Source organism: Arachis ipaensis, chromosome B2, assembly GCF_059453495.1.
Source record: "Arachis ipaensis isolate K30076 ecotype BB chromosome B2, ASM5945349v1, whole genome shotgun sequence".
In the NCBI taxonomy this organism is placed as follows: Eukaryota; Viridiplantae; Streptophyta; class Magnoliopsida; order Fabales; family Fabaceae; genus Arachis; species Arachis ipaensis.
The window spans coordinates 109,073,002-109,337,804 of NC_142437.1; the positions used below are offsets into that span (position 1 = coordinate 109,073,002).

The window sequence follows — 264,803 nt, forward strand, 5'->3', positions numbered from 1 at the left end:
CAAACCGACCCATGCTCACCCCTACTCTAATCCAAGGGATGGCAACTGAACCGGCAATTATCTTATGCGCAAACCAGACTCCAAGCCCCCCTTATGGATAGAACCTATCTCCCGGTACCTGGAAAACGGGAAAACACCCCTAGACGAGAAGGAAGCACAAGCCGTCAGAAGGGAGGCTCCCAAATATGTGACCAAACAGGGGCAACTGTACAAACGAGGGTTCCACCAACCCCTACTCAAATGCCTACGCCCCGACCAGACGGATTACGTCCTAGGCGAAGTCCATGAGGGGTGTTGTGGTCACCATATCGGAGGCAGGTCACTGGCAAGGAAAATCATTCGAGTAGGATATTACTGGTCCACAATGATGACGGGCGCTCAGAAATTCATCAGGAAATGCAAAAAATGCCAAGAAAATGCCAACTTCCACAAAGCCCCACCTGAGGAACTCAGTCTGATGATGGCACCCCGACCTTTCGCCCAATGGGGAGTCGACCTCTTGGGGCCATTCTCACTCGGGCCAGGACAAGTAAAATACTTGATAGTAGCCATAGATTACTACCCCAAGTGGGTAGAGGCAAAATCACTAGCCAGCATATCCTCAGTAAACTATCAAAAATTTACGTGGAGGCAAGTGATCACCAGGTTCAAAATCTCAGAATTCGTCATATCAGATAATGGGACACAATTCACTGCCAAGAAGTTCAAAGAATTCCTCTCAGGACTAGGAATCAAGCATAAGTTCTCCTCAGTCGAGCACCCCCAAAGCAACGGACAGGTAGAAGCAGCAAACAAAATCATCTTGAAAGGACTAAAGAAATGACTCGAAGGGAAGAAGGGCATATTGGCAGACGAGCTAGCCTCAGTCTTATGGTCGTACAGGACTTCTCCCCAGTCATCTACCGGCGAAATGCCCTTTTGACTCACATACGGGGTCGACGCTGTCATCCCAGTCGAAATAGGGGAGCCAAGTCCAAGAGTACTTCTGGGGGGAGGAAACGAGGCGATCGAGAAAGACTTGGTTGACAAAACGAGACAGATGGTGCACTTGGCAGAGACAGATATCAAACAAAAGATAGCCCTAAGATACAACGATAAAGTGCTAAAGAGAAGTCTCGGGGAAGGCGACCTGGTCTTACGACGTAACGACATAGGACCACCAACTCCAGGAGAAGGTAAGTTGGCCACAAACTGGGAAGGACCTTACAGGGTAAGGGAAGTCCTCGGCAAAGGTGCATACAAGCTAGAAAGATTAGATGGGAGCGAGGTGCCGAGAACATGGAACATGGCAAACCTAAAAAGGTTCTACTCATAGGAGGAAGCGACCTGACGGCCTGGCGACCCGGCCACATCCACTTTAATTCCTTTAATTTTTCCACAGTCGTTTTCTTTAATTATGTACTACATTACCCCTTGTTTTAAGTTCTACATATGCATACATAATAAACTTTGTCTTTTGCAAGATTTATGACAAAACGACAGAACGACGTAAATGATGAGCGGTCGACCTAACGAAAACTCGGGACTGATCACCCCGAGAACCAAAGGAACCCAAAGCTTAAAACAAGCAACAAGTAACAAAAACGGTAAATACCATTAAAGCGGTAAACCAAAAAGGCCACGACAGCCCGGATAAACGAAAGCAATAAAATAAACAAAGCCACGATGGCCCGAGCAAGCGAACAATTACTAATGAAAACGACTTGATTGAAATGAAATACTAAAACGTTCATTATAGACAAAGGCACCTCAGAAGGCCCAAAAGCAAAGCAAAATTAAAAAAAGCAAAGGCAAGAAATATAAAAGCTGAAAAGAAGAGCCCATCTCAAGGCTTGAGGATGTCGACAATCTTCCTGTCCTCGACTGTCTTGAAAGCACCCACTTGAGAAAGGTCGAGATCGGGAGCCAGCACATCAACTTGGAGCTTAATCCCCTCCTCAGTCAACTTAACGGCCTCACGGGCCCCCTTAGCAATCTCCTTGTTTTTTTTCTTCAAGGCAGTTGCTTCCTGACAGGCAGCCGTTGCCGAGCTCTCTGCTAGCTTCAACTTATCCTCCAACTCCTTGATCCTCTTCTCAGCAGCAACAGTCACACCACGAGAAGTGTTCAAGTCTTTCATCAGGGCAATGTCCCGCTCCAACAACCTATTGATCTCTTTGGCGACTTCCTTAGCCTTCTCCTCTTGCTCAGATAACTTTTTCTTCAAAGACTCCTCCCGGGACCTCGAATCAGTCAGGTCCTTCTGGGAGTTCCGAAGCTTCCCTTCCATGGCATGAATATTCCCCAAGACAGGTTCCACCTTCTTGGCAATGGCAACAGCTCGGAGAAGACTTCGGTAGATCTACTTCGCCTGGCCCGCAAGGTCGGCATCCTGAAAGAACTCCTTAGTACCAGGGAGCAATTGGGACTCGATAAAACCCCCAGCGTCAAAATTCTTTTCCATAACGCAGAAGGCCTTTCCCGAGTCCTGCTTCCTTTTCTTCGGGTTGCCAACGACCTGCAGGTCATCATCACCAGACCCCAAGTCCTCATCCCCAAAAGGAACCTCCTCATCGACGCTCGGGTTCTTAGGGGTGTTCTCAAGAGGGACCTCGGGAGCCGCCACCCGATCAGCACCCGCGGCAGGACCGCTAGCTTCCCCAGTAACCTTTGGATACTGATCCTGACTAGCCGCAGGGGTCGCCGAGGAATCCTCATCACCATCTCGAATGAGGTTCATCACCTCAGCCATGGTAGTCTTCCCACCAGCCATAGAAACTACAAGAAAAAGACAAGAGACGTGAGCAGCAGTTAAAGTAAAAGCACTAAGTAATAAGCACAAAGAAAACAAACTCACCAACATACGACCAACCGGTCTCCCGATCCCCCATAACCATATGAGGGTTAAGATTTTTCTCACCAAAAATGGCCAACAAGATTTCGGCAATGTTACGATCTTCTGGGCTCAACCAATCATAAGATATTTTTATTAAGTAATCAGATCCCGCCCCAAAGCTCCAGTAGGTCGGGATCAGCCTTTCTCCCTCGGTGGTAAGCCAGAAAGGTTGATGGCCCTCAATTGGCCTAACTTTGAAAAAGGTATGCTTGAAGCCATGAAAGGAGTCCTCGAAGAGGCCAAAGATCCTCCGACCTTGTTGGGCCCTAAAGGACATGTACCCTTTCTTGGTCTTCCCCTCACGAGAAGGGTTTGTAAGAATGAAGAGGTAAAGGAAGACGTTCACAGAGATCGGGAGCTCTAGATACTCGTAAACCATCTCAAAACATCGGATGGCAGCTCAACTATTCGGGTGCAGTTGCGATGGAGCGACATCACAACGGTTGAGCAAACCCATAACAAAAGGAGAAAAAGGCAAACGAACTCCTAAAGAAGTGAACATGGGTTTGTAAACCCACAACCAATCGACGACTCGAGGAGCCGCCAGGTTCTTTTGGCAGACACGCTCCCGAGCAGCAGGAACATAAACTTGGTACAAAGCTTCCTCGGGGCCACCCCCACATAAGAGTCCGGCCTGACGCAGATCCTGAAGGTCCTCCTTGGTGACCTTGGAAGGGGTGTCCTTCACGTCGGAAGTAACCCAGGCGTAATGGTCAACGAAATCGGCCAAAGGCCGCTGAGCCAAATTCGGGAGTACATGGCGATCAGCCATACCTACAGCGGGGGCACCACTTAGTTAGCACGGGAGGTCGGGAGCCCTAAAAACAGCAAAAACAAAACTACAACCCAACACTAACCCAGAACCCAAGCGAAACCTAAGAAAAGCTAGTGGCGCCCCCTTTAAAAGAAGAAAAATAGCAAGAACAAGCAGAAACCCAGGCATGCACAAAGAAAAATGCACAAAGAGGAATATGCAAAAACCAAAGGAAAGAAGCAACCAAAAGGGGAAACCATAAAAACAACGTACCAGAAATATAGAATCCGCCAAAATGACGAACAGGAACGAAGGATCCAAGAAGAAGAGAGTCGAGACACCAAAAACAGCAAGAGAATCGAGACAGCAGGAGCAGGAAGCAAAAGCAGTAGCAGCGCGAGAGAGCAAGAAGAAGAAGAAGAAGGAAAGTGGAGTTATGAGGGGGTTACAAAGCAAAAATAGGGAAAAAGCATAACCGCCGCGCCAAAAGGCAGGGACATATTTGCCATTTTACTCAAAATTTCAAATCAATGAAATGATGGGCATTTAATGCCCAGCGCAGAAGCCAAGAAGGCAGCGTCAAGGACGAGATGACCACGCGTGAGAAACACGAAACGCCATCAACGAGCTCCCGAGAAGAAGAACACATCCCGTCTCGGCGAGTAAGACAAACACGCCTAGCCACGAGCTCCAAAACTCAAGGTTGGCGCGTTGGGGCACTGTTACGGACCGTCAAGAGTCCAGCCCCACTAGCCGTCGGGTCGGGGCACCACCCCTGACCCAGGCCCAAACCATCCTTCCCAACAGGAGGGGCACGACGGGTCGGCTCCTAACACCCGACCCGGGACACGCCCGACTTACCTTCCATACGGTCCATGTCACCATTCGGGTCAGTATCCTCGGGGCGGCACCCGAAGCCCCGACCCGAAGTCCGGAACGACCTGCCCCTCTCACGTGGGTTAGGACAACTCACAAGCTCCTTGGCCAGTGGGCTAGGTCATCCATGGGCCCGCCCAGCACAGTATATAAGGGGAGAGGTCAGCTCTCCCCCCGAGGTATGTCACACTTTTTATCTAATTTGGCCATCACTTCGTACGGACACTGACTTGATCATCGGAGTGTCCTTGTAGGTGACCACCCCCCATCACATCACCTCCGGTGTCCCTAGATTGCAGTCCACATCTCGTTCAGCTCCAAGTCGACTCAGGGTTCGTCCACTCTCCCTCTCATCACCACCCGACCCGCCGAGCATCCGAGGTCCCGTGAAACAAACACTACTTATTCTTTAAAATTTAATTTTTTTTATTTTTTAAAAATTTATTATTATTTGATTAAATTTTTATAAAACTATTTTTCTATTTTTTTCATAATATAATTTGTAGCCCTAAAATTTATGTAACTTCTTTCAAAATAAAATTGTTACTTTTTTTTGTCTCTCCATTCTCCTTGTTATCTAATCATTCTTCTCTCTACTCTCTTACATTGTTTTTACCTTTTACGTTATTGCATTGTTATTTTGTCCTTCTACTTATTAGAAGTTCAATTAGTTTTCACCTATTTTTTCTAGTGTTCATCTATTTCAGGTAAATTATAATTTATTTTTTTGCCTTCTTTATTTGACAAAAAAATAATTTTTGTATGCAATGTTGATGAAAAAAAAAATGCAATTATTGAGATATAGAAGAACAAGAATTAGCATTACAACTAAATTTAGAGCATGAAATTAGTTGCATAAATAAAAAAATTTATGTTGAACCAATTACATAAAAAAAACTATATTAAATTTTTACCGACACATCTAAAATAAAATAATAGTATATAAAATATTTTTTGAACATATCCAATATTAAAAATTAAACATATTATCAAATACCTCATGAAAATATGATTGAAAGTGAAATATATTAAGAAAAAAATTAAGAATTCACTTTCTACCAGTTAGATTAAATGAATTAGACAAACACATGCTATAACGAATGTTATCCACAATAAAAAAATTATTATTTTTCTTTCTCAAGTCACATCCAAAATACCTAATTGCACATTAAATGACTTCTAACACATCTAAAATTCATTCAAAAATTTTATATAAATATTTTTTGAATACATCCAAAATTAAAAATTAAACATAACTTTTAGTGTCAATAATTGTTTTACGTATCACAAGATTCTAAAGGCAAAAATGAGAGAATGGGTGGGAAACACAGGGAGAGTTAGGTCTAAGGAACATGGCAAGGATCCTAGGGTTTGGAATAGAGAAGAGTATCTATGATTAGAAAATGAGTCTTTCTCCATTTTTGTGAATAATCTTCCTGAAGACATATCAAAGAGAGAGTTATTCTACTTGTTCAACTAGACTGGATGCATCAATGATATTTATCTATCCTGGAAATAAAAAAGTGGTGATATATACATTTTTGCCTTCATACGGTACACAACGAAAGGAGGGGCCTTGAAGGCTATAGCGAAAATGAATCGAATGAGGCTGAGAAGTAATGTTGTCTTTGTAGGAAAGGCTAAGTACAGAAGAATGTCGGGAACCGTAGACATAAATAAGGGACAAAGAGGAGATGGCAGGCAAAACCCAACTACTCGACAGCCACATCGAGAAGTGGGCCAGGATGATTCTTTGTCAACTGGACAAGAATTACGAACGAAAAAAATCGTAAAAGACCCGCATGAGAATGGAGGAACAAAGAAGGTAGAAGTAGCAGTGGCAAAAAAAATCTGGAATGGTTGCAGAGAAGTCTTGTAGGGGCTACGACGAAGCCTATTGATCTCATCTCTTTGAGGGAAATGATTGTGAAGAACTTGCTTTCTGTCGTCCAAATTCGGGAAATGGGAGTGTACAAAGCTCTTTTGACCTTTGATAGTATTCTGCATGCTGACAAAACATACACCTTTATATTGAATTGTCTTACAATCTTTTCATAGGGTATAGAGGTAGGAGGAGTCGGAGCATAGTGAAACTAGAAGAGTGTGGCTTGAATATTTTGGTCAGTCAACAATTTCAATACAATAGGAGGCCAATGGGAGAAGTAGTTGGGTGTGCAAAAGAGACGGAATTGTGCAGCTCGTTCACTGTAGGTCGTGTGCAAATTGATACGTGTGTAATGGACGTGATTCAGAAGTGGATCCATATCACAATTGGCTCCGATGGCTTTGATGTTTTGGTAAAGGAGGTTGGACATGAGGCGTGTGACTTGCAATGCATGGGGAAAATTTATGATAACGGAATCACCAACTGCAAGCTCTTGAATCACGGTATAACAAGCAAGAGTCAAGGAATGGATAAATGGCAGAGAAGGCAAACAGAACCATTGAAGGAGGAAGATCATGATGAATGATTGTTAATGGTGGTGACACAGGGAGAGGAAGATGATAAGGATAAATTAGTAATTCCTTATATAATTTTGAATGAATGGATTAGCGGCAGTACAAATTACAACCGTGGAGAAATCGTAACATATCAAGCAGTTAATGGCGATAATCAAGGAATTGTTGATTTTGGGGATAGGAACGGTATGAGCTATGATGGAGACTCCGATAGAATAGTCACATGTGCGTATAGTACTTTGTGTAATGGGATGAAAAGGGTGTCAAATAAGGAAAAACAAACAAAAAATTGTTCTCTCATTAAGGATTGGGCCAGGCACAAAAGGAAGGATATGGAAGGGAACACTAACTGTTTGGGCACAACCTCATCAGCTACTAGGGATGTTGATCTTAGACCCGAGCTGGGTATTCCGGATCGGTTGGTGAGCATGAGGAGAGAGAGTAGGTCCCTCATTACTGCGCGTGCTATGGAAGCTCGCCATGTTGATGGCGTGGGCTTCCTCGAGGGGGACGGAGACACCCGCGTCGGAGATGGCCACGGAGGGAGCCGGCTGTCAACGGATCGGGGGAGCCGGTGGATCCGCGGTGGGAATGACCTTACCCGAAATGTTGGGGATGCTGTCAATGATGGTGGGTTTGGTGTCGCCGGCAGCACAGAGATTCCATCAGCCAGGGTCACGTTAGGGACTCATGTTGTGGCAAAACAGATGGTGGTGGGAGCTGGAGAGAGTGGAAACGCTCATGATGTTGTGAAGGAGGGTGATGTGAACACAGTTGGTGGTCAGTCTTGGGAGGTTGATGTGACTATAGGGGTTAGTGAGGCAAATGGCAACCAACTCGAACTGGGGTTTGTTTGAGGTAACATTCTTGATCAAAATGCAAGGAAGGTGGCTCTCAGACATGCTAGGGAAGGTATTAGAGGGGCTAGTTCTAGGCAAGAAGTTGAAAAAGATGAGGGGGATAATGACACTCGGTACTCAAAATTAGAGGAGCAAATATTGGAAACAAAAGGACCTGAGAGCTGGCAATGGAGTCAGGTCTTATATTGTACAATGAGAAAGATGACATTATGGCAATTCTCCAAGCATAAAACGAAGAAATAGCTCAGAAAAGAAAGGTGGCAAAACAGAAGACGAAAATGGGGTGGTACAGACCCAAAAATAAAAAACAGGTGTGTCAAAATAGTTTTAAATGATCTTTAGTTCTTGGAATGTTAGGGGGTTACGGGGTGATGAAAAGATGAGAATGGTGAAGGACCTAAAGAATAAACATAGCTTAAATCTGTTATGATTGATTGAGACTAAAAAGCGGGTAGTGATGAGATTTGATGTTGCAAGAATATGGGGGAATGATGGTATGGGTTGGAAAAATGTAGGCTCTGATGGTGCATATGGTGGACTGTTATTGGGATAAAATGATGTTTAAAATGAATAATTGCTATAAAGGGGAAAGGTGGTTATGTGTTGAAGGAGTCTTGTCAAAGAATAATTTTAACTGTGCGGTTTTTTTGTTGTCTATGGTGCACATAGTAGAGACGAGAAGAGTCATGTTTGGGAGGAGTTGAGTTGCATAGCTGGGTTATGTCAGGTTCCTTGTTGTTTTATGGGAGACTTTAATGAGATAGTACATGTGGAGGAACGAAAAGGTACTGCTATTTTACCTCTATCTGCTGAAGAATTCAAGAATTGGAAACAAGATATGCACTTAGTGGATTTGCCACTCACCGATCATAAGTTTACGTGGTTTCGAGGCCATTCATGCAGTCATATAGATAGAGCTCTGGTTAGTTTGGAATGGTTAGAAGAGTTTTCAAAGCGTCGGTTAAGAGGTGGACCAAGGGATTTGTCAGATCACTACCCTATAATAGTGGAATATAAAAAGCTGAGGAGAGGTCCAAGGCTGTTTCGAAGCCTAGATTCATGGTTTACACATGAAGGTTTTCTTAGAATGGTTAAGGAGGAATGGAGAGGATTATGGGAGATATAGTTCACTAATAAATTGAAGACTTTGACGATTCCATTGGAGAGATGGCATAAGGCCAACTTTAGTGAGATAGACAAGAAGATTTTGAAGTTTGAGAAAGAGATCAAGAGCTTGATGATATGATAAGTAATGGAGTGTATGATGGAATGATGGAGGCTAGAAGAAAGGTGTTAGTTACTTGCTGTGAGAGATGGTATGTAAGGAAAGAAGTACACTGGAAATAGATGTCTCGGTCTCGATAAACGAAGGATATAGACAAAATACAAGATACTTTCACAATATAGCTTCAGCAAGAAGGAGGAATAATATGATTGATATACTGGTAATTAATGGTAGACTGGTAAGGAATCAAGCTAGAATAAAAATTGCTATTATAGAATTTTACAAGGATTTGTATCATCAGGAAGATTTTTCTATGGTGGGATTCAGAGATGGTCTGGTTGGTAGGATAGATGAGGAAGATTTTGTGACTCTAGAGGCGTTGCCATTGACTGAGGAGATTAGAGAGGCAGTGTAGGATTGTGAGTCATCAAAGGTGCCAGGTTGTGATGGATACAACATAAATTCATTAAGAGGTACTGGGATGAGATTGGGTCTGAATTAACGGTAGCTATGATGGGGTTCTTTTAGACGTCCAGGTTACCGGCAGATTCCAATATCACTTGGGTGGCATTGGCACCTAAGTTCATTGGTGCGAAGGAGATTAAAGACTTGAGACCAATTAGTATGGTTGGGTGTGTGTATAAGATTATTTCAAAGGTGTTAGTTAGGAGGATGAGATTAGTGATGCTAGGAATCCAGGATTAGTAGGGGAGACTCAGAGTGCATTTGTAAAGGGAAGAAAAATACATGATGGGACTCTCATTGCATGTAAAACTGTATACTGGCTTAAATTGAGGAAAAAAGGAGGCAGCAATAATCAAGCTAGATTTACAAAAAGCATATGATAGAGTCAAATAGAGTTTTGTGGACATTGTGTTACAAAAGATGGGGTTTGGACGTAGGTGGAGGGCGTAGGTTATGGAATGTGTGACCACAACATCTTTGTCGGTCTTGATAAATGGTTCACCATCTAAGCCATTCAAAATGGAAAGGGGTATGAGACAAGGTGACCCGATTTCTCTTTTCTTGTTTGTACTGATTGTGGATGTTCTGCATAAAATGGTTGGAGAGGCAGTCAGGAACGGACGTATATCACCATTGGTGGTTGGGAGAGATAGTATAGAGTTGTCACATCTTCAGTTTGCTGATGACACTATTCTGTTTTGCCCACCAAAAGAGGAGACTATGAAGAATTGCAAGCGTCTTCTGCGATGCTTTGAGTTGATATCAGGGCTAAGTATTAATTTTGACAAGTCTATTTTAATTCCATTCAATTGTGAAGATCAGTTGGTACAACATATGTGTAGCTTATTGGGTTGTAAGGAAGGTACCCTTCCAGTTAAATACCTTAGAATCCCCTTAAGAGCAAATCCGAGGTTGATAAAGACCTGGAAGCCTATAATAGACAAGGTGGAGGAGAAACTTAGTCTTTGGAAAGCTAAGGTGCTAAACAAAGCTGGGAAGTTAGTGCTTATCAAATCAATAAATAACTTGTCAGTGTATTATTTGAGTTTATATAAGATACCGAAGGCTGTTGCTGAGAAATTGATTTCATTGCAGAGAAGATTCCTATGGAGCAAGGAGGATAGGAGAAATGGTATGGCATTAGTAAGATGAGAAGTGGTGCAGGCTCCTAAGAAGCTAGGTGAGTTGAGAATTGGAGATGCTATGGTTCGTAACACTGCACTGTTGTTTAAGTTGTGGTGGCATTTTGCAAAGGAAGAGTGCCCATTGTGCAAGAAGGTGTTATGTTCCTGTAATAATCTGAATTCGAATGAGCTACTGTCGACTCAAATGCTACCAACTAGAGGAGGTCTATGGAAGGATATATGCCAGGTACAAATCAAAGAGCAACATATAAGGGATAAGATGATTACTGGCTTGTCCATGGAGATTGGTGACGGGTGACGGACTCGGTTTTAGGAGGATGTCTGGTTACTTTGTGGATCTTTGAAAGATTGGTTCCCTAGGGTTTTCTCTGTTTCAAACCAATGTGAATCTGTTATAGGGGATTGCGGATTTTGGGATGGATTAGAATGGGTTTGAAACTTCTTATGGAGGCGAAAGCTTTTTCAGTGGGAGTTGGATCTTCCGTGTCAGTTACATGAGGCTTTGAGACCTATAAAGCTAGTAAATAACAGAGAAGATAGAGTTGTGTGAAAATATGATAGACAATGTATTTTTTTTACTAACTCATTTATGCAAGTGTTGCAGGAGGAAATACTTCCAGAGGATGTAACCAGTTACAGCTTCACTAAGACCATCTAAAAAAGTTTAGTTCTGCCAAGAATGGAGCTGTTTGTTTGATTTGTCTTGATAGGCAGGGTGAATACAAAGGAAAGGTTAAGTTGATTTGGGATTATTAGTCAGAAAGATAATGTTTGTGTTTTATTTAACAAGGATGTTGAACAGGTCCATCACTTGTTTCTTGACTGTGAATTTGCTTGGCAGGTGTGAAATGGGTGGATATCTATGTTTGGCCGACAGTGGTCCTTTCCGGGTTCGATGAAAGAACATTTTATAAGTTGGATAGAAGAGTCGAGTAAAAAAGAGGATCGAAAATAATGGCTGATGTACTTCTGTGCGATCATTTGGAACATTTGGATGGAAAGCAATAGAAGGATATTTTAGAATAAAAGTAAAGGTGTAGAAGAAATTATCAACATGACCTTGCTTAGCTACAACGAGTGGAGAGGTGTAGATCCCTTTTGTTGTTGATGGCTATGCCGGAGATGACATGATATATTTCTCCTTGTGTTGTTGTGTTACTTTCTTTTAGTTGTCTATATGTTTTATTTGTCTGGTTCTGTTTGCTCCATTTTACTGTGTTGAGCTCTTTTGTTTTTTAAAAAAGAGGAATGTTAGGGGGGCAACAACTTTTGTGATTTGTAGTCATCAAATAGCCATCAATGATGGTTTTAATGGTGTGAGATTAATGTGAGATTTCATCCAATGGCTCGCTTTTCTTTGCTGGTTACATGCTGGCCAGAATTTAACAAAGTTGCTGATCCCCTAGACTTTTCCATAAAAAAAAATCAAATACCTACTCATAAAAATATGATTGAAAATGAAATATATTAAAAAGAAAAATTAAGAATTTACTTTCTACTTGTTAGATTAAATGAATTAAACAAACACATCCTATAATGAATATTACCCACAATCAAGAAAAATTATTATTTTCTCTTTCTCAAGTCACGTCCAAAATACCATAATTACACACTAAATGATTTTTAACACATTCAAAATTCATTAGAAAATTTTATATAAATATTTTTTTTATCACATCCAAAATTAAAAATTAAACATATTTGATAAACATAAATTCCTCATATGAGTGACATTTAAAAGTGTTTTGGGATGTTTTGAAAAATTTAAAATGTGTTAGTATGTTGTACGTGATTTATAAATTAATTTTAGATTTTTAAATTTTAGCCTTTTTAAATTTTTGAAAAAGAAACATCATATCTGTTAAATGTGTTTGTTTTATTTTTTTTTTTAAATTGATATAATAAAAAACTGATTGAAAGAATAATTTAAAGGATATCTAGTCATCCTAGTTCAACATTACTAATAATATTATTTGAGATAAATAATTGAGACACCAAAATACAGATAAATAATTGAGATACCAAAATACACCATTATCATCTTATACATACGTCATTACATGTCGCCAAAACTTCACGAATTTATAGAAGGCTCGAGTGGAATGCCATTAAATTCAGCTCTTTGTTTGGGTAACATGTTGAATCACATTCTAATATTCTATTTCTATACACTCCAAATTGAATAAAATGAAATATAAAAATTTTATAAGAGGAAATGCACCCACTTTAACATGATCAATAATCAAATTATTGAACCAAATTCTACTAATACATCTAAATTAACATTGATTTTCCGGATGAAATTACATTGACAAGATTTTTTTTTTTTTTTTTTTGTCTCCGATCTCCGATATATGAAATTCACACAATTTTTCATTCTCACTAGTACATCCTACCCTGCCTGGACTCCATAGTAGCACCCCACACTACTTAAGATGAACAGCCAAAACCAACAAAACAAAAGATAAAAAAATCTTGAAAAAATATAAACATTTTTTATGCCTTTCCAGGCACATACAGTGTGTACTGTAATTGTCACAATAGAAACAAAGGGGTAAGAACTCTATTTAAGCTATATTCTAAGATGTAAAATTACTAGATATCACTTTTATAAAGAAAGTAAATGAAGATAAACATCCATAATTGTCAATACAGTATTGGTGATTCTTTGGTGCTATTGAAAGATAGGAAGGTCACTGCGCGGTTGTTGGTTAGAAGTTATGTCGACCTCTGCTGGAACAAGGCTACTACTTGAGGCTTCTTCCCCAACATTTGCATTTGACATTTTTATGAAATAACTATGCCTGCAAAATTTGATCATTAGAACTTCATATTAGTGATGTTAAAATTGAACTAGAGCGGCCAATGGAACTAGTCAAACTAGGAACTGGACCCTCTTATGGTCCTGCGGTCTCATAAAGTTGTTAAATTCCATAGCTGAAACAAGGTTCATGCATACCATCGAGTATCGGCAGTCAATTCCGGATGGAAAGCAGTCCCTAGAATGTTTCCTTGTCTGACTGCAACTATGACTTTGCCGCCTTCCTCGGCATTCTCCTGTCATATCAACAAAACAAATAAGAAAACATGGAATTGAGCAATGACTTGGTCTAGTTTAACAATGACCTAGGGCCAATCAACATTAATTTAAACTAAGCTGATTGTACAAAGATAACATACTAAATTGGAAATTAAATTCTTGTGAGAAGTGAGCATTTATGGGCCACACTTTCTCCAAGGAGAAATATGTTCCAAAAAATTCAAATTCTTTTAATAGGGTCAATCTATTAAGTATCTAAACTTCATATCATTATAATCACACAACTTAGAATTTTCCCCTTCGATTCCTTCCTCCATTAAGACTTTCTTGAAGATAGAATTGAGCATTGCAAGTGAAGTTCTCCATTCCTATTTTGGATCTTCAATATTTGCATTCCATATTTGAAAGTGAATAACATTCTCAAGAGAAAGTTCCAACATGTACTATCAAGCAGCTAAGTTTTAAATTTCCCCAGTTCACTTTTATGATCCTGCACATTCCAAAATTCTCTCATTATTCTATTCACCTGAGAATCAGAGATGAACCTTCTAAATTCTTAGAGCTCAGAATAGTCACTACTCAGTCTACAACTGCAATTACAAATAATCAATGTTTTATCTGAATTTGAGTCCATGAATTATTTTCTTTACAATGGTAACAGGAAACCTAAATCTTGAGGTAAGTTAGAAAGCTAGAAATGCACACTTTTCATCGAGCATCCATTTTATATTAAGGCAAGATGAAAGATTTCTCTAGACAGATCTGCTAATAACAAACCTTTTTGTCTTCAGTGGAGGAATCAGAATCCAAGAATTTGTTAGAAGGGACAGGATAATCAGCCAGAACTTGAACTTCTGGCCCTGCTTCAAGAATTGCCGGAGCACGGATAAAAATTCCACGGAATGTTTCAGGACCACCTTCCTTGGATGCAAGCTCTGGCACCGGAAGGTCAGCTTCAAAGCTTTGAATCTAAATAAACACATCTTCAGTTAAATATGACAAAGCTTATCTAACTGCATCAGAAATTTTGTTCCTAAAAGCCAGATTATTCTCTTCCCAAATTCTATAATCTCTGTCATATATTTGTAGGAACTCCTGGATCTCATTGCATCCCAGATGTCCCCAAAACTGGGATGTTGGGATCCCGGGACTTGGGATGGCTGGGATTTGAACAAAGATAAAGGGAAATTCAGGGATATATATATAACATGCAAATTGTATATAAATTCTTTTAAAATAAAAATAAAAAAATAAAACAGCAGAAAATCAAAATAAACCATGAATTAAGCATCATAACTAATCACTCAAAATCTTAAGTTCTATATTTCATAATACTATAATAGTTCCATAATCCATACGAAATAAACTCATAAAGTCATAAATCCTAATTTTAGTTGTCAATGATCAATCATTGTCAAAGAAGGGCAGTGCATAAAGCATTAATACCTGGCTGCCAAAGAAATTTCTATGCACAGTACAATCAAGTCCACCCACCAGTTTTTGTCCACCAGTCTTCTGTCCTGAAATGATGTTGTTATAAATTTTTTAATCCATTATCAGATGCATGAAATGAGATGCAAATTCAGAGTAAGAATATGCTTAGTTGGGGTATTAAAATGGAGAGAAAATTTTCATGGATGGGTTTGATATGTAAAATTACACATGAAGATCATTCATGAAACAGTCCAAAAAATTAAAAAAAAAAACTCCTCCATGAAAACTTCCACCACATTTTTACTCCCCAACCAAAGTACTTAATAGTTAAAACTGTCCTGGAATAAAGAGGAGAAAGAAACAAACTACCTGTTGCTTTATTTGCCAAGAATATAAGCCCTGCACAGGTTCCCCAAACAGGCTTTCCCATTTCGACAAACTCCCTCAATGCAGGAAACTGAAAAATTAAAACACAATATAAATTACCATAGGCAGTTCACATTAATGGGGAAACCTAACTTGATTTCTTGTGTAATGATTGGATTAGGTTACAAAGTTCCAAATGTAGGGTCAAAGAATTATGAATTATCCAAATATATATCAGTAAGTGTAACTACTAAACCGGAACCAGACACGAAAACCGGAAAACTCATTCCCTTTACATTTCTGTCCTCTTTCCATCCCCTTTTGTTCACAAAACAAAATAAAATAAAAACCTAAATGGTTCTGCCAAGGAAAGTCTATCTCCTTTTTACGGTGTCTTAGACCAAGATATCTCCACAAACATTGATGCAAGATGTTAGAGATATAACCATTCATGGGCCTCCTCGCTTCTATTAGCTTAAGCTTTTGGAAGAAGTGGTATCATGACACGGTATAGAGTTTCTATGACTGAAAGATCTAGAGTTCGATCCTTGTGAAATCCCAAAATAAAAAAAAAATTATGGAGAATAATTAATGATGTATCGCTACATCAACAAAAATATTTCACTCAGCCATCCACCATATGCCTCAAATTTATTAAATACAAATGCTTTTATATTATTGAATAATGTAAAACTCTTTTAACTCTTTCACATTGACAACAACACTGAGAGGGCATCCGAATTATTAATCTCTAACTTTTTTTTCTTATTTCTCAAAAACTAATATTGGTAGCTAGGCACAAATTTCAGAGTTTTCTGGTGTGAACCAAAGTATCCTCCACAGGAAGGAATCCAATTTGAGTCGAGAACACCTACATCATCATGGTGAAACACTAGCTCTATGAACAAGAATATTTTCCATCTATAAGACTTAAACTTAGAAAACGATGAATTCTCCTACATCATCCTCCTAACCATCCTCCCCCTAATTCTAAACACACACACACACAAAAAAAAAAAAACATTTGAATTTGACTCACTTTGGAAATTAGGAGATTATTATGAATACCATTAGGAGGCTCTATCATCACTCATAAACTTAATACCTTGCTTACATGGAAATGAACATGTATATCCAAATAACATCAAAATAATAATAAATTAAAGGAAAAAAATAGAGATTAAGAGAGAGGTAAGGGAAGAAACCAGGTTGTGAAACTCAGCGAGCTTGGCCATGGTGGTGCTCTCTCCGCCAGGGATGATAAGTGAAGACACACTTTGAAGCTGCTCTGGCTTCCGAATCTCAACACCTTTCACACCTAACCTCCTAAGAGCTGCCACCACCATCACCACCACCACATACAAAAAGATAAAGATTGTAAGTTCATATGTGTGTGAAAGTGAACGAGTGAGAGAGAGTGAACAAGAAGAAGGAATGAAGTGGAATTGGAAGAAGATAATACCAGCAATGTGTTCATTGAAGGATCCCTGTAGCGCAAGCACACCAACCACCGCCATGTTTGTGCTGTGTGCTGTGTGCACAACGAAGAAAAAGAGAAAACGGCTCCCTCTTATTCAATTTTATTTTATATAACGGAACGAGGTTTTTGGTCCTTTCCTGTGGGGCTTAAATAGAATTTGCATCTGTATTTTCTTTTCTGTTTTTAATTTTAATGTTTTCTAATTTTAATAAAATCATATTTTTTATTTTTATCTTTTTTTTAAAAAATTTTGATACTGAAAATAATAATAATAATAATAATAATAATAATAAATACAAGTACAAATTAAACGTACTCAGTTTCTAATAAAATAATACATAAATTAATATTTAACTAAAAATGAATGAGGAGAAAATATTCCGTTTAGTCCTGAAGTTACATTCACTTGAGTCTTAATTTAGTCCTTAAAATTTCAATTGCCTCAATTTAGTCTCTAAACTTTTCAAATTTTAATCATGTTAGTCCTGCGGTAGTTTCTGTGACAGCGTCAATTGAAAAATTTAGAGACTAAACTAAGGCAATTGAAATTTTAATGACTAAATTGAGACTCGAGTATAACTTTAGGAACCAAATTAAGTATTTTCTCAATGAATAAGCAATAGTAATGTTACATGTCCGGTAAATATTATTATTTTTTACTAATACTTGGTCATTGATAATTTGTAATTTTGTAATCATATTTACAGAAATTTTATATACAAAAAATATTTAATTTGTATTTATATTTATCAAAGTTTACACACATTAATCAATATAGTTTGTATCCATATTTTTTAAAATTTGTACACATAAATTAGTAAAATTTATTTATTAAGAACAATTTAGTATTTATATTGGTTAAATGATGACAAAAAATACTAAAAATTGTTGATTTTAAAATTTTTTTAAAATGAATAAAAGACTTTAACATGAAATTCTGTGTCTATAGTTTTCGAATAAAGTTAAAACAATTAGAAAAAAGAATAATATGGAGAAAATAAATAAATTATATTTTTTAAATAAACACATAAACACATTTTACCTCTTTTTATAAATTCTTGTTTTCTTTTCTGTTGGTCTAGGAGTGAGTTTTTGTGTGTCAAAAATTGGTCACTCTTTGAAATTGTAAAGTGATCGCAATCCATAACCTATGGCTTATGAGAAGAGAGTCCGTTGTTTCTCCTTAGTCCACACCCGTCACCATATTTTATCTTTATGTTCAAAATTTTTAGGATAATTGAAAAAAAATGTAAAAATAAATAAAGAAGAAATAATCAATATTTTCTAAATTTTTTCAATGGATTCTCTCTATATTAAACTTCACTGTTTTGCATAATATGCTGCCTTAGCACGTCCGATACATTCTTACGATGGTATCGAGGGTTTAAGGGAAAAAGAAAGAATAATTAGGAGGTAGAAAGAATAAGAGGAGATTGGAAAATGTTGTTTTTTTCCGATTGATTTTGATTTACAACCTATGATGCACGGATACTGACACTGACACGGACACGGGACACGACACGATATGGGACACGCCGACACGCGAATTTTAAAATCTTACATGACACGGGGACACGCATATATATAAAATATAAAGTATTTTTTAGATAAATTGTAATGATATTTTGATATTTATTGATATTAAAATATAAATTAAAATTTTTAATTATTTTTAATGTCTTATTTTAATTATATCAAGTATTTAAAATATTTTTTGTTTTAATAAATAATAATATATACTATATCTAAATTTATTTTATGAATATATGTTAAGAATAAGACTGGACACGTGGACACATGATGGTATTTAGGTGTGTCCAGGCATGTCCGGAGAAGAATTTTTTATTTTTTATTAAGACACGGTTGGACACAGCAGACACGCGTGTCGGACGAGTGTCGGTGAGTATCGTGTCTGAAATGTGTCCGACACGCGGACACGATAACGCAGCGAAGTGTCCGTACTTCATAGTTTACAACAATTCTTCTAATTTATAGATAGCTAGGGATCTATTTATGGAAATATTCTAAATTGATAACATTAATTTTTTCTAATATTTCTTGTGATCCTAAAATATCTCTCTGATTTGATTCAATCTTCTAACACTCCCCCTCAAGATGAGTAGTGGGGTCACCAATGCTCAACTTGCTGAGAACTTCAGCCAAAATTCTGCCTGAGACTGCTTTCGTAAGGACATCTGTCAATTGGTCTTCTGATCTAACAAAAGAGAGTTCCACAGTACCTTCAATTTTTTCTTTGATAAAGTGCCGGTCTACCTCAACATATTTAGTTATGTCATGTTGTACAGGATTCTCTGAGATGCTTATTGTTGCTTTATTGTCACATTTTAATTTGCTTGGCAATTGAGGTGGAAACCCAATTTCATATATGAGTTTCTTAATCCAAAGGATTTCAGTTATGCCCTTAGCAATTCCTCGGAATTCTGCTTCAGCACTTGAGAGGGAAACAACCTTCTGCTTCTTACTTCTCCAGGTGACTAAGTTACCTCCCACCAATGTAAAGTAGCTTGATGTAGATCTTCTATCATTTGGGTTACCGGCCCAATCAGCATCTGTGTATACCTCAATGTTAAGGTGCCCATTTCTTTTGAACCAGATCCCACTTCCTGGAGTTCCTTTCAAGTATCTAACTATTCTCATGACAGCTTCCATATGATTCTCCTGTGGTTGGTGCATAAATTGGCTAACTACCCCTACTGCATAGGCTATATCTAGTCGGGTGTGTGACAAGTAGATTAGTTTGCCAACCAAGCGTTGGTATCGCTCCTTATCTGCCAATTTAGAGTCTTCCTCCAGTCTCAAGCCATGATTAACTTGCATAGGAGTGTCTACATGTTTACAGTCAACCATTCTTGTCTCTGTAAGAAGGTCTAGGATGTATTTCCTCTAAGAGATAAAGATTCCCTTATTGGAGCGTAGAACCTCTATTCCCAAGAAGTACTTTAATCCACCCAAATCCTTCATTTCAAATTATGTGAAGAGATTCCTTCTTAGCCTTGCAATTTCTTCATTGTCACTCCCTGTTATGATCATATCATCCACATAAATTATTAGGCATGTTATTAAATCCCCTCTCCTTTTCAGGAATAAGGTGTGATTTGAGTTACTCTGCTTGTACCCGTATTTCTTTATGGCAACCGTGAACCTTCCAAACCAAGCCCGCTGTGATTGTTTCAAGCCATAGAGAGCCTTATTCAATCTACACACTTCATTCTTCTCAAATCCTTCAGAGAATCCTGGTGGAGCTTCCATATATACCTCTTCTTTCAACTCTCCATGAAGGAAAGCATTTTTTACATCAAATTGGTGGAGAGGCCAATCTTCATTTGCGGCTACTGAGAAGAGGACTCTGATGGTATCAATTTTTGCTAATGGTGAGAAGGTTTCTGAATAATCAATACCATAAGTTTGTGTGTACCCTTTGGCGACCAGCCTTGCCTTGTAACGTTCTACAGTGCCATCTGTCTTGTATTTAATGGTGAATACCCATCGACACCCAACTGGTTTCTTCTTGGCCGGTAGAATACATTTTTCCCAGGTTTTGTTCTTCTCTAGGGCTTCCATTTCTGTCTTCATAGCTTCTTGCCATTCAATCCTTTTACTTGCTTCTTGGATTGTTCTGGGGATGTCTTCAGTTAGGAGGATGCTAGAAAAGGCCTTTGCAACCTCTGTCACTCCTTCTTTGGTTGTCTTTATCGGGTACTTTGAGTTGCGGGAGACATGTTTTGGAGAGTATCGGTTGGGTGGAACACCTCTGTTTCTTCTTGGAGGAAGTGTAAAGGGTTCTCGTTCTGATTCTTCAAGTTTCAGAGCTATACTGTCATTGTTAGCCGCTTCATTAAAAGTATGGAGTAAATTATCAGAGTGGGATTCACTTACCTCTTGTATAACATTCTTAGAAGGAGTTTCACTGGTTGCGTGTATTGAGTGGTTTTCTTCGTTGAGTAAGGTATGCTCGGTTGCTCCATCTACTCGTTCTGTTTGAACAGTTTCAAGGCAACAAAGGTTATCTAGCCAACTTGGCGATCCACTAAATTCTTCCCCCTGAACGCCATGTTGGCGACGGTAGTAAAATGCAGAACTAAGAAATCACAATCCATTGTTACATGAATGCGACGAATGACAGGATTGTAGCATCGATACCCTTTTTGGTGTGTAGCATACCCAACAAAGACACACTTTTCGGCACAAGGTTCGAGTTTATTCCTATTTGTTTTCGGGATATGGACGAATACAGAGCACCCAAAAACTCGAGGTGGCAAGGTAAGAATGGGGGGAATCTCAGTCTGAGTGGCCAAGATTTGGAGGGGTGTTTTGTTGCCGAGGGCCTGAGTGGGTAGGCGATTAAGAAGGTAGGCTGAGGTTGCAACAGCTTCAGGCCAAAAAGAACTTGACATTTGTGCATCAAAAAGCATGGCTCGAGTCATCTCAAGAATTTTACGATTTTTTCTCTCGGCGACACCATTTTGTTGGGGGTGTTTGGACAGGATGTTTGGTGGATAAGCCCATTTTTTTGGAAGAAGTCTTTCATTGATTGATTTATGAATTTTCCACCATTATCTGACCGGAGTATGTGAATTTTTTTTTTATTGAATTGGGTATGAATCATTTGGTAAAAATCAAAGAACCGATCAGGAACTTCAGATTTATGTTTCAGAAAATATATCCAAGTCATGCAAGAAAAATTATCCACAAATAACACAAAATATTGAAAGGGATTATTTTGGGACTTCGGTGTGGGACCCCACACATCAGAATGGATAAGAGAAGAAATAGAATTGGCTCTTGTATTGCTCGGAGAAAAAGTAACTCTATGATTTTTTGCACGAATACAAGTCTCACATCTAATAGTTTCAGTGTTTTTCAAAAAAAAACTAGGAAATAAAATCTTAAGGTACCCAAATGAGGGGTGTCCCAAACGTCTGTGCCATAACCAAAGTTTCCTGGTAACTGTTCCGTGAGCAAGCATGGCATGTCCCTGGTGTGCTACCTCATCAACGTAGTAAAGCCCATCTCGCTCAGTACCATGCCTAATGATCTCCTTCGTAAGAATGTCCTGCAAAAGGCAGAAATTGGAATACATGAGTACCACACAATTTAACTCCTTGGTTACTTGGCTAACAGATAACAGTTTAGAAGACAAATCAGGAACATAGAGGCATTTTTTCAATTTTAAATTTTTTGGAAAAACAATAGAGCCTCCCTCTTTAACTTCAATTAAATCGCCACTAGCATTCTCAATGTGGGCCTTTGAGGGCTTGGTCAAGCTGTCAAAATCCTCGAGTTCATAGGTCATAGTGTCAGTGGCCCCACAATCGAAGATCCACTCTTTTGATTTTTTTTAGAGGACCTTGGTTATGGGCCCATTCCCAGCAATTAAACCAAGGCCATTATATGACCCATCTTGGTAAAGCCCGTTACCGCCCTCTTTTTCTCTCTTATCTTGATGCGTTGCGTCCACTGAAGCCTTACCGTGTTGTGTCCTGCAGTTTTCTCCTTCTTCTCCGGTGCCACTGCTGCTGGTAACCTCCGGGATGCCCACGGCGGTGGCGCCTCTCCCTTGACCGGATTTGTTCATTGATTTCTTGTGATTATCCTCCCACCATTCTGGATATCCTACGATTCTGAAGCATGTTTTATTGGTGTGTTTGTTTATTCCGCAGTGAGTACAGTAAAGATGGCTTTTGTCTTCTCTCTCTTTCCCCCGCGATGATGACCACCGTCCAATAGTGTCTGAGCGACCATGCCCTTGACCGCCTTGATCGGTTCTGTTTTTCGCAGCGAGGCCTGCCCCGATCTCTCCTTGTGATGCCTTTCCTACAGGCCGCCTCCCTCCGGATAGTGGCATAGGCAGATTCTACTGAAGGAGCAGGTTCTTGTTTTAATAGATCTCTTCTAACAGTGTCAAATTTGTCATCTACACTAGTTAGAAATTGGTATAGTCTCTGTTCCTGTTTTAACCGATTGAAAGTCATAATATCTTCTGGGCATTTCATGGGATTTAGTTGTTTTCTATCTATTGCCATCCAAATGGCTTGTAGTTTGTTCCAGAAATCCTCTAGGGTACCTTGTCCTTGTTTTCGCGTGTTTGCTTGTCGATGCAGGTCGTAGATTTGTATCGGATCCGTCCCGCTTCCGTATGTGATTGCCAAGCCATCCCACAAAGCTTTTGCCGTTGAAAATTGAGAGATATTATTCATGAGGCTTGCTTCGATGTTCTGGATGATCCAAGTAAAAACGGTCTGGTCTTTTTGCTCTCATTATTCATATGTCGGTTCTGTTTCTGCTGGTGCTGGGGATATCCCTGTCAGGTGAGCCTTCTTTCCTCTCCCACCGATTGCTTTTCTCATTAGGGTTGCCCACAGAGGATAATTATCCCCATTCAATTGGAAACCAATTGATAGACTGTCAGAGTTGGTTTGTGAAGATTGCATTCCAAAGCTGCTCCGCAGCAGCTTTGCACAGCATCAACTCATCGGGTTTGTTTAAATTATTGTCAGTATTAACACTGGTATCTTCGTCAGATGTTGTCATTTTGTTTTGGCTAATTTGGTTGAGAGAGTATAGAAACGATGATCTAATAATAAGAGGAGATTAGAAAATGTTATTTTTTTTTGATTGATTTTAATTTACAACAATTCTAATTTATAGATAGCTAAGGATCTATTTATAAAAATATTCTAAATTGATAACATTTGATTTTTCTTAATATTTTTTGTGATCCTAAAATATTTCTCTGATTTAATTCAATCTTCTAACATACATAACTATACAGTATCTCAAATACTCATTTTAAATATAAATTGTTACACTCCCCAACAAAATTCCATCAAATCATCCATATCCAAGTTTTATTGCATACATCATTTTTTGGCAAGTTTGATTTCGATATACTAAAATATTTTATAAAGTCATTTAACGATATCCATATTTTTTTTTTTTTAGTTTTCATTCATGAAATAGATTAAAAAATAATGATAATTAAGTTAAATTAATCTAGTAATTAGTTTATTAGTCTGTTTAAATAAATATTAGAAATTTAAATTCAACTTTATCAACAACCTATAAACTAATAATAAACCCTTAAATAAAACTCCGATTAAAATATCGTAAAAAAAAATAAAAAATAATAGTTTTTGTTAAGGCAATAATAAGAAAAAAAATCAAGAGCTAGTAAAATTTATTATTGTTTATTAACACTTTTAATCATTAATTTAATTTTTTTAATTTTAACAATCTAATAACATATATTTAAGCTATATTTTTAAACATTATTAACAACCTACTAACTAAAAATAATAAATTTTGCTAATGTTTTAGCATTTTTCATATGCAATTGAATACACTTGTTAAACTTTTTTATACCGAAATATTTAAAAACCAAATTCTATCAGCATATTTTCAGCAGAAAATTAAAATAGAGAGAGAAATATCAATATCAAAATATGATCAATATCTACAATAACTTTGAATTGTGTGTAAGAAGTGAACTTCATCTGAAGTTCCTAGGGATATACAAATACACATATCTCAACATAAATGAATCTAAGAGGACTTTTCGACCTACACTGCTCATAATTTGAATGGAGTGAAAATGTTATTTAACTATACGAAGGTAAGCATGTATTTACAGTTTGGAAAATTCCATCACAACCAAAAATATTACTAATCAAAATCTGAAACTATGAAATGGATTTCAATCAGAAACGATGTGGAGGATAAGTCATGAACATAGGAGCTGGCACAACTAGAGGTAACTTATCAATGTACATAAACAGCCTCTTTAAGTTCTCCTTGTTGATTGAAGCCAAGTCATCTATTTCCTTGTTGCTCATATATATCCACAGGTCGCCGGAGTTCACTCTTTTAAGGCTATCCCGGCAGAAAGGGCAAGACTGCGATCGCGCGTGCCTAGAACAAGAAGATCAATTGGCAATGACAACATTAATGGCTCTATCAAAGAATGAATGACAATTAAATATCTTTGGAAAATCTTAGAGGCCTAATGTTCCTACCCATATTTAAAATCTTGATCAGGATGAACCTAACCATATCACAGTGTATCCTAAAACATGTTCTTAGTCATATGGGAATGATTTTACAATGTAAGATTTTCAGGAAAGTGAAAACATTTCACCAACCACACGCCTCCTAGATGTGTTTTATTCATGACCATTTTATTATTAGAAGTTATTTTCACCATCATTGGCTCCATTTTCATCCAAGGTTTGGGGTTGACAATGTACTATATCATGATATTAACTTATAACAGCAAAAACATAGTCTCTAGTTGCTCACCAGTCTCGGTAGCATTTCATACACATCGAATGGTAGCAATTCGGCAACACAACCATGCTGTTTACTTCCAAGCAAATACCACATTCTTCCTCTCTCTCTATATCAATCTCAGATAATTTTCCTTTTCCTGCTGAATCTCTCAGTCTGTACTTCGTAGCGCATATATCTTTTTGTTTCCTGTCTTCTACATCAGTGATTCCTCTCTGAAGTTGTAATAAAGAAGGAAATATCACCCCTGTTGTTAAAGAGTGTAGGAAACAATCACAGTTGGATTGTGAAACAACTCTGTAGAAGAAAAGCAAAAAATCTAACTAAATTGACCATATTTCAATGTGACTATGCACTTACCATAGAACTCCTTCAAACTGGCTTTTCTTTCATAAATGGACATGGTTGTCTTCCCATCTTCATATGTCTGCGACATTTCAAATACCTTATCATAAGCTCGACAATATGATAAAAACATTGCTATGCACTCATATTAGATTATGGAATACACGGTTTATAGGGTTCTACTCAAATTTCGAAGGTAAAGAAGATAGGAGTTGAGTATAAATGTACCTTGTATATGAGAATTCTTAGCAATCCTAAAGCCCCGGCGAGCTGACAATCGGTCCACTGGACTAAGAAAAGGAAAAACTGGGCAGCTGGGCTAAAAGACAATCTCATTTGTAAGGTGGCGCCATCATATTCTCTCGGATAATCAGAAGCTCTGTACCAAAAACATGTTTTGCAGGACAGATTAAAAGATATATAATGAAACAAGCATTGCAACACAGGAAGAACATTAACCTTCAATAAGATCACTCCATACAAGAATTACATAGGCTATATTAGGATGTTTGTTTAACATTTTTGTGGGCAGAAACAAACACATATAATCATTCAAATTCATACATATAGCTTCCTTATATTCTTAATAAGGACAGCACGAATCCTCGTGTAGCTTATGAATTTCAGCATTCATGTCCAAAAACGAATCATAATAACAAAAATACAACTAAAACCTGAACTTTAGGAAATGGGATTATTTTTCTTAAATACAAAGTGAAAGTGATGTTCCCTTTCATTTTGCACAAAAGCACCTGCTAGTAACAGAAAAATCAACAACAAAAATTGCAATTTAATAATCAAAACTTCACACGGAAGAATCTTGAAGAATACCAAAATTCGTAGTGTTAGATAGATGTACTCACTTTTCTTTGTACACGGAGCTAACTCACTCATCTCTACCTATGTTGGACTCAAAATAATTGGGTCCCACGAAAGTAGGAGGGAATGAATCAGATCAATGTACAAAGATTAGTACAAAAAAAACCGTTTCTCGTGAATTTAGGACCTAAATCTAGCCAAAGATACTGATTCCAAAGTCATAGCAAAAAGAATAATATTCTTCTGCACTTGTTCTGTTGTTCCTCTCCCTCTTGCAGTTGCTTATCTTCTTATCACAATATTCTTTGTATTCTTTATAATTAACCATCGACTCTCATGTCTTATTCATAGAAAGTGTAACTTCAGAGTTTGTTGAAAAGTTTTAAACCAAAAACAATACAACAATTTCTGTGATGATAAGGACACAAGCAAAATTGGACAAACAAACCAAAAAGAAAAAACAGAATTTAGAGTTAAATTAACACCACAAAAATTTCAACCACAACAACCTAGTTAAAACAACTGGTGTCCAGAATCTCTGACATTAATGGTATGTTTGGTAAAATAGTATCCAAAATCAGAATTCAATAGCATTACATAAAACAAAAAGTTTACAAATGTAAAACCGGTCAAATTCGAAACATAATAAGAAAAAACAAAATAGAAAATAAAACAAACTCCGGAAAGCGGAACAAAACTTGGAAAAACAGAGTTCAGAGCTAACAGTAAAAAATTTAATTCCAAACCATAATAACCCACTTGAAAAAAACGGCAATTTATCTTCATACTGAGACACCAAGAATTTCTGAAACTAAAATATTATCCAAATTCCCAACTTTCATTAAAAAAATTAAAAAAAAAATGGTTTCATGTTTGGAGAGAGAGAGAGAGAGAGAGAGAGAGAGAGAGATTACAGAGTATTTGCAAAGTGTATGTCAGCTTCAAGTGCTTTGAGTGAATCCTTGAAAGACTTTCCCATTCTTCTTCTTCTTCTTCTTCTTCCTTATCCTATTTACAATAGAATCATTCAGAAATTTTGTCACTTTTTTCCTCAGAAGAGAATAAAACCCATGATGAAATTTCGATTCAAAGAGCGGTGGTTGTTGTTCCTCGCTCCTAGAAGCAATAATCAATTTGTTTGAGGAGAGAACAAAGGATTAGAATGAACGAGAGTGAATGAAAGAGAAGAAGAAAAAAAAAAGGTAGTGGGAGATTTTTGCGAGGTTTTGACTTAGAGCACACGTAAACACCCCCTCCTTTATACACATCCCCAACTTCACTCGCCACTTCAATTCTTATTTATTTATTTATTTATTATTTTATTATACCTCACATTAACTTCTTTTCACTTTAAAAAGATATCATGTCATAACAAAGTGCAAAATTTGATTTGTGTTGGTGGAAATCTTTCCAAAATGATATAATTTTAATAAAAAAAAGTAATTTGAAAAAAAAAAGTAAAAAGGAAAAAGATTTGGTAATAAATTCTAAGATCAGTAGCTAATTATTTATGCGAATATTATTATAGAGAATTACTAAAATAATAATCAAAAGATTTCATTGTTGGTTATAAAAAAAGTAATAGAGAACTCTCACATTTGTGTTTTCTTTCGGCATGGTCATTAGAAAAACGAAAAAATATACTTAGTCCTAGAAGCCCTTCTACATTGCCACTAAGCTTCTAGAACTAGGTAAGAAATTTTGTTATCTAAGGCTGCGTTTGTTTTCAAAGACAGGACAGAACACGACACTGAGACAGAGACAATAGGACGGAGACACTACAAATTATTGTTTGTGTATTGTGTTTGGATACGATGTACAAGACACTAATGTAATGTCCAGTATTATGTTTGGATACATATGGACAAGACTAAAATATTATATGAAATGACTAAAATAACCATATGATTCCAAATTTTCTACATCAAGTACAAAGTAATTTAATAGAGAATAAGAGTACGTAGGAGTACAGACGAAACTTGAAAAAATATTTGAAGAGACAAAAAATTTTAATAAAAAAATATATAATAGTATTTATATTAAAATAAAAATTATAAATATATTTATTTTATTTTTAAATTTATTATTAATATGTAGGAATACATATGGTTAAGATTAATAAAAAAATAGATCTGAGTTTGATTAATAAAAAATTTTGTTTAGGTTAATAAGCCAAATTAATTTTAAATAAAAAATCAGTTTTAAAAAAAAATCTATTTTTACATGAAAAAAAAAGTTTTTACACATAAAAATTTATTTTTATTTAGAAAACCAATTTTTTTTTATCTAAAAACTGATTTTTTTTAAATTATATAAAATCAATTACAACTTATAAATTATTTTTTAGCATTTTAAAAAGATCAATTTTACCTTTAATAATATTTATCTTTCAAAAGTTTCAAGACTAATTATAGGAAAAATAAGAAGGGATAATAGTGGAATAATAAAAAATATCTATAGACAAAAAGGAAAACAAAATTTATAAAAGAGTCCGTGTCCACTCTTCCAAATCCCGTGTCCATCATTGTCCTTCGTAGAAGAGTGGACACAAAAATATAAAAAACTGTCCCGGAGACAATGTGTTCCGTGTCCATGTCTCTGCTTCCAAACACATTCTAAATATGTACTGTCCATGTCTCTGTGTCCTGTCTCCGAAAACAAACGCTACCTAATAGAGTCACTTAGGATAATATCCCATCTTACAACGTTAATTAAGGAGCCTGTCATTAGATTTCATATTTTGTATCTTCTCATTGTCGTTTAGAATCGGTTTAAATCTCTAACACGGATATGGGATACGACACGACATGGAATATGTCAATACGTAAATTTTAAAATTTTACATGACACGAAAACACGTATACATATAAAATATAAAGTATTTTTTAGATAAATCGTAATGAAATAAAATATAAATTAATTTTTTAAATTATTTTTAATATTTTATTTTAATTATATCAAGTATTTAAAATATTTTTTGTTTTAATAAATAATAATATATACTATATCTAAATTTATTTTAAGAATATATATTAAAAATAAGACCGGACACATTGACACGTGATAGTATTTAGGTGTGTCCAAATGTGTCCGGAAAAGAATTTTTTATTTTTTATTGAGACACGGTTTGGACACAACAGACACGCATGTCGGACGAGTGTCGGTGAGTGTCGTGTCCGAAATGTGTCCGACACGCAGACATGGCAACTCAGCAAAATATCCGTACTTCATAGATTTAAATTGACTTTCTAAAAACAAAATTCAAGTATCACAATTTTTTTTTGGTTTTTAATTTATTTTAAAAACAAGATATTAAACTTGTTTGGATAATTTAAAAAAAAAGAAAAAAAAATTTCGATTTTTCTATTATTTTTTTAAAAAAATTTAAAAATAAAAGTACTTTTATATTTGAATATGCTGTATTTTATATAAAATATGTTTATTTATTAATTATATTTAAATATAATAATATAAAAAATTGTTATTTATTTATTATGTTAAACTATTTTTTAATTAAAAAAAATTTTTAAAAACATATATTATAATTTCTATAAAATAATTTTTTAAAAAAAAATACACATTAAAAATTTTAAAAAAAATTTATTGACCAAGCTAGTTACAACTTACATCAGGTTGCCACTTGCTTGTCTCGCTTCACGCTCCTTCTGGTATTTTTTATTTTTCATTATTATTTATTGAATAATTAAAACTTAAAATGTAATATATTCTTTTCTTCTCATGATGTAAGTCACATTAGGGTATAGTAATTTATGCAGATAGATAAGATCATCATGCCTATAAATCAATGTTTCTTTACAGCTAAATCATAAGTTATTCGGTTGAAAACAGATATAAGTATATAACCATTAATTTAATCAGGGAGTGTGTTTCAATTTTTTTCTTCTTTTAAAAGAGTAGATTATAACCGCAAAATTTTTAAACGATTCAAGTTATTAATAATCGGGCAGTAGCAATGATTAATTATTAATAATGATCCTAATAAACTTTCACTAATTATCAACAATTAATTCACTTCTCTAACAAGTAAATAAAAAAAAATTAAACACAAAATTAAAAAAAATTAAATTTCAAACGGGCTTATATTTTAAAATAAAAAATTAAATATAAAATTAATAAAATAATATAAAATAAATATAAAAATACATATAAAAAAAAAAACTAAACCTGGTTGTTAAGTTGCAGTGAAGGTGTGGTGTCGACATCGACATTCATAGTGCAGTGACAAAGTCAAGCTTCTTCCACCTCTGTTATTAATGAGTAGTGTTAGGATTTCTTAATAAAAAAATCTATGATACACTGACATGAGACCCGATACGAGACACGCAAATACACAAATTTTAAAATCTTATAAGACACAGAAATACGACATATAATGAGTGTCGTGTCCGAAATGTGTCTGACACGCAGACACAACTCAGAAAAAGTGTCCGTACTTCATAGCAAAAATTAACAAATTGAAGAATAGAGAGGATGCACACTAACTTGGAGGATGAACAACGATGAAGGCAACCACGAAGCAACGGCGACGGCGACGGACTCTGGCGGCAATGTCTAGACCTCTGGTGGTTCGAGTAGGACAATGCATGAGATGGACTCGTTTGCTACATAGAGGAGGCACTACTACGAGGACAATTACAGTGAAAACGGCGAGAGAGAATGAGACAGGAAAGGGAGAGAAGTTGCAGAAGTAAGAGGGGAAGGTTTCTGATTTTGAATTTAGGACAATTTTACCGTTAGATTTATTGGTGGATAAATTCGACGATGAGGTATTGGTCATTGCCTAAACACTGCGTTTCACTAATTCGTGTTACTGTAAAAATTTCTAATGAAAAATTCGATGCTAAATTTGGCACTAATATAATTAATTTTCATGCCCCTATATTTACCGTCGGATTTAGTTACGAAAATTTGAATCCAAAAGTAAATTATTCTAAGGATGGCTTGTCACTCATGATCGTCGAAAAATTTCTTACTAAACCCGCAAGTAACATCTGTTGCTAAATCTGACAATGTTAAACGTATTTTCTTGTAGTGAATATGTGTCACCATTAAATATTGTTAATATTAATTCTAAACTCTTAACAATTTCCATGTATACATTCTCCTATATTTACTCTTAATTTAATTTATATATTATTTTGAGTTGTTTATCTGAAACAAATGGTGATTTTGAGTTTGAATATAAAATCTAAACACCTTGAATGATCTACCAATATTTTTATATTGGACGGTAGTGAAAATATTTATAAAAAAATTTGATACTTAAGTTAACAAGAATTTTAGTGGACTAAATATGAGTTGGATTGAAAAAATTACTTAAATGTTGAGTATTTATAGAGTTGTAAGTGAGACTCAGTCATCTTTTAAACATAATTTCAGAACATAATAATTATTCTCTTACATAATAAAAATTACATCCCATGTCAGAATTGATTATCACCTGGGTGGTGATAATCAAAATAGTGAAAGAGTATCTAATTTACTCCCTGAATCGAATTGAGTACGAAAAAGAAAACCATATCTTAGTTGCGCCAACCTATACGGACTTGGCCTGAAGAGTCTGGACTTGTTGCTATTACGCCGAGTTATGGAAAAATAGCCCAAACTAAGTACGAGGTATTATTTTGTTGAATTTGGACTAGGTCATAACCAAGCCAGGTATGAATATATATTAATAAACTTAAATTTTCATAAATAAAATCATATATATTAATAATGTGTGTCCAGGTGTGTTCGGTAAAATTTTTTTATTTATTATTAAGACACGGTTGGACACAACAGACACGCGTGTCGGATAAATATTGATAAATGTCATGTCTGAAATGTGTCTAACACACGGATACGATAACTCAGAAAAGTGTCCGTATTTCATAGCAAAAATTAAAAAATTGAAGAATGGAGAAGATTCACACTAACTTGGAGGATGGACAATGACAATGGCAACCACGAAACAGCGGCGACGGACTCTGACAGCGATGTCTAGACCTCTAGTGGACTGAGTAGGACAATGCATGAGATGGACTCGTTTGTTACAGAAAGGAGGCACTACTATGAGGATAGGAGTGGTGGGCGGCAGTGAAAACAGCGAGAGAGAATGAGATAGAAAAGGGAGAGAAGTTGCAAAAGTAAGGGGGAAAGGTTTCTTAATTTAGGGTAATTGTACCGTTAGATTTATCAACGGATAAATTCGAAGGTAAGATGTTGGTCATTGCCTAAACGGTGCGTTTCACTAATTCATGTTACTGTCGAAAATTTTTAATGAAGAATCCAATGCTAAATTTGGCACTAATATAATTAATTTTTGTGCCCCTATCTACCGTTGGATTTAGTTACAAAAATTTGAATCCAAAGATAAGTTATTTTAAGGATGAATTTTCACTCGTAACAATTGAAAAATTTCCTATTAAACCCGCAAGTAATGTCTGCTGCTAAATCCGACAATGTTAAACGTATTTTTTTGTAATGAATATGTATCACTATTAAATATTGTTAATCTTAATTCTAAACTCTTAACAATTTTCATATATACAATCTCCTATATTTACTCTTAATTTAATTTATATATTATTCTGAGTTGTTTACCTGAAACAAAGGGTGATTTTGGGTCTGAACGTAAAATCTAAACATCTTAGATGATCTACTAACATCCTTGTGTTGGATGGGAATGAGAATACTTGTAAAAAATTTTGACACTTAAGTTAACAAGAATTTTAGTAGATTAAGTAGGAGTTAGATTAAAAAAATTACTTGAGTATTGGGTATTTATAAAGTTGTAAATGAGGCTTAATTATGATAGTAATTCTCTTACATAGTAAGAAATTGTATCTCCTGTTAGAATTGATTATCACTTAGATAGTAATAATCAAAGTAGTGAAAGAGCATTTAACTTATTCTCTAAGTCAAATTGAATACGAGGTATGAAATCTATATCTTAGTCGCACCAACCTATACAGACTTGGCCTGAAGGGTCTGGACTTGTTGCTATTGGACCAAGTTATGGAATAATAGCCCAAACTAAGTGCGAGGTACTATTTTTTTGAATCTTGATCAGGCTATAACCAAGTCAGGTATGAACATATATTAATAAATCTAAATTTTCATAAATAAAATCATATATATACATATATTGTTGAGTTTGGAAAACTTGAATTATTATGATGATCAAATATTATTAAAATATTAATTAAAAAATTATTAAATCATTATTTATTTCAAATTGTTTGGTTGATGTGTGTATTAATATGCAGGAAATAAAATGAGTTTCTTATTGGGCCAAAGTCACATAAGCCCAAATTGATAAATGAATTAATTTGCTTTGTGCCAAATTAGATCACTCAACTTGCTGAAACTTGAATTGGAGATAAACCAAAATCTCAAGCCCAGTTTGATAAAACAAAATGATGAAGAAAGTGACCCAAAAAAGTCATACGGTGATCACAAAACAAAAGAGGTCTAATTTGATGATGCACTCTTCGGTTACCTACTCCATTGGTTAATGGAATTCAAATTACACTTTAATTGATTTATTTCCCTGGTAACCGAAATTCACAATTCAATTTTATTTAATTGTGCATTGAATATTTTGTATCTTCTCTCCCCTCTCTCTTCTTTGCTATTCGGTCACTTCAATCAGAAGAAAAAAAGAAAAGCAAGTTATCAGAGAAAGTAACAGTGAAGCTATGGAGGAAGAAACGGCTAAGTTGATGATGGCTTTTGAAAAAGGAAGATCCGAAGCAAGGCATGGCTAGATCTTTACCATTGAAGGCAAGATTTTGAAGAAGAGCTACAAGATCCTCCATACCAAGAAAAGAAAGGATCTGCCTCTGTCAAAGAGGAAGATCTCAGTTGCAAAAATTCATTTCCATTTTGTTCATCAAAGAAGGAAGATAGCTACTGAAGCTACGAATAGGAAGAAGCAAAAATGAAAAGGAAGAAGCTGTCAAGGATCAGAGGTTCATCAAGGGTCAGATTTTTTTCTTGGAGCCAAAGTCAAGATCAAGGGCTCAGATTGAAGAAGGTTGATGAAAAGTGTTGAGAGAGGTACATGCATGTTGATTTTCGATTTTTCCTCTCTCTTCTCTCTGTCCGAACCGAAGCTATTTTTTGTTGGAGAAGATGTTGTTGGCTTGGTTGAACCGGTTTCAACCTTGGAAGCTTCCCCTTCTATAAAAAGGGTGAACGGCCAAGGGTTGAGATTAAGGAGAGAAAGTGAAAGCACAGAGTTCTCATAGCTTCCCAAGCTATCTGAAGTGTTTTTTTTCTTAGTATTGTCTGTCTGGGTCTCATGGTAAAAGGCAAACATGGTGAGGTTTGTAAGAAAAAGCCAGTGAGAGAAAAAAGGTAATGATCAATATTAGAGAAAAAGTCATAGATGTCTCAAAGTTTCTTTGTACATCTTTCTGTTGTATTTCATGATCCCGTAGAAATTCCCTTACAAGTTGGGTTAGCACTTTGCAGTTGAAAGCTTGGTAGGAGTCCAAGTCAAGTTCAGATTTGGGGATAGAATCTGGATTTGTCCCAGATAGAATTGGGTAGATCCTAGGGAAGAATTGGTGTTTGTAATCTGATGATTATAGTGAAATTACATCACTGTTGTGATGGAGACTGGATGTAGGCTGCATTGCACTTAGCAGCTGAGCCAGGATACATCAGGGTGTGATTCTCTCTTTCTCTTCTACTCCTATTCTGTTTCTATTGCGTTGGAGACAAAAAGAAAATGACTCTTGACTTGTTATGAGACAAAAGCAGAAATATCTCCCGAAGTTTCTTTGAAAAAGCAGAAATTAATATTCAGCAAAAATGGGCTAAGATTCAACCCCCTCTTCTCTTAGCCACTGATTACCATCAATTGGTATCAAAGCTTGGTCTCAAAGAGATCAAGCTTTGCAGCTTGGAGAAAAGATCCTGATGATAGTCAACAATTGTTCAAATCTGGTGGCCTATACTCTGACAGAAGGGTAGTCAAGCAACAGACCCCCATTCTTCAATGGGAAGAACTACAGCTACTGGAAAGAAAGAATGAAGATATTTGTTCAATTTGTAGATTACAGACTTTGGAAGATAATCCTGGAAGGTCCACAATTTCCGACCACTACAGGAGCTGATGGTGTGGTTGCTCTCAAAGTTGAGGTTGATTGGAATGATGATGACAGAAAGAAAGTAGAGCTCAATGCCAAAGCGGTCAACTTGCTCAACTGTGCAGTCAGCTTCAAAGAATATTGACGGGTATCAAGATGCACAACAACAAAGGAAATCTGGGACAAGCTTTAAGTCACTCATGAAGGCACAACCCTAGTCAAAAGATCCAGAATAGACATGCTGAACAGAGACTACGAAATGTTCTTAATGAAGGAAGGAGAAACTATTGATGAAATGTTTGAAAGATTCAACATTATCATCACTGGCTTGGATGCTATGGGAATCAGACATCCAAAATTTGTGCTTGTGAGGAGAATATTAAGATGTCTCACTAAAGAGTAGAAAACCAAAGCTATAATAATAGCTGAGAGTAGTGGTATTGATGAAATGACATATGATGATCTGAAAGGAAACTTACTTGCCTTTGAAAACACTTATTTAAAGAGAGATACAAAAAAGAAAGAAGTTGCTCTCAAATCAGTCACTGAATCTCTAAATGATGAATCCAGTGATAATTTATCTGACGATGACTTTGTTTTGTTTGCCAAAAAATTCAGGAAAATGATGAAGTTAAAGGAACGGAACAAAGGAGGCAATTCAAGGAAACCAAAGAGGGACCTAAGCAAGGTGATCTGCTACAACTGTAAGAAAACTGGACACTTCAAGTCTGATTGTCCAAAACTGAAGAAGGAGGACAAACCAAAAAGAGAGAAGAGGAAAGGACTAATGGCTTCATAGGAAGACTTGGAAAATGACACTAATGAAGACAAAGAATCAGAAACCAAATCTCAAACTTGTCTCATGGCCGATTGATGCGTGAGCATCTTTCCTATCTTTTCCTAGTGAATTTGCATTCAAATTGTTGAGTTTAATCAAGAGTTAATCATCTTGTAGCCACTATGAATGCTACTTTGAGTTGTATGCAATTCTGTTTACTTCACGTAACATTCGGATAGATTTGATGAAGTTTGTGTAGAAGAAAAGGAAGAAAGTGGATGATGCTGTCAACCCTGATCTCCTTGCACTTCAACGGGCATAACTTGAGTTATAGAGATCAAATTGATGCGGTTTCAGTGGCATTGAAAAGCTAACTTCTAGAGCTTTCCAACAATATATAATAGTATACACTTTTCTTCTAAACCACATGGCGTTGGTGGCGCCAAACTTGGAATTTTTCAAGTTTGGCGCCATGATCATTGCAAACTCGCCAAACACACTGCCTTGGTAGCGCCAAACTTGGGATTCTCCAAGTTTGGCGCCAAGATGAAGAAAAGTGGCATTGCATACGATACGGTTGAAGTGGTGCCAAACTTGGGATTTCCCAAGTTTGGCGCCAACCTTAACGAACTTGGTGGTCCCCATTCGTCCTAGAGGAGTAGCTCGAGATGATTTATTTATTTCTGATTAAACTTTATTTTATTTTAAAATAGGAAAAGATATTATTTAGTTTTCGAAAATATATTTTACATTAATCAGGATTAGAAATAAAAGGGGAAAAGAATCAGTCCTTTGGGCTCATCTCTTCTCTTCTACCTCATTCCGCAATTTATAGTTTTTTTCTGAATCCTACTTTTTTCTCTGAATCATGAGCAACTAAACCTTCACTGTTAAGGTTAGGAGCTATGTCTATTGTATAGATTGATACTATTACTTTTCTATTTTAATTCATGTACTGATTTCTATTTCAAGAATAGTTTTCGTTCTTTATCATATGAATCTGGGTGGAACGGAAGTATAACCCTTGTTCTAATTGAGTTCTTGTATAACTTGGAAAAGCTCTTTACTTGAACAACTGCTTGAAAATAATTTCTCCTAAATTTCTAATTATCTGGACTTAACAAGATATATGACATATAATCCTTTTATATTTGGGTAATTAGGGTTTCTGTGGCATATAAACTAGAATTGAACTTCACCTTCTAATTGGAATTAAGTGACCAAGGAATTGGCGGTTGATGAAGGTTAGAGAAGACTAAAAAGGTCTAAGGAATTAGGGTTTAGTCACATATAGTTTGCCATGAATTGAATCTTGCATGATTAAAATAGTTGGTAAGAAAAGTTAATCCGAAAAATAAACATCTCTGAAACTTTAACTGTTTTCTCCATATATTTCACCTCAATTTACTGCTTATTTTCTGATTCTCTGAATTATTGTTTGATGTAATTGAACTCTCAACACTCTTTTCTATTCGTCTAACTAAGTAAATCACTTAACCATTGTTGCTTAATCCATAAATCCTCGTGGGATCAACCCTCATTCACCTGAGGTATTACTTAGTACGACCCAGTGTACTTGCCGGTTAGTTTGTGGTTATAAATTCCGCACTAAGTTTGTGGAAAATGACACTAATGAAGACGAAGAATCAGAAACCAAATCTCAAACTTGTCTCATGGCCGATCACATAGAGCAGGTAGTATTTCTTAATCCCTCCACTGAAGACCTTCATCTTATGATTGATCATCTTTCTGAAAAGATTAAATGTTTCTTAAATGAAAATCAAGATCTTGAGTCTCAAATAGAAATACTAAAAGCTGAAAATGGTTTTCTTAAAGATAAATTAAGGGAAGCCGAAACTGCTGTTGATCTTGTTGAAGAAAACAAGCGGTTAAAAGCTTAACTTAAGAGCTGTGAATATCATCATTCTGTGACTGTAAATCTAAACTATTTTGACGAAAATGAGTGGCTGCATAAAGAGGTAAAAAGACTTAAAGAGGACTTAGCCAGCTTTGCTCAAAGTTCTGAAAATTTAAATCAACTCTTGGCTAGCCAAAAATCTCTTTATGATAAAATTGGTTTGAATTTTCACAAATCTGAAAAATTTATTGAAAAATCTTCTTTTACCAATATGGCATCCTCTTTGGATGACATAAGGTTCCAAAACCCAACAAGTTTTAGAAAAACAGCAACTCAAAAATTTTGTAGATTATGCAATCGGAATGGACATTTTCCTATTCAGTGCTTCATAACTGAAAGGATGATTGGAGATAAAGTTTATAAGATTGTTTGTAATTATAATGGCTCGGGACAAAGGAGATGTTTTGACATTAAAAGATCCAAAAAGATTTGGATACCTAAGGTCACTTAAGTGTTTTTGTAGGTTTGCCTAGCATCCAAAAGAAAGGACAACATGAGGTATATGAATAGTGGGTGCTCTAGGCATATGACCGGGAAATCAACATTCTTCATCAAGCTTGATGAGTATGATGGAGGTTTTGTTACTTTCGGTGACAATGAAAAGGAAAAGATAGTGGTCATAGGTAAAGTGGGTAAGAACTTCTCTTCTTTCATTAATGATGTTTTGCTTGTTGACGGATTAAAGCACAATCTACCAAGCATTAGCCAATTGTGTAATCTTGGATATTTGGTTAATTTTAGAAAATTAGACTGCTTGGTTATTTGTGAAAAATCTGGTGATATTTTGTTTGAAGCAAAAAGATGCAATAATATATATGGATTAACTCTAGAGGATTTGAAAGATAAAAATGTTACTTGTTTTACCTCTCTTGAATCTGAAAAATGGCTTTGGCATAAGAAATTAGAACATGCAAGCATGTACCAAATTTCTAAGCTTGTTAAAAAGAATTTAGCTAGAGAAATTCCAAACATTAAATTTGATAAAGATATTACTTGTGATGCTTGTCAACTAGGCAAACAAGTAAGATCATCTTTTAAACCCAAAGATGAAATTTCTACTAAAAGGCCATTGGAAATGTTACATATTGATCTTTTTGGTCCTACTAGAACACAAAGTTTGGGAGGAAAATATTATGGTTTGTTAGTGGTAGATGATTACTTTAGATTTGGTTGGGTTATTTTCTTAGCTCACAAAAATGATGCGTTCTATGCTTTTTCTTCTCTTTGTAAAAAGATCCAAAATGAAAAAGATTTAAAAATTACCCACTTGAGAAGTGATCATGGAAAGGAGTTTAAAAATCAAGATTTTGAAAACTTTTGTGATGAATTTGGAATAGCACATAACTTTTCATTCCCAAGAACACCTCAACAAAATGGGGTTGTTGAAAGAAGGAATAGAAGCCTTCAAGAAATTACTAGGGCTATGCTTTGTGAAAATGATATTCCAAAGTTTTTGTGGGCTGAAGCTGTTAATACAGCTTGTTATATTTTAAATAGAACCATCATTAGAAAAGGTTTAAAGAAAACTCCGTATGAGCTTTGGAAAGAAACCTCGCCTAATCTTAAATATTTCCATATTTTTGGATGCAAATATTTTGTACTTAACAATAAAGAAAATATTGAAAAATTTGATCCAAAATCTTATGAAAGAATGTTTGTTGGATACTCCACCACTAGCAAAGCATTTAGAGTTTACCTCAAAGATCATAGAACAATTGAGAAATCCAGACATGTGTCTTTTTGTGATTCTAACTCTATTCCGAGTGATGTGTTAGATGATGATGCAAGTAGTGAAATTGATGAGAACCAACAAGCCAGCCAAGAAAATCCCAAGTCTGTCCCATCTGTTGAATCTGTCTATCCAGAAATGTCTCTTCAGAATGAAGGAGACATTTCTGTTTTGTCTCCTGCACAAGCCAGAGAATCCAGAACAGAGTTGTTTACTGAAAATCATCAAGGTATAACCTTTCCTCAAAGGCCTCGTGAATAGAAATTTTTGAAGGGTTACCCTAATGAATTTATCATTGGTGATCCTTCACAAGGCATAACCACTAGATCCTCAAGCAAGAAGCAAATGGAACCATGCAATGTTGCCTTCTTATCCCAATTGGAACCTCTCAATGTGAAGCAAGCTCTTGAAGATCCCTCATGGGTTAAAGCCATGGAGGAAGAGCTAGCACAATTTGAAAAGAATGAGGTTTTGACTCTTGTACCAAATCCGAATGGTAAAAAGGTAACCGGTACAAAATAGATTTTCAAAAATAAATTGGGTGAGGATGGTAGTGTTGTTCGTAACAAGACTAGACTAGTGACTCAAGGTTACGATCAAGAGGAAGGAATAGATTTTGATGAGTCATTTGCCCCAGTAGCAAGAATGGAAGCAATTAGGTTGCTTCTTGCCTATGCTGCCCACAAGGATTTTAAAATGTTTCAAATTGATGTCAAATGTCAAATGTGCTTTTCTTAATGGTTTTATAGATAGGGAAGTATTTGTGACTCAACCCCCCCGATTTTGAAAGCAAAGAGTTTCCAAATCATGTTTTTAAATTCTCTAAGGCTCTTTATGGCCTTAGGCAATCTCTAAGAGCTTGGTATGAAAGGTTTAGTGCCTTCTTGTTAGAAAACAATTTTCAAAGGGGTACCACTGATACTACATTTTTTTATAAAAGAGTCTAATGATGATATCTTGCTTATTCAAGTTTATGTGGATGACATTATGTTTGGTTCGGCCAATGAAGCCTTGTGTGAAGAGTTTGGAAAACTTATGACTAGTGAGTTTGAAATGAGTTTAATGGGAGAATTAACCTTCTTCTCTGGTCTTCAAATTAAACAAACTCCTAGTGGTATTTTTATTCACCAAGGTAAATATGCCAAAGAGTTAATCAAGAAATTTTGTCTTGAAAAGACCAAACCAATGGGAACTCCTATGCATCCAAACACAAAACTTGACAAGGATGAAAATAGCAAAGATGTGGATGAAACAAAGTATAGAGGAATGATAGGATCCCTCATGTATCTTACATCCTCTAGGCCGGATATTGTTTAAAGTGTGGGTGTGTGCTCAAGGTTTCAATCTCACCCAAAAGTATCCCATCTTTCGGCCGTTAAAAGAATCATTAGATACATTAAAAGCACATGTGATCTTGGCTTGTGGTATCCAAAATCTAATAAATTTTGTGCAGTAGGTTTTTGTGATGCAGATTATGCGGGTGACCGAGTAGATAGAAGAAGCACTTCCGGAATGTGTTGCTTCCTTGGAAGCTCACTCAACATGTGGTCAAGCAAGAAACAAGCCACAGTTGCTTTTATCCACTGCTGAAGCTGAATATATATCCGCGGCTGCTTGTTGCTCTCAACTTATATGGATTAAAACTCAATTGGAAGATTACAAATTGAAAATTAATAATATACCTCTGTTTTGTGATAACATGAGTGCAATAAACATTTCAAAAAATCTTGTACTGCACTCTAGAACCAAGCACATTGAGGTTCGATATCACTTTATTAGGGAACATGTGCAAAAGGATACTATTGATATCCAATTTGTAAAATCTGAAGAGAAACTTGCTGACATTTTCACTAAACCACTGTGTGAAGACAGATTTTGTTCATTGAGAAACAGTTTGGGGATGATGGATTTAAGTTTTGTTGAAAAAATGTGATTTTCATGCCTCTGTTTGTTTTTGTCTCGTAGGCAGCAGGGAGACAAATCTGGGCAAGTGTTGAACAAGTCATTAAATAAAAGGAAACTGAAATTTGGTACCTTGGACTCAAGCCCGCTCAACCACCTTTAGGGCCATTCCATGATACTGGCTCATTTTTTTGGCATCTTATTTTTTAATAAATTATTTTTAAACAATTTAATTTTTGAAAAAGGTCTCACATCATATCTTTTAAAAGGGAATTTTTGTCAAATCAAATCTTTTCCTATATATTTTCCCACTTTTTAAAGAAAGGTCTTTTCGGTTATTCTTTTTTATTTTTAAATTCCTTATTAAAAACCGTTTTCATTAATGCTGATTGCTTTAAATGAGATATCCCCCACTAAGCATTTATGATGGTGTAACCTCTTTCCACCTTCCACTCTCTTTGGCACTCTCTTCAACTTCTCCATCTCCACTTCTCTTCCTTCATCATGAGGAAGAAACTCGTCACTTGCCGAAGCACTCGAACCCCCATACCCAAAAATCCTACATCACTCAAAGGTCCACAATCTCATACTCACATACACATTCATTCCCATTCGTCCTCTTCACTCTCCTCTCATTCCACTGACTCCATGGCAAGAAAAAGAACCCATGCGAGGGCTTCAACAAGGCAGGAAGCAGCATCATCAAAGAAAAGTTCAAAGGGAAAGGAGCCAGTAGCCAAAGAAGAAGAAGACTCACCACCTCCATCTCCACATCCGTCTCCACCACCACGGCGTTCTACCCCTCATCCTTCGGGTCGCTCGGCCCCCACTCAACGTCCAAAGAAGCCGAACCTTCATGACACACGAGAACCATCAAACCTTGACTCATTAGATTTCGACAACAAATTCGGTAAAAGCCACTCTCACTTTGACCCTTACCGCTTTATATCTTGTGCGGCTTATGAGTTTCACTCCCAAGTGTTGGTAAACCGTCATCTCTGTGCCTCCTATGTGGTTAATCTTGAAAATCTTTCTGAAAAAGGCATTGATTTCACAACATATTTTCATGATCTGAAATGGATTCCTATTTTCAAAATCTGAAAACCAGTGTACCCAAACTTGGTACGTAAATTTTATGCAAACATGATTTTTCATGATGGTGCACTGCATTCTTATGTTAAAAGAGTTCATCTTTCTTTGAATCGTGAAACCATAAGTGCTGCTCTGGGATATCAAGATGAAGGGGCCAAGGCATATATGTCTGAAAAATGGGATAACCATGATGGTGTTTCCCTTCAAGTCGCTCTGACTCGGGTGTGTGAAAATTTTTCTTCTCTTGATGGCACAAATCTAACCCATAAGGCTCTCGGTCCTGTGCGAGCCTTGTTACACCGAATCATCACTCATGTTTTGATGCCACAAAGTGGTTCTTACCAGAGGGTTACTGTTTGTGATACCCTTGTGCTGTTTGCTATTCTAAATTCTGCTTTTATTTCATTTTCTTATCTTATGATTAGACACATGTGGGACTGTGTCTGTAGTGACAAGAAATCCAATCTGCCATATGGTATGTTCCTGACATGTATTTTTGAGCATTTTAATGTGGATCTCAGCAATGAGACAGTTGAGACTAGGGTCTCTACAATCAAAGGTGGAGAAGTTCCAGAATCTGCAAAAGGGAAAAAGGCCAAGAGTTCAACGACATCAATAATTTCTGATAGTGAAGATGAAAGTCTTCCTCCTAATTCTTCTGACAAGTCTTGATTTTCAGAAACCATAAAAGATGTTCTCATGAAGTTCTTCAATATGTCCAGCATGATGGTCAGGTCCTATAAAGAGGCTCGAAAGCAAGCCTATGAGAATGAAAAAACCTGTACCAAATGCCGTGAAAGGGTAAATTTGCTTATTAAGAGTTTGGAGACTACTGACAAGGACAGGGCTCATTCTGAAGGAGAAAAAGATCTTGATTCTGATGACAATATCTCTGATGCCTAGATATTTGATCTCTGCTGCTTATGCCCTTGGACAAAATTTATTTTGTTACTCGTGAACTTAGTTTCATTTGAACTGTTTCATTTTGGGATGACTGTACTTAATCACTTTGATACTTCGTTTATGTTTTAATATTTATGTTATGAACTGTATTGCTTTTGTTTTTCATCTATTTTGTTTGCAGGTTCCCTCCTTGATGACAAAAGGGGGAGGAAAAGATTAAAAAGGGGTCCAATTTGATGATGCACTCTTCGGTTACCTACTCCATTGGTTAATGGAATTCAAATTACACTTTAATTGATTTATTTCCTTGGTAACTGAAACTCACAATTCAATTTCATTTAATTGTGCATTGAATGTTTTGTATCTTATCTCTCCTCTCTCTTCTTTTCTATTCGGTCACTTCAATCAGAAGAAGAAAAGAAAAGCAAGTTATCAGAGAAAGTAACAATGAAGCTATGGAAGAAGAAAAGGCTAGGTTGATGATGATTTTTGAAAAAGGAAGATCCGAAGCAAGGCATGGCTAGATCTTTGCCATTGAAGGCAAGATTTTGAAGAAGAGCTACAAGATCCTCCATACCAAGAAAAGAAAGGATCCGCCTCTATCAGAGAGGAAGATCTCAGTTGCAAAAATTCATTTCTATTTTTGTTCATCAAAGAAGGAAGATAGCTACTGGAGCTATAGATAGGAAGAAGCAAAAATGGAAAGGAATAAGTTGTCAAGGATCAGAGATTCATCAAGGGTCAGAGTTCTTTCTTGGAGCCAAAGTCAAGATCAAGGGCTCAGATTGAAGAAGCTTGATGAAAAAGGTTGAGAGAGGTACATGCATGATGATTTTCGGTTTTACCTCTCTCTTCTCTCTGTTCTAACCGAAGCTATTTTTTGTTGGAGAAGATGTTATTGGCTTGGTTGAACCGGTTTCAACCTTGGAAGCCATCCCTTCTATAATAAGGGTGAACGGTCAAGGGTTGAGATCAAGGAGAAAAAGTGAAAGCACGGAGTTCTCATAATTTTCCAAGCTATCTGAAGTTCTTCTCCTTTAATGAGTTTCATTTTGTTTTCTTTTTTCTTAGTATTCTCTGTCTGGGTCTCATGGTAAAAGGCAAACATGGTGAGATTTGTAAGAAAAAGCCAGTGAGAGGAAAAAGAAAGTGATCAATATTAGAGAAAAAGCTATAGATGTCTCAGAGTTTCTTTGTACATCTTTCTGTTGTGTTTTATGATCCTGTGGAGATTTCCTTATAAGTTGGGTTAGCACTTTGTGGTTGAAAGCTTGGTAGGAGTCCAAGTCAAGTTCAGATTTGGGGATAGAATCTGGATTTGTCCCAGATAGGATTGGGTAGATCCTAGGGAAGAATTGGTGTTTGTAATATGATGATTATAGTGAAATTCTGTCACTGTTGTGATGGAGACTGGATGTAGGCTGCATTGCACTTAGCAGCTGAACCAGGATACATCGATTCTCTCTTTCTCTTCTACTCCTATTCTGTTTCTGTTGCGTTGGAGACAAAAATGAAAAATATCTCCTAACCCGTTACGAGACAAAAAGAAAATGTCTCTTGACTTGTTATGAGACAAAAGTAGAAATATCTCCTAAAGTTTCTTTGAGAAAGTAGAAATTAATATTCAGCAAAAAGGGGCTAAGTTTCAACTTTCCCTTCTCTTAGCCACTGATTATCATCATCATCATCATCATCATCATATATATATATATATATATATGAAGCACGAACACTTTGCTGAGTTTTCGTGTCTGTGTGTCGGACACATTTCAGACACGACACTCATCGATACTCGTCCGACACGCGTGTCTGCTGTGTCCAACCCTATCTTAATAAAAAAAAAATTTCTTCTCCGGATATGCTTGGACACATCTAAATACTAATATACCATCATGTATTAGCGTGTCCAATCTTATTTTTAACATGTATTCTTAAAATAAATTTAGAAATAGTATATATTATTATTTATTAAAATAAAAAATATTTTAAATACTTTATATAATTAAAATAAGACATTAAAAATAATTAAAAATTAATTTATGTTTTAATATCAATAAAATATCAAAATATCATTACGATTTATTTAAAAAATATTTTACATTTTATATGTATGCGTGTTCCCGTGTCTTATAAGATTTTAAAATTCGCGTGTCAGCATGTCTCGTATCGTGTCGTGTCTCATGTCCATGTCAGTATCTGTGCATTATTATATATATATATATATATATATAGGGGGCCAGCAACTTTGTTAAATTCTGGCCAGCATGTAACTAGCAAAGAAAAGTGAGCCATTGGATGAAATCTTACACCAATCTCACACCATTAAAACCATCTTGATGGCTATTTGATGACTACAAATCACAAAAATTACTGGCCCTAGCATTCCTCTCTCTCTCTCTCTCTATATATATATATATATATATAAACTAAATTTTAGTCATTATATTTATAGTTGTTATTAATTTCGTAAAAAAAAATTATAAGTAGCCTACAAACTTATTTTGGTTAACATGTAGTCTTTTCCTTTTTTTTTTTGATATTTTGTTTTTCATTTATTCTTATCTAAACATGTGAGTATTAACTATATATAGGGCAAACATTAAAACTATTGCTCATCTAGACTTTTTAGAATCTAGATTAAAACATATAAAAATTAAAATATATAAGTATTACATCAAGAATATGTAATGAATTTTCAGATTTTATATGCAAAAATTTGTGTTATGTATAAAATGAAATTTAAATAATTTCATGAAAAAATTAAAATAGATAGGCATCAAATAATTGGAATAAAAATGTAATTGAAAAGGACTATAAAGTTGTCTTGATCACTTCCTGAAGCATTTATAAGAGAGACTGAGAGACGAAGGACAAATTGGACAGAAGAAAAAGAAAATAAATTTATCTAAAGTAACATATATAAGCAAGGATTAGATTGAGACATCTAATCTGCTTCTTTTCTACTGATGTTAACTTTAGTTTCAAAATAAGGTTTAATTACTTTGTTGGTCTCTATAGTTTCGCAAAATTTTCAATTAGGTCCCTACATTTTTTTTTCTTTCAATTGGGTCCCTGCCCCCAATTTTTTTTTCAATTAGGTCCCTACCGTGACCAAACAGTTAGATTTAACGGAATATTCCGTTCCTAAGTTAAAGATTCTTTAACTTTATGTGAAATCCCTAATGCTCTTTCACTCATATTTTTCTGAAATACCATTTTACCCTCCCAGACTTAGAAACTGTTCGGTCTCTTCTCCCAAACTTAGACAAGAAAGTCGTTCACATTCGTTGCTTCCCAACTCGCTCAGCTGCAGAGATCAACTCAACCGGAATATTGGTGGAGGGTTTGGCGTCTCCGGTATCACTGCCGTCGTCGTAGGGTTTGCTTCTTCCTCTAGGTAAGACAACGCTCAACGTTTCACTCGTTGAAGGGTTTTTGTTCTTTTCTCCTGGGAAAGTTTGTCATTCTGTTTATTAGAGCTTCCTTTTGTTTTTGAAACTGTTTGAAGAGGGATTTATGGCATTATTTTTTTTTGTATGCAGTTATGGGTGATTTGGATTTCAGTATCAAAATCCATCATGGTGGCAAATTTTTTGACAGTGGACAATGATTAGAATATTTAGGAGGAATGGTTGTGGAGGATTTACATTTTGAGGTTGATGAATGGTCATTGCAAGAGATTGTCAGTCAGCTAAAGCAACTAGGGTATAAGGGTTTCGCTAGGGTCTGGTACAAGGAACCTGGGATGGATTTGAAGTTAGGTCTTAGAGAGTTGAAGTCCGATGGGGATGCGATGAGAATGGCTAGGTCACTGGTGTCAAATTCCTGCAAACATTGCGAGGTATATGTTGTCGATGGAGCCAGAAAAAGTAAGGGGATTGTGATCACTTCAAATGATGCTGATTATGTGCCAGAGGAAGGTGAGGACAGTGCTGATGATGATGGGTTGCTAGAGGTTGAAGTGGATGCTGAGTCAGAGCCTTCTACAGAAGAAGAGGTATTTGATGATAGTGTTGATGATGGTGACCATGATGATCAGTTTGGGTTTGAGGTGGAGGATAATGATCCACCATCAAATACATTTAGGGAATTTACTGGTCCACTAAATGATGAGAGAACTGCAGCAGCTGAAACAGCTGAAGGTGATGAAGGTTTAAGGGAGGGTGATGAGCAAGTTGGGGGCTTATCTGATGGATATGAGACTGATGACATAGATAGTTATGATGGGGACTCTGATGATATGATAAAAAAGAGGAGGTTCCCTAAGTACAATGAGGCAGAGATGAACAGAGAGTATGAATTTTAGGTGGGGCTGGAATTTAAATCACTTAGTCAATTCAAAGAGGCTGTTAAGGAGCATGCCCTATTGAATGGTAGGGACATTAGGTTTCGAAAAAATGATAAGGTGAGGTGTAGAGTTGTTTGCAAAGGAAGAAAGGGAAAGTGCAAGTGGGTTTGTTTTGCGAGTAAGGTCGGGGGCTCTGACTGTTTCTGGATCAAGACTTTGAATGGAAAGCATACATGTGGAAGGAACTATAGCGGAAGACTTGCATCAAGTAGTTGGATCTCAAAGAAGATTGCCAACAACATCAGTAGAGGGGAGGAGATGAAGCTTGCGACAGTTATTCAGACTATACAAGACAAATACATGGCCAATATCAGTGTTGGTAAGGCTTACTGGGCAAGGAGGAAGGCAAGAGAAGAGGTACATGGGCAGGCAATCTAACAGTATGCTAAACTAAGGGATTACTGTGCAGAGATACTTAGGACAAATCCAGGATCTACTCTGAGCATATTGGTTGATAGGCCTTCTCTTACGCACCAGCCCCGATTTATGAGAATGTACATGTGCCTTGATGCAGTCAAGAAAGGCTTCTTGGCGGGTTGTAGACCTATTATTGGCGTGGATGGATGTCACTTGAAGGGCGACCATGGACAGCAGCTGCTAGTTGCTGTTGGCAGAGATCTAAATGACAATTACTTTTTGATAGTTGTAGCTGCAGTAGAGGCAGAGACTAAGGACAGTTGGGGGTGGTTCTTGGAGATGCTGTTAAATGACATTGGAGAATCAAGAAAATGGGTTTTTATGAGTGACCAACAAAAGGTATCACTTTAATTTTTTGCAACTAACTTGATTTGAATATAAATCTGCTATGTATATGATGATATATGCAACTGATATGAGTTTGTGAATATAAGTTTGTGAATATAAGTCTGCTATGTTTATGATGATATATGCAACTGGAGGCTTGTGAATATTAATCTGATATGTATATGATCATATATGCACTTGATAAGTTTGTAGATATAAATCTGAAATTTATATGATCATATATGCAATGCCTAAGATTGTGAACATAAATTTGCTATGTTAGTGATGCTATGTTTAGGTGCAATGGCTAAGCTTCTGAACATTAATCTTCAAAATTTGATATGTTAGTGGATATTTATCTGACTATGTTGTGTATATTGTGTTCTGGACTGAATCAATAAAACAGGGGCTGATGCAAATCTTTCAAGAGGCATTGCCAACACTGGAGCATAGGCTTTGTCTGAGGCATTTATATGCCAACTGTAAGAAAGCATATGGGGGTGGTACTGTACTAAGGGACCTAATTCTGTCTATTGCCAAAGCTACCTATGTGAAAGAATGGGAAAGAAGGATGAATCAACTAAAGGAGGTCAACAGAGACTATTATGACAAGTTGTTAGCTTTGGATCCAAAATTGTGGACAAAGAGTCACTTTACATTTCTGGCCAAGAGTGACATGCTGATGAACAACATCTCGGAGGCATTCAATGGAAGAATCCTAGAGGCAAGAGACAAGCCAATTATGACTATGTTTGAATAGATTAGGTGCTATTTGATGACAAGGTTTGCAGAGAAAAAGAAAAAGGCAGAGAGGTATGAGGGCACACTTTTGCCAAAACCCAAGAAACGGCTAGATATCATCGCGGTTAAAGCTATGGAGTGGCAAGCTAAATGGGGAGGAGACCTGAAGTTTAAAGTCCACCATAAGAACAGGATGATCATGGAAAGGTTTGTGGTTGATTTGATGGCTGGAAAGTGTAGTTGTAGGTTCTGGGGTTTGTGTGGTATGCCGTGTCCCCATGCTTGCTGTGCTATCTTTGAGAAGGATGACAACCCGGAAGATTATTGTAGTAACTATTACAGCAAGGCAGCATACCTTGCTACATATGGGCAGTCAATATCACCAATCAATGGAGAAAATATGTGGCCAAAGATACAATGCGATACCATCATCCCTCCAATTTTCAGAGTTAAACCAGGAAGGCCAAGGATGGTTAGGATAAGGGAACCCGATGAAAATAGAACACAAACAAAATATAGAAGATCTGGAACTTCTGTTACCTGCAGTAATTGTGGCCAATACGGACACAATAGGAGACTCTGTCCAAACCCTATAGTGACAGGTATTGTTTGCCAAGTTATTTTGTTCATATGTTGAGGAACTATTATTAACTGCTATCTCATCTTGTAGCTCCTGGAAGCACACAAGGATCTGATGCTGCAACTAGAACTGGAGGAGTTGACTCTGCTGCTAATGAACCTGCTGCTGCTATTGAAGCAAATGGATCTGCAGCTGCTGCAACTGCTAGATCCAGGATGGTTAAAGGGAGAGGCAGAGGAAGAGCAGCAGGAGGGATGGCCAGAGGAAGGGGTAGAGGGAGGGCTGCACCCATGACTGCAACAGCATCCCAGCCACCACACACCCCTGCACCCCCATCCCAGCCACCACACACCCCTGTCCCACCCTCACAGCCTACAAACACTCCTGCACCACCATCACAGCCTACCACCTTACCCACACCAGCATTACTGTCCACCACTTTGTCTACACCAGCATCACTACCCACTGCACCAGCATCTCAACATTTTTTCAAGACCAAAATCTTTGGTGTGAGAAGAAGTAGAAGACTCAAGATTGGAGTTAGGAAGGCAACAAATCAGCCGCCTGAACATGTTGACCTTACACTTGATTGAGGCTGAAGAGAGTTTAGGGTTTCTTTTTGTTATATGTTGTGTTATGTAGGATTTGTGTTCACCTGTGACTCTGGTTTCTTTATTGTTTGGACCACTGTTATTATGTGTTGTGGACCACTTTTGTTATGTGGGTAGAAAACTGTTTTGAGTGGGTGTCACGTTTATTTTGTTGCTATCTAGGTGTCCTACATTATATAATGTAAAAAACAATGGTATCTATTATAATTCAATGCATCTTTTGTTTTACCTACTTTTGTCTCAGTATCATACTTGTATGCATATTAAATAGCAAAGGAACAACTTTCATTTACAAAAATTAAACATTTCATATAACTTCATTGCACCCAACATAAACAGTACACTATTGTCTTATATAGACTATTACATTATCATAACAGCCATGCTTTCTACATATTTATATATAACACTGCAACAATCAAAACACCTAATATCAAGCCCAGCATAATTAGCATCTTGTATTGCTTTTTCATACTATCTTCTATCTTAGCAAGTTGCTCCTCCACTGAACTCAGCTCAGCACATAACCTTCCTACCCAGACATCTACTTCTCCAACCTCTGCAATTAATCTCTCTAGATCCACACTTACTCTGTCTATATTCCTTTCTTGTGCCTCCAATTCTCTAACCCTTCCAAGTACATGCTGTGAACTGTTCACTCCATCTTCTCCAGATATCTTTTTTTCTTTTCCATCAACCACTCAAAAAACTTGCATCTCCTATTAGGGCAAGAAATGAATCTTCTGTTTGGATTTCTTGATGTACTTGAACTACGAAGAATCAGAGTGTCTCCACAAAAGCACCGAACCCTCCTTTCCTTTTGCTTCAACCATCCGCTCTTCTCATCTTCTTCATCATCAATCCACTCGAATAACTTGCATTTTGGCATTCTCCCACAACCAACATACCTTCTTCCATGGCTTGCTACTGTTGAAGAAGACATCACAGCAACTGCCTCACCACAAAAACAAAGATGTCTCTTCTTGACGAGAGTTCTGGAACTACAGACTCCTGAAGATAACTGACTCTGATCTATGAGTATTGACATAGTAAGGGTAAGGGTTGCAAACAGAGGAGCAGAAGTTTGAGGAAGAGGCGAAAAGAAGAGAGTTAGAACTCAAAACCCTACTGAGTCTCCTTCATTTGTAAGGCATAAGTGAGGGTTATAATGGTCAAATCACTCATTCTTAACGTTTTTTGTAACGTTTACCGTCAATAGGGACCTAATTGAAAAAAAAAATGGGGACATGGACCTAATTGAAAGAAAAAAAAAGTGTAAGAACCTAATTGAAAATTTCGCAAAACTATAGGGACCAACAGAGTAATTAAACCTCAAAATAATGATTATTGATGGGACCTGGCCTTTTAATTTCAAATAGAGATCTTCACGATGAATGAGACTATATGAGTATATATAGAATATCAACTATTATTGAATGATACAATTTTGCAAAACTAACGGTGGAATAGATTGGATAGTGTAAGATTTAAATTTTATTTTAATATCTTTTTTTTTGTTGTAAAGTTCTTTTAAATTTTTATTATATTTTTACACGTGTAATATATATAACAGGAAATTATAATACTACATTTTGATGAATGCATCTCTCTGATCTCTTTTTCTTTTTAGTTTTTTTTTTGAGAACTTCTTATAAATCTCTAAATTTGTAAAATCAAAGCATTTTCATATCCTAAAAATACGACGTAGTGTGTATACTCAAATTATTAAAACCTTATACACTCAAAGCAGTTACATACTTTGAATTATAATAGTTTGTCGATGTACAAAATAGCATCTTATTATAAAATAATTTAGGTGAGGTCATATTGGGTACAGGTTGAAGAGTTGTAGCATGGTGTTGACTAATGACCCAATGACGCAGGAGCAAGTAGAGTTAGTAGGTTAATTATATTAGTTAATTGTAATAAGGAAATACAAGTCTTATATTATTTAGGATAGTGAACTTTGTGTTATGTTTTAGTCCCACATCGTCCAAGTCATAAAGGCTTTTCCTTTCCCCACTAGTATAAATAACTCATGTACCTTTTATTTATGAATAGAGTTGAAGTTTATATTTGGATATGAAATAAGCTGTGTGCTTATTTTTCTCTAGGCTTTTTGAGAGTAAGAGTTGCATCCTTGGCTTGGCCAACCAAAGTGGGTTTATGGCTATAGTTGCTAACCTCACCAAGATTGATGAATCTAAATTATATCACCATAGTAGAGTTGTTAACCTCGCCAAGATTGGTGACCCAAGCGACGTCCCGGCGTCGCAATAACTTTTGTCAAACCCTCTATAATATCAGCACGTATATGATATCGTTCAAATTATTTAAATTTATTAGTATTAACAGAATTATTTAAATTTCTTAGGAGATTACCTATATTTTAGAGCACATACAATAATAATCCTTCAGCTTATATAGTAGTAGTTTGAAAAGGCATTTAATATAATTTTTAGTGTTGGGGGGAACGATACAGAAAACTATGAGCACCCATTGGATTATTAGTAACCACTCAAGCTAAGTGCTAAGATGTTTTCTATTTATAATTAAAGTTTTCTAGTACTAATAATTTAGAGAAAAGAGAAGGTGGGCCCATTGTATAGCCGATCATGATTCATGATTAAGAGGGAACATTTGATGATAACATATACTAAAGTATAAACACTATTTTATATTTTATATTTTATTTATTTATTTTTGCATATGGCGAATTCATTAAACTGTCTAGTTAACCAGAGGCTTTGCTGGTTTCACTGTTTCAGTTACGTGAGGAAGGTGAGCAACAAAATCAATGTTTGATTTTGGAGAATTGCCTCTCACGTTGAAAGTGAACCTTTGATAACTATGAATATAAGAAAATGATTTCTTCCAATTCTTTAATTATCTTGGAGGCCAGGGGACGCTATATCTTATATATATGCTCCATCACCTTTCTTCAATTCAATTTTAATTCTTGGGTTATCAATAGTTTACCAATTATATATTAAAATTTCGCTTTCTCTAAAATTTAATAAAATATGCTTATCAAAAGAAACTTGATGAATTTTTACTTGATTTTTTTACACTAAAAGATAAAATATAGCTCAAAAAATTAAATAAAATATAACACTCATCTAAAAGAGGTGAATTTAAGAGTTCATATCACTTGAATAAATAAAAGGAAGATAGTCAAGAAAAGATTTCAGCAAAATTTATAAACTCATTGTTATTTGTTCTTTTTTTTTTTTAATTTGATATGGTGGCCTGGGTTAATTTATCATTCAATCATAATAAAACCATTCTTTACTTTTGGATTATTAGCACAGTAGTCATGTCACGAGTGGTGGGTGATCGCTGTTCAAAGAACAAACAATTTTTAAATTCAAAGTGATGTTTGATAAATGAAGCATAACAATTTAACATTTGTGATTGTAAACAACTACTTTGTATTTTGGATATATACCATTCCGAAAGTTTTGACTATGAATTATTTTATATTATTGGTGATTGGCTACGGATAACACACAACCACCCAACCAAATAGTTTCTCACTGACCACTTAACCATGCCATAAACAAAAGTGACCATTGATGGAGCAACTGATAATTTAAATTATTATGAGATAATGACGTTCCAATCTCTCATTAACCACTAATTAAAAGTGTAACGTATCATAATGTAGCTTGTTATCCAAAAGTGACCGAGTTGAACTCTTGTTTGCCTTTTAATGACTTGTTTTGTTTTTATATTTTATTCTTAATTTCATTTTTGGTTGCTAGTAAAAATTAATGCGAAAACTTTCATAGAGAAAATGTAGAGAAAATGACAAATAGGTCCTGACATTTTGCCCCGCGGATATTTTCGTCCTTAACCAGTGAAAAATACTTTTAAGTCCTTGATCTTCACAAAACTTGGACGGATCAGTCCCTGACGGAGGCATTTGGACGGATTAGTCTCTGACGGAGGCATTTGGACGGAGGGACTGATCCGTCCAAGTTTTGTGAAGGTCAGGGACTTAAAAGTATTTTTCAATGGTCAGGGACAAAAATGTCTGCGGGACAAAATGTTAGGAACCTATTTGTCTTTTTCTCGAAAATGTATGTATAAAGTTAGATATGAAATTTTTTTTTATTATTCATGACATTCGCTGTCTGATAGATTAAAGACTAATTTGTTACGGATTTGAATTTCATTTAAGAATCTGCTATTGGCTAATGTGTTATTACATACATAAAGTGGGATTTGAATTTGCGCCACTTATTTAAGTGAACGAATTGGCTGATCACTCGACTAATTCAAATTGATTTATATATAAAATTTATTCATAAAATTTTTTAATTTAGTTTAACCCCTAATCAACTAATAGCATTTGTTCATATCTGCAGGATCTATTAAGCATAGATTCAGTCGACTAAAGAATGAGCCACTAAACTACAGTCAATATTAGGCCAAATATTGTCCATTAGATAAGAACAAAAATTATACATATAATCAAATAGCAAACAACTTTATTAGAATTATTATTCGTAGAGTGCTTTGTTAGGGTTTCTTAGTGCTCTGTTAGGGTTTTTTAATGGAGTTCCTACTGCCGTCAAGGCTACATTGTCAACGTCAATTAAATCTCAATACAAGTCTACGTAATATGCATGGCTGAGACAACGAGGGATGAAGATCGGACCGAGGAAGACAACCGGAAAGGAGGTAGGAATGTGATTCTACTGGAAGAGGCAGACATATCAGAAGGTATTAACGCTTGCTCCAATAGTCTCTATGGCAGACTCTTTGCTTCCAAAACCTTCTCAATTGGAACCATGGAGAATGCTTTAAAGGCTATATGGGAAAACTCGGAAGGATTTAGCGTGAGTGATAAAGGGTATAATTCCTTCCAATTCTTTTTTAATAAAGAAGTGGATGTCTTGCGTATTGAACGTGGTTCTCCATGGCTATTCAAAGATTATGTGCTCCATGTCAAGAGATGGAAGGAAGATGAGAACTGTGATGAAGAGATTATTTCCAATTTTCCAGTTTGGGTTCAATTTTGGGATTTGCTAGAATCGTTTAAAGCCCTCGAAGTTGGACATAAATTGGGAGAGAAACTGGGCACAGTGTTGGAGGTAGGTAAATTTCAGATGCGAGATAGAGAAACTAGGATTGTGAAGACCAAAATCAATATTGATGCTGCCAGGCAAGTGAGAGATCAGTTAATAGTGGCAGGACCTAATAAAAAGGAGGTAGAAGTGGCACTGCGCTATGAGAGATTTGGAAAGTTCTGTACCTATTGCGCAAAATTGGGGCATGAGGTAAAAAACTGCCATGATCTGTTGAAGGACACAGAGAGTGATATGGTAAAAGAGGATGACATTGGCGAATGAGTTAAAGCCAACTAAGTGGGAATGCGAATCTACTCTGAAGGAGAAAGAACATTCAACAACTCAACCCAAAACCAGAATAAGGCCACTCAACGTAAGAAAAACCAGTCTTAAACTACTTATTGAAAGAATTTGCAGAGATGTCAATGCAAGAAGAGAAACAAAGTTTGAAACCACAAGACACTGGTAACAGGGCAGCACCTGAGTCACCTCAATCAGCCAATTCTAGAACAGAATGCATGGAGGTTATCATAGCTGGTCAGTCCAATACCAAGGAGGATGAAGGGCAGCTTATGCAATTCGCTATTGGGCAGTGTCTCACTACAGAGAAAGGTAGGAAATGGAAAAGGTTAGCAAGACAAGGTGCTGCAGAGTCAGATACTAAAAGTGAACCCAAAAAAAGGTTGATGAGTGGTATAGCTGAAGGATCTACAAAGAAAGCAAGAACAGAGGATGAAAATGCAGTTGAACAGATGGTGGAGGGTGTCAGCCTACAAATGGCATCCAAGGCGCCATGAGAACTATAGTTTGGAATTGTCGGAGTTTGGGGAGACCCCTGACAAATCACACCTTAAAAGGGATCTGTAAATCCCACTCCTCCGAGATTGTGTTTATAAGTGAAACAAAGAACCAATCTCGACAGGTGGAAGCAAAACTTCGGGTATGCGGCTACGAAAACTGGCATATTGTTAACCTTGCAGGAGTGGCAGGAGGACTTGTGCTAGCTTGAAAGGACAGCATCAGTGTTCAAATTATTAGCAGTGGAGAATTCTTTGTGGCAGCCGAAATTAAGGAAGTCGGAAGCAGTGAGGTATGGACGTTCATTGGTGTCCATTTGAGTCGTTCGGAACAAATCCGAACCTTACAGTTTGAGGAGCTTACAACAATGAGCCAACACCTGGAAGAAAAAGTGGTAATAGCAGGCGATTTTAATGCTATAACAAGCCAAGCGAAAAAGGAGAGTGGAGGCCAAAAATCAGCAACCACCATTGCAACATTCACTAATTTTATTGACAGTAACGAATTAGTGGATATTGGAATGGTGGGGCACCCTTTCACGTGGACAAATCGAAGACAAGGAGAGGATTTGGTGAAAGAGAGGCTTGACCGCTATTTAGTTGGGATGCAATGGAAGTTGAAGTTTCCGAATGCAGTGGTGCACAGGCTCACAGAGTCAGGCTCGGATCATGCTCCAATTTTGATGGAAACCGAACCTCAATCCTGGCATAGTAAAAGGCGGTTTAAATACCAAGAACGTTGGTGTGGAGAAGAGGATGTTAAGAGAATTGTTAGTGAAGTGTGGAGAATGGAAGTTGTAGGCTCGGCTATGTTCTCCTTGGCCCAAAAAGTTGAAAGTTTGTAGACATAGACTAGTTCAATGGCAGAAAACTCACAAAGCAAACTCCAGGAAAGAAATTGAAGACCTCCAAGCTAAACTAGAGGAGTTGCGGGTGGCTGGAATCAATGGGGGAGAGGAGGTTACCAGTTTGGAGGAGAAGTTAGAGCTGGCATATTTAAAAGAAGAGAGCTATTGGCGAGAAAAATCTAGAGTCAAGTGGCTAAAAGAAGGAGATCATAACACTAGATTCTTTCACCAGAAATTTCAATCAAGGATACGAAGGAACAGAATTTGGAGATTAGTGGGGAAAGACAATGAGATTGCATCGAAACCTGAGGATATTTCAAAGGTAGCTGAAGACTACTTTTGCGATATTTTTACTTCTTCTTGTTCGGCTAATCCGAATCCATACTTAGAGAATTTGGAGTCTAAGGTTACAGCTTCCATGAACCGTAGGCTCCAAAGGCCAGTAACTATGGACGAGGTGAAAAGAGCTACATTTAGTGTTCATACTCAGAGTGCTCCTGGTGATGACGGGTTTACAGCTAAGTTTTTTCACTTTTTCTGGGATATAGTTAGAGGTGACGTTTTTAAGGCAGTGACAAGTTTCTTTCACAGTGGCAGAATTCTAAAAAGCTTCAATCATACTCAAATTTGTTTGATTCCAAAGGTGCCAAATGCCAGTGACATGACTCAGGTACGACCGATCAGTTTGTCTTCAGTTATGTATAAAATTATTTCTGAAGTTATGGTGCACCGATTACAAGGTATTATGAATAAAATTATAAGCCCAAATCAGAGTGCGTTTCTCAAAGGTAGACTCATTTCAGATAATATTCTAATTGCCCACGAATGTATGCACTATTTGAAAAATAAGAGAAGTGGGGCAGAGCATGAGATGGCTATTAAACTAGACATGAGCAAGGCTTATGATAGGGTTAAATGGCATTTTTTATGGTATATTATGGATAAGCTGGGCTTTGATGCTAAATGGATTAACTGGACTAAGGAATTGATAACGACTGTTTCTTACTCTGTCGTTGTGGAAGATCAACCTTTTGGCTATTTTAGGCCAAATAGGGGCATCCGACAGGGTGACCCCCTATCTCCATATCTCTTTCTTTTTTGTGCAGAAGGGCTTTCCTTCTTGCTACACAAGGCAGAGCAAAACAGATTAATTTAAGTAGTTCAAGTTAATCGGAGATGCCAAACAGTTAATCACCTTTTGTTTGCTGATGATTCAATCCTTTTTTGCAAGAGCGCACCTAATACAAGCCAAAGTATTCTAGAATTGCTAGAGATCTATGAAGGTTTCAGTGGGCGAAAAGTCAATTTGAATAAGTCGGCTATCTTTTTCAGTCACAACATACCTCAGAACACAAGACTAGCAGTTGCTCAGACACTAAATATTGAACATATCGGAGCACAAAACAAATACCTGGGACTGCCCTCTATAGTTCAAAAATCAAAGAAAGCAACATTTGGAGCTATCAAGGATAAAGTTCAGAAGAGGATTATGGGTTGGAAAAGAAGTCTATTGTCATCAGGTGGCAGGCACACGCTATTGAGAGCGGTGGGGGAGGCGATTCCTATTTATACACTCTCTTGTTTCAAGCTCCCGGACACGCTGTTGACTGAGATTCATAGCATGCTCTCGCAATTTTGGTGGGGTCAAAAAGGCGCAGAACGAAGAATGGTTTGGATTAAATAGGACACAATGACGAGACCGAAGAAAGATGGAGGGCTGGGGATCAAGGACCTAAGGGCGCAAAACTTGGCTTTATTGGGCAAGCAATGTTGGCGCCTAATGAAATACCCTAATTCTACTCTATCAAGAATGCTCAAAGCTAAATATTTCAGATATACAGATTTCCTACATGCAGAGATAGGAAGCGTACCGTCGTGGGGCTGGAGAAGTGTTCTTGAAGGGCGCAAGGTGATCGAGAAAGGCTTGGTATGGAAAATAGGCTCTGGCACTAATGTTCGCATCTTCCATGATCCCTGGCTCCCACCACCAGTGCCCCTTAATGTCCCTCAAAATGCACTCACAATCCTGCCAAATCTGCAAGTGTATTACGTTAGTGCGTTACTAAATCCTGATAGAAGCTGGAATAAAAATCTGATTGAGTCGATTTTTTCAGTTGATATATGCAATAAATTTTTTTCAATCAAACCAACAGAGGAGGAGGATGAAGTTAATTGGTGCTGGACAAAATCTGGTATATATGAAGTTGGGTCAGGATACAAAATTGCTTATGGATTCTTTCATTCTCCTACTTCATTGAGGCCCTATAACATACACAACAGAGTCTGGAATAGCATTTGGGAGTTAAAATTACCACATAAAATTAAGATTTTTCTATGAAAAAGTCTTCATGAAAAGCTTCCGGTGTTGCAACAAGTTCACAGCCGGTTCGCATCCACTCCTGCCACTTGTCTAAGATGCATGTTGAAGGCTGAATCAATTTCTCATGTTTTGTTCCAATACCCCCTGTCTTCAATAATATGGAGCCTAAGCTTAATAACCCCTGACCTATGGATGAGAGAAGAAGAGACCTTTTTCAATTGATGGCAACGAGTCTTATCCTGGGCAGCGGCTAAATTCGACGGTAGACAAAAGACCCTCCTCATAGCGGCGCTGTGTTGGAGCACTTGGAAAGCGAAGAATCGGTGTGTTTTTGAGAAGGTAATAAGCCCGGCACTAGAGATAGTGAAAGAAGCCAGCAATTTAGTACATGAACTCGTGAGCCATACCTGATAGATGCTGATAATTTTCTTTACTCTTCTTTAAGCTCTTAGTCTTTGAGTCACAGTTGGTGATAAATAGGAATACCCAATTCTTTTGTACTTCCTTATGGAAACACTTTTATTTTATATTAATAAAATAACATTTATCTTTCAAAAAAAACAAAAATTATAAAAGTTTTATAGTGAGATAGAGATTAATCATAGCGGTTTTTAAAAATTCTTACTTTAATTATAATTTCATCATCAGCAATATCCTTTTTCCCCTTTTCTGTGTATAACATGTTGCTATGAAAAATTTATTGTTTATAAGGCCATATAACATCTGCCCATAAAAGGAATCATCAAACAGTAGATTCAGACCCTCTTTTTGGGACCGCGAGATTCGGACTTAAGCAAAGATGAGGACCCAAAAACGAAAATGATAAAAAATGTACATATTGATAAATACCCAAAATTAAGAGACCCAAACTGATACCTACACCTTTATCATGACCAAAAAAAAAAAAAAAACGCCTTCATCAAAAGTTCAAGTGTCCACTGTAAAAAAACATTAGACATAAAAATTCACTTACCTTTTTTTGTTAACTTAACCTTCTGAACAAGAAATTTTATAATATAAATCAAAATTTTTATAATAAAAAATTTAGAATTTGATATTTATTATTTTTAAATAAAAAAACAAAAAATATTATATACACACTAAAAATAATTATTAAAATCAGCTATAATATATTTGTATATAAATACATGTACAATTAAATTTATTTTTAACGTATATTTTATATTTTGATATATATTTTATATTAGTAATTAATTTTAATATATACTTAATACAATTAAAAAAAGAGTCTTGCTAGGAGCTAATGGAATATTTGTACAATGTGTACAATGGACTATATGAGTTACAAAATGAACATCACCCATGTCATAATACCACTCATCCCAGAAGCTTATGCTGATGGGAAAAAGTAACACTAATGGTTATATCTCTAATACTCCCTAAACTTTCATTGTACACATTATACAAATATTCCATTACCTTCCTATACTTTTCCTTAAAAAAATATAAAACAAATAAAAATTTACTTATGCAAAAAGCATTCAAGCAAAACCCAAAACAACTCTCTCTTGGTTATGATCCATGACGCCTGACGGACTCCACCATGACTGAATTCTACCATCAACTCGAGTAAATCATTCTCATTCTCACTCTGATTCTCTTTCCTACTACTTTTTCTTCTTTCAGTCCAAAATCTTTACGCAACAAATTGGATGAAAATAACTACAACACATGAACTATATTCAGTTTCAGACAAAAATGATAAAAAATGAAGTTTTTGTCTTGTTTGATTATTTTATATTGTTTTCGTTGTTTTTTCAAAGTAATCCATGCATATTGTGTCCTACTGCCATTGGCTTTTCTCTTCCCTAAAAGCTTTTTGAACCTCTATACCATGTAAAAGTGGTTATAATTGTATAAATAAACAGCAAATTATGCAGATATATTACTTATAATGTAAGGAGCATTGTATAAATACACCCACCATTCTTCTTATGTTAAGTCTTATATCTTATTTATGTATATTGTAAAGATGCAATTAGTTTATAATATAATTGTGATATATTAATGATATTCATTATAATTTGTTTAGCTGTAATATATAAATAAATTAACTGTATGCAAACTTTTGTGCACAACCTACAAAACTAAATTTATAAAATAAAAATAATGAGTGCATTAATAAATTAAGAGATATCAAATCTCATTATAAGAAAAATATCGAGTACCGTTAGATTTAATTATCGACAAAAAAATCTGCCAGTATTATGTTTACCGGCAAATATTCCGTCAGATTAAATCCGATGGTATAAATTTCGCCGGTAAATGTTTATCGTCGGATTTTGATGTTCACCGATAACTTGCAGTGAATTTAGCATCAAAATATGATGGTTCACAGACAAAAAATCTTATAAGCATTATCAGCGAAAAAATTTGACGGTAACGTTAAAGTCATAAGTTAAGCATTCGTGCCACTTAAACATGGAAAAAATCCGATGGTAAATCCGAAGAAAAATATTTTTTTTTAAAAAAAATGAATGATTACTACCGTCGAAAAATCTGCTGGTAGCATCAATACTTTTTTTTTTGTAATCTATGATGGACCCCGATACGTAATAATTAATAGTCAACTCTCAATTAACAACGAATAAATTAGTATTTTATCTGAAAACAATGATTTATATATGATGTAAAATATCAAATATACAGAATGTAAACATGAAACGAAAGTTTGATAACGAAATACACAAGATAAAACTAGAACTATATTGACATTAATCTTATTCAGATTAATCAACTTCTTCCTCTGGTTCATCATCTTTCTCTTCCGAGATAATTTCCTTATCATCGAACTCGTCTTCTTCTTCTTCGTCTCTATCAACCCTGTCTTCTTCTTGAAGATCATCGTCGTCCAGCGGTAGTGTGTCGTCATCTACCTTAAGGTCAATGATGTCGTCATCTACCTTAAGGTCAATGATGTCATCTATAATAGCCGACCTAAGGATGATCGGATCACCAGTATCAACCACTATTTTCGAAAGAGTTAGGTCATGAATTTGGAAAGGTTCCTGACCTCTGTCCCATCAGACTTGATGCGACCTCTTAGCTTAATCTTAACTACAACCACCTAATTAGACTTGCATGATCTAAAATAAGACAAATAGAATACTTGTCATGTATTTTGAGGTAGAATAAAAAAAATCGTAGTGCCTATATTTCCTAGTCACATTTACTTCAATGATATTGTAGTTTTTGTACTTTTATATTCCTTGTCACGAACTTGGATCATACTATTGACATTTAAACACGCACACCTTGTACGTAGTGCGACCAAAATATTCTAATTGAATTATATTATGCAACACACCATACCAATCAGAATGACCACCGCCTAAATCCCCGCGAACCTAGACCCCGGTATTATCTGTTTTCTTTCCAACCAACCATTGTAAAGAATGGAACCAATATCTATTAATATTGTATATCGGGTAGCTTGTGCCCTTATTCATTGGACCCCAACTAAGTATAACTAGTTCCGAATCTATTGTGTCAGCTAGATGCATTCTGACATATTCTCTGAATCAAGGAAAAAAAATTGTTTAGTGATGTATCAGGATTTGTTTCTTGGAATAAACTATGATACAATAGGATAAGTAAGAAAAGTTCAGTGTAATAAAATTTTGATTAGATGACAAAGATAGTATCTTACTAAATGCAATAGTTACGAAGACTTAAAAACTCACATAAGGTAGGGTGAAACCTGGTCACAGTTAAGCAACACATGTAGATGTGCGACATTGATTTTCTTTTTCTCTAACCAATATTCACTACCCGCATTCATTGCAACTCCTTCCGGAAGAAATATTTGATACGTTGGTCCTCCTAAAGAGGATTCTCCCTCTCATCATTCCTTCCAACTCTTATTCTATGTGACTCAATACGAGGATAAAAATAGAAGGAGCAAAATGTGGATGTTTCTTTTGCTAGGAATGCTTCGTAGATACTATCCTCGGTCCGAGCTCTGTTCTTCATAGTGCGCTTGAATGATCCAATCATTCTCTCAAACGGGTACATCCACTTAAATTGAACTGGCCCACATACTCTTGTTTCGTACAGTAGGTGGATTGCTAAGTGTTCCATGACATCAAAAAATCCGAGAGAGAATATCGTCTCTAACTTATAAAGTATGATCGGAATATTCTTCTCCATGACTGTGAGATTATTTACGTTAAGTTTCGTAGCACATAAATTCCTACAAAACTCACTTATTTCTATAAGGGATTTCCAGATTTTGGTAGGAAGTTTTTGAAATGCGACAAGAAGCAATGACTCCATAAAGACATGACAATCATGACTCTTCAACCCAGCAAGCCTATCTTGTGAGACGTTTGTACACCTACCTAAGTTAGAGGTATAACTATCGAAAAACTTCAATTTTCTAATCCACCTACAAACATTTTTTCTCTAGTCCTTCGTTAGAGAGAACACCGCCTTTGCTTTAGCCCACTGGCCATTACCAAGTCTCGTTAAGTTTATATTTGGTCGTCTACAAATATCCACCAAGTCTAACCTTGCCTTATCGTTATCATTTATCCTCTCATCGTCCATTACTGTGTGCATGATATTATCAAACATGTTCTTTTCAACGTGCATCATGCCAAGATAATGTCGAATCAAATTGTCTTTCCAATAAGGCAAGTCCCAAAATATACTCTACTTGGTCCAATTATGCTCCTTACCATATCTCGAAGGTCTTACACCTGCCCCGTTATCGACAGTCCTTGGGATTCTACTGACATAATGCCAAATTTACAAACCACCTAGTCTTACCGTGCCTCTTCTTTTTCAATTCTATTCTTCCTAAAACGAGTCTTTGTTGCACCGAAAATGATGATCAATATCAAAGAACCTTCGATGACAATCAAACCACAAATTCTTACCCCCATTCGTCAGCCAAACTGCCTTTGCATCTTCCATTCAAATGAGACACGACATTCTACCCTAAGTGGACTAACCGGATAACATCCCATACGCAGAAAAGTTGTTAATGGTCCACATCAACATAGCATGCAGTTGGAAGTTTGTCTTGGTTGAAATATCATACGTTTCTATGCCATTAACCCACAACTCCATCAACTCATCCACCAAGGGTTGTAAAAAGACATCTATTTTTATTCTTTGAATTTCTTGGACTAGGTATGATATAAGTTAGAAATATGTATGGGTCCTTCATGCACATTTCAGAAGGTAGGTTATAAGGAGTTACCACTACAAACTAACAAGAGTACGCGTTATCGAAATTAGAATTTGGTGCAAACATGTTAGAGCACAAAGCTAATCTAACATTTCTGAGCTCGCTCGTAAATGTAGGGTGGACCCTATCAAAGTGCTTCCAAGCATCTCCATATGACGGGTGCATCATAAAACTATTATTTCTCTTGTTATTACTATGCCAGGTCATGTGAGGGGCCAAACTTATCAATGCATACAATTGTTTTAGCCTAGGGATTAAGGGCAAGTAGTGCATCCGTTTGTTTGGAATTTTATTTAACCGTCGTTTACCAATTTGTCTCTCTCAACTTGAAATCTCGATGCATCACAAAATCTACAAGCAGTTAAATCTATGTCCTCCTTGTAATACAGCATACAACCACTCAAATAACAATCGATTTTCACTGAATTAAGACTCAATTTCAAAACTAATTTCTTTGCTTTGTAATGACTCCAAGGGATGCCACTAGTCTCGACAGGTATAATTCGTTGTAAAGGATGGATCACTTATCAAAAGATTCTCAGGTGTGATTTGATTTAGACTTAATATTCATTATTCTAACATATAGAGACAATTTCGAATGAATAAACCCCTCATACACGGATTTCACGGCAAATTCTAACAGATGATAAAAGCTCTTTGCCTCTGGGTTAGGCTCTTGTTCAGCATCTTCCATATCAGTAACACCTATTGCATCAAACACCATCTCGTTGTATCTCTCTTGGTTACCCTCCCAATTCATTTCTTCCATGTTTGGTTCTCTAACTACCCGCCGAACCCTCGTTGATCGACTCCCAGCAATATAGAAAATCGAGGCAGATTGGTTAATTTCCTGCTCATCCACTTCTCCGTATTTTGTCCACATCCAATACTCATCATTGAACCCATTACGGTAAATGTGAAGTGTTATATCCAAAGGTCCTAACCACTTAGTCAGCTAACACTTATAGCACGGACACTTAGATACCCCTTGAGAGCTAAACGGTTCTATATTGAAGACATATGCAACAAACGAGTCAACTCCCTCAAAGAATTCAGGTTTTAAACCTCCTCATCCATTGTTGTCTCTATCATACATCCACAGACGATGACTTAGAATCATCTTGCAACAAACATCCTAGAATTCATCTAACAACACAACTTATTAAAATTTTTAGAAAATTTGGCAGGTGTCTCCTATAATTAGAATCTCGAACTAAATCCGATTATCGTTTTCTCACAAACCAACCATGTTTTAAACAATTTAAACAAAATTTTGGCAGAACTTCCCCTAATTCAGAGACATTCACAAATAAATTTAACAGCTTTCACAGAGAAAATAGTTGCAGGCATAAATTAGAACAAACACGAATTCAATAACACATCAAATTCTAACCATTTTAATGGCAACCTCTTATATAACTCCACAATTTTTTAGCAAACAAGGGTTTCGAGAAGACGCCTCTACGCAACCTTCTCCTACTTCTGCCCTAAAATGCTATCCTAAGGAAAGTAAGTCCGGCTTAAAACTTAAACAATTGATTATATTTAGAGATAGAAAACCTATCTGGAACATGGATGCATAGAATACGGAAGAAGCGAACTCCAATTGATCTCAGAGAAATAGCACCGTCCTAATAAAAAAGACAACTTATTAATTCACATGGTGAAACTAATTCAACAAACTAAACAAAGTCTTCCAACAGCTCGAGCACTCTTAATCTCACCCTACTTAACCGACTTTAACTTAATTTAATTTCTATCTACATTAAATTAATATACGAAATCCTAATCACAAAATTCATTACAGTAATTTAATCAATAATTTGATAAAATACCTAATAAAATTCTAAACTCACAGAAAAATCTGAAACAAAATAAAAAAATTATACCAAATTCTAATCATAAACTTCATTACACTAATTTAATCAATAATTTGATAAGCTACTTAACAAAATCCTAAACTCACAAAAAATATGAAAAACTAAAAAAATTATGCCAAAATTACCTTTGATGGTGGCTGTAGGATGGTAGAGGCATGGTGGTGATAGGAGGTGGCAGTACAGCGACAACATGACCATCGCCAACGGCGATGACAGCGGAGGTTCCACGTGGTGGTGACGGCAGCAACTTCAGGGCCAAAGAGCAAAGACGAGAGGAGAGAGAGAGAAGACATAGTGAGTTCGCAGAAGTGAGGGAAGGGGGTTTGCGTTTGAATATTATCCCAATTTTACTTTCGAATTTACCAGTAGAAATTTCCGCCGGTACATTGCCTAAACGCAGCGTTTTACTAAACTGATATCTGTGGGTAAAGTTGACGCTACTAAAATAAGATTTCGCGCCACTGATTACCGTCAGATTTAGTGGCAGAACATAAAATCCAACGATAACTAATTCTGGGATCTAAATCTTGCTTATATCTGAAGGCAAAAACGCCATTAAATATAGTTTAAAAAAATTTATAATTAGGAGCCTTGAAAAAGAAGTTAAGCAAAAACAAAAAAATAGAAAATCATGTCACACTAGTACGAATAAGCGTAAAACGGATTGGCAAGATCAAAAGAAGGCTAAAAACATAATACACATATAAGAGTTTCAAAACACAGATATCAAGCTCCAGACTCGACCTGTGAAGCTAAGGCCGGCCAGAGTATATATATATATATATATATATATATATATATATATATACAACCCAAAATAAAACTCAAACTACAGAATAAACACATATTTCTCCAAGTCAATTTCTAAGAGGGACAAAATACAAAATATACATGCGGAGATTCTATAAACATATATATATATATATATATATATATATATATATATATATATATATATATATAGCCTAAAATAAAATATAACAGCCCAAAAGACAGTTTTTCACTTGTAAGGAAGGTCTCTAGATGCTCAACGAGGTACCTCTCGACCTGCATATGAAAAACAACAGAGATATGTATGGAATGAGAATCGGGGGTTCTCAACATGGTAAAGGTGCCCACATGATTAATATAAAAGGTCCCGAGAAAGCCAGAGGCATTCCTAGAACTCCGACACTCAGATTTCAGCTTAAAGATTCAACTAAACCAGAAATTAAGTAAGTTATCTAAGGTATTCAAGTTCTAAATCTAACTTTAACCTAACACTTCACTTTTTGTCTCCTCCAATCCTCCAAATCACCGATGGAACAATCCCCCCTCCCCCCACACCTCCGCCAAGAGGGGTCTCTCAGAAAACATACACATACAATTCAAGCAAGAAAAACATGGATAGAAGTGCAACTATAGCAAATAGAACAAGTAGCAGATAAGCATAGTTAAGCAGTTAAGCAAACAAAAATAATGCACACCCAAGAAAAACATATAGATGCACATGATGTATGTCTGTCCTATGGCTAATGAGTATCATCTATTGGTTATATAGTCAACCCGACATGTCCTGGTAGTGAACTATTGGGCAGTCCCTTTGTGCGCGTATCCCCAAGCTCAAAAATAATATCCATGGAGTCAAACTCCAAACTCAATAATATTCCATGTAGTCAAACTCCAAACTCAAATATCATATAATATTATATATATATATATGCCCATGGAGGAACCCGGGGAGTTAAAGTGCCCGGTTACATATTGCGACAGAGGGTCAATAAATAGTCTCAAATATACAAGCCACATAATAATCTTTTTCTTTTTAAAATAACACTTCAAATCAAAACTCCAATTCTTATAGAAATTGCGGCAGTATCTCCTCTAAAACTCAAACTTCTACCACCCTTTAAGGGTCCCAACCATCAAACCAAACACCTCTTAGTCATTCAAATCATTTCTAGTATTAAATTATTTCAAAAATTAAACCAATTCTAATATTAAATATTTTCTCAAAACCAACCAACTCCAATAACAAATTATTTACAAAAACCGAACCATACATCATATACCATATACATAATCCATCAATAATTCATTTAGTTCATTCCTATCTTAAGGTCTTCTAGCCTAGGTTTCCACGTGACATTAAACAGTAACTACGAGAAACCAAAATCATACCTTGGCCGATTCCTCCCTATACTCGAAACACCTAAAAAACATCTCCTTTGACAAGCTCCAAACTTCCAAACGTCAATTCCTCAAGCTTAATCACCTGTATTTCGTTCCAAACTATCCAATTAAACTCCAAATCAACAAGAACATAATCTAATTCACACAATATCACTATAATCATCATAGGGTTCACTAATTCAATAATTCACAAGGGTTTAATAGTTTTTTTTACCTTACTTACAGATCAATTGGACAAAAATCCACTACTAAAATTCACCTAAACCATCAAAATTATTCAATTACTCAATACCTAAACTCAAAACCCACGAAATTTAGGAGAGGAAGAACTAAGTAATAAACACAAATTTTTTACCACTTTGTTTAGATATAATTGAAGAGAATTCTGAGACGAACACGTGGCCACTGACGGCTTGTCAATCGGAGCTCCGGATTGAAAGTTATGGACGATTGAATTTTTGGAGACGTTAGGATTAGGGATTTAACGTAACTCTCCCTTCTTCTACATATCAGCAGGAATGAAAAAAGAAGAAGGTTCATTTTGGGTGTTTTATAGGTTGGACTTTGGGCCCGATTTGGGTCCGGTCCAACTGGTTTGGTTCGTTGGCCCTTTTTGGGCGAAAATTTGTAAAATTAGTGTCAAAACTCATATTTTTAATATTTCTACTCCTCTAAATTATACAAATTGATTTTTCTTAATTTTTTTTAATAATAATTAATTTATTGACTAATTATTTATTAATTTCGTAGAGTTTACATCCTACCCACCTAATTAAGAATTTTGTCCCCAAAATTCATATTTAGTTACCTGAAAATAGGTGCGGGTAGTCTTTTCTCATTTCTGACTCAAGTTTCTAAATGTGTTCCTCAATTCCAGCTCGACTCCAAGCAAATTTTAATAACGAGACTTCCTTTCTGCGTAATCGCTTAATACTAGTATCGTCAATTCGAATCGGAGTCACTTGAAGCGTCAGATCCTCTTTCAATGAACTTATTTAGGTTCTAAAATGTGGCTAACATTAGAAGTGTATTTCCAAAGCTGTGACATGTGAAACACGTCGTGTAGGTTTGAAAGATGCGGTGGTAGAGCTATCCGAAACGCCACCGGCCCAATTCTCTTCAGGATCTGAAACGGACTGATATAACGAGAATTTAATTTCTTTGCTTTGAGCACTCTACCTACTCCTGTTGTTGAAGTAACTCTTAGGAATACATGATCTCCTTCATCAAATTCTAACGGTTTCCGTCTCTGATCAGCGTAGCTTTTCTGGCGACTCTGAGCGGTAAGTATTCGGTTTCGGATTTTCTTAATCTGTTCGGCGATTTCAGCTACTAACTCAGACCCTAACAAACTTTTTCCCCAGCTTCATACTAGCATAGTGGAGATTGGCACTTTCTCCCATACAGAGCCTCATATGGAGCTATTCTGATGCTCACATAGTAATTGTTATTATACGTAAACTCCACTAGCAGCATATACCGATCCCAACTCGCCGGTTGGTCTAAAATGCAAGCCCTCAACATATCCTCTAGGGTTTGAATTGTCCTTTCCGATTGGTCATCGGTTTAAGGATGGTACGCGGTACTTAAACTCAATTGAGTTCCAAACGCTTTCTGAAATGCTCCCCAGAATCTTGAAGTGAAACGAGGATCTTTATTAAAAAAACTATGGTTTTAGGCACACCATGTAGTATTACAATTTTATTGATATACAGACGGGATAACTCCTCTAAGGTATAACTCATTCGGATAGGCAAAAAGTGTGCAGACTTTGTCAACCGATCCACAATCACCCATATTGCGTCAAATTCTGTCAGAGTCCTCGGCATTCTAGACACAAAGTCCATTGCGATACTTTTCCATTTCCGTTGCAAAATTTCTAAAGGTTGTAATGTTCTGGATGGTCTCTGGTGTTCAATCTTTACTTTCTGACAAGTCAAATATTTTGAAACATGCAACGTCACATCATTCTTCATTCCTGGCCACCAAAACATCATCTTCAGATCATGGTATATCTTGGTACTTTCCGGGTGGATAGAGAATCCGCTTTTATGCGCCTCCTTTAAGATATCTTGCCGCAAATTTCCAATATTTGGCACGCAAATCCTACCCTTATACCTCCATATTCCATCTCCATCCCACAAAACTTCCCATTGCTTTCCCATCTTGATTGCTAGCAACACCTTTTGTAACTTCTGATCGTCTTGTTGAGCTTTTAAAATTTTGGACTTGAAGTCACTAGAGATCTACAGTTTGTTCAGGCATATACTCCCATTAAACTCTCCGACACCCAGTCTCAAATCCCCAAACTTGTTCACCAACTCCTCTTCCTTAATCATCATCCAAGCGACTGTCAATAACTTCTGACTCAAGGCATCCGCTACAAGGTTCGCCTTCCCTGGGTGGCAACTTAACTCAAAGTCATAATCCTTTAGCAACTTCATCCACCTTCATTGCTGCATGTTGAGCTCCTTCTGATCAAAGAGATACTTGAGACTCTTGTGATCAGAGAAGACTTGAAACTTCACTCCGTACAAGTAATGCCTCTAAATCTTCAATGCAAATACAACTGCCACCAATTCCAAGTCATGAGTTGGGTAATTCATCTCATGAGGTCTCAGCTGACGCAATGCATAAGCTACCACGCTCCGGTGTTGCATCAACACACACCCTAGACCTTTCAACAAAGCATCTCAATACACTTCAAAAGGCTCATTAGGTTTAGGTAACACAAGCACAGGCGCTGTAGTCAGTTTCTGCTTCAAATCTTGAAAGCTCTCCTCACATTCTGATGTCCAGACAAATGGCGCATCCTTTCGAGTTAACTTTGTCAAAGGCAATGCAATTTGTGATAAGCCCTTGATAAACCTCCGATAATATCCTGTCAAACCTAAGAAACTTCTAATCTCTGTCACTGATGTAGGTCATCCCCAATCCATTACTGCCTCAACCTTAGAAGGATCCACCTCTATTCCCTACTTAGTCACTACGTGACCCAGAAATTTTACCTCATTCTTCCGAAACTCACATTTAGAAATTTTAGTGTACAACTTTCTCTTTTTCAGAATCTGCAGCACGATCCGCAAGTGTTCTGTGTGCTCCTTCTTAGTCTTAGAGTAGATTAAAATATCATCACTGAAGACAATGACGAATCCATCCAGGAAAGGACGAAATATCCGGTTCATATAGTCAATGAACACATCTGGGGCATTGGTTAACCTAAATGACATCACAGTGTATTCATAGTGACCATATCGAATTCTGAAAGCAGTTTCGGGATATCTTTATCTCTCACTCTTATCTGGTGATGACTAGACCTTAAGTCAATCTTGAAAAAGATACTGGCTCCTTGCAATTGGTCCATCAGATCGTCAATTCTCGGCAATGGATATTTTTTCTTCATGGTTACATTGTTTAATTACTGGTAATCTACGCACAGTCACATACTTTCATCCTTGTTTTTCACGAACAACACCGGTGCTCCCCATGGAGAACGCTCGGACGATTGAAGTTCTTACTCATTAACTCCTGTAGCTAAGCCTTAAGCTCAGCCAGCTCCAAAGGTGACATTCAGTAAGGTGCAATTGAAATTAGTCCTGCTCTAGGAACCAGCTCAATCGCAAACTCGATTTTTTGGGAAGGAGGAAATTCAGTTATGCCTTCAAGGAATACTTCTAGAAATTCATTTACAACTGGAATCTGATTCAAAATTTTTTCGTCCTCCGACACACTGGTAGCCAATAGTATGAATCCCGAACACTCACTTTCACTACAATTCACCATGAGAGAATTTAAGTAATATCCATTCGCCACCACTTGTCCTTCTGAACCTTTCGACATAAACTGCAGTGATCTTTTAGAATAATCGAGCAGAACATGATTCTTTGATAATCAATCCAATCCCAGAATGAGATCGAGGCCAGTCATTGGCAGACGAATTAAATCATGAACAAAGGTTCATTGTTTAATTCGAAATAAACTTGTTGGTAGCCTAACCTAGTCACAATAGCTTCAGAGATAGCAGTATCCACTTCTAAGTCGTAGGCCAACATAACTATTTTCAACCCTAACTCACTGGCTTTCTCGAATGCTATAAATGAGTGTGATGCTCCAGTATCAAATAAGGCAATTAAAGTTTTACCAGCCATTTCACAATTATCTCGGATCAGAGTGTCTGACCTCTCAACACCATCCGCCGACATGGTAAATACACATCCCTGCTGCTGAACTCCCTCAGTTTCCTGCCTCTTCCTCTCTAGACAATTCCAGGAAAGATGTCTGGGTCCACCACAGTAGTAGCATACACCCATTCCAGCTCTGCATGGGGTGTTCGGATGATACGCCCCACATCTCTTACATGTCAAGTTGTTGGGAGGATACTGAATCTGTTTTCCTTTACCTCTTCCTTGGTTGTTATTATTGAATCTCCAGAAATTATTCTGACCCAGATGTTATTGTGGGACATAACCGCTTTGCTTGAAATTCTATCCTCTAGGCGCAAAGTTCCTCCCCTGATCTCTCCTAACAAAATTTTGGTAATCACCCTTGTACAATGCTGCCTTTCTCGCACAATCCTCAGCAACTCGACTTTTCTTTACCAGTTCAGAGAAAACTCTGATCTCCATTGAGCTCACTGTACTCAGGATGTCACTTCGTAGACCACCTTCATATTTTATGCATTTTCATTCTTCAAAATCCCCCGGTCTCTGACAAATCCTAGAAAATTGATATAATTCTTCAAACTAATTGGTGTACTCTGCCACTGACATAGGACCCTGCTTCAGTTGTAGCAACTCAAGCTCCTTTGCCATCCTTACTGAGTTTGGAAAATAGTTTTTATAAAATTCGGATTGGAATACATCCCAAGGGATTGCAACATTATCTCGTTGCAGAAGGCGTCGGGTCCCCTGCCACCAATACTGAGCTTCACCCATCAGCTGATAAGTAAAAAACTCAACACACTGATCTTCAGGTACTTATTGCGCTCGCAAAGCTCATTCCATTGCCTGAAACCAATTATCAGCCTCTGTTGGATTTGTGGTTCCTCTAAAAGTTGGTGGGTTTATCTTCGAAAAAGTTGCTAAGGTCATCGGCCCATTTTCACCGTTACCTCTGGTTTCGTTATTAACTTGCTGACCAAGGGCCTCATCCGTTGCCTGCATAGCAGCCACCATGTTCTCCAAAGCGTTTGTAAAGTCCACGGGATTATTCATAGTTGTTTCAGATTTCACATTACTATTCCGACCTCTGCCTCGACTGCGTCCGCGTCCACGAGTCATTATTTGGTTCTTCTTCACACCAAACAAGTGATATCAATGTGATCGGTATCAATATCTCAAGTCTAATGCTTCAAACTCCCAAATGCATGCTCATAAACGAATATGCCACATATATCAATTAGATATCCTAATTAGCATATACATACACCAAGAGTATGCTCAGAAGCATAGTAAGTCTGTCCCTCAGGCTCTACAAGAACAAACTGCTCTGATATCATAATGTAATACCCTACCACACAAAGCCTTACGCTGAAGTTGCAAAGTAGAGGTGGCGAGATATTACGACCTCTAAAAGAAAATATATACATATAGTTGAAAAGAATTTTATAATTAGGAGCCTTGAAAAAATAAGTTAAACAAAAATGAAAAAAAAAAAACAGAAAATTATGTCACACTTGTACGAATAAGCGTAAAACGGATAGGCAAGATTAAAGAAGGCTAAAGACATAATACACAGATCAGAGTTCCAAAATATAGATATCAAACTCCAGACTCTACCTGCGAAGCTAAGACCGGCCAGAGTATATATATATATATATACAACCCAAAATAAAACTCAAACTACAGAAGAAACACCTCTTTCTCCAAGTCAATTTTTAGGAGGGACAAAATACAAAATATACATGCGAAAATTCTATAAACATATATACATAGCCTAAAACAAAATATAACAGTCTAAAAGATAGTTCTTCGCTTATAAAGAAAGTTTATGACACTCTACTTTTTAGGTGGTGAAGTTGGATGATTTTATCACTCATGAGCTTGCCTTTGAGGACATAAACAAAGCCTTTGATCTTTTGACCACCGGAAAGTCATTGAGATGTCTTCTGCACATCTAGGAAAATGTGAGAACCATGAAGATGATCTTCAAAGCTACCCACCCATTTTTATGACCATCTATCTTAACTTTTCAATTGAATGTATCCTGATTGTCAATGTAATTTTATTCCAATGACAAAATCGGTAATCTTGTTCAAGTAGGCTTGTTACATCACTAATGGAAAAATTATGATAATTGCGCTGCATTTCTTATTGAGATTGTTACGGCCTGGCCCAAGCAGTTTACGGGCCGGCCCGACCCGAGCAACACCCGACCCGAATAGTTGGGGGGTGAGACGCTCAGATTCCGACCCGCACACGCATCCCTGACACGCGTCCCTGACAGCTTCTCCACAGCTGTGCAAGGGAGGCCTCGAAGAAGGTGGGCCTGTCCCTGCAGGGCCCACCTCTGACACGGTATATATGGGAAAGGACCTACCCTTCCCCCAAGGTACGTCACACCTCATTTGCCCCCTTTTTCGCCTGCACACTAACTGACTAGAGCGTCGGAGTGACTTTGCAGGTGACCCCCCCTTTTCCACGTGAAGTGCTCGGGACCCCGCCTACTCCAACCCGGTGGCCTACGACCAAATGAGATCACCCCCCTCACTCAGGATATCTACCCGAACTGTTCGGTACCCGACCTACAGAACATTGGCGCCATCTGTGGGGACTCGTCCATGGACTTCGTACTGGTCCAAGGTGGAACAGGACGCGAGGCCGAGCCCGGAGAGGACCACGCCGCTACTGCTTCCCAGCAGCGCACAAGATCCCCTCCAAGACACACAACACAATCTCACGAGAGACGCCCCTTTGGGGGAACTGGCGACAACCACGCCAGAATAATGCAAGAACTACGCCACATGATGCAAGACTTGGAACGCCGGCTGGCAGACAGGGAACACGACCAGCACACCCCAGAACAAAGCCACTCCCGCTCTCACTCTAGGAGCCACTCCAGACGCACGGCCAGCCCCCAGGCTGAGTCCGAGAGCGCGGGAGAAAGAGGATGCGCGAGAAGACGCCACGACCCCATCATCTATGCCAGGCAAGAGGGGCGGCGTACTACAGATCGCGGACACGAAGGCGCTCGTTTGGACGCCGACGAAGGGAGAACGACGAGAACGCGGGGACCCGTGATAATGGGAGCGACCCCATTTCATCATTCCATACTCGAGGTTCGGCTGCCAAAACATTTTGACAAGCCAACGGACATGAGGTACGACAGAACGCAAGACCCGCTGGAGCACCTCACGGCCTTTGAGGCCAGGATGAACCTAGAGGGAGTGGGAGACGAGGTAAGGTGCCGCGCTTTCCCGGTCACCCTGGCGGGACCTGCAATACGGTGGTTCAATAACCTCCCGCAGGGCTTGGTAACCGGTTTCGTGGACATCAGCCATGCCTTCTTAGCCTAATTCACGACCAGGATCGCAAAAGCGAAGCACCCAATCAATCTGCTCGGGGTGACTCAGTGACCCGACGAGCCTACCAGGAAATACCTTGACAGATTCAACGACGAGTGCCTGGAAATAGATGGGCTGACAGACTCAGTTGCAAGCTTGTGCCTGACAAACGGACTTCTGAACGAGGACTTCAGAAAGCACCTCACCACGAAGCCGGTGTGGACAATGCAGGAGATCCAATGTGTAGCCAAGGAGTACATCAACGACGAAGAAGTGAGCCAAGTCGTGGCCGCCAACAAACGGCAGCCTTCCTATAACCAAGACCGGCACCGCGGGGGCAGAGAAGGTCAAAAGGAACACGCCAGGGACGGCGGTCCGAGCAAGGCACCCAGACTGTTTCCCCGGGTCGGAAAGTTCACCAATTACACTCCCCTCACTGCACCAATCATGGAAGTTTATCAACAAATCGCCGAAAAGGGGATCTTGTCGAAACCCCGACCACTGAAGGAACGAACAGGGGGAAATCGAAGCCTTTACTGCGACTACCACAAAGGCTACGGGCACAAAACACAGGATTGCTTCGACCTGAAGGACGCGTTGGAACAAGCGATCAGGGATGGGAAGCTAGCTGAATTCTCCCACCTCATTAGAGAGCCGAGATGACGGAACCGCGACCAGGACGGCGAGGACAGGACTCGAGCAGCCAAGCGACGCCAAGAACTGGAGGAAGACGACCGGGGCCTCACCATAGTGAATGTGGTAACAGCTAGGAACGCGGCACCTAGGTCGAGGTCGGCACAAAGGAAAGTCGCCAAAGTCCTGGTGGTCTCCTTGTCCTCTACGCGAGGCACGATGAAACTCCCACACATTTCGTTCGGCCCGGAAGATCAGTGGTTTGACGAAGTCGGAGAAAGCCCCCCCATGGTCATAACGGCTAGAGTAGGAACCGGTCTCGTCAAACGAATCCTTGTAAATACGGGGGAAGACTCGAACATCATGTTCCGCAATGTGTTCGATGCCTTAGGCCTAAGGGACGCCGACCTACAGACTCACCAGTACGGCGTTGTGGGGCTCGGCAACTATTTCATCAAGCCAGATGGCATAATCACCCTACCAACCTCATTGGGACAAGGCCAGGGGAGAAGAACGATAATGGCCGAGTTCGTGATCCTACGAGACTCCACCGCTTACAACATCATCCTGGGGAGAAAGACAATCAATGACCTAGGAGGAGTCATCAGCACAAGGATGTTGGTAATGAAGTTCATAACTGAAGAAGGGTCAGTAGGGTCTGTGAGGGGAGACTTGGAAACAGCAGTCGCTTGCGACAACGCCAGTCTCTCGTTAAGAAAGAAGTCTAAAGAGGCATCAGAAGTATTCCTCGCCGACCTGGATGCCAGAGTTGACGACAAACCCAGACCCGAACCCGAAGGGGACCTGGAAAAGTTTAGGGTCAGAAACTCGGAGGAAAAATTCACCTTAATGAAGGTGTTAGACCCCGCCCCGAAGCTCCAATACGTCGGAATGAGGCGTTCTCCTTCTAGCGACAACCAAAAGGGATGGCGACCTTTGACGGGACGAACTTTGAAGTATTTGTCTTTGAACCCATGATAAGAGTCCTCGAACAAGCTAAATACCCTCCGACCTTGGGCAGATCGGAAAGACAGGAACCCTTTCCTCGCTTTCCCTTGTTTGGAAGGGTTGGTAAGGTTGAAGAAGAAGAGAAAGACATCCACCGACACCTGCAGCTCGAGATATTCACAAACCATCTCGAAACAGCGGATAGAAGCCCAGCTGTTCGGATGAAGCTGCGACGGCGACACGGATATCCGATTAAGAAGCGACATCGGAAAGTCGAAAAACGGTATGCGAACGCCAACCTGGGTGAACATGGCTTTGTAAAACCAAATCCAGTCGGCAACCCGGGGGAGCGAAAATTAATCTCATACAGCCGCTCATTGGGGGTAGGAACGAAGGAGTCATAATTGGCCTCCTCGTTTGTCCCCCCGCACAGATACCCGGCTTGCCGGAACTCCGTCAACTCCTCCAGATCCATCTGATTTGGCGAGTCCTTCACATCGGAGGTCACCCAAGCGTAGGGGTCATAGTTCGCGGCGGAAGGAGAAGCCCGGGAAACGACGCGAGACATACCTACAGTGGGGGTACCACTCCATTAGTCTATGAGGTCGGGAGTCCAGGAAAAACCCAGAAACTATGTCCATCCTATTCAACAGTTAAGATCAAGCATGGCTAAAGCTATACCTATCATGCAAGCCACCTAAAAGCCTACCCTGGAATGGTACCCCTCCCCTAACGCATTTACTTGGCACTAGAAAGCCATCTAGCAACAAGGATCAAACAAAAACAGCAAGAACATGGAGCTAACGCAAGCAGTAAACGTACGACAATAAAGCAGAAAAGAGAGAGGATCAAAGATTACCTGAATCGGTTGCGAAAACTGAGAAGGAAGAAGGAAAGATGCACGGAGATGCTAGAACGAAGCTCTGGGATGCTCTGGGATTTTTTGGGTGAAGAAGAATGAGATAGCAGGAGCAAGAATGTAAAGGGAAAATATCAAAGCAAAACTGTTTAAAACTGCCACCCAGGAAGCGTGAAAGACCTGGGGGCAAAATAGTCTTTGCATACGGGGTTTTCCAGCCCATTATGAGCATTAAATGCCCTGCGCGAAGAACGAGGCGACAAACGGTCGTTCCAACAACGAACAGACACGCGCACAAGAGGCACGTCCACCCCACGGACGGCCGGCCTGACGACGCCACACGAGAAGGGAGATGACGCGCCACCAACAATCCTCACGGTCATTGCTGGCGCATCGGGGGCACTATTACGGCCTGGCCCAAGCAGTTTAAGGGCCGGCCCGACCCGAGCAGCACCCGACCCGAACGGTCGGGGGTGAGACGCTCAGATTCCGACCCGGACACACGTCCCTGACACGCGTCCCTGACAGCTTCGCCACAGCTGTGCAAGGGAGGCCTCGAAGAAGGTGGGCCTGTCCCTGCAGGGCCCACCTCTGACACGGTATATATGGGGAAGGACCTACCCTTCCCTCAAGGTACGTCACACCTCATTCTCCCCCTTTTTCGCCTGCACACTCACTGACTAGAGCGTCGGAATGTCTTTGCAGATGACACCCCCCCCCCCTTTTTCACGTGAAGTGCTCGGGACCCTGCCTACTCCAACCCGGTGGCCTACGACTAGACGAGATCACCCCCCTCACTCAGGATATCTACCCGAACTATCCGGTACCCGACCTACAGAACAGAGATGATGCCATATTTCCAATTATATCATTGGACTATTATCCAAATACGTTGATCAGTTTGTATTTAAATAAACTGATTTAACGATATCCTAAGAAGTGTAATGGCAGGTTGCCAGGTTATAAAAAGAACGTTTTATTTGGCAGATAAAAAATCCTTACACAAATTACAACACTACATTCAGCAAAAGAATATAATAGCATCATTACAACTTAACTATCACAAAATCTTATATACTACAAAATTCACAGGCCCAAGATACACATAAATCATTGACTACCGCCGAGATGTTTTTCACTACTCTAGCACTCTGGTTAAAGCATTTTCCACTTATGGATAATTCCGCTGGAGCCTTAGTTCCACCACAAAAAATTTCAGCAGCAAAATAATGACAAAACAATTGAGTCACACTATCACTGACTATTGTTTCATTTGTTTGTTGCGGTTTTCCTCTGTAATTGTTTGGAATTCTTTCTCACTAGATGCAATTAGCCTTTTGACAATGTCATATGTGGTAAGCCTGATGCTGCAGAAACAAAGAAAGAAGAGACAATAGTGATTAATCATATTCCAGTATTCTACTGTAAAAGTAAAATACATAACCATGACTAACCCTATTTATCATTGCAATATAAGCTTAGTGATGGGAATCTATCAATCTTTCATGAAGAAACTGGGTTCAGACAGGATATTATACAACTATATCTATGAAAAGGGACCGAGCATCAATAACATGATAAAGATTGAAAGCATAACCAGAAATAGAAGATCACAGAAACCTGCTGTTTGGTAAGTTTTTCAAAGCATTGGGCACAAATCCTCGATACAAGCCAATAAATCCATCCCGTGCCACAATACCTGCATCAATGAAACAATAATTATGGCAATGCTGCAAAATACTGGTGTGTTGAAGCTTATAGAATCCTCCTTATGAATTACATCAGGGTAGTATAATTATATATACAGTCACAAGCAACAATGGCAATACTTTTTCAGTGGATAAGAAAAATTCGTCATATAATCATAAATTGTGATTACTGATTATTCTAAATTCTACAAAAACAGGAAACAATTAAATCAATGCATCATAAAGAAATCAATAAACCATTTAAGTAAATTAATTATACCAGCTGGATAACTAACAATACCATGGGTCAAATAACAAGAGCAAGATTAACTAACAATGCTTAAACAAGGAAGCCAGTTTTTCACATGTATATTGCCGTTATGTGCACATAAATGTGCTGGCATTGTAAAATTCTGATGCAGTGATTCTATAGACCAACAAAGAGCAACATTCACCTGAAATGGCATCTAATACAGTCTTATATGGTGTACCCTTCAATTGCATCTGTCTTCGTACAGTGTCAAGAGGATAACATGTAAGTGTGGCCAGAGATGCTGAAAGCACCGCAGTTAGTAGAGATGTTTCAGTTCTTTTTTGATATTTCTCTGGCAATGACTTCTTTAATCTGTTACCCATAGAAAGCCAAGATGTTTCAATTCAAATGTCAACATCCAATCTCTTGCGTAGAAGGTAAAAAGATTACTAATGAACTCACAAGTCAAAAACACAGAAGTTAACTGCAATATAAGGAGCTATTCCAATAAGAGAAGGTCCAAGACCATAGTAGAAAGATGCAAACCCTTCCTCTCTTAGCATGCTCAATGCAACCTGGAAAAGCCACAATATGTCGCATCAGCTCAGGCAGATCTTGCAAAATTTATAAAGGTGGATCGTACCTCTGACATTGTTCGATAACCAGGCTCAACAGCTAATCGTAATCTCAGGACATCTAATGGATAAGTAACCTGCATACATATTTACAAAGTTAGACATATACATCAACATTAATTGAAGAAATTATTAGAACATATGTATTGATCCTTGCTATGAAACACAATAGCATCATGAAAGCAACAGCAAACTGAACAAGAATGAATTACTTACAAAAGTTGATGTCATGCCAGCAAAAGCACCAGCTGCAAGTCTCCCCAGAACAGAGAGCTTACCATCCTTGCCACTAAAAATTTTCTGTAAATGAGAAGGTAAAAACGGAGATCTATGCAATAAATCTTTTGCATTAGAAAGTCTTGAGAGAAAATAAGTAACCAACCTTATAAGTTTCATAAGCAAAAAGCTGGACAGCACTATAAGGTATAACCCGAATAACCTGGAGCATTAAAAGTAGAAACACTAAAACAAATGAAAACACTAGTCAACACTACAAGGAACCATAAAAACAGAAATAAATATAAACCTGTCCCTAACTAGAGAGAAACCTGGGGGAGATTGCCCTTCCAATAACCTTTAATTCCTTCTTCCTTCCCTATAACTGTTATAGCCTGTAAATCATATTCATGTAAGCTCCAAGAACTTATGATTTATCAAAGTGCTCAATGCCTCTATAACGGGGGGAAATATACGCATAGAGATTGGGAAGACTATTTTTTTTTCCTTAAAAAATGGTTTAGTATATAATATTCAAATATAAGTCTTAAATCATAGATAATTAGTGACATAAGTAAGCATTCTTTATCAACAAATGTAAAGTTAGCTGTTGTTCTTTCTTTATTTCTCCCTCTACTTTACCCCAAGAGGAAAAGAATGGCGTAAAATTAGTCACACAATCATATGGTCATTATTAAATATTAATCATTTTATAACTCCTACAAAAACAAACGAATAACACTATATGAGGGGTTTTCCGTTTTCCTATAGAGATGGGGAAAAAGAAAAGCTTTCCTTTTATTTTTTTTAATTTTTACTTTCCTTTCTCTTCCCATTCGACAACAGCATATTCGGATGGAAAAGTCTAGGGGCCAGCAGTTTTGTTGAATTTTGGCCAGGATATAACCAGCAGAAAAATGTGAGTTATTGGATGAAATCTCACATCAATCACACACCATTAGATCATCATTGATGGCTATTTGAATATTTGATGGTTACCAATCACAAAAGTTGCTGGCCCCCTAGCATTGCTCTATTCGGATTCTCCAGAATCCAGATTTAAAACAAACGAATAAAGAAAAAGAATTACTAAAAGAATATAAAAAAGTTGAAAAAACAATCAAGGGATTGAATATACCTCAATCAAACTAATCGCTTTCTTTGCACTTGCTTTACCGGCTATCACTCCATGCGTCTGTCAAAAAAATAAACATAAGACTTAAAAAAACCACACACAAAATGTCATTTCACGAAAAATTAAATATCCTCGATGCAAAGGAAAACGGAAACTGTCAATAGAGAAAATGCGAGAGAGAATTAAGAATTGAGAAACATCGATCAGAAGCGCGAAGTTCGAACGTGCCGCACCTGCATGAGGATCTTGATACGGTCGAGAGGCGCCGTGACGGTCTTCGCGGCAGCGCCGGCGATAGCTCCGGCGAGAAACAGCGCGCCATCCTTTGGAACGAGCGCCACCACAGCGAGCGGGCGTCTAAGGAGCTGAGACGCCGTAGGCGCGAATTCTCTGTCGAATCTCGTCTCTGCCACCGACACGGACGCGAATTTACAGCTGATTCCACTGCCATTGGCGTCGCCGGCGGCAAAGGCGAGTGTGGCGTCGTTTCGGAGATGTTTGGAGCGGCTAGGTAAAACGACATCGTCGTTGTTGAAGGAGGTTAGTTTGAGGCTGGGGATTTTGCGCCACGTCACAACGGTAGTGTCGTTTGCCATAACAGAGTAAAGGTTGGAACGTTGAGGGTGTAAAATACTAAAATAGCATAATGCTTCTCACACACGGAGCTGGACACGTTCACATCCGTTTCACACTTCCACAAGCACGCATCGATCTCTCAGCTTGACACGCACACACAGCGTAACATGCTGAAAACTGTGTCAGCAGTCAGCATCACAGAATTAGAATTTTCCATATAGGTATACACACACGTGCACATATACATCTATATATGTGTTTATGTCTAATAATTAAGCTCTTGCAAAGTGCAAAACCTACCTTCTAGTCTTTTAGATTATAATTAGGGTAACCCTAGACAATAAACAACCCGAAAAAAAAAATCAATGAATCAATTGGGAAGTAGAAGTCAAGCTTCTCCATCTTCAACAAACAAGAAGAAGATTGAGAGAAGGGTCATTGAGAAAAACAGAAGGAACCACATGAAGATGCTCTACTCCAAACTCAACTCTCTTCTCCCTAGGCCCAAGGTATACTCTCTCTCTCTCTCTCTCTCTCTCTCTCTCTCGATGTTCCATATAATTGTTCTGTAACTACTAATTTTATTTATAATAATCATTACAAAATAAATGTAAAAGGAACCGTTGCCATTGCCTGATCAAGTGGACAAGGCCATAAACTACATAAAGAGCTTGGAGGAGAAGGTGAAGATGGCTAAGGAGAAGAGAGAGAGGTCATTGGGAATGGAAATCCGAAGAAAGAGGACACGTGGTGATTGCAGCGGTGTTGATCGCCAAAAACCGCCACAACTTGAGGTTCATGAAATAGGTTCGTGTGTTGAAATTGAAATGACATGTGGATTAGATACTCAGTTCATATTCTATGAAATCATTCGTATTCTGAATGAAGAGAATATTGATGTCAAGAGTGTCAATTCCTCACTCATCGAGAATTCCATGTATCATATTCTTCGGGCAGAGGTATACTTACATGCATATATACAAACAATTTCCCTAGATGATCAACTATCTAACTAATAACAAATCAACAAGTATTTTTAAAATGTACTTTATATTAATTAATTATCATTAATTAATAATTATTTAAATTTCATTCTTTAAAATATATAAAATTAATAATTATTAATTACATTTGTTTAAAATTAATTAATTAAAAATTATTTATCTATACTTTTTCATATACAAATTACAAACTATAGAATTATTTAGGGTTTATTCGTATATTTTGACTCTTTTAAATTAATTAGATTTTAACATAATAAGTGCTTCTAATAAATTTGAAATTAAATCTTAATAATTAAGAGATAGATATTGCTGATTAAGAATTAGATATTGTTGGTTAAATGCTGATCAAATTTTAATAAAAGTGTTGACTTTTAGACTTTTTTTATACTAAAATTCTTAAAATACAATACAACTAATTTGTTGTCAAAGATAGGAGAGAGGACCAAACTCGTAATCATTTATAGATGAAATGAGTATCTTTTTACTTTTGAAAAAAAACCGAAATATTTGATAAAAAAAATTAGCTAAAAATATATTGAATTTATTATTTTATTTAATATTTATAAATTCTAATAATAATAAAAAAATACTAAATAAGATAAATTTTAATTTTTTTTCTAGCATTACTGAAAAAAAAATACCACTTTTTTATTTTTGCCAAATAATTTAAACTCTCTATTAGCTTGATGTTCTTGAGGAATGTATGTTACGTAGCAATATATGGTCCTTAAATAACTAAAGAAATTCTTTTAATGCTTTCTATATTCTCTCTTACACTACTTAATTAATTTTTTGTGGAATTTTGTGCAGATTTCACCGTCTTTGCTTCAATTCGGTGTGACTAAAGTAAGTGAGAGATTGAAAAGGTTTGTGAATGAACCAACCAGTGAAATTGAATTACAATCTGATTATCAGTTGTTGGATTTTGAGATTGATACTGATGAATTAGCGGAGCTTTTAGATTTTTTAGAAGAGAAATAATAGGATTTAGAAAGAATACTTTTTATCAATATTAGATTATTAGTCAAGATTTTGCCTTAATACTTTATTTTTAGAATTTAGATCTTCTAAATTTTAAATTTATACTTTAAAGAGTAAAATGTGATCTTCTATCCTTAAATGATTTCTCTCTCATATTTATTTTTGATCTCACCTATAAAATAAATGGTGAGAGATCACACTTTACTCTCTAAAGTGAAATTCAAACTTTAGAGAATTCAAATCCTTATTTTTATACTATTAGGATATAGGGATTAGAATTTAGATTTTATAAAATTGTTGATCAAATGTTGAAAAAAAAAAATTTTTTTATTAGATACATAATATTGTTTTTCTTACAATATAAGCAAGGATTTGTTTGATACTAAAAATGATTGTTTATCTTGTTCTATAGCTTGATTATTATGGTTTTTCATAATGGGATTTTTTGTTGAAGAATGCAAAATTTTACTAGATTTGTTGATTTTTCTTTATTAAAAATTTTTTATCATGGGCTTTTTCTTTATTAAAAAAGTAAACATTCACTCTTCATCCAAAATTTACCCACCATCATGGCATTATACCCTTCCATAACATCTAATGAGATAACTTCACTTCAAATTATGACGGATAGTTAGCTATTGCCTATTGAAAATTGGAATAACCAAACGTCATTATTTATTATTTTTTTTTTTGAACAAAGGAGCTCAACACAGAAAAGTGGAGCGAAAGAACAAACAAACAAAAAAACATGTAAAGATTATAAATAGACAATTATCCCTAGTGTCATCTCCGGTATTGCCATCAACAACAAAAGGGATCCAAGCTACTCCACTTTCTAAAATTGATTAAAGATTTTTGGAACACCTCCTCCGTACTCCCTTCCTTCTTATTGAAAAGCCGTCCATTCCTTTCTAGCCAAACGTTCCAAATAACCGAAAAAAAACATATGAGCCACTTGTTGCGCTCTCCCTTCCTATTAGCAACACTTGTTCAGCTCTCAAAGTGTTCTTTCAGCGAGCCCGGAAAAGACCACAATCTCCCAAAGTCACATAGCCAATGACACCACACCTGCCAAGTAAACTCACAGCCCAGAAACAAGTGATAAATATATTCGACGTCTTTTTTACACAACACGCATATGTTATCACCCTGGCTAATAATTCCCAATCTATGCAGTCTTTCTTTAGTGTTAACTCTTCCTATCAAAGTAAACCAAATAAATAACTCTACTCGCGGCGGAACCAAACCTTTCCAAATGGTTCTGGTGAAGCTGTAGCTAGTTATTTCTTCCGGGACGGATTCTGACTGCATCACCTGCACAAAGGAGTTAGTTGAAAATATACCTTCCTTGTCGAACTTCCAAACAACTCTATCTTGCTTTCCATAAGCTAGCTTAATCGGCCTTAAGGTTTCATGTAGCCGGTCCACTAATTCCAACTCCCATTGGTATAACTCTCTTCTCCACTGGAAATTTCAGATCCACTCTAACCCATCCCAAAACCCACAATCCCCTATAACAGATCCTATTTGGTTTGAAACAGAGAAAAGTCTCGGAAAACTCATCTTTAACGGACCACTTTGTAACCAAACATCTTCCCAGAATCGAGTCCGCCTTCCAACACCCACCTCCATAAATAACCCCGCTACCATCTTCTCTCTCACATTACTGTCCCTGACCTGCAACTGACAGATATCCTTCCAAGGCCCCCTCTAGTAGGTAATGTCTGAGCTGATAACATCACATTAGGGTTCAAGTCATAGTACGAGCACACGACCCTCTTCCATAATGGACACTCCTCTTTTTGAAAACCGCCACCACAACTTGAACAGAAGTGCAGTGTTTCTAATCACTGCATCACCCACCCCCAACCCACCCGCCTTTTTAGGGGCCTGAACAATCTCCCACTTTACTAGTGCCAAACCATTTCTGCCTTCCTCCTTGCTCCATAGGAACCTCCTCTGCAACGATATCAACTTTTATGCCACAGCTTTTGGCATCTTATACAAGCTCAAATAGTACATCGGCAAGCTATTTAACACAGATTTAATAAGTACAAGCTTACCCGCTTTATTGAGAACTTTTGCCTTTCATAAGCTGAGCTTTTCCTCAACCTTGTCAATTATCGGTTTCCAAGTCCTGACCAATCTGGGGTTTGCTCCTAAGGAAATGTCAAGATATCTGACTGGAAGAAATCCCAATAAGCTACACATGTTGTAAGTCCACTACTGGTCACAATTTATTGGGATTAAGCTTGACTTATCAAAGTTAATAGATAGCCCTGACATCATCTCAAAGCATCTTAGCAATCTGGCATAGTTCCTGATGGTCTCCTCCTCTGGTGGACAGAACAATATAGTGTCATCTGCAAACTGCAAGTGTGATAACTCTATATTGTCCTTACCAATCAGCAGCGGCAAAATACGTTTGTTCCTGATTGCCTCCCCTACCATCCTATGAAGAACATCAATAACCAGAACAAACAGAAATGGAGATAGTGGATCACCTTGTCTCAAGCCCCTCTCCATCTTGAAAGGTTTAGATGGTGAGCCATTAATCAGGATCGATATAGACGTTGTACCTAGGCACTCCTTCACCCATTCCCTCCATCTCCATCCAAAGCCCATCTTCTGTAGCACAATATCCACAAAGCTTCACTTTACCCGGTCACAAGCCTTCTGGAAGTCTAACCTGATAATTGCCGCTTTCTTCCTCTTTGTCCTTAACCAGTGCACTGTTTCACATGCAATAAGAGCCCCATCATGTATTTTCCGTCCCTTCACAAATGCGCTCTGGGTCTCCCCCACTAGACCTGGTATGACTGATCTCATCCTCCTAACCATCACTTTGGAGATTACTTTATACACACAACCTACCATACTGATCGGTCGAAGATCCTTGATCTCCTTCGCTCCTGTGAACTTTGGTGCAAGGGCCACCCAAGTAATATTGGAATCCGAAGGCAACCTTGACGATCGAAAGAAATCCAGAACAACTGTCATGAACTCTGCACCAATCTCGTCCCAGCATTTCTTGATGAAATTCATATTATATCCGTCACTCCTTGGAGCCTTGGAGGATTCACAATCCCAAACAGCTTCCTTTATCTCTTCCATTGTCAGTAATCTCTCCAGAGCTATTGAGTCTTCTACATCAATTCGATTTACCAGACCGTCTCTGAAACCCACAATCGGTGATCTCTCCTGGTGGTACAGATCTTTGTAAAAATCTCTGATTGCAATCTTGATCCGAGCTTGATTTCTTATCAACCTTCCCTTAATTACCAAAGTATCAAGTCTATTGTTCCTCCTTCTTGCCGACGCCAGGTTATGGAAGTACCTAGTGTTCATATCCATATCCTTCGCATGCCTGGAGCGCGACATCTATTTCCATTGTAGTTCTTTTCTGACATACCACTGCTTGCAACAGCCTACTAAAGCCTTCCTTCTAGCCTCCACTGTATCATCATAAACTCCGTTTCCTACCAAATCATCTAGCTTCATTATCTCCTCCTCAAAGCGCTGTATTTTCTTGTCCATGTCACCGAAATTGTCCTTGTGCCATCTTCCCAAAGGCATCCTTAAAGCCTTCAACTTATCTGTGAACTGTAGCTCACCAAGATTCCTCCATTCTTCTCTGACCATTCTTAGGAACCCGTCATGTGTAAACCAGGAGTCCAAGCTACGAAAAGGTCGTGGACCGCCTCTGAGATTGGTATCCTCCACTATAATTGGGCAGTGATCTGACAGGCCTCTCGGTCCCCCTTTTAATCGAATCTCCAGGAACTCCTCCGTCCATTCTACACTCACTAGAACTCTATCAATGTGGCTGCAAGAGTTGCCTCTAAACCATGTAAATTTCCGGTCATTCAACGGTAGATCCACTAACTACATATCTTGTATCCAACACTTAAAATCTTCTGCAGAGACTGTTAACCTGTCCTGACCTTTTCTCTCTTCAACCTGTGTAACCTCGTTAAAATCACCCATGTAGCATATCGGAATGTGACATAGACCAGCTATGAAGCTCAGCTCCTCCCACACAGCAAGTTTTTCAACTCTTGTATGAGCACCATATACCAAATAGAAAGCACAGGAAAAATTATTTTTCAATAAGACTCATTCAACACATAGCCATCTCTCCCCTTTATAACAGTTATGCATTCTAAAAAACAAGTCATCCCACATTAGCAGCAACCCCCCGGACGCGCCATCCGAACCCACATACTCCCACCCCACAGCATCGCTCCCCCAAATACGTACTACATCAAATTTAGTCACAGCTTGCATTTTAGATTCAATCAGGCCTAACATATTCAGCTTTTGTTTCTTTTTGAGATCTTTTACCATACTCAACTTACCAATCCCTCCTAACCCCCTAACATTTCAATAGCTAAAAATCATAATAAACCTTTGTTACACACCTTATTGAGCTTTTTCGGTCTGCATCTACGTGCCTTCTCTTTCTGCTTAGCCAACCTCCTCTTTTTGGCAAGCGCTTCATTCTGTTCCTGTAAAATCGCCATTATGTCATCATCTTCATCGCACTACATTGCTCCAGATTCTACTGCCAGATCCCAAGCCTTTTTATTCTCAATCATCTGCGCTTCTCTTTCAAGAGCCTTACCATCACTGAACCTTTGGTCCCCGGTACTAGCACCCACGCATGCTCCGTTATTTCCACTGACCTCAACAAGGCTAGCAACAATAGTGGTTATAGTTCCTTCCCCATTACCGTCTTCAATAGTCTTATCTTGGCCACGTGTAATATCCTTCCCCAGCATTGAACTTGGCTTCTTTGTCTCTCCATCAAACCCATCTTCCCTGGAGGCTTCATTTCCTCTTGTCACCGATGCATCGATCACTGAAGGCATAGGAAAGCGTCCCTTAGGTATCATGTTAGCCGCGCGATTCCCAGCCCCAGTGCCTCGTGCTCCCGCCGCATCATTAGCGTCCAGGGCACCTCCTCCAGCAATGACATGTGCAGCGGCGCACGGGCTGGTGGATGGATCGTATCCTTCATGATGGAGTCCAACCCGATCCGGCGTAGCATGCACGGAAGGCATAGGGAGGCGGCCCAAAGAATTCACGTCAGCCGCGCGGTGCCTAGCCATAGCACCTGTAGCGCCGTGCACAACCCGACAGTCACCTGGCGCTTCAGTTCGAGTGGCGCTCCTGCCTGGTGCTCCATCCGCGTCATTAGGGTCCAGAGTAACCCCTCCAGCAGTGGCCTGTGCATCGCAGCACGACCCGGGAAATGGACCATACCGATCCAGACGGACCCCGACCCGACCCACCCGCTGGATCAAGCTTGCCGTGTCCTCCTCAGCAGCGTCTGGCCCAACAGTTGATGAGTAGTAGCCCATTAACCTCTCTACAGCACATGTGCCAACCGCTTGGTTTTTGGGCCAGCCCTTAAGCCCTTTTTGGTTATTATTTTCCCTCCAATAGTCATTAACATTCAGCCCGTCACACTTATAATCCCAGCTAACGGTTTTTTCAGAGTCAGCATCAATAGCCAAATCCTGACCTTCCTTGAATCCAGCGATTCCCTCAATAACAGCATCCTCCATTATCCTCGGACATTTAAGGCCAATTGAATTGCAATAATTCCATTCATTCAAAATATTTTCTGAAATTACCAATCTACCCTCATCAGCTACCTCTTCTCTTTGCACCACCATCGCCCTATCAACCACCGGATCTCTACTTGCCACTGGTACTTGATGAGCGGATAATTTATACACTTTTTGGCATTGTTTTTAGTAGAATCTAGTTACTTTTAGGGATGTTTTCATTAGTTTTTATGTTAAATTCACATTTCTGGACTTTACTATGAGTTTGTGTGTTTTTCTATAATTTCAGGTATTTTCTGGCTGAAATTGAGGGACTTGAGCAAAAATCAGATTCAGAGGTTGAAGAAGGACTGCTGATGCTGTTGGATTCTGACCTCCCTGCACTCAAAATGGATTTTCTGGAGCTACAGAACTCAAAATGGCGCGCTTCTAATTGCGTTGGAAAGTAGACATCCAGGGCTTTCCAGCAATATATAATAGTCTATACTTTGGCCGAGTTTAGACGACGCAAATGGGCGTTGAACGCCAGTTCTACGCTGTTGTCTGGAGTTAAACGCCAGAAACACGTCACAAACCAGAGTTGAACGCCAGAAACACGTTACAACCTGGCGTTCAACTCCAGAAAGAGCCTCTGCATGTTCAACATTCAAGCTCAGCCCAAGCACACACCAAGTGGGCCCCGGAAGTGGATTTATGCATCAATTGCTTACTTCTGTAAACCCTAGTAACTAGTTTAGTATAAATAGGACTTTTTACTATTGTATTTGACATCCTGGATTGTATTTTTGATCCTGTGATCTTGTTTTGGGGGCTGGCCATTCGGCCATGCCTGGACCTTTCACTTATGTATTTTTAACGGTAGAGTTTCTACACTCCATAGATTAAGGTGTGGAGCTCTGCTATTCCTCAAAGATTAATGCAAAGTACTACTGTTTTTCTATTCAACTCAACTTATTCCGCTTCTAAGATATTCATTCGCACTTCAACATGAATGTGATGAACGTGACAATCATCATCATTACCTATGAACGCGTGCCTGACAACCACTTCCGTTCTACCTTAGATTGAATGAGTATCTCTTGGATCTCTTAATCAGAATCTTCGTGGTATAAGCTAGATTGATGGCGGCATTCATGAAAGTCCGGAAAGTCTAAACCTTATCTGTGGTATTCCGAGTAGGACTCTGGGATTGAATGACTGTGACGACCTTCAAACTCGCGATTGCTGGGCATAGTGACAGACGCAAAAGGAGGGTGAATCCTATTCCAGCATGATCGAGAACCTCAGATGATTAGCCGTGCTGTGACAGAGCATTTGGACCATTTTCACAAGAGGATGGGATGCAGCCATTGACAAGGGTGATGCCTCCAGACGATTAGCCATGCAGTGACAGCGCATCGGACCATTTTCCAGAGAGGATAAAAAGTAGCCATTGACAACGGTGATGTCCTTACATAAAGCCAGCCATGGAAAGGAGTAGGATTGATTGGATGAAGACAGCAGGAAAGCAGAGGTTCAGAGGAACGAAAGCATCTCTATGCGCTTATCTGAAATTCTCACCAATGATTTACATAAGTATTTCTATCCTTATTTTATTATTTATTTTCGAAAACTCCATAACTATTTTATATCCGCCTGACTGAGATTTACAAGGTGACCATAGCTTGCTTCATACCAACAATCTCCGTGGGATCGACCCTTACTCACGTAAGGTTTATTACTTGGACGACCCAGTGCACTTGCTGGTTAGTTGTATCGAAGTTGTGAATGAAAAACAATTTATTAAGACGTGCGTACAGAGTTTCTGGCGCCGTTGCCTGAGATCACAATTTCGTGCACCAAGTTTTTGGCGCCGTTGCCAGGAATTGTTCGAGTTTGGACAACTGACGGTTCATCTTGTTGCTCAGATTGGGTAAATTTCTTTTTGTTTTATTTTCAAAAAAATTTTCAAAAATCTTTCAAAAATTCCTCATCTGTTTTCGAAAATTATTCTAAATTTTTAAGAATGAATTCTAGTGTTTCATGAAAAATGTTGGAGCCTGGCTGGCTGTAAGGCCATGTCTAATTCTTTTGGATAGTGGCTTCCAACCATCAGCATAGAGGCAAGTTAATTTGATAAGTAATGAGCAGTATATTCTGATGTTACATGCTAAAGCTTGACTGGCTATTAAGCCATGTCTAACCCCCAGATTGGAGCTTTAGATTAAGAGTGCAAGATTCCTGGAATTCATATTAAAAATTTTGGAATCCTTATTTTTCTTTTTCACAAATAATTTTCAAAAATTCCAAAAAAATTAGAAAATCATAAAAAATCAAAAATATTTCATGTTTCTTGTTTGAGTCTTGAGTCAATTTTTAAGTTTGGTGTCAATTGCATTTTTTTCTAAAAAATTTTATGCATTTTTCGAAAAAAATCATGCATTCATAGTGTTCTTCATGATCTTCAAGTTGTTCTGGGTAAGTCTTCTTGTTTGATCTTGATGTTTTCTTGGTTGGCATCTTTTCTTGTTTTTCATATGCATTTTTGCATCCATAGAGTCTAAACATGAAAGATTTCTAAGTTTGGTGACTTGCATGTTTTCTTTGCATATAAAAATTTTCAAAAATAAGTCTTGATGTTCATCATGACATTCAAAGTGTTCTTGGTGTTCATCTTGACATTCATAGTGTTCTTGCATTCATCACATACTTTGATCCAAAATTTTCATGCATTGCATCATTTTTTATGTTTTTCTCTCTCATCATTAAAAATTCAAAAATCAAAAAAATATCTTTCCCTTTTTCTCTCATAAAATTCAAAAATTTGAGTTGACTTTTTCAAAAATTTTTAAAATTCAATTGTTTCTTATGAGTCAAATCAAATTTTCAATTTAAAAATCTTATCCTTTTTCAAAATCTTTTTCAAAAATCAAATCTTTTTCATTTTTCTTAGTTATTTTCGAAAATTTTAAAAATATTTTTCAAAAATCTTTTTCTTATCTTTATCACATAATTTTCGAAAATATCATCATCAATTGATGTTTTAATTAAAAAATTTCAAGTTTGTTACTTGCTTGCTAAGAAAGATTCAAACTTTAAGTTCTAGAATCATATCTTGTGATTTCTTGTGAATCAAGTCATTAATTGTGATTTTAAAAATCAAATCTTTTTCAAAACTAATTTCAATCATATCTTTTCAAAAATATCTTTTTAACTTATCTCTTTCAAAATCTTATCTTTTTCAAAAATTTGATTTTAAAATTATTTTTCTAACTTCTTATCTTCTTATCTTTTCAAAATTGATTTTCAAATTTGTTTCAACCAACTAACTAACTTTTTGTTTGTTTCTTATCTTTTTCAAAACCACCTAACTAACTCTCTTTCTCTCTCTAATTTTCGAAAATATCTTCCCTCTTTTTCAAAATTTCTTTTTAATTGACTAATTATTTTCATTTTTTATTTTAATTTTCGAAAATTACTAACCTTTTCAAAAAAAAAAACTATTTTCGAAAATCACTAACTCTTTTTCAAAAATTATTTTCGAAAACTCTCTCTCTCTCTCATATCCTTCTAATTATTTATTCATCTACTAACAATTCATCTCACCAAAAATCCGAACCCTCTCTCTCTGAGTTCAGATTTCCTCTTCTTCTTTTCTTCTACTCACATAAGGGAACATCTATGCTTGGGCAAAAAGGATCTCTATTATTATTATTTTTTTGTCCCCTCTTTTTCATATGAGCAGGAGCAAGGACAAGAATATTCTTATTGAAGCAGATCCAGAACCTGAAAAGACTCTGAAGAGGAAACTAAAAGAAGCTAAATTACAACAAGCCAGCAAGCACCTTTCAGAAATTTTCGAACAAGAAGAGGACATGGCAACCGAAAATAATAATAATGCAAGGAGGATGCTGGGTGACTTTACTGCACCTAATTCCAATTTACATGGAAGAAGCATCTCCATCCCCACCATTGGAGCAAACAATTTTGAGCTGAAACCTCAGCTAGTTTCTCTGATGCAGCAAAACTGCAAGTTTCATGGACTTCCATCTGAAGATCCCTTTCTGTTCTTAACTGAATTCTTGCAGATCTGTGATACTGTTAAGACTAATGGAGTAGATCCTGAAGTCTACAGGCTCATGCTTTTCCCCTTTCCTGTAAGAGACAGAGCTAGAGTGTGGTTGGACTCTCAACCCAAAGATAGCCTGAATTCTTGGGATAAGCTAGTCACTGCTTTCTTAGCCAAGTTCTTTCCTCCTCAAAAGCTGAGCAAGCTTAGAGTGGATGTTCAAACCTTCAGACAGAAAGAAGGTGAATCCCTCTATGAAGCTTGGGAGAGATACAAGTAACTGACCAAAAAGTGTCCTTCTGACATGCTTTCAGAATGGACCATCCTGGATATATTCTATGATGGTCTGTCTGAATTAGCTAAAATGCCATTGGATACTTCTGCAGGTGAATCCATTCACCTAAAGAAAATGCCTGCAGAAGCTCAAGAACTCATTGACATGGTTGCTAATAACCAGTTCATGTACACTTCTGAGAGGAATCCTGTGAGTAATGGGACGCCTCAGAAGAAGGGAGTTCTTGAAATTGATACTCTAAATGCCATATTGGCTTAGAATAAAATATTGACTCAGCAAGTCAATATGATTTCTCAGAGTCTGGATAGAATGCAAGCTGCATCCAACAGTACTCAAGAGGCATCTTCTGAAGAAGAAGCTTATGATCCTGAAAACCCTACAATAGCAGAGGTGAATTACATGGGTGAACCTTATGGAAACACCTATAACTCCTCATGGAGAAATCACCCAAATTTCTCATGGAAGGATCAACAAAGGCCTCAATAAGGCTTTAATAATGGTGGAAGAAATAGGTTTAATAATAGTAAATCTTTTCCATCATCCACTCAGCAACAGACAGAGAACTCTGAACAATACATCTAATTTAGCAAACTTAGTCTCTGATCTATCTAAGGCCATTGTAAGTTTCATGAATGAAACAAGGTCCTCCATTAGAAATTTGGAGGCACAAGTGGGCCAGCTGAGTAAAAGAGTCACTGAAATCCCTCATAGTACTCTCCCAAGCAATACAGAAGAAAATCCAAAAGGAGAGTGCAAGGCCATTGAAATGACCATCATGGCCGAAACCACAAAAGAGGAGGAGGACGTGAATCCCAAGGAGGAAGACCTCCTGAGACGTCCAGTGATCAATAAGGAGTTTCCCTATGAGGAACCAAAGGAATCTGAGGCTCATCTAGAGACTATAGAGATTCCATTAAACCTCCTTATGCCATTCATGAGCTCTGATGAGTATTCCTTTTCTGAAGAGAATGAGAATGTTATTGAGGAGCAAGTCACCAAGTACCTTGGTGCAATCATGAAGCTGAATGCCAAATTATTTGGTATTGAGACTTGGGAAGATGAACCTCCCTTGTTCACCAATGAACTAAGTGTTCTGGATCAACTGACATTGCCTCAGAAGAAACAGGATCCTGGAAAGTTCGTAATACCTTGTACCATAGGCAACATGATCTTTGAAAAGGCTCTGTGTGACCTTGGTTCAGGGATAAACCTCATGCCCCTCTCTGTAATAGAGAAACTGGGAATCTTACTAAAATCTCATTAGAGATGGCAGACAATTCAAGAAAACAGGCTTATGGACAAGTAGAGGACGTGTTAGTAAAGGTTGAAGGCCTTTACATCCCTGCTGATTTCATAGTCCTAGATACTGGGAAGGATGAAGATGAATCCATCATCCTTGGAAGACCCTTCTTAGCCACAGCAAGAGCTGTGATTGATGTTGACAGAGGCGAATTAGTCCTTCAATTGAATGAGGACTCCCTTGAGTTTAAAACTCAAGGACATCCTTCTGTAAACATGGAAAAGAGGCACAGTAAGCTTCTCTCAAGACAGAGTCAACCAGAGCCCCCACAGTCAAACTCTAAGTTTGGTGTTGGGAGGCCACAACCAAACTCTAAGTTTGGTGTTGAACTCCCATATCCAAATTCTAAGTTTGGTGTTGGGGAGTCTCAACAATGCTCTGAATATCTGTGAGGCTCCATGAGAGCCCACTGTCAAGCTATTGACATTAAAGAAGCGCTTGTTGGGAGGCAACCCAATTTTTATTTAATTATATTTTTATTAGTTATATGTCTTTATAGGTACATGATCATGTGGAGTCACAAAATAAATAAAAAAAAATTGAGAACGGAATCAAAAACAGCAAAAGAAAAATCACACCCTGGAGGAGGATCTGGCTGGCGTTTAAACGCCAGTAAGAAGCATCTGGCTGGCGTTCAACGCCAGAACAGAGCATGGTTCTGGCGCTGAACACCCAAAACAAGCATGGTTCTGGCGTTCAACGCCAGAAATGGGCAACAAATGGGCGTTCAATGTCCAGAACAAGCACCAATCTGGCACTGAACGCCCAGAGTTGTGTGCAAGGGCATTTTGCATGCCTAACGGGTGCAGGGATGTAAATCCTTGACACCTCAGGATCCGTGGACACCACAGGATCATCTCAGGATCTGTGAATCTCACAGGATCCCCACCCACCTCACCCTCTCTCTCTCTCTCCATTCATGGTCATCCCTTCTGTTTTCCATTCACCACTCACATCCATACACACATCCCTCCATCTCCTCCATATCTTCTTCTTCTTCTTCTATTCTTTCTTCTTTTGCTCGAGAGCGAGCAACATTCTAAGTTTGGTGTGGTAAAAGCATAAGCTTTTTGTTTTTCCATTACCATTGATGGCACCTAAGACCAGAGAAACCTCTAGAAAAGGGGAAGGGAAGATAAAGGCTTCCACCTCCGAGTCATGGGAGATGGAAAGATTCATCTCAAGGGTCTATAGCTCAGTGGTAGAACATGTGGCTGCGAATCAAGAGATCCCTGAGATACCTCAGGGGATGCATTTTCCTCCACAAAACTATTGGGAGCAAATCAACACCTCCCTAGGAGAATTAAGTTCCAACATGGGACAATTAAGGGTGGAACATCAAGAGCACCCCATCATCCTTCATGAAATAAGAGAAGATCAAAAAGCAATGAGGGAGGAGCAACAAAGACAAGGAAGAGACATAGAAGAGCTCAAGGACATCATTGGCTCCTCAAGAAGGAAACGCTACCATCACTAAGGTGGACTCATTTCTTGTTCCTGCATTCTCTGTTTTTCGTTTTCTATATGCTAAGTGCTTATCTATGTTAGTGTCTTATTACATGATCATTAGTATTTAGTAACTTTGTCTTAAAGTTATGAATGTCCTATGAATCCATCACCTCTCTTAAATGAAAAATGTTTTAATTCAAAAGAACAAGAAGTACATGAGTTTCGAATTTATCCTTGAACTTAGTTTAATTATATTGATGTGGTGACAATGCTTCTTGTTTTCTGAATGAATGCTTGAACAGTGCATATGTCTTTTGAAGTTGTTGTTTAAGAATGTTAAATATGTTGGCTCTTGAAAGAATGATGACAAGGAGACATGTTATTTGATAATCTGAAAAATCATAAAAATGATTCTTGAAGCAAGAAAAAGCAGCAAAGAACAAAGCTTGCAGAAAAAAAAAAGGGGCGAAAAAAAATAGAAAAAAAAGAAAAAGCAAGCAGAAAAAGCCAAAAGCTCTTAAAACCAAGAGGCAAGAGCAAAAAACCAATAGCCCTTAAAACCAAAAGGCAAGGGTAATAAAAAGGATCCCAAGGCTTTGAGTATCAGTGGATAGGAGGGCCTAAAGGAATAAAATCCTGGCCTAAACGGCTAAACCAAGCTGTCCCTAACCATGTGCTTGTGGCGTGAAGGTGTCAAGTGAAAACTTGAGACTGAGCGGTTAAAGTCAAGGTCCAAAGCAAAAGAAGAGTGTGCTTAAGAACCCTGGACACCTCTAATTGGGGACTTTAGCAAAGCTGAGTCACAATCTGAAAAGGTTCACCCAATTATGTGTCTGTGGCATTTATGTATCCGGTGGTAATACTGAAAAACAAAGTGCTTAGGGCCACGGCCAAGACTCATAAAACAGCTGTGTTCAAGAATCATCATACTGAACTAGGAGAATCAATAACACTATCTGAACTCTGAGTTCCTATAGATGCCAATCATTCTGAACTTCAATGGATAAAGTGAGATGCCAAAACTATTCAAGAGGCAAAAAGCTACAAGTCCCACTCATTTAATTGGAGCTATGTTTCATTGATAGTTTGGAATTTATAGTATATTCTCTTCTTTTTATCCTATTTGATTTTCAGTTGCTTGGGGACAAGCAACAATTTAAGTTTGGTGTTGTGATGAGCGGACAATTTATACGCTTTTTGGCATTTTTTTTAGTATGTTTTTAGTAGAATCTAGTTACTTTTAGGGATGTTTTCATTAGTTTTTATGTTAAATTCACATTTCTGGACTTTACTATGAGTTTGTGTATTTTTCTGTAATTTCAGGTATTTTCTGGCTGAAATTGAGGGACTTGAGCAAAAATCAGATTCAGAGGTTGAAGAAGGACTGCTGATGTTGTTGGATTCTAACCTCCCTGCACTCAAAATGGATTTTCTGGAGCTACAGAACTCAAAATGGCGCGCTTCCAATTGCGTTGGAAAGTAGACATTCAGGGCTTTCCAGCAATATATAATAGTTCATACTTTGGCCGAGTTTAGACGACGCAAATGGGCGTTGAACACCAGTTCTATGCTGCTGTCTGGAGTTAAACGCCAGAAACACGTCACAAACCAGAGTTGAACGCCAGAAACACGTTACAACCTGGCGTTCAACTCCAGAAAGAGCCTCTGCACGTGCAACATTCAAGCTCAGCCCAAGCACACACCAAGTGGGCCCCGGAAGTGGATTTATGCATCAATTGCTTACTTCTGTAAATCCTAGTAACTAGTTTAGTATAAATAGGACTTTTTACTATTGTATTTGACATCCTGGATTGTATTTTTGATCATGTGATCTCGTTTTGGGGGCTGGCCATTCGGCCATGCCTGGACCTTTCACTTATGTATTTTTAACGGTAGAGTTTCTACACTCCATAGATTAAGGTGTGGAGCTCTGCTGTTCCTCAAAGATTAATGCAAAGTACTACTGTTTTTCTATTCAACTCAACTTATTCTGCTTCTAAGATATTCATTCGCACTTCAACATGAATGTGATGAATGTGACAATCATCATCATTCCCTATGAACGCGTGCCTGACAACCACTTCCGTTCTACCTTAGATTGAATGAGTATCTCTTGGATCTCTTAATCAGAATCTTCGTGGTATAAGCTAGATTGATGGCGGCATTCATGAGAGTCCGGAAAGTCTAAACCTTGTCTGTGGTATTCCGAGTAGGACTCTGGGATTGAATGACTGTGACGAACTTTAAACTCGCGATTGCTGGGCGTAGTGACAGACGCAAAAGGAGGGTGAATCCTATTCCAGCATGATCGAGAACCTCAGATGATTAGCCGTGCTGTGACAGAGCATTTGGACCATTTTCACAAGAGGATGGGATGCAGCCATTGACAAGGGTGATGCCTCCAGACGATTAGCCATGCAGTGACAGCGCATCGGACCATTTTCCAGAGAGGATAAAAAGTAGCCATTGACAACGGTGATGTCCTTACATAAAGCCAGCCATGGAAAGGAGTAGGATTGATTGGATGAAGACAGCAGGAAAGCAGAGGTTCAGAGGAACGAAAGCATCTTTATGCGCTTATCTGAAATTCTCACCAATGATTTACATAAGTATTTCTATCCTTATTTTATTATTTATTTTCGAAAACTCCATAACTATTTTATATCCGCCTGACTGAGATTTACAAGGTGACCATAGCTTGCTTCATACCAACAATCTCCGTGGGATCGACCCTTACTCACGTAAGGTTTATTACTTGGACGACCCAGTGCACTTGCTGGTTAGTTGTATCGAAGTTGTAAATGAAAAACGATTTGTTAAGACGTGCGTACAGAGTTTCTGGCGCCGTTGCCTGAGATCACAATTTCGTGCACCAGTACTATCGATAGCAAGTTGCTTGTACCTAAATTCTCGCATGCTTCTGGGGGGCCGGCTTTGCTATCGTCCTCAACGTTGCACTGTGAACCATAACTCTCGTATCCAATTTCTCTGACTAGGACGTCGAATCCACTAGTACCAATGGTGATGTGAATCCACTCGTTGATAGTATCCATAATACAAGTGTCGATCTGAACCCGACCCACACTGAACGAGAGACATGATTTCGTGCCTTCGTCTCATCCAACAACTTCTCCCCATTGACTTCCTATTAGCTTGAAAGTTTTCTCAGACCACGTATGCAAAGGAACACCAAAACACTCCAGCCACACCCTTCGAGTATCACTACGCTCTTCTTCATCCCATCTCCATACGCTATGGAAGAACTTCAAGCAATTGTTCATTTTGAACGTAAAAGCTTTTTCAGCACTTAGAATACTATCGAAAGTCAAGAGAGTTTTGTACACCCCTAGTTTTCGTATCTCTATGACCTGCGGTAAATTCTTACTGATTGTGGTCCTCAAAGACTTGTAGACGATCGCCTTAGTTATACCACCTATTAGACTTCTCTGCAACCAGACCAGGTTCTCCTTTGCCACAGATACTTCTATCTTCTTTCTCCACCCGTTGCCATGAGGGTCTCCTTTCTTTTCCTCTTTTCTCATCTCTTTCACGTTCTTCTCTAGTTCCCTTTGGCTGAGGTCATGTTGCGGATGGATCTTCACCGTATTCTGAGCATTAGGTGCCTTCTGATGTCTCTTAATATCCGTCGTTTCATCCGTGCGACGATATCGCGCTTCGCCAACGGAAACCACCTTTTCCCGCAGCTTCATTCTATTCATTTCCACAATAGCCTTCAAAGCTCCACCCTTTGTTGTATATCGGATGAACTTAAAAATGTATGGTCTTCCATTTTTTTGTTTACGTGATAAGTAAATATCATTTATTCGTCCCGTCCAGTTGAACAAATGAAATAGCTCCTTCTTCGATATATCTACGGGAAGATGTTCTACAAAGATAGAGAACGACTCGTTTTCCAATTGGTAGTACTCTTTTCAATTCCAAACCCTAGGATCTCTGCTCAAAAGCCTAACTCTACCCCTCCCAGAGTTTCCCACCCGTTCTCTCTCTCTACCTCTCATCTCTCTCTAACTTTTTTTCCCCGTCAGTTACTGGCTTTTATTAGGTCAAACCTTAAAATGTTAACAACTTAACGTCGTTATTTTCTATGACAATCAAGTGTGTTGGTGAATTCAAATTTTCTAGTTTTAAATATTACAATATAAATATCTCATTTTTATACGTTCGTTTTAATGGGTTTTAAATATTCTTCTGTTGATAAGTTTTATCAGAAGTTTATTTATATGATTTAAATAAGTTTAAATGTGTGTTAGATATCATATTTTTTTTTTTTGTATAAGGAGTGCTAAGTAATTAACAGAATTTGTGATATATAGTTATCAATTAGTCATTATTAATATTTTTAATGATATAAAAATTATATCTAGTGTAAGATTATTTTTTTTATATAATTAACTACTAGTCAAATTTTGATAAAAGTACTAATTCTTTAGATTTTTTTATTTTTTTTTTTTGTATTATTACTATGGTCCCGAAGAGGTTTTTTTTTTTTTCCCAACAGGTGCGCTGAAGAGACATGGTGAGGGGTTAATTGAGTAGTGTTAGAGAGCCAATGGCCTAAGTGTACAATGTACAATGGGCTAAATATTTGGTTTATGAATAAAATGAACATCACCTATAAAAAACTAATTTTGGGTTCACCAAGGTTCGAACTCTTGACTTTTCGGATCTAAAACTCTAATAATATGTCCTGAAACCACTCATTCCAAAAGCGTAACCTGACAGGACAATGTAACACTAATAATCATATCTCTAATACTTTCTAAACCTTCATTGTACACATTGTACGCTTAGGTTATTGACTCCCTATACTTTCTCGGGTTAATTTTACAAGTGTTAATGTTGATTGGACATTTATAGGCAAATTGAAATGACGTAACGACTTTAGATTAATTTTCTGTTAATGATGATAATGATCTTGTTGGGCACTTTTGTTCTCCGTGGCCGTTTTTTGGTGCAATAGTGGGACTGGGGCAAATTGTTGTATTATTCAGTAAAAATTAAATTAAATTTATAATAATAATAATAATAATAATAATAATAATAATAATAATAATAATAATAATAATAATAATAAAATATAAATTGGGTTCTAAGATCATTGAAAAATAGCATATTGACATAGAATTTAGATTTTCTAAATTTTAAATTTTATTTTAGAGGATAAAATATGATCTATTATCATTTATTTGATAGGTGGGATTAAGAAAAAATATGAGAGAATAAAAAAATATTTAATAATAAAAAATCTTACTTTATTTTCTAAAATAAAAATTTAAAATTTAGAGAGTATCCAAATTTATTAACATGTATTCACTGTCTACATATTTTTAATAATAATAATAATAATAATAATAATAATAATAATAATAATAATTGGGTTCAACGATCATTGGAAAATGGCATATTGGCATGTGTTCACTGCCCTTATACTTTGAACATAAACCATTATTTTTTTCAAGAGTGGTAAAGGTCTATTTTGATTGCTTAATTAAGGTTTTTTTATTTAAATAAAATAAATATAACTCAAAATTATTTGGTTTTGATTTGTACGTGTATATAGAGGTGTGTATGTACATATTTTACTTTTTTGAAAGAATTCTATTTTTGACTGTTTAATTTTTTTAACAAGTTTATAATTTTTTATAGATTTTATATGACATTTGATAACTAATTTTTAAACTCTGAAGTGAATGTGGATAAATTCAATGAATTGAACTTTTAAATGGTTTGCAAATCCAAATATGAGTTTTAGACTATTAAATGAGATATGGAAGTAATTTTTGGCGTGATGTGAACTAAATATATATTGTTATTGAAAGTAAATGGGCCAAGTATGATCTTTAAAAAAAAAGATGTCAATTTTGGTTATGAATATGATGATTAAGTTTGATTATGCTTATGAATGCGATTGAAAAATGCACCGGGCACTCTATCCCAAGAGTGTGTCTGAGCACTATATCCTAATTGGATATATGTCAGAGTTTGACTCAGGTGAGATGGTAAAAGGAGAGGATCTCTTTCTTTATTCCTCCTGGAAATATAAGATCACCTCCAGTGACACAGTGAAAGGTTAGGATCCCTTTTCTATTTTCTCCTAGATATGTATGACAGAAAGATTTGTCTCCAGACAAGGACAGTTTGGTTAATCCCGCTTGTTCGAGGTATCTCGTAAGGATAGTTTGGTGAATCTCGCTTACTCGTGGACTAATGTGATTAGCAAGGATAGTGGTGAATCCTGCTTGCATACTAATCTGAGAACGTTCCGGACAATGACAGTTTGGTGAATCCCACTTGCTTTTATGGAACCTATGGATAAGGGACGATTGGTTAATCTCGCTTACTCGAATCAGGTCTGGCATCATAACCAACGCGTGAGCTCATGGCCAGTAGGACAGACATGCATTATGTGCATCTATGTGACATTATTTGTGTGCGCATATTGTATTTGGTTTGTCTATGTGAATATTTATGTTTAACTACTAATTTTCATACTTACTGTAATTTCTCTTAATTGTGTTTGAACTTCATTACTTGTGATTGTGACTGGTTAGTTGGATTGTGGTGGATTGAGTATTAATTGATTATGCTTGGGTTGGAGGCCATGATTGATTTTGTGATGGGCCAAATGTCGTGATTGATTTATGTTTAAGGTTTAGTAAATTAAAATATGATAAATCAAGCTGGTTCAGTATTAGATTTAATAAACCCATGCTTTGAACATGTTGATTATTCATATAGTTTAGGTAATTTAATTTTAAGATTTTTATAAGAAAAATATGAATTTGGATTGTGGATAATTAACTGTTGATTTTCGAAAAGGTTCATAAAATGAATGATAATCACTTCAGTTGAAAACAACTCTCTTTTATATATCTTCTTATGACAATTCTAAAATTCCTATGGTGAGATCGTGTGGTTAGATTCTCACCCCTTATAGTTTTATCTTTTCAAGAAACATATAAAAAAGCTTATAAAGAGATTACTGCATGTTGGTTATGCAATATTATTGTATTAGCTTAGTTACTATTTTTTTTTTGCCATTATTATTATATTTTTGTAAGAAATGATAGGAGTCGTAATTATAGTGATATGTTATATTTGTAAGTTACTTATATAAAAAGTCTTATGTATATGTGAGAGTATATATATATATATATATATATATATATATATTTATTGTAAAGTGCTGTAATTTGTATTTATGTATGTCTTTTAAAAAATATATTTTTAATTTTAAAAAAAAAATAGTAATACTGTTAGTTTTAAGTTAAAAATTCCTATTTTATTATTAAATATATGATTCTTGTCCTAATATTCTCACTATCAGCATGCGTAACTAAAAATATAATATTCTAGTAGTAAGATATTACAGCAGTGGAAGAGAATGACAACGACCGGGTCATTCGTGATGAGTCCATATGGCTAGAAATATGAGAGTAATGGTGGCCATGTGAAGGTTGGGTGATAGGGATATAAAAGGTTGCAAGGTAGGAGAAGATAAAAAAGGTGATATGAAAATTTTAAAATAATTTTAATAGAATTTATTCTAAATATAATATTTGAGTATTTTTATTGAATAAAACTTTTTTTATAGACATAATATTAATTTAATTCTTTTATAATTAATTTAATCAATATTTAAACTTTTCGTGATCAAAAATAAATATTTAGTCATTAAATTACCTACAAGTCAACAAAATATTAGTCACCGTATTATATTGGACATAAATATTTCTTTGTCCACCAAGAAGGGTCGATATATTTGGCACCAGTCTTTACCTCGATTTGATTAATAAAATCCTTTCGAAATAAGACAGCATTAAAATACATGAATGCGTTTGGTTGGTTAAGTAGCATGTTATAATAATACGTATATATTAAAATTAACTACTAAAATTAATTATTAATATAAAATATATTAAAATATAAATATGTATTAAAATTAATTAAATTATATATATATTTATATATAAATATATTAATAATTAATTTTAATATATAAATAATATTTTTAAAATAATCTTTTCATTTTATTTGACCGGATGAGATATCTATTATATATTGATAAAAAATAGGTTGAGAAGGTCACGTTCATTCTCGTATCATGTGAGCGATTCATTTGATGGCGATAACTTGAAATAGCAATTAAAGATAAATAATTGAAAGTTGAAATAATAGATAAGACATCTCTATGGTGCCTACTAATTTTTTTTTCTTTTTGTTTAAATTACTTAAATATGAGTATTAAAAGATGGAGTCTATTTTTTGATGAAGTTGGAAGCATATACAACTTTTAGGCACCATAAAACACACCGAATAGATATTGAGTCATCATAATAGTTAATGAGTTATGTTACGTGTACATTAAAATTAATTATTAAAATCAGTTATTAGTATAAAATATATGTTGAAACATAAATACACATTAAAAATAAATTAAACGACATATGTATTTATACACAAATATATTAGTAACTAATTTTGATGTACAAATAGCATTTTATATAGTTTAAATATGGTAATTGGCATATTCAAATACTTCATATTTACGTTAATCTACCATGCTAACGTTAGAACTTGAGAAGATAAATTGAATTAAGTTAATTTTAAACTGAATTTTTAAAAAAAAAATTTTGTAAAAATTAAAGTTGCAGGAGATTATTTATGTTTAGTCTCTAAAATCAAAATAGAACAGAGCAGAGAAAGACAGAATCACACAAACATATATTTTAGTTCGATTTTTATGTGAAATAAAATTTATATTCGGTTTTTATTACAATTATAGTGGATTTTCAACTATAATCAAACTGACACTACAAGAAAAATGGCCTATGGCCACGCTTTTTTTTTGCCACGCTTGAAAAGTGTGGCCAAAAGTGGTCAATGGCCACGCTTTTATGAGGGTGGCGATTGAATAGAGATTTGGTCACGTTTTTTTTGCCACGCTTCAAAAACGTGGCGAAAAGGGTCAACGGCCACGCTTTTGGAAGGGTGGCAATTTATCAGAGAAACAACCACGTTTTTTTTCTGTCACGCTTGAAAAGCGTGGCCATAGAGAGAAACTGGGACATTTTAAAAGCGTGGTGACAGGGTTTCATTATGGCCACGCTTTAAAAGCGTGGCAAAAAGTTCTTTTCCTGCCACGCTTCAAAAGCGTGGCCATAGATAGAAACAGGGACGTTTTAAAAACGTGGCGAGAGGGTTTCAGTATAGCCACGCTTACAAAACGTGGCCAAAAGGTTTTTTTTAAAAAAAAACCCTAATGACCCGTCCCCAACCCGGTCCCCAATCCTTTTGTTGTCGAATGAAAAACTTGGAGTAACAGCCTCTCTTTCCCTCTTGTGGAGCTCTTAATCTTCAACCTGGAGAGTACAACCTCTCTTTCCTCTTATGGAGCTCTTAATCTTCAACTTGAAAAACCCTATTGCTTTCATTTGCTGGCTTACAATTGCTACGCCATATTCGCGACAACACCAGAAACCCTAAGAAATAAGACACCACCTGTGTCCTCGCTGCTTCTCGCTTCCACATCTCCAGCCGCTCTGCAACTCCTCCGCCAAACAATCCGCCGCAACGTAACTCGCTGCATTCTTCTCTCCCTCACTGCTCCACTCTGCCACTGTCTCCGCCGCCAACAACTCTGCCAACATCTACCAGTGAGTTTTTTTTTTTCTTTTTTAATTGTTGTTGTTAGAATTTATTCAGAGCTTTTGTCTTTCTTTTTAATTGATTTTAGTAGATTTTTAGTGAGTTCTGTTCTCTTTGCAGGTGGCCACATTTTGAATTTTGAAACTCCATAATGGCTGTAAGTAGATCTCTGCTAACGTTATTATCTTTATTTTGTTTTTTGTTTTTTTTTTAATCTTCCTTTAATAATTTTCTTATGGGGGTGAGTGGTGAATGCTATGTAGATTGATACAATTTTTTTATGGGGGTGAATAGCTAGGAAGCACCGATACGACACGCAATACGGACACGACACGACACGGATACGCCGACTCGTTCTTTTTATAAAAAAATTGGATACGACACGTTTAGGATACCATGTGAATTAAAATTTAAATAATATATTAAATTAATAAAATATCATATTGTAAATATAAGAGTAAATATAGTTGCATAAAAAAGTCTTAAAACTATGCAATTATTAAAAAAATAAAAAATTTTAAGCTAATGAGTAAGTAAGCTACCAAAGACAAACGGTAAGTAGATTTAGGTTTTGATTTATTAATTATTTTATTTTTAAATTTAAATTTTGTGTTGTTTTAATTTTAGAATATTTTAAAATTAGAAAGAAAAAATTGGTTAATCGGGCCATAAAATCACAAAATCAATTGAAGATTTGCAGTCCAGCAGAAAGATCCGTCTCATGAACATCTGAATCGAGTCGGACTTGTTCGGATTCATGACAGCTCCACCAAAATTCTACACCGCAAAAAGACACGCCGCCAATACGCTCGTTTGAAGTATCCGCCGCGTGTCGGCGTCGGATTCGTGTCCGACACGGATACGCTGGCACTATGAGAGAATCCGTGCTTCATAGGTGAGTGGTGAGTGGTGAGTGGTTGGAGAACTAATTAATTACCTTTATTCTTGTTCCATGGCAGTCTCGGGGAACTTATCCAAGATTCTGTTAAGAGCCACTACTAGACCCTGTTTTATTGTGCACCCACTACCGCTACCCCAGCGCCACCACTAGGCCGCCACCGTGTTGCTCCGGCCATTCACTCATCATCATCAATCTTTCCCTTCCCTTCCCCTGTTCCAATTCCCTGCTTCCCAGGTTCCCCTTTCACCTCATTTGATTTTATTTCTGTTTGATTAATCTGGTTTAGCTCATTCTGTTTAGCTTGTTTAGTTCAACTAATTTAGTTTAGTTGAATTAGGTGGTTAATTAGAGAATCTGGACTGGTTATTGAATGTAGGTTTTGTTTTGTTTACTGCTGCTGTTCGGAATGAATTTGTCTTTCCTCTGAATGTTGCTACTGGTATGCAAGGAGCTAGTAAGGCAATGGCAGCTATGAATAAGGTAGCACCTTCAATTTTATATTTTTAAGTGTTTCTTATCCTTACATAACATATATTTGTTCTTTTTTCTTTTTTCTTTCTGGATTAGACCATGATATTGATATCAGCATTCTGTTTGGTTTTACTCAGAGTAAAGGATGGTAAGGTTAAATTAAATATTTGTTAGTTTATAAAGAACAAGCATTTAGAATAGGGGACCTGCTACCTATATGGATTATTTTCATATTGTATGTGTACAATTTTATAGTAGTAACATGGCAATTAAATAAGGAAATATAGATTGGAGGGAACCCTATAGTCTATAGGCAACTCTTACCACTACTACTATATGTATTATGTTTTCTTATTTAATTTCAGCTTCTCTTGGCCCCTATTTTTCTTTGAAAGCTGTAGCTCATATGTAATTTATGGTGTAGTTTTTGTAATACTACAGTCTATTATTTCCATGCTCTCACAAATAATTGATTGATCATGCTCTCACCAATATTTCTGTTTGATTAATCTGGTTTAGCTCATTCTGTTTAACTTGTTTAGTTCAACTAATTTAGTTTAGTTGAATTAGGTGGTTAATTAGAGAATCTGGACTATTATATGAATTGCAATTATTTCAGTTTGTGAAACTAGTTAAGTCATATGAATTTTGTTTGCTGCTTGCTTGAACCTGGGAAACAGCTATTTACTGCTGCTGTTTAATAAGTGTTGCTGCTTCGTGCCATGTGTTAGAGACCTAGTAGATCTAGAAATTGTGCTATGTTTAACTGTATATAGCATGCTGATAACTCTGATTCCGATCTTTTACATTATTTCGTTCTTTTTATATGCTTGAAAAATGAAAACGGTGAATCAATCTATTCTGATCTTTGTGCAGGATGCTTATCTCCCTTAACGGCTTTTAGATAAATTGATGTTCATTTATAATTATGTGGAGATGGCTCGAGTAACAGGTGTCCCAATTTCTTTTCTGCTTGCTAGGGGCCAAAGCATTAAGGTAAAGAAATAATATCTAATTTTTATAATCAATTATTATGAATGTGGAAAATATTTGGCACATGAATTTGACAAAGGAATTAAACTTTTTTTCCCCTCCTTTCCTTACAGGTACTTTTTCAACTCCTTAGGAAGGCAAAGCAGAAGAACCTGGTTCTTCCTAATGTAAAACAGGCTGGTTCAGAACAAGGAACATATGAAGGTACCACTGTAACTTCATTTTAATTATTCAATTGATGATTATATCAGGCTCTATCTTCCTTAAATATGCATAACTTCATGTTTTCTTTTTGTCATGTCTCCTAATACAATGTGAAATTAAGACACTGAATAAGCTTCCTGCCAGCAAAATTATTTGACGATTTCTATGCCCAAAGGGTTTTCCAAGACTGCGTTGAATGAAATAGATTTATAGATATATGCTAAACATAAATGTTGTAGCAAAGTAGGACATTGCTGCCACAGTGCCACCTAACATCAGAGTTGTTGAATGCTGACATGTTTGTGGATTTGAAAGTTGTTTATAGCTCAATAATGTTGTCACTGAGTCTCTTCTAGCAGCTGCATTCTGTAAAGACTGTTTTCTGTTTTTATTTTTTGGACACTTTCTTTGTTTGTAACCATATTTGTTACGCTTAGAAAAGATGTGGTAGAATATTTTTTACAGTTTAAAAAATGTTTAGTAGAATTTATACGAAGTCCTCTGCTTGTATTAAATCGGAGTTCTTAAAATACTTTTCACCTGTCTTATCCCTCTTTAAATAACAAAAACAAAGAGTAAAAGAAAAAAAAATGAAAGCATGATTTTAAGTGTATATATTCTTGGCAGCCTTTTCCTTATTTTCCGTTTGGATGTTTATTTATCCAACTTTTGCTTGTCAAGCACAAGATCATGATTCTTTTAACTTCTGCAACTTGCAGGTATTGGAGGCAAGAGCTGGGTTCTATGAAAAGCCAATTGCTACAATAGATTTTGCATCACTATATCCATCTATTATGATGGCCTATAATTTATGTTATTGTACCCTGGTAAATCTTAACTCTTCATGTTTCTAGCTGCTACCACGAGCAACTTAGTGTTTTTTTTATCCCCTGTTGTATTTATTTTTATTCATTAGGGTTCATTGATTTTTTTTTTTGGAGGGGAGGGGTAACAGTTATGACTTTTGAGCAGTTCTTGTTTACTGTTTTAAGGTGACTCCTGAAGATGTTCGGAAACTTAATCTCCCTCCAGAATCAGTGAACAAAACTCCATCTGGGGAAATATTTGTTAAATCAAATTTGCAGAAGGTCTATTGCTTTTAGTTTGGTATTTTGAGCATAGTTTAGTTTCGTGTTATTGTACTTTTAGATTTGCATTTACCAATTAGTGAGCATAGTTTAGTTTCTGTTGCTTTATTGTTCTTGATATTTTGCTGCAAGCTAGTATTGGAATGGATAACTTGAACGCTTAATGCACAAAGTGGAGCAGCTTTAGGTTGATTCTGATCTTTTACTAAGTATTTAGGCTGATGAGCATCTCTATTAGTGTAATTTGATATATTATGAGCAGTTCTAACTTGTATTGTCTCTGTATTTTTCTTCGGTTTTTAATTTTGGAATTTGAACTCGAGATTTATTTTGTATTTGAATATTAGTTTTTTAATGTATAAAACAATTATAGTAAATTATATATGTCACTAATTATTGTTTGATATGTCTTGTAATAAAAATTGCATACTATATTTGTAGGTTTGGTAATAAAAAAGGATTGAAAATTTATATTGTGTAGCAATGAAGATCAAGTAAGGAAAAGATTTTTTTAAAAAATTTAACAAGGCTTTCGCCACGCTTTAAAAAGCGTGGCTGTATATCTTACTATAAAGCGTGGCCGTATCTCTTCCTATCGTCACGCTTTAAAAGTGTGGCCATACCTCCCCTATCGCCACGCTTTAAAAGCGTGGCCATACCTCCCCTATCGCCACGCTTTAAAAGCATGGCCATATCTCCCACCCACAGCCACTCTTTTAAAAGTTTCAAGTTGTAAAAAAGCGTGACAAAAAAAAGCGTGGCGATAGTCTGAAAAAAGCGTGGCGATAGAGCAACCGCCACTCTTTTATAGGTCACCCTTTCAAAAGTGTGGCGGTAGCTCAAAAAGCGTGGCAATAGATGTGTTTTCTTGTAGTGTGATTATATACACCAATACCAATAAATAATAATATAATTCATCTAGTATCACCTACTAAACTTCTAACCCAAGTCTAGTAACTATCAAGTGTTATCTCAACTTAGTTAAGGAGAATCCAACTAGTTCAACGGCTACTAAGTGCTATTCTAATTTGGTTAAGAGAAACTAATCATAGTTCAACAAAAATCAAATACAAAAAAAATGCCTTTAACTTTTTCAATCTATCTCTTTTGTCTTTTTTTACTATGACTTTTTAATTTTTTTATGAGGAATGCTAGGGACCAGCAACTTTTGTGATTTGTAGCCATCAAATAGCCATCAATGATGGTTTTATTGGTGTGAGATGGGTGTGAGATTTCATCCAATAACTCACTTTTCTTTGCTGGTTACATGCTGGCCAGAATTTAACAAAGTTGCTGACCCCTAGACTTTTTCTTTTTTTATTTCATCATAATTTATATTTTTCTCAATTACAGAAAAATAGACATCAAATAATCATAACAAAGAAATCTTAAATGAAGCTAAAAAATAATGAAAAATATTTCAGATTCATGTAAATGAGATGATGCTCAAAATATTACTCTATTCTTCTTATTTTCAAATGTTGTTGTGAGGGCAGCTAAGCTATATAATGTGAAGCTTACTCTACAAATTGCTTAACTATCTCTTTAATTTTTCTGCGGATATTGCTCGTTGCAGCAGTCCTCCTTGGCATGCCTTGTATTTTCAGTTTGCTCCATTACATCTGTTGTTTTTTGTTTTGCAATTTTGTTTTAAATCTAACAACTTCTGTTATTTTTGTATTTTGTTTTTTTCTAGCAATTTCTGCTGTTTTTGTGTTCTTGTTATCTCTCATTCTCTATGATGTTGCCAAATGTCTTATTTATTTTTTCTTCCTTGATCATAACATGAATTTTCAGACCCTTTTCTCTTGCCATGGTGATTCTGATTTTAACTCGTTATTTTCATTAGGCTGAAACTTTGGTTTTGAATATTATGGAATGTTTGCTTATACTTCAAGATGTGGGTTGAGATATGTCATTGAGTATTGGGCCTGTAACACTAACACACATTAAATCATACTTTTACTTTTAGCTCAATATAATATTTATCATCACATTCTAACTTAAAATTAATTCTAACTCAACAATCTGTATATTATACAAGTGATGATGAATTTCACTTTCTAATTTTATCCCCTCTCTTGTTTTACTAGTTTAAATTTTAAATTGACTTTAGATCTTTTCAATTTTTATTTTTACCTCATAATTTTAAAAATATAAAATAAAAAATTAAACATAACATATGAAAATATGTGTTACTAGAGAGTAGAGATTATATAACAAAAAGGTCATAGGCGATTAAAACTAAATCAGACGCAAGTTCAAATTTAAGAAAAACACATAAGAGAATAATTTGAAATGTTCCAAACAGTACATATCTATTGTGATTTTATTAAATTACACATGTAATTTAGTAGTTATCTTATTAGGTCTCTTATTAAATTACACATGTAATTCAATTCCTCACCCTTTACATTTCATGGCTATTGACTATTTGACTCGTTTTCTGACGGAATTTACAAATTGTTACTATAACACTTACTAGTCATAGAACAGATTTTGCCAACTCAAAAAATAAATAAATAAATAAATAAAAGGAAAATCATCTACACTAACTATTGCCTCATGTGAGATGTGACCTTTAACAATAAAAGAACCAATTTCATTTATTTGAGAATTGTTGAAAAAATTTCATACAAACATAAAATCTTGGACACAAAATCAGTTGAAGAGGTTTCTATTATTCTATACACAAACTCTGCAAGCAAATGGACCACAACCTTCTGCAGCAAACTTCTTCACCTTTCTCTGCCTCAAGATAACTTTGACTTGGATGAATAAATAAATCATTGAATCTGCTACCATTCATCTTTAGACCAAAATAGATCAAGTGCATTCAGCTGATTCATTAGAGTTCTTGTGTCATGAACCAAAGACAGAAATGCCTTTTTGAACTGCGGTGATCACGAATCAATTTAAACGTCTAAATCGCTACGTTCAAATAACTTGGGCAAGAAGAAAATGTGTGAATGTGTTACATAGAATTGCCTTACCTAGCTATTAAGCTCTAAAAACTGCATCGGTTGCTGGTTTAAGCATCACATTATGAACTTCATCATTAAGTTGATCTAGGGGAAAATAGGAGAACAAAATTTTAGATATGAATTATCTTCATGAATGCATAACATTATTCTTTTTTTTAATTAAACTTACCAGAGGGTGTTGTCTGAACGAAAAAGCAGGCCCCAATAACAATGTAGCATAGAAGGAGAACAAGGCCTTTCATGTAGTGAGAAGTTCCATCCTATAGAATATAAACCAAAGGAAGAGTTAATATCATTGAAAAAATTGATTATTATACACCAAATTGTTAATTAGCTATAGGTTTAATTACTCTATTAGTCTCTATAGTTTCATCAAATTTGCAATTAATTCCTATATATTTTTTCTTTCCAATTAGATTCCTACACTATTTTCAATTTTATAATTAGGTCTTTTTCGTGTTAAAAATGTTAAAATTAACGAAATACTCCTCCCAAAAAACATGTGGTTAAAGATCTAATAGATACTCTCAATTTGTGAAAAAATATTTCGTTAACTCTAATATTTTTTAACACTAGCAAAGACCTAATTACAAAAAGCAGTATAGGCCCAACTAAAAGAAAAAAAAAGTATAAGAACCTAATGCAAATTTGATGAAACTATAGGAACCAACAAAATAATTAAACCTTGGTTATATTATTATACCTGTAATGTAAAGGCTGTGACAATTATTGCCAAAGCAAGAGAACCTGTCTCCAAGAGGTTGAAGTTGAGGTCCATTTTTATGCCAAGAATCCAACCAACAATCACACACACTGGAACCTAAATATATTATAATTAAATTTTTCATGATATAATATATAAGTCTCTTTAACCCAAATTATTTTCATAATAAGCTTAACTCTTACCACAAACATGCTAATCTGAGTTGCAGACCCCAAAGCAACACCTAATGTGATGTCCTGCAGAAATTTCATATTAGTTTCAAGCTAATTAAAAAGTAAGTATGGAATCTAATATATTTTTCTATGTTCTAAGTTTTTCTAACCAGTTTGTTCTTGAAAGCAAATATGATAGCTCCAGCATGTTCGGCGGCATTGCCAACGATTGCGAGCAAGATTATGCTGATGAAACTCACAGACAAACCCCATGAATTTGATGCATCCTATTCGGATTGAGATTGAAATTTTAGTTATAAAAAGTGAAATAGATTTTTTGCATGTCCTATAGGGAAATAAAAGATAGCTCCATCAAAGTTCACAACATCTATAACTGACAATCATTTGCACACTAATTAGGAATTCTAAAATCAATAATCAACTGCAACATTGTTCACCAAAATGTTCATATTTAAACACTAATTTATAGTTTGCGCGCAATATTGTACAGACAGTAAAAGTAAGAAGTATTGGAAAACTTTCAAGTGTAGCATTACACAGGTATTTCAGTGATTTTTAATCATTGATCTTAATTATAAAAAATATATATAATATGTATAATTAAGATCAACCATGTTAAAATTTACTGAAATACCTGTGAATTGAATGAAATTGAAGTCGATTACCTCTATAGTCTGCACCACATATTCAGACAAGAGAGCAATAATTGCAGTCATTCCAACAAGCCAACCAATCCCACTCCAGAAACCTATCACTGCTTCTTCTGAATCATTTTGACCTTCATCATCATTCTAAACCAAACCATGATCATACTAATCAGTTAACTGAACTTTCACAAATCTCAGAATCACAGTTTAATTAAGAAGAGTGAGTTGCATACATCTACTTGTGCTTCGAATAGTTGCCGGTGAGTCCAAAGTTGGAAGGCAATGTAAGCACAGTAAGCACACAACATCACAAGGCTAGCAGCTCTAGACACATTCAAGGATGCCTCGGCCACCACAGCCGGTGAGCCGCCGCCATATCTGAACAGCAGTGGGAGCATGTGGCACAACAATCCCAGAAGCAGCATAAGAGAGTTCACATCAGCTTGCCTCTGCAAATTAATTAAACAGCAGCCAAGAAGAAAATTGCAAACATTATTAATTTTGTAATCAATTCTACAAAATCAAAACTAAACACACACTTACATCCAAGTTAAACCCCAAAGTCGTCCTTCAAATTGGTCCCATGCACTAAAATAGTCCCAAGATCCCAATTGGATCAATTATGTCCTTGAGATTGACAAAAGTGACTCGCCATACTGTTAGTGTTGGCCCACCGTGGAAAACTCTTGGCCACCGAAAAGACTTCCAAGAGAAATTAAATGAGAGAACATAAAATGAGAAGACACCAGATTTAGGGCATGTTTGGACGCCATTATTTTGTTAAAAAAAATCTTTTTTCAATGAAAAAAGATCTTTTTTTATTTTTTAACGTGTTTGGCAAATTTCTAGTAGTAAAAGTAAAAGCACTAGTAAAATCAAAAAAAGATCTTTTTTGAGAAGCTGTAATTTACATCTTTTTTTAAAAGATCTTTTTTCCTTAAAAAAAAGATGTTTTTCATGTAATAAATGAACAAAAAAGTACTTTTATACTGTTATACCCAAACATAATTGATAGATAAAAAGATCTTTTTACATGAGATATCCAAACATAAAATTACTTTTACTTTTCTATAAGATCTTTTAAAAAAAGATAACTCAAAAAAAGATCTTTTTTTAAAAGCTCACCCAAACAAGCCCTTAACATAAAACCTTAAGGCATCAAAATTAATGGGTCTCTTATCTTATAAACTTTTCCCTTCTTGTTTTCTTCAATGTGAGACAAATTCCTTATACTCCTTGCACTTGCTACTTAACAGTTAGGGACTGATGTGTTTGCCAATGTCAAAAACATAATTGGTATAATTGGAATCTCGATGATTGTTTTAGTGCACGCAGTCTATCTTAGAGACGCTTTGGGCTTAACTCCTTACTTCCTTAACAATATAGCACTATAAATAAGATAAAAAAAAAAACAAAGAAAAATGTGCAGCTATTTCATAAAATTTTGAAGGGAATTGCATGGACTTACTCTCTCATATTTTTGTTCCTGCCTAAGATTTGCAATGCCACCACAAAGTAGGGAAGTGCCAAGAACCAAAAGAAGGTTTGAAAGTATAGAACCAAGAAGAGAATACTTGACCACAGCAATTTTGTTGTTACTAAGTGCAAAAATTGCTATGATAAGCTCTGTTGCATTCCCACATGTAGCATTCAGAAGTCCTCCAACTATAATCAAATAAATAAATAAGTAAAAGGTATCAACAACATACATTATAGTAATTACTCATAATCAATTAATTCTAAACTTAAAATTAAGTATTAATTTTGCAGCAAACTCGCACATACCTGTGGGACCGGTGTAACAAGCGACTTGCCTGCCATATTTTGAAGCAACAGATTTAAATGGAGAAAACAAAACAATAATCAGGATTAAAAAAAACATTTCACAAGAAAGAGGAAAAGAGAAATTGAGAAGAATGCAAGAAGCAATTGAGTGTTGTTATCTTACTCAGTCATGAAGCTGACTCTTTCAGCAAGTACGGTTAAACCAAGTAAGCTCATGGCAAAAACCCATGGCTACATGCAACAAAAAGGGAACAGTCATGTGAACAAGTCATAACACTTTTAGCCAAAAGAACATTCCCTCTAAATATATAATTATTTATTTGTGTATTATGAAATTAAAGTAACATATTTTGATAATAAAAATTATTATTTATACATTAAAATTAATTATAAATATATATTATTTAATTTATTTTTAATGTGTATTTTATATTTTAATATATAATTTATATCGATAATTAATTTAATGAGTAAATTTTAGTGTTTTAAGTAATTTTTAGTGTATAAGGAACATGTTTGTATAAGGAACAGTTATTTGACATAGCATTAGCATGAGACAACTATTATTATCAAAGTTTGTAACATTAGTTTCGACCACCAAAGAAACTTCAGAAACGGAACATTCTAGAAGGAATTTAATTTGCACTCAATAAAATTCATTTGAGAGAGAGAGAGAAAGAGAAAGATTTTTGCCATCTGACAGATTCTTTGTTAATGTTTTCTGCCTTATATTCTGATATATGATATATCACAATGTCAAATTGTCAATTTCCAATTTTTTGTCTTTTCAACATTTTCTTATTTCAAATTGATACAGGTCACTTGTTTCAATATGTTCTCATCAACCTATGCACCGCAACCACAAAAATAATACTGAATAAATAACAATCATATTAGATATATATCAAAAATTAACCATCGTATAAAATATTTTTTAATAAATACATATATAGAAAAAAAATTAAAGAACATTATAATAAAAATGCAATATAATAGATAATAATAAGTACTCACTCTTGCAAAACCAAAACAATGGGCAATGATAGCAAGAGGAATTGATGGGAAGAGAATGAAAAGCTTGGTTCCAAGAAAAACCTCTTGCAAGTTAGCAAGAAAGTTTCTGAGGAATCCATAGGGAACCTTTGAAATAACAGTGAGTTCAGATTTTTTCCTCAAAGAAGATGATGACATGTTGTGTGCTGTTCTTCCATGTCTCATATCCTTGGTCAACACCTTTGGATTCCCATTTTCCAATAGCCATGGTGATTCTTCATGGCTCCTAGACCCCATTCTTATTATGAATAATAATTTATTATTAATTATTCTTCAAAAATCTAAGGGGGTGATGAGGAAGGAAATTCTCTAGAGATAATAAGAGGACAAATCGAAGGGAAACTACTATTACTACTATTACACCTACCATATAAAATAAGATACACATGAATCTGTGTGTGAGAATATATATATAAAATAATTGTGTCATGAAATGAGAATGGAGATGGTGGAATGGCAGTCATCAGTGAAACTTCGAGGAAGTTTCGTAGTTTTGATTAGTTGTTAATTGCTGTGTATTAGGAAAATTCATCAATAGAAAGAAACGGTACAGTGAATTTCGACCCAAAAAAGAAAAAGAAAAAACGGTACAGTGAATTAATTAGTGGTGATTGCTATGGTGTTAAAAGTACTTGCCTAATTTATTAAGAAAATTAAAAATTAATATTTAATATTAAAAATATAAAAATAAATAATTATTAAATATTTAAAATTTATTATAAAAAATAAATTAAATAAAAATTAAATACTAAATTACAAAAACTATAGAATTTATCTTAATTAATTTATGTAAAAATAGTTAAATACCGTTTATTATTTTTCTTATATTATAGGAGATGTGTGTCACAAAATCATGTAATAAAAAGAGATGGAATTTATATTGCTGTGGAGTTCACAAATAAGTGCCTTCATTTTTTATATTCTTTAATTTTTTTAACAAACGATTACAAATTAGATGGTCCGATTTATATTTTTAAAATTAAAAAAATTTTAACATTAAAATTAGATCCTTCAATTTATATTTTTAAAAATAAAAAAATTTAAAAATACAAATTAAATCCTATTTTTTTTTAAATAAATTGAACTGTCCAATTTAATTAATATCAAATTATAAAAAATTAACGTCATATAAAAAAAATACCAAAATTTTTAATAATAACGTATTACACATATATTTAATTAATATAAAAAAAAATTAGCCGACAAATGCTCCCTCCCGATTATAAAAAAATTACTTGTTTTTAATTATAGTTAAATTTTATTTAATTTTTTATTATATTAATTTTATTTATTTTTTTTTTTAAGTTAGACGAATTAATTAACCGACTCGCCAATTCACTAGAATTCTATAAAGCGCAGCAGCCTATAATTTTTTGTCCTTTTTAGGTGATCTTTAGCGGGACAGGATGTGCTTAAGGGACCTGCTTGGCACACCCTTAATTTTAGTGATTGTCACAGGAGTTATTATTCAGATCAGTTGTTAAAAACTTAAAATAGCATTATTGTTCTTAAAAATTTGTGGACGGAATACACACGTTGATTTGACTGTTTATAGTAACGTACAATCACAATTGCAAAGCCACTGTAGTCTGTACGGCCATGCAAATGCAATATTTAGTCAAGTTACTTAAAATAATTGTCCTGTTTTTTTATCTAAGTAAGAAGTTAGTCAAGTTATTACCCATTTCTTTTTAAAAAAGATCTGGGGTTTTCTTTACCTGATTTGGGGTATGATTTATTGGCTTTTTCAAAATTCGTTCAAACCCTTATATAATAAGTATTCTTATTACATATCAAATTTATCAATCATATTATATGTACAGCAAAATTAATCATTAAATTAAAATTATTAAGATAAAATATATATTAAAATATAAATATATATTATAAATAAATTAAACAACATATATTTATATAGAGTATAACCATAATTAATTTTAGTAATTAATTTTAGTATATAAATAATATTTTTATATATCTATATATAACATTAAGAGTAAATGATTAAATTTGCTCTTAAAAAATTAGTCGTTTTTTAAATTGGTTTTCGAAAAAATTTTTTAATCAAATTCATCTTTCAAAAATTTTAAATTAATCACATTGGTCTTTTTGTTATTTTCTTTGTTGACAGTGTCAAAATTTCTTAAAGTAGCACATTAAATGACAAAACAACACATACTTAAAAATTTTAATTGACTATTAACATTGTAAATTTATGAAATTAGATCAAATTAAAACCTAATTAAAAAGAGACCTTGAGTCATAAAAATCCCTACATTTGGAATATAAACTTATCATGTCTCACCATTGTCATGCTGACAGCTTGGTTGGAAATTACTCACTACAAGAAAAAGGTTTGTCGGCACACTTTTTTTTGCCATGCTTTTAAAGCGTAGCGAAAAGTAGTCGATAGTCACGTTTTTGCAAGGGTGGCCACTGATTTGTGATTTAGTCACGTTAAATCGGCACGCTTTTTTTATGGTAGCCACTGATTTGAAATTTGGCTACGCTTTTTTTGCGAGGAAAAACTAGCACGCCTGAAAAGCGTGGCTGGTTTGTCTTCCAATAGTCACCTTTTTAAAGCGTGCCCATATCCTGTGTTTATTTTGGCACCCTACAAAAGTGTGCCGATAGAGTTCCCTCCCCTAAAATTTAGTTTCCCACCCATTTTGTCCACACTTTACTTTTTTTTTTTCTAACTTTTCAGTTTTAACCCTAAAGTGATAACAATAGCATACTTTAACTTCGTTTCCGAATTCCCTTTTAACCTTAAAAGTGAAGCCACGCCGTCGCATGTTCATCAGTCTTCATCGCACACAGCCCTTCATCATTGCACAACCTTCATCTTCATCTTCATCAATGAGTGTTGCACATCCCTCAATGATCGTCGCACAGCCCTTCCTCTAACTCTCGCACCGGGCCCTCTCTCTGTCACCACCTAGCTGTTTCTCAACCCTCGGACCCAACCTTCGCACCATTAACCCAACCCTCTCAATCGTTTGCCCTCTCTCTGTCGCACCATCAATGCATCGGCACTGTTCTGTTCTGTTCTTGTTTTGATTTTAGGCTTTATTACACAAAATCAAGCTCGGGACTCCTGGTACTGATTACTCTATCGGTACACTTTAAAAGCATAACCAAAACAAACAATCTGAGACACTTTAGAAGCGTGGCGATATGTGAACTTTTCGGTACGCTTTTCAAGCATATAGCTATAGGTTAATACCTATGGTCACACTTTTAAGCGTGGCAAAAGATATAAGTGTGGCAAAAAAGAAAGCGTGCCGATAGATCCACAAAAGCGTGGCAATAGAGCAACCGGCACGCTTGCGGATGTGACCCTTTCAAAAGTATACCGATAGTTCAAAAAGTGTAGCAAAAAGCTATCGGTAGGCTTTTAAGCACTTTTCGACACACTTTAAAAGCGTGACAGAAAACTTATTTTCTTATAGTGACTGTAACAAGGTGACTGAAATTGTCTTTTAAGTAATTAATATTTTCACGTTCATAATTATATTCATGTGATTTTCATCAAGATGTATTTTTATAATGTTTTACATTTTTCTGTGAGGAGGTTGGAGTCCTGCACTATTTAGTCCTACTCTTCAGGATCAAAAACTTACTCGTCACTCATCAGTAATCTGGATAGAAAAATTCTTTTTGATGCGAGCTATTTTTACCACAGTATGATGCCAACAATTCATGTGATGGATGAGCAATGACTTGGTCCGTAATAATAAATAGGTGATAAGTATCTTATACTTTAATAAATTTTGTTTTGCCTGGATTTTGTTCTTTTTTACCTGAACAAAAGGTGTTAGTCAAGCTTGTATCAAGATCTTAATTCGTAGAATAGATATAACTTCTCTTGCAATTGCTCTTAGAATTTAGAGATCGTGCCCGATAGAAGTGTAAAAACAAACAAATAAATAAATAATTATATAAAACAAGAAATAAAAAAGAATAAGTGCAAACAATAAAGAATTAAAATTGCAAGACTTGTATAAAAATATACAGAAATTGACAAGAATTTGAATGAAAATAACAGAATTTAAATAACAGAAAGAAAATAACATAATTAAAATTACTGAAAGAGAAAATAGAATCTCCCAATACTTACATGGACTCGTGACTCATGTTTTTGTGCGTCAGTGTGACTAGAAATTTTTAGAGTGAGTGAGTGTGTGAATAAATGAAAACTCCATAGCTTATTGAAACTAATTCTATTTATAGAGAAAAAAAATCCTAAGTTAATTGACATAACCTTGAACTTCAAGTAAACATGTTCTTCAAGTATTCTTGGATTTCAAGCAAACTTGGACTTCAAGTAGTCTTGAACGTCAAGCAATTTTGGACCTCAAACAAACTTGGACCCCAAATAGTCTTGAACTTCAAGTAAACTTGGGCACCAAGTATAAGGTAACTTGACCATCAAGCCTAACACATTCTTATTTTCTTTAACCATGGTGTGCTTTGTAACACCCTAGTTAGCCTAAGCCTTACCTCGCATCGTAAAGCAAAGGTTAATCAAAGGTTATGACAGTTCTAAGCTTATACATATATTATATAGAAAGAATTAATAATATCTAGAAGCCCGATGAAGAATATAGCTCAGAAACAGGATTTAAAAAGCGCAAAACGTACTAGCGAAGCTACTAACTTAAAGCACAAGAAACAGATGTAATATAACAAAATATAGTAGTATAATATCATAAGAATCTAGCCATGGCTCGTGGAGTTTAAGCCAGCAAGTCATATACAAACCATATATGAAACCAGACAATAAAAATAGCTTATACAAGTTTTGTTCTCTCAAATACAAGCCTCTAGGCAAAACAAAATACAAAAGTGAGAGACATATTCAAAATAAATCAAAAGACTACAAAATATATCCGGATTCTTCGCTCCTGTCACCAACCAGACAACTCACTGAGGTGGGTTGCGATCTGCATCTAAAAAACACAACAGAAATATGGTATGAGAACCGGAGGTTCTCAGTATGATAACAGTGCCCAGTAATGTAGGATATAAGATCCCGGGACGCCAGAGGCAATCCTAGACTCCATATCCATCACAAGATTCAAACTTAAAGCGTCTAAAGCAAATAAGCATAATATGTAGAGCCTTAGCAAAACTTAAACCATAGCACAAAAAAGGGTAACCTATCCTAAGGAATTTCTAATCTAATCAAACACCGCTGTCCCACAGCCTTCACCAACTGACCCTCCATGCGATCCCATCGCCACCGCCTTCCGAACCTCTTCAATCCCAGTAGAAAGCACAAGTATATTCAATACAAGTAAAACACAAGTATAGGCATATATAGCAATTAATTCAAATAGCAATTAGACATGTTATACAGATAGGAAAACAATATCAAGTCGGCAAAGCATGCAAACAGATAGAAAATGCACATGATGAATGTCTGCCCTACTGGCTGTGATATCAAATTGTCGGTTCAACTGCCAACCCGACACATCTCCATGGAGATGTTGCCCTTCGGATTCATGGTGTAGGAACCCCCGAGATATAGTGCTCGGATCACTATCTAGGGTTTTGCGCCTGTACGCTCTGATGATCCGAAGGGATGTGAGCGGGATCTATTGCCACAGACCTCACATCTAAGCGCAAGCGGGATGAACCACCGCCCTTACGCCGCCGCCGCTACCTTGACAGGCGAGATCCAACCTCGGCCCCTGCCGGGCGCATAGTGTCTCATAATCTCAATGAAAAGTAGTGCAGTGGTTTTCAAAAATATTTTTAGTACAAGATGGATCCATCACTTCATTCAGAGTCCTCGACTCTTTTCAACCACTGTTCATTCACATTACAGTTCCGAACTCAACAGTTCCTTAATCCTCACCTCATTCATCAACCATTCATCACATAATATTGAACCACCTTCAGTGCGCCAGAAGCCTAGTCCTCCGTTTTCTAAATTTACAAATAATAGCGTCTAAAACCCTTAAATCTTTTCCCATATTTGAGTATCCAAAAATATGCCCAAAGGTCTAAAAGGGTGTTATAGGAGCTTACAACCTCGTCGGGAAGGTGAAATAGTTGAAAATAAATCAAAATTTGAGAAACAGGGCGTGTGCGTCCGCATAGGGGTGTGCGTGCGCACGCCCAGGAAAATTTTTAAAAGTGTGCGTACGCACAGGGGGTGTGCGTACGCACAGGTACCAAAACTTTCAAAATCTGTCCACTCGTACAACCTGTGCCAGCGCCCCAACAGACTGGCCTTCCCAACGTGTTCGTGCGCACAGGTCTGTGCGTACGCACAGGTTGCAATTTCCCATTGGTGTGCCCGCGCACAAGCTGTGCCAGCGATGCAAGCAGACTGCCTGCCTCTGCGTGTGTGGTTGCACAGGTTTGTGCGTGCTCACAGATCACAATTTTCGCAGAGTGTGCGTGCGCACATACCAGAAAACTCAGAATTCTGTAACTTTACAGAATTTCAAGTTTTCGACACCAACTTTGAATGATCATAACTCCCTCTACAAAATTCCAAATTTCACAAACTTTATATCAATTTAAAGGATTTTCAAAGATCTTTAATTCTAATGAAATCTCAACCAATTTTAAAAATCGAGGCAAAAGTTATGATCAGACAAAGTTCACCAAAAAACAGCTTTTACCCAAAATCACAATTTCCTCAAATCCTTTATAAGACACAACCAAACCAACCCAAACTATTCCAAACTCCAATTCTCATCAAAATCAACACTCTATGACATATTACATCAAATTACCACATTTTTCCTTCCTCTTTCCTCATTCACAACATCACATCAATATGTTACATACATCAAACCTTATTAACAATTTTTCAACTACATTTCCAATCAATCAACATCAATTTCACATTTATCAACACAATTCACTCCTCAACTCCACAAATCCTTCATCCTCATCATGACACTAGCAATTATCAATATCTAACTCAAAAATCATCATTTCATCATACATCATCAAACAATAACATCCAACAACTCATCAACCATTCAAATCCAACCTATCCTAAGGGTCACTAGCCTAAGTATCCATGAATATTATATACTACATAGAAAAAACCGAAACCATACCTTGGCCGATTTCCTATGAACCAAATGAGCTTTCAACCAAAATCCAACCACCAATGTAACTCCAACAAGCTCTAAACTCTTAATAATCAAGCTATATGCATATAAATCACCACAAAATCAACCTAGGGCTCAACATAAATCAAAAGTTCACAAGAGTTCAAAGCCTCTTACCTTTTTCAACAGATTTGGATGTCAAAACCCAAAGCTAAGCAAGGATTAGAGTGAACCTAAACACCAAGAATCACAAAAACTCACTTAATCAAAAGCCCTAGATACCGAAAATTTTGGAGAGAAGAAATGAGAGGATTTAGAATTTTCCTTACTAGTTCTTGGGTGGATTTTGTAGAGCTTTTCGCAAGGAATGCGTAGCCGCAAATGCTGCAACGATCGGAGCTCTCTAGCTTAAGATATGAGCTTGAGAAGATTGAGGTGAATAGTGTTCAATCTCTTCTCCCCTCCCTCTTTCAATTTCTGATGTGTGTGTGTTTATGAGGTTCGGGTTCATTAAATGAACCTTTATATATGTTGGGCTTGGGCCCAACTTGGATCCGGTTCAACCCGTTAGCGTTTTTAGCCCGTTTGGCCCAACTTTGGACCAAACCTTTAAAATTAACGCCCAATTTTCCATTTCTAATATTTTTCTAAGGTTTTTCATTGTTTCTAGTTTTTCTCGCGCAGCACCGGACAGATTTGAACTGGTTCAATTGCTGGTCTGCAGTTTTTCACGGTTTTTCGCAAAAAACACCTTTTCTGACTCGAAAAGACCCACTGAGTCCAAAAATGATGTTTAAAACCTCAAATTCGCACTCTAGCTTTTTAGAATCAAATTTGGGCAATATAACCACTTAATTAACCGGTTCGATTAATTACAGTTCTTATATGCTTCATGCATATATGATCTTCAACCTTAACTGTCAAATTTTTTTTTACATCGGCCATTTGTGCCAAATTTTTGGCACAACAAAATGACCCTCAAAGTTTTGGATGGCTCCAATTTTGATGAAGAAGTATTAAAAACTTTGAAATCACCTCTGAATTCAATCCAAAGTAGTAAAAGTAATCTTCGTCTTCTATATCAAGTTTCATAAGTGCATCTTTTATGTTGACTATTTGTCGACTATTTCTCTTTTTTTTTCTTTTGCAATATGTTTAAAGCACATAGTCACATTCATTTTTGACTATCTTTGTTGGGTCATAAAGTCTATCAAATTTTCACCAACCTTAAGATATGTAGGTCTTAATTTGAGCATGTTGGTGTCAAACTAAATTTTTTGATTCACCATTGCATTGACAACAAATTTCTCAAATTCAACAAAGTTCGATGTCAACTCGCAAGAATTTTTGCCATTTTTTGTATTTAGTATCTTGTTAGGCAACCTTAACTTGCTTTTAATAATTTCCTTCTTTGGGAATACATTTTCTTCGATAAAGTTAAGAGATTGACACAAAATGAGATTTGTCTTTTGTTTTGACTACAAACACATTATTTTCGACATTCAACTTAAAATACATCACACAACTAACAAAAGCTACTATTTTTTCTTCAAAAAAGTTCTCATCTTTTTGCTCTTTTTCTAAACCTTTCGATCTGTCGGACATTGTCTACCAATTGAGCAAGGTCAATAAATTGTTAGTTAACTAGCTTATTTTTTATCTTTTAGTCAAGCCCATGAATTAATATCTTGACAATTTCAGACTCTGGGATCAAATTATAGCACTTATTTCTCATATTTTTGAATCAAACAAAATAATCTTCCATCGCCTCTACTTTGAAATTTTTTTATTGAGAACAAATCAAAGAATATAATTTTTAGTTCTCTTCTAAAAAATTAATCATGAAAACTCTTCTCTAATTGTTCCCATGAATGGATCGACTTAAGCTGTAAATTTGAAAATCAAGTGAAAGCATTCACAGTCAAAGAAGAAGAAAAGTGTCTCATTTTTAGTTGCTCGTTGCTAGCTAGAACTCCAATTTCGACTGTGTAGCGAGCCACATACTCAACAATCGACTCACCACTTTCTTCTGAAAATTTAGTGAGTGATTTTGGGATTTTGACTCCTCTAGGAAGTTCTGCTTGTAATATATGATCAGAAAATGGAGATATAAAATATGGTTGGTGAATCAACTTTACACGTTGAAACCTACCCTTTTATCATATGCTCGACAGTTTGTGAAATATTTGCTCATCAGCTTGTGCAATGTCACATTGGGTAAGCTGATTTTGTCGAGCACCATTCACTACATTATTAGGGTTTTGTCCCCTATTAATATTATGGGTGCTTGACAACCTTCCAAGTGAGGTTGATGATCTCCTAGTGAATTTGGTGTCTTATAGTTATCCTAGACTGCTCCAGTAACTTCATTTATCTGCCTCGCTACTTGTTCAAACTTAATATTATTATTTTCTATCAATGAGTTTAAGACAGTTGTCATTTGCTGAGTCAACATGTTGATCAAATTATGATTACTTTATGCTATTTGCTATTTAAAATCTGCTAAAAAATCTACAGTATTAGGCAGAATTGCCTCTGACATTGGTAATTCTCTCGACTTTTCTGAGAACAATGAGCCTTTATGTTCTTCAATAGATGTTGAAGCCATAACGGAGGTCAAACAAGGCACTTCCATTTGTGTCGATGATTGAATTGGCAAATCAACTGAGCTGATGTTGTCCCTACATATGATTGCATTGACATTGACAAAATATCTTATTGAGGTGGTTGTGATATCATCGGTCCCAAATTGGAAGGATTGGCCATCATATATTGATATAAGTACGGGTTGTATCCTTGTACAAAATCTTGTGAATTTATTCTAACAATTGGGTTCGACTGAACATTAGTATATACCCCAGGAATAAGTAGATTAGCCAAAAATGGTAAGTATTGAGGTAATCCATACATAGGTCAAGTAGTCAGATTTATTTCGACTACATTAGAAGAAGTCACTAAAGTCATATTTGTGTTGTTCATATGCCTAATCGAACTTCTAGTAAAAGTCATAAGCACTTGTGTCGATTCAGTGACTTGAAGTTGTGGATATAGTACTATTTCTTCATAGTCGTGGTCTGACCCTTCTATTCAAGAGGACGAATGAGATCGATGATATAGAAATAGATGCGTTTAGACCGCTGGTATAAATTTATCACTTCACAAACGCATACACAACAACCACTTTAGGCAACCAATCTTACCCAAGGTCTCACTTAGCGTGCCAATTTGTTTCGCCTGAATTTTGCTTTTTTTGACCTCAACAGGAGGTATCAACCAAACTTGTATCAAAATCTCAATTCGAAAAGCAGATACAATTATTCTTACAGGTTACTTTTAGGATTTAGAGATCCTACCCAATAGAAGTGTAAAATCAAACAAATAAATAATTATATAAAGTAAGAAACAAGAAAGAACAAGTGCAAACAATAAAGAATTAAATATTACAAGACTTGTATTAAAATATGCAAAAATTGACAAGAGTTTAAATGAAAATAACTGAAAGAAAATAACATAATTGAAATGGCTGAAAGAGAAAATGGAGTCTCCCAATACTTACATGGACTCGTGACTCATGTTTTTGTACATCGGTGTGACTAAGAATTTTTAGAGTGAATGAGTGTGTGAATGAATGGAAACTCCCCTAACTTATTGAAACTAATCCTATTTATAGAAAAAAAATCATAAACTAATTGATATAACCTTGGACTTCAAGTAAACTTGCTTTTCGAGTAGTCTTAGACTTCAAGTAGTTTTGAATCTCAAGCAAATTTGGACTCTAAGTAGTTTTGAACCTCAAGTACCAAACATAAAGTAACTTGACCATCAAGCCTAATCCATTCTTATTTTCTTTAACTATGGTGTGTTTCATACATATATAATCTTTCACTTCAACTGTCAAATTTTTTTCGACATAATTTGACACAATAACTTTAAATTAAAAATTGTGCTCAAGTTTTAAAATGTAAAAACATATATATTTTAGGATTATATTTATGGTAGAGAATATTTTTCTTTTTTTTAAAAAAACGTATATCATGTTATTTTATTACAATAATAATTTTATTACAATAATACTAGAAAAAAATTTAAATTATTTTATTTAATATTTATTAATTATAACAATAATTAATTAATAAATATTAAATAAAATAAATTTAGACTATTTTAACTTTTTTTTTTCCAAATATTATTGATCCGTTATATATTAATTTGCTCTTGGCTTGCCCTAGATATATGAACCTGCGTCATTTGTAATCTTGCGCGTTTGCTATTATATAAATAATAAAAATATTATTTGTATATCAAAATCAGTCACCAATATATTTATGTATAAATATATATGCGATTTAATTTATTTTTAATATATATTTATATTTTAATATATATTTTATAATAATAACTGATTTTAATGGCTAATTTTAATGTACACATAACATAATCGTATAAATAATCATAGTATTCTTTTGTACCAAAGTCAAATGTAAATTGCAACAAACAGAGACATTGAAAGTGATAAGAAATTTCTCATGATACAAGATAAATAGAATCACACCATAACGAGAATTGGGGGTACTTAGAATAATTACTGTAGTCTTTAGAGTTAAATCTATTCTCTTTCACATTATATATATTTTTGGAAGAATTTTAAGTGTATTAGATATATTAGTGTTTCAATAGTTTTAACTATTTTTTAATTATAAAAAATATATATTATATTAATTAAAATTAAATATTAAAATTATTAAAATATTGATATTTTGAATATATTAAAATTTTTTATATTTTTATTCATTCTTTAATTATTAAAATATAATTATTTTTTATTTATTTGAATATATAAAAATAAAAAATATAATCCAACAGACACATTACAATTGTTTATTGGGACAATAATAAAATATAAAGTAAAATAGTGTTGTGTAGTCTAAAAATTAATCGTTAAATCAGTTATTAGTGTAAAATATATATTAAAATATAAAATATATATTAAAATAAGTTAAATAATATATATTTATACATAAATATATAGTAGTTATTTTTTTATATACAAATAATATTTCTGAATTTTGATGAACATATATCACGTGTCCTAATATAATTTCACAAAAACCTGTGAACGAGTTTAATTTGGCAAAGAAACAAAGCTTAGTAGTAGTAGTTTTATCCTTAAGTAGGTACCGTCCTCCAGTTCTTTCATTACTTGTTCTAGCTACAATTTAACTCATTTGAGTTTTTATTCTGACTTGTTAAGATTTAATATTATATATATAGGTAGGTACTTGCCAGGTGAACTCCATACTCAAATGTAATTATGAATCATCGAAAGGGTTCTATTATTTTCTTGGTTAGGTTGAATTAGGTATATATTATTTCTTTGCGTATGATGGCCACATGGCGAAACCATATCATGGATTGTATTATTTTATGGCTGTCGGTTAATCAGTAGAAAAAAGTAGTTGAATGAGTGTGTCTATATTCTATTCCTTTAAATTATTTTGCACGGGATCTATTATTGCAAGAAATGATTATTATTATTATTATTATTATTATTATTATTATTATTATTATTATTATTATTATTATTATTATTGAGTTGCAATTTTTGCTTAAATATCGAAATGCCAATAATCAAGAAATTTTTAGTCCAACGTTCTAGTCTCTAATAATTTAACTATTAAATCAGTCTTAATTTATTTTTGTGTCAGATTTGTTTTTATTAAAGTCAACAAATTTAGCTAAATTAGTGATGTTATTATTTAACATGACAAAAATTTTCAATTTCTTTTTAAAAATTTCAAATTATTAGTCAGCAGTTTTCTGAAATATAAGGAATATAATAGACATGTTATCCATACAAAGATCATATTTTAGTCAAACTAAGGTCGCAATGCAATAGGCAAGTATCGAAGGAACTGTACTTCATTTGTTTAATTGTTTTCCTTTCTATAGGTGTTTTGATTTTATTTTGTGGTACATATTTTGATATGAGAGGAAAACATTCGAGAGAAGTTTGATATTCATAAAATTTTTGTAAATTTAAAAAGTGATCAAATCTATTTAACTTGGAAACGAGACAAAAGTATTTTATTGTGTTGCTACTAATTAAGATTTTTTTATAATTAAATATTATTCTCAATTTAAAATTAATATCTAGAATCTTTATCTTCTAATTTAAATGTAAATCTAACGTTTTCATTGTGATTTGTAAGTGTCTTTTGGTGTTTTTATGAAGAAAATTAAAGTTATTCTTCGATAAAAAAAATGTAATATTGTTATTTAGCATGTCAAGTGAATATAGCAAATATATAGAAATAGATTATTTTAATTAAAAAGTTTAATAGAATTTTAGGGTTAAATAAGGTCTATGTAATCTTAATTATAATATTTAAAATTTATTTAATTTAATTTTTTTTTTTAACAAACAAGCTCAATACAAAGAAGTGGAATAACAGTAGAATAAAGTTACAAAAATTAACAACGAAAGTAAAAATTAAAAGCTATATATCTCCAATGTTATTTTTAGTATTGCTATCAATAACAAAAGGAGTTCAAACAACTCCACTTTATATAATCTAATATATTGTTGGTTCCTTTGTTTATAAACGTTTCACTTTCTAAATGATATTTTTTAACATAAAAAAATGTATTATATATAAATCTCACATTTATCACAGATAAAATTTATAAGTATAAATATGAAATGTTTCTCACTTCATAATTTATTTTTAAAAATTGAGTTAGGTATATTCAATTTTAATTTTAGAGTAAAGTATCATTTTTGTCCTCAACGTTTGAGGTAAGTCCTAAAGTTGTCCCTAACGTTTCAATCGTCCTATTTAAGTCCTTAACGTTTCAAAACTTACTTAATGTTGTCCTGCCGTTAGGGATTCATTAACAAAATTGACGACGGGACAAAATTGAAACGATTTTGAAACATTAGGGACTTAAATAGGACGAAAACGTTGGGGACAAAAATGATACATAGAAATAAATTTTAATTTTATCCTTCAATAATATTAATTTTTTACTATACATAGTATTCAATTATTTTTTTAATCACATCTAAGTAAATTACATTTAATCATATTACTTTTATTTTAAATAAATTAATTTTTTTTATAATTTTACTCTTAAAGATTTTTAGTTATCATGAAATGTTTATAGAATAACTAGTATATAAACTTGCAAAAAAGAAAAAAATATATATATACAATAAAATATAAATTATACCTTTTGTCTCTAATGTATCAAAATTCTTTAAAATTATAAAAAAATAAATTTATTTAAAATGAAAGTAATGTGATTAAGTATAATTTATTTAGATGTAATTAAAAAATAATTGAATACTATGTACAGTAAAAAAATTAATATTATTGAAAGATGAAATTAAATTAAAATTTATTTTTATGTATCGTTTTTGTCCCTAATGTTTTCGTCATATTTAAGTCCCTAACGTTTCAAAATCGTCTCAATTTTGTCCCACCATCAATTCTGTTAACGGATTTCTAACGGCAGGATAACAGGGTCCGTTTGGGAAACTCTAAAAGCTACTTATTTTAGTTTTTGACTTATAAAAAGTTACATTAATAGTGTTTGGTACAATTTTTTAGATAAACTTTTAACTTTTCAAAAAGTTATTTAAGAGCTTTTGAAGAAGTTAAAAAATGTGACTTCTCCTATTTTCAAAAGCTATTTTATCACTCTTATTTAATGCACAACTTTAAAACAAGGACTTCTATAATAACTTTTCAAATACAAAATAACGTATTTAAAAGTTGCTATTAATAAAAGTCCTTGTATTTTAAGCTCCTTTTTCAAAAGAACTTATTTAAAAAGTTTAGCCAAACTGACCTGAGTCAATTTTAAAACGTTAAGGACTTAAATAGGACGATTGAAACGTTAGGGACAACTTTAAGACTCACCCCAAACGTTAGGAACAAAAACGATACTTTACTCTTAACTTTAATATATACCACACCTTTATGATTAAATCTAGAGATTTTCTTTGTGTAAATATATAATCATAAGAGAAGCAGTAAATGCCTAAAGGTATACAATGTCATCAGAGTTAATTAAAAAAATTAAAATGATTGAAATGCTCGGAAACCAAATAATTATAAGAGGAATGCTAAGGTCAGCAATTTTGTGATTTGTAGCTATCAAATAGTCATCAATGATGATTTTAATGGTGTAAAATGGGTGTGAAATTTCATCCAATGGCTCACTTTTCTTTGCTGGTTATATGCTGGCCAGAATTTAACAAAATTGCTGGCCCCTAGACTTTTCCTAATTATAATTGTCAGTTCCAGATCACAGTGCATATAATCACTAAGTTCAATTAGGGGTTGCAATATGTACCCTATCTACGGGTATCCAATCCGACCCCATCCGATCGGGTAAGGTTGCCAATTCAATCTGTAGTGGGTAGGATAGAGTGCGGGTAGGGTTTTTGTGCGGGTCGGGTAGGATGTGGGTTGAGCCTCAACCCTACCTGACCAATCTGCGCTCTATATATGTTTATGTTATATACTTATATAAAGATATGTTTTAAATGGATGTTGAATCAAAAACCTCTCACTAGATGTAAAAGATCCTTAATCACTAAAAGAAAATCATTAATTGATAATTTAATTTTTTTTACATAAAAATCAGTTTTATTTTAAATTATCATCAAGTTATATAATGATATTGTATATTTTTTATAACCCGCGAGTAAGATCGGATACCCACAAATTAAGAACGGATAGAATTAAGGTTGAAATATTCTCAACCTATAAGTAAAATTAGGGTTAGATTTAAACCCTACTCTACCCATTGGCACCCCTAAGTTCAATTGCAACCATATGTACGTGCAGAACGGCAGAGAGAAAGTATGATGAATAATAAATAAATAATCTTTATCAGAAGATAGGAATAATGCAAGGGCATTAATAGTGTAGACCATAATGTACCGATTGTCTCTCTTTTTTTTTTTTTATGGTACATGTGCGTTTGTCGTCTGTCCAAAATAATAAATTATTCAATCAAATAGATAAAATTAAAATAAAATAAATCTCGTAAATAAAATTAAAGAAAATAAAATTTCTTGAAACCACATAGATAATTAGATAGTAATTAGCAAAAGAATCTTTTGGTCATTACTTGGTCAATATGTAAAATATAATAGTTAAAATTTTGATTTAATTCTTAACATACATATATATTTTCTTTTTGTTTTGGGGTGGAAAGTCAATGTTTCTATTATAGCCACCATGTTTCATAATTTTAACAATAATTTGTCCTATAATATATATCCCATGTACTTATCTCACTGTCACTAAGTTTGTAAGCCTCGAGAGGCTCAACATAACACAGTGACATACCAATCCAAGTCAGTGTATGTGTCCTTTGTTGCATGTCCTTAGCTAACTTCTCAAACTCCTTATTCGGCTTCAATTCATACCTATCATCATGATTCATGAATATCATCATCACTTGCTTATCCAAAATATATACACATTGATTATACGAAATCATGTTTGTATTTAAGTGTTACAGGATTTTAAGTGTTCTAATAATTATTTTCATTGTTTTTAATCACATATACAATTTATAATTAAGATTAATGACTAATAAGACTCCTATTTCTAGAAATAAAAGATATAGTTGATAATTTTTTTTAAAGAAATATGAGCAACAATTAAGTTTATATATTAAACAACTTTCAAACGCTATGAAAATAATCAAATAATGATTCAGATCTTGTCCTAGTTTAGACTTAATTAGTGAATCATTGTATAGCATTTTGTCTTCAATATATGACTAGTAGTTTGAAGTCCCTATCCGAATATCTGATCTGGATGCTGTAGTACAAGATCACACATCACTTTCACCGTTCTAATAACCAACAGCCACAAAATATTTACATGCACAATTGCATGCATGCCACCACCACTTGCATGGTGTTCTGAAAACTGAAAAGCCTCCACACGTGCATGCATATACACCTTCTACGAAGCTTCCTTCTTTTCCCTTCAATGGTAACATGTTCGTTATTACCATGTCACACTCTTTCTTCTTGGCAAGCTTAATTAAGAATAAAAACACAAGTCAAATAGGTTTTGATGAATAACTTGTTTTTTTTTTTCATTAACGAGGGTTAAAATTTATTTAGGTGTTATTTGGTTGTTAATTTTTTTTTATCTTTTAATGTATTTGATAAATTTTTCTCGTAAAAATAAAAAAATTTAAAAAATAATTTTTTTAAAGCTATAATTTACGTTTTGTTAATCTTTTTATTTAAAAAATATTTTAAAACGTAATAAATAAAAAAATATTTTTATATTGTTATCACCAAATATAATTCATAAATAAAAAAAATATTTTTACATAAAATATTCAAAATTTAAAATATTTTTATTTTTTAAAAAAATATTGTAAAAAAAATATCATTTCTTAAACTCTAAACCTAACATTATTTTTTAATAAATTAAGTACTTATTTGAATAAGTTTTTAAGGAAAAAAAATTTTAATGATGATAATTTTTTTATTTTTGTTAAATTTTATAATATTTTAAAGATATTTTTATCATTATAAAAAATGAAGATTAGTTTTGTTAATATTTTTGTTAACATTTTAAAAAATCAGGTCCAATTTTAGTAGATTTTTCTTTTGATAAACATAAATTAACTTTAAAAACTATTTCCTTAGATATTTTTAAAGAAATTTTTAATTTTCAAAAACTACAATTACATCTTAATAACCTTTTTTATTTATCAAATTTTTTTATTTATCAAATACAAAATAGAATGTTAGTATCCATTTATTTTCTTATTTTGAATTTGTTTGAGCGTCATTCTCAAAAAAAAAATTTTAATAATATTTTTTTAAAATATCTTTTATAAAAATAAAAATAATTTATGTTTAGATATCTCATGTAAAAAAATTTTTTTATCTATTAATTATATTTGAATAAAATAAAATAAAAATATTTTTTTTAAAAAAACAAATCTTTCAAAAAATATGTAAATTATAACTTCTCAAAAAAAATATATTTTTATTTTCTACTACTTTTATTTTTACTATTAAAAATTTACCAAACACACTACAAAAAAAAAAGATCTTATTTCATTAAAAAAAATATTTTTTTTATCAATTTAATAATGCTCAAACAAACACTTTGAATGAATAGAAAATACCAAGGAAAACTATGCTTACACCCACATATGTTGTCCCCGTCAAATATGTTTAAGGTCTCATGACTCATATTGTCGACAGAATACGAACTTAGCCATAATGCAACAAAAAAGAAGAGGAAGGATAACATAATCTTAACAATGGCAACTAAAACTAAGAACATGACAATTAGACAAGCCATAAACTGTGACACGATTTACTCTCAGCTTAAGCTAAACTTCAAAATTGTTAATACGAGCTAGGTGTGCAAATTAAACTACAAAAACCTCACTATGACCACAGGAAACTTTGTTAAGGGTCCAACCTTCCAACTTCCCACCTCAATGTGTTCCTCAGAATGCTTTACTACTCGTTTCTTTAATCAAATTTTTACTTTTTCATCCATCATTATCTATAGGCTTGATGCAATATACACGGGATCCGAGATGCTGCACATCCAAACCTGCCTTCTCGCAACCATTGAAGAAAAGCTGTTCGTCTTCCTTCCCGATTCGACGTCTCCAGCTCATTAAAAAGGCTGGCCATGGTAACACTATACCCCCTGCTAGCACAAGTATTCGAGACTCGATAATAAAGGAAATTTTGAAGGAGAAAAACTTATGTGCTCCTAAAACATAATTAATGCATGTTCTCAGAACATTCATAACCACATTCTTGATATTCTACTAACTTGTAGATGTAATTTTGAAAATGAGTGATTGTGAATGTTACTAGAGCACGCATTAAATGTAATCCGGGAGCATGCAAGAATTTCTCATTTTGAATAACTCAAGTTGATTGAAAGTGTCAACAGCATGATACCATCATTCTCTGGTGGAGGAACCACTTTCCTATCCCTTGGCTTGTAACACTTGAGAAGAAATGAAATGGTTTGTATCAAATTTGCATACTGTTTAACATCTGCAAGCATTTAGAATTGTGAGAAACATATTTCATGATATTTTGTAAACGATATAAAACAATTCTAAATTAGATCTATGTTAGTTTGAGAGTTACCAATCTTGATATTTCATGAAATGATGAAAACTCATGGAACTCTGCTAGGAAGCATGAATATAACATGCAACATGGATATTGGGACATGGCAATTTTGTAAAAATGTAAAAATATAAGACACACTGGGTTGGGGCATGTAAGGAAGGAAAAAAAAAACCAACAACAACAACAAAGCTTTGTCCCTCTAGGTGGGGTCGGCTAAGGAAGAAAAAAAACATGTAAACAATATTATACATGCATAATATAGTCTTTTAACATAATGCACTAGCATTAAGGAGAGAAGCAGAAAATCCACAGTTCAACCATGTCAGTAATGGCTCTATTTCCAATATATCTTCAATTGGATCAAGATTGATATATGCAGCTAAAGAAAAATTCCAGGATTCAATAGCAATTTTCTTCCTTTCCTAAAATCAATAAAACATAATTTTAAACACTTCTTCCTTTCTAAAAAAAATTCTCCTACTTGACGAGATGCAACTTTGTTTAGATATCCTTGAAACCACCATACACAATAAGGTCTATGCAAATTAAAATTAATACATGTTATATTATATATAATTGAGTAGGTAACAAATTAATGAACCATATTTACTTCAAGCTCAAAGCATAAGCCATCAATGAAACAGGGTCATGCTTTTAGTTCATAAGTCAATAAGTTTAGGATAAATCACTTTGTAATATGTTGAGTACTTGTTTGTTTTTCTTTCTTTCAAGCTGATATATATTCACTTTCACCATTTTTTTACCATTGTCCCATATATCATATACCAAATACAGAATACAAGTATTTGTGTCATAGATTTCCATCTCATCAATTGGACAATGGATATGTGAATTGATTATGAAATCATTTTTTTTTTCCAACCTAGTAAATCTAAAGTGAAGATTTTTTATCATTGCAATTTTTTGTTGATCATCTTTTCTACAAGTGTTCCCCTGTTGGCTTGAATCACAATTTTTTCAGAACTTGTTTCATGAGTTTGAAACTTTTCAACATCACCAATGCAAGAAACTTCAGCAGCAGAAATACATGAAAGATGACCAATCTCATTGGAAAATTCATGACAAAATTTATAATAAATGAGACATCGTGATGTATGTCTATGATCTAACAACACTAATGATATGTAACTTGATTCCTCTTAATATACTTTGCAACAAATACATTCTTAAGACTAAATTCATTATATGCACCGCACAGAAAGTTCAAAGAATATGAGAATAATCTTCTTCAACTAGAAACTTAGCATCTTGACAAACAGAAGCATTATCGATTTTGAGTTGCACAACATTTTGAATTCTTACCTTGATGATTACTTCTTTACATGAGAGTGATATAGTGCCTATCTTCATATTCCACAGTGTCATCAACAAAGAAGACCTTCCACAATTGTCGCTATAAAATTGCTGAGAGGTCCTTTTGAGATTCGGTTCACCCATTAGAAACAATGCTAACACCTTTTAAACTCCACAAAATTTTAATTTATTGAAGCATTCTTTGAACATTTACTTTCTTTTGCAACAACGTCGAACAAGGATGGCGGCGGAGAAAACAAAAATATTGAAAGAATGCTTCAATCAATTAAAAGCTTGTGGAGTTTAGAAGGAGTTAGCATTGTTGTTGATGTATAGATTAATTCACAAAAGTCCTTTGATCAATTTTATGTCAGCAGGTGAAAGTCTTATTTTCTTGAAGTATATTGATGGCACTATGGAATGTAAGATAGACATTATATAGCTCAGTTATTAAAGAAGCACTCATTGAGGTAGGAGTTTAGAATGTTTTACAACTCATAACTGATAATGCTTCTATATGTAAATTTGCTAGTTGTTGGTTGCTCATATATTTTGAACTCCTTGTGTTATGCACACTTCGAATTTAGCCTTGAAAAATATGTGCTACAAAGAACATAGAGAAAATGAAATTACAGATGTTGAATGATGTCTCATTTATAGTATTTTTATCATGAACCATTCAATGAGATATGTCATCTTTAATGTGCACGTGATACTAAAACTTCTTCCCATTGCTAAGACATGATTTGCATCGATCATAGAGATGTTGAAAAGGTTCAAACTACAGAACAAACTTTGCAAGAAATGGTGTTTAGCCAATAGTAGAACACTTAAAAGAGAGGATCAATATAAAATTGCAACTATAAAGGCTTCATCCTAGATGATTTATGGTGGGAAAAAATTGACTACATAATTAATTCATAGCTCCAATCTACGATATGCCTCTAAGTGCAACATTGATGCTCTCACTCTTCATTTGTTATATGATATGTGGTACATTGATAGGAAAGGAAACATCACCTATTTATAGGCATCAAAGAAAGAAAAGATAGAAGTATCCAACATTTTACAAATTGTTTATTGCATACACTTTGATAGATGAACTAAGAGCAATACCCCACTCCATTGTATGGATCATTCTAAACCAAATTAAGCTTCTAGTTAATTAAATTATTAAATTTTAGTGTGCGTGTCTGTATGTGTGTGTGTCTATATATATATATATATACATTCATTTTAATTTGCATGGATATTATAATGCTATAATGCAAAGTGGTTTCAAGGAGTTCCACATAGAGTTGCCCCTCATCAAAATGAATAGGTCTCTACAGAGAGGAACAAGTGTAAGGAAAAAAGTTGCTACTAAATTCTCTCAGGGATCTCGTATGTATTTTCCAACTTTGGTTCAATTGGAGATAGATGGGAATTAGACTCAATATTTTGGTGGTGAACTATGGATCTATTGCCCCTCTTCAAAAGCTAGGACCGAAGCTTCTTATGCAACCGAGTTTTTCTTATGCTTAAACGAATTGGATCACATATTCATTCCAAAAGGAGATTAATTAAATGCCTAAGATTGGGTATATACTAATCTTCGACTCCTATCAAGGAGAAGTGAAAACTATATACAAAGAGCTTCCAATATGTGGGACATTATAATGGATGATAGCAGTTTTGACCTTTGCAAAATTTCAAATTCATTGGATTGACCTTGAAGCTATAGTGTTCGTAGATGACAAAGTTGGAGAAGACGAGATTGCTATTTTTAATAATTGCACCTATTTATGCAAATATATCTATATCAATTATATGTCATTTTTTAGCATACATATTATTATATGTTGTATCTGTGCTTCCAGGGTTCTAATTTACATGTTTATTAGTTATTGCTGAAAACAGAAGTTTTCATTATCCGCCTTGTGTATCAACTAATTCTTGAGCTATACTCCATAATGGCTAATTTCACTATTTCAATGAAGTAATATTTTATATAAAATCAAAAATAAAAAGAAAGAAAAAATAAAAAAGAGGGAGGAGAGAATCTTACACAATAAGATATCACTAGCAATGATCAGATCCCAGTCAGGATCAGTATTTGGAAACTTTTCTCCCCAAGTATCTATAAACACAAGCAAATTAGTATTTCTTTAAGAGCAACTAAAATGAGTATTAAATGGTATGCCAAAAAACTTGTGAAAAAAAAATCAGATTTGACAATGACCCAGAAATTTTAATTAACATAGTATATACAGGTTCTCACTTCTAAAGATGGAAAGAACGGAATTTCAAGTGCTTTCAGGTTTGATGATCAAGAAAACATATCATCCACATGAAGGAGATGGCAAGAGGTAACAAGCACGTTTTGATCTCTCTTCATATGGATCAAGTTATGCTAACTACATGGTGATAAAGATTGCATAACAGATACTTGTTTATCACACTTAAGAACCTAAACTACAATTGATAGGAGAACTAAATGAAATCCTTCTCGGTAGCTAAAAACTAAAGATGACTCACGCTTTATGTGTGGAATGACAGGTATTTCATTTGACCTGCAATTGTGAGCTATGTTATCCTCTATTTCTTGATCAGCATAGTCTGAAGTGGTAATATCAAGATTATACATTTTTCGGAGAAATATAGCCAAAGCACCTGTGCCACTAAAATTCAATAGAAAAGCAACATGAGCCCCAAAAGAAGGATGATAATCACAAGCTCTTTAGTGTATAATTTGTTTCATAAATTTAATCCCCAGACCCCAACAAGGAACATACCTCTGTCATTATGATCATAGAATTACATTTCCATAATGATGGCAGTAAATCATCTTATTAGAAAAGAAAATAGTACAACCAAGAGTGATTATGGACAAATGTAGAGATTATTGCTAACATAACAAGATCAAGTCAAGACCACTTGACAATGAACATTTTGAGCAAGATTTCTACACGTTGAGTATAACTACAGCATTAAACAAATAAGTAAATCCAAGTAATTGAACTACCTTCCCAACTCGATGGCACGACGTCCTTCAATGCATGATCTGTTCTGAACTAGCCATTCTGCAAATGCAAATGTCCCTGGCCAGAGTAAATTTGCATTCAGTTGATGAAAGGAAAATTCTCGGACAACCAACTCCTGGATAAAAGTTAAAGCACCTCAGACCAGCACAATGCAAGCTAATGCTAACAAAATAGTTACAGTTAACGTGGTGACAGAAATATTACATTTGCCGTATTCCTTTTGTAACAAAATTCTAGAAACATAATATTGCAAGCATGTAATGGTAACTTTTGACAGTTGACATTACAGTTGCCTAATTCAGGAGACTAGAACTTCGTAACACATAGAAACCTAATCATGACAACTTTTACTAACCTTTTCCCATCCCAAGTTCCCAACCAAGAACATCTAATCTCTCTCAAACACTAGGCCAACTAGCCTGAAAAAAAAAGTACAACAATGTGACACTGAGATTATCCAAGTAAACAGTGGCTCTTTCCAAGATTACGAAGACCTGACATGGTTACATCATCCTGATTTCCTGTTAACTGAGCATCGAGATTCACCAGATATAAACATTTTCATCTTTTGCACAGTATAACACTTCATTCTCAATTTACACCCTTCCAACACACATCAAGCTGAATTCCAACTTTCCATTAAAGCAATTCTTCCTCATTACCATGGCAAGGTCATAGCATTTTTTGGTGTAACCATTAATATTGAAATTCCATTAGGCTTACAAAACTCTCCTAGCGGTTAGCATAGTCAATTTCATTGAGAATACTCAAACCTAAGATCTTATTTAAAACTGTCATGTGCTGAATCAAGTGGACTAAGCCAACACTAGTATTAATTAGAATGTGATAGCTGCTCTAGCAACAAGAAACTCAAAGTAACCAAAGCAATTTTGAAGGGCTTTGCTAGACAGTGCCCTAAACCCTAAAACACTGGTTAAACATTCCCAGAGAAGAAAAGTTTCATACTTATACCTTACCATTCCAGGAAACTGGTGCTTCCTCTCAACGTAGGTTTCCTGAGTCTCTGATATTGCTTCCTCCCCTGCATTCAGGAAAAACATAATACTCGATTAGGGAGTGCAATGCAATTGTCACGGAAATTGACGGGTGAGAGAGAGAGTACGAGTAGCAGTGTGATCATCTTCTTCGGAGAAGAGTGACGATGGAGAGAAGAGAGCAATTTCCATTTGTTTGTTTGTTGCCAACGCCGATCGGTGAGTGGTACAGTTAGCACCAACACATAGGTATCATAGCTAGGCAGGATTTTTTTTTTTTTTTTTTTGGTGAACTAGCTAGGCAGGATTTAGATTTCACCTTTATGTTTTTCTTTTCTTTATTACAACATCATACAATACAAATAGGTGTTTTTTATTTTAAAATAAATTAATTATAATAATTACCGAAAAATATCTCTCTTTTATTTCCTTCAAAATGAGATAATTTTACATGTATCTCTTTTACCGTGTAAATAAGATAAGACAGGTGAACGCGATACATGTATATCTGATTTATCGGTTTACCGTGTAAACGAGATATACATATGTATTTTTTTTAAATTTAAAAATAATAAAAAATAATAATAATATCAATAATTTAAAATTTTAGCAGGCAATTAGTACATAAAAAATAGCTAGGAGAGATTAAAATGGATAAGTTTGATTAATTAGGGTGTGTTTGAAAACCCGTTAAAAAGGAAGAAGCACGTTTAAATTTCTTGAAAGCTTCAACTTTTGGTTTGACAAATTTTTTTTCTCTTTGAACACAGAAGTGATTTTGCTCCCAAAACCACGTTTACAATAAGCAACTATCTTTACCTTCTGCGTCTTTTTCTGCGTCTTTTTAACGGACTTTTGGACATAGATACTAATCATTTATTTACTTTTTACCAATTTTATCCTTTATTCTTAACATGTATTTTTTAAATAAATTTATAAATAATATATATTATTTATTAAAATAAAAATATTTTAAATACTTCGTATAATTAAAATAAGATATTGAAAACAATTAAAAATTAATTTATGTTTTAATATCTATAAAATATTAAAATTTCATTATCATTTTCTAAAAAGTACTTCATATTTTTTATATATTTTATGTGTCCTCGTGTCTTATAAGATTTTAAAATTCGTATGTTGGCATGTCTTTTGTCGTATCATGTCCTGTGTTTATGTCAGTGTTGGTGCATCACAACTTCAAACTGAGAGATTGGGCCTAAATGTGAGGTCGAGACTCCTTTTGGGTGCTGATGAGAACGTCTCTGTGGAAGAAGTGGTGCCGCCATCCGACTTTTGTATGAAGTGGTTCCTTTGATAGTGGATAATTGTTCTTTTTTATAAGGAAGGTTGTTTAGATATCTCTTCTAGATTAATAAAAAATATTGTAGGAATTAGTTACTTATTTAAACAAGCTCATGTCGCTGTATTCCATCTCTGTGAAGTCGGGTAGATAGTAATGTAAATCTAAACATTGATATTTGTAGAGTGTTAGTTGAGCGTTATTTATTTTGAATCTGGCTAAGTTGTGGACCAACGTATGTCGAGACACCATTAACACCTGTTCGATAGATTTTCGAAGCAAAAGGTTTATGAGTTGTTCAGATGTCACATGTTATCTCTCCAACCATGAGCTCTATGTCTGAGATGTGAATAAAGGGCAAAACATATGAGAGATGACCATTGGACAGCCACTTATCATACGAAAATAACTAGTAAAAATCATGCATGCTCCACTTGAAACTATCCCTGAGCTTAGATGCCTTAGTTATACTTCGCTAGCTAGATATTAGAAGCATAAACTCACACTTCATTGACTAACTACATTTAGCTTGAAAGATACTTTCCAACATGATAGGAACCTATAATTTTTTCAATTGATGGAAAAGTTGCAAGCTCAACTTGCCAAAAAGATATATATCTTAACACAGTAAGAGTCCCTTATACCTAAACTACTCAATCCTCCAGTTAAAAAAATTAAGAACACGTTCGTCAATCTTGTTGTACAAAGAAATTGAAAAAATGACATTGATTTGATAAGGCAAAACTTTCCTACTTTATTCAAGAGTCATCTTTTCAATTCACTAATATATTCTTGATCTTATTCAGAACATTATTGAAAGATTTCCTACTGATTTTGGAACGATTGAGTGATCCGAAGTATTTAACTATATCTTGAGTAAAACAAATGCTAGAAACACCTATAAATAAATCATTCCTCTTGTTCGAAACATTTTTAGAACAAAACATCCTAAACTTGTGGGCATTCGCCTTCGTACCTAAGTCCCTGCAAAAAGTGTCCAGCACACTCATAATCAATTGGAGTCGAGATTTTTTTTTTACTTTATAGAAGAGAATAAAATTATTAACAAATATCAAGTGAGTAATCCGATGACCCCTCTAAAGACAACAACTGGTTCCTTACAAACCATCCTCTACTTTCTTAGCTATGAAGCATGCAAGTTTCCCCATGCAGAGCACAAAAAGGTAAAGAGACATTGGATCCTTTTGCCTAAAACCTCTATAAAGAGCAAAGTTGTTCAATTTATTGCTATTTTTCTGAGCACCAAAAGAGAAGATGATCAAATACAATTCATAACCAAGATGATAATGTGCATTGGAAAGCCAAAACATCCAATAGTATGTTTAAGAAATCTCCAATCAACTTTGTTATAATTTTCTTTTAATTCTATCTTAAAAGCAAGGACTCTATTACGAGATTTGGCCCGTTTCATAAAGTGTAGCATCTCTTAAGTTATGATAATGTTATTAGGAGTTTCTCTACCATGAATAAAATCATATTTTATTCGACCAAAAATATCACAAAAAAACGGGATCAAACAATTGACAAGCATATTAATAACAATCTTGTAAATGACATTACATAAATTAAAGTGTCGAAACTCTCATCACTACTTTCACCACTACAATTATCATTATCACCACCAACTTTCCATGCTCTCAACAAGAACAACACAAAAGGTGGTTCACTCACGCTCAATACTTTTATAAAATTTATACAAATATATAAAAATAAAATTTCAATCAAAATGACTTTTTGAAAAATAAATAAACAAATGCACTTCATATGTAATTAACATAGGCTACATTAGATCAATTTTAAAAGTTATTGATGGGAGTTAGGTTGATTTATCTTTATGATAAGAAATATCTTTAGTCCCACAATTAAACCCTTTATAATTAAAAAAAAAATTAGATGATTAATCACATAAACAACTTATCAATTTACTAACTCAAAAACCATTGTTTTTTTTATAGAAAAACCATTGTCTTTTTTGTCTTTGGATTGTGATGTTACACTAAGGTCCATGAAACAAACCTAACAATAACATGTGCAAAAGGATGAACTTTTTTTTTTAATATTGGGCCGAAAGTAATGTATCTCTCCAAAATGTCCCACGAGGCATGTTTAACATCGTTGTGAGAGGTGGTACCAGAAAATCTGAAAATGTTGACGTCGATCATAGAAAAATGGCATTGTCATTTTGTGCAAAACGTCGTTAACATTTTGTCCTACATGGCTAACATGTGTACACTCTCTCCCTTACTATAGCTTAACCTGAAACTAGCTACATCTTCCCTTATTTCTTCTTCTTCATTGGCTCCCCATTCTCCTAAAATCACTTTTACAAAGTTGAAACCCCTCATCTCACAACAACTAAGAACAAAAGGGCAGCTACTTTACATTAAATACACACAAGTATTGTAGTTCTTGTTTATTATTGTTGATAGTAGATAGTTATTGTAATTTTTTTAAGCTAAAAGTGGTAAAAAAAAAATATTTTATAACTTATTAATATTATTTTGTTGTTGATTATTATTTATTAAATAGTTCTTAGTTGATTAGGACTAGCTAAAAAATTGGATTTATTGTTGTAGATGTAGAAATAGTACTGGTGTTTAGTCTTAGTTAGTTGTTGTTAGTATATATTATTAATTAAATGTTAGTATGTTTTAGTAATTTTAGTTTGATTTTAAAATTTTTTAAAAATTAGAATTATTTAATAGTTCTTAGTATATATTTTTTTATTGATTTAACTTTTATGTTAAAAAATTATTAAAATATATTATATTTGATTATTATTTATGATTAGTATTTACTTTTAGAAATTTTTTTATTTTACATAAATATTAGAAGTTTTTATTATTATTAATTTATATTCTTAGTTATTTTAGTTTTATTTGAAATATTTAATAATAAAACTAAATTATTATTAATTGTTAGTACATATTTTTAGGATTTTGTCTTGTATTTTAATTATTTATTAAAAAAATATAATTACTATAAATAATTTTTAGCATATATTTTTACTAATTTTAGTTTTATTTGGATATTTATTAAAAAAATAGAATTATTATTATTATTTATTAATGCTTAGGATATATTTTTAATAAATTATCATTTATTTTAAATATTTAATTGAAAAATAACAATATTATTAATTATTAGCATATGTTGTTAACTAAGTTTAGTTTTAACTTAAATATTTGTTAAAAAATTATTAGAGTAAAAGACAAATAGGTCAATGAATTTTTTAAACGCGGACATTTTAGTCATTCAGGATTGGAAAATACATTTCGATCCCTCACCATGTAAAATGCGTGACAATTATGCCATTCCGTCGAATTGGTGCTCGAAACGGTAACAGAGATTGCTGACGTGGAGGGGTGCTGAGTGATGTGTCCGTTTTGGTTGCTGAAGTGGATGGGGAACAAATTGTTGGAGGACAATTTGGTCCTGATGCTCCAAAACGACAACATATGCATCCCCCACCTTATTTCAACCTTCGTAATCCCCATAACACCCAAAAGTCACTCCATATATTACAGAAAATCCTATCAGAACACAAACGCCATTCTCCCTCCAAAAAAAAGAACGACTTCCTCCAGTTGAAAGTGGTGGTGTGCTCGGTGGACGTGGTGGTTGTTGAAAGTTACGACAAGCTTCGTGTTGAGAGGAAGTTGCCATCATCTGCAGAGGTAAGGGTAATAATCAAGACTATGTATGTTGTTTAACTGTTTGTGACAATATAATGCATGGGGTTGTGATATGGGGTGATTGCATGTTTTTTTTTTCGGTAAAAGAATGAGAAAAAGCTATGTGGAGTTAATTGATTTCAAAATTTTGGGCACTTGATCTAGGGTTTAATCTCCGATTTATGTACTTGTGGATAATGCAGATGGATGATATGTATGTGGTACCTGTTTTTTTTTATCACGGAGGCCATTTTGGTAGAAAACCGAGTGGAACTCTTGAGTATATTGGTGGGAAAGTTGAAAATTTTCTGAAGATGGACTTAGACTTTGTGAATTTTGGAGATTTGGTTACACTATTCAAGGGTCTGGGATATGCATCATATAGGGCAGTGTATTGGTTTGACTCAACAAGCAGTGATCTTGAGGCTGGACTGCCCTGAGAGGAGATACAGGGATCAATGAACTTCGAGAGAACAAGCTCAAGAATTCAACCACTGATGAATTTTACATATACTTCGACTATCCCGTTGATAAGCCACAGATAGTGGAAGAACATGCTGCAGCAGAAAAGGGGGCGGAAGAATTTGATGATCCTATTGATGTTGACATCATCATGAGGGAGCTTCAATCATCACCATCTACAGAAGATAATGGGCATAAAAGTGGGGAGGATGAACTGTATAAACCTCCTCCGGCTGGCTCGGAAACTATTCCAGATGAGGATCATTCCAGTGTTGATGAGAAAGATGATGGGAAGAGGAAAAAAAGAATTCTGAAAGGAAAGGACAAGGTTCTACCAAAAAAAAAGGCAGTGTGAAAGAAGGGACATGGGTAGAGTCAAGTGGAGGTAAAAAAAGAGGTGGATTAAGGAGTGCAAGTGGGAGTGCTGCCAAAGGTGATGGGCCTACTGTGAAGACCAAAAGAACTAGGCCCACTGCCAAGCCCAAAGGAACTGGGCCTAATGTGAAGGCCCAAAGAACTAGGCCTGCTAGATTTGCTAAGGAAGTTGTGCCTAATGTGCAACTAATGATAGGCCTTTAATCGGCCTCTATGTAAATGAAGAGGATTCAGATGATGATGAACCCATTTATGAGTATGATAAGAGGATCTTCACACACCAGTGTCGTCAGAGGATGAGGGAAACAAACATGACTTTCCAGTGTTCAATGATAATTATGGGTTTAGAGAGGGTAGATTTGAGATTGGAACCAAGTTTGCAACCATTGATGGATTCAAAGAAGTGGCTAGAGATATGTTCATATCTGAAGGCAGGAAACTTCTTTGGATAAAAAATGATAAGGAAAGGGTGAGAGTTGGATGCAGGGGTGAAGATTGTCCATGGCTGACACATTTATCATACAACAAGACTCTCTTATGATTCCAAGTAAAGACTTACAAGCCAGAGCATACCTGTGCAAGAGACTTGGGTAGTAATGCTGCTGATCAACACTGGATCAGTAAGAAAGTGGAGAAGAGAATGGAAAGCCAACCTCATATGGCAACTAATGAGGCAATTGACTTTCTTAGAGAAGAGTTTAACCTGGTGGTGCATTCGAAGATGGTTTACAGAGCAGTGAAAGAGTCCAAAGAGAGAATAATGGGAAATAAAAAAGAACAGTATGGGAAACTCAGGGACTATGGCATGGAGATAATTAAGAGTAATCCGGGTTCGACAGCAAGAGTTGATGTGAAGCCTATTCCATAATCCCTCCCTGTGTTTGACAAAATATATATCTGCTTCGAGGGCTATAAGCAACGCTTTAAGAGTGGATGTAGGTCTTTCATCCATCTAGATGGAGCTTTTCTAAAGACATACCACGGAGGCCAACTACTTTCAGCAATTGCACAGGATGCGAACAACCAATTCTATGTAGTGGCATATGGTGTTGCAAGATCGGAGACTAAGAAATCATGGTAATGGTTCCTCACATTGCTTCAGGAAGATTTGGGTGATGCCAATCAATACGGTTGGAACTTTATGTCTGACTAGCAAAAGGTCAGACTTTTACATAGTTTATTTAGATAGATTATGCTAGTAATAAGTGATTAGCATGTTTGCACGACTCTGTTTAAACACTTTTAAACTTTTAGACTTATACCCTCTGACAATGTTTATTTGCATCATTATACTCTATGTAGGGCCCGCTACCAACATTAAAGGAGGTAATGCCGAGAGCACATCATCGAAACTGTGTAATGCACGTGTGGAAGAACTTCATTAACCGGTTCAAAGACATACATATTAGAGACATAGTGTGGGAGTGTGCTAATTGCACAACTGAACCAGAGTTCAAAGAGACCATGGAGAAGCTGAAGGGGGTTAACAAGGCAGCATGGGAATACTTGATGAAATTCGAACCTGCAACTTTGGTTAAAGCTTTTTTCAGCCACGGACCTAAGGTGGATAACCTCACTAACAACATGTGTGAAGTTTTTAATGCGAAGGTGGTGAAGTACAGAGTTAAGCCAGTTTTAACCATGTGTGAAGAAATTAGGTGCTACTTAATGAGGAGAATGACCAAGCACATTAGGCTGTTAGAGCACCATAGTGAAAAGCTTGCACCAGTCCAAGAGAAATGATTACAGAGGCTGATAAAACCCAGCAACAGATGGATTGCTGAGTGGGTGGGAGACAATGAAAGAAAAAGATTTGAAGTTACCAGAAAAAAGACTAAAGTGGATGTGGACCTCATCAAACACACCTACTCATGCAACATATGACAACTGACTGGTAAGATTTTATTTTTTGCGCAACACATGGCAATTTGTAAGATTTTGTTTTCATCTGTCCTGAAGTAATGATTGGTTACATGTGAATTTTAGGCATGCCATGTATACATGATATTGCTGCAATCAGAAAGAGGCATGATCAGCCACAGGAATATGTCCATCCCTGGCTATGTATGGATTCCATTCATAGGACATATGCACATTGCATAAAACCAGTTCCTAGTGAGGAGTTCTGGACTGTCACTGACCAATTTAGGCCTGCTCCACCACCCATCAAGCGACCTATTGGGAAGCCAAAGGTCCACAACCGCAACAAGGACCCAACTGAGGCTCATATTCAGGAGACAAGTTGAAGAGAAGCTTTCAAGTTACCTGTAGAAAGTGCAACGAGAAAGGACATAACTATAAGACTTGCAAAGGAGCACCAAGCAACCCTAATTGAAAACCAAAAAGTAAAAAACCTAAGAAGTGTGCTGATGCCTCACAAGCCTTGGTGCTGCTTCCCCTTTCACAATCAGCACCTCAACTAGAGGTATGTAAGTCCCGTGTACATTTTAAAATTTGTTAGTAGTTATAATGTCATTTTTTATTTTTCTTAAGGATTAATTTGTCCATTTTGTTTACATTGCTGGATTTTGAATATATAGGATCTAAACCAATCTCAAGGTGAAAACTATGCTGAAACTAGTGCTGTGCAAGAATAATCTGCTGTAAGACAACCATTAAGCATACACATTTAAATGCCAATCAATTTTTTTTGCCTGACTACTTTGAATATTTGATATTTTGGTTACTTTTGTAGAATAATGTCACCCTTGAGAATACTGGTGGACTACCATCCAGCACAACAACGCAGCCAGCATCATCAGGGGTTGCACCATTAGCTGCACCAATGTTCCATCAAGTACCTGCAGTAACACCACCTGCTCTTCCAGTCCAAACTCCATTCAGGCCTCCAGCCCAGTTGTCAAGAATGGACCAACCCAGAAACTGAGCAGCTGCCACTAAATTCAGACCCAAACAAACAATTGTCAAGCCCCCAACAAGTTCAAATCCAACACCTGCTGGACCACCAAATCCACCACAAACTCAAAGAACCACTCCATCAAAAGAGACATTAAAAGCAGCTAGCAGTGGCACTACAAGGATTTCCAAGTTCATCCATACTCCTGGATCCAAGTATTAGAATAACTGAAGACAACTCCATAAATTCTGTTTTTTGTCCTAGTTATTACCATCAATTGAACAATGCTTTTTAGCTATGGAAGTCTGGCAAACCTGTTTACAAGCCAAGTAGACGTTTTGTTATTTTGTGGCAAACTTATGCTGTTATTTTGTTATTTTGTTGTAAACTTATGCTGTTATCTTAGATACATTAACGTGTAATGTTTGGTTATAATCTATGCAAAATTACTACCTTATATAATACTTGACTTGACTTGCAATATTATTTAGCTGTTCTCATATCAAAGAAATCAAATTACACAGCCAGCAGTGGCAGTTGTCATTACAATATCACAAGTACATCAATCATCTTTAGACCTTTAAGAAATATACAGCAAGAATAACAACAATTACACTAATCACAGTAACATGCCACAAATTCATGAATTTTTCTTTTTCCATAGATAACAGCTTCCTCTCCAAATCCTCCAATTTTTTTCACCTCTTGCCTTCAAAACAGCTGTTCTTCAACTTCTATTCCCTCAGCATCATCCACAATACCAAATGCTTCACACTCTATGGCTCTGATTTTTTTCAGGTGTTCATCAAGCCAAACAAAGAAGAACTGGGAGTGACGTTCTTTAACCTGGAGCAAATTTTCAGAAAATCACCCAATTAGACACATTATAGTCTCATCTAACCATTGCCAAATTAGTAAATTACTTTGAAGAATGGACACCCGAAAAACATTCTGTTAGGGTTAGTTGCTGTTCTTGACTTGTACAAAATGGCATATACGCCGCATAAGCACTTTGGCGCAACCCCATCTCGCTCGTATCCTCCTAGCACGACGAATGAAGATCTCCCTCCAGGTTTTGTGCATGAAGAACCCTATTCATTCATCATCGACGATCGCTCCATCAATGGCCATTGCTTCGTCGATCCATTTCGATGAAATAAGGCTCATTCCAGCATACGTCGTCGTTTTGGAGCATCAGGACCAAATTGTCCTCCAACAATTTGTTCTCCATCCACTTCAGCAACCAAAACGAACACATCACTCACCACTCCTCCACGCCAGCAATCTCCGTTACCGTTTCGAGCACCAATTCGACGGAAGGGTATAATTGTCACGCGTTTTACATAGTGAGGGATCGAAATGTATTTTCCAATCTTGAAGGACTAAAATGTCCGCGTTTAAAAAAGTCAGGGAGCTATTTTTCTTTTACTCAAAATATTATTATTGTTAATTATTATTGTTAGCACAGTATACATTTTTAGTAATCTTTGTTTTACTTTGCATATTTATTAGAAAAAATAGAATTATTATTAATTTTTAGTATATGTTTTTGAATATTGATTATAAAAAATTAATTACTAGTAAATAGAATAGAGTTATCATCAATTGTTGGTATTTTTTTATTATATAGTTTAAAAAAGACGAAAATAGAAAAATATGACATCACACGTATTAAGGACCACGTTATAAAATATCTTCGACATCATGTATAGTAAGTAATTATTGTGTTTACTAATTATCAATTATTAGAGTTTGTAGTGATTTAATAATTATTAATTATAGTTGTTACTAAATTGACGAGTTAGTAATTAATATGAATATTAATTTAGTAATTATTAATTATAGCTGTTACTAAATTGAGTAGTTATTGACTGTTAATTATGATTATTGTTTGTAGAGTACAAAAAATTTATACAACGGACACTTAAACTAAATTGACTCATACAATGTCAAGATGGAGGAACAATTAAGAGAAACTGGATTATCATATATCTCATATTAGGAAGATTGTGACTCACAATCCGACGATGAATGCACTAGTTAAAAGATGGCGTTCTGAAATGCACATTTTTCATCTTTCACATGGCGAGTGCACAATTACGTTAGAAGATATCGCCATGATCTTTCGACTCCAGAATCATGGTTTTTCGGTGACTGGATCAACTGATCACAACACAAGCGGGATAGAGATCGAGTGCATGAACCAATTTGGTAGAGCTACTAGTCCAAACGACCATAGAGGAAGTGGAATTAAGCTGTTATGGTTCCACAGAACCTAAAATGGTGCTAACATTTGACTAACCGATTGGGTAAGGAAATATATGTGTGAAATATCAGCTAATGTTGCTATTTGGTATGATGTTATTCAGTGACAAGTTTGGAATTACCGTGCACTGAAAGTATTTATCGTTGCTTCGAAAGTTTTCTGAGATTATGAAGTTTAGATTAGGGTTCTACATGCCTTGCACACATGTATTGATCATTATGTCAGGTATCAAGGTATGATTTCAAGAACATGGATGGTCCTCTCGCATTGCTCCTTGTGTGGGCCTAGATACGAATGTCGTCAATAGGGCCTCTACCAGTGGATACTAGCCTTTCACTCGCTCGCATGTAAATTTAAATAAGATGTGGATTTAATTATTTTTCTATAGAAATAATATAAACATTATATGTCAGGTGGAATGATTATCAACCCACCACATATCAATATAGAAATTGGACAACCTCTGACGTTAAGAGAAAGTTGGATGATCTTTCTTCGGATGGGATACATATTTTATCATTTGTATTTTTACTTATATTGAATTAAATTGATGATTGCGTATTTATACCTTTGATCTTTGATATGTTTCTACACTTTGTATGGGATGCATACAATCCCACTTGAGGCTGTGGAGTGCAATTGTATCTCTAATATGTTTTGAGATCGTAGAGTAGCATCCAACTAATAGGGTGAGAAGGCAATTTGGCTTTTATCAAGAACCCCTAAGAAAACCTAGGAAACTTGGAGCATCCTATACATAGTGTTGACCGGTCCAAAAAATAAGAATTGGACAGTAGAACATGAGCAATGGATCTCGCAATGGACAAACAGTTCTGCGTGCATCTTAACTGGTCAACATGTTGAGAACTATCAACCGTACAACCAATACATGGTAGAGCAGCAACCTCATAGTAAGAGCAACCACCACACTAACAACCCAAGCAACAACCACCATACCTACCATATCCATACCCACCATCATAGCAACAACCATACCCACCACCATATCCGTCATATCCATACCCACCACCATATCCATACACACAGGAATATTCACAACCAGTAATACCGCAACACTCAAATCCAGATCCACTAACATACACATGCATATTCACATCCATCTCTATAACCTTCGACATAACTTGTTATACCTACATACCCACAACCATACCCACCACCGTGCACACAAGCATATTCACAACCATCCCCATAACCTTCCATACAGCAATACGGCCAGCCCTCTAACGCAGCGGAAATTGGCCGATTAAGAAATCAATATAGAAATAACGTTGTGAGTACAATTTTTAACCAGCAAAAATCTGCTTATCAATTTAGAAGGGTTGTCACAAAATTGGAATAAAATACTCGGAGTATGAATTCCAGGTCGTCTCCCAACGAGTTGACAAAAGAGTGCTATTTTATTAATCAGGAGTTTTTCGAGAATTTTTTAGAGTTGAAGGACAGGAAAATAAAGGATTGTGAATTAAAGCAATGTAAATTAAAAGAGATTTATGTATTCAGAATAAAAAGCCTTGATCGGGGGAATGATTAATTGAAAGTTCTATCCTTGTTGGATTTTCTCAAGTGTAGTATCAAAAGGTTGTTATTTTCACTTAGTTAACCCTTACTAAATAAAGGAAAGTCAAGTGATTGAGCTAACTTTTATTCGCAAGTCCTAATCCTCTCCCTTGGAAAGGATTAGCGTTAGTAAATAGAGAATTAGCCAACAACTTCCAATTTAACTAATCACTTGAGCATTCCAACTCAAGGGTCTCCTTTTAATCAACCCCCAAGCCAAGTTGGGAATCTACTCCATTGACATGAATATAACGTTCACAGAAATATAAGAAGGAGACATGATAAATTAAATAAAATAGGAACTGAAAATTAATTAAAGGTAAAAATAATTCTTAGCATTAATAAATCCTAAAATGCAACATACTTATCTGAACAGGGTCAATAAGTAATCAAAAGAGTAAAGGAATAAGAAAGCAAACTAGAATAATAGAAACTTCAACGGATGTAATGACTCTTCTCAATATCCAAAGCAAAAGCATAAAACTCGAAATCTATGAATGTGTAGAAAACCTAGAGGAAGTGTAATTTCTCTAAGATTCCAATCTAAAATCTAAAAACTATGCAAATGTGAATGTATGTTGAGTCTCTGCTTGTCCCCTGGCTCTAGTCTGTGTTTTTGGGCCGGAAACTGGGTCCAAACTCGGCCCAAAATTGCCCCCAGCGTTTCCTGTGATTTCTGTAGGTCGCGCATGTGACGCGTACGCGTCGTTTGGCGATTTTCCTTGTCACGCGTACGCGTCAGGCACGCGCACGCGTTACCGTGCAAAACTCCAATCCACGCGCACGCGTGAGCCATGCGTGCGCGTCGCTCCTCGCTGGTTGTCTCCTTTATTTCTTATGCTCCTTCCATTTATGCAAGCTTTTTTTTCATCCTCTAAGCCATTCCTGCCCTATAAAGCCTGAAAACACTTAACGCACAGATCACGGCATCAAATGGTATAAAAGGGGAATTAAAAATACACAATTTAAAGGTTTAGGAAGCAAGTTCTCAGTTATAGAACAAAACTAGGAAGGAATTGTAAAACCATGCAAATAGTATGAATAAGTGTGTAAAGACTTGATAAAAGCCACTCAAATCAGCACAAGATAAACCATAAAATAGTGGTTTATCAAACTCCCCACACTTAAACATTAGCATGTCCTCATGCTAAGCTCAAAGAGATAAAATAAATGAATGGGGAAAGTAAGACTCATGAGATGCAACCTATGAATGCAACTATATGCTAAGATGGTTCTGCATACTTGGTTGAAAATAAATAAGTTCTCCAAGATAAATATAAATCAGATTTTACTAATTCAAATCATACAATAAGAGACAAGTAACTTGTAAGAAGATAGCTCATGAAAGCAGGGAACATAGAATCAAGCATTGAACCCTCACTGATAGTGTATATGCACTCTAATCACTCAAGTGTCTATGGTGGATCACTCTACTCTTCTCTAGTCATGCTTTCTAAAACTTTGTTCTTCATCTAACCAATCAACAAATATTTAATGTACCAATGCAAACATCATGAGGTCTTTTCATGGTTGTAATGGGGCTAAGGTAAGGGTGATGGTATATGTATGGCTAAGTGAGCTATAAATTGAATCCTTGACTAACCTAAGTTCTCACCTAAACACACACACACTTTATATAACTCAAATTATGCCTAGCTACCCAAAATTCCCACTTTTACATCACATACTCATGTATCAACTTTTCTTTTAATTTTTTTTATCACACATGCATTGATCTTTCATTAACTTAACATTGGGATAATTTTGTCCCCTTATTTATTTATTTATTTAATTGAATTTTTTTGGTTTTTTTAATTAAAAATATAAAAGTAAACATAACATATCAATGCACATGGAATTTTAATTTTTCTGGTCTCACATGAGTAGGTACCCAAATTCCTAATATTTTATCAATGAAACACTGTACACTTTCATTAACCCAAGTTCCCACAGTTTTCCACACTTAATTGATACACAATCTCTAACTTAAGCTAACAAAGATTCAATTTGGGGTAATTAATTTATTTTTCTGCTTAAGGCTAGTGATGTGGTAAAATACAGAATAAATGGGGATTAAAAGGCTCAAGGTGGCTAACAAAGGTGATTGAAAGAGTAGGCTGTTTGGGATAAGTGAGCTAGTAACAAATGATGGCCTCAATCATATGTATGCATATAAATACACTAAATATTAGACATATAGAGTGGAACAAAATATAGGTTACAATCATAGAGAAGAAAATACATAATAATAAAATGTTATGGTTAAATAGTGTAACCATGTAATTAAGCTCAAATCTCACAGGTTGTGTGTTCTTAGCTATAATTCATGTTCCAATTTATAGTCTTCAAACAAGTTTAACACAAATTTTTCAATTTAAATTAGTGAAATATTATAAAATAGAGTCTTGAAAAGAAATTTATTACTTTAACCAAGTAAACATACATGCAAACTATTATTATCATGCAATCTATCATATTCTAACAAAAGAAAAATAACCTATTGGTGTTAAGAAAAAGCAATTACCTCCGGAAGTCAGGTACTGACTGACCTCCCCACACTTAAAGCTTGGTATCGTCCTCGGTGCCATCAGTCAGGAACAAAGGGGGGCTGGTAACAGCATCTCCACAGTCGGGGTTGTCATGGCTCCTGGTGCTGGTAGGTGAAGTGGAGTCCGGAGTGTCTAGTTCTTCTTCAGGTGGGTGGTTACCAACAATCAGCTCCTTGAGGTATGTAAATCGGTGCTTGTTACGGTGCTCCATTCACTTTGCCTGTCGGTCAAGCCGTTCCAATCTCTGGAGTATCTGAAGGAGCTGCTGATTTGTTGAAGGTGCTTATGATGTGGAAGAAGAAGGAATATCTCCAGCCGGATCTGCAGTCCGGTTGGTAGTGGTTGCTGTGGATCTGATGTATTTTCCGTTGGGGACATACTGATCATCCCGCGGAATTATGGTCTTGGTGTCCCTAGCTCTGTAGGGGACTCTGGCTGCTGAGACTAGATCTGAAACCAAGGCGAGAAAGGGTAGGTTGTCAGCAATCTGTACATGTCCCATCGCTTGTCAGAGGTGTCTCGGTAAGTTGAGAGGCTGGTCTGTAAGGATACACCAGATGAGAACAGCCATGTCCGCAATGAAGGAGGATTCGTGAGTGCTTGGAAAGACATAGTGGGACATGATTTGTTCCCACACTCGAGCCTCTAAGGTAAGTGCTGAAGCCAATATGCCCTTAGGTCGGGATCGATGGTAACCATAGATCCATCTGCTGCCAGGTTGTGCTATAACTCTGAGGACGGCGTCCCAGTCAAACTGATAGGTCTGGCACTTGAGAGAGGCTTCTTGGTATGCGTCCAATCCTTCTAGAGAAGAGGGGAGATCTAAAGCTCGCTGAATGGCCCCTTCAGATATGTGAAAATTGGATTAGAATTTAACTACCCATGAGAGGTTGATCTGCCGTGACTGTCTCCGTAAGAATCTCCATTGTCTGCGCTCAATGCAGGGATCTACAAAATCGACAATGCGGGTAGGGAGGATGAGTAGGTGCTCATTGTTATAGTTCCACTCAGCCAGGATGGGGAACATCTGCTCACAGTAGCGGTTAGTGAACCGCACAGTGTCCCTTGCTAGAAAGGCTTTCTCGGTTTCATCAACCTTGATGATCCTCTTGACCCACTTTATTGATGGCTTGACTGATGTTGAGGATGGTTCCGCAGCTGGTGCTCTTTTCGTTCCTGTCCTCGCCAGTGGCTTGTTAGAGGCTTTCTTTTTACCCTTTCTGGTGGCAATCCTGAAAAGGGAGAAAAGAAAGGGACATGAAATCAAATAGCTAGAACCGAGAGGAGGAAAATACAAGGGATAATCAATGCCAAGGTAAATAAGAATGTTGTAAATACATGGTCACGATTCCATGTAATTAGGACATCAATAGAAATATAGCATGATAAATTAAGACAATTAGATGCGAGATGTTTATTAGTATGTGGTGCACGAATTGTGAATCACACTTTTCACAACTCGTACCACTAACCAGCAAGTGCACTGGGTCGTCCAAGTAATACCTTACGTGAGTAAGGGTCGATCCCACGGAGATTGTTGGTTTGAAGCAAGCTGTGGTTATTTTGCAACTCTTAGTCAGGATATTAATTTGTGGTTATCAGTTGACTTGCAAATGAACAAGAGAGCATGAATTAAAGGTTACTTGTTATGCAGTAATGGAGAATATGTTGGAGTTTTGGAGATGCTTTGTCTTCTGAATTTTCAGCTTTTCTCTTGTATTCCTCTTCCCTCATGCATGCAAAAGTGCAAAGTTCCTTCCATGGCAAGCTGTGTGTTGGTGGATCACCGTTGTCAATGGCTACCATCCGTCCTCTCAGTGAAAAGGGTCCATGTGCGCTGTCACTACACGGCTAATCATCTGTCGGTTCCCACTCATGCTGGAATAGGATCCATTGATCCTTTTGCGTCTGTCACTACGCCCAACACTCGCGAGTTTGAAGCTCGTCACAGCCATCCAATCCCAGAATCCTACTCGGAATACCACAGACAAGGTTTAGACTTTCCGGATTCTCATGAATGCCGCCATCAATCTAGCTTATACCACAAAGATTCTGATTAAGGAATCTAAGAGATACTCATTCAATCTGATGTAGAACGGAGGTGGTTTTCAGACACACGTTCATGGATTGAGGAAGGTGATGAGTGTCACGGATCATCACCTTCTCTATAATTAAGCGCGAATGAATATCTTAGATAGGAACACGCATGTTTGAATGGAAAACAGAAATAGTTGCATTAATTCATCGAAACACAGCAGAGCTCCTCACCCCCAACAATGGAGTTTAGAGACTCATGCCGTCAGAGATTACAAAGTTCAGATCTAAAATGTCATGAGATACAAAATAAATCTCTAAAAGTTGTTTAAATACTGAACTAGTAACCTAGGTTTACAGAAAATGAGCAAACTATGATAGATAGTGTAGAAATCCACTTCTGGGGCCCATTTGGTGTGTGCTGGGGCTGAGACTTAAGCTTCTCACGTGTCTGGGCTGTTTTGGGCGTTCAACGCCAGGTTGTAACCTGTTTCTGGCGTTGAACTCCAACTTGTAACCTGTTTCTGGCGCTGGACGCCAGACTGCAACATGGAACTGGCGTTGAACGCCAGTTTACGTCATCTATCCTTGAGCAAAGTATGGACTATTATATATTGCTGGAAAGCCCTGGATGTCTACTTTCCAACGTAATTGGAAGCGTGCCAATTGGACTCCTGTAGCTCCAGAAAATTTATTCCGAGTGTTGAGAGGTCAGAATCCAACAGCATCAGCAGTCCTTTTTCAGCCTGAATCAGATTTTTGCTCAGCTCCCTCAATTTCAGCCAGAAAATACCTGAAATTATAGAAAAATACACAAACTCATAGTAAAGTCCAGAAATATAAATTTTGCCTAAAAACTAATGAAAATATACTAAAAACTAACCAAATCATACCAAAAACTATATGAAATTAACCCCAAAAAGCGTATAAAATATCCGCTCATCACAACACCAAACTTAAACTGTTGCTTGTCCCCAAGCAACTAGATAAATAAAATAGAATACAAATAAGTCACGAAGCAATAATATCTCAGAGTTCTTGAGTGAAGCTCAGATTCTAATTAGATGAGCGGGACTAGTAGCTTTTTGCTTCCGAAAAGTTTTGGCATCTCACTTTATCCATTGGAGCTCAGAATGATTGGTATCTATAGGAACTTATAATTCAGATAATGTTATTGATTCTCCTAGTTTAGTATGTTGATTCTTGAACACAGCTACTTTATGAGTCTTGGCCGTGGCCCTAAGCACTTTGTTTTCCAGTATTACCACCGGATACATAAATGCCACAGACACATAATTGGGTGAACCTTTTCAGATTATGACTCAGCTTTACTAAAGTCCCCAATTAGAGGTGTCCAGAGTTCTTAAGCACACTCTTTTTTTTGCTTTGGACCTTGACTTTAACCGCTCAGTCTCAAGTTTTCACTTGACACCTTCACGCCACAAGCACATGGTTAGGGACAGCTTGGTTTAGCCGCTTAGACCAGGATTTGATTCCCTTAGGTCCTCCTATCCACTGATGCTCAAAGTCTTGGATCCTTTTTATTACCCTTGCCTTTTGGTTTTAAGGGCTATTGGCTTTTTCTGCTTGCTTTTTTTTTTTTTTGCAAGCTTTGTATTCACTGCTTTTTCTTGCTTCAAGAATTATTTTTATGATTTTTCAGATTATCAATAACATGTCTCATGTTCATCATTCTTTCAAGAGCCAACATATTTAACATTCAAGAACATCAAATTCCAAAGACATATGCTCTGTTCAGGCATTCATTCAGAAGGCAGAAAGCATTGCCACCACATGTAAACAATTAGAATTTGTTTTATAAAAATTCGAAAAATATTGCCTCCTTATTCTAAAGAAAATCTTCTATTTTATTCATGTTTAATGATGATGAGAAAAATAAATTATAGCTTAATTGGAGATAAAATAACTACTAATTACTACTATAACTTCTAAGGTAAAACTCAAATAAGAGCAATTATCACAGAGTTAAGGCTAAGATTAAAACTCAACAACCTTGAGTTTGGGATGTGGATGTTCCTCTAGTCTGTGGGGTGCTTGGTCCTTCAAGAGACAACTTCTGACGCTTCAGTTCCTTTAAGTCACGCCCTTGCTCTTCTTGTTCCCTGAGCAGTTTGCAGAGCATACTGTTTTGATTTTGCTGTTCTTCCTTTATTTGGTCCATAGATTCTTACAACTTAGTAACAGATGCTTCCAGCTATTCCCAATATTCAAATTGAGGGACTTCCGGGAGAAATTCTTGCGCCCTCCTCTTGATGGGGTCATCCTGCACTTGTTATTTTTCCATTGTGGTTTTAGTGATTGGTTGCTCCACTGAGATGTACTCCGTTATTCCCATCCTTACTCCAGCATCTTTGCAGAGCATAGAGATTAGGCTTGGATAAGCCAACCTGGCATCTTTGGAGTTCTTGTTTGCAAGTATGTAAAATTCAGATGGAATCAGTTGATGAACTTCCACTTCTTTTTCCAACATAATGCAATGGATCATCACTGCTCTTTTAACGGTGACTTCAGAACGGTTGCTAGTGGGCAATATAGAACGCCCAATGAAGTCCAGCCATCCTCTGGCGACTGGTTTGAGATCTTCTCTCTTGAGTTGATTTGGGACACCCTTGCTGCTGGTGGTCCACCTGGCTCCAGAGATGCATATATCCTCTAGAATCTTATCCAGGCCCTTGTTTGTTCTCATCATTCTCCTATTGAAGGAGTCTGGGTCATCTTTCAACTGAGGTAGCTTAAAGATCTCCCTGATTTTGTCAGGGTGGATATGAACAACTTTTCCTCTGACCACAGTCCGATAGTCATAGAGGGCAGTTCCAGATATTCTCTGCCTGTCTGTTTGCCACAGATTAACGTAGAACTCCTAAACCATATTCCTTTCTACTTTTGTTTCAGGATTAGCTAGGACTTTCCAGTTCCTGTTTCGAATCTGCTCTTGGATCTCCGGATATTCATCTTCTTTCAGATCGAACCTGACTTCCGGGATCACTGATCTTAGACCCATTATTTTGTAGTAATGGTCTGAATGTTCTTTTGTTAAGAACTTCTCTTGATTCCAAAGTGGTTTTGGAATACTCTCTTTCTTGCCTCTTGGAGTGGGTTGTTTTCCTTTAGGAGCCATGATCTTAGTGGGTATAGTTTAGTGATCACGGATAAACACACCAAACTTAGAGGTTTGCTTGTCCTCAAGCAAAAGAAAAAAAAAGAAGAGGGATAGAAGGAGATCTAGTGTCGAATGGTGGATGAGAGGAGGGAGGCCGAATGTGGATTTAAAAGGGAGGGGGGTGGGTTTTCGAAAATTTTTTAAAAAAGATAAGATAGAAGATATGATTTATAAAAAATAGGTATGATATGAAAAGATGTGATTTAAAATCGAAAAGATATGAAAGATATTTGAAAAAGATAAATTTGGATTTTGAAAAAGATAATGTGGAGATTTGAAAACGATATTGATGAGTTGACAAGATTTTAGAAGGAAAAGAGATAGATTTGTTTTGGAAAATTTGAAAAAGAGTTGGATTGGATTGAAAAAGAATTTGTGTTTATGGATTAAGATACATTTGATATTTTTAAAGTAGGGTTTTTAGAAATTAGGGTTTTTAGAAATTAGGGTTTGTAACATGTTTATGCAAGAAATCATGAATTGAAACATGAAAATAAAAAAAATGTGAAATAAAAACGAATTTACCTCCTCCCCACCATCCTGGCGTTAAACGCCCAAATGCTGCTTCTCCTGGGCGTTCAACGCCCAGCTGTTGCTTCTTTTTGGCGTTGAATGCCAGGAACTCCTTTGTCACTGGGCGTTTTTCTGAACGCCCAGGATGCTGTCAATCTGGCGTTAAACGCCCAGAAGCTGCTTCTTTCTGGCGTTTAACGCCCAGATGGCTATCATTACTGGCGTTTTCTTGCCAGTGAGCTCTTTTTCTCTGTTTTGATTGCTGAATCCTTCTGTAACCCTGTGAACCTATGCAATTTACTTCTTGCCTTATTAATAGTGAACTTTATATAAACAAATAAAATCAAGAATAGGGCAAAACAACAGAAAAAGTTTTCCCAATGGCTGGGTTGCCTCCCAGCAAGCGCTTCTTTATTGTCTTTAGCTGGACCTTGCTGAGCTTTTAATCTAGCCTCAGCCTTGAGCACTCTTGCTCAACATTACCTTCAAGATAGTGTTTGATTCTCTGTCCATTAACAATGAACTTCTTATCAGAATCAATGTCTTGAAGCTCCACATAACCATATGGTGATACACTTGTAATCACATATGGTCCCCTCCACCGGGATTTCAGTTTCCCAGGGAATAGCCTGAGCCTAGAGTTAAACAACAAAACCTTTTGTCCTGGTTCAAAGACTCTTGATGACAACTTTCTGTCATGCCATCTTTTTTATTTTTCCTTATAAAGCTTGGCATTTTCGAAAGCAGTGAGTCTAAATTCCTCTAGCTCATTTAGCTGGAGCAATCTTTTTTCTCCGGCTAATTTGGCATCAAAGTTCAGGAATCTGGTTGCCCAGTAGGCCTTATGTTCCAGTTCCACGGGCAGATGACAGGCCTTACCATATACAAGCTGGTATGGAGAGGTCCCTATAGGAGTTTTGAATGCTGTTCTATAAGCCCACAGAGCATCATCCAAGCCTCTTGCCCAATCCTTTCTACGGGTACTTACAGTCCGTTCCAGAATTCTTTTTAGTTCTCTATTAGAAACTTTAGCTTGCCCATTTGTCTGTGGATGATATGGAGTGGCCACCTTGTGGCTAATCCCATACCGGACCATGGCAGAGTAAAGCTGTTTGTTGTAGAAGTGAGTGCCCCCATCACTGATTAGTACTCTAGGAACACCAAACCTGCTGAAGATATGTTTCTGGAGAAACTTCAGCACTGTCTTAGTATCATTAGTAGGTGTGGCAATGGTCTCTACCCATTTTGATACATAATCGACTGACACCAGAATATAAGTGTTTGAGTATGATGGTGGGAAAGGTCCCATGAAGTCGATTCCCCATACATCAAACAACTCAATCTCCAAGATCCCTTGTTGAGGCATGGCGTAACCATGAGGCAGATTACCAGCTCTTTGGCAGCTGTCACAGTTACGTACAAACTCTCGGGAATCTCTATATAGGGTAGGCCAGTAGAAGCCACATTGGAGGACCTTGGTGGCTGTTCGCTCACCTCCGAAATGGCCTCCATATTGTGATCCATGGCAATGCCATAAGATCCTCTGTGCTTCTTCTCTAGGCACACACCTACGGATTATTCTGTCTGCACATCTCTTAAAGAGATAGGGTTCATCCCACAAGTAGTACTTTGCATCTGTAATTAATTTTTCTTTTGTTGCCTGCTGTACTCCTTGGGTATGAACCTTGCAGCTTTATAGTTTGCAATGTCTGCAAACCATGGTGTTTCCTAAATGGCAAACAAATGCTCATCCGAAAAGGTCTCAGAGATTTCAAGAGAGGGGAAGGACGTCCCTTCTACTGGCTCTATCCGGGACAGATGATCAGCCACTTGGTTCTCTATTTCTTTTCTATCTCTTATTTCTATATCAAACTCTTGCAGAAGCAACACCCATCTTATGAGCATGGGTTTTGAATCCTGCTTTGTGAGTAGATATTTAAGAGCAGCATGGTCAGTGTACACAATCACTTTTGATCCTACTAAATATGATCTAAACTTGTCAATGGCATAGACCACTGCAAGTAATTCCTTTTCTGTGGTTGTGTAATTTTTCTGGGCATCATTTAAAATACGGCTAGCATAATAAATGACATGCAGAAGCTTGTCACGCCTCTGCCCCCAGTACTGCACCAATGGCGTGATCACTGGCATCACACATTAATTCGAATGGTAATGTCCAGTCTGGTGCAGAGATAACTGGTGCTGTGACCAGCTTAGCTTTCAGAGTTTCAAACGCCTGCAGGCACTCTGTGTCAAACACAAATGGCGTGTCAGCAGCTAGCAGGTTGCTTAGAGGTTTTGCAATTTTTGAAAAATCCTTTATAAACCTCCTATAGAATCCTGCATGCCCCAGAAAGCTTCTGATTGCCTTAACATTGGCAGGTGGTGGTAATTTTTCAATTACTTCTATTTTAGCTTGATCCACCTCTATTCCCTTGTTTGAAATTTTATGTCCAAGGACAATCCCTTCAGTCACCATAAAGTGACATTTTTCCCAGTTTAAAACCAGTTTGGTCTCTTGGCATCTTTTTAAAACCAGTGTCAGGTGATCAAGACAGGAGCTGAATGAGTCTCCATATACTGAGAAGTCATCCATGAAGACTTCCAGAAATTTTTCCACCATATCAGAGAAAATAGAGAGCATGCATCTCTGAAAGGTTGCAGGCGCATTACACAGCCCAAATGGCATCCTTCTGTAAGCAAACACTCCAGATGGACATGTGAATGCTATTTTCTCTTGATCCTGGGGATCTACTGCAATTTGGTTGTAGCCTGAATAGCCATCCAAAAAACAGTAATAATCATGACCTGCTAGTCTTTCTAGCATCTGGTCTATGAATGGTAAAGAAAAATGATCCTTTCTGGTGGCTGTATTGAGCCTTCTATAGTCAATACACATGCGCCACCCTGTAACTGTTCTTGTAGGAACCAGTTCATTTTTTTCATTATGAACCACTGTCATGCCTCCCTTTTTGGGGACAACTTAGACATGGCTCACCCAGGGGCTATCAGAAATAGGATAAATAATCCCAGCCTCCAGTAATTTGGTGACCTCTTTCTGCACCACTTCCTTCATGGCTGGATTTAGCCGCCTCTGTGGTTGAACCACTGGCTTAGCATTGTCCTCCAATAAGATCTTGTGCATGCATCTAGCTGGACTTATGCCCTTAAGGTCATCTATGGACCACCCAAGAGCTATCTTGTGTGTCCTTAGCACTTGAATTAGTGCTTCATCTTCCTGTGGATTTAAAGCAGAGCTTATGATCACTGGAAAAGTGTTACCTTCTCCCAGAAATGCATATTTCAGGGATGGTGGTAATGGTTTGAGCTCGGGTTTAGGAGGTTTTTCCTCTTCCTGAGGAAATTTCAGAGGCTCTTTCAATTCCTCTGAATCCTCAAGATCAGGCTGAACATCTTTAAAGATATCATCCAACTCTGATTCGAGACTCTCAGCCATGTTGATCTCCTCTACCAAAGAGTCAATAAGATCAACTTTCATGCAGTCTTTTAGTGTGTCTGGATGCTGCATGGCATTGATAGCATTCAACTTAAACTCATCCTCATTGACTCTCAGGGTGACTTCCCCCTTTTGGACATCAATGAGAGTTCGTCCAGTTGCTAAGAAAGGTCTTCCTAGGATGAGAGTAGCACTCTTGTGCTCCTCCATTTCCAGCACTACAAAGTCAGTGGGAAAGGCGAATGGCCCAACCCTGACAATCATGTCCTCAATCACACCTAATGGGTATTTAATGGAGCCATCAGCAAGTTGGAGACATATCCGGGTTGGTTTGACTTCTTTAGTTAAACCAAGCTTTCTAATAGTGGATGCAGGTATTAGAGATGCTTGCTCCAAGATCACATAAAGCTGTCTTGGTGCAATTACCCTCTAGTGTGCATGGTATCAGAAAGCTCCCGGGATCCTTAAGCTTTTCTGGGAAGCTTTTCAGAATGACTGCACTACATTCTTCAGTGAGGAGAACTCTTTCAGTTTCTCTCCAATCCTTCTTATGGCTCAAGATCTCTTTCATGAACTTGGCATAAGAAGGTATTTGCTCAAGTGCCTCTGCAAACGGAATCTTTATTTCAAGAGTCCGAAGATAGTCTGCAAAGCGAGCAAATTGCTTATCCTGCTCCTCTTTGTGGAGTTTTTGAGGATAAGACATCTTGGCTTTGTATTCCTCAACCTTAGTTCCTGCAGGTTTAGTTCCTACAGAGGTGGTTGGAGAAGCCTTTTTAGAGGGGTTGTTATCAGCACTGGTGTGTGTCTGATCCCTCACTGGCATTTGATTGCCAGAGTCAGAAGCTGGAGTGGCGTTGGACACCAACTCCTTACTTGTTCCTGGCGTTTGAACGCCAGAACTGTGCTTCTTTTGGGCGTTCAGCGCCAATTCCTTGCTTGTTTCTGGCATTGAATGCCAGGACTGAGCATGGTTTGGGCGTTCAACGCCAGCTTTCCACCCAATTTCTGGCGTTTGATTGCTAGAATTATTCTTCTCTGGGCTCTTACTGTCCTCAGATGGATTTTGGGTAGTTTGCTCATTTCTTGGCTTCCCGCTACCTTGAGGTAGGGCATCTAATGTTTTCCCACTTCTCAATTGAACTGCTTGGCACTCTTCTGTTATTTGTTTTGACAGTTGCTGCTTTGTTTGCTTTAATTGTACTTCCATATTTATATTAGCCATTCTTGTCTCTTGTAGTCTCTCTTTGAATTCGGCTAACTGTTTTGTTAGAAAATTCAATTGCTGATTGAATTCAGTAGCTTGTTCTGCAGGACTCAGTTCAGCAGTCACTGTTCTAGCCTCTTCTTTCATAGAAGGTTCACTGCTTAGGTACAGATGCTGATTTCTGGCAACTGTATCAATGAGATCTTGAGCTTCTTCAATTGTCTTTCTCATGTGGATAGATCCACCAGCTGAGTAATCTAGAGAAATTTGAGCTCTTTTTGTAAGCCCATAATAGAAAATGTCTAACTGAACCCACTCTGAAAACATTTCAGAGGGGCATTTTCTTAGCATCTCTCTGTATCTCTCCCAGGCATCATAAAGAGATTCATTATCTCCTTGTTTAAAGCCTTGGATGTCCAGCCTTAGCTGTGTCATCCTTTTTGGAGGAAAATATTGATTCAGGAATTTTTCTGACAGCTGTTTCCATGTCCTTATGCTAGCCTTAGGTTGGTTATTTAACCACCTCTTAGCTTGGTCTTTTACAGCGAATGGAAACAGTAATAGTCTGTAGACATCCTGATCTACTTCCTTATCATGGACTGTGTCAGCAATTTGTAAAAAATGTGCTAGAAACTCTGTAGGTTCTTCCTGTGGAAGACCAGAATACTGACAACTTTGCTGCACCATGATAATGAGTTGAGGATTCAACTCAAAGCTACTGACTCCAATGGAGGGTATACTGATACTACTTCCATATGAAGCAGTAGTGGGGTTAGCATATGACCCCAGAGTCCTTCTGGACTATTCATTTCCACTTAGATCCATGATGGAGAAAGGGAGATGATGTAAAATAGAGAAAAAAAATATTTTTATTTATTTATTTATTTAGAAAATAAAATAAATTAAAATAAAATAAATAAAAATGGGTGAAGATTTTCGAAAAAATGACGAGAGAGAAAGAAAAAAAATTGTTAGGAAGTTTTGAAAAAGATATGATTGAAAAGATTTGATTGGAAAAGATATGATTTGAAAAAGATATGATTTTTAAATTTGATGACTAATTTAATGCTAATTTTTTGAAAATTATGAGTGGAATGAATAAAAGATATTTTTTTTTGAATTTCATGATGAAAGAGAAAAACACACAAAAGACACACAACTTAAAATTTTTAGATCTAATGCTCCTTGTTTTCAAAAATTTTGGAGGGAAAACACCAAGGAACACCAAACTTAAAAATTTTAAGATCAAAACACAAGGAGGACTCAAGAATACTTTGAAGAATCACAAGAACAATAAGAACATGAAGGTAGAACACCAAACTTAAATTTTTAGAAAACCAAAATAAAATTTTCAAAAACCAAAGAGAAACCAACAAGAAAATACCAAACTTAAAGTTTGGCACAATATTTAATAGAAAAATTATTTTTGAAAAAACGAATTTAAAAAGAAAATACACAATTACTAAGAACATAGACCAACGCTCTAGCCAATTGGGCAGTAAATGTAACACTTGTTTTGAAGAAGTATTTTTAATAACTAAGAATAAATTTTTTTTTGAAAACTAATGTTTTGAAAAGGCACACGAAAAACAAGAAAAGAAACAGAACAGGAAAAACTAAAGATCAAACAAGAAAAATAAACAAGAACAACTTGAAGATGAAGGAAGAACAAAGAACACAAATTTCGAAAATTTTAAAAGAAATTTTTTTTCCTAATCTAAGCAACAAAATAAACCGTCAGTTGTCCAAACTCGAACAATCCCCGGCAACGGCGCCAAAAACTTGGTGCACGAATTGTGAATCACACTTTTCACAACTTGTACCACTAACCAGCAAGTGCACTGGGTCGTCCAAGTAATACCTTACGTGAGTAAGGGTCGATCCCACGGAGATTGTTGGTTTGAAGCAAGCTGTGGTTATCTTGCAACTCTTAGTCAGGATATTAATTTGTGGTTATCAGTTGACTTGCAAATGAACAAGAGAGCATGAATTAAAGGTTACTTGTTATGCAGTAATGGAGAATATGTTGGGGTTTTGGAGATGCTTTGTCTTCTGAGTTTCAGCTTTTCTCTTGTATTCCTCTTCCCTCATGCATGCAAAAGTGCAAAGTTCCTTCCATGGCAAGCTGTGTGTTGGTGGATCACCGTTGTCAATGGCTACCATCCGTCCTCTCAGTGAAAAGGGTCCACGTGCGCTGTCACTACACGGCTAATCATCTGTCGGTTCCCACTCATGCTGGAATAGGATCCATTGATCCTTTTGCGTCTGTCACTACGCCCAACACTCGCAAGTTTGAAGCTCGTCACAGCCATCCAATCCCAGAATCCTACTCGGAATACCACAGACAAGGTTTAGACTTTCCGGATTCTCATGAATGCCGCCATCAATCTAGCTTATACCACAAAGATTCTGATTAAGGAATCTAAGAGATACTCATTCAATCTGATGTAGAACGGAGGTGGTTGTCAGACACACGTTCATGGATTGAGGAAGGTGATGAGTGTCACGGATCATCACCTTCTCTATAATTAAGCGTGAATGAATATCTTAGATAGGAACACGCATGTTTGAATGGAAAACAGAAATAGTTGCATTAATTCATCGAAACACAGCAGAGCTCCTCACCCCCAACAATGGAGTTTAGAGACTCATGCCGTCAGAGATTACAAAGTTCAGATCTAAAATGTCATGAGATACAAAATAAATCTCTAAAAGTTGTTTAAATACTAAACTAGTAACCTAGGTTTATAGAAAATGAGTAAACTATGATAGATAGTGTAGAAATCCACTTCTGGGGCCCACTTGGTGTGTGCTGGGGCTGAGACTTAAGCTTCTCACGTGCCTGGGCTGTTTTGGGCGTTCAACGCCAGGTTGTAACCTGTTTCTGGCGTTGAACTCCAACTTGTAACCTGTTTCTGGCGCTGGACGCCAGACTGCAACATGAAACTGGCGCTGAACGCCAGTTTATGTCGTCTATCCTTGAGAAAAGTATGAACTATTATATATTGTTAGAAAGCCCTGAATGTCTACTTTCCAACGCAATTGGAAGCGCACCAATTGGACTTCTGTAGCTCCAGAAAATCTATTCCGAGTGTTGAGAGGTCAGAATCCAACAGCATCAGCAGTCCTTTTTCAGCCTGAATCAGATTTTTGCTCAGCTCCCTCAATTTCAGCCAGAAAATACCTGAAATTACAGAAAAACACACAAACTCATAGTAAAGTCCAGAAAAATAAATTTTGCCTAAAAACTAATGAAAATATACTAAAAACTAACCAAATCATACCAAAAACTATATGAAATTAACCCCAAAAAGCGTATAAAATATCCGCTCATTAGTATGCCAGCAAAGGCATGAGTAGCATAGATAAAGCATTAATAGCTCAATTTGATTATCAAATGTAACAAACTAACAATCACGTTTGTATTGACAATTATATCTAATCAATAAAATATTGTAAGGGTTTTGTGAAAAATAGGCAGTAGAGTAGAAGAATAGAATAATTAAGAAGTCACAATGCCATACAGACTTTTCACAAACACTTGGTATGCATGTAAAATATGTTAGGGAAAGTATGAAATCCAACATGCAAGCAACCCAAAAATTAGTATTAATTATCAAATCACACCCTAATATATCCACAAGCAAAACATAGAAGAAAATAATCACCCATTTAAATTTCTAACATCAACATAAAAATGCATGGAAGAAGAAAGAAAAAGAAACCATTGATAATTAAAAAAAAAAGAAAGAAGGAAACATAAATTAAAGTAATAATGAAAGAGTAAAAGGGGAAGAAGAAAAGAACCTGGATGAAGAAGATGAAGAAGGGAAGAGAAAAGTAATAGAAAGTAAGAAAGAATAAGGAAGAAGAAAGAAAGGAGAAAGAAGAGATAATTAGGATTGAAAAGAATTAAGATTGGAGGATTGGAAGATTTGAAATCAGGCGCTGAAGTGTTTTAGTTGTGCGTCGCATGCGACGCGTACACGTGCATCACGCGTACGCGTGGGGGGGCGCAAATATCAGGCGACGCATACGCATCAGGGACGTGTACGCGTGACATGGGTTGTGCAATTGGTGCGAGGGCAGCCTCGCGCACGCACAACTCTCTGTTCGCTCTGGTTATGGGGCAAAAATGGCATACGACGCGTGCGCGTTAGGCACGCACACGCGTGCATGGCCCTTTTGAGAAAACGACGCGTACGTGTCAGAGACGCGTACGCGTGATGGGGTTTGTGCTCCCAGCACAGTTCCAGCCCCACACCATCATAACTTTCTGGCCAAACACTAATTATGGCGATTTTACATATTCACGCATGCGCGTCAAGGACGCGTACGCATGATGTGCTGGAATCGCAAGCGACGCGCACGCGTCAGGGACGCGTTCGTGTGGACATGTTTGTGCCTAAAGCACGCTTCCAGCCCTCCTCCCGCATAATTCTCTGTTTAATTCCTCTTTATCTCGCACGCACATATGAAGCGTGCACGTCGTGCGTGTTTTTTTTATGCAGAATGCAAAATGCAGCATGCAGATGAATATGTAGAAATTATGGATGAATACTAATAGAAATAAAGTAAAATAAGACTGAGAATAAAAAGGAACAATCATACCATGGTGGGTTGTCTCCCACCTAGCACTTTGTTTTTACGTCCTTAAGTTGGACGGTCCACAAGTTTGCCTCTGTTGGTGGATCTTCCAAGAGGAAGACCTTTAGCTCTTTATTGTCCTTCATCTTCTCACCATGATATAGCTTTAAGCGATTTCCATTGACCTTGATGAAATTGGAACTTGAAGGATGACTCAGGTGGAAGACTCCGTATGGCTCTGCCTTCTCTACTCTGTAGGGTCCTTCCCACCTTGATCTCAGCTTGCCTGGCATGAGCCTCAGTCTTGAATTGTAGAGGAGAACTAGCTCCCCAGGTTTGAACTCTCTTCTCTTGATATGCTTGTCATGCACAGCCTTCACCTTTTCTTTGTATAGTCTGGAGTTGTCATATGCTTCGAGTCGAAGGGTCTCCAGTTTTGCTAGTTGCAGCTTCCTTTCAGCACCAGCTTTCTCAAATCCCATGTTGAATTCCCTTACAGTCCAGAAAGCCTTGTGTTCCACCTTCACTGGGAGGTGACAAGCCTTTCCGTATACTAGGCGGAAGAGGCTCATCCCAATGGGTGTCTTGTACGCTGTCCGGTACGCCCAGAGCGTATCAACAAGTCTGGTGCTCCAGTCCTTCCTATGAGGCTTGACTATCTTCTCCAGAATGCGCTTTATTTTTCTATTAGACACATCTGCTTGTCCATTGGTCTGGGGATGGTAGGTTGTTGCTACCTTGTGAACAATGCCGTGCTTCTTCTGTAGTCCTACTAATCTCCTGTTACAAAAGTGAGTGCCTTGATCACTCACGATTGCTCGTGGTGATCCAAAACGACAGATAATATGGTTTTTAACAAAGGAGACCACAGTGTTAGCATCATCAGTATGGGTAGGAATTGCTTCCACCCATTTAGAAACATAATCTACAGCTAACAATATGTATAAGGAACCGCTAGAGTTTGGGAATGGACCCATAAAGTCAATGCCCCAAACATCAAAAATTTCATAGAACAGCATAAGCTGTTGGGGCATCTCATCCCTCTTGGATATATTACCAAATCTTTGGCATGGGAACAAGATTTACAGAAGGCAGTGGCATCTTTAAAAAGAGTAGGCTACTAGAATCCACAGTCTAAAATTTTTCTAGCTGTTCTTTGAGGGCCAAAATGTCCACCACTCTCAAAAGAGTGGCAGGCCTCTAAAATGGACTAGAATTATGATTGAGGCATACACCTCCTAATTATCTGGTCAGTACCATACATCCATAAATATGGGTCATCCCATATATAATATTTGGACTCGCTTTTCAGCTTGTTCCTTTGATGCTTAGTAAAATTAGGAGGGAAAGTATGACTAACTAGATAATTAGCTACAGGTGCATACCAAAGAACTACTTCAGATACTGCATGCAAACTATCAAGTGGAAAAGCATCATTGATAGGAGCGGAGTCACCGTTAATGTGCTCAAGGCAACTCAAGTGGTCTGCCACTAAATTCTGGGAACCACTCCTATCCTTAATTTCTAAATCAAATTCTTGCAGCAGCAGTATCCAATATTTTAGCCTTGGTTTGGACTCTTTTTTAGCTAATAGATATTTTAGATCTGCATAGTCTGAGTACACTACCACCTTAGTACCAAGTAAATAGGCTCGGAATTTATCCAGAGTAAAAACAATAGCCAAAAGCTCTTTTTCAGTGGTAGTGTAATTAGACTGAGCAGCGTCTAAGGTTTTTGAAGCGTATGCAATTACAAAAGGATCCTTACCTGTGCGCTGAGCCAGCGCCGCTCCTACTGCATGATTGGAGGCATCACACATAATCTCAAAAGGCTGGCTCCAGTCTGGTCCTCTCACAATTGGAGCTTGAGTCAGGGCAATCTTCAACTTATCAAATGCTTCTATACAGACCTCACTCAGCCCGAACTCAACATCCCTCTACAGCAGTCTAGATAAAGGTAGTGCTACCTTACTGAAGTCCTTGATGAATCTCCAGTAGAAACCTGCATGACCAAGGAATGAACGAACTTCCCTTACGGAGGAGGGGTAAGGTAAACTAGAAATGACATCTACCTTTGCTGGATCAACTGAAATACTAGTATTAGAGACAACATGTCCTAGAACAATGCCTTGTTTCACCATAAAATGACATTTTTTAAAATTTAAAACAAGGTTTGAACTAACACACCTGTCTAATACTCTAGTTAAACTATCCAAGCAAAGGTTAAAAGAATCACCATATACACTAAAATCATCCATGAAAACTTCCATACAGCTCTCAATAAGATCAGAGAAAAGACTTATCATGCACCTTTGGAAAGTAGCTGGTGCATTACATAAGCCAAAAGGCATCATCTTGTAAGCATATGTTCTAAAGGGACATGTAAAAGTAGTCTTTTCCTGATCTTTAGGAGCTATATGGATCTAGAAATAGCCTGTGTAACCATCTAAAAAGCAGTAATATGATTTACCTGACAGGCGATTCAGCATTTGATCAATGAATGGCAGAGAGGTAGTGATCCTTACGAGTAGCCTAGTTGAGGTGCCTGTAATCAATGTAAATCCTCCAGGCGTTCTGCACTCTAGTTGCTATGAGCTCTCCTTACTCATTCTTCACTGTAGTGACTCCAGACTTCTTGGACACCACTTGTACTGGGCTGACCCATTCACTATCTGAGATGGGGTAGATAATATCAGCTTCCATTAGTCTGGTCACTTCCTTCTTGACAACCTCCAAGATGGTGGGATTCAGTCTCCTTTGGGGTTGATGGACAGGCCTTGCTCCCTCTTCTAAAAATATCCGGTGCTCACAAACTTGAGGGCTGATGCCTACTATATCCGCCAAGCTCCACCCAATTGCTTTCTTGTGTCTTCTCAGCACACTAAGCAGTTGTTTCTCCTGTTGGGAAGTGAGTTCCCTTGTAATGATGACTGGGAGCTTCTGATTATCCTCAAGGTAAGCATACTTGAGGTGGGTGAAAGGGGCTTTAGCTCCATTTTCTACTCATGGCTAGGCACTTGATCATCTGGAGCTAGTGATGGTGGCAAAGTGTCCTCATTGTGTTCAGGGGGTTTCTCCATACTTGTATCTTGCTCCATGTGCAGCTCTTCTACTTCTTCTTGGTGAACTTCCGCTACAGTCTCATCAATGATATCGCATTGGAAGATGGAATGATCTTCAGAGGGATGCTTCATAGCTTCATCCAAATTGAAGCTCACTGCCCTGCCATTTATCTCAAAAGAGTAAGTTCTTGAGAAAGCATCTAATTTGAACTTTGAAGTCTTCAAGAATGGCCTTCCAAGCAGGATGGATGATGGTCTTCCTGAGTCATTAGGGAGCATCTCCAAAATATAGAAATCAATGGAAAATGTGAGCCCTTAATGCTCACCAGCACGTCCTTAGCAAGTCCAACCACAGAGATAATACTTTTATCTGCTAAAACAAAACGAGCTACCGACCATTTTAAGGGAGGGAGCCTCAAACCATCATATACAGACAATGGCATTATACTAACACACGCTCCTAAATCACACATACAGTCAGAAAATTTCACACAATCTATAGTAATAGTAACCATGCATGGACCTGTGTCACTATATTTTTCAAGTATATCACCCACTAAAGCAAAAATGGAACTACCTAGAGGAATAGTTTCTAAATCCTAGAATTTATCTTTATGCATGCACAAATCCTTTAGAAACTTAGCATATTTAGGTACCTGCTGAATGGCATCAACAAGTGGAATGGTTACCTTAACCTTTTTGAATATTTCCACCATTTTAGGGTCTAGTTCCATCTGCTTTTAGGGCTTCCTAGAAAGGTGTGGAAATGGAATAGGAATGACGCTACTTGCAGCTTCTGCGTCCCTTGGTGCTCCATTCCTTGGTTGAGCTGCTTCTTCTTCAACCAAGTCTTGCACTACATCTTCTTCTCCAACATCCTCCACTTCAACCATATCCTTAATTGGGGCGTTTTCTTGTGAGCTTGGCTCCTCATGATTCCTTTCTTGCAATGTAGTTTCGGACCTCAAAGTGATGGCATTGATGCCACCTTTGGGGTTGGATATAGGTTTAGAAGGAATTGTACTGGAGCTTGGAGGTTGATCGTTGGAAGTGTTCATTGATCCAATCTGTGAGGTAAGAGCTTGTACAGCAGAGGTCAAACCATTCAATGTAGAATTAAGTGTATTCTGCATGTCTTGCTGTCCTTGTGCAAGAGAATAAAACATCTCATCAGTAGAAGAGGAAGGGGGTAAGTGATCTGAGGGGTCTACTGTTGGTTGTTCTGAGGCGCTTGAGACTGCCTTTGGTGAGGTGCTCTGTAAGGCTGGTTTTAGTTCTGCTGTCTGTTGTTGTTGCTCCATCTCTGATTTCCATTGTTGTCTCTGCCTTTTCTGTTATAATTGTCCCTCCACCCTTGGTTGGAATTATCTCTCTATCTCTGGTTGGAATTATCTCTCCATCCCTGGTTGGAGTTGTCTTGCCAACCTTGATTGTAGTTTCCACCTTGGTTGTAATTGTCACCTTGTTGATTGTATCCTTGATTCGGGCGGTCATAGAAATTATGAGTAGCTACCAAGGTGTTGTCTTCTTGTTGGAGCTGTGGACACTCATCAATGTAATGAGTGTAATCAGCACATATTCTGCATACTCTTTGAGGAACCAACTATTGACTTTGTTGTGGTGGGGGAGGCTGAGGTTGTTATTGATTCAGCTGTATCTGCTTCAGTAGGTTGGTCATCTCACATATAGCCTGTGTAAAAACAGTAGTCTCACTGCTAGAGAAAACCTCTGCAACAGCCTTAGGATGGTTGTTCTTGTGCCTGACATTCCGAGTAGACTCTGCTAGATCAGTAATCAGTTGCCATGCTTCATCCGCGGTCTTGTACTTTTTCAGAGAACCATTACTCGCACCATCCAATGTAGTCTTATCCTGAGACTTCATGCCTTGTGTGAAGTAGCTGATCAGCACCAACTTGTCGATCATGTGGTGGGGGCATACGTCCAAAAGATTCTTGAAGCGCTCCCAATACTCATAAAGAGTATCTGATTCGCCTTGAATAATGCAAGAGATCTCTTCCCTCAGTCTATCTGTAACTTCTGCTGGAAAGTATTTTTCTGAGAATTCTCTCCTGAGCGTATCCCAGTTGGTAACAACTGCTTCAGGTTGGGTGTAGTACCACTCCCTCACCTTTTCTTCAAGAGAAAACGGGCAGGCAATTAGCATAATAGAAGTCTCATCTGCACCATGACGCCTAACAGTAGAACAGGCTGTCTGAAAATTCCTGAGGTGCTTGATAGGCTCCTGAGCCGGTAAGCCATGAAACTTAGGTATTAAGTTGATTAGCACAGTCTTCAGTTCAAAATCTGCAGCCAAATTTGGGTGACACGCTTGATACGGTTGCAGTGTAAAGTCTGCGGCTCCAACTTCCTAGAGAGTAATCCTCCTGGGCTCCGCCATATTACCTGCACGTAAATCAACTGAATCAGTAGTAGAGGAGCTTGTTTCTTTCTCAAATGCCACTTCATATTCGCTCTCAGATAAGACTGGTGAATTGGTAGTAACCACTTCACCACCCTCAGAGGCTAACCACGCCGAGCTCGCCTAATACGTGAAAGAGTTCTTTCAATTTCAGGATCAAATATGGCTAAGCTCAGATCAGGCAGTGTATGCGTCATTCAACGAAAGAAACATATAGCTCATGGTAAGAAAATAAAATAAAATATACAATTAAATAAAATTAAAAAATATTTACACCAACTAATAATTCAGCACACTATTGCAACTCCCCGGCAACGGCGCCAAAAATTAACACGGCAGAAATTGGCCGATTAAGAAATCAATATAGAAATAACGTTGCGAGTACAGTTCTTAACCATCAAAAATCCGCTTATCAATTTAGAAGGGTTGTCACAAAATTAGAATAAAATACTAGGAGTATGAATCTCAGGTCGTCTCCCAACAAGTTGACAAAAGAGTGCTATTTTATTAATTAGGAGTTTTTCGAGAATTTTTGAGAGTTGAAGGACAGGAAAATAAAGGATTGTGAATTAAAGCAATGTAAATTAAAAGAGATTTATGTATTCAGAATAAAAAGCCTTGACCATGGGAATGATTAATTGGAAGTTCTATCCTTGTTGGATTTTCTCAAGTGTAGTATCAAAAGATTGTTATTTTCACTTAGTTAACCCTTACTAAATAAAGGAAAGTCAAGTGATTGAGCTAACTCTTATTCGCAAGTCCTAATCCTCTCCCGTGGGAAGGATTAGCATTAGTAAATAGAGAATTAGCCAATAACTTTCAATTTAACTAATAACTTGAGCATTCCAACTCAAGGGTCTCCTTTTAATCAACCTCTAAGCCAAGTTGAGAATCTACTCCATTGACATGAATATAACGTTCACAGAAATATAAGAAGGAGACATGATAAATTAAATAAAATAGAAACTAAAAATTAATTAAAGGTAAAAATAATTCTTAGCATTAATAAATCCCAAAATGCAACATACTTATCTGAACATGGTCAATAAGTAATCAAAAGAGTAAAGGAATAAGAAAGCAAACTAGAATAATAGAAACTTCAACGGAGGTAATGACTCTTCTCAATATCCAAAGCAAAAGCATAAAATTTGAAATCTATGAATGTGTAGAAAACCTAGATGAAGTGTAATTTCTCTAAGATTCCAATCTAAAATCTAAAAACTATGCAAATGTGAATGTGTGTTGAGTCTCTGCTTGTCTCCTGGCTCTAGTCTGTGTTTCTGGGCCAGAAATTGGGTCCAAACTCGGCCCAAAATCGCCCCCAGCATTTTCTGTGATTTCTGTAGGTCGCGCATGTCACGCGTACGCGTCAGGCACGTGCACGCGTCACCGTGCAAAACTCCAATCTATGCGCACGCGTCAGCCAGCGTGCGCGTCGCTCCTCGCTGGTTGTCTCCTTTATTTCTTGTCCTCCTTCCATTTATGCAAGCTTCCTTTTCATCCTCTAAGTCATTCCTGCCCTATAAAGCCTGAAAACACTTAACGCACAGATCACGACATCGAATGGTATAAAAGGAGAATTAAAAATACACAATTTAAAGGCTTAGGAAGCAAGTTCTCAATTATAGAACAAAACTAGGAAGGAATTGTAAAACCATGCAAATAGTATGAATAAGTGTGTAAAGACTTGATAAAAGCCACTCAAATCAGCACAAGATAAACCATAAAATAGTGGTTTATCACCCTCCACCATGTGTGATGAATACATCCCATCGCAACCACCACAATATGAATTGTCACAAATACTATACCAGTAAGACTGTATGAAGAACAATCTAGACACATTATGGATTGGGTTCAGAGTTCGGAGTCATCTCAGTGGGTGAATAATTCATTCCCTGTCCAAGACCTTCCACAGGTGGCTCAATAGGATCAACATGAGGACGTGACAATGCCTTAAATTTTTTCAAATGATTATCTTTGTATTCGAAGCATTAGCCATAGTTCTCTTTTGAGAACTCTAGATCGATAACTTCTGTTGATTCAATTAGGAACGTCAATAGGGGAATGGATGTTGCTAGACCCTACACGAATTCTTATGCCTGATGATGTCGAGGAGGAGAACGACAATGAGGTTGATGAGCCTAGTGCAAGTGAGGATGAAGTTGATCAACCTGGTACAGGTAGAGATCTGGTTGATAAGTCTAGTGTAGGTAATGATGTGATTCATGAGACTGATGAAGGTAATGATGAGGTTCATGAAACTAATACAAGTAATTTATTTATTATTTTTGTCTCTTGATTAGGATTGGATTTTATGTTTATATCTATTGATTAGGATTAGCATTTATATTGTCGTCCATTTATTAGAATTGTATATGATTTTGTTGTCTCTTGATTATGATTAGATTTCATTTTATTGAGTATTGATTAGGACTATATTTGTTATTATTGTCATGATGCAGGTGCTCATGATAACGGTTATGACCGTAGGTGACCCAACCTGTAAAAATTGATCTAGATGGAGTCCATCGGAGATTAAGAACAGGGTCAAAAGAAAATACTCCAAAGTAGCTCAAAATGTGAAGAAAAGTACATTTAAATGAATTATAATAGTTATTAGTTAGTAAACTTGTGTAATGTACTTTTTTATGTATTGTGTTGTTTTATAGGTGATTATGTACTAATTTTTACTCTATATGTAATTGTGAACTTAGAAATTAATTTTAGCAAAGTTACAATAACATGATTCAACACATCCAAAACAACTAAACTATAATTGAATATAAGGTTAAATAAAGCGCTGGATACAATTGAAACGACAAACTCTCCTATATGAGAAATACAAATTTGGAGCCGAGCCACTAGCATTAGATCTGGCACGGTGTAGTCATCTACTTTAGCTATGACCATCACCTCCACAAAGCATGCAATTCCTAGGACCACTCATATCCATCTCATTCAAAAGAAGCAAGTATTTTTAAGATGCTCTTTGGTCACTAGCTTGAGATGGGGATTAGGTACTAGTCTTGGTTCTTGAATTTCGACTGCACTTCAACCATGACAAATTTCACTTTTAGAGATAGGTCAGTTTCAACCAATGACTTTATCACTTCTACAATTGTCCAAGAGTCCAGTTTAACATGACCTTGATAGATAATAACTCTAGTATATATGTGACTACCTTGTACCTCCTTATCACCCAACAATATTATCTTTTTATAAAACTAACTTTGATAAGTCAATCACAACTTGTTCTGGATTGTATGCATTTAACATAGATTGTCATCGGTTCTGATTCATATACCCTGTAATCGATACATCTCCAAATAGTATACCCTTTTAACTGCTGTAATCACAACCTCTTTAGAGTTAAACTCTATTTCAACGATGAATTTACCGTCTGAGACAATAGGTGTTGCACCAATAACAACACAAAATAAATCTAAATACTATTCTATTATTAATAATAATATAATAATAACAATAATAACATTAGTAACAATACTAATAATTCTAATAAGGCCAATTATAAGCTACAGATGTTAATTGGTATAGAGATAAAGAGATTCCTTTAAATACAACGGTAGATTGACACGTAGTGTATGTGTCATTCATATTCATGATTGCTGTCAGTGAATAGCAGAAGAGGCAAAGGAGATGGCTCATAGCTGTTGAGCCGTATAGCGCCTGAGCTCCAAAAATCCGTTACAGGAATGGGTTTTTTTATTATTTTTTGGCCAGTGTTATGGGATTGCTATTGGATACATTGTTATTGTGTTTTGGGCCTTTTGGATTTGAGTTTGAAGAAGTTCGGCCTCATTTTTTTTCATTTGTGATAATAGTTGTTTGTTGAGAAAGGAATAAAATAAAAGTGGGCCCGTTCAGGGCAAAAGATGTTAGGAGGGTAAAATTCTAAGGAGTAATAATACACTGAAGAGTTTTTTAACCAAACAAAAAAAAATTATAGTGAAAAGTGATGATTTTTTGAAAAATAAAGATTATATTTTTATGTAAAAAGAAATCCAGTTTTTTAAAAAATGCAATGCATATATTTTTTTAATTTAGTTAAAATATTTATTGTTCACCTAATTCTATTCTTTATAAAAATAAAATCATTAAGATATTGGGAATTGCATTTCCAAAAAAATTCATTGGAATAAAAAGAAATAAAAAAGTTTTAAATGAGATAAATTGAACCAATAATTGGCACAGATAAGCAATGTTATTATCATTATTTATCTAATTAATCCACTATAAAAATAGCAAAAAATTTTAGTTTTCTAAAACCTTAAAAAATATAAATGGAGTGACCTTTGAATTACATAACCTAAAATTCAAAGGTAATTTTTTAAATGAATATCAGTTGATAAGACGTTACATTCTTATGAAATTTTAGTTATAAATTTAACAATTATTTTGGTATCCATGTGGGTAATAATTCTATTGCTCTATCAACATAGATTTAGCAGAAATATAAAAATTTGTATTTTTAAGATATAATACATATTTTTATTATATGAACAAAAAATATAATAATAAAAACTTAAAGTTATATCATTTATTTTTTAACAAGGACCTTTATTCATAGGACTTTTTGTTTTTTTAACTAAATTTTTTTTTTAATATGTGTAATATGAAGTGTTGAACTCGCGTATGGGGAGGAGGGGTGCTTCACCTCGTTGTGGGATCAGAGGAAGCAGAACTTGGACCCTGCGAGTTGTGTCCCTCATAATGTAAAAAAAATTACCCAGAACAAACAAAACGGAGGGTCCGAATTCCATGTTTCAGATTTCAAATTCCATCAGCTGCAAATCGGACCATGCGATTTGTGAAGCAAAATTTCATGACCAAAGAACTTGTATGGTCCGAGTTGTGTACTTTGAGTTTTTTCAAATTTTTAACACAAATCGGAGAGTCCGATTTGTGTACTCTGAATTTTTTTCAACTTTTTTAATGTGTACTCCCAAAATTTTAAAAAACACCAAAAATTACCATATTAAAATATATCACTTATTTTGCTTCCATATCAAAATTTTTTTGCCTAAAGTTATATCATTTATTTTTTAACAAGGACCTTTATTCATAGGACTTTTTGTTTTTTTAACTAAATATTTTTTTTTTAATATGTGTAATATGACTTGTCTTATTATTTATTTATTTTAAGTATCATATTTTTTAACAGGTTTTAGACTAGATCAATTTTTTTAACATACCATAATTAATACTCAATAAATAGTTACAAGATTGCTGACCTAACATGTTTTGGGTGTTTTTTTTTTAATAAGAATACGGGTACATTTTTTTAATAAGAATACGGGTATATTTATTTTTAAAATGTAAATAAATTAATAAATATAGAAATGTACATATAAATTCTATTAATCTATTTATTTAAGAAATCGCCATAATAAAATATTTATAGAATTATATTTTTTTAAATATGTTATATGTATTTAAAAAATTAACAACAAATTACTTGAATAAAATAAAATTTTTCTAATATTATTCATTTACAACTCTCCAAGAAAGCTTACATTTCTTTTCTGTTTAGTTTTATGTAATTTTTAGAGTCTCTAGCAAATTCAAAATATATAAATAAACTATAGAACTCTAGCATGATTTACATATAAAGTAAAACACAACATAAATTGTGCTAAAGTTTCATAGTTTGTATGTATATTCCAATTTTATTAGAGTCTACAACGAATTACATATAGTTAAAACAGCATTGAATTATAAGCTTTTTAAAAACATTACAAATGGATAAAATTAGATATATTAATCTCTAAAATATTAAATTAGCTTTTGTTCTTTTAGAATATTAGATATATTAGTCTATAATAAAATGTCTTTTAACTGTTTAACTCTATTTGAGAAAAGAAAAAATTAATTTGTCTTTTTATATTATTTAAAACTAATTTATTTAATAAAATGTCATGAATTAATATTTTAACTGTTTAATTCTATTGATTATTATTACTATTTGAAATTTGAAACACAATTAAATGTGACCATAAAAAAATAAAAAAAAATTAATGAAAACACCGAAGAAAATAAATTTTGAAGATCAAAGAGTAATAAATTTTGAAGCTCAAAGAGTAATAATTTTGAAATTTAAAACACAATTTGAGTGTCTACTAATATAATTGAATTTGGATAGGTTTTTGTTGGTCAAATGTTAATAAATTGAATGAATATTATCCAACCCAGACAAAAATAAATATTTAGAATTATCTTTTTTTTTTTGCATGATATGAACACATGGTAATCTTTTATAAAGTCGTTCGAATTTTTTGTGAGGAGGTGCGCGTGGGATGGTACCTACAAAGAACTTAGATGCTTAAGTAAGAAAGGATTTTGAGTAGGTTTTTATATAAATTAGAGTTAAAAAACTCCTAAAATGAAAATGAGAGTTAAATAATTGGATGAGGGATCTAGTGACAACTCTTGTAATCTTTACTCCTATTCTAGTAGTTAGTTATCTTCTTTTTTATAGAAGTTGATGAAATCTCATATTTAAATACATGAGTATATTTGTATATGCAGTTAAGATTCTGCACTCCAGGTCGACCTCTATGAGGTCGGACACACCGACAAAGTAGATTTGATATTTATATATAGGCTTTGTCTAATTCTTGAACCTTGTTTTGAGTTTTGTGACAGAATATGAACAATAGTCAATATATTATTTTCTATTTATTTAATATAAAATATAAATCAAACAATTTAAAGTTTATAATATTCTTTGACTATAAAAAAAACTCTTAAAAAATAAGAGTTATATAATTATATTATTCTAATGTTAATTTTGCACTAAAATTTACATTAAAACTTTTTTAATGTTTGTTGCGATAATAAAAAATAAAAATTATGTCCATCTATAACTTAAAAATTTATAAATAATGAATAGCAACCCTTAAAATTGTGTTAATCCTTTCTTATATTTAAAATTCGAAATTTTAAACACAACTAAAGGTGACAATAAGAGAAATACAAATAAATAATATTTTAAAATTTTTAATAAAGGCACCTAAATAAATGATGTCTCAAATTCAAAATTTAAGTATCATGTAAACAAAAAAAGTCTCTATTATTATTATTATTATTATTATTATTATTATTATTATTATTATTATTATTATTATAACGGACGTGGTAGTTAAATATGGAAATTGGAAAACCATGACCCTACCTATCTTGCGTTTTTATTTTTTTTTTGGTCAAAACCAGTCCCAATGTCCAATAAGGCCCAACGCCTGAAACTGGACAAACGGAACCTAACACAATGTCATCCCGTTCGTTGTTCACACAATCAACTCGGCTCAGAAACCTTTCGCATGAGTGCCCACAAACTGCTAATCTCCTGCTCCATGCTGCAATAGCAGGTAAACGTGTCAGTAGGATATACAATTAGAAAGAATATCTGTATATCTGTATGATAATTGATCTGTACCGGAGAGCGTCCCTTCTAATAATTATTATTACAATAATAATAATAACAATAATAAAATTATCTGCATTCAAATATTTAGTCAGTATTACATCAATATTCAAAGTTTATTTAATATATAAAAGATGACCTCGACACATTTCTATTTTTTCTACTATTATTGACTTTTCTCGAATCGACACTTGGAATAAAATAGGTGATCACTTTCACAATTGCTATACAAATCAGAAATCAAACCTCAAACATGATGGGGGAGCAAGTTCTCTCTGTTTGTTTTTTGGGTATGAAGGAGGTCATTGTGCAGCAATCCCTAAGTCCCCATATAGAAGGAGAAATCAATAATGCTTGCTTTTTATTGGTTGATTAAGTTATATCATAGATTGGTAGTGAACTAGCGGTCTTATTTCTAGGTAAATCATGGTTTGTTCTCGGCGCATTAATATTTTTCAAACTTATTTTCATTCTACTTTCTTTCTTAGATGGATTTTTTTCGCACTTTAAATAGTTACATAAGAAGTGTATGTATCCCACCTCATTTCTCTATTTTTTTCTGCTCTTCGAATGGCTAATCACAGTTTGTTGGTGGTACATTTGTAGTGATCGATAAGGTTGCTGATATCAATGTCACTAAGCTGTCTTGGAGTTTGGTTATTGGTGTTGTTCGCCTATATGAACTTCCTAACCAACAAATCCTTAGAAATTTATAGGGTTAAAATGGTTCTTCAAGATGACAAGGTTTGTCTCATTGTAAATCTTTGTTGTTCATTTTTAATGTTTAAAAATTAGTTGAGTCATGGTTTCTATTTTGAAATTTTTGTGTTCTTCACTAATAGGGTAATCATATCCATTGTTCCATTTCAAAGACAAATGTTGACGTGTTCAAAATGCTTATTTGAAAATACAGAATCTACAATATAAGAAATTTCATTGTGCAAAATAAGTTGAATTTTCCTCGGACAACAGGGCATAAACACAAATTGAGTTTCTAGTTTAAAATGCCTGTCACTTTGCTTTTCAGTGTGACTTTTTCATTTAATCCTTTTCGTTTTACTCCGTATATAGTAAAGGGAATGACTACGATGAATGATAACTACTTGTTGGGTAATATATGTTATTCTAATTTTGTTTTCATTCTTAGTATTTAACTTTCCTTCTTAACATTATTGGGGCAGAAATGTGATGTGTTTATTTTGCACAATTATTAGATTCATTTATGAATTTTTTTTACCCTATTCTGTAGATTGTATAGGTCATATTATTGGCAAAGAAGATGCATAAGATATAGTTACTCGAGTTACAAATCAAAGTGAATGCATAGGAATTTACCTAGAAGATCTAGAGTTTGTTTGTTTGCCTAACTATTTAGTTTTTTCTTAGCAGGAGATCTTTTAGCTTAATGTATTAACTTGGATTGTGGTTTATAGGTCTGTAAGAAGAATAGGCTCAATTGTGCTTTATTTGGTTAGCTCGTTGATCAACTTCCTTCATTCCTAAAAAGGGATAACGATGAGTCATTAATTTTGATGGCCCAACTTTTTAAGCTAAATTTTTATCTCAACAAAGTAAATATATAGAATACCTATTATGCATGTTAGCTTTTGTTAAATTCCAAATTACTGGAGGTGGCTAAATTCCGTAATAGGTACCAAGAACCATTTCAATTAGCTTCTGTTTTTTGTTGGATTTTCATCTCATTATTATGGTGGTTTAGTAAGGTATAGTGTCAATGAACTATCTATCTATATGTGTGTAGATTATTATCACAAGGGAATGTGGGCTCGCAAGAAATTGCTCTTGTTGAGAGCCAGACGCAATATTTGGTCAGTGGTGAACTGTGTGGTGGTGTACTCCCAATTCAGACAATTAAAGAATTCCTTAATACGAGAGATATAAGACTTTCTTCTTAGTTAGAGACATATTCATTTTATCTTTATTTTTAAATTATGAATTTTATCTTTTATATCCATTTGAAAATGTTAAGGATATTGTTAGTTTATGTAAGGTTCTTGAAAGATAAATGTATTTGTATAAGTTCTCATCAATGAAATAACAGATTCAAATGCGGATTAATATTTAAGTATATTGTTAGTTTATGTAGGAATCATCCTGTTAGGTTCTGGTAATATATTGGTCCAAATGATTGGTAGTATGCTTTGTATAAAGGTTGTCTTAGGAAGGTTAAAAAGAATAAAGATTGCTATTTTTGTGAACATTGTGGGAAAGTTAAGTTCAATGCTCCATTGAAGTAATTAAACTGTTGCACAAACAAATTTGGAGAACTTAAATCGTGCGGGATTAACATTCAAAATCCATGACATTCACTCTTCATGAGAAATATTTTTAATGATTGATGTAGGATTTTGGGTTGGAAAATAATTTTGAAGAAGGTCAGCAAACTCTTGCAAAGTCACATGTTCCTGAACCAGTTGCTAATTTGGCCAACTGAAGTCCTGAAATTCAAGGTTCAAGCAACAGAATTTTTAAGCGTGCTTCAGAGAAAAGAAAGATGGATTGGTAAGTAGTAATAGTTATGTAGTTCATGTCATGTGTTTGCTTCAGGTTTAGGAAACCTAGGTGGTCCTAGTGGTGAGTATTAGACCGTTTAATTCTGTTGTAAGCTAACTCAAATTATTTCTTTAATTTTTCACCTTTAAATGAAATGTAAATAGTATTTTTGTTTTCAAAATAAATATATCTTTTACTTTTTATCTAAACATATTAATGTTTTAAGAAATGTAATGTACGTAAATTCAATATATAAAATTGATGAATACAAAGTACATTCATAAAAAAGAAAAGAATATTACTTATTATTAATAAATTAATCGATCAATTTGATATTGCACGATCTAGCTTGTAATTATGTTAATCTCAACGTGTCTCTAATTAAGCAACTATTGCAGATCACTTTCTTGTGTTGGGAGTATGTTCAAACAATGAGTTTTTTGGATAATAATTCTTATTCTTTTAGTCTCCAATGCGTAATATTAATACAAAGAAAATAATAAATTGCTCATTCATTGTAAAAGAAAAAAGGTTAAGATTGATATATTAATACCATTGAGAGTGGTAATAGCAATAACATTGTCTAATAAACTCTTCAATACCTTAAATATATAGTGCATATTATATTATTAAAATTATTTATCATCTTAATTAATTTCATATTTATTATTTTTGTATATATTTACTAAACAAAAAGATATTTATATTAAAATGTCTTACTCGCCTGAGCTATATGAATCTTTTGATCCATTGAAAAAATTATATTGCTGGCAAATTTCTTGAAAACCAATTTTATATCTTGCATTATATATAAATTATTTGGTAAAAATAGTTTATATAAAAAATTGAAAAAATTACCATTTAAGTACTTGACTTCCATAATATGTTGTTATCCAATGAGGCAGTCGAATTATGTCATATTTTTGCTCGTATGAATTGAGATAATCTTCCATACCAAAAGAATTTGGTTGAAACATTGAAGCATTCTCACCAATACCAATTGGAATAACAATCTCGCTACAACCCTGCTAATTAAATTAATTAATTTACTCTTAATTAATTAGATATTTGAACATATATATATATATATATATATATATATATATATATATATATATATATAAACCAAGAAAAGTGGTACAAATTTTTTTTACTTGCCAACTCCATGTCTTGTCAGTTTGAGATTGTTCAATTGAATCATCATCTTTTTCTATATCATAGCATGAAGAATTTGAATGCTGAATAAAAGTTACAAGAGTTTCAAATATCTTACCAATGATGTCTGCTTTATTAGCTGCTCTATTAATGATGTCACAAATGTTCTCAACTGATGGTTTATTATACTGAGCTTCATTGCAATATATATCGCTTAAATAGTTCATTAGAACTTTAACTGTTTTTAATTTTATGAAAAATTTTAAATTAATGTATTATATAATAGGTTAATTATTAAAGGAACAACAACAATAATAATAATATGAAATAATATAAATATATATATTTAACATACTTGAAACTCTTAAATAATTTGTTCAGAATTGAAAGGCCATAAATGTTTTTGGCTATTTCACCAATTTCATACCAAGATTTTTGAATAGTACGATAATCGCGCTCACTTATTTCCTACATACCCACTATAAGATTTTTGTTGATTTGTGGCAATTTTTTTTATTTGTGGAGGTTTATAACCCCCACCAAATGGTTTGTGGGGGTCTAAAACCCCCAAAATTTGAGGTGCCACGAGATTTTTTGTGGGATTTTGTGAGTATTTAGTAGGGTTTTATATTGAACTTTTGTGGCAGTTTTAAATCACTTTTGTGGCAGTTTAAAATCCCCACAAATTAATTTTTTAATTTAACACAAATTAACTATTTTGTGAGATTTTCAAACCTCCACAAATCCTGTAATTATTTATTTTTAATTTTAAATCATTCATTAATCTCATCTCATTTACATATTCTCAAATTAAAAATTTATTTTTTAATATCAAAATTTAAAAACTAAATCTTTTATAACACAATTCCTCAATATAAGACATAATTATAAATATAAAAAAATTTTCAAGATCAATAGTTCCAAACATGATTGCATATAATAGAATGTTCCAAACATGATTGCATATAGTATTAATCTACATAACTATCCACTTCACATAGGAAGGAAAAAGAGAAAATTTAACCCAAATGTGAGAAAAAGTGAAGGCTTTATTACCTCCTAGGCCTTCTTAATTGTTGTTAGTGTAGACCTTGCTTTCAGTTTCAAAAAGATAGCCCTGAAGAAAGAAACATAAAAAAAATAAATAAGAGACTCATCAACCATTATCTTTATTTAAGCAATTATGGCATTCATCTAGAGGGGTAAAACCTATTATGATACTCCATAATAAAAATTAAAATCTTAGTGACTAAGAGATACCTCGTAGCATTTGAACATAATTTAATTAGGCTCTAGACATAAGATTTTATTGCTAAAAATATCTAGCATATTGCATTTAAATTTGGAATCATAAATACAAAATAGTTTGATTGTGAATTTTATTGCTCTTGCTTTTACAACTACTATCAAACTTGGTTACAGAAAAGCCTATTTAATCATGAGTAAAAACTTGGTTACTATTTAATCATGACTAATATACAATGTATACTTGAACGAGTCTTAACTCTTAATTAAGCACAAGCATTGCCACATAAAAACGAGCCATAACAAAAAGTAAATCACTTCAGGTGTGTAAGCAAAGTACCTGCTATTAATAACATCAATCTCGTGAAGAGTAATACAATGCACGACCTCTTTGCGCTTCTGCAACTCCCCATCAGGACACTGCACGAACTTCACCTGAAAACAAACTGAGAAAACAAAAACACTCATTCCATTACTAATCACCTAAGAAACCAACTTCCATAACAACAAATAACCACGTACACACAACTAATAATGTTCTCTACTGCATACTAAAAAAAACGCAACAAACAAATTACTAACTGTTTGCTCGGTGGCTTTCTTGCTGACACCTTTCTCGGAAGGTACTATATATAGATTATATCCTCCCATCCCTTTTACTTTCTTTCTTTCTTTCTTTCTTTCAAGCTTCATTCTTCATTTCCTTCTTTCACTTTGATGATTGGCAGATACCGCACCATTTCCATCTTCGCTGTTGTTCAAGCAATGGTAATATATATGTTTCTGACTTTTTCATACATGTATGTTTAATTTGTTTCTTGTTTCGATTTGTTCGATAAAGATGGACATAAACCATATTCAGCTAGCATGTAGTGAATTATGAATTCTCTAAATGAAATTATTTTATTTAAAATATTTAAATTATGATTTCAATCATAAATTACAATTATGATTTAAAAAAATTTCTTTGATATAATATTACATTTTTTTCTCCACTTTATTATTAATATATCAATATTGCAAGTCTAAATTACAGTATTTTACTAAATCTTGACTAAAAAAGATAATAGTTACGTGTTTCTATCATTTAATTTATTTAATACACCATGTGCTAATAATACTAACGGTATTTTTTTTAAATATATTGATAAAAATAGATATAATATAATTACAAATATAACATAAATAAATAAAATATATAAATAAATGCGAAACCAATATATTTGCCAATATCTTTGTTAAATTTTATAAATTAGAGAATAAATTATGTATTCGGTTACTTGGTGATCACATAGATGATCAAGTAATTAGATTGTAAACTGATCTCATAGTGTACATCTTATTTTTTTCTCATTTTTGAATAAAAGTGAGAATTAAGAGAGTAAGTAGTAATATATAAAGAAAAAAAAATTTGCACCACAACACATAATTATTACCAAAAGAAATATTCATATTAAAATTTTACATACTGCAAATCATGAAGATCCATCACAATGTACTGGTCACTTCTCTCTATTTTTGACCATGATATAAGCTTTTCTTTTCTAGTCAAGAATCTAATAACATCTAATTGAATAAAAAAAATTGAATTAAAAGTACCAAATTAAAGACAAATGAGTGAATAATATAAGAAATTATAACTTCGTACATGTATAAAATAAAGAGAATTTACTAATTTATTTTATGTTAAACGATAAAACTAACAATAGTATATTAATAAAAGGATATACCTTTAAAAAAAGTTACAATACAATTTCAAATATTTTCATAAATAAACTGTTAAAATTTTTGTTATCGATAAAATGATGCTATTATACAATTTTTTGGCAAAACTTAAAATCAAAGGGAAAATAATTTTGTGTGGGTTAATATAAATTAATTACGTACCAAATAAGTAGAGTCGTTCATTTATTTGTTTCAATATATCAGCATGGGTAAGCAAATTAAAATGATTATCCGAAATTTTACGATCATCGACCGTATATATTATACGTGACTCCATCTTAAAAGATATTTTGCACGTGTGTACAGTCAGAAGATATATTCCGCTTGTTTTCTCAATCTCAAAATTTGAGAAGACATAAACCTTTATTTCTACCAATTCATTCTCATATTTTTGTCAAATAATTCTTGATTGAACAATGAATTTTATCGTATTGCAAAAAAAATTAAATATAAAAGCTATTAGTATTTACAAAGCTATTAAAAAGAATTGTCTTTGACTTGTGAAATGGGGTACTTATAGAATTAACTTAAAATATGAACTACAAATATTTATAAGAATTTAATTTTGATGCACTAACAGTGTAAAGTAGTTTTACACGTGCATCTAATTATGTAATGACACATTAATAAAAATAAATACCTTTCACATTGACCGCGTGAATGGTCATCCAAAAGAACCGATGTGATTGCACGACTGTGTAAAACGCTTTACACTGTCAATGTATCAAAAATAAAACTCTATTTATAAATTGAACTTAACATTACTTAAAAAATTTAGTAAATGAATCAACTAATCTTATCGTCTATTAGAACTATTTCTATGTAAATTGTCTTGCTATTGTCAAACTTAAATGAGACTTTCTATAGCCTTATAATTCTTGTCTTTATTTTCCATACTTTCTTTTCGTATAATCTACTATAGATGATACTATTGATAGGATCGTAGTCAATAATCATTAGGTGTGAAAAAAAAATAGAATAAAGACTTGTAAAAATTATAAATTTTTTAAATGATAAACATGAAAGGAAATTTACTATCGCTTATTATATATACTAATAATATGTCAATAATTTTAAAAATTTACTAATAATACTAATAGTTTAAAGATAATTTTACTATAGTTATAATAAATTTAGTTATTACTCTAAATAAATAAAATAAATAATATATTTGAAAACTAAAGAAAAAAAGATTAGCATAATCATGTTTGGAATGTTCTCATTTTTTTTTTGTCATTCTTTCACTGCAATGTTATATCAAGAAAATTCGAAATTTGAAATATAATAATAAATATGTCATATGATAGAAAAATAATAAACTAAAAAGAAATATATATATATATATATAGGGAGTCAATGCACAAATATATGTTATCGTAATAAAACATCACACTATGAATAATTATATTTGTCAAGTAAATTTATTTATACTCTATATCTATTATATTATTTTATGTAAAATTAAAATCTACTCTTCTAATTTAATATTATATATATTTGCTTCTAACATTGTCCAAAATTAAATTGAAATTACGTCTAAAGTCTTAACACGGTAAACGGAATATAATTAATATCTAATATTTTAATAATTAAATACCTAAAATAAAATGAGTACATATAATAGAAGAAGAATTATAATATACTAGGAGCCTTGAAGAATAGGGAAAATAAAAGTCGCGAAATAAAAGCGCAACGCTCAAGGAACGAGTTAACTTGCGTGCTAAGAAAACCATAACTATTAAACATAAGATAAGAAAAGTAGGAATAGAGTGCCAAAGATACAAAATAACAAGCTCCTAACTTAGCCTGCGAAGTCAAGACTGGCCGGAGAATATTTACACATATATACATACATATCCAAAACCCAAAAGTACATATACACAATCCTGCCTCTCCATAAACCTCTAAGAGGATTAAAAAGAACAAGTTATGCATAGAGAAAGCTAAGTACATATTTATACATCATTGTACAACAAAACTACCCAGTAACCACTCCGCTTCAAGAGTCCAGACGCCTAACGAGATGCCTCTTGACCTGCATCTGAAAAATAACAACATAGTATGGAATGAGAACCGAAGGTTCTCAGTATGGTAAAGGTGCCACACACATAATATATAAGGTCCTAGGAATGCCATAGGCAATCCTAGAACGCCAACACTCAGATTATAGAGCTTAAAGTATTAAACAGGAGCCATAAAAGGTAGTTTTCTAAGAATATTTAATCCTAACTTAACTTAACCTTAAAATCTAAGTCCCATACTGCCATTCCTCCATACCTCCAACTCCATCATGCATTTTCACAGACAAATAAACAGATAAAGGCAAGTACAAGAAGGTTACAGTTACTGCAGGTAACAAATACACATTTAACATGGCAAATACACATAGGCACACCCAATTAAAGCACAAGCAAGTAATTCAAGTATTATACATATTATGCATGTCTGTCATATGGCTGATGAGGCTCATTTGTCGGTTATCCAGCCAACCCGACAAGTTTGAATTGTCCTTAGACTGTCCCCCGACGTGCATCCCCAAGAGTCTATGCATGACTTTTTCTTAAATAATCAATATTGCTCAATGGGGGTAACATTCCCGGGAATTTATATAGTGCCCGATCACACTTACGTCGTAGGGTCAACAGAGTATCGAGTTTTCAACCTAGTACACGTGGTGGCAAGCCACGGCACTTGATCCAGGGAATCTCGTATCTCAGATTATTCAAATTCATAAGCCATATAAATAATTCAATTATAATTCATCAACATCCACATCATTCTCAATCGCATCTCATTCATCATTATACGTCAATCATATTCAATCCTTATCCTTCATTACCACACCTCCCATTCCGTCCATCAATAGTTCCAATTCAAAATATAATTTATTCTTTTCTAAATGAATCAAACTTAAAACATGCTCATTTTCTTAACAACTCTAAATCAAACCATATAACCTTTGAATCTAAATCTTTTTAAATAATCATATAAACAAAATCTCTAATTTTTATAAAATTTCGGCAGCATCTCCTTTAAAACTCGGACTTTGCCACCCTTTTCGGGTCCAAACCTGCTTTCTTTTCAATTCAACATACCCTTCCTCATCATCATAACAGTCATCACAATAAATCTACCTCAGATCAATAATTATACTCATACAATATTCAAATCCAACAACCAAAATTCAACTAAGGATCATAGTTCACTAATCCTAGGCTTCTAACACAAAATACCTCAAATCAATAATTCACCAAATCATTAGTTAATCAACAAGCACCAAACCAACCATGTTCATCAACAATAACATTCAACCATAATTCTCTCCAAATTAACATAACAACATTCACCATCCAAAATTAATAACTAATTATCCAATAAACTTCAACCAAATATATTCATTGACAAATTACTAAATATTAAACATACACCTGCATTCCAACTTATCCTATGGTCGTCTAGCCTAAGTTTTCACAGAACATTATATATTAAATGCAAGAAACCTAAACCATACCTTAGCCGATTCCCAAATATTATTGATGCACGAAATTGTGATACATATCCATGGCTTCAAAGGCCTGGTACTCTGATCTAGTTTTATTGTCTGTCACAAATTCGATACAACTAACCAGCAAGTGCACTGGGTCGTCCAAGTAATACCTTACGTGAGTAAGGGTCGAATCCCACGGAGATTGTTGGTATGAAGCAAGCTATGGTCACCTTGTAAATCTCAGTCAGGCAGATATAAAGTGATAATGGTGTTTTCGAATAATAAATAATAGAATAGGGATAGAGACACTTATGTAATTCATTGGTGAGAATTTCAGATAAGCGAATGGAGATGCTTTTCGTTCCTCTAAACCTCTGCTTTCCTGCTATCTTCATCCAGTCAGTCTTACTCCTTTCCATGGCTGGCTTTATGCAAGGGCATCACCGTTGTCAGTGGCTACATCCCCTCCTCTCAGTGAATAATATGCTCACACACCCTGTTACGGCATGGCTATTCATCTGTCGGTTCCCGATCATGCTGGAATAGGATTCACCCTCTTTTTGCGTCTGTCACTAACGCCCAGCACTCGCGAGTTTGAAGCTCGTCACAGTCATTCAATCATTGAATCCTACTCAGAATACCACAGACAAGGTTTAGACCTTCCGGATTCTCTTGAATGCCGCCATCATTCTAGCTTACGCCACGAAGATTCTGGTTAGGAGATCTAAGAGATATTCATTCTAGCTTAATTCATGTAGAACAGAAGTGTTTGTCAGACACGCGTTCATAAGGGAGAAGGATGATGAGCGTCACACATAATCATCACCTTCATCACGTTCTTGGGTGCGAATGGATATCTTAGAAGAGAAATAAGAAGAATTGAATAGAAAACAGTAGTACTTTGCATTAATCTTTGAGGAACAGCAGAGCTCCACACCTTAATCTATGGAGTGTAGAAACTCTACCGTTAAAAATACATAAGTGAAGGTCCAGGCATGGCCGAGATGGCCAGCCCCCATGGTCTAAGAACAATGCGTTCAAAGATGGTCAAAAAGACTAGTAAAAGGTCCTATTTATAATAAACTAGTCACTAGGGTTTACATGAGTAAGTAATTGATGCATAAATCCACTTCCGGGGCCCACTTGGTGTGTGTTTGGGCTGAGCTTAAGTGTAGCACGTGCAGAGGCCATTTGTGGAGTTGAACGCCAGTTTCTGTGCCAGTTTGGGCGTTCAACTCTGGTTTTGGATCCTTTTCTGGCGCTGGACGCCAGATTTGGGCAGAAGGCTGGCGTTGAACGCCATTTTACGTCGTCAATTCTTGGCCAAAGTATGGACTATTATATATTGCTGGAAAGCCCTGGATGTCTACTTTCCAACGCAATTGGAAGCGCGCCATTTCGAGTTCTGTAGCTCTAGAAAATCCACTTTGAGTGCAGGGAGGTCAGAATCCAACAGCATCAGTAGTCCTTTTTCAACCTCTGAATCTGATTTTTGCTCAAGTCCCTCAATTTCAGCCAGAAAATACCTGAAATCACAGAAAAACACACAAACTCATAGTAAAGTCCAGAAATATGAATTTAACATAAAAACTAATGAAAACATCCCTAAAAGTAACTAGATCCTACTAAAAACATACTAAAAACAATGTCAAAAAGCGTATAAATTATTCGCTCATCACAACACCAAACTTAAATTGTTGCTTGTCCCCAAGCAACTGAAAATCAAATAGGATAAAAAGAAGAGAATATACTATAAATTCCAAACTATCAATGAAACATAGCTCCAATCATATGAGCGGGACTTATAGCTTTTTGCCTCTTAAATAGTTTTGGCATCTCACTTTATCCTTTGAGGTTCAGAATGATTGGCATCTATAGGAACTCAGAGTTCAGATAGTGTTATTGATTCTCCTAGTTCAGTATGATGATTCTTGAACACAGCTTCCTTATGAGTCTTGGCCGTGGCCCTAAGCACTTTGTTTTCCAGTATTACCACCGGATACATAAATGCCACAGACACATAATTGGGTGAACCTTTTCAGATTGTGACTCAGCTTTGCTAAAGTCCCCAATTAGAGGTGTTCAGGGTTCTTAAGCACACTCTTTTTTGCTTTGGACCTTGACTTTAACCGCTCAGTCTCAAGTTTTCACTTGACACCTACACGCCACAAGCACATGGTTAGGGACAGCTTGGTTTAGCCGCTTAGACCAGGATTTTATTCCTTTAGGCCCTCCTATCCACTGATGCTCAAAGCCTTGGGATCCTTTTTATTTGCCCTTGCCTTTTGGTTTTAAGGGTTATTGGCTTTTTCTTTTTCTTTCTAATTTTTTTTTCGCCTATTTCTATTTTTTTTTTCTGCAAGCTTTGTTTTTTGCTGCTTTTTCTTGCTTCAAGAATCATTTTTATGATTTTTCAGATTATCAAATAATATGTCTCCTAGTCATCATTCCTTCAAGAGCCAACATATTTAACATTCTTAAACAACAACTTCAAAAGACATATGCACTGTTCAATCATACATTCAGAAAACAAGAAGCATTGTCACCACATCAATATGATTAAACTAAGTTCAAGGATAAATTCAAAACTCATGTACTTCTTGTTCTTTTGAATTAAAACAGTTTTTATTTTAAGAGAGGTGATGGATTCATAGGACATTCATAACTTTAAGACAGAGTTACTAACTACTAATGATCATGTAATGAAGACACAAACATAGATAAGCACATAACATAGAAAACGAAAAACAGAGAGAGTAAGAACAAGGAATGAGTCCACCTTAATGATGTCCTTGAGCTCTTCTAAGGTAGACCTTGTCTTTGCTGCTCCTCCTTCATTGCTTTTAGATCTTCTCTGATTTCATGAAGGATGATGGAGTGCTCTTGATGTTCCACCCTTTAGTTGCTTCCAATAATTGTGTGGAAGAAAATGTATCCCCTGAGGTATCTCAGGGATCTCTTGATTTGCAGTCAAATGTTCTACCACTGAGCTAGAGACCCTTGATGGAAGCTTTTGTCTTCCCTTTCCTCTTTCTAGAGGTTTCTCTGGCCTTAGGTGCCATCAATGGTTATGAAAAAAAACAAAAAAGCTATGCTTTTACCACACCAAACTTAGAATGTTGCTCGCCCTCGAACAAAAGAAGAAAGAATAGAAGAAGAAGAGGATATGGAGGAGATGGATGGCTGTGTGTATTCGGCCATATGGGTGGGATTGGGTGGGGAAGAGATGTTGAATTTTGAAGGTAGTGGGTGTATGGATGTGAGTGGTAAATGGAAAGTAGAAGGGATGATCATGAATGGGAAGAGAGATGATGAGGTAGGTGGGGATACTGTGGGGTCCACAGATCCTGAGATGATCCTGTGGGGTCCACAAATCCTGAGGTGTCAAGGCATTTACATCCCTGCACCAATTTAGGCATGTAAAATGCCCTTGCACACAACTCTGGGCGTTCAGCGCCAGGTTGGTGCCTATTTTGGGCGTTCAACGCCCCTTTGCTGCCATTTCTGGCGTTGAACGCCAGAACCATGCTTGTTCTGGGCGTTCAGCGCCAGGATGCTCCCATTCTGGGCGTTCAGCGCCAGAACTATGCTCTGTTCTGGCGTTTGAACGCTAGACAGATGCTCCTCCAGGGTGTGATTTTTCTTCTGCTGTTTTTGATTCCGTTTTCAATTTTTCTATTTATTTTGTGACTCCACATGATCATGAACCTAAGAAAACATGAAAAATAAGAATTAGATAAACATTGGGTTGCCTCCCAACAAGCGCTTCTTTAATGTCAATAGCTTGACAGTGGGCTCTCATGGAGCCTCACAGGTGTGCAGAGCTTTGTTGAGACTCTCCCACACCAAACTTAGAGTTTGGATATGGGAGTTCAACACCAAACTTAGAGTTTGGTTGTGGCCTCCCATATCCAAACTTAGAGTTTGACTGTGGGGTCTCTGGTTGACTCTGCTTTGAGAGAAGCTTTTCATGCTTCCTCTCCATGGTTGCAGAGGGAGATCCTTGAATTTTGAATACAAGGGAGTTCTCATTCCATTGAAGGACTATTTCACCTCTGTCAACATCAATCACAGCTCTTGCTGTGGCCAGGAAAGGTCTTCCTAGGATGATGGATTCATCCTCTTCCTTTCCAGTATCCAGGACTATGAAATTAGTAGGTATGTAAAGGCCCTCAACCTTTACTAATACATCTTCTACTTGTCCATAAGCCTGTCTTCTTGAGCTGTCTGCCATCTCTAGTGAGATTTTAGCAGCTTGCACCCCATAGATTCCCAGTTTCTCTATTACAGAGAGGGGCATGAGGTTTATTCCTGAACCAAGGTCACACAGAGCCTTAAAGATCATGGTGCCTATGGTACAGGGTATTATGAACTTTCCAGGATCCTGTCTCTTCTGAGGCAATGTCAGTTGATCCATATCACTTAGTTCATTGATGAACAAGGGAAGTTCAACTTCCCAAGCATCAATGCCAAACAATTTGGCATTCAGCTTCATGATTGTACCAAGAAACTTGGCAGTTTGCTCTTCAGTGACATCCTCATTCTCTTCAGAAGAGGAATACTCATCAGAGCTCATGAAGGGCATAAGGAGGTTCAATGGAATCTCTATGGTCTCTAGATGAGCCTCAGAGTCCTTTGGTTCCCCAGAGGGAGGCTCCTTATTGATCACTGGACGTCCCTGGAGGTCTTCCTCCTTGGGATTCACGTCCTCTCCTCTCCTCACAGGTTCGGCCATGGTGCTTATGTCAATGGCCTTGCACTCTCCTTTTGGATTCTCTTCTGTATTGCTTGGGAGAGTACTAGGAGGGATTTCAATGATCCTTTTACTCAGCTGGCCCACTTGTGCTTCCAGATTTCTAATGGAAGATCTTGTTTCATTCATGAAACTTACAGTGGCCTTGGATAGATCAGAGACTAGACTTGCTAAATTAGAAGCATTTTGTTCAGAGTTCTCTGTCTGTTGCTGAGTTGATGATGGAAAAGGCTTGCTATTGCTAAACCTGTTTCTTCCACCATTATTAAAGCCTTGTTGGGGCTTTTGATCCTTCCATGAGAAATTTGGATGATTTCTCCATGTTGAGTTATAGGTGTTTCCATAAGGTTCACCTAAATAATTTACCTCTGCTATTGCAGGGTGCTCAGGATCATAAGCTTCTTCTTCAGGAGAAGCCTCTTGAGTACTGTTGGATGCAGCTTGCATTCCATGCAGACTCTGAGAGATCATATTGACTTGCTGAGTCAATATTTTATTCTGAGCCAATATGGCATTCAAAGTATCAACTTCAAGAACTCCCTTCTTCATAGGCGTCCCATTACTCACAGGATTCCTTTCAGAAGTGTACATGAACTGGTTATTAGCAACCATGTCAATGAGTTCTTGAGCTTCTGCAGGCGTTTTCTTTAGGTGAATGGATCCACCTGCAGAAGTGTCCAGTGACATCTTTGATAGTTCAGATAAACCATCATAGAATATATCCAGGATGGTCCATTCTGAAAGCATGTCAGAAGGACACTTTTTGGTCAACTGTTTGTATCTTTCCCAAGCTTCATAGAGGGATTCACCTTCTTTCTGTCTGAAGGTTTGAACATCAGCTCTAAGCTTGCTCAGCTTTTGAGGAGGAAAGTACTTGGCTAAGAAAGCCGTGACCAGCTTATCCCAAGAGTTCAGGCTGTCTTTGGGTTGAGAATCCAACCACAATTTAGCTCTGTCTCTTACAGCGAAAGGGAAAAGCATGAGCCTGTAGACTTCAGGATCTATTCCATTAGTCTTAACAGTATCACATATCTGCAAGAATTCAGTTAAGAACTGAAAAGGATCTTCAGATGGAAGTCCATGAAACTTGCAGTTCTGCTGCATCAGAGAAACTAATTGAGGTTTTAGCTCAAAGTTGTTTGCTCCAATGGCAGGAATGGAGATGCTTCTTCCATGTAAATTGGAATTAGGTGCAGTAAAGTCACCAAGCATCCTCCTTGCATTATTATTATTTTTGGCTGCCATCTCCTCTGCCTGTTCGAAAATTTCTGAAAGGTTATCTCTGGATTGTTGTATTTTAGCTTCTCTTAATTTTCTCTTCAGAGTCCTTTCAGGTTCTGGATCTGCTTCCACAAGAATGTTCTTATCCTTGCTCCTGCTCATATGACAAGGAAGAATGGCCAGAAAAATGATAATAATAATAGAGATCCTTTATACCACAGTATAGGGATCCCTTTGTGAGTGGAAGAGAAGGGGGAGACAAAGAATGTGATGTAAAGGAAAAAATGCAACTGTACGAATGGAAGAGATGTGAGATGAGATGTTAGGATATGAATGAATAAATAGAATAGAATGAGAGAGAAGGAGGGAATTTTCGAAAATTATTTTTGAAAAGGAGTTAGTGATTTTTGAAAATGGTTTTTGAAAAATTGTTAGTAATTTTCGAAAATTAAGTTTTAAAAATTAAAATAATTAATAAATTAAAAAGAAATTTTGAAAAAGGGGAGAGATATTTTCGAAAATGAGAGAGAGAGAGTTAGTTAGGTGGTTTTGAAAAAGTTAAGAAACAAACAAAAAGTTTGTTAGTTAGTTGAAACAAATTTTGAAAACCAATTTTGAAAAGATAAGTAGTTAGGAGGTTAGGAAAGATATTTTGAAAAGATAATTTTGAAAAAGATAAGATAAGAAGATATTTTTTTGAAAAGATATGATAGAAATTAGTTTTTGAAAAAGATTTGATTTTTAAAATCACAATTAAAGACTTGATTCACAAGAAATCACAAGATATGATTCTAGAACTTAAAGTTTGAATTTTTCTTAACAAGCAAGTAACAAACTTCAAATTTTTGAATCAAAACATTAATTGATTATGTTATTTTCGAAAATTTGGTACAAAAATAAGAAAAAAATTTTTGAAAAATATTTTTGGAATTTTCGAAAATAACTAAGAATTTTGAAAAAGATTTGATTTTCAAATTGAAAATTTGATTTGACTCATTGGCAACAACTTGATTTTAAAAATTTTTGAAAAAGTCAACTCAAATTTTCGAATTTGATGAGAGAAAAAGGGAAAGATATTTTTTTGATTTTTGAATTTTTATGATGCAAGAGAAAAACATGAAAATTATGCAATGCATGAAATTTTTAGATCAAAACATGTGATGAATGCAAGAATGCTATGAATGTCAAGATGAACACCAAGAACACTATGAAGATCATGATGAACATCAAGAACACATTTTTGAAAAATCTTTAATGCAAGGAAGACATGCAAGACACCAAACTTAGAATTCTTTAATGCTTAGACACTAAGAATTCAAGAATGCATATGAAAAACACTATACAACACAAAACAAAAAATCATCAAGATCAAACAAGAAGACTTACCAAGAACAACTTGAAGATCATGAAGAACACTATGAATGCATGATATTTTCGAAAAATGCAAGATGCATATGCAATTGACACCAAACTTATGATATGACTCAAGACTCAAACAAGAAACAGAAAAATATTTTTGATTTTTATGATTTTCTAATTTTTTTGGATTTTTATGTTATATTTTTCGAAAATTAGTTTTGAAAAAATAAGGATTCCAAAATTTTTAATATGAATTCCAGGAATCTTGCCATGTTAGTTAAAGCTTCAGTCCAGGAATTAGACATGGCTCACTAGCCAGCCAAGCATTCAATGAAAGCTCCAGTCCAAAACACTAGACATGGCCAATGGCCAGCCAAGCTGTGATATATGGAATTACATGCATTGAAGTGATTAGTTGAAGCCTCAGTCCAAAAGAATTTAGACATGGCTTTACAGCCAGCCAGGCTTCAACATGCTTCATGAAACACTAGAATTCATTCTTAAAAATTTTGAATAAAATTTTTGAAAACATTTTTATTTATTTTTTTTTTCGAAAACAAAAGAAAAATTTTTTTTTGAAAATATTTTTGAAAGATTTTTGAAAAGAAAACGAAAAGAAAGTTACCCAATCTGAGCAACAAGATGAACCGTCAGTTGTCCAAACTCAAACAATCCCTGGCAACGGCGCCAAAAACTTGGTGCTGTTGCCGGATCAAAAGGGAATCTGGCACTGATGTTACCGGACCAAAAGCTTGCCGAAAACTCAAACAATCCCCGGCAACGGCGCCAAAAACTTGATGCACGAAATTGTGATACATATCCATGGCTTCAAAGGCCTGGTACTCTGATCTAGTTTTATTGTCTGTCACAAATTCGATACAACTAACCAGCAAGTGCACTGGGTCGTCCAAGTAATACCTTACGTGAGTAAGGGTCGAATCCCACGGAGATTGTTGGTATGAAGCAAGCTATGGTCACCTTGTAAATCTCAGTCAGGCAGATATAAAGTGATAATGGTGTTTTCGAATAATAAATAATAGAATAGGGATAGAGACACTTATGTAATTCATTGGTGAGAATTTCAGATAAGCGAATGGAGATGCTTTTCGTTCCTCTGAACCTCTGCTTTCCTGCTATCTTCATCCAGTCAGTCTTACTCCTTTCCATGGCTGGCTTTATGCAAGGGCATCACCGTTGTCAGTGGCTACATCCCCTCCTCTCAGTGAATAATATGCTCACGCACCCTGTCACGGCACGGCTATTCATCTGTCGGTTCCCGATCATGCTGGAATAGGATTCACCCTCCTTTTGCGTCTGTCACTAACGCCCAGCACTCGCGAGTTTGAAGCTCGTCACAGTCATTCAATCATTGAATCCTACTCAGAATACCACAGACAAGGTTTAGACCTTCCGGATTCTCTTGAATGCCGCCATCATTCTAGCTTACGCCACGAAGATTCTGGTTAGGAGATCTAAGAGATATTCATTCTAGCTTAATTCATGTAGAACAGAAGTGTTTGTCAGACACGCGTTCATAAGGGAGAAGGATGATGAGCGTCACACATAATCATCACCTTCATCACGTTCTTGGGTGCGAATGGATATCTTAGAAGAGAAATAAGAAGAATTGAATAGAAAACAGTAGTACTTTGCATTAATCTTTGAGGAACAGCAGAGCTCCACACCTTAATCTATGGAGTGTAGAAACTCTACCGTTAAAAATACATAAGTGAAGGTCCAGGCATGGCCGAGATGGCCAGCCCCCATGGTCTAAGAACAATGCGTTCAAAGATGGTCAAAAAGACTAGTAAAAGGTCCTATTTATAATAAACTAGTCACTAGGGTTTACATGAGTAAGTAATTGATGCATAAATCCACTTCCGGGACCCACTTGGTGTGTGTTTGGGCTGAGCTTAAGTGTAGCATGTGCAGAGGCCATTTGTGGAGTTGAACGCCAGTTTCTGTGCCAGTTTGGGCGTTCAACTCTGGTTTTGGATCCTTTTCTGGCGCTGGACGCCAGATTTGGGCAGAAGGCTGGCGTTGAACGCCAGTTTACGTCGTCAATTCTTGGCCAAAGTATGGACTATTATATATTGCTGGAAAGCCCTGGATGTCTACTTTCCAACGCAATTGGAAGCGCACCATTTTGAGTTCTGTAGCTCCAGAAAATCCACTTTGAGTGCAGGGAGGTCAGAATCCAACAGCATCAGCAGTCCTTTTTCAACCTCTGAATCTGATTTTTGCTCAAGTCCCTCAATTTCAGCCAGAAAATACCTGAAATCACAGAAAAATACACAAACTCATAGTAAAGTCCAGAAATATGAATTTAACATAAAAACTAATGAAAACATCCCTAAAAGTAACTAGATCCTACTAAAAACATACTAAAAACAATGTCAAAAAGCGTATAAATTATCCGCTCATCAATTATTCCAAGACAATTTTTCTAAAAGAACATAGCCCTCACAACCTCAACTAATTCGCTTCCTTCAAGTTCCAGTATTCAAAATTTCGGGCTCCAATTATTTATTTTCAACCTAATACACATTCATAATACATATATATCCAATTTAATACTCAAAGCTCAAATCCAATGAAATTAAAATAGAATTATCGTATTCTCACCTTACCCAAGCTTCACATAAGCAAGAGTGAACGTTTTCCTCAAGCTAATTGGATCCTAAAACATCAGAAATTAAAGAAATTCAATATTCCCACTCAAAATTCGAAAATTGGGGGAAAAGAAGGCTGAGTGTGAAATAACGAGTTACCTTTGAAATTGTTCTGGTAGAAACGTAGAGCTCAACACAGTGAATGCGTGGCTGCAAACGGTGCGGTGATCGGAGCTCGGATGGAGGAGTTACGTCAGTTGGAATTTCACTGTAGGGTTACGGGATTCCTTTCTCTCCTTTCCCCTGCAACTTCAACGTTGCTGAAATGGGGAAGAGGAGGACGTGGGTCCTTTTAATAAACTGGTCCGGTTGGACCGACGGCCCGGTTTGGGCCTGGTTCAACCCGTTTAGCCCATTCGGTCCAATCTTGGACCGTTTTCTTCGAAATTAATGTCAAAATTCTTGTTTTGATGAGCTCTATCCTAATTTAATATAATATTCATATTTCTAATCTTCCTTATTAAAAATTAATTTATTGACTAATTATCTACTAATTTAACCAGGATTTACATCCTACCCACCTAACAAAGATTTTCGCCCTCAAAATTCAAATTCAGTTACCTGAAAAGAGATGTGGGTAGTCCTTTCGCATATCTGATTCGAGTTCCCAAGTGTGTTTCTCGATACCAGCTCGACTCCAAGTTACTTTTACCAATGATACTTCCTTCCTGCGTAATCGTTTAACACTGGTGTCATCAATTCTCACCGGAATTACTGGAAGCGTTAGATCTTCTCTCACTTGGATTGGTTCTGGTTCCAGAAAATGACTTACGTCAGGAGTATACTTTCGAAGCTAGGATACATGAAACACATCATGCAAATTCGAAAGATATGGCGGTACGGCAATTATATAAGCTACCGGCCCAATTTTTTTCAGGATCTCAAACGGTTCAACATAACGGGGATTCAGTTTCTTAGTCTTAATAGCTCTTCCCACCCCAGTGGTTGGTGTAACTTTCAGAAAGACATGTTCTCCTTCTTCGAACTCCAAAGGCTTTCGCCTCTGATCAGCATAGCTCTTTTGGCGGCTTTAGGCTATAAGCATTCGGTTACGAATCTTCTTTATCTGTTCAGTAGTTTCAGCTATCATCTCAGGCCCTAACAAACTTCTTTCTCCATTTTCATACCAACACAACGGAGATTGACATTTTCTGCCATACAGAGCATCATATGGAGCCATTCTAATGCTCGCATGATAGCTATTATTATAAGCAAATTCTATTAATGGCATATACCGATCCCAGCTCGCAGGCTGGTCCAAAACACAAGCCCTTAGCATATCCTCCAAGGTCTGAATAGTTCTCTCTAACTGACCATCTGCCTGAGGGTGATACGCAGTACTCAAGCTTAACTGAGTCCCAAATGCACGCTGAAAAGCTCCCCAGAATCTTGATGTAAAGCGAGGATCCCTGTCAGATATAATGGTAGAAGGCACGCCATGCAACATGACAATCTCTTTAATATACATTCGAGCTAATTCTTCCATTGTACAACTTATTCGGATAGGAAGAAAGTGAGCTGATTTTGTTATTCGATCCACAACCACCCAAATAGCGTCACAACCAGATCGGGTTCTAGGCAAACCTATCACAAAATCCATTGTGATACTCTCCCATTTCCATTGTGGAATCTCCAAAGGCTGAAGGGTCCCTGATGGTCTTTGATGCTCAATCTTAACCTTCTGACACGTTAAACATTTAGATACATGCAATGCCACATCATTCTTTATACCTGGCCACCAGAACATCACTTTCAGATCCTGATATATTTTGGTGCTCCCTGGATGAATTGAAAACCCGCTCTTATGATCTTCTTTCAAGGTACTCGATCGCAGGTCTCCAATATTTGGCACAATAATCCGGTTCTTGAACCTCCACAAACCATCCTGTCCTTCTGACACTCTCCACTGTTTTCCCTGTTCAACTACTGGTAATATCTTACGTAACGCTTCGCTGTCTTGATGAGCCTTCAGAAGTTCTGATTTAAATTCACTTGAAATCTGCAACTGACTCAAACACAAAATTCCAGATTTTTCTCTAATTCCCAAATTCAAACCTTGAAATGCACTTAGTAATTCTTCTTCCCATAGCATCATCCAAGCTGCATATAAAGATTTCTGACTCAAGGCGTCCGCCACAACGTTCGCTTTTCCTGGATGATAATTCAATTCAAAATCATAATCTTTCAGAATCTTCATCCACCTCCTCTGACGCATATTCAACTCTTTCTACTCAAAAAGATACTTCAAGCTCTTATGGTATGAGAAAACATGAAACTTAACGCCATAGAGGTAGTGCCTCCAGATCTTTAAAGCAAACACAACAGCAGCAAGTTCTAAATCATGTGTCGGGTAGTTCATTTCATATGGCCTTAACTGTCGTGAGGCGTATGCTACAACATTCTGGTGCTGCATCAGAACGCACCCTAAACCCTTCAGTGATGCATCATAGTACACTTCAAATGGTTCACTTGGTTCAGGCAATACCAACACGGGTGTAATAGTCAATTTGTGCTTCAAAGTTTGAAAACTTTCCTCACACTCCGGAGTCCAGACAAAAAGCGTATCCTTCCTAGTCAATTTAGTTAAAGGTAAGGCGAGCTGTGAAAACCCCTTAAGGAATCTGCGGTAACATCCCGCCAAACCTAGGAAACTCTTTATCTCTGTCACTGAAGTTGGTCGCTTCCAATTCATCACTGCTTCCACCTTAGTAGGATCCACAGCTATTCCCTGCTTACTCACCACGTGACCGAGAAACTTTACCTCATTCTTCCAGAACTCGCATTTAGATAACTTAGCATATAACTTCCTGTCTCTCATAATTTGCAGCACAGTTCGCAAGTGATCAGCATGTTCCTCCTCAGTCTTAGAGTAAACAAGAATATCATCAATGAAGACAATGACAAACTTATCCAGATACGGCCAGAAAATTTTGTTCATATAATCCATGAATACTGCTGGAGCATTAGTTAACCCAAAAGACATCACCATATACTTGTAATGACCATATCGCATCCTGAAAGCAGTTTTCGGAATATCCTCGTCTCTAACCCTTATCTGATGATAACCGGATCACAGATTAATCTTAGAAAATACACCGGCACCCTGTAACTGATCCCTTAGATCGTCGATTCTAGGTAACGGATATTTGTTCTTTACAGTGATCTTATTCAATTGCCGATAATAAACACACAAGCGCATACTTCCATCCTTCTTCTTTACCAGTAATACTGATGCTCCCTACGGAGAAACACTTGGTCGGATAAAATGCTTACCTAATAGATCCTCCAGCTGAGCTTTCAGTTCAGCCATTTTTAAAGGTGACATCCTGTAAGGAGTAATCAAAATCGGACCGGCTCCAGGCACTAACTCAATTGCAAATTCAACTTCCCGGTTAGGTGGAAATTCATTAATATCATCTGGAAACACATCTGAAAATTCATATACAATCATAATCTGCTCTAAACTCTGATCATCATCTGATACTCCCACAATTAATAACATAATACCCTAACATTTAGTTCCAAAACAGTTTACTATCATAGAGTTCAGGTAGTAACTATTCACCACAACTGGTGCTTCTGACCCTTCTGGCATAAACTGTACTAACTTTTCAGAACAATCAAGCAAAACATTATTCTTAGATAACCAACCTCCCGGTTATCCCAGAATCATCTGCCTGCAGGATACATCGTATTCCCTACCACCAATGCTGAGCCTCGCTTTGCAGCTGATAAGTTCCAAACTCAACCCATTGCTCCTCAGGAACCTGCAACGCCCTTTCCATAGCCTGGATCTAATTATCTGCATCAGTGGGATTTGAGGTTCCCCTAAAAGTCGGAGGACGAACTTTCAAAAACATAGTAAGTGTCATAGGACCGTTCTCATCATTATTATTTCCGTGATTACCCTGATTTATCTGGTTACCCAGCACTTCAGCTGTTGCCTGCATAGCTGCAGCCATATTTCCCAGGGCAGCCATAAATTCTACTGGATCATTCCCAACCGGACTAGGAGTAACAGTGCCTATCCTACTTCTACCTCGCCCGCGACCGCGTCTGCGAGTCGACATCTGGTCCTTATACACACCAAACAAGTGATATTAAGTTGATTAGTCTCAATATCACAGGTCTGATGCTTTAAGTTCCAAATGCATGCTCACAAACGTTTATGCCATATATATCAATCAGATATCATAATAGCACATACACACATATACAGAGAATGCACAGAAGTACAATCAGTCCGTCTTTCAGGCTCTATAGGAACGAACTTCTCTGATACCATAATGTAACACCCTACCACACTAATTTTATAAATTAGAGAATAAATTATGTATTCGGTTGCTTGGTGATCACATAGATGATCAAGTAATTAGATTGTAAACTGATCTCATAGTGTACATCTTATTTTTTTTCTCATTTTTGAATGAAAGTGAGAATTAAGAGAGTAAGTAGTAATATATAAAGAAAAAAAAATTTGCACCACAACACATAATTATTACCAAAAGAAATATTCATATTAAAATTTTACATACTGCAAATCATGAAGATCAATCACAATGTACTGGTCACTTCTCTCTATTTTTGACCATGATATAAGCTTTTCTTTTCTAGTCAAGAATCTAATAACATCTAATTGAATAAAAAAAATTGAATTAAAAGTACCAAATTAAAGACAAATGAGTGAATAATATAAGAAATTATAACTTCGTACGTGTATAAAATAAAGAGAATTTACTAATTTATTTTATGTTAAACGATAAAACTAAAAATAGTATATTAATAAAATGATATACCTTTAAAAAAAGTCACAATACAATTTCAAATATTTTAATAAATAAACTGTTAAAATTTTTGTTATCGATAAAATGATGCTATTATATAATTTTTTGGCAAAACTTAAAATCAAAGGGAAAATAATTTTGTGTGGGTTAATATAAATTAATTACGTACCAAATAAGTAGAGTCGTTCATTTGTTTGTTTCAATATATCAGCATGGGTAAGCAAATTAAAATGATTATCCGAAATTTTACGATCATCGACCGTATATATTATACGTGACTCCATCTTAAAAGATATTTTGCACGTGTGTACAGTCAGAAGATATATTCCGCTTGTTTTCTCAATCTCAAAATTTGAGAAGACATAGACCTTTATTTCTACCAATTCATTCTCATATTTTTGTCAAATAATTCTTGATTGAACAATGAATTTTATCGTATTGCAAAATAAATTAAATATAAAAGCTATTAGCATTTACAAAGCTATTAAAAAGAATTGTCTTTGACTTGTGAAATGGTGTACTTATAGAATTAACTTAAAATATGAACAACAAATATTTATAAGAATTTAATTTTGATGCACTAACAGTGTAAAGTAGTTTTACACGTGCATCTAATTATGTAATGACACATTAATAAAAAAAAATACCTTTCACATTGACCGCGTGAATGGTCATCCAAAAGAACCGATGTGATTGCACGACTGTGTAAAATGCTTTACACTGTTAGTGTATCAAAATGAAACTCTATTTATAAATTGAACTTAGCATTACTTAAAAAATTTAGTAAATGAATCAACTAATCTTATCGTCTATTAGAACTATTTCTATGTAAATCGTCTTACTCTTGTCAAACTTAAATGAGACTTTCTATAGCCTTATAATTCTTGTCTTTATTTTTCATACTTTCTTTTCGTATAATCTACTATAGGTGATACTATTGATAGGATCGTAGTCAATAATCATTAGGTGTGGAAAAAAAAATAGAATAAAGACTTGTAAAAATTATAAATTTTTTAAATGATAAACATAAAAGAAAATTTACTATTGCTTATTATATATACTAATAATATGTCAATAAGTTTAAAAATTTACTAATAATACTAATAGTTTAAAGATAATTTTACTATAGTTATAATAAATTTAGTTATTACTCTAAATAAATAAAATAAATAATATATTTGAAAACTAAAAAAAAAAAGATTAGCGATAATTATGTTTGGAATATTCTCATAATTTTTTTTGCTTGTCATTCTTTCACTGCAATTCTTTCACTGCAATGTTAAATCAAGAAAATTCTAAATTTGAAATATAATAATAAATATGTCATGTGATAGAAAAATAATAAACTAAAAAGATATATATATATATATATATATATATATATATATATATATATATATATATATATATAAAAGGAGTCAATGCACAAATATATGTTATCGTAATAAAATTTCACACTATGAATAATTATATTTGTCAAGTAAATTTATTTATACTCTATATCTATTATATTATTTTATGTAAAATTAAAATCTACTCTTTTAATTTAATATTATATATATTTGCTTCTGACATTGTCCAAAATTAAATTGAAATTACGTCTAAAGTCTGTAAACAGAATATAATTAATATCTAATATTTTAATAATTAATTACCTAAAATAAGTTAATAAATAATAATAATTAATACCTAAAATATCATATATATATATATATATATATATATATATATATATATATATATATATATATATATATATATATATATATATATGTTTTTGATATTGTCCAAAATTAAATACCTAAGATAAGTTAATTAAATAACAAAAATTAATACCTAAAATATTAAAAAAAAAATTAATAAATGTGAGAAATAAAAATAAAAAAATTAATAAATAATATTAGTGTTTAAATGAAAGAATTGATAAAGAATAATAATTATAAGTAAAAATAGTATTTTTATTTTGAAAAAAAAAATACATGAGAAATTGTTTAATAATCCATATCATGTTCATGATAATAAATTGTTCAATAATTCGTACTATGCACGTAATAAGGTTGAAATTATAATTTTAAATTATTTTATTAAAATTAATTTGAATTGTAGTGATTTGATTAATAAAAAAGTAACATGTTATGCGTTTATTTTTTCTTAATCTAGTGTTATGTGTATCAACTCTAATATAGTTATTAATCGTTTTTGTTAATCTACTTTTTTTCTAAATTTATGATTTAAAATAACAATTTTAAACATTAATAATTAAATAGATTATTATATTATAATTATTTATGTTTTATTCCCAAAATTAAAAATGTAACACCCTACCACACTAAGCTTTACGCTTAAGTCGTAAAACGAAGGTGGTGTGGTATTACGACATCTAAAATAAAATGAGTACATATAATAGCAGAAGAATTATAATATGCTAAGAGCCTTGAAGAATAGGGGAAATAAAAGTCGTGAAATAAAAGCGCAACGCTCAAGGAACGAGTTAACTTGCGTGCTAAGAAAACCATAACTATTAAACATAAGATAAGAAAAGTAGGAATAGAGTGCCAAAGATACAAAATAACAAGCTCCTAACTTAGCCTGCGAAGTCAAGACTGGCCGGAGAATATTTACACATATATACATACATATCCAAAATCCAAAAGTATATATACACAATCCTGCCTCTCCATAAACCTCTAAGAGGATTAAAAAGAACAAGTTATGCAGAGAGAAAGCTAAGTACATATTTATACATCACTGTACAACAAAACTACCCAGTAACCACTCCGCTTCAAGAGTCCATACGCCTAACGAGATGCCTCTCGACCTGCATCTGAAAAATAACAACATAGTATGGAATGAGAAACGGAGGTTCTCAGTATGGTAAAGGTGACACACACACATAATATATAAGGTCCTAGGAATGCCAGAGGCAATCCTAGAATGCCAACACTCAGATTATAGAGCTTAAAGTATTAAACAGGAGCCATAAAAGGTGGTTTTCTAAGAATATTTAATCCTAACTTAACTTAACCTTAAAATCTAAGTCCCATACTGCCATTCCTCCATATCTCCAACTCCATCATGCATTTTCACAGACAAATAAACAGATAAAGGCAAGTACAAGAAGGTTACAGTTACTGCAAGTAACAAATACACATTTAACATGGCAAGTACACATAGGCACACCCAATTAAAGCACAAGCAAGTAATTCAAGTATTATGCATATTATGCATGTCTGTCCTATGGCTGATGAGGCTCATCTGTCGGTTATCCAGCCAACCCGACAAGTCTGAATTGTCCTTAGACTGTCCCCCGACGTGCATCCCCAAGAGTCTATGCATGACTTTTTCTCAAATAATCAATATTGCTCAATGGGGGTAACATTTCCGGGAATTTATATAGTGTCCGGTCACACTTACGTCGTAGGGTCAACAGAGTATCGAGTTTTCAACCTGGTACACGTGGTGGCACACGACACTTGATCCAGGGAATCTCGTATCTCAGATTATTCAAATTCATAAGCCATATAAATAATTCAATTATAATTCATCAACATCCACATCATTCTCAATCGCATTTCATTCATCATTATACGTCAATCATATTCAATCCTTATCCTTCATTACCACACCTCCCATTCCGTCCATCAATAGTTCCAATTCAAAATATAATTCATTCTTTTCTAAATGAATCAAACTTAAAACATGCTCATTTTCTTAACAACTCTAAATCAAACCATATAACCTTTGAATCTAAATCTTTTTAAATAATCATATAAACAAAATCTCTAATTTTTATAAAATTTCGGCAGCATCTCCTCTAAAACTCGGACTTTGCCACTTTTTTCGGGTCCAAACCTGCTTTCTTTTCAATTCAACATACCCTTCCTCATCATCATAACAGTCACCACAATAAATCTACCTCAAATCAATAATTATACTCATACAATATTCAAATCCAACAACCAAAATTCAACTAAGGATCATAGTTCACTAATCCTAAGCTTCTAACATAAAATACCTCAAATCAATAATTCACCAAATCATTAGTTAATCAACAAGCACCAAACCAACCATGTTCATCAACAATAACATTCAACCATAATTCTCTCCAAATTAACATAACATTCACCACCCAAAATTAATAACTAATTATCCAATAAACTTTAACCAAATATATTGATCGACAAATTACTAAACATTAAACATACACCTGCATTCCAACTTATCCTATGGTCGTCTAGCCTAAGTTTTTACAGAACATTATATATTAAATGCAAGAAACCTAAACCATACCTTAGCCGATTCCCAAATATTATTCCAAGACAATTTTCCTAAAAGAACATAGCCCTCACAACCTCAACTAATCCGCTTCCTTCAAGTTCCAGTATTCACATTTTCGGGTTCCAATTATTTATTTTCAACCTAATACACATTCATAACACACACACACACACACATATCCAATTTAATACTCAAAGCTCAAATTTAATGAAATTAAAATAGAATTATCGTATTCTCACCTTACTCAAGCTTCACATAAGCAAGAGTGAACGTTTGCCTCAAGCTAATTAGATCCTAAAACATCAGAAATCAAAGAAATTCAACATTCCCACTCAAAATTCGAAAATTGGGGAAAAAGAAGGCTGAGTATGAAATAACGAGTTACCTATGAAATTGTTCCGGTAGAAACGTAAAGCTCAACACAGTGAACGCGTGGCCGCAAACGGTGCGGCGATCGGAACTCGGATGGAGGAGTTACGTTAGTTGGAATTTTACCGTAGGGTTACGGGATTCCTTTCTCTCCTTTCCCTGCAACTTCAACGTTGCTGAAATGGGGAAGAGGAGGACATGGGTCCTTTTAATAAACTGGTCCGATTGGGTCCACGGTCTGGTTTGGGCCCAGTTCAACTAGTTCAGTCCGTTTGATCCAATTTTGGACCGTTTTCTTTGAAATTAGTGTCAAAATTCTTGTTTCGATGAACTCTATTCTAATTTAATATAATATTCATATTTCTAATCTTTCTTATTAAAAATTAATTTATTGACTAATTATCTACTGATTTAACCAGGGTTTACAGAAAATACACTATTTCTTTTTTATTTAATGGTTTTTTATTTATACTACCAGTATATATTAATCGATTAGTCAATAATTTTTTTATTCGTAGGATATATTTATTTATTTTGTTTAAATAATTTTAAATCTTTCCTTATTTAAGTATACATATATATTAAGTCACATTTATTAATTATTTTTTTATTTTTTTATTATAAATATTTTTTTAACCTACAATCATTTAACAATTTTGTTATTCCATTAATATCATCATACGCATAATAATATTCATAAATTATACTAATTTTTGTATTTATTTATAGGTATATATCAATTGTTTAGTTAATAAATTTTTTATTTTTAGAATATATTTATTTTCTTAAATAATTCTAAATACTTCTTTATATATATATATATATATATATATATATATATATATATATATATATATATTAATTGTATGTAGATATATTTAAATCGCATATATTAATATTTTTTATCATGATTAATTTTTTTTGAGCCTACAATCATTCAATAATTTTTTTATTCTTTATTATTAATATCATCGTATGTGTAATTTTTATAAATTTAAGTCACATATATTAATTATTTTTTTGTTATGATTATATATATATATATATATATATATATATGATTATTTTTTTATTCTACAATTGAGTAATAATTTTTTATTTTTTATGTCCATGCATATTTTCCAATCCCTTTTCATATGCATGATTAACAATATTTTTTAAATGGTGATATTTTATTTTTCACGTATTTTTATATATTAGCAAGAAAATAAAACCACGTATTGTGACTCTTTTTTTCTTTTTCACACCTTAATCTTAATTAATTAATCTTGTGTCTACACAATATAATTAAAATTTTAATCTTCTAATTTATTGATGAATTATATTTCTCTTAATAATTGTATTATTAATCTGAAATACAAAAAAAAGTGATACATATATCCAAAAAAGAAAACAAAATTAAGAATAAAAAAATTATATTAAAAAATTTAAAAATAACATATCCAAAAAGAATAGTCATAATATATAAATTGAGACAACAATTTAAATTTCTCTAAAACTAATTTAATCAACTACCGATATTAGAACTAAATTATTTGAATAATATTTAATCTATTCTAATCCTTAGATACGTATAAATTAGAGTTATTCTCGTAACAACCAATCAAAATAACATCATAAGATCAAACACTTAGAATCCGTATAAATTCAGACTATCTTCTTGTTAAAATTGTCAAATTAAATTGACTTTTATTCTTTTCAATGGCATTGCATTAATGCACCAGAAAGCCGATAGTTTCTGAAAAAAAATCACAATATGTTATAAAATTATTTTTAATACAAAAAGCTTAAGAGAAAAAAATTTAAATATAGTACCAATCTTTGAATTGCATCTTTAAGGTTGGCACGAATTTTTCAAAATTAAACCTAAATTGAAGAAATTCAATCTCATTATATGCTCCACTTTGAATATTTTCGGACAAATGTAGAAAACGCGAAGGAGATGTGACTTGAACTTGACCTACAAAGCTCATTAAAAACAATTGCCTAATCAAAGAAAAATAATAGATTAGAAAAAAAGAATGCTTTGATTCAATTCTTAGATTTAGACTCACTAACCACAAAGAAACACTATATATAACCTATAGTAGTACAAAAATAATTATAGAAATTAATTATTGCAATATCAATTTACCACTATGAACGTTAGTATTATATTTATAGCAATTAGAATTATAAATTTATGTTTAATTTTTTATATAATTATAATTAAGATATTTTTCTAAATTAGTATAATCATGAATTATTCATTAAATGCTAATTGTAATATAATTCTAATAAAGATATTTTTCTAAAAATAATTTTAGAAGAGATAATAGTGCTTTCATTACATGAGAATAGTACTTTCTAAAAATAAAGATATTTTCTTAAATTAGTGTAATCATACATTATTTATTAAATGCTAATTGTAATATAATTATAAATTTATAATAAAGATATTTTTCTAAACATAATTTTAGAAGAGAGAATAGTGCTTTCATTATATGAGAATAGTACTTTCTAAAAATAAAGATATTTTTCTAAATTAGTATAATTATACATTATTACTTAAATGCTAATTATAGTATAATTATAATAAAGATATTTTTATAAAATAAACTTAGAAAAGAAAATAGTGTATTCATTTTGGCGGGAAAATAGATTCATGAGAAATCGACACCTCACTTTCATTAGTTGGAAAAAACTCAATTTTAATATATTAAGTAGATAAATATTATTCACGCCCAACAAAAAAGTATGTTCGATTAATGTTATCAAAGAAAATGTAACTACGTTATTTTTTATCACTAAAATTAGAAAATATTTATTTTATTAGATGCATTTTTAAAACTGTAATAATAATTAGAACAATTTCTTAATTTTAAAGTTATCCATAATTGACACCATTACATAATTATCTATTAGTATACAGAGAAAAATAATTTCAATAGTTAATTTCAATTATACATAATAATAGTAATTTTAATTACTTATTTTTTTATATATTTAGTGAAAATGTATTTTTAAAATTATTAATTGAAAATAAAATTATTAAGAAAGATGCCAATTAATGTTCACTAAAATATTAACAAATATAATTATGCCAAATTTTATATATTAATTTTTTTAAACAAATTAAACATCAATATAACAAAAAAAAAACTAATTAATTTATTTATATACTAAGTAAATTAACTCTTCTTATAAAATTGTATTAATAAAGAATTTTACACTAGTTACATTAATAAGCATTTCAAAGACACCGACATTTTAGGGAAAAAGAAAACGAAAAACCTACCTACATGTCCAATTGATAAATTGAGAATAGACAAAAGTAAGGATGGAAGTGGCCGAGCTACTCGATAGAAGATTGTGGTTCAGTTTATTTTAAATTTGGTTTAATTCGGCTTATTTTATTAAATATGTCAGATTTTGACTTTTTGTTAGGACTGTTAAATGGGTTAGTCCGGCCTATTTAGGTCCGATCTATTAATTTTGTAGGTTAAATGGGTTGGACTGTTTAAATTTGCTTTATTCTCAGATCATAATTTTTTAACTCGAACTGTTTATGGTCAGTCTGTTTAATCTTTTATTTTATTTTTTGAAAAATATTTTGACAAAAAATATCACTTTTAAGTCAAAAATCTTTAAAAAATAATATTTTTTTAGTTGATGGGTCTGATTTTCAGGTCGAATCGGAAGAAATATCGGCTAAAAGTGTTACTTTTTTAAAATGTGAAAAAAAATAAACAGGGCACCCGTTTAGCCCGCGGACTAGCCCGTTTAAGCCACCATTTTTTTCGGGTTAATCGGGATCAGACCGTTTAACCCAAAATTTAAACGGGTTTAATTTTAAAGGCAAAGTCCGCAAATTTAAATAGGTAAATGGGTTGGCCCGATGGGATTGACCCATTTTGACGGCCCTACTTTCTGTAAAGTCTATTAGTTAAAAAGGTCAAATTATAAGCTTTAAAATAAGTCCATGAAACTCATTGGGCCAGCTCTTCAAAATATTTTGTGTAAAAATAAATTATTTTTAATTTAGACTTATAACTATTCATTTATACTAAACACAAAACAAAACTAAAAAAAACCAATAGTCAAGACTAGTTAACATTGTAGTATTTTTGTTCAAAGAAAAAGTTTATGAATTATAAGTGTGGTTATAGATTGTTATTCTTATTGTGTCTAATTAAAAAACTATATAGTAGTATGAACTAATTATATGTTTATCTTTGTATTAGTTATTTATAGAATTCGACTTAATTGTTCTTAAAATATTAGTAAAAATATGTATTTCAAATTTTAGTTTTAGGTTTTTGACTATTTTATATTTTTTATTTACGTGAGAGCGATTTTACCAGTTGAATCAGTAATTCATCGGTTTAATCAATAACTTGACCGATTCGATCACCAGTTCGGTTTTGATAATTATGATTTAATGTCATTTTAAATTTTTTTAAGTTGATCATTTTGAGTTTTAATTCACAAAACAGACTTTTTAAATAAATTTATAGGCTTGTTGGACTTTAAATAGGCCAAACTCAAATCTAAAAAATAGTTTATAAAAAATAATAAATTTAAACTTAAACTATTTATTTAAAATATAAATCACACTCCTTAAAACTCGACTAAATTTGACTTATTTCTCGCCAAGCAATAGTAGCATCTCAAAACTCCATCTTACGCTCAAGAGCTTAAATAAAACGGGCCTGCTACACATACAAATTTACAAGCATACAAGTTGGCCCAGCCCAAATAGAACTCATGCGCATAAAGAGAGATAACATGGCGCGTCAAAATCACGCGCTCAACACTACAACCGTTACGTATGGCAGACTCTTCCACTTCTTCCACTTCTTCCACTTCTCAAAACGCTTCGAAAACAAGGAAACCCTCCCATTTTCGAGCGAAAATCAAAGTTCAAAATATACAAATCGTTGTTCGAAACCTCCATCAAAACACCATCAAACTTTCCGTGAAGAATCTGAAGAGAAAACAAAGCAACAATACTCAACGTAAGTTCATTAAGATTGCTGTATATTTTACTTTTCTTCTACGTCGTTCTTCTAGGGTTTACTATTATTCTTGCTTCTTTGTTACACTGTTCTAAGTTCTACGTCGTTCTACGTTCTTGTTCTAAGTTCTCCTGCTATTGTTGTTGATTTTTGGGGGTTTATTCCGTAGATTGGGAGGTGTATACTGCTTAACCTTGTAATGTGGCTTGATATTGAAGCATGGTTGAGTGATATCTGACTGATATCTATATGGATGTATCTGAATAATATCTATGGGTGTATCTCACTGTTATCAATGGGTGTATCTGATTCTTACATATGGGTGTATCTTACTGTTATCAATTGGTGTATCTGACTCATATATGCGTGTATCTTACTGATATCTCAATTAATTTGATATTGAAGCATGTTTGACTGATACCTGACTGATATATATGGATTTATCTGAATCATATCTATGGGTGTATCTCACTGTTATCAATGAGTGTATCTGAATCATATCTATGGGTGGATCTTACTGTTATTAATGGGTGTATCTGACTCATATATATGGGTGTATCTTACTGATATCTTTGGGTGTATTTTTCGTTTCAGAGAAAATGGCAGCAAGAAACCAAACAAAAGACCTTAAGTGTGCCACACATCTCCTGAGTGATAAGTTCAGAAACATGACTGAGGAGAAGAAGGCAATTGTGAGGGATCTCGGATTCGGTGGGTTGATGCACATCCCACCACTAAGGGTGGATCACCAACTGTTAAGGGAGCTGGCAAACAACTTCAAACTTGGGGAGAACAGACTGAAGACAGGATATGGTTCTTTCCAAATAACACCAAAATAATAGGTCATACGCTTGGCATCAATGCAACAGGTAACTAGCTCAAAATTATAGGTGTATATTAAGTTGATGCTTGGGTGTATTTAAGGTTGATGCTTGGGTGTATTTGAACCGACTTTGATACTTTGTTGTTTTCCTTTTTGTAGGAAATCTGTTTCCTGAGAAAGTTGAGTATAAGCAACTTTCTGATGATGACAAAATAATTTATAGAAGATTCCAGGGTAAGACCCTCAAAAGTCTTACCGATGAAATGATGGAAATCGGTGTTGGCAACGAAAAGGAACGGCTGATGTTCAAGAGGATATTCATCCTCTACATACAGATGGCGTTCCTTTTGCCAACGACGATAAACAAAATATCACCCGTGCACCTGGCCCCAATTTTTAAGATGGACGGCATATCGGAGAGAAACTGGGGGGGGGGGGGACATGTTTTGACCTTCATGGTCAAGGGCATCACAGACTACCAGGAGAAGAAGAAGGCAATTGATGGCTGCCTCTTCACCCTGATGATAATATACTTTCATCTTTCAGAAAACAAAGGCAAGAAGAGGGCTGAAAGACCACCAAAGTCCTGGATTGCCAACTGGACTAAGGAGCAGTTGGTGGAAAGAATGACTGCAGAAAGAGAGGAAATTTTGGTAAGTAAACATAATATGTTGCTTGTATTTTATTTACCTGAATGCTGCTAGCTAAAATATCTAATGTTTCAGGGGATTGTGAAGATGGCGGAGACAAGAGCAAGAGAAAAAATGAAAAAAAAAGAAAAAAAAGAAAAAAAACAAGAAATAAAAAAAACAAAAAAAGAAAGGCGAGTCCAACATCATCTTCGGAGACAGAAACAGCTACTGACAGTGACACTTCTACCTCTGAGTCTGAGACTCAAGAAGACTCAGAGGATTCAGGAAGAAAACACCCCAGCAAAAAGGGAAAAAAGTAAGTACCATACTTGGGTGTAATTTCTTTTTCAAGTTGGGTGTATTTTGTTGATCACGTTGGGTGTATGTAGTTTATTAAGCTAGGTGTGTTCGTTTGCTGCGTTGGGTGTATATTGTATATTCAGTTGGGTGTATCTTGTGAATTCATTTGGGTGTATTTTTAGTATGTTCTAAATAATGATTGTTTGCCTTCCAGAATGGACTCCAGAAAAAGAAAGCAGAGGCAAGAGGAGTCAGATTCTGATTCAGAATCTGAATCTGAACCAAGTGATGAGTAATGTCCTGAAATTATTACTCCTTTCTTTTGGCTTCATTATAAAGATTTTGTGTATTAACTGAAGTGTCTATTATTAACTTATAGGAGCGAAGAATCATCACCTGCAGAGAAGGAGAAGAAAAAGAAAAAAACAAAAACAACACTAAAAAAGTAAGCACTTCTTTGCATAATATTCTGTGATAAAATTAATTTTTTATTTCTGATTGGTACTCTTTTTTTTCCACCCAGAACACAACCAAAAAAGAAAAAAGTTGTTGTGGAGGATTCACCTCCTAAAGAAGATCAATACTTTGACGGGTACAGTACCTCGTAAGCTATATTACCGTCTATCATCATAATTATTTTTGTTAACATCTTTTTTTATGAATGTAGTGAGACATATGAAATATCAAGTGACGAACTAGATGAATGGCTAAGGGAAAATGTTGATAAATCTGCTGCAGAGGGGTATGTCTTGCTGGGCTGTGTATTTCAGATTTTGGTGTGTTTTGTTTGCTAATAATTGTTTCTTGTTTCGCAGGGAGAACCAACCTGACCTGCGATCGACAGAAGGTCGCTATGTGTCGTCTGAAACGTAAGAACCAACCTGACCTGCGACCCAGATAGATAGGAACCCATATGTGACGGTCTTCGTACAGATCTGCATAATACACCCAAACACAGACTATAAATACACCCGAGGGAACATGCAATTTACACCTCTGCTGCAGATTTTAAAAAGACATTACCTGAAAGTCACTTGTTGTCCGCAAGACCAAAATTCAGCAGAAAATCGTTCCAATTCCTATCGAATGAGTCTTTGCTATGAGAGTTCTAAACAACATGGCTCATTTCTTGTTCAATATCGGCATGTCCCTTGTACCCGTTTAATTTGCTTGGAATCTTCTTCATGATGTGCCAAATACACCAACGGTGAACTGTTGTTGGCATACAGGCCTCTAAAGCCCTTTTCATTGATGCACACTGATCGGTGAGAAACCCTTTCGGAGCGTTTCCTCCCATGCAACGAAGCCAGCATTGAAATAACCATTTGAATGATTCAATTTCTTCGTTCTTCATCAAAGAGCATCCGAGAAGTGTTGACTGACCGTGGTGATTCACCCCGACAAAAGAACCACAGACCAAATTATACCTGAAACAAATTACCATGGTCCAGAATGCAAAATCATTAGGTACACCCAACAAATGCTTCGTATACACCCAATGGAACAGCCAATATACACCTCTGCTGTGGATTCGTAAAAATACATTAATTTAGCATCATAAACAGGGACAGTTTGTTACCTGTTTGTATTGTAAGTGGTGTCGAATGAAATGACGTCTCCGAAATACTCAAAGGCAGCTCTGCTTCTTGCATCGGCCCAAAAAGCCAGCTTAATCGATTGATCCTCTTCGAGTTGGAGCTCAAAAAAGAAATTCTGATTCTTTTCTTTCATTCTTAACAAATATTTCCCGAATTCCTTTGCATCTTCTTGTTCGGAAACATTCCGCACTTCCCTGGTAATATAATTCCTCACATCCTTTTCGATAAAATGTAACTCACGGTGACCCCCGGCAGCCGCAACAAATGATTGGTAGGTTTTGCTTGGTCTGATACCGGCCTCCTCGTTATTCTCTATTGTACGACGAATGGACATGCTTAGTTCCCTGTGCTGTTTGAGCATCTCTGTTTTGCTTGGACAGCAGGGGTGTGAATGATCGAGCACAACCTTTGAAATGATCCAAGCACCGACATCCTTCAATGTGTGTATATAAATTCTTGCAGGACAGTTTAAACCGGCTGTCGGATTGGTCTTCTCGGTCGGAGATATTTTAGATTTCCATTTTCCCTCTCTGCTACATGTAATCAGTTGATTCTTAATCTCGTTTCCCTTCCTATTTGTGCACCGAACTCTTGTAGAGAAACCTGCAGCCTTGGCGTAGTTCCTGTAAAATTTTCCAGCATCTTCAAGGGTGGTAAAGGTCATTCCAACCTTCGGAACAAGCTCGTCATCAACAACCGAGAGAGGCTGCACAATACACCGTGTCAGAAACTGTGAATACACCCATAGATATGATTCAAATACACCCAATCATGCCTAATATGATACACCCGAACTGCAACAACTCAACTACACAATGACCTTTAAAGCCATAAACTGTAAATACACAGGCTGCAGAATACACCATGTCAAAAACTAAAAACACACCCAATCATGTCTGATATAATACACCTGAACAACAATAACTCAATTAAAATAACAAAATCAGTACTGTAGATACACCCACACTTCAAGCAAGAATACACCCAAAAAAAGACCTGATCTACACTCGAGTGTCTGCTATAAATTCCAGGTAATTAATCACAACTAATATATTGAATCGACAGATTCATGTTAACGTGTTAGATTCACAGTCAATGTTCAGCAATTTTTCAACTACACAATGCTATACAAATTACTGAAAGAAAATTCATTATATAAATCAAACCTCAAGAACTTCGTTAGATTCAAATTCATAATCCACTTCGCCTGGATTCAGCTGACAATCTGAGGTTGAATGATCCATTATCTTCAAAACGAGTTCAAACTTTGATTTCAGAAAACAACAAATCAAAATAGAAAACGAAGCTCGAGTTGCAGAGAGAGAAAAAGGTAACGTAAACGAAGAACATACCAGTGAGAAAAGGAGAGGAAAAGAACGATGGAGAAGAAGGAGGGAAGACGCGCGAGAAGAAGAACAACCAAATCTCAAAATAACGAAGAAAGAAACAAATATTTTAAATTTGGTAGTTAGATATACGCGGGATCTTATATAGCGCGTGTAATCAACGTATATGGAGGAGCGCGTATTTTGATTTTATTGTTTAATGAACTTGTAAAGCATACAATGGCTTGTATGCAGAGCTTTTCCGTAAATAAAATTTGTTCTTCAACGAACAACCCCGTATCACATATGGTCTTAACATATAAACTTGAACTTCTCTATTCACCACTAAAATAAAATAATTTTTTGGTGAGCAAAACAACATATTTTTGTCAGATTTTTTTCTCTTCTTTTGGACTTGATACTACAAGCTCTGGCCACTTTCTTAGTGTGTGTTTTAATTTCTTTGTCAGCGCCGTGGAGGTTACAAGCGGTTTTTATTTCAAAATAAAACATGGTTCCCCCACTCTTCACGTTAACAAGCCCTGAAGCCCACAACGCAAACCCACCCAAAAGAAAAAAGAAAACAGGAAAATAAGTATAAAAAAATAAATTAATTAAATTTTATATTTATCTTAGTATTTATCTTAATTTAAAATAAAATTTTACATTATATTATATTTTTAATTGTCTGATGATTTAATTTTATTATCATCACAAACAAAATCAACATTATTATTTATATTAACCGTATAAATAATTTAATTTCTTTATTTTAAAAAATTCCATTTATTTTTTTAAAAAAATAGACAGAAAAAAAAAAAAGAAATATCGTAAGCGTCAGTTACAACCTCACCCCGTCTCAGTACAGCCTGTGTTCAAACTCAGCACAGATTGCCTCTCTCCTCTTTTATCTCTTCTTCTCTAACAAAACCTAAAATTAAATCAAAAAAGAAAAAGGAAAAAAAAAAGTTCCTATGATTTTACATCAATACCCTCAAACCGCTAGTGATATCCATCTACCCTCGCATGGTCAAATAGTAATTCCATCTCCACCATCTCAAAACCACCCACCGGAACCAAAAAAATAACAAAAAGACAATGCTCTTCGCCATTCTCTTCTATTCTTCTTCCTCCGATCCACCACCACGATCCCTTCTCCCGAAACCCTAACCCTAAATCCCCAAATTCTCCATTCTCTTCCGATTCGAAACCCCAAAAAACTTCTTTCATAAAAAAAAAAAAAAGACAAAAAGAGAGCCTCGAATCGAAGGAGAGAAAAAACGGAATCATTGGGCGACAATGGGGGATTTCAACCTTGCTCTGTTGATCGTGGCGATCGTGGTGTGCGTGATCGTGTTCCTGGTGAACGTGTACCTTCTCGTGAACTACCAGCATCCTGATGACAAGAACCAGGCATACTTCCCCAAATTCGTCGTCGTTTTCGGTCTCTCTGTCGCCGCAATCTCCATTCTCATGCTCCCGGCAGATGTCGCGAACCGGCAGGCGTGTCGCCACGCGATCTACAATGGTGCGTGCAACCTCACGCTCCCGATGAAGACCTTGTGGCTCGTCGTGTACATCGTCGACGCCGTGCTTGTCTTCTTCGTTATTCCTTTCGCAATGTTCTACTATGAAGGCGACCAAGACAAGTAAGTATGCACGTTTTAATTGTATGATTTTACCTTTCAAATTTTAAATTATGTTTAAATTTTTTAATGAACTTTTTCTTTTGAAAATGGTGTGGCGTGGTTGAGAGAATTAAGAACTTACAATTACGAAATAGTTGAAAATGATTTAGATTCTTTGGCGCTTTTTCTACTGACAACTTATGATAAGGCGGAAAATTTGCAACAGTTAGAACATCGATAAAGTAGAAAGAATCACAAATTAATATGGTTTAGACTTTAGTTGGAAAAGGCTTGATGGTGATCGTTTTTGTAATGTAGTTTGATTTGAGAAAGTTGATGCTTTATTTGATTTTTTTTCCTTTTCCATTTCTTTGTTATGTGCTTTTGCAGGAGTATTGGCAAGAGGATTAGGAGTGCATTGTTGTGGATGGTGACCACTGCTATCGTGTGTGCTCTCATTCTGGGAATTTTGTACGGTATGGCATATTTATTTGCTCTTGTTCCTTGTTATGTTTTATATAAGTCTATAATAGTGGGTGGTTGGAATAGTTTGATTCCATTTCTGATGGTAGAAAACCCCAGATGACAGTCTTACATAGGTTATGTGAGTAAGTTTACGATAAGGATTTTTCAATTGATGGTTGTGTTTACTTCAGTTGTTAATGTTGAGTGGTTGGACATGTTTGGTGTACATTATGATGAAGTAGCCATATATTGTCTAAGTGTAACGATTAAGGCAAATGAATGTTAATCCAGTATAATAGTAGACGACCGTATAAAGCTGCATCTGCACAGGAAACCTTTGGTTCTTGCATTTTAGTTGGCCTCTAAGCTTTGGTTCTTGCATGAAGGGGCAATGCAATAGATTAGAATATGAAACCGTTCTTAAGCCTCCACCATTTTGGAGACTCATTCCTTGACACTGCTACCAGAATTCATGAGCACTAGGTTGCCAAACATCAATCTTACTTGTGCACCAAGGATTGCCCTCTAAGTAATTATGTGGAAAATTTCTTATTGAGTCTAAAATCTGACTGCCAAGTGTCAAATGATGACCAATTAGATTATCAGTTTGTTGAGTAAACTTTTAAAATAAATTGTTACTTGACGTTGAAGCCTCAAACGCTGACTGACTGTCTCTACTCAAATTCTGAATGATCTGTTAGGGCTTGTTGGGAAGGTGGACTTTACTGTCAGGCATCTCTCTTCTTCCACAACGTCATTTCCAAGTTCATGGAGCCTAAGTAACAGTCAACAATGCCTTGGAAATGGTGCCCGTCAGGTCTCTTCTTTTTTCTAATAGCCCCCTTTTACAGGATCTTGTTTCTTTTTGGAATTATATTTCTGTATCCTTCAACTCCTCCTCCTCGTTCTTTTTTTTCTTTTGCTGTTTCTGATTCTGGTTTTGCATTTGTCCTGAAAACAGTGTTCTGCATATTTGGCTAATCCTTCATCAGAGAAAACGTGGACCATGCGTACTACCTTCCCTGAATATGTTGTTGCTCTTGCTACTATTGTTGGTTCTGTGCTTTTTGCTGTAAGTAATTCTTTAAGAAATGTTGTTATCTAAAGTTAAAATTTCTAATTTAAGCAATGAATTTCACAAGCCATTTCATATTTATGGCTAAACTCTCCTGTTAATGATATTAATCATTGTTATATCCCCATTAAATCCAGATATTTGGTGGTGTTGGCATTGCCTGTCTTCCATTAGGACTTATATTTTCATTTATTCGGCGCCCAAAGGCTGTTATCACTCGTTCACAATATATCAAGGTGAGGGGTGCTCTTATAGAAGAGGAAATAAAAAAAATGACAACATGCTTGTTTCTTCTATGATATGCTTATATATTTAAGGTGTGGTTGGTTGGTTGTTTACTGTAGGAAGCAACTGAGCTGGGCAAGAAAGCAAGAGAACTGAAGAAAGCAGCTGAGTCACTTCATCAAGAAGAAAGAAGTGGTGCAAAGGGTAGGAAATTTCGCAAAAATGTGAAGTCAGTAGAAAAGGTAAACAAATACTGGTGAATTAACAAGCATTTCGTGTAAAATTTTATGTGAGCCCTGTTGGAATCTGCTTTGCATATCTTGATTTGAAGTGTGCTGTTCTAGATTGTGTTTGAAAGTTGTCTGCAGTGCAGTTAACGAAATGCTCTTCTGGTTTATATGCTTCTAGTTTTTCACTTACCTATCTCACTTAATTTGGCAGGAATTGTTTCAACTAGAAGAAGATGTAAAGCTTCTTGAGGAGATGTACCCACAAGGCGAACAGGTAGCTCTTGAATTTCTACCTTTCTGAATTACAGTCACAAACGATGAATAGTGTTTCTCCTTCTTACGATCCTGTATGAATGCAGGCTGAGACAACATGGGCACTAACAGTTCTTGGATATCTGGGAAAGCTTGTTTTGGGAATTTTAGGGTAAGACCAAATTTGCTGGACTAAATTGAAACTGTAAATTGACAAGAATAGGAATCCTCTTAGTCTGAATAAAACCATTATACTAATGCCCTTCAACTTAATCTCAATACATTGTAAGATTGAGAGAGAAAATGAATATGTCTAGCAATCAGCTATACTTTTACATGTAATTAGAGAATGTTGTTTGGTGGATAGTTCTTCTTGTGATCTGTGCTAGATTTGGGGCTGTTGACTATCCATAGTGATTAGGATGCTTTTTGGTCTGTTTTTAATCACTGTTTTGGGATGGAAGTTTGTATGAAAACTAGTTTCCTGTGTAATTACAGGAATTTTTTCCCAATAAAAAAGGGTGCTATACCTGGCTTGTATTTTACTCTTCATGTTCATTTTTAAATGATTTAAGTATCTTCTGGGTGGTCTTTTAATTTAAGGTAAATTTTGTTTTTGCGCGTGTGCGCTTTTTTATTTATTTCAATGGTAGTTTACGGTAATATCTCCTGGAAACTTTTGCTGTGGAAAGTGTCGAGGATGTGACTGATGGAGATTGTTTATTCTTAAACAGGTGTTATGCTTTTCTTGTATTCTTCTAACTCAAGTTTCGAAAACTGTTCCAGGCTTATTGTTTCTGTGGCATGGGTTGCACATATCATCATCTATCTATTAATCGATCCTCCTCTATCTTCTTTCCTGAATGAAGTTTTCATCAAGCTGGATAGTATATGGGGTTTGTCGGAATACTCCTGCCTTTTTTTGTTATAATTTCATAAGCTATATAAATTACATTATGCCTTATTTAGTTATTCTGAATAATATGTATACTGCTTTCATCAGGTCTTCTGGGAACAGCCGCGTTTGCATTTTTCTGCTTCTACCTTTTGCTTGCTGTTATTGCTGGTGCAACAATGCTAGGGCTGAGACTAGTTTTCATTACTATACATCCTATGAAGTAATCAAATAGTTGTTAAATCTATCATTTTAGTAGCTTGTTTCTCTTTGTCCCATAATACTTATATTAATCACTCAATATGTTACCTATGCCAGATGGGGAGCAACTCTCATGAACTCTTTTCTGTTTAATGTGGGCCTTATCCTTCTCTGCTCCATCAGGTACGTAATGTGTTACTCATCCCAATGGGTTGCCATCTACAGATTTACGTTCACAATAGTGATTTTTATTCTTCTTTGGTCACATATAGTAGGAAGTTCAAGTTTTAAAAGAATACATTAGCGGTGTTAAAGAAATGTAGGCTTTGATTTTCACCTAGAAATTTTTAAGTTGAATTATTATTATTATTATTTTCAATTTGATTTTGTCAGTAGTTTGGTTATCAGGAGCTTAATAAATAGCGCTGTATATGGTATGGTTTGCGTCGGGCACTTTTCATGCTTTCATGTGCTTTGACTAAACTGCTAATAATGTTCAATTATTTCACTGTTTCAGTGTGATCCAGTTCTGTGCGACAGCATTTGCCTACTATGCCCAAGCAACTGCAGCACAGGAAATATTTGGCCACACCTTGGAGTCTCTGCGTGGAATTAAATATTTGTACAAGTGAGTAGAGCCGGAATTTTTTTCACTTTCCTGTGTCCTTTTAAGGGCAAATGTGGAACCTTTTAATAGTTTGCAAATATATACCGCACAGTGGGATGGTCTACTTTTTTTTCTTGTACTATAACAACAACAACGTCTTATTCCACTAGGTTTTGTATGTATAATAGTATTCACACACCCAAAATATATTGGATCAGTGTTCACAGTAAATATTTGATTCAGTGTTCACCATTTAATGGCTACATTTGTGTGTTGCATCAATAACTTATATGATGTTCATATTAGGAATGTTATGAATATTTACTTGTATTATTTTTTCCTTTGTCTATACTTTGCTTATATATAACCTGACAAAATGGCTGCTACGTCACAGGTACAACGTATTTCAGATCGCATTTGTTGTGTTGGCTGGATTGACATTTGTGTATTATCTTATCTTTGTAAGTTTGTGGCTTTAAAATTTTTCCTTCCTCTCTTTTATTCTTGTTAATATTGGTGATGCTGAATGGCTTTTGAATTTGGAAAATGTCAGGGATGGAGAAGAAGAAAGCCTAGTGGCAGGTTCCAATTGTCTTCATGAGGTAATGGTCTAAAGAGTATGGAACAGTGTCTTCTGAAGGGATCCCATTGTACAATCATTGTCACATCATATATCATTTAGAATGGTTTTTAGTATTCGGATGTGTTATGGCCTAGTTTTGTTTATGATGTATCTTGAATGCTAATATAGAGTTAGGCTGAAACATAATCCGAATAGAAGCATATTCCTGCAGTGTAATCAATCATTAAGATGGGGTGCCTGTGTTGTCACTGAGGTGTCTTCATTCTTTCTTCTCACACCTTTTGTATGTATTATTCTGTTGCTTGGTTTGTGTTACCCATTCTTCTGATTCTGTAATTGAATATCTTGTGCACACGTATCTCCTGGGTTTCTAGAAGACTTTGATGTAATTCAAATCTTACCAAACAGAAAGTTGTACCAGTTGCCTTTTTATGCTCCATCTGTTTTTGTAGGCATGTTCATAGTGTTGATAGGGGATTATTTTATTTTTTTTAGTTTAATTGTGCTGTACTTTTCTTCCTCTTTTTTCCCCCTCAATTATTTATCTAGTTAACCCCTTTTGTTTAAATGGCTATTAAGTTGAGAATGTATAATTAGATGTCAGTAAAATGATAAACTGACACAGCAATCGACCATTTTTCTGGTGTTGTGGATTGGCATAAGTGTCACCCACTTGATCTTGCATTTCAAATTCCGCGTCCTTGGTTCAGAAATTTTTAAAAATTGTTTACACTTGACTTCTCAGCAATCATAGGAATATTCTAGACTGCATTACTTTTGTTTTTCACAATCTTACTTGAGGAAAAGACTCTCAACACAATCATCTATAATTTACTTATTTGGATGCAAAACCCAGTGGTTTATATTATATGGCTTGCAGCATAAAGCAAGAATATAAGTAATTAAGTACATTAACGTCACAAATTGATGAAACAGAGTTGACGCTAGGCATTCCCAAAACCACGAATAAACTTGTCTCAAGATTTATTAACACCTTATTTCATGAAACACTGCTAAAACTCTAGTCCCATTGAAAACTTTCCTGGAAGATCCAATTAGAAACATTTATAGGGGTCTTTGCATCAACACCAGTTGGATCATATGGTGAGTCTTCTGAAAATTCTGTTGCCATTGACTTCCAGTACAAACTAGGTTCCCAGTCTGCTTCTCTAAGAACCTTCAATATCTCTTTTGCCACAATCTTGCTTCCTTCAGATGCTAGATGAATCCCATCCCTGTCAAACACCATGCAAACAAATGAAGCAAGATTTTAACTGTTTTTCAAGTTTACTCTTTAAGACTTCTTTATGACCTCAACATATAGACACCCCTTAAGGCGAAAGTATGAACGTGATTGGCATACTTACTTGAAGCAAACATTTAACCAGTCATTCCTTTTCTGTAGTGCAGACCAGAGATCAATGGCCTCGACATTCATCTCGCGGCACACCTCCAAACATGCTTCGGAATATATTCGACAGGATTCGTTTGTCCTTCCTAAATCCCCCAGTTGTTTACTGGTTTTGGTTCAATCATTAGTTCATTAGAGTTCAAGATTAAAATGTATCGGAAAATAAGCTTTTACCTAAGCTAATCTGTCATAAAAACTTTTTCCTCAAAAGTTTGATTTTTATATCATAAGCTTGGACTTTATGACATATATATGCCTGACCCTGAATGATGACAAGGGTACAAAAACAAGAGGGTTGCTGATACATATAAATCATCTATGTTTGTCTAGTGAACAACTTAATCATTTGAGATAGACAGTTCATAAAATGGTGCCGTCTATGCTGAAGATAAAAGTCACCTGTCTATGTGACTACAAATATCTATCCTATTATATTGAGACGTGGAGGGTAGTGATTTTATTTGACCAACTTATCTTCTTGATGGCTCAGTTTTTAGTATTTTACCACAGTAGATTATCAAGACCGTTTTTAATTACTTTTCACATTAAACAGAATTTTGTAAAAAAAAATTAGAAGATTTTTAAATAAAAATAAAAAATTGAAAACAAATTGATTTAATTCGTTAGAAGCATTTGGGTTGGTTGGTGAATTGTCAACCCAATGTCTTATTTTGTCTACTGCAGTCACCATAGATGAGTTAAATTTAGATTTGTTAGTCAACTTATAGTCATTAGTAGTCACTGAATTCATAGCATCAAAGCTTATATCCTTGTTAAGCAGGCCTTGTTAAGAAGAAAATTATTTGTGTATCTAATAACTTAAAACTCTTTGATGAGATGGTTATATAGTCGCAAAAGATCCAACCTACAAATTAAAAGATCTACTAGCTTCATAATGCAATAAGTGACAATAATGTTAATGTTAATCTTAGAAGGTTTGAGGAACCTATTAGTAGAAGTGCAAGCATCTCTATTAAAACACAAATAACAAAAAATTGTGGACAAAACCTGAGTGTACTGCGGATTTGTTCCTCGTTGATGGGTGGAGAACTCAGAAATATTAGGCGAGTTTTCTTCGACAAGCTCTGGAAAGCATTAATGAGGTGAGATTAGTAGCAATGGATATGAGAAGTAATACACAAATATATTTTACTTTTAATTAGTTTAAATAAACTTCACCAATCTTGTCCCAAAAACAATAAAAATCGAGTAGAACTTCTAGATTCGAAAATGATAAATTTCTCTCTCACTATTGATTTGGTACTAATAAAAAGACAAAAGCTTGGTTTTGTAAAACTTTTTCTTTTCGATAGTACCTTATGAAAGGTGTTTTTTAAAAGACAGCTTTTTAAAAACTATAGCACTTGGATAACTTTTAATAAATACAAGCACGACTTTGGTAAAATAACTTTTAAAATTAAAAAGAACTAATAATAGACATAAATATAAAAGTTAAATTTGAAAATTAATTAATGTATGAGATTATATTAGAATTTTTAATTTTGATAAGTATAAGCCAATTTTGAAAGGTGCTTTTAAAAACACCTCTTTCTTTTACAAGTTGTAAGCACAAACACAAACACATAGTCTTTTCGATTTACCAAACACAAAATAAAGAACTTGTGCTTTTAAAAAATATAATTAAGCACCTCTTCAAAAAGTTTTACCAAACTAATCCTAATTATCACTCTTTTTTTTTAATAGTAAAAAGGTAATTTGTTATTTCAGCGTCTTGAAGGACGATTTTGTTTTCTATATTTTTTGTTTGAGACAAGATTAGAGGTTTATTTTATTCTAATTTCAGATGATGTCAAAGTAGTAATCTAGTGTGAAAGAAAGAAAGGTGTTTCTACCTTAAGATGGATGGCTATCTTCCTCATATTTTCCTTGTATTCTTGAAGGGGTACATGAGAACCAAGACCATGTGGGTTTGGTCGAACCGAATCATTGCCACCAAAGTAAACAATTACTAATGATGGTTGTACATTGGCATCCTGAGTTCAATAAATAAATAAATCATTGCCTCTTTGAATTAGTCCTAAATTTTTTGAAAAATTAGTTGTCCGGGATATATCTGATGCAAATCCAAAACTTTTGAAACAAAATAAAACTTACGGATATTATTGAAACTTTTAACAAACTTTAACGACAAAATATATACTTTATCCATAAATAAATCATTGCCTACTTGAATTGATTCGGAATAGATTTTATTCTAAGGCTGTTTGAGGGCATCACATAATCATTCAAGGATAGTTAATGCCAAAAACAACAATTCCTGGATATCGATGTGGTAATACATGGTTTGATGTCGGTATAAAATCATTTTAGATCGACAATATTGAACTAAGATTATTCAAGCTATATAATATGTAACAAAAACATGCATTAAGGATTCAATTAGTTACCTTGGGAAATACTTTATCAAGAACCTCCAAAGCGCGTCTTGAATTCCAACCGGAGTATCCTCGCAGGACTATATCAGCCTAAGTCAGTTAGATGAGTGAATTCAACTAAGTTGGAGAACCATAATATCAATGTAAATTAACTTTCTTTTTTTTTTTTCACAAACTGAGTTTAGGGTAATTTAGATGTGTATGTACTCCAAAATCAGTCTCTTTCCAACAATATGGCATTATTCAAATTATATGTGGAGTGCCGAAGGACCACCACCAACTAAAAAATCACACAATATAGTCATTAATATGACTTCAATTCAGATAAGGATATTATATTCCTCAATAATTCAGGTTTGTCTTTATTTTTTCGATTTCCACCAAGAAAGTGACCACCATTACTTAAGGAATTTTTTTTAGCATCCAAGTTAGTGTAATATTGGAATATTTTTTTCCCTAACATACAAGTTGCAACTACTCCATTGAATTCAATAATCATGTTTTTGGAGAAACTTTTTCTTTTTTCCTTTTGTCTCTGTCATACGAATCCAAATCTTATTACAACAGAGAAGTTCTTAAGTGCTCCCAGAGAAAATAAGTATGTTTGTTCTGATAGATTAATTATTTCTCATATCAAGATTAAAAATAATAATAAAATAAAAATTGATTTCGATTCAAACACACAAGAAATTCACTAGTGTCTATTCCATCATCACAAGTTCGTTCTTTAGTCTCTTCATCTTTGAGAAATGGACGAACTAGTGATGCCATCATATTAATCTTGGAGATTAAACCTGTCCCTTAAGTTTTAATCACTCATATGATAATAATTACTTAATTAGTGTAACAAATCTCAATAATAATGGGTCATACTCATGTCCACAAATCACAAGAACCACACGCTGCACATACGTATATATCTGAAAGATGAATTGCAGACATTTCATCATGGCCTATGTCAACACAACATGCATGTAACCAAAAGTCAACAAGTTCTAAACTTTATGAGATTTCAATCATTCATTCATTCATCAAAGTTTAATTAATTAACAAGAAGATAAATAGAATATATAGTAACATGAAATTAAATTAATCAAATTATATAAACTAAGTACCTTGCGAGCATACAAATTGGCAAGAATAGATCCCCAACCTTCATCACCAAAACTAAGTTGAACAATGGATGAACCAAACAACACAAATTCAGGCCTCACAGGTCCTACCATCTCTCTCTCTCTCTCTCTCTCTCTCTCTCGCATATAATATTACACTGGCACTGCCATATAGCAAATTTATAGACGAACATGATTCTGATCTGTTATTTATTTATGTATTTTTAATTTTAGTGTCTTCTCTTGTTGTCAACATCACAGTCTTTGATATCTCTAGTAGAGTGTTTGTAGACTATTATTTTTTATATTTTTGATAAGTAAATTAATTCAAAATTAAAATTTGCCTGAAATTAATTTATAAAATAAAATTGATATTTAGTATCATCAAGAATCAATAAAATTTTGTTATTTGAATAAATATGTTAATAAAATAATATAAAATTTTAATTAAACTAATACTAAATATTAAAAGAACAAATTTTATTTTTAAATTTAAATTATTATCTATAATATATAATTTTATAAATATTTTTATAAAATTTTAAATAAAATAAAATTAAAATTAGTATTGGAGATGTTCTTATTATTTTTTTATTTATAATAATTGAATAATGGTGTAATTAGTGTCAGTATTTAATGCTCGAATTTTGCATAGAAAGTAAAAGTAACTATGGGATTCCATTAGTTTTTTAAAGAAAAACAAAAAGTTACTGTATGTGATAAAAAAAACATAGTTGATTCTCTTACTTATTTAGTGTATATTTGGGGATAAGTATAGCTTTTGATTTCAATGCTTATGCAATTATGCTGGATTTTAATTTTATCTTTAACATTTTAGTTATTTTATTTTTATATTTAATATTTTAATTTTTTTTTAATTTGTTTATAACTCTAGATGCCGTTATCCTAACATACACCATGTCACCATCCAAAACATTAATATAAATAGTAGTTACTGACACGTGGTACTGGATTGACATGCTATTATTGATTATTGATATTATATTATTATTATTATATATATATATATATATTAAAAATATTATTTATATACTAAAATCAATCATTAAAATTAATTATTAATATATTTATATATAAATATATGTATAGTTTAATTTATTTTTAATGTGTATTTATATTTTAATATATATTTTATACTAATAACTGAATTTAATGACTAATTTTAATATACATATAACATAATCGTGTATATATATATATACTCAGTTGCTATAATTCTATTACCAAAATATCATATCTTAATTTTATTTCAATTTTTAGATTAATTATTTAAATTTGTGAAACAATGAGTTAGTTAATAGGGTTAAGTACTGAAATCGTCCCTAAGGTCTGGGGTGAAAATCAAAATCGTCCCCGACCTTTTTTTGTTATTAAAATCATCCCCAACGTTACAAAACGTTATAAAATCGTCCTTTTTTACTTTAATTTCTTTTTATTGACCAAATTACCCTTAAAATTAATAAAAAAAAAAAACCCAACACCCCCCTCCCCCAACCCCATCCTGTCTCCGTATCTCCCTCTCTTCCCTTTCATCTCCTTCTTCCTACCCCTCTTCGAACCCTCCCTCCCAACCACAACCCCAATTCTTCCTCTCTCTCTTTCCGCCACCGTATCATCTCCGCCCCCACCTCCTTCTCCACCTTCTTAGCTTCTCCCTTTCCATCACCAACCTCAACCCTTCCTCCATTAACGTTGGTCTCACCTTCCTCATCCCTTTCTCCACCTTCTTCTCCCTTTCCATCACCGACCTCAATCCTTACTCCTCGACGACAACCATGTTCTCTGACTCTTCTTCGGCGCCAACTCCTTCTCCGTCGCGCTCTTTCTCTCGCAGCGCCGGCATGCGTTCTTCCTCTCACAGCGCCACGCCTCCGTTCTGCCTCCTGCAGTGTTGCGCCTCCGTTCTGCCTTCTTGCCGTATTGCTCCTTCCAGATTCAGATTTATTCTTCTTCCTGTTATGCTTCTTTGATTCTCTGTTTTGCTTCCTGGAGCTCACCACTTTCCATGGGGATCGATGTGGGTAGGAGGAGTGAGGTCAGTTGTGAGAGGTTGGGAAGGTGGAGAGCATAGGGTGGTGGGATCGATAGAAGCGTCTTCGAATTTGTCGTCTTCAGTCTCGAATCCCTCTTCTTTTTGTTCTTCAGAAAAAAAATTCTTTCTTTTTTTTATTTTTTTAATTTCTGTTGCTATTGAATTTGGATCTGAAGTTGCAGATGATGATTACTAAATTGTTGTTAAATTTAAAATTTTTGTTGATTTATTTTGTGGATGTTGTTCATTTTGTGGTTGCTGTTGCTAAATGTGTGTTAATGTTGCTGAATTTGTTGGTTAATTTATTGTTGCTGTTGTTGAATTTAGTTTGTGGGTGTGTGATAGTGATTTAGAGAGAAGGAAAGTGTGATAGTTCTGGAATCAATGGTGATGGCCATGAGAAAAAGAAGAGGGAGAGGAAGAAAGTTGCCTAGATGCAGAAGCTATGAACAGAAGCTGATAAGGATGATGAAGATGATGCAGAACATGATGCGTAGGTGTGATAGTGAGGGAGTTACGGGAGGGGAGAGGGGGGGGGAGTTTGCTTTAATTTTTTAATATTAATTTTAATTATTTTTATTATTAATGAAGGGTAATATGGTAAAAAAATAAAATTGAAGTGGAAAAGGACGATTTTATAACGTTTTGTAACGTTGAGGATGATTTTAATAACAAAAAAAGGTTGGGGACGATTTTGATTTTCACCCCAGACCTTAGGGACGATTTCAGTACTTAACCCTAGTTAATACTTAGTTATCAATAAATTCATCTTATAAGTCATTTATTTTATTATCAAACTTTAACCATTCTAAAAAAATCAACAAGTCACACACTAAGCATAGTAATTAAATTTATGTAAAATAATTAATTGATATTTTCTATTCAATCTTATAAAATTTAAAAAATTATCATTTTTTTATTTCACCAAAACAAGAAACCTTAAAAAAAAGAAAAGAAAAACTGAATTATTTTTTGTTTATAAATATCCAAACTTTAATTTTTGATATACCATAAATAGTTCGAACTTTATAAAAACAATAATCAATTTTAGCTCGAATGGTTTGCAAATTGTGATAATTATATTAGATTGCTTGTTTGTTTGTTGTTGCAAAATGAAAAAGACAAAGACATAAAAAAAATATACATGTACAAAAACACTAAAAACAATACATAAATATATGTAATCGATTTAGTTGTTAAAACACTAAAAAAAGACAACACATTTGTTATTAAAAAATTAATTTTGTCTCTAATTAAAAAGTTGTTACTAATTATTCATATTCTGGCTTATTATCTAACCTGGTCTAAAATAAATAAAGTCCAATTTATAGATAATAGCTAAGGTGACACCATACTCGACCTTACAGAAATCGATTGTGACGACGTAAGTTTAATCCTACTTATCTAAATAAGTAATCAACCCCTATTATCACTCTCATCCATGTAGAAGGAAGATCCCAACAATCTTCCTACCAAAAGGGAGTAGCTAATCCACCATCAAAGATGAGATTGTTCAAAAAATGATTATTGACTCTACACCTACACTTATAAATACCCTGACACTCTCAGGTATTCTTCGAATTCCAATCTACTAAAAACCTACCTAAAACTCTTGCTAACTTAAGTATCAGAGTCCGTTGCAAGTACTACCCTCACCTCTTCACGAGGAACTCGAACGACGACACCTCGACTCTAGAAGACGTCGGAAGCTACCCTAAAATGGGTCTAGACCTCACGTTCAGACCTAAATTCATCTGTTCCAGGTTGTTTCTAAAGAACACAATGCTTCCATGCTAACTTTTGATCTCAATAAAATACCAAAAGAGAATGATATCTTTTGACTCATGTTTGTTTGATAGTTTGACTTGTTTCCTGAAAAAATGGGACTGAATTGAACTCAGTGACTAATTGTGACCTTGTATTTGAATGTTGAATTCGATGAAGTAGCAATGAATTTATTGGAGATTAAACTCAAATTGACTTGAGTTATCGCAGTTAGTTTTTTGTAACTTGGAATGGTTTGAAAACATAATTCCTTTAAATTCAAGGGTTTTATATTTTTTATTTTCTTCTATATATGTAATTATGGTATAAAGAATATAAATATAAATTCTCAAATAGTGAAATTACTTAAAGAATTATGGTCTATTATCAAGACTACTAAATTGTTGAGATAACATGAATTAATTAAAAGACATGCATAAATTTTGGGTACGATATAGAATCCAGATTTATCATTATGCATATAATTTAAAGGAGAAAATTTCAACTTAGTTTAATTTAAACTAATGATTTAATTTATTTTGCTCAAAATTATTATAGTTGCATTATTACACTTTTATCATTAATTATTATATTACTAGGAATTTTAAAAAATTAACCTTTAAAAATTAGTAATTTTAAGTAAAAAAGTTAATGTATTCATATGAATTTAAAATCGGTAAATATTATTATTATTATTATTATTTTGTTTTGGTGTTTTTTATTATTATTATTTGCATTCTCTTATTCTGTTGTTGCATTGATTTATTGTTTTTATTATTATTGTTATTATTATTTTTATTATAATTTTTTGATGCTACTATTAGCACTTAATAAACATTCCTTAAGTATTACTCATTCACTATTACTCCTTCCGTTTTTAAATCACAGAACCCACCGCCACTACTATAATCCTTATTCTTCTCAGCACTACTAAATCCTTCATAGTTCAACCCCTCCAAAACTTGTCGTCGGCCGTGGTCTTTTTCTCCACGTCGTGCTCGGAGTTGTGGCGTCGCTGGACCCATCGTTGTCCCCAAGCCGGTATCTATTGTTGTCATCATTGGCCAGAAAAAGACGTCTTTGTCCCGCGCGAGTCCTTGTCCTCGAGCCCCTTCTCTCTGTTTGAGGTCCCATCGTTCCTCTCTCGCCGTCAATACCATCCCTCCTACTGCCGGTAAGCACCACTAGTTCATCCTGTGTGGTTGATGATTTGCTTAGAGAAAGTGAGGCCATTAATGAACTTATAGTTGACATGCATGATTCTCTTGATCTTGTTAGCCAGTTAATTTGTTAAGGGAGTTTGAGTTGGAATTTATGGTATCTTTGAATGCATTTTTAAGTGAGTTAATACTAAGTAGGATTTGTTAGCTGCGCAAATGTTGTTGCCATTCACTGTTTTAAAATTTCTTAATCCTGAATTTTGTTACTGATTGTGGTTGCTTCTTAATGAGACTAATGAAAAAGTTGTACTCAGCAAATCTAATCTTTTAGCTTCAGCTATCTATTATTCCCTCCTTCAATTTATTTCTCCTTCAGTTGTCATTGCTGCATATACACTTCATAGTTATTGTTGACTGTATATTCTTTATATTGGTGCTACTAATTTAATTTAATTTGAGTTTGTTACCTATCAGGAGTTATTACTTCCTATATTGTTAATTGTTATTCTTAAATTCTGATTTTGTATGTAAATAATCAAAAATTGAGAACTACGTAAAGTCAATGCAATTTGAGTAGTCAATATTATTGCTGCAATGTGGCTTTATCTTTTCTTATTGTTCTAGTTTCTTTGTATTTTTTTCTCCCTAGTTCTCCTGATTTTCTAACACTGCAATCCTAGAAATGGAACATGTTTAAAGGAGAAATAAGTGTTGAAGAAGAGACTCTCATTATTCGTGCTTTATTCCTTTGCCACACACACTCAATTCAAGTGAAAAGAGAAAAATATTATGTTATATATTCCTTTTTAAAAAAATAATTTTGAAACAAACATGCTTCGTCCCAAAGTTTGAAACAAACATTCTTCTTCTTGCCAAACTCTACACTCCATTAGTTGTTAAATATCCGTACGCCTTATATTCAAAAATGACCATGTTCTTGCACGCATTTTTACACTATTTAAATAATTACAAAGTATATACATAACCATTTTCTATGTTTATGGCTACCTATCATTTTCTCTGTCCATATTTTAAAGAACTCCTTTGTATTATTTGGGTTAGACCAATTTAAATTTTTACACCTAAGCTATTTAAGCTTTGTTCTACAATGAATAAAGAGGTGCTCTCTTTAATTCACTTCACTTATACATGCATAAATTACAGTAAACATCACTCGCTTGTACAATATTTAGTTTAACCAATAATTTCTCTTTTGCATTTAGTAATTCTGCTAAACATAAATTACAACCCCACATAAGCTATCAAAAATGTCTTTGGATTGTGATTGTTGAGCATTATCTCGGTCACCTTTTGTGTAAAATCAATCCTATGTCCAATGTATGTGAGAGTATTTGTAATACTAAAATATTCTGTCAGGTCAAAAATTGGTTACTAAAAAAATCAAATATGTTATATAACCTAATATTTTTTTGTGTTGAGATTGAACAAGTCTACTTGCATTATTATGTTGAAGACTACTGCTATTTTTTTTTGCCTTGAACCTGTTATTAATTCAAAGATTTCATATTTCAATTTATTTTGGTTTGGATTTACTGTTGTGCTGATAAATACCAAATTTTGTACATATAGTTTGCACTTATATATTAAATTTTGCTGTTGTGCTGATATTTTTTGGCAATGAAGATTTTCTACTTTATGTAGGGATACATTTCTATATGAGAAAAAAAATATTCAAATGCTTGTTTCAATGTTATGATCCGAATGCAGTATATTAAGATGTCTAGGATAGGTCGTTACACAAAGATATCCAAGTTAAACACAGCATGTCAGCAATGTCAAGTAGGATCTTCTGCGACTTCAACCTCCCATCAAGTTGACTGCCTAATTCCCCCGTCCAGTGGCGGTTTGTAACAACTCAGACCACCCGCTAGCACGATATTGTCCGCTTTGGCATATAAGGCCTCACGGTTTTGCCTTTGACGATAGGGATGATAGCCGAAGCCCCCCACACTCACTCGTCAAAACGAGTCATGCTAGGGAGAGGTATCCACACCCTTATAAGGCATGCTTCGTTCCCCTCCCCAACCGATGTGGGACCTTACATGACGCGTTTTGACGAGTGAGTGTGGAGGCTTCGTCTATCATCCCTATCGTCAAAGACAAAACCGTGAGACCTTGTGTGCCAAAACGGACAATATCGTGCTAGCGGGTGGTCTGGGCTGTTACACAGTTCCCCCGTAGCCTCATCTATACGCCCCTTTCACCCGCCCCATAGCGAACCACCGCCTGCTCCACAGACTTGCACGAATAATATTCAAAACTCGGAGCCGAACGATGAAGACTTAGACTTAGAGGCAGATGAGGTAGATTCTTTTAAGCAACATGTTGACAACCTGTTTATTGCATCGGAGGCTTAGAAGCGCAAGAGACGTAAGACCGCTAAATTTTGGGATGTTAAAACAATTGGTATGCAAGAATTTATTTAATAAAATTTTTTAGGCTCTATGATTTCATTGTATCTTGACCACAATGGTTACTCACACAGACTAACTATGATTTACAGAATCTAATGGCACAATCAAACAAGCTCATTTGAGTGTGAAAGAAGCTATGAAGCCACCTAACGGTAGAAAAATCATACTCAGATTCAAGGAGAACCTGCAACCAGTTAGAGCTGAAGCTGGTATACTGAGTGGCGTCTCAGATTGCTAGGATCTGACTACACCAAATTTCCAATCTGCGAGAAAGACTGGAGAAAGGTTCACTTCAAGGACAAGATCTATAATGAATTTGTAAAGGTAAAAACTAATATTTTTGTAGAATTTGAGAATCTTAATTTGACACCTACTAACAAGTTAATTTTACTGTTGCAAGAAATGTTCCATTTTGATGAAGATAGTGGAGGAATTATCAAGCGTACAATTTTAAAAATGCTAGGGAGGGCTTGGAAGGAAACGAGGAACATCTTGTACTATGATCATTACGACTCACAACTGACTATTGGACAAAATATTGAAGGCCGCCCACCGAAAATTACTATGGACCATTGGAGACGGTACCTTGATTATCACAACAGTGAAGACACAAAGGTAATATATTTTTATTTCATAATAGAAAAATTCTATTTATGTTACATTGAGTTAGTAAAAAATGGTGTTTAGTAACTTTTATTTTTGATGGCATGATAGGAGAAGTGTAGAAAAAATGCTGCGAATCGATTGAAGCAGCTATACACTCACATTAGCAGATTGAAAAGCTTGGCAAGGCTTGGAGAAGAAGAGGTAATTTACGTTTGACTCACTTTTTGAACCTTCTCTTTATTTACATATTCACCTTTTAAACTATATTGTTACAGCCAGAACGATAACGGAAGTGAGTTGGTAGATGAGAGTTGTGGACCTTAACACACAACGACCTAATGGTTCCTATATCCATGGTGCAGCTCGGGCTATTGGTGTGAGTAATGTGTTGAGAATCGCTAAGTTGTTTCTTGTAGGTTTTATTTTTTAAAATGGTATTGAAAGTCTATGCAGTTAGCTACTAGCTAATAAATGCTTATGTTTGCTTATCTATGTGTGTAGGAAAAAATTGCAGAGATTGAGTAACATGATGAATCCTCTAGACTGTTGTCTCAAAATGATTCGCTTGCTCAAGCTCTCGGAAAGAAGCACTCGGGTAGAGTGCGTGGCATGGGTATTGGACCGACTTCTAGTTAAGTCTTCAGTACGAATTTCCATCAGCTGAGCAATGGAGCTCAAAGAGAGGAGACCCAAAGAGTGCTCAGAGCTGGCAACTGAGAAATTAAAAAGGAAGGCAGTGGAGGGTGAAGTAGTAGCCGAGAAGACAAAAAAGCAGGCAGTCAAGGATGAAGTAGTAGCCGAGAAGACAAAAAGACAGATAGTGGAGGATGAGGTAGCAGTCGAGAAGACAAAAAGGCAGTCAGTGGAGGATGAATTATCAGCCGAAAAGATAAAGATGAAGGCGATGGAGAGTGCTCTGAGATGTCTAATTCAAGAGCAAGGTGGGGAGCTGCCACCAGATGTCACTGCATGGATGAATTCGTTTGAGGGACAGAGTGGAAAATAGATTTTATGTTGAACTTTTTTTTTAAATATAGACTTTTTATTATTGATATGCAACCCTTATTAAAGAATACACTTAATTAATATTTGGATAAATATATGAATTTGCTTTATAGTTTTGCTAATATCGTTTACCCATCAATTTATTTTTTCAGATACAAAATAATTAAGATTTGTAATATTAAGAAAAATTCAAAAAATAACAAAAAAATAACAAAAAATAATACTTAGTACATTCTAATTAAAAAAGCGTTGATTGTCGGTGCAAAATACAATATTTTTACAGTCATTTAGCCAAAAAAATAGCGGCGGTTTCAAAATTGCCGATAAAAATTTTAAAAATACTGAAAATCAGATAGCGGCAGTTTCTAACCACCGCTAAATAAATTTAAAAAACACAACAGTCCTTAAATAGCAGCGATTCTAAACAGTCGAAAAAGTGTCATCGAATTCAAGGTTCTTCAAATAGCGGCAATTTTAAACCGCTACTAAATTAACTAATGCTAATCCTTGGTTTTTGTAACAGTTGTGCCAGCGATTCATTAGAACCGCCACAAAATCAAATCTCCACCCCCTAAACCAGTAAACCGCAATATTTCTGGAACCGCCGGTATGTCATTTTGCAGCGGTTTAAAACTGTCGCAAATCTAGCAAAAAACCGCCACAAATATCCGGTTTTTGTGTAGTGCAAAGCCTCGCAATGCAGTTAGGGGGTCTCTTTTTGGCCTGAGGAGAAGTTGAATGCAACTCCTTGTTAGATGATCGAAGGTAAATGACACAACACAAATTGTGACGCAGGTTGACCATCGAAGACAGACAGCACTGTTACAGAGAGGCTTGGAGGTGATGGGAGGCAACCCATCACCACCACCACCACCACTATTTCCGCTATCCATCATGTTGATGACCTAAGATTCTGCTCTCTAAACAAGTATAATTTTACTCCAAAAGAAAAAGGTATTTATGCATGAGATTGGAATTATGGTTTATCAATTAGAGGTTTTTTTTTTTTTTTTTTTGACGTGAATTAGAGGTTGATTTGATCTAATTTCAAATACTTATAATGCCAACCGTAAATGTGTACATTGAGATGTCACTTAATGGGCCATGTCAGCTCTCCTTCAGCATTAGTTAAGAAATAGAGAAAGGACTAACGTGATTAACTAAAAATATTTTGAGAACGAATTTAATTAAAAAAATCTTGAATACCAATTTAAAAAATAAATGATCTTTTAAAAATGATTTTAATCATTTACTCGATCAATATCTTACCACTTATATCAATTTTTCCACATTAGTAACAAATATATATTATATTTTAAATACACATTGATATTAATGATTGATGAATTAAAAGTATACTAGAAAATTAATAGTATAGCAACTAATTCCATCCAATATTATAACGAGTTATTAAACAAATTTGTTATGAAACCTACTAAAATAAAATTTTTATTGAGTTTGAATTTTAAATATTTTTAATTAAATTTCAGATGTTTTTATTTTTAATAATTGTGCAATATTGATTCCTCAAACCTTCTCGTTAATTGATTAATGGAGAAACATGTGAACTAAAATTAAATGACAAAAGAAATCCAACAATAAATTCAACGTACATATATTCATAACGTCCAATCAATAAACCAAATAATGTTGCATGCATGACATATATGTTGTGCCGCCATTTGCATATATATATATAGATGGAAACATATAATAATTTGTATACATATAATTATTGGATGAAGCAGCCTTTTGAAGAAGAACTAATAAAAATTTCAGAGATGGACAAATAATAATAATAATAATAATAATAATAATAATAATAATGATATTGATTATTATTAATAATATTTCTAATTAATGACGTCTATCACCCAAATATTCTGTTCTTTGCTTCTTCTCCTTCATTTCCTTAACCTTCTTCTTGAGCTTGGACCAACCTTTCTTGCATGCACTAGCAAACTTCACACTACCTTTAACAATGGCTTTCTTAGCTTTCTTTGCACCGGCCTTGGTCTTCTTTGCAGCCACCTTCATCTTCTCCTTATATTCTTCATCCATCTTATCTTATAAATCCTCAAGTTAATTGAATGAATTATTCAATTAACTATGGGGGAAACAAAGAGATTATTTTGGATGTGCACAAAGGTGACCAATTTCTTAGGGCCTCCTTTAGCAGCATCAATGTGCAGATTCTTGATTCTCTATTTATAATGTGATGATGATTATGCATTTGATAATAATGTTAGATACCAATCTGTAATGATGACGACTAATGACCCTTCGTTGACTAAGCTTTCTATATTATATATATGATAAATTTAGAATGTTGTTATAGCCTTGAAATCCGCTATGGTCATGCATAGCCACAAATTATTCCTATACTATATTAATTAATTAGTTAAATTACTGAACACAAAATTACCTATGCAAATTAAAACAAACAACAAAAAATGCCCATAATCTAGAGAAGCAAGCTAAGGCAAATAATTGAGTAGCAATAGAATTGCTCATTGTGTTCTTTTTGTATACACAATAATAGTAAGATTTAGGGTTTTGTAATATGTATGCAAAACATGTCTCAAACAAACATTTTTCTAAAGAGAAAAAAAATAAATGATACATTCTCTCTTAAGCTTATTGTCCTTGCTTTTAGCATTTGGGATGGGACTCTAAAGATATTTTATTAAAATAATAATGTGGTCTATAAAATTAATTTTATTTATAGTGAATTAAATATGATATAGTTGTTATTTAATAAAAGAAATAGAATTAGTGAGAATTTTTAATAAATAATAAAAAGTTACATTTTAAAAAGAAATAACGTAACAACAAAGAAAAGATATCTTTTTAATTCAGCCGTTATTTTCTGTGTCATTAATGAGAAAATAAAAATAAATAAAAAAAAAGAGAGGAGAAAAATACTTACATGAAAAATGCACTCACTATAAGAAATTTTATCTATAAGGTAATATTTTTTTGGGCAATTTATTTTAATAAACCAACTCCAAATTAAAATTACACAAATCCCTCAATTTGAAAAAGGCTATGTCAAAATTCTAATTTACATTTTTATATAAATCGAATTGATTAAATTCGATTTAAGCAAACACGTACTACATCAAATCTATAGGATTCAATTTATATACAAATTGAATTCACGTGTAAATCGAAGCTAATAGTTTCGAATTAAATACACCCACCAAATCGAACAAATATGGTTCAATTTACATATGAAAGTAAATCAAATTGAAGGAATTCGATTTAAGCACTTGAAGAAGCACATGGTAAATCGAAGGCAATGGTTTCGATTTGATGGTTTTGTAAATCGAAACCCATAGATTCGATTTACATGCGAACCGTCCTTCATCTAAATCGAATTCAATGGCATCGATTTAGGGTGAAACTTGCTATATAAACAAATCAAATTCATTTCATTCGAACTACAAAACACACAAACCTCACACCCAATCCCACCACCTAGATCCAAAAATCTTCCAAAGCAATCCGGGAAAAATCGAATCTGTACACATAGAGGACGATCCGAATCATCTATATCGGCTGGATGGAGTCGCGCATATTGCTGGCGTTGTCCACCTCGAGGTTAGTGAAGGAATTTTTTTTAACATGAATTAGTGATTCTATTAATGTAACATAAATCGTGTGGTAGTTGGTTAGAGTCGTTAATTAGGGATTAGGAATTTTTTTAATATAAGTGCATGTTAGAAGTAGTAAACTATTAGGTGGTTAGATTTTGATAACTTAAAATGATACCTAAGAAGGTTGTTTAGGATTGTAGGATATGTTAAATTTTTGAAGTTATTAGTCTTATATTCAACGAGATTTGATTTATGATTAGGGTTAGCTATAACTTTTTTGAGTTTTTTGAAATAATTAATATAAATATTTTTTGTAATTATGATTTTTTGAGTTAGATAATTATGATTATGAATGTAGGATATGTTAGGTTTTTTTAGTTTTTTAAGCCTTTTGTATTTTTTGTGTAAACGTGTGGGACTAATGCTTTGGTGAAATTTTTTTTTTTTTGGAATTTAGTTATGAATTATTTAGTGTTTTGTGTTGGGTCTGATGACTAAAACTTAGGCGTTATTGTAAACAAGTTTTTAAAGTTAGAGCATGCAATGTTTATCGTTTTCAGAATTTTATGCATTGAAAATTGTCTTGTGAGGATTGTGATAAGGAATTTTCTGTCATTGTGTAGCCCCATCGCTGCATCACTAGCATTAGATGGCAACACGGTATGACATTGGATGATAGGATCGTTCCGTACTAGCAAATGACCAGTTTATACCATCTTGCAAGACTGAACAAGACTTGGTTTTGATTAGACGAGCCATTGGTCAGCACATTCGTGGAGAGATGGCGGCCTGAGACACACACTTTTCACATGCCATTCGGGAGTGCACGATCACGCTACAGGATGTAGCATACTAGCTAGGACTCCCGATCAACAGTCAGTATATCAGCGAATGCCTTACGGACTTTGCGTAATATATCGAGGGGGACCGCCCAGCGTGGGTATAGTTTGAGGAGCTGTTGGGTGTTTTGCCTCTTGCGAACTACATCGACAAGTTCACAGTGGAGTGTACATGGTTTCAAGAGACATTTAGTGAGCTGCCGCAGGGGGCAGACGATGAGACGGTTTGGAGGTATGGCTGTGCGTATATCATGATGCTCCTATTCACATAGCTATTCGGGGATCGCCTCCAAACCCATTGGCTACCATACGTCGCCAGGCTAGAGGACATGGGTCAGTATAGCTGGGGGTTTGCTGCACTGTCATGGTCATTCAAGTGCATGTGCCGAGTGGCGAACAAAAATATCGTCAAGTTGGCCGGTCCACTACAGCTCCTCCAATCATGAATCTTCTGGAGGTTCCCTGGTTTTCGGCTAGATGGATTTGATGTCTTCTATTGGCCGTTGGTGTCCAAGTACTCTCCCTTTAATTATGCATCATCTTTTCAATAATATAGCGGTTTACATTATTGTTAATTAAATGTTGTGATTTTCAAATGGTCAGGTTATCAACTCACATTGAGCGACAAGGGGCCTCATGTCGCGCATTAGAGGCTTAGGATAGATTTACTCTAGTCCAGGGATGTGAGTATCTTATGGTTTCAATCTGTTCATATCTAAATTAGTATTTGCATCTTTTACTATTTATGGTGACTAACGATAACTACTTGTTGCACAGTTCTGTAGATGCTTATAGCTTGCCGGATGTCCTTCATGTGGTGCACCCCAAGATATTGAAGCCACGACATATGGCATTGTGGAGGGCTGCGACAACGTTGATCTATTTCGCTGTCATTGAGTGGCATCCGGTAGATCGGGTATTGCCGCAGTTTGGTGGGGTTCAGGGTAGACCTCGTGTTGTCTTGAACATAGATTTTTTAATGTCGAAGGATGAGAGAGGTGAAGATCGGTGATTTCTTGATACGCTATAGAGGTTGCACCTTCATTGGTCCAACAGGGCGCAACATGTGCTGTAGTTTGATGTGGTTACAGACCAAGACCTTCTCATGAGTACCTAGATTGGTGGTATCAGTACAACAAGAGATTCTTGTCGCTTGAGCTCCTCCTAGGTGATCCCAGGGCAGCTGCGATTCCAGCCTAGGCGATACAACGATGTCCTGGATGAGTCTCTAAGATGGACCAGGTGCCTGATGTCCTAGACAACCATCGGGTTGCACGGAGAGAGCGTGTAGGGACACGATCGAGCCAGCATGAGTAGATTTGGTTGGAGGAGGCCATCGATGTGATGGAGGGGAGGGGTCATGGGTGGCGTGGTGGGAGGGGTCATGGCCTGTGAGGAGCTTTAGGTTGTGTTCGAGGTTGAGTCCGACGTGGAGGTAGAGGTGGGCAGGATGATAGTAATGGTGAGGACGACAGTGGTGGTGATGGGGATGACGGAGGTGATGACAATGGTCAAGGAGGTGGAGGAGGTGGTGACGGTAGTGGAGGGTACAATGGTGGGAGCAGAGGTGGTGGAAGTTTAGGGGGTTCAGGGGGACACCACGGTGGAGGTAGTGGTGGTGGTGGGTTTAGCGATTTAGGTGGTCGTGGTCAGCCTGGAGGAGGTAAGGGTCAACCAGCTAGAGGTGATGCAGGGGAGGGGAGCCATGTATATGGTTGTCATGGAGTGGGTGGGGAAATGAATCATACTTCACATTATCGCATAAGACGGAAGTCAGGATTATATAGAACAACTTCTCCACGCATTTTACACCATGCAAACCTAGTTTCTGGAGTATAGTATTCTTAAACTCAATAAATGTCATGAAAGGTTTGAGAAAAATACTCAGGGAGTCCTTATTAGTAAACTTAATTTCTGATCGCATTTTTTTCTTAATGGACTCTTTATAGTGCACAAGAGATACAAAACTCTCATCACTAGTCATTGTAAATCTCATTATGGTGAAAAATTCACGTTGAGCTCGTATTTATAAACGTTAGTACTCTATAAATCGAATTAAGTGTCTTCAATTTAATCATATGGTGTCATACATATTAAATCGACCCTAATGACTTCGTTTTACTAAAAAGCTACGTATCATCATAAATCGAATTGAGTTGATTCGATTTACCTAGTAATTAAAAATTGAATCTCTTTGCTTCGATTTAGTAGGGTAATCTAATTCGAAGCCATTAGTGCATGTAAATCGAATTTAATCAATTCAATTTATATAGAAAAACAATTTGAAACTTTGACGTAGCCTTTTTCAGATTAGGAGATCTGCGTAATTTTGTAAGAGAGTTAGTTTATTAAAGTAAATTGCGCTATTTTTTCTTGGGTTATGCTTAAAAATGTAGCCGAATACACTTTTTCTTTTGTTGTCTTTTAAAAGTAGATTAAGTAACATTATCCTAGCATCACTTAAAAAGTGACTCTTTTAATCAATGTTCTGAAAACCAGACCAGATCGACCGGTCAAACCGATTCGACCGGGAATTGGCGTGGAAAACGGTCCGATCCTCTCCTTAAAACTGTTGATCCCCAAATCGCTGGAAAATCAATGAACCGGCTAATAACCGGATGATTGGACCGGACCGAGAACCGACCAGTTCATATGAAATGACGTCGTTTTCATTGCTGATAAAAAAAAAACAAAATCCCCCAACCCATGCGAGTCCTCACCCGATTACCCCCCCACCCCCAATACACACCAAACACCCCTCCTTCGACAAACACACTCACCAGCAAGCCCTAAGGGTCCCAAACCAAAAACCCAACCTCGTCAACGGAACCGCCGCCGCCGTCCATGGTTGTCGGCATCTCTGCGGCCTCCTCCTTCCCCTGTCCCAAACACATACGGCCAGACCTTCTCTTCTAGCTCGGGCTCGGCACGTCATCCATTTCCCCAGTGACTTTGATGTTCGTGTTCGAGGCTTCCAACTGCTGCACCATCGTGTCTTCGTTGGCTCGCCATCGTCGTCCTGCTGTCAGTGGCTCTGTGGACTGTGGTAACTAAGAAGATTATAGCTGCTGGAGAAATTATTAGAAGCACCAAAACCCCAACAACTAATGCTATATTGCTACTGCAGGAATAGTTACATTGTTTTTCTTCTTCTCAATTGTTTTGATGTGTTGGTTGCATGATGATACAGAATTACATAGGTACGAATTTTGTCCCACAATAGCATTTTCAGATTAAAATAAAATAATTAAAATTAGATAAAAAATTAAGAATATATTTAAACTTGTGGTTTTAATTTACTGATTGTTGATTTTGAATGTATTATGATTATTGATTAGTGATGTGTTGCTGAGTTGTTGTGTAATCTTAATGGAATCTCCTCTTTCTCTTGAATTCTAGAAACAGCATCATGGGTTTGCTTAACCTAAGGCTCAATTATAATGCTGCTTCTGCTACTATTCACTCTCTTTTCTCTTTCAACAATCACACATCTATCACAATTTCTTCTTATCAGTTCAATTCTTTTCTCATTTCATTTCATTTCATGTAATCATATATTCATGTTCTTTTTCTCTTCCATAATTAGTTGCTCTTTTTATTCATTGAAAAAATAATATGTCTATTTAATTTAGTGTCATCACTGTCTTGCTAATGCTAATGCTTGGTTACTGACTGCTCTGTTTTGAACTTTTGATATGTTGTATAATGTACTGATTTTGTTATTTTAAGTGTTTAATTTAGTGTCATCACTGCCTTGCTAATGCTCTGTTTAATTTAATGTCATCACTGCCTTGCTAATGCTAATGCTTGGTTATTGAATGCTCTGTTTTGAACTTTTGATATGTTGTATAATATACTGATTTTGCTATTTTTAGTGTTTAATTTAGTGTCATCACTCATCACTGCCTTGCTATTACTCTGTTTAATTTAGTTTCATCACTTTCTTGCTAATGCTAATGCTTGGTTACTGAATACTCTGTTTTAAACTTTTGATATGTTGTATAATGTACCGATTTTGCTGTTTTTAGTATTTAGTTTAGTGTCATCATTACCTTGCTGAATGGTGTTGCTAATGTACTAGTGTTGCTATTTTAGTGTTTTAATAATGTACTGGTATTGCTGTTTTAGTGTTTTATAATGTGTTGTTGTTCGATAATGTACTGGTGTTGCTGTTTTAGGGTTGTTGATGTACTTTTGATATTTTAAGATTTCTATTAAACTATAATTATATTTTAGGGTGTTTAATTATAATTTATTTATTATTTTATTTTAAAATAATTTTTCCGATTGAACCACTAATTAAACGGTTGGACTAATAAATCAGTAACTAAAACGATTCGATGACCAGTCTGATTCTCAAAACCTTGCTTTTAATATTATAAATATTCCTTATAAAGCATACTTTTTTTTATAATATCAATGGGTTTACTATTTTGTTCAAACACGGAACAAAAGCATAATATATCTATAATCTAAAGATTTTGAATCAAAATTAGATTTGTGATATCAAAAAATAACTATAAGTTAAGAATACAAGTTAAGAATAATATCTTAAAATTCACTGACATAAATTCAGATATAATTTTTATTTATATTCTTATAATGTGATCATTATAAAATTTTAAATTTTTTTATGAATGTTAAAAATGATTTTTAAATTAATTGTAGAAACAAAAACTAATAGGGAATAACTTATTTGAAATCTATTGTTGGTAAAGATGATGTTAGATTTCACATTTTTTTATTTAATTAAGATAAATTATAGAAATGAGAATTTTAAAGTCATCCAAATTACGAGGGAAAAGTTGGCACAGGATTTGGTGGTTCAGGAACCTTTGGACCACTTAGTGGTCCAAGTAGAAAACATGTTTTTGGAGTTTTTTTATCAATTGCTACGTGGTCCTTGAACTAATTTTAATTACAAATTAACCCCATATATTTTATTTAATTATAAAAATAGTTTTTATTTTATAAATTATTATTTTATCAATTATCTATTATATTTATTAATAATCAAATACAAAAATAACAACCAATTATATCCTCCATTCATCCTAATAATTCCAATTGATTAAAAAATTAACTTTGATCTCGTTACGTTCGTCCATGGCTTCCAAATCGTGTTTCCTTGAAATTCAATCGATTGGTTTACACTATATCACAAAACAATCGATTGAAAGTTGTAAGGTAGAATGGTAAAAAGCTTAAACCAATCGATTGTTTATACTTTCCAATCGAATGAATGCCTCAAAACAATCGATTGTTGTTGTTACTCAATCGATTGAATTCACGAAAACAACATGGATTTACCAAATACAATCGATTGGAAAGTGATGACATTGAAGTTTTAGCCAAATTCAATCGATTGGAAGGTGATGAAGTTGAATGTTTTGCCAATTTCAATCGATTGGTAATGGTACCCAATCGATTGAAATGTGATCTGCGGCTATTTCAATCTTGTTATCTTTTTAGAAATTATCTTATTATTCATCTATTTTATCTTTAAAATTCTATCTTCAATTTTTTCTGTTTTATTTTTATGTAGATAAACTAATCTTATCTTTTCTTTAATATTAACATTATAAATTGGTGAATAATCAATCATTAATTATTCAATCCCACCATTGAAATCGTGTATCATTTTCTTTGATTATAAAAAATTTAATTGTTTTTCTTTGGAACATCCATCTACTCAATATCCACTATTTAATTTTTTAATTTTCATCGGTCTATTTAATGTTCCAAAGAAAATTTTCCAAAGAACAAAAATTTGGAACATTAAATAGACGGATGAAAATTAAAAAATTAAATAGTGGATATTGAGTAGATGGATGTTCCAAAGAAAAACAATTAAATTTTTTATAATCAAAGAAAATGATACACGATTTCAACGGTGGGATTGAATAATTAGTGATTGATTATTCACCAATTTATAATGTTAATATTAAGGAAAAGATAAGATTAGTTTATCTACATAAAAATAAAACAGAAAAAATTGAAGATAGAATTTTAAAGATAAGATAGATGAATAATAAGATAATTTCTAAAAAGATAACAAGATTGAAATAGCCGCAGATCACATTTCAATCGATTGGGTACCATTACCAATCGATTGAAATTGGCAAAACATTCAACTTCATCACCTTCCAATCGATTGAATTTGGCTAAAACTTCAATGTCATCACTTTCCAATCGATTGTATTTGGCAAATCCATGTTGTTTTCGTGAATTCAATCGATTGAGTAACAACAACAATCGATTGTTTTGAGGCATTCATTCGATTGGAAAGTATAAACAATCGATTGGTTTAAGCTTTTTACCATTCTACCTTACAACTTTCAATCGATTGTTTTGTGATATAGTGTAAACCAATCGATTGAATTTCAAGGAAACACGATTTGGAAGCCATGGACGAACGTAACGAGATCAAAGTTAATTTTTTAATCAATTGGAATTATTAAGATGAATGGAGGATATAATTGGTTGTTATTTTTGTATTTGATTATTAATAAATATAATAGATAATTGATAAAATAATAATTTATAAAATAAAAAACTATTTTTATAATTAAATAAAATATATGGGGTTAATTTGTAATTAAAATTAGTTCAAGGACTACGTAGCAATTGATAAAAAAACTCCAAAAACATGTTTTCTACTTGGACCAAAGGTTCCTGAACCACCGAATCCTGTGCCGAAAAAGTTTATCTAGAAAATACAAGTTAACTTTTAAAGTTTTGTATACGGATTGGCACCGAATTCGATGGTCCCTGAATATTTGGACCATTAAATGGTCCCATAATAAAACATGTTTTTTAAGTTTTTTAATAACTGCTAAATAGTTTTTTTATCTAATTTTAATTACAAATTAATCCTTGATATATTATTTAATTATAAAATTTATTTTTTATTTTATAAATCATTATTTTATCATTCATCTATCATGTTTATTAATAATCAAAAACAAAAATAATAACAAATTAGATCTTCCATTAATAGTAATCATTTTTTGGCAATCCTAATCGATTAAAATTTTATCTTTAATCCGTTAAATCGGTATAAAATTGTGAAATCGTGTTTCTTAGAAAATCAATCAATTGAATTAACAAAACAATCGATTGAATTTCAGGTTTCCCATAATTCAATCGATTGCAATTCAGGTTTTCACAAAACAATTGATTGAATGTTGGACGATGGTATAATTTTTCCAAAAACCAATCGATTGTAACTTTCACACAATTGATTGAACGGTGATTAAAATGTGGGTATTTTTTTAATTCAATCGATTGTATTATCAAATCAATTAAATTATGCACTACATTATATGTTACGTCGTTCTCAATTTTCCTACTCGTGTTTATAAATAATTATTTTATTATTCATCTATTTTATTTTTAAAATTCTATCTCCACTTTTAAATTAATATGATTATATCATTCAAGGATTTATATCTGGGGTTTTTCTCATTAACTACTTCAATTGGCATTTTATCTTTCTTAGAAAACAGCTTGTCAACTCCAGATCCAGGTCCATCTCTTTTACTTTTAATGACGATAAAAAAAAGCAGAATTTTTAGATATAACAAGTTCTGAAGTTAATATTTTATCTGGTTCTTTACATTCATTTTGTACAGTGTTAGCACTGGGTTTTTCCCCTTCAACATTATTCCATTTTACATTCAGATTCTCTTGGTTAGCATTTGAAGATCCATTATTTTTTTTGGCTTTGTCACTAAGTCTGTTCTGCCATTGGTTTGAGATCTTTTTACATTGTTAACAGAGGCAGAACTCAAACGTTTAGAAATGGTATTTTCTGTGTCACTACCCGATTGCATGCCAGCACACTACTGTTGAATCTTTCTAAATCCTCGAGAGATGAAGACAGTATATGTGCCCTATGTGGCGATGTTGTCATCCGTCAGACTTACAATAAGAAAAGAGCAGCTGATCATCCGAAGTGTGAAAAAGATACATGATATATATCGATTGTCGAGTGAAAACCTGAATTTCAATAGATTGAATTATGAAAAATTTGAAATTCAATTGATTGTTTTGTTAATCCAATAATCGATTGACTAAGAAACACGATTTCACAACTCTACACGGATGTAACAAATCAAAAATAAAATTTTAATCGATTATGATTGCCAAAAAATTATTACAGTTAATGGAAGATTTAATTTGTTATTGTTTTTGTTTTTTATTATTAATAAACATGATAAATGAATGATAAAATAATAATTTATAAAATAAAAAATAGATTTTATAATTAAATAATATATAAGAGATTAATTTGTAATTAAAATTAGATAAGGACTATTTAGTAGTTATTAAAAAACTTAAAAAACATGTTTTATTATGGAACCATTTAATGGTCCAAACGTTCTAGGACTCTCGAATCCTTTACCGGTTATGCTAGATAACCATTGACTTTCTTGAACAACATGAACAACGGGTTCTAAAATTGGCCCAATTCAAGTAAAACACACTACATCCTCAAATTACTCAACTAAATCTTAATATTAAAATAATCATTCGTATACCTAGTGAATTGAACATTCAATATATTCATTGTTCACATTGTTTAATATTTTCATTGTCTATCCATACTTTTTCTTTGTATATTGATTAATAAGTACATTGAAAAACTTAAACGTTTTCACTTATATTATTTTAACCAACGTATTTAGAATACTCATAAAATTAATGCAAATTCATATTATCACTCAAGAAGATCATCATTATTCAAATTAAAAGTTTACAACTTACAAATAAAGTGAGTCTGCAATTTGAGTTTGTGTTTTGATTTTTTTTCTCTCTCAAGTTGGTTTTGATATTTATGTCAGTTTTTGACTTGATCTAGAAAATCCAAACCATATTATTTATACCTTATTTATATGCATGGGATAGTTTTATAGTTTCGATTTGGAAAAGAGAATATTTATTATTTAGTTCAATTTTTTTAATATAAACTAATTTTTATCAATTAAAAAATAATACACACATAAAAAAAATTATTGAATATTATAAAAAAATTATACAGTAAATTATTGAATAAGAAAATGGTCAAATTCGTTTCTAAAAGATCATCTATTTTTTAAAATGATCTCTAAAAAATTCTTTTAATCAAATTTGTTTTTTAAATATTTTAAATTAGTTTAATCTTTTCATCATTTTCGTTATTGACGACGTTAAAATTTATTGATATAGCACGTTAAGTGATACTACACTACTACAATACACTTGATTGCTGACATGATGAGTTTATAAAATTATATCAAATTAACTCCAGACTGAAAGAGACTTTGAGGCATTTAAATTTTTCTATTTGTAGTTGATTTGATCTAACTTCATAAATTTATCATGTTAAAAGCGTGTTAAAATTAAACTATCAAATATATACTATAGGAAGATGTTCACATATGCCGATGTCCTTTTTGAAATATGATATTCCAACAACGTTAACCATTTAGATATAATAATAAAAAAAATATAAGGTCCAGATTAGGCGAATGAAACACGGATGAACATGAAGACTGGATGGTGCATGTAGACATGTAACCGTTTTTTCCTTTAACAAGTTTTGTACATTGTTGTTGTCAATTTGTCCTCGTGGACAAATTTTAAAAGCCATTTTTTCTAGCCGCCATATGTGATATGTCTTGGCTGAGCTGCACTAAATGGCGTTATTTTTCTTCTTTTTTTTGAACGAGTCTCACAAAATAATCATGCAATGTATATAAAAAAAATTCAGTTATTGTGTATAAAAATATCATTTAATTTTCATAAAATTTTTCATTATAGTACTATAAAATAGTTAAATTATTTATTTATTATTTGATTATTCTATTATGTTAAGTTTAATTATTTTAATAGTTAATTATTTAATTAAAAATATGTAAATTAATATGTATAAACAAAGACAAAATCTTGTATAAAGTAAAAGGGACAACGCTCCCTCTTAATTTTTTTTAACAAATTATGTATAAATTTTTATTTAACTCTTTTTTTATAAAATTAATTTTTAGTTTTTTTTTTCAAAATATAACATAACTCCGTTCCTATTATGTATTACCTTAATACATTGTAATTATCTTAATGTTTAATTTTTTATATGCACATAATATTTTTAACTTACAAATATGTTTAATTTATAATGAGCTTAAACATTCATTTAAAATTTGATAGAAAATAATGGTAAGTTCTTAATTTTGTTTGTAATCAAAATTATGTATGTTATATTTTGTAAAACCTAAAAAGTTATTTTAGTAGGAATTTTGAATATTAATCAAAAATAGAGTAAAGTCGATAGACTTTATAAGAAATAAAATATTTTAAATTAAGTACAATAGGGGTTCTTCTTTTGATGATTAATGAGTATATCTAAAAGTTTAATTTAATATCATCAATATGATTGCATAATCAATCATATTTTTAAATTTTAACGTTTATGAATAGTATTTTTCTAATTAATTTATGATTTAAAAAAAACAAATTTGATTAAATACAGTTAGTTTAGTCAATGATGTATGTAGTATTATTTATTATCACAAAATTATTGATTTTTTATTTACCAAAATTATTATATAAATTATTCATGGTTACATAGATAGGATAGAATATAACTATCATAAAAAAAATGAATAGAACAAGTCATGGATTATGCAATAATAGTTAGGATTTAAATATTATACTATCAATTCATTTGTATTATCGTCAATCTTCTGAAAACCGGTTCGAATCGGCCAGTCGAATCGGTCGAACCATGAACCGGTGACTGAAGCGGTTCGAATAATAAGAAAAATTGCAGAATTTGAAAACCGGACTTGAATCGACGAACCGGTCGGTTACCGGTCGGTCGAACCGAATCGAGACCCGGCCGGTTTTTTAACCTTGCAGCAAAACGCCGCCGTTTTGTGTTGAGGGAACCCTAATTCCCTTTTCCCCTTCGCAGCCTCCACTTCCTCCAGCTTCTCAGTTCTCAACTCCAGCCTCCCACAGAACAGAACAACATCCAGTCACCCACGACTCCACGAGGCCCTCAACGCACTCACCGCCGTCGCACTCACCTCAACGCACTCACCTCCGTCGCGCCTTCAGCTCCGTGACGCCGTTGGGTCCGTCGCGCCTTCCGATACCTCGCGCAGTCAGCACCTTCCCGCCGTCAGCTCCGTCGCGCACTCAGCTCCGTCGCGCCCTCAGCCACTTCGCATGTCACCTACATCGAGCTCTGCCTCTGAGAAAGCAATAGAGAAGCGTTGTCCTTCGAGCTCTGAGAGAAAGCAACATATTTCCTCATTTTCAGGTAATTTTTAATTTAGTTATGAACATGATTTTGTGATAAAATCCGATTCTGATGAATTGAACTCTGATGAACTGAACTCTGATCTCTACTCTCTGATCTTGTTATGAACTGATGTTGTGATTTCATTGATTCTGATGAACTGAACTCTGAGTCTCTACTCTCTGAAACTGTTATGAACTGATTTTGTGATTTCATTGATTCTAATGAACTGAACTCTGAGTCTCTACTCTCTGAAACTGTTATGAACTGATATAGTGATATGTGAACTCTGATGAAACTGTGATGAAATATGAACTGATTTTGTGACATGATTGTGTGAATTCTGATTTTGTGAACAAAGAATTTTTTGAACCTGAGATGTTGTACTTGTTTGTAATTTTGTATACTCTGATTTTGGAATTTGGATGTTGTTTGTTCATTTATTGTGAACTTGAGAGTTGAGATTATTGGGTTGGATTGATGGTAATATTTAGGTATGGAAGAAAGTATCAACCAAGACCTACCTAGGAATAATAATGCTGAAAATAATTCTGCTTCGAATGAACGTTCTCTTCCTCCCGCGAGTAACGAAAATCAATCACAAACTTGTAGTGTTAGGGGGAAATAAATTATAGTTTATTGATCAGACAATAAATTACAATAGTTTTTATCTTTAATTTATTGATAATGTGTTATATTTTCTTAGATGAGATTGATGCTGATTTAGATCAAGGTGGTGGTGGTGGTAGTACTAGTACATTTTATGCTGCACCACTTGCTTTTTCTGGTCCAAGTAGTGGAAATGAAGGTGATGAAATCAATGAGGCAAATCTGCAGCAAATTATGGAGAATTTTGATGATTGATGACAAACTTGGATCATTTTGATGATGCTATGTTAGGTTTGATTGGTTGTTTGTTGACTTTTGAACTTTGAATTTGTATTTGAATGAGATTATAACATTTGGTTTATGTAGTACTTTTAATTTGAATGATATTTTAAATTTTAGATTAGACTATAATTATATTTTCATGTGCTTATTTATATTTTAATTATTATTTTATTATAAAACGGTTTTTACGGTTCAACCACGGTCAAACCGGTTAAATCTATGAACCAGTGAACCAGTGCCTAGAGCGGTTCGATGACCGGTTCGATTTTCAGAACCTTGATTATCGTATAAATTTCATGACTATCATATTTCATAAAAAAAAGAGAGTAATAACTACCCATTATATGAGATTATGAGTGAATATATATATATATATATCTCAATTGCTAATTAAAATAAAAAGATCACATATTTGTATTTTTTTAATTCTATTCTAATTAAATATGAAATCTATGTCTATTTTATACTTAATATAATTGAAAGCACCTTTTTCTTCTTTTAACTTTGTATTTTTTTGCTTTGTATTACTCATAATAAGAATCACACGACTAATTTTATAAAAATTGATTGTAATAACCAATAGTTAATGGCAAATTAATAACCTCATAATGTTATGCTAATTTGTCACTTACATATAGCAGTACTAAACTCAGGTATTACTAATAGTTCAATTTGTCATGTTATATGATATTAATATTTTTAGAGGTATAACTAAAATAACTGTTAAAGATAAAACTAAAATATATTTAAAACATCAGAGATACTATTATAAAACTAAACTAAATGTATGTGTTATGTAACACCCTACCATACAGAGTCATATGTTTAAGTCATAATTTAGAGATGGCAAGGTATTACGACCTCTAAAACAAAAATTTAGTACGTATAGTAGTATGAATGATTGATTATAACTAGGAGCCTTTGTAGAAAAAGAGGGTAAACAAAAAAACCGTAACTCGGAAGCGCAACACTCCGATCGATAAACGTGACGAACCGGGATAAGCTATCGCGAGATCATATATACAAAAGAGTGTCAAAAACAGGAATATCAAGACTCAAAATCCGGCTGCGAAGATAACCGGTCCGAGCATAGCAATATATACATATAATAAAATAAGGAAAACCCCAAGGAAAACCCAAAGGGACACAAATATAGAAACCTATTTTCCAAAACCTCCTATAGGAGGAGTCATCACAGTTTGTATTATTTAATGGAGATAAAAGTATCTAAACAAGATATATAACCCAAAACAGAGTCCCGAGAACAAAGGATCTTCGCTAGTCCAGAAGTCTCCAGCATGCCTCAACGAGAAGCCTCGCGTCCTGCATCTGAAAACCACAAAATCCGCATGGGTGAGAACCAGAGGTCCCCAGCACGGTAACAACTTCCACATATATAATACATAATAATAGAGGAAAGCCGAAGGCAATCCTAGAACTTCCTCCAGATAATATCAAAGCTTATAAACAAGCTAAACCGTAAGTGGCAACTGACTAAAGATTCTTCAGTCTAACTAATACTTCCCTTTCTAATTCCTTCAGACCTCCCAACCACCAGCAGAAGTATAATATAGCAAACACATTTATATTAGACAAGAGATTTACAAATAGGAACAGATAAGGCATTTAGGCAATTAGCAAGTAATATGCAGTCAAATAGACAATCTCAAACAATTCATGTAGTATGCTTATGATGCATGCCTGTCCCTAGTGGCTGATGATATTATCTATCGATTATAGAGCCAACCCGACAAGTCCTGGTAGCTAACCATTGGATTGTCCCTCTGTCGTGCATCCCCAACTCGAGTTATACTCATCATAAATTTGATCATAATCATGATCCATATCCATCACCCTCACTGGTGAATATTTAACCATCACCATCACTGGTGAATATTTATGGGGGCGAGCTCATCCGGGCCTTTCACAGTGCCCGGCCACACTTACGACATAGGGTCAAAAGAGCTTCGAGTCTCAACCTGGAGCACGTGGTGGCTAGCCACTGCTACTACCCAGGGAAACCCTCATCTCCGATGGTGGAAGTGCAACATTCACAATTCATTCAACAGCATATATGCATTTATACTTAGCCATAATCATGGCTCCGCCGTAACACGGCAATAATCTAGCCATCCGGCTCACGGTTAAATCCATAACCAGCCAATTCATTAACAATTACGGCCCTTCGGCCCATGGCATAACAAGCACTTCCACCGCCATCCTCCGCATCTCACATAATCATCTTTGATCCTCATTGATCATTCATTTTTCCCTTGCTTCACTCGCAAGTTACCACATTCGCTAGCCCT

General features: G+C 35.1%; 13 protein-coding genes, 1 long non-coding RNA gene and 2 other non-coding genes across 19 annotated transcripts; 6 read left to right on the forward strand and 10 right to left on the reverse strand.

The window, feature by feature from the left end:
- Positions 1–13,126: 13,126 nt before the first annotated feature.
- On the reverse strand, positions 13,127–17,119 carry LOC107625741 (putative pyridoxal 5'-phosphate synthase subunit PDX2). The gene is made up of 7 exons (XM_088503755.1): positions 16,963–17,119; positions 16,706–16,833; positions 15,504–15,591; positions 15,147–15,220; positions 14,478–14,669; positions 13,620–13,717; positions 13,127–13,464 (listed from the first exon to the last, which is right to left on the reverse strand). The coding sequence occupies exons 1-7, from the start codon at positions 17,015–17,017 to the stop codon at positions 13,335–13,337; spliced, it is 765 nt and encodes a 254-aa protein (XP_088359881.1). The 5' UTR covers positions 17,018–17,119; the 3' UTR covers positions 13,127–13,334.
- A 7,328-nt stretch (positions 17,120–24,447) lies between these two features.
- On the reverse strand, positions 24,448–27,681 carry LOC107625742 (E3 ubiquitin-protein ligase AIRP2-like). The gene is made up of 5 exons (XM_088503756.1): positions 27,363–27,681; positions 25,858–26,008; positions 25,645–25,711; positions 25,297–25,531; positions 24,448–24,909 (listed from the first exon to the last, which is right to left on the reverse strand). Exons 1-5 carry the CDS (start codon positions 27,425–27,427, stop codon positions 24,699–24,701), a joined length of 729 nt encoding a protein of 242 aa, XP_088359882.1. The 5' UTR covers positions 27,428–27,681; the 3' UTR covers positions 24,448–24,698.
- A 27,842-nt stretch (positions 27,682–55,523) lies between these two features.
- LOC107627665 (uncharacterized) lies at positions 55,524–56,249 on the forward strand. Its single transcript, XM_016330491.1, has one exon. It carries the CDS (start codon positions 55,524–55,526, stop codon positions 56,247–56,249), a length of 726 nt encoding a protein of 241 aa, XP_016185977.1.
- Positions 56,250–70,190: 13,941 nt separating this feature from the next.
- On the reverse strand, positions 70,191–72,602 carry LOC148575180 (uncharacterized). The gene is made up of 4 exons (XM_088506091.1): positions 72,517–72,602; positions 72,208–72,418; positions 70,917–71,445; positions 70,191–70,543 (listed from the first exon to the last, which is right to left on the reverse strand). The coding sequence occupies exons 1-4, from the start codon at positions 72,600–72,602 to the stop codon at positions 70,191–70,193; spliced, it is 1,179 nt and encodes a 392-aa protein (XP_088362217.1).
- A 167-nt stretch (positions 72,603–72,769) lies between these two features.
- LOC107627666 (uncharacterized) lies at positions 72,770–73,509 on the reverse strand. The gene is made up of 2 exons (XM_016330492.1): positions 73,196–73,509; positions 72,770–73,052 (listed from the first exon to the last, which is right to left on the reverse strand). Exons 1-2 carry the CDS (start codon positions 73,507–73,509, stop codon positions 72,770–72,772), a joined length of 597 nt encoding a protein of 198 aa, XP_016185978.1.
- Positions 73,510–80,100: 6,591 nt separating this feature from the next.
- Positions 80,101–83,886, reverse strand: LOC107625743 (putative envelope ADP,ATP carrier protein, chloroplastic). Its single transcript, XM_016328447.3, has 10 exons — positions 83,301–83,886; positions 83,071–83,127; positions 82,265–82,327; positions 82,099–82,155; positions 81,933–82,016; positions 81,725–81,793; positions 81,544–81,656; positions 81,284–81,453; positions 80,761–80,839; positions 80,101–80,507 (listed from the first exon to the last, which is right to left on the reverse strand). Exons 1-10 carry the CDS (start codon positions 83,661–83,663, stop codon positions 80,402–80,404), a joined length of 1,161 nt encoding a protein of 386 aa, XP_016183933.1. The 5' UTR covers positions 83,664–83,886; the 3' UTR covers positions 80,101–80,401.
- Positions 83,887–84,008: 122 nt separating this feature from the next.
- Positions 84,009–91,793, forward strand: LOC107627667 (transcription factor bHLH162-like). Its single transcript, XM_016330493.3, has 4 exons — positions 84,009–84,152; positions 84,261–84,602; positions 85,458–85,513; positions 91,491–91,793. The coding sequence occupies exons 1-4, from the start codon at positions 84,009–84,011 to the stop codon at positions 91,648–91,650; spliced, it is 702 nt and encodes a 233-aa protein (XP_016185979.2). The 3' UTR covers positions 91,651–91,793.
- Positions 91,794–95,451: 3,658 nt separating this feature from the next.
- On the reverse strand, positions 95,452–95,559 carry LOC148575181 (small nucleolar RNA R71). The gene has a single exon (XR_015906910.1). It is a non-coding gene; the product is annotated as a small nucleolar RNA R71 (small nucleolar RNA).
- Positions 95,560–111,890: 16,331 nt separating this feature from the next.
- LOC110267971 (uncharacterized) lies at positions 111,891–222,871 on the forward strand. The gene is made up of 5 exons (XR_002355958.2): positions 111,891–111,975; positions 220,779–221,100; positions 221,695–221,969; positions 222,083–222,576; positions 222,649–222,871. It is a non-coding gene; the product is annotated as an uncharacterized LOC110267971 (long non-coding RNA).
- On the reverse strand, positions 114,200–119,453 carry LOC107625744 (vacuolar cation/proton exchanger 3). Of its 2 annotated transcripts, none has more exons than XR_015904855.1 (12): positions 118,947–119,382; positions 118,096–118,163; positions 117,933–117,961; positions 117,616–117,812; positions 116,381–116,596; positions 116,166–116,291; positions 115,650–115,766; positions 115,510–115,563; positions 115,307–115,416; positions 114,773–114,863; positions 114,613–114,687; positions 114,200–114,513 (listed from the first exon to the last, which is right to left on the reverse strand). XR_015904855.1 is itself a non-coding variant. In XM_016328448.3 (12 exons), the coding sequence occupies exons 1-11, from the start codon at positions 119,220–119,222 to the stop codon at positions 114,620–114,622; spliced, it is 1,359 nt and encodes a 452-aa protein (XP_016183934.1). In that variant the 5' UTR covers positions 119,223–119,453; the 3' UTR covers positions 114,200–114,513; positions 114,613–114,619. The 2 variants fall into 2 exon arrangements, 1 of the variants encoding a protein (XP_016183934.1); XM_016328448.3 differs by having other exon boundaries at positions 115,307–115,423; positions 118,947–119,453.
- Positions 137,212–143,904, reverse strand: LOC107625745 (S-adenosyl-L-methionine-dependent methyltransferases superfamily protein). 3 transcript variants are annotated; one of them, XM_016328450.3, is made up of 7 exons: positions 143,682–143,904; positions 143,536–143,600; positions 142,540–142,673; positions 142,053–142,195; positions 141,583–141,654; positions 138,042–138,140; positions 137,212–137,781 (listed from the first exon to the last, which is right to left on the reverse strand). In XM_016328450.3, exons 1-7 carry the CDS (start codon positions 143,743–143,745, stop codon positions 137,618–137,620), a joined length of 741 nt encoding a protein of 246 aa, XP_016183936.1. In that variant the 5' UTR covers positions 143,746–143,904; the 3' UTR covers positions 137,212–137,617. The 3 variants fall into 3 exon arrangements, with proteins under 3 accessions (XP_016183936.1, XP_016183935.1, XP_088359883.1); XM_016328449.3 differs by having other exon boundaries at positions 137,212–137,784; XM_088503757.1 differs by having other exon boundaries at positions 142,053–142,087; positions 143,682–143,866.
- On the forward strand, positions 202,162–202,269 carry LOC148575182 (small nucleolar RNA R71). The gene has a single exon (XR_015905745.1). It is a non-coding gene; the product is annotated as a small nucleolar RNA R71 (small nucleolar RNA).
- A 199-nt stretch (positions 222,872–223,070) lies between the features above and the next one.
- On the forward strand, positions 223,071–223,649 carry LOC148575183 (uncharacterized). Its single transcript, XM_088503758.1, has 4 exons — positions 223,071–223,147; positions 223,235–223,300; positions 223,379–223,447; positions 223,523–223,649. The coding sequence occupies exons 1-4, from the start codon at positions 223,071–223,073 to the stop codon at positions 223,647–223,649; spliced, it is 339 nt and encodes a 112-aa protein (XP_088359884.1).
- A 781-nt stretch (positions 223,650–224,430) lies between these two features.
- Positions 224,431–225,697, reverse strand: LOC148575184 (protein FAR1-RELATED SEQUENCE 5-like). The gene is made up of 2 exons (XM_088504553.1): positions 225,620–225,697; positions 224,431–225,135 (listed from the first exon to the last, which is right to left on the reverse strand). The coding sequence occupies exons 1-2, from the start codon at positions 225,695–225,697 to the stop codon at positions 224,431–224,433; spliced, it is 783 nt and encodes a 260-aa protein (XP_088360679.1).
- Positions 225,698–226,624: 927 nt separating this feature from the next.
- Positions 226,625–232,378, forward strand: LOC107625746 (LMBR1-like membrane protein). The gene is made up of 14 exons (XM_021116197.2): positions 226,625–227,427; positions 227,797–227,882; positions 228,573–228,688; positions 228,833–228,943; positions 229,084–229,182; positions 229,291–229,413; positions 229,613–229,675; positions 229,761–229,825; positions 230,440–230,549; positions 230,657–230,771; positions 230,867–230,932; positions 231,267–231,377; positions 231,751–231,817; positions 231,910–232,378. The coding sequence occupies exons 1-14, from the start codon at positions 227,078–227,080 to the stop codon at positions 231,955–231,957; spliced, it is 1,530 nt and encodes a 509-aa protein (XP_020971856.1). The 5' UTR covers positions 226,625–227,077; the 3' UTR covers positions 231,958–232,378.
- A 399-nt stretch (positions 232,379–232,777) lies between these two features.
- On the reverse strand, positions 232,778–237,117 carry LOC107625747 (GDSL esterase/lipase WDL1). Its single transcript, XM_016328452.3, has 6 exons — positions 236,862–237,117; positions 235,759–235,836; positions 235,204–235,344; positions 234,359–234,435; positions 233,307–233,456; positions 232,778–233,174 (listed from the first exon to the last, which is right to left on the reverse strand). Exons 1-6 carry the CDS (start codon positions 237,003–237,005, stop codon positions 232,961–232,963), a joined length of 804 nt encoding a protein of 267 aa, XP_016183938.1. The 5' UTR covers positions 237,006–237,117; the 3' UTR covers positions 232,778–232,960.
- Between the last annotated feature and the right edge of the window lie 27,686 nt (positions 237,118–264,803).

What these genes read in the sequence shown, in the direction of transcription:
- LOC107625743 (XM_016328447.3), bottom strand. Translation starts at nt 83,663, where the DNA reads ATGGCAAACGACACTACCGTTGTGACGTGGCGCAAAATCCCCAGCCTC. An exon ending in TTGCTTATGAAACTTATAAG is followed by an intron (nt 82,017 to 82,098) that starts GTTGGTTACTTA and finishes TCTCATTTACAG; the next exon opens with AAAATTTTTAGTGGCAAGGA. An exon ending in AACTTCTGTGTTTTTGACTT is followed by an intron (nt 81,454 to 81,543) that starts GTGAGTTCATTA and finishes TATGGGTAACAG; the next exon opens with ATTAAAGAAGTCATTGCCAG.
- LOC107625741 (XM_088503755.1), bottom strand. Translation starts at nt 17,017, where the DNA reads ATGGCGGTGGTTGGTGTGCTTGCGCTACAGGGATCCTTCAATGAACAC. An exon ending in TCGCTGAGTTTCACAACCTG is followed by an intron (nt 15,592 to 16,705) that starts GTTTCTTCCCTT and finishes TTAATTTTTCAG; the next exon opens with TTTCCTGCATTGAGGGAGTT. An exon ending in CTTGGCAAATAAAGCAACAG is followed by an intron (nt 15,221 to 15,503) that starts GTAGTTTGTTTC and finishes ACATCATTTCAG; the next exon opens with GACAGAAGACTGGTGGACAA.
- LOC107627666 (XM_016330492.1), bottom strand. Translation starts at nt 73,509, where the DNA reads ATGGGTGTATGCTACTACTGTGGTGGACCCAGACATCTTTCCTGGAAT. An exon ending in TCTGAAGCTATTGTGACTAG is followed by an intron (nt 73,053 to 73,195) that starts GTTAGGCTACCA and finishes TTATTCTAAAAG; the next exon opens with ATCACTGCAGTTTATGTCGA.
- LOC107627665 (XM_016330491.1), top strand. Translation starts at nt 55,524, where the DNA reads ATGGCTGAGACAACGAGGGATGAAGATCGGACCGAGGAAGACAACCGG.
- LOC107625746 (XM_021116197.2), top strand. Translation starts at nt 227,078, where the DNA reads ATGGGGGATTTCAACCTTGCTCTGTTGATCGTGGCGATCGTGGTGTGC. An exon ending in TTGGAAATGGTGCCCGTCAG is followed by an intron (nt 228,689 to 228,832) that starts GTCTCTTCTTTT and finishes TCCTGAAAACAG; the next exon opens with TGTTCTGCATATTTGGCTAA. An exon ending in TTGTGTATTATCTTATCTTT is followed by an intron (nt 231,818 to 231,909) that starts GTAAGTTTGTGG and finishes GGAAAATGTCAG; the next exon opens with GGATGGAGAAGAAGAAAGCC.
- LOC107625747 (XM_016328452.3), bottom strand. Translation starts at nt 237,005, where the DNA reads ATGCGAGAGAGAGAGAGAGAGAGAGAGAGAGAGATGGTAGGACCTGTG. An exon ending in CCAATTTGTATGCTCGCAAG is followed by an intron (nt 235,837 to 236,861) that starts GTACTTAGTTTA and finishes TAACTGACTTAG; the next exon opens with GCTGATATAGTCCTGCGAGG. An exon ending in TTGATAAAGTATTTCCCAAG is followed by an intron (nt 235,345 to 235,758) that starts GTAACTAATTGA and finishes TATTGAACTCAG; the next exon opens with GATGCCAATGTACAACCATC.
- LOC148575183 (XM_088503758.1), top strand. Translation starts at nt 223,071, where the DNA reads ATGGACTCCAGAAAAAGAAAGCAGAGGCAAGAGGAGTCAGATTCTGAT. An exon ending in GAATCTGAACCAAGTGATGA is followed by an intron (nt 223,148 to 223,234) that starts GTAATGTCCTGA and finishes ATTAACTTATAG; the next exon opens with GAGCGAAGAATCATCACCTG. An exon ending in GAAGATCAATACTTTGACGG is followed by an intron (nt 223,448 to 223,522) that starts GTACAGTACCTC and finishes TTATGAATGTAG; the next exon opens with TGAGACATATGAAATATCAA.
- LOC148575180 (XM_088506091.1), bottom strand. Translation starts at nt 72,602, where the DNA reads ATGAAGAAAAAATATCCATTGCCGAGAATTGACGATCTGATGGACCAA. An exon ending in GTGAGTTTCGGAAGAATGAG is followed by an intron (nt 71,446 to 72,207) that starts GTAAAATTTCTG and finishes AACAAACTGTAG; the next exon opens with ATCTCTAGTGACTTCAAGTC. An exon ending in TACCTTAGAGGAGTTATCCC is followed by an intron (nt 70,544 to 70,916) that starts GTCTGTATATCA and finishes AAAGTTTGTTAG; the next exon opens with GGTCTGAGTTAGTAGCTGAA.
- LOC148575184 (XM_088504553.1), bottom strand. Translation starts at nt 225,697, where the DNA reads ATGGATCATTCAACCTCAGATTGTCAGCTGAATCCAGGCGAAGTGGAT. An exon ending in AATCTAACGAAGTTCTTGAG is followed by an intron (nt 225,136 to 225,619) that starts GTTTGATTTATA and finishes GTTGATGACGAG; the next exon opens with CTTGTTCCGAAGGTTGGAAT.
- LOC107625745 (XM_016328449.3), bottom strand. Translation starts at nt 143,745, where the DNA reads ATGGAAATTGCTCTCTTCTCTCCATCGTCACTCTTCTCCGAAGAAGAT. An exon ending in TGTCATTCCACACATAAAGC is followed by an intron (nt 141,655 to 142,052) that starts GTGAGTCATCTT and finishes TTGTGTTTATAG; the next exon opens with ATACTTGGGGAGAAAAGTTT. An exon ending in TCCTCCACCAGAGAATGATG is followed by an intron (nt 137,785 to 138,041) that starts GTATCATGCTGT and finishes TACTTGTGCTAG; the next exon opens with CAGGGGGTATAGTGTTACCA.
- LOC107627667 (XM_016330493.3), top strand. Translation starts at nt 84,009, where the DNA reads ATGAATCAATTGGGAAGTAGAAGTCAAGCTTCTCCATCTTCAACAAAC. An exon ending in CTCTTCTCCCTAGGCCCAAG is followed by an intron (nt 84,153 to 84,260) that starts GTATACTCTCTC and finishes TAAATGTAAAAG; the next exon opens with GAACCGTTGCCATTGCCTGA. An exon ending in GTAAGTGAGAGATTGAAAAG is followed by an intron (nt 85,514 to 91,490) that starts GTTTGTGAATGA and finishes CTATAATTTCAG; the next exon opens with GTATTTTCTGGCTGAAATTG.
- LOC107625742 (XM_088503756.1), bottom strand. Translation starts at nt 27,427, where the DNA reads ATGGGAAAGTCTTTCAAGGATTCACTCAAAGCACTTGAAGCTGACATA. An exon ending in CAGTTTGAAGGAGTTCTATG is followed by an intron (nt 25,532 to 25,644) that starts GTAAGTGCATAG and finishes CTTTAACAACAG; the next exon opens with GGGTGATATTTCCTTCTTTA. An exon ending in ATGAAATGCTACCGAGACTG is followed by an intron (nt 24,910 to 25,296) that starts GTGAGCAACTAG and finishes TTCTTGTTCTAG; the next exon opens with GCACGCGCGATCGCAGTCTT.
- LOC107625744 (XM_016328448.3), bottom strand. Translation starts at nt 119,222, where the DNA reads ATGGGGTCTAGGAGCCATGAAGAATCACCATGGCTATTGGAAAATGGG. An exon ending in TTGTTACACCGGTCCCACAG is followed by an intron (nt 117,813 to 117,932) that starts GTATGTGCGAGT and finishes ATTTGATTATAG; the next exon opens with TTGGAGGACTTCTGAATGCT. An exon ending in ATGTGGTGCAGACTATAGAG is followed by an intron (nt 115,767 to 116,165) that starts GTAATCGACTTC and finishes CAATCCGAATAG; the next exon opens with GATGCATCAAATTCATGGGG.